At 42.2% G+C, this 211,779-nt stretch overlaps 10 protein-coding genes and 5 long non-coding RNA genes across 22 annotated transcripts; 8 read left to right on the forward strand and 7 right to left on the reverse strand.

The window, feature by feature from the left end:
* Positions 1-5,173: 5,173 nt before the first annotated feature.
* Positions 5,174-8,457, reverse strand: LOC112542576 (uncharacterized). Its single transcript, XR_003086281.2, has 3 exons — positions 6,557-8,457; positions 6,266-6,317; positions 5,174-5,721 (listed from the first exon to the last, which is right to left on the reverse strand). It is a non-coding gene; the product is annotated as an uncharacterized LOC112542576 (long non-coding RNA).
* A 1,451-nt stretch (positions 8,458-9,908) lies between these two features.
* LOC107326541 (uncharacterized) lies at positions 9,909-14,313 on the forward strand. The gene is made up of 2 exons (XM_015890712.3): positions 9,909-10,409; positions 11,321-14,313. The coding sequence occupies exons 1-2, from the start codon at positions 10,110-10,112 to the stop codon at positions 11,483-11,485; spliced, it is 465 nt and encodes a 154-aa protein (XP_015746198.1). The 5' UTR covers positions 9,909-10,109; the 3' UTR covers positions 11,486-14,313.
* A 1,898-nt stretch (positions 14,314-16,211) lies between these two features.
* Positions 16,212-22,609, forward strand: LOC103067199 (uncharacterized). The gene is made up of 3 exons (XR_015795995.1): positions 16,212-16,792; positions 16,880-17,509; positions 19,141-22,609. It is a non-coding gene; the product is annotated as an uncharacterized LOC103067199 (long non-coding RNA).
* On the reverse strand, positions 21,665-32,739 carry LOC148216121 (uncharacterized). Its single transcript, XR_015795996.1, has 3 exons — positions 32,619-32,739; positions 30,139-30,288; positions 21,665-21,766 (listed from the first exon to the last, which is right to left on the reverse strand). It is a non-coding gene; the product is annotated as an uncharacterized LOC148216121 (long non-coding RNA).
* Positions 31,553-37,455, forward strand: LOC103057481 (proline-rich transmembrane protein 1-like). Its single transcript, XM_007444315.4, has 2 exons — positions 31,553-32,302; positions 35,935-37,455. Exons 1-2 carry the CDS (start codon positions 32,000-32,002, stop codon positions 36,121-36,123), a joined length of 492 nt encoding a protein of 163 aa, XP_007444377.1. The 5' UTR covers positions 31,553-31,999; the 3' UTR covers positions 36,124-37,455.
* Positions 37,456-42,206: 4,751 nt separating this feature from the next.
* LOC103057722 (uncharacterized) lies at positions 42,207-49,154 on the forward strand. The gene is made up of 2 exons (XM_007444316.4): positions 42,207-42,723; positions 47,679-49,154. The coding sequence occupies exons 1-2, from the start codon at positions 42,424-42,426 to the stop codon at positions 47,829-47,831; spliced, it is 453 nt and encodes a 150-aa protein (XP_007444378.1). The 5' UTR covers positions 42,207-42,423; the 3' UTR covers positions 47,832-49,154.
* Positions 49,155-56,514: 7,360 nt separating this feature from the next.
* LOC148216122 (uncharacterized) lies at positions 56,515-61,672 on the reverse strand. Its single transcript, XR_015796000.1, has 3 exons — positions 61,603-61,672; positions 61,082-61,243; positions 56,515-57,570 (listed from the first exon to the last, which is right to left on the reverse strand). It is a non-coding gene; the product is annotated as an uncharacterized LOC148216122 (long non-coding RNA).
* Positions 60,148-64,489, forward strand: LOC103054967 (proline-rich transmembrane protein 1-like). The gene is made up of 2 exons (XM_007429453.4): positions 60,148-60,788; positions 63,300-64,489. Exons 1-2 carry the CDS (start codon positions 60,465-60,467, stop codon positions 63,456-63,458), a joined length of 483 nt encoding a protein of 160 aa, XP_007429515.1. The 5' UTR covers positions 60,148-60,464; the 3' UTR covers positions 63,459-64,489.
* A 32-nt stretch (positions 64,490-64,521) lies between these two features.
* On the reverse strand, positions 64,522-98,918 carry LOC112540789 (uncharacterized). Of its 3 annotated transcripts, none has more exons than XR_015795999.1 (5): positions 98,758-98,918; positions 97,217-97,290; positions 70,497-70,795; positions 67,835-67,939; positions 64,522-66,926 (listed from the first exon to the last, which is right to left on the reverse strand). It is a non-coding gene; the product is annotated as an uncharacterized LOC112540789 (long non-coding RNA). The 3 variants fall into 3 exon arrangements; XR_015795998.1 differs by lacking the exon at positions 98,758-98,918 and adding an exon at positions 98,081-98,746 and having other exon boundaries at positions 67,835-67,936; XR_003084845.2 differs by lacking the exon at positions 98,758-98,918 and adding an exon at positions 98,081-98,746.
* LOC107326157 (uncharacterized) lies at positions 70,083-75,151 on the forward strand. The gene is made up of 2 exons (XM_015888295.3): positions 70,083-70,660; positions 72,749-75,151. Exons 1-2 carry the CDS (start codon positions 70,364-70,366, stop codon positions 72,956-72,958), a joined length of 507 nt encoding a protein of 168 aa, XP_015743781.1. The 5' UTR covers positions 70,083-70,363; the 3' UTR covers positions 72,959-75,151.
* ATP4A (ATPase H+/K+ transporting subunit alpha) lies at positions 91,387-117,169 on the forward strand. Its single transcript, XM_007429452.3, has 23 exons — positions 91,387-91,508; positions 96,660-96,791; positions 98,854-98,913; positions 100,474-100,677; positions 101,663-101,776; positions 102,635-102,769; positions 103,662-103,779; positions 104,218-104,486; positions 104,919-105,117; positions 106,011-106,120; positions 107,432-107,566; positions 107,782-107,974; positions 108,467-108,642; positions 108,872-109,008; positions 109,167-109,317; positions 110,778-110,946; positions 111,095-111,249; positions 111,790-111,913; positions 112,693-112,838; positions 113,634-113,767; positions 114,688-114,789; positions 116,303-116,394; positions 116,631-117,169. The coding sequence occupies exons 1-23, from the start codon at positions 91,497-91,499 to the stop codon at positions 116,657-116,659; spliced, it is 3,096 nt and encodes a 1,031-aa protein (XP_007429514.1). The 5' UTR covers positions 91,387-91,496; the 3' UTR covers positions 116,660-117,169.
* TMEM147 (transmembrane protein 147) lies at positions 116,998-123,618 on the reverse strand. Of its 3 annotated transcripts, none has more exons than XM_088139987.1 (8): positions 123,417-123,618; positions 122,819-122,955; positions 122,138-122,207; positions 121,928-121,993; positions 120,973-121,109; positions 120,706-120,790; positions 119,870-119,991; positions 116,998-119,175 (listed from the first exon to the last, which is right to left on the reverse strand). In XM_088139987.1, the coding sequence occupies exons 2-8, from the start codon at positions 122,893-122,895 to the stop codon at positions 119,055-119,057; spliced, it is 678 nt and encodes a 225-aa protein (XP_087996113.1). In that variant the 5' UTR covers positions 122,896-122,955; positions 123,417-123,618; the 3' UTR covers positions 116,998-119,054. The 3 variants fall into 3 exon arrangements, with proteins under 3 accessions (XP_087996113.1, XP_087996111.1, XP_087996112.1); XM_088139985.1 differs by having other exon boundaries at positions 123,404-123,618; XM_088139986.1 differs by lacking the exon at positions 123,417-123,618 and adding an exon at positions 123,130-123,395.
* Positions 123,619-126,247: 2,629 nt separating this feature from the next.
* On the reverse strand, positions 126,248-144,868 carry GAPDHS (glyceraldehyde-3-phosphate dehydrogenase, spermatogenic). 2 transcript variants are annotated; one of them, XM_007429450.3, is made up of 11 exons: positions 144,641-144,868; positions 138,138-138,320; positions 136,661-136,757; positions 136,039-136,145; positions 134,810-134,900; positions 134,433-134,551; positions 132,777-132,858; positions 131,630-131,781; positions 130,876-131,038; positions 128,525-128,622; positions 126,248-126,657 (listed from the first exon to the last, which is right to left on the reverse strand). In XM_007429450.3, exons 2-11 carry the CDS (start codon positions 138,164-138,166, stop codon positions 126,582-126,584), a joined length of 1,014 nt encoding a protein of 337 aa, XP_007429512.1. In that variant the 5' UTR covers positions 138,167-138,320; positions 144,641-144,868; the 3' UTR covers positions 126,248-126,581. The 2 variants fall into 2 exon arrangements, with proteins under 2 accessions (XP_007429512.1, XP_025023220.1); XM_025167452.2 differs by lacking the exon at positions 144,641-144,868 and adding an exon at positions 140,095-140,317.
* Positions 144,869-147,622: 2,754 nt separating this feature from the next.
* On the reverse strand, positions 147,623-178,368 carry LSR (lipolysis stimulated lipoprotein receptor). Of its 3 annotated transcripts, XM_007429446.4 has the most exons (10): positions 177,858-178,365; positions 172,949-173,290; positions 165,115-165,234; positions 161,131-161,187; positions 159,645-159,791; positions 158,522-158,692; positions 157,950-158,009; positions 156,801-156,932; positions 156,052-156,674; positions 147,624-155,181 (listed from the first exon to the last, which is right to left on the reverse strand). In XM_007429446.4, exons 1-10 carry the CDS (start codon positions 177,928-177,930, stop codon positions 155,146-155,148), a joined length of 1,761 nt encoding a protein of 586 aa, XP_007429508.1. In that variant the 5' UTR covers positions 177,931-178,365; the 3' UTR covers positions 147,624-155,145. The 3 variants fall into 3 exon arrangements, with proteins under 3 accessions (XP_007429510.1, XP_007429508.1, XP_007429509.1); XM_007429448.4 differs by lacking the exon at positions 156,801-156,932 and having other exon boundaries at positions 147,623-155,181; positions 177,858-178,368; XM_007429447.4 differs by lacking the exon at positions 161,131-161,187 and having other exon boundaries at positions 147,625-155,181; positions 177,858-178,360.
* Positions 178,369-179,958: 1,590 nt separating this feature from the next.
* On the forward strand, positions 179,959-186,446 carry FAM187B (family with sequence similarity 187 member B). The gene is made up of 2 exons (XM_025167448.1): positions 179,959-180,797; positions 186,107-186,446. The coding sequence occupies exons 1-2, from the start codon at positions 179,959-179,961 to the stop codon at positions 186,444-186,446; spliced, it is 1,179 nt and encodes a 392-aa protein (XP_025023216.1).
* The last annotated feature ends 25,333 nt before the right edge of the window (positions 186,447-211,779 follow it).

Below are 211,779 nucleotides of genomic sequence, written 5' to 3' on the forward strand. Positions count from 1 at the left end.
GTGTCTTTACTCCCGGCTCAGAAACGGACTTGGTAAGATGACTTTTTCTTCCAACAAAGGGGTTCAAATCCAAACAAAAATTTCGTAAGCCAGCTTCTTCTTCAGTTTATACACAGGAGACAAGCAGTTGAAGGCTGCAGTGTAGAAAAGATCATAGTCTTGACGAAGAACTTCTGATGTCTTTTCCATAAATTAAATAGAAACTTTTTTTTTTTAAGTTGATGGCCATTATAATCTTGTGTGTGGGCGATTGCTTAGTTCACACATGTGCAAAGACAAGTCCTGAATTCTAATACTTTATACTCTCAGACTTCTTCACAGCATTTACCATCCCCCAAATTCCAGTTTCTCCTGCCTTATTTGCCAGTACTTTCTTTTTTTTAAAAAAAAATCCATTTCATTCCAGAAGGAGAGAAACGGATTCTGTTGACTCACAAGAGCATTTGTGAGGCCAAAACAATTTGACACATCACTATCAGTAATGGATGCAGATCTATTTCTAATGCAGCAACAACAAAAATCATGTTATCTGCATCACTAAGCAGACAGACCTATTTTATTTATTTATTTATTTATTTACTCAATTTATATAGCCGCCCATCTCAGACCAGGGATTCTGGGTGGCTAACAATAATAAAAACAGCCAACATTTAAAACAGTACAAAAAATTAAATATAAATATAAATATAAATGCAGCCAAGAGATCGTAAAAAACCGTCAGTATCAGCACAACCATGAAACAGGGCCCTGAGCGTGCGAAGGCCTGGGCGTAAAGCCAGGTCTTCAAGGCCTTCCGAAAAGCCAAAAGGGTCGAGGCCATCCTCATCTCAGGAGGGAGGATGCTCCAGAGGGCAGGCACCACAGCAGAAAAGGCATGTCTCCTGGTCCGTGCCAGCTGACATTCCTTGGCTGACGGGACCCAGAGCATGCCCAGCCTGCCGGACCGGATTGGACGTGTAGAAACAACTGGGAAAAGATGGTCCCTTAGGTAATCCTAACAGACCTAAATCACACTTTCAGAATTAATAAGCAAATCAGAAGGCAAACGTCTTTCACATTGCACACTTGGGAAGCTGTGCTCTCAAAATATGTATAGAGGGAGGGGAGGTATGTATCAAAATGCCTGATAGATTTAGTTGCCTTGAGAAACAAAGTTTTGTGCATTTTTGTTTATACTGTAGATGGTTGTAGAAACAGGATAAAAATGACATACCTAACTGAGGAGATCACTCAAATTCTCTTTGGCTGCCAACTATATGCTTCAGCCAGAGCACAGCATTTGAAGTCACAGAACAACCCATTGGGACCCCACTGATGGGCTATCTTACCTTCTTCAAGATAGACATACATGAGCCATCAGAAAGGCTGCCAAGTTTATAGCTAAAGCCATTTAATTGAGAGCTTCCTCCTAGAAGAGAATGGAGTCAACCACCAAGGGGATGATCTTATCTAATTATTTTATTGAACATTTTAATATATTCCAATATGCTGTACTAATTTTAACCTATTTTACTGTCCTGAGGACATGTTATGATTTGAGATGGTCATCTGACTAATTAATAAACAATAAACTAAACTAAACTAAACTAAACTAAGGCCTTCTGCAAACCAAGTATGTGTTTCATTTTGATGATGATGATGATGATTTTCTGGTATATCAACTTTACTGAAATTCTACACATTGTTTCATCAGCGAAGGTATTGTCACGTTTTCCGAAGGGCAAGACCCTAGACAAAGTCTACAGAGGAAGATTGCTGTTCATAATCATTCTTTCAAGCAACATTAGCCATTTGGGGCATCCAAGATGGGAAAACAGTTTCTCCATGCATAACATTAATTCCATAAATATAATTCTCTCTCACTAACTTTTCCATTTTTTTCTGGATGGCATTAACAGCACTCACCCTAAACAGTGTCATTTATAAGGCAGTGTCTAAAGTCTCATTCTACCATTCCATCCAGTAGCTCAACAGCTAAAAATAATACTTCTAGAAATCTGCCCATTTCCTGCTCAGATGCATGCCCTCTCCAGCTACCACAAAGCGTCCATGAATGACAGAGTCTCTAGGAGTGGGTGAGGTCTGGGAAAGAGAAAACAAAGTCAACATGATGTAAATTATTTAACTTTCATATCCTCCTTGGAAGGAAACAAGGTGTCACCATCTGTGGAGAGGGAACGTCACAATATGCAAAGAGCAGCTAGATAAAATTGAGGCCAGATCTTTGGGACTGGAAGAAAGAGTTATGTCTGGTAGTTAGAACAGGCAATCTCTGAGTCAGGAACAGAGCTTTTATTTCTGACTTTGGCGCCACAGAGGAGCATGGCACATGTTTACCCGCATTTAACTAAGGCAGATTTATTCCATCCTTGGCTTAGAGCCAGCTCTCCATTGTGCAACTTCCTAGCTTCCAAGAATCAGCTGCTACTGCTTTGCTCAAGAGTTCCATCAATGCTGGTGTTTCCTCAAACAGTACCGCTACCCTCTGTCAGTGATGCTGTAGTGCTCCATTTGGGATTTAGTGGATTAAAAAAAGGAGAGGAAGACATCTTGCAGAGAAGCTGGTTCACCCAACATGCTTATTCAGGTTAAAGCTACCAGATCTGCAAAACTCCAGATGACCGCTAGAATTCAGGTTGACTATATCTCTTTCCTGACAGATTGTTCTATACCATATCTGGTAGGCTTACTATTACTGTAGCTGTAACAGTGGGATGATGGATCCATGTAGAGAGTAAGGAAGACGACCTTGACAAAGATACGCAAGCGCCATTGCCAAGGCGACAAGGGGTAAAACATTGTCCAAGTTGAGAACATCCAGATAACATTCACAAGTGACTCAAACGGATACCTCCCTAATTCAATTAACTATAAGGAGGAGGAGGAAACACAATACAATCAGACTTGCAAGATTCTGTAATGGGCTGTAAGAGTAATCTTGAAAAACAGGGGGAAGTGCCACAACCAAGACAACATCAGAAGAAATTTGGGCCCAGGAGGAAATGTAATTTGAGAAAGCATCTCAGACTTGACCCTCCTACTTCTCATGAACAGGGTTCCTCAACCTCAGCAACTTTAAGATGGGTGGACTTCAACTCCCAGAATTCCCCAGGCAGCATGGCTGGCTGGGGAATTCTGGGAGTTGAAGTCCACCCATCTTAAAGGTGCCAAAGTTGAGGAACCCTGCTCTTGAAGATAAAGGGAGGGGGGAAGTGCATTCAGACTTGCAAGATTTTGTTAGTGCAGCCTTATAATAAATGTTAGCACTCATAACTTTGGTTTCCTGGTCTGGTCTTCCTTGAAGGGCTGACAGATTCTATCATTATAGCCAGAAAAGTAGTTTCACCTTCTGTAAAACTGGGTAGACCAGATCAAGAAATCAATGCCATAGGATTGTTTTTCCTGATATCAGTAAAAAAAATAACCACAGCGTGACATCAGACTTGGATAGAGAAGCTGTGGTTGAAATTCTTTCTAAGATAGTTTACTTTGCGATCAGCCCTTCTGTGATTCAAGCTCGCTTGTAAAGGGAAAAAAACAAAACAAAAAGTGAGCTGGGGTGGGGGAAAAACAGGCCGCTAAATCATTGCCATTTCCAGATCCTTCTCTTTTGCTCTTTGTTTGGACCAGGGACAGAATGGTTAATCAGAGTCCTTGGCAATGACCCCCCCCCCACCCAAAGTCTCTACAGATTGCCTTTGTTTAGGTTTTGCAATGCAACTCAGTTTACATTAACACATTTCCAACATGCGGAGGAGGAATAAAGCTGCATTCTTGAAGATGAACTTTCCATAAGGGAGTCAATTATTTTTCCATGTACTGTAGCATTTATGAAGGCCAATGATCAGGGTCCCCAAATCACCCTCCTACCCACTCATTCCTGAGTGATGGAAGAGGCTGTTCCTATGATTTTAATAGCCTGGCACACAGAAATTGAGCAGATGAAAGTGACTCATGAGGTGACCCAGTTCAAATCCCCACTCCTATCATCTCAGTACATGACAGCTTGCACCAGTCACTGGCTTTTAGGGCTACCATATCTGGCCTGCAAAAGTCCAGATGACTACTAAGTGGCAGCTGACAGATAGAAGAAACTCAAGTTTGTTGCTATCACCTATCATTCAGCTGGATTTATGCAGGCCAGATATAGTTACCCTACTTGGAGATATAAAGACAGAGAACTTTTGGCAACGAACAAACACCTCCTTGGCTATTAAGCTGGTAGAGGAAATCATCTGAAATGAGTGGCACACCTTTTTCACAGTCAAGGTTCTGGACAGCCCAAAGTTCCTTTCCTGTGTCCTCAAAACTCAAGATGAAACCAAATGAAATGATTTCATCACACTAACGAAGAGTTGAAAGTTTCAGCTGTCTTTAGAAAAAACAAATACAATGAAAGTTTATATTTGTGTCTATCCTCCTCTAGGTGGCTTTCTGAAAAATTATTGTCTCCTTCCAGAAGACAACTGCAGCTACTTCTTTGATGATCAAGCCCCCTCAGCATGAGTCATAAACACACAGCCTGAAAAATTCCTCAACACAGAAGCTGGGAAAACTCAGAAGCCCCCTTGAATTGCCAAAGCCCTCCTTATATTTTGTTTTCCCTCCCCTCTTAGCTATTATTTCCCCCAAAGGAAAACTATGGATTTTGTTAAGGGGCCACTTTGGTTTTTTTTCTCCCTTCCCTGCTTTGAAATTGGAATATAGCCTTGAATCAGCGAGTTGGAAGGGACAACACAAGAGTTAACCCATGCAGTTTTTAAGAAAGGCTGGAATGATGATCATTTGGAACATACCAAAATGAAATAAGTTGGCCAGAATAGGCTTGATTAATAATTAACAGAACATAAAGGACACTGAGTGAGCACACACATATATCATTTACAGAAGGAGATTTATAAATCTGCTCTGACGTCAATGGAGAGGAACTGTTTCTAACATACAGCACACATTTGTGCCCTATAAATGATAATAAAACAGTCCTCCTCCATTCCATGTCACACAATCTTTGGCAAACAGAGATACCCTCTCCCCATATTGTTTCAGATAGCTGAATAAAAGCCATCTCTTGAACAGTGCCTTGTTCTCTATTTTAGGTCATTGTGACAGTTGCTTTCCAGCTCTAAACCTTCCTGTAGAGAGGAGCCATGGATTAATTTTATTGTGCCCTTCCAGCAGCCATAGACTCAGAAACAAAGCATTGTTTCACCAGAACATCAACTGCTCCCACATTTCTTCCAAGGAGACCTTTATAAACAAGCCATGGGGCCCAAACTTTGAGTAACATACTGTCCCTAGAGTTTCTCATCGGTACTTTCCTGAAAATGAGATGACTCATAGGAACTCCACTTCTCTAGGGAATTAGATTAATTCTATCTAATGAAGCAATGAGCATGAAACTGAGCAAACTCAGGGAGGCGATGAAGGACAGGAAGACCTGGCGCAATATGGTTCATGACCATACTTAACGACTGAACAACAAAGGAAGACACAACTTAACGACTGAACAACAAATCTAATGTCTACTCATTTTTCCTTTGCTCCCAAGGAATTAAGAAATACTTTCTACCGTGTGTACTTTCTTTTACATGTTCTTTTTTGCATATGAATTTTGAAAGGAGTATTGAGTTTGTACCTGGGTAATTTTGTAGAAATTCCAATGACTGCCTTTCTCCTAGCCAATTGCCCATCATTTAGAATAGAGAGGTAGTGATTCATAATCTGGAAATAAAAATTGGATCTTCTTGAGTAGAAGGTGATCATTGGGTGGAGGAGAGAGGAGAACAGAGAATTTGAAGCATATTCTCCTGCTGCAGGACTGATTTATTTAGAGCAGTGTTTCTCAACCTTGGCAGTTTGAAAATGTATGCTGGCTGGGAAATTCTAGGAGTTGAAGTCCATACATTTTCAAACTGCCAAGGTTGAGAAACACTGATTTAGAGGCATCACCGGCTAATCTGCAATCAACTTTTCCTTTAAGCACAGTTCATTGCTGGCAGGCTAAGATATGGGGAGAAAGCAATGAAAGGACAAGTTTCTCACTCTTATATTGAGGTAGCATTTGGCCAACAATTTCCATTCTTAGGCAGATCACTATTTAGTAATGTCCCACATTGTTTGTTTTGTGTTTCCTCAAAGAAGAGCTAATAAAAGAGCCAGAAAAATACTTAATCAAACCAATGGCATAAACATAGGTTTATTTGAATGAAGGGATGTGTTTTGGCAATCCATGAGAACTTGGGGAGAGTCGGATGAAATTACTCACAGAATCATTTGGAGGATCAGCTTGGATTCCTTACAGGTAAGCACACATCAGTCTAAAAGGACAAACAGAGTGTGGAAGTCATTAGTGATCAAGCTGATGGTAACTGGTTTCCTGAAAGCAGAGCACAGAAAATAGAAGATGATCCTAAAGTATCTCATGTGAATTGACTCAGTTAATATGGATCTGGCTCACCAAAACTGCTGCCAGATTTTCAATCTGTCCTCTTGGAGACAACCATGTGCTTCTGAGGAATTGTTACTGAATTTTGTAAATCTAAGGAGAGTCTCTTACCAGCTGGAGCGCCCAGTAGAAGCAAGGCCAGCAACTAACAGTAGGATATGCTTCTGGTATCCTTACAGGGATACCTCTGCTTGAGCCTGGATTTCAGAGCTGGATTTAAAGATAGGCTGCATGCCAGAGTCAATTAGTTGCTTTCTATGGTTTATCCATTTCCAAAGAGCTATGGCAGAGTTGACTTTGCCCATTGCTCTTTGCCTGGTCGGTTGAGACACTTGCTGAATCTATTAAAGAGCATGATAAAAGGTAAATCAATCTGTTAATGATGTTGTATTGTACATTCACAGGTCAGTCATCGCCTCTATCAATTTTGCAGACGGTTCACATCTCACACCAAGCCATAAAATGGTCTGATAAGCCACAGTTAAAGAGCTCGGGCAATATGGGTTTGTATCTGAACTGAACTGAACAACAAATTATATGACATCAGAGATTATGCCAATTAATATTTTACTGGGAGTTAAGAAGCTATTAACTTTAACTGGGGCCACCCCAGAACAAAAAGAAAAGGACACCCCAACTTTATTAACACTCAAAATCTATAGTAAAACGTCAGCCCTGTAGGAAGCCACCTTCTATCTTCTTCCATTCCTGTTTAATTATTGTACAGATGGCCTATTTCTGCTCCTACCACCCATGATTTCAGTACCTCTTGAAACATTATCCTTTTGCTGTGAAAGCTTCAGGGTAGTTGCCTCCCTGCAACTCTAGATAGGTCCCACACCTCTGAGTAGCAAGTCTGTCAAATTACTTTTTACCCAATCATTGCTTTCAGGAGCTTACTGCTGACTTGCCACTGAGCACTCATCATGCTAGGCCATTGTTTCTTTTAACCATGGTTTGTTGAAGAAGCCATTATGGGATAGCATCACCTGTCTGATATTGTGTAAGTTTATATAGTTTGCTAAGCCCAAGCCAATCACATTAGGGCCTATATGTTGGGTGAGCCAATTCTGTTACCATCATCTGGAGTATTGGTTACTATAATTTAAGACTGCAGACAACCTGGAAAACATTTAGGAGAGGGCAATAGAGATGATGGAGAGGCAGCCTGGTGTAATGGTTAAGGCACCAGGCTAGAAACCAGGAGACCGTGAGTTCTAGTCCTGCCTTAGGCATGAAACCAGCTGGGTGACCTTGGGCCAGTCATTTTCTCTCAGCCCCAGGAAGAAGGCAATGGCAAACCACTTCCGAAAAACCTTGCCAGGAAAATTGCAGGGACTAGTCCAGGCAGTCACCAGGAGTCAACACTGACTTGAAGGCATTCCCCACCCCTGAAAAATAGAGAAGATCAGTATATGGCAAAATCAAGTCCAAAGAGGAAACATTAGAAGAAAAAGATAAGCTATACAGTGGTACCTCAGGTTACGAACGCCTCTGTTAATGAACTTTTCAGGTTACGACCAGCTCCGGCCGCAAAAATTTACCTCGGTTTGTGAACTCCGCCTCAGGGTACGAACAGGATACGTGGCCATTTTCCCTCCCGTGACACGGTCCGCGGCCATTTTCCGGCCCTGACACGTGGTCGTAGGGAGGGGGACTCTCCCTCCAAGCAATAGCCGCCTCCCTGTCCTCCACGCCAGAATGGATTAACGGTAATTACATTGAATCTTGTGGGGAAATTCCTTCAGGTTGTGACCAATTCAGGGTGCGACCAGAGTCACGGAACGAATTAAGTTCGTAAACCGAGGTTCCACTGTACCTGGAAAAGAAGAAAGAGAAGAACAGTCTTCAGAAACCTGAAGTTCTGCCACACGAGGAAGGACATTTCACTGGACGTAAGGAGAAACCTTTGGGAGGCAACAGTAATTTAGCAATGGATCCAAATTCCTGCAAGGATCTGGCAGCTTCAGCACCCAGCTCCTCTCTGAACAATTCCACATTTCTTATATATTGTGTCTCTACTGTGCATGCGTACAAAGGCACACCCATAAATGTTAAAACATCTTAGGGTATCACAGTTTGCCATGCCATATTGTGAAACTCCTGTAGATCGATTGATTTTTATTATTCCAATTCATATGGTCGCCCATCTCAAGTTCATGACTAGGCGGTCAACCATGTTAAAAAATATAAAAGCATAAAAAACAGAAAGGGCAAAACAACACACACAAAGCAACAGCTGGGGTAAAAAGCAACCCAACAGTCACAATTAACATAGCCAATTTGTGAGCTCAGCCCCACCTCCTGACCCCCAGGCCCAGTGACAGAACCATGTCTTTAAGGCCTTATGAAAGGCCAACAAGATCAGGGCCAATTGAACCACCAGGGGAATGATATTCCAAAGAGGGGTGCCATGACAGAATAAGTTCTCTTCCTGGGCCCCATGAGATGGCACTCCGTAATAGACAGGACCTGAAGCATGCCTCTTGTGATGGATCTGATGGGATAGGTAGACACAACTCGGGAGAAGCAGCCCCTCAAATAATAATTTTGCACCCATTATATCACTGAATAATCTTATAGTGAGTGTGTCTCCTTACAATCAAAAGAATCACTAGTATTTTTCTTCTTGAGTGGAGAAGGGGACCATGACATATAGCATGGAGGCCCTTTGACAATATTTAAGAATGGAGAGCCGCAACTTGTAAAACCATCATATACTGTATGTACCAAAATATGCATTTTCTTCTCACATTTCATATTCAGTCTGATGAAAGAGAATTTGCTTTCAGTGTTCTTCCATGGGATTTTGTATTTATCAGATTGGGCTGAGAATGACTGGTCCAAAGTCACCCAGGGAGCTTCTATAGCTGAGGGAAGACTACAGCCTGGGTTTCCCCAGTCCTAGTTCAGCACCTCAACCACCATTCCACACCAGGACTCATTTTGTGTTCTTGCATGCCAATAGTATGAATGTCCTAAATTTCATCCTATAATTTTTCTCTGGTGTTCTACATGGGTTCCTGTCTTCCATGGATTCCCTAAAACCCCAAGAAAAGACCTCATAATTCCTCCCTGCAGGCTTTTATAGCAAGGGTGCTGCTGTTACTACTCAGGCCTTTGAAAACTTATTGGAGAATTTCTCCCATTCCTCATAATAATTGGAAAAATCATTCACACACTTTCTCTCCTAATTTTGATGAGACATTTTGAAAGGCCATTTGTGCCCAGCAGACTGCCAGACAGCTACTTATCCATATTGTGAGCTGTGTGAAAGGATGAATGCTATGGTGAGAAATGACTTAGACGTGATGGCAAGAGGATCCCTGAAAAAAAGTGAGTATATGTTCCTATATCACACAGAAAAAATGAGATTACAGTTGTTAAGCAAGGCCATCCCCCTTTCTTAGTTGCCACACCTAGTATTACTCTGTCTACCTGGGTTATTCATTGCCTAATTCCTCATTTTATTCACTTACCACCTAAGACTGGAAACCACTCAGAAATAATTCTGTTTAAGAACCAGAGAAAATTCTCATTGTTCCATAAGAAAAGTTTGACGGTGGAAGAAAAAGGACCATGAAAGTCATCCAATAGCAACTGGGGTGGTGGAGCGTGGAGAAGTAAGGAAGAAGGAGAAGCAGGAAACACAAAGGCCGGTGCTATGAATCCACCACCATACTCAGAAAAGGAGCCCCCTTCCACTCCCGTTCTGAACCATCCTGCCGGACCTCCATACCCTATGGATAATACAGCACCTTCTGCCATGCCACCCCCGTACCAACTTTTTTGTAACTCCCCTGGTGTAGGACCAAGCCAAGACCTGTTTGTTCAGCCTCAGCAAGCCATAATCATCACCCCAGTCCAGCCAACTAATGAACCTGATTTCTTGGCCTACTCCATCTTCACCATGCTTTGCTGCTTTCTACCCCTGGGTATCGCTGCCTTGGTTTTCTCAATACAGGTGAGCATCAATGTTTGTGCTCTGTGTGTGTGTGTGTGAATGAGAGAGAGAGAGAGACAAGAACACAATGCTATTTGCAACGGGGAACACTGGTGTCTAAGATCCAAGATAAAAAGTTAAGCTAAGAGGCAATTTAAAACTTGAAGGAAGGGAGGATTGGCTACCATACATTGTCTTTTCTGACTGAAATTAGAGCCCAGTAAGGGTAAGAGAGAGAGATAATACTTAGGAGTGGGATCCTGGGGAAAATGTTCTGCAGAGACGTTTAGTGTTTGTAGATCTCCTTCAGCAAGGAAATCTCAGAGGGTGCCATAAACCCAGCCAAAAATCCAGCTTAAAGCTCATTTTGGAAGGGTGATACAAATTTACATGTAGTCTTATGCTGATGAGAACTATTATGGGAAAAACAACAGTGCAACAAACAGTGGGGCTTTAGTTGGCATTCATGTTAAGTGCAATGGCTTTAAGAGTAGTTAATACTTCAGACTTTAGAGCAGTTTGGAAGTCTCAACAGCCTTCCCTGATCTCTAGAGCAGTGTTTCTCAACCTCAGCCATTTTAAGATGGGTGAACTTCAGTTCCCAGAATGAATGTTTTAAAAATTAGAGCAACCATTTATAGAAATGTATGCTTAGGTATGCGTTCAGTCAGATTCTGTTGACTCTTAAATTATCATTTGACCAGAAACGTTTCATATCGGCTATTTGTCTATCAAAGCAAGCTTTAAAAAGATGGGAACTGGGGGCTTCTGCTTTGCCAAGCCCTCCTGATAAGAATCTCTCCACCCATGACAACAGAATTTTTCACTGGCCCACAGTACAGTAGCTTCTTTGGGCATACTCAGTATTACACTTCCTGCATGTGGAATATTATTTGGCATGAATCCATCATTATTTTCTTTTTTTCCTGCAGACTCGGCAAGCTAACAAAATTGGGGACAGAACAGCTGCTCGGCGACACTCCATGTTGGCACGCTCCTTCGCCCATATAGCTCTGGGGGTTGGGATCCTATTAACATTTGTGTACATCACCGTGCTTGCAGTCCTTTTAAGCAGAGTAGACAGTTACTATCCTTAAGCCGCTAAAGAAACTGCATGAGACTCAACTCACCTGAAAGAATTCCCTGCTGAGAGCTTCTGGTGTTATGCTATTTAAAAATTAAAGTTAATGAACTCTGGGCTGACTCACTCATGCCCGTACATCTCATGATTTCCATATTCTTGGTTCTGTCACCATCAAAGAGATGTTTGAGCTACATAGCATTGTATTTGAGGGGACATCTATGGGCTGGAAAGATCAATCTACTGAAAGATTTGCAATGACCCATTCATGTCATATGTTCAAGATAGGCTCTGTGATCCGACATGGAAATAATTAGCACTGTGCAAGATGGTTTATTCCACTTTAAATCTGCCCCTTTCATGAAGAGGCAGACAGATTTGAAACCAAGCAAACAGAAAGAAAGGGGTGTGTACATTCCTATTAGAATGTGGGAAGTAAGAGAGTCACCCTACTTTGGTGGCAGATAGGTCTGTTTTCTTCTCCCCTTTGAAAATGCTTCCATGAAACTCTCAACAGGACAAGGTCTCTTGTCCTCTAGCTTCCTCTTTGTTGAAATGAGTCAAGTGGAGACCCAAGGGGAAGCTGCACCATTGTCTGGTCAGGTGATATTTTTAACAAGAGAAAAGAAGAAAGATTAGGACACGTGAGGAAGTCTTTCAGGAAGGAAGGAAGGCAGGCAGGCACTTTCTGGAAATCTTTTTCTCCCTATCAAAGAGATGGGGGGGGGGGGAGAAAATGTCTCTTATTTTCACAGTGAATAAAACTTCTGCAAACATCAGCGGGCACACACACCCCAATTTAGTTCAGCATTTACAAATAATTAACACCAGATAAGATCAAATGATTGCTAGCAAGGATAAAAAAAGACTTGTTTGTAGGTAGGCATGTGGAAACCAAAGTCCTTCCAACTTCCTTCACCACTGGTGCTTGATTTCAGGAACATCTGGAAGGCTTCAGGTTCTGCATTCCTGGCCCATTGGCTAGATAGTCAGTTCCTGTATTGATTCCTCTGATTTGCCTGCAATAAGATATCCTAGGAAGAATTGATGCCTTTGAACTGTGGTACTGGAGAAGACTCTTAAGAGTCCCTTGGACTGCTAGGAGGTCAAACCAGTCAATCTTAAAGGAAATCAACCCTGACTGCTCATTGGAAGGATTGATAATGAAGCTCAAGCTCAGATACTTCAGTCACCTAATGCAAAGAGAGGACTCTTTGGAAAAGACCCTGATGCTGAGAAAGATGGAAGGCCAAAGGAGAAGGGGACGGCAGAGGATGAGATGGTTAGATAGCATCACTGAAGCAATGAGCATGAAACTGAGCCAACTCAGAGAGGCAGTGAAGGACAGGAAGGCCTGGCGCAATATGGTTCATGGGGTCATGAAGAGTCAGACACGACTTAACGACTAAACAACATGATATCCTAGACCCTTAAAATCATAAGATAGGTCTAGAATGGATGGTGCAATTTTCATTCTTTTCTCTTACCTAGATGGTTTCCCTATTCTGCACCCCTTTTCCTCATCCTGTGGGTGATTTTCTTTTCCGACCCTCCTGGCTCTCTGACTTCCTTTCGTCATCTGCTTGTATGGTAAATCACCTCTGAAAATTAAACTCTCCCTCAAATAAAATTCAACTCCTCATGACCACATAGACCCATTCGGGTAGATTTCTTGACAATAACACAAAAGGAGTTTGCCATTACATTTTTCTGGGATATTTTCTAACATTCCAGGTTAGCCTACAGCCATGGGATTTCTGGGTGTCTCCCATTCAGATAGATTCTGCTCTGGTTAGGCTCTGATTAGTCTTTTTTAGAGCAACCCATGTTTGTTAGGTGGTACTTCCTGAGCAGAATGCACATCCCTACCATGCTGATTTATTATATGATTTATGTTTATTATTATAATCGTGGAGATTCTTTTGTCATTATTACTGTGAATACCCAGGTACTGATTATGCATAGTACAATTTGTAAAATGTACCATAAGCATTTTAGAGTATAAATGGAGCATGAATGAGAAATGATAGAACTACAAGCAGGAGTAGGAGGCAAACAAGTTGCACAGAAAGGAATTGGATCAGCTGGAAAAAAAGGAACAGAAACATTGAGATCTCTAGAAGAAAGACTTTCAACTTTCAACTTTTCAACTTTATTGATTAGTCTTACAACCATATCAAGGATAAGAAACATCAGCAAAGGTGAAACAAATAACTAATACACAAAATCCATGATACAATAAAATATTAGAATGGGATAGTACAAAGTATAATACTACTATAAAATAATAATGTAACGCTAATATCATAATCCGGATTCATATAAGACCGTCACCCCTACATGATACTCCAATCTGCTCTATATATCGGGCTCTCAAGTGAGCTGCCTTATCCACAAACTTGGCAGTCCTACTCACAATAAAGATATTTGTGCCCAAAAGAAAATAGGATAATCTGTGGAGCCCCAATGGACTGTTCTTTCCAACAGAGGGGACAAATAATTAAGACTTTCTGCTTGTAAGCTAAAAAGTGTGATGAAAATTGTCCAGGATTTACAATATAAGCAACAGCTGGATGACTCTCAAAGAGATCTAAACTAACCACCATCAAGAAAGGCTTTGAAGCCAAAGATACATAGTCACAACTTAAACCTCTAAGAAATCCCTGTTAAGGCTCTTGGAAAGCCTCCTTTGATGACTGAATGATCATGTAAGATAATCAATACAAAACAATTTTTTTTAAAATAAAATTGGATTGAACTTAATGTTGAATTAGTCTCAGTAGTCTGCTGATCTTGCCAAGAAAACTGCAGGGACTTGTCCAGGTAGTCACCAGGAGCCAAGACTGATTCAAAGGCACCAAAAAAAAAAAAAAATCTGCTTAAGCAGTCTGGAAAGATGGGGGAGAGGGATGCAAATGACAAAATGAATGTCATGCCATAGCGATTATCAAGATCCAACCCTTTTGTGTATACAACATGTCACACAACCATATATACATAAGAGCAAAGTTTGCATTACAACACCATTCCAATGAAATCATGTGATTCTGTGGATATCTCTAGGGTTAATCACAGTGCCCTGTATAAAGAAACCATGTCAATTAAATCTTTGGGCATAAGAATGTACTCCATAACATGTATAATCCTGAATATTGGCGCTGAAATGTCCCACGGCTAAACATTTCAGCTGAATTTGGGCATTTCTCTAACAACTAATTTTCAAACCATTGATTGCTTCCTGAGCCTTGCCCTTCCCACCACTACACATTATTCAAGTAACCAGAACCCTCCACAGTGGGCTTTAGTGCCACTTTCAGATCAGTGCCATGCCCCAGTGTTTCCATGACCTTGTCCATCTTGTGCCACTCTAAGGGCTGCCACTGGTGAGGCAGAAATGAGGCCATTCAGAACAGTTGGGCAGATGCTAGTGGAGGAAAACAAAAAGTGGACTTGACTGAACTCATGTTCAAGCCTACACCGTGGTAATCAGTCCTTCTCCATCCTTACTGCACTGGCAGATGGTCATCTGGTAGCACTGTTCAGAATAGCCCATTCCTTTTTGGGGAAGGTTGGGCAGGAAGACCTTCCTCGAAGCTGCTGCAAGCATTTTGCCAATAAAGTTGCTCACATTTGCCAAAGTTGACTGTTCATGAGCAGTTCTGGAGTGATGACTGAGGCAGCTTGCATGGGACCTCTTTCAGCCTATGCAGTGTGATGAACTGAATAGGATACTCTCTAGCATGAGCTCTGCCACCTGTGGTGTGGATCCAGGCCCTTCCTGGCTCCTTCAGGCAACTGAGGGTTTGTGGTTGGCTGCATCCAGGAAGTCATCATGCCTCTTTAGGGGAGGGGGTGTAACCAGCTATCTCCCTGTCTCCAAATCACCTTTCTGGAGAAGATTGTTAAGAAACAAAATGCATAGAGAAAACAGATTACATGAACCCCTTTCAGTCAATATTCAGGCCTGTGCATGGGATGGAAACAGTGTTGGTCACTGTGATGTGTGACCTTCTTTGGAACATGGATGGGAGAAATGCACTCCTCTTGGTACAAATAGACCTCTTGGAAACATTTAACACCATTGGCCATGCTGTTCTTCTGGCCCTGTGTGAACGTTGGGAGTCAGGGGAACTGTTCTGCAATAGTTCCACTTCTTCTTGAGTGAGTGCTTCCATTTAGGGGAGAGGAGGAGAAATTCTAGCTCCATTCATTCATCACAGAGAACTTCAGTAAACTCAATACCAGATTAGACTGAGAGGTTAGGGGATGCTTCAGGAGATATTCAGGCACTATTTGGACATCTAACTTCCTTTCCTAGCCCTCTTTCCTTGATGTGATTATATTTTGTAAGCTTCTTGAGGAGGAAGAAATAAATAAATTGAACATGCCAGAATACAACTCTGGGTCAAATGTGATTCACCAGAATTCTTTCTGTGTCTCCCTACAGCCCTTTTTTTTTGTGAGTTCAGCCATTAAAGGGAATATATACCCCTTAAGCCCTTGACTCCTAAAAACCTCTATTCTAATAGACCTAGCTTGATATATTATTGTGGAGTGGGTGTGACCCTCAAGCCAACTGAAGTTCCACACCCCTGAAATAAATATTAACTAACCAAGATCACATCTCAGTGAGCTTTCTATAGATTGCTTTGGGTTTCCACATTCAAGAGGAAAATGCAGTTAAAGATTTTTAGAACTGAAATTTAAACAGCCATCCAAGAAAAATTAAGGTTCCACTACCTTAGAGACTTGTGGCTCTGTATTCTGAGATTGTGTAGATCCCTGAATTGGAGTCTCATTTCACATTGTTTAATCTCACTTTCTCATATCTAGTTTTATTAATGCACACTATGTCCATTAATGCACACTATGTCATTAAAAAAAATGTCCAAATTCAATTTTTATTTGAGTGAACCTAAACTCAGGCAGCACGCTTTTAATTCATTCAGGTTGGGGTTTCAAGGAATAGAGCATTGTTTATTTTTCCCCCTCCAAAGCTGCACACAAAGCTTTAAGATCAGATACATTTTGGGGAGATCACTGCCTATTTGCCCAGCAGCTTCATGAATGATTGCTTTTTAAATCTGGGAAATTCCAAACTTCCAAAACTCAGAGTAGAGATGCCAGGAATGGAACAATGAACAGGACGGGAAGCTCAACTGAAAAACCAGTCAGAGCCTTACGGTAATTCCAGGCTTTGCCTCAAATGCAAATTATGCTGTTTTCAATAGCAACATTCTTTAGCCAGAAGCAGGAGCATGGGGAAAATTATCTTCTTTCAGGCATTTTGTAATCTTTCCATGCTAGTGCACAGAGATTCTTGGTGAGGTTCTCAGCACCGTTTCTGTGATTTACAGGGTATGTTGCTTTTCTTACTAACCCCTGCCTGACCAATTATCTATTCCTACAGCCAAAGCTTGAACCTACGTCATAGCCCTCGACAGAGAAGCAAAGCAGCAACGCCTGCTTCTTCTGTTCCAGTGAAGGAAAAAAAAAAACGAATCAGCTCACAGGAGAAGTCAGGATCGAAACAGAAAGACAGCTACTAGGAAAAAGCACAAGAGAAATAGACAGAAATCCGGAACAAGATTTTTTGTGACTACTCAGCTCGCCAAAAAACAGGAGCAGAAAGAATTGAGAAAGGAGACCAAGGGAACCTGCAGAACAGCAGTGAGATTTTAAAAAACAGCTACCCAGAACCATGAGCTACCCAAAATACCAGAGGATGCAAGACGAATTGCCCATCCCCCAAAGTCCACCCCCTTACCTGGAAAATCAGTCCAATCTCCCAAAAATTTCTACAGAATCAACCCATTGTATGGAACATGAGAAATTTCCTGTTGTGCCACCTCAGGACCTACCTATTTATGGCCCAGATGAAACAGCATCTAAACACATTCCAATCCTTCAGCAACCACGGAGTGTCATTATTGTGCCTGTCCAACCTACTGAAGAACCCGATTATATGGCCTACTCTATCTTTAGTATCCTGTGCTGTTTCTTGCCGCTCGGTGTAGCTGCCTTTGTCTTCTCTAAACTGGTAAGCCTATGAATGTATGTCTCTGTGTTTGTACTTGTGTAGTCCGCTATTGCAAAAATGTAACAGGCTCCATGCCACCATATTTCTATTTCCTTGGTGATCAATCTGCATCACCACTGACGATTTGTAATCCAATACTTCATTCAGAGGTTCCTCTTTTGTCAGGATGTTCATGCTTTTACACTGTTTTATCAAAAACTGAAGATAGGGGTAACCTAGTTACCATTTATGAGAGAGTAATTCCTCGTTATTACTATGGTAACTACCATGGGCAAGATCTTCATCTGGAAAGACATGTGATGCAATAAGCTGAATTGTACCACTTCCTTGCCTCTTTGGAAGATGAGGTACTTCTCATTTTAATATCATCTTTTGTGTGAACCATGAGATCTATCTCATGGAGACCTCACTTGCCATATTTCAAAGAGCTTTATATCTCTGGATAGAGAAACAATTTTGAATACAGCTGCATGAACTGGCATCAGTAACCCAATTTGAGTTCATGAGCCTTAGACTATACTTGCATAACTCCTATTCAAAGATCCCAGCTCTCTAAAGATGCTGGAAATATAGAGACTAGAGATGTATGAACCACCCCAAATCTTCTCCATGTCAGTATGGGATGCACAGAACTATGTCCTGCCCATCAAATATTCTGAGAACTTAAAAAAAAATCAAGTCATCTACAATTACTGGAGATTAGCCATTTTTACAGACACACTCACTGTTGTGGCAAGACAAATTCTCAGTTGAAGATTAGAAGGTTCTGTGAATTGCAGATCTAACCTAGCTCTGGCAGATTCCACCATGGTGATTCATGATCCTTCACTTGAAAAGCAATCCTCAGTGGTTGTCTTTTACATTTCTACTGGGGATGTAACCTAAGTGCACCAGATGAGTATACAAGGTAGACATACCCTGATCTCCGCTGTTTAATTGGCCAGGTCATGGAAATATTGCCATCCCGTTTAGCCTCCAAAGCACCAAAATAGTTGATATGTCTGACAGGAGAGTGGACAAACGTGGGGGAAGCCAAGATGTCATACATGTGGACTGCATTCCCCAGCTTAAGCAGAACAATACTGCTAGGTGTCACCTTTCTCACAAACACTCAACCACGGAGTCTGACTCTTTATTTACTTTCTCTTTTCTCGCTTTTGTATGGACCTCCACTTTGTTCTGTGGGCCTTATTGTTCTCATCTCTTTCCTCTGGAACCAATGTAAATGATACGTAGGATAAGCTAAGATAGGAAGTCACAACCCCCCCCCGCTTTTTTTTTTCAAAATGTGGACGATTCTGTAGATGGCGCCCAGTTTGTATGTCTCGAGTGAACCAGAGGTTAATATACAGATTGATAATTAGGAGATCTCATCAGTAGTCAAATCTGTATCTGCAGGGGGGGAAATGTGGGCAAGCATCAGAATTGGTGGTTTGGCCCCAGCCACAGTAGAAAGCCGCCTACTATTATTATTATTATTATTATTATTATTATTATTATTATTCCATTTATATCGTGCCCTTCTGCCTATAGGCACATATAATGTCTAAGGCCCCAAGTCATGCTAAACTAACATCCTAGCCAGGTTCTTCAGTTGCTTTTTTAAAGCATTTCTCTCATTTTCTTTCCAGACCCAAAAAGCCAACCGTGAGGGGAATATGGCAGCTGCTCGGAGACATTCAAAGACGGCTGTCATCCTGGCTCACACATCACTTGGAATTGGCGTTCCGCTCATCATTCTTTATTTAATTTTTATCATGAAATGAAAGGACAGGAAGGCCTGGCGCGATATGGTTCATGGGGTCACGAAGAGTTGGACACAACTTAACGACTAAACAACAACCACAACATGAAATGAACTCAAATTAGACCAAGTCATTATGCAATGTTCATATCTATACATGATGATGCTGAAGTCAGAGGAAGCCTGATTCAACATCTTGCTCTTTGATCCATTGTATAAAGAGAACATGACGGTCATGCATATTATTCAATTTCTATATACCTGGGCTTCATCGGAAATAACAATAAGTTGGCAAGGATAGCATTTTAGGCAAATAAGGTGATCTGAAAGTTCTGTCTAGTGATAAATATGCAATGGCCCATCAAGATCCAATTTAAAAAAAAATGTGATGCAGCTCTGAAATACAACAACCAGAATCTACATAACAGAATTACAACAGAGTACCAACAGGTGGATGGTTGAATAGGACCTATAAATTTTAGTTTATTTTTTTAATAGTAATTTTATTAAAAATTACAATCACAAATATAAAAACTAATATAAACTTTAAAAAAGAAAAATAGAAAGAAAAAAAGGAAAGAAGAATATAGTAAAGAAAAAGAAAATAAATATATAAAGAAATAACTTCCTCTTCATCACAAGTATAAACAATTTTAGTAACTTATCACTTTCTCTTAAAATACAACAAATGATCTCTTCTTCCCATATCTTGTCTCTTATCTATAAACAAATCTTTAAAAGCTTGTTGTTTCAATCCTGATTAGCAAAAGCCCATTAAGGGTTACCAGAGATAACAACATGCCTATTTTAATCTTGATCAAGTAAACCAACTTCATATTCCTTCCTTTTACTTTTAACAATTTTGATCCTTCAAATAATGTTCTAGAACTTGATTTCTTTTCATTTTTTTCTTTGTCTCTTCTCACAAAATTCTTCAAAACTTTAACAAGCCTCTTTTGTAAATCCAATATAGGAAAATTATCCAAGTCATTCTCTTGCTGTGTTATCTGTATATCCCTTTTAATTATTAAGTCATCAGCCACTTTTTTTTTTTTTTGGTATGTCCATATCATTCTTGTAGCCTCTCATTTTTAAATCCACTGTCAGATCAGTCTCAATCTTGTCAGGAAAAACTTGTTCCTCTTCCATAACATCTTTTAAATACACTCTATCTATAGAGGCAGACACTCTTAAAATTAACTTCTGGATCCATTGTTCAAAAATATCCTTCAATATCTCCGTTAAAATATTTTACCTTATTTTCTATTAGTAAGCCAAATTTAAGGCTTCTTCCCCTTTAACTGTAATATTTAGTTCCTTCTGGTTCCCTCTAATGTCCAACCTTCAAAATCCCATCCTATCTTTTTTTTTTTTTAAGAATTCAAAACAACAGCATTTTCCCACTGGAAGGATTCTTATATTAATTTCAAAATCCTATTTCAAATCCATCTGGACCCTTAATCCATTTGTAACTTTCCAAAATCAACACCCTAATCACCCTTTTGCTATTCCAAAAAAAGAACTTTTTTAAAGTCCTTAAACTTGTATTTAAAACTTCTTTCACTAAGGATTGAAGGAAACTCACCCAGTGTTTTCCGACTTGTCAATCCAAAAGTTCCGAATAGCTGAAAAGCAGTTAACAAGCAATTTCTGAAAGTGATTAGAAAAGGAAGTATGTGAACTCAGTGTCCTTAAAGCTGGTGACTGTGGTTTGAGCGAGATGGCTATTCTTTCATCTCCCAGAGCTCTAAACCTGGCGGAGACTGCATTTCAGTCCGCCACAGTCGTCAGCTCCACTTTTAGCGGAGTCATCTTCAGTTTGCCATTTCTTCCCCAGAAGTCCAGAAGTTCCAGGTAGTTTAAAAAGAAAAAAAAATCTTAGCAATATATTAAAACCCAGAGAGAGACTATAAAGTCTATAATGCTGTGAAATATCATGAAATGCTAGAAAGCAGATGCTTAAGTCACATGTATTTTTAATGCTAGACACCAGCACTTTGGGCTGCACTATAAAGTGACCAAAAGCCACTGAAATTATGATGCTCTTTAGAAAGGCATGTTGCCAAGGGAATGTCTCTTTGCACGTAGCGCCTACTTCCATTCTTGCATTTAATAATACCTAGACCTTCTTATTTGCTGTTCTTCTGCAACATTAAGCCAGCTTAACCGTACCTGTGGAAAGGCATGCAACGGTTAGAAAGTGAGAGTGAAGTAAGAGACATCCTTAGAAAGTGAAGATGGAAATAAGGACAGACGATTCTGAACCATCTGCTTATACACACTCAGCTTTGTACAAAGGAATGCCCTGTTGGTGTCCCTTCCACACAGCATGGCAAACAGAAGCTTTCCAGAGTGTCATCGGTCGCTGGGGCCATAGGTTGTGTGCTGATGCTCTCAAAAAGCCACATCCCTCAATTAGATATGTGTGGAGGGACTTGCTTGTTTATTCATTGGTCCCATTTTCTTAGTTTTTCCTGCACTCGGGAGATTCATTGTAGAAAAATCCATGACTCCTGTAAAAACCGACATCAGCATAAGATTTTTTTTTTTTTGGAAAAAAGCAACCCCATGTTCTAATGTAGTTGCATACTGATTAAAAAAAAAAAAAAGCTAGTAGCCATTATATAAGCAATATCCAGGGGTAGGCTGGCTGGCATTCTCAGAAGATACAAGCTCTCTACCCACCCACCCTCAGCTTTCACCAAAACTACAGGAGAAAGCAAACCAGATGTGAATAGCTTTGAATTGCCTATATACGGTGTTTACGTTTGAAAGCTAAATTACTTGTTAGTTATTAGTTAGTTATTAGTTAGTTGTTGTTCTGTTGCCTTGATCTTTTTTTTCTTAATAATAAACTGAGCTCAAAAAAGAGACTTGTGGCCTGGTTGACTGTTTTCTGTCCTGATTGTGGACAGGAAACATAGAGGCTGAATTCCCCACAAACCATGAGGACTGTAGACATCGATATGGTGGGCTGGGGGGGTGGGGGGATGTGTGGCTTCACAGAGTTAAAAGTGCATAAAGCCTCTGATCTGATGCCACGCTAGCAAAAAAACCTGTACAATATTCAGCACCAGAAGCACATTAGAGCAATGCCAGGTGGATGCAGTCGAGTGGTCAGTCTAGACCCGGTAACGTAATGTCTTGCTTTTAGAACTGAATCTGAAGAAAAACATAAATTTTATTACAGCTGTAATCAAGTTAGGGATCCTTACTTTATTACAGTGGGCTGTTCATTCCAGAATTTTCTGAGTAAAAGTAACCAATGAAAGTCCTCCAGGAACTCCACCGAGAGGGCATGACAACCCCTTTCTTCGTTACGTTATCCCCACATTTCTGAGCTATACCGCCTTGGAACATGGAGAAGCCACTTAGCAATTGCAGCAAATTGTTTTAATAGATCTCTGCCCTCTGTTAATCTCAAAGACCGACAACAACAATCTCAGAGACCATCACAAATGAAAAAAGGGCTCTTTTTCTTTAGGCACACAAAGATCTGGAAGACCACAAGGGAATTTATCTTCCTCAGTTGGGTGGCCTATTTTTAATTTTAAATTAGGGTTGCCATGTCTGAGCTGCAGAACTCCAAACCACCACTAGATGTCAACCAAGAGTAACAGGCAGCTCTCTCTCTCTTTTTCTTTGGCTGCCATCTAGTGACAATTTGGAGTTCGGCAGGCCAGATATGCTGGTCCCAGTTTGTAAACCTGCCAGCACTTTTTCCTAATACAGGAGAGTCTCGCTTATCTGACATAAAGATAAGGCAGAACGTCGGATAAGTGAAAATGTCGGATAACACACAGTAACGATTGAGTGCAGTAAAAAAAAAAAAACCGATCTGCTGTGCCGGTTGCAATCAATTTTTGCGTTGCGGTGCTGCACCCTTAGAGCAACAAGAAAGAGTACACTCATGCTCACAAACAAGCGGTACACTTTTCTCGTCGTCAATTTATGCGTGTTGTGTTTTTTTTAGGGGCGTCGGATAAGACGGAATGTCGGATAAGCGAAGGTCGGCTAAACGAGACTCTACTGTAGATTCAAATTAGGCTTGACAGTTTCATTAACAGCTTGACCAATTTAGCAAAAGCCAGTGCGGCAGTACAGTTCAGTATCTGATTTCAAACCAAATTACATAAAATCAGATCACGCCAATTAGTCTTGCATCCAAGTTGCAGAAGCTAAATTAAATCTAAAGATCAATATAAATGGGATTTATTGTAGAAGCATGCCCCTCTATCAAGCTGCCAAATGTTATACATGGGTTCATCCAGATGCACAGAAAAGACTGGGATAGTAGCTTTTCACATGCAACATTCCGATTAATGCACTCGTTGCCCAGTTCCAGATTTCACCCAAATGCATTATTTCAAGCTGTATGTCATGCAGTGAAACTCAGTCCAGCCCCTAAGAAGAATCTTGTAAGCTGTGTTCATATTTTTATCCTTACGAAGGTCAGGGAAAGGTGCTTCTGGAGACTGCATCCAGCTTCTGTCTCCAGAATGAATACATCCATTACCTGATTCCGCATTTCATTGGAGTCCTCATTCTGAGCTGAGAACCATGTAGGAACCAATCCAATACTCAGCGGTATATAGAAGATGATTTGAGCAGGAGAGCATGGGGGATGCAGTCAAGCTGCCTGTGTTATAAAACAGTCTTCTGGGCAAAGAAAACACTGCATTTACGAGAGAGAGAAAAGTTTGATGGTGCAGACAAGGAGAGACCAAAGAACATGAGACTGCTCATAAGAGGTCTGCTGAAGAAAAGAAGAACATGGAACATTAAGAAAGTTGGAGGAATGGTGTCTGCCAATTGAAGAAAAAGTAGAAGGTAGAGACCCACAGCTGGGTGGCTGCTACCTCGATCCCATCCCTCTTTGAAAAACAGTCCTATGGAGAGCTCCATTCAATCCATCTACTGGACCACCACTCAAGGTAGGATATGAGACACTTCCATTCATGCCACCCCAATACCATCTTCATTATGGTTCACCTGGTACAGGGTACAACCAAGAGCCAGCCCTTTACTGTAGTCTGTGCAGACCTTTGGTGGGCTGGGCAGCTGACAATCAGCTTGATGACCTGACCTACTCCATCTTCCCCATGGTTTGTTCTTTCTTACAATTGGGTGCTTCTGCCTTCATCTTCTCCTTAAAGGTAAGTTGGGGGAGGGTGAAGAAACGAAGCAATAAGAGATGCAGTATTAAAAGAAAAGAATGCAAGGAACACAGGAAAAGGATTCTGTTGCATTCTTTAAATTTAAATTTGATTTTTTTAATTTTTTGAGATAGCCCCTTTGCAAGCGCTTTGCGAAGGCTATGGGGTGAGCAATTATTTGATTAAAATGTTGGCAGTAGGGTTTTCTGGATTTCGGCAAGGGTTCCCTACTTCATAATTCAAGCACTGATATGTATGGCTGATAAGGAGGAGGTGCCTATGAGAAAGAAAAAGAAAGCATAACATGGATAGCATTTTCAGAGAAGTTGGATATGTAGCTCAGTAAGGCTGATGTTTACTCTTTGGGAATGATTGCTGGAAAGATTGCCCAACTAATGTATTCAAGGGCAAGTTAGAGTTTTGTGGCATTTAAAGTCTATCTTGCCAATTCTCTGATCCTGGCCATGGGGATCAATTTTCCTAGGAAGTAATTTCTTGGGGATGGTGTGCGCCACTGCATGATATGAAGTTACCAGGAACTGAACTGAACTCCAAGGAGTCTAAGGAAGCAGGAAGATGGAGAGGACAGAAAAAGAAGGTTGAGATGATAGAGTTTATTTATTTAGCGTATTTATATAGCCACAAAAAACGTGACTCTGGGTGGCATACGAACATAGCAACAGTTAAAACTACATAACAAGCTAAAAATAGTCAAGCATAAAAAAACATAAAACCCAAGATTCTAGCTGGACACACAGCTAGATTTTATCCATATCCCTTTTTATGCTTTACTCTGGCTCTCCCCTCCTAGCTTTCCCCTTCTCTTTCTCTGATGAGTAAGGATGGGAATTATATCAAAAAGTGATTTGACTTGGCAACATTATAAAACAGACTTTATTTTGCATGTGGGCAGTACATGAAAGCATGTATTCTGATTGCTCAGAGGTAAGTCCTCACAAGTATCAGGCATGTATATACACAGAACGCCCACACTTAGAATCTCAGGCTACTGCAAGTCCTAAATCTTGCTGTGTCCTTTTAGGGCTTAATCTTAAGTACATGCTAATTGCCAGGAAACTTGCAATAAGAGGATTCTTTCCTGCCAGTTGAAAGGCCCTAATAGATTCTATAAAGGCTTTTTTTCTTTTTTAACTAATGGATCACTTCTCTCTTCCACTCCAGACTCAGAAAACCAGCAGTGCTGGAAATGCACAGCTGCTTAGCAGCTCTGCAAGCCTACTGTTGTCTTACATGGCATCTGGAGCAGGATTATAGCTCTTGATTCTAATTTTCACCTGGAGATGGACACTTCAAATGAAAACTTTTCTTAGCCATCAAACAAGGCTAACAGGAAGAGTGTGAAATCCTGGCTATGCCAGATGGCCTGGGGGCCTGATGGGGGCTCGCACCATTGGAATTGGCTGTTGGGATAATTTATTCTACCCCCCGCCCCCCCGAACATTCAACATCTTGAAAGTTTTTAGTCTTTTTATGTACAGTATATGGTCTTTTTTACATAGTTTGACTTTTTAACTAAATTAATGTGCTGTTTATATTTTTTAACTGTTTTTGAGGTTTTATTTTAATTGCGAGGCGCCCAGAGTCACCCTCTGAGGGAGATGGGCAGCGTATAAATTTAATAAATAAATAAACATAAACAAGCCAATGACTGAAACCAACATTCCTACAAGACGACCTCTGAGCTGATTAGTACTCAGAGAACTTACGATTGGACAGCTTGCTGTTGAAATCATTCCCTTCTGCAGGGACAAGACACATCTTAAGCCCAACCACTGCCTCTATGGCCTCTTGTCTAGCTGTTTCTAATAACCAGACAAAGTAGCTATCAAGCAGGGTTTCTCAACCTTGGTGACTTGAAGATGGACTTCAACTCCCAGAATTCCCCAGCCTTTTATCATAACCATTCCACCTTTATCTTTTATCATGAGTTGAAGTCCACACATCTTCAAGTCACCAAGGTTGAGAAACCCTGCTATAGAAAGTAAGGAAGATGACCATGACGGTCTTGTGCAGGAACAGTCTGCTAGATAAAAGGGGCTGAAATGTGTTTTTTTTTTAAGTCCAGAAAGAGATAGCATTCAGAAGTGGCTCAGACAGACAACTCCCTAATTCACTGAACTATAAGAAGGAGGTGGAGGTACAGCACAATGAGATTTGCAAGATTGATATCAGCTTCACGAGGTAGGCCAGACCAGGAAATCAACTGCACAGGAAGGCTAAAACAACTTTTACTGAAATTGGACTTAATAACAGACGCCTGCATAATATTCCTGAATATAATTAGACTGGGAATCTAATTATTTGGAAGCCTCTTGGAGCCATAAGGGTGAAATGTAATTGTCCCCGAACAAATATTATGTAATGGTGATGTTTTTTGATGGATGTTTTCTGCATAGTTTATCTCAACTGCTTTAGCTTTTCCATACAGAAAAGGGCAACTGAATTAAATGTTTCTAAAATGATAAATAGGGGCACTAAGCCCTGCCTATTGCTGTGATGATATTTAAGGGTCAGCTACTTCAAATTCTGGATCCGATCGATGATTTATTTTGTTTTATTTTTATTTCATGTTGACCCTCGCGCTTTCATAACAACATAGGGCTTCCCAAATGTCAACCGCCACTTCACCCCCCTACTCCCATCCCAGACTCATAACCCATGTGGGCATATTTCACAGAGGAGAACATCCCCCTCTGAGTTCACCTAGATCTTAGATATACATCACAACTTGGCTGCTTCATCACCAATCAAATAATGGATGAGGGCAGCGTTATTATTCACCAACCTGGCATTTGGTAGCAATAGCCAAAAAGCAGTGAGTGGTATCAGGGAAAATACTGGGGGCTGGAAGGTGGGATTGGTCTCAAGCACCACCACCACCTTCCCCATGACTAGCTTGTTCTCAGATGGGGAATAACGGCAATTAGAAAGGAAGACTACACTAATTAAATCCATGCCTTAAAAAAACACTTACTTATATGTTTACATTCTCAGTTTCTGCAACTAATCCCAAATAAATGCCGAAACATTTCCTCTCTTTTTCTAATTAAAAAGACTAAAGCAAAAAAAAAAAAAGCTTATTTAAAATAATGCAGACCTATTACTTGTGTCACGGATGAAAATATATGGATTAAAAATCCCCAGCCAGCTTACTTAGAGAAGGAACAGCTGTTTAACAACTATCGTCATTTTTTTATGTATAAAAATGTTCTATTCTTAAAGAAGAAACAAACTAGATTTATTTGGATGAACCTAAGGCTGAGCTAGGGGAAAAAAACTATTTTCTTATGGTGAATTCTGTGAAAATGAAGAGGGGAGAAGGAAGGGAAGGAAAAACTGTGAACTCCAAGAATCAAAATCAAGATACTGAACGTCCTCATTTAGTCCTTGAGGAATTCAACTGTTTAATGACAAGGTCCATTTTATTTCTTTTCTTTAAAAAAAAAATCAATATTGTTTTTACTTTGTTTTATATATCCCCAAAATGAAGCTCAGAAATCTAATGTCTTTTTTGCATAAAATATGATCTAAAGGGCAAAATATTTAGTTAAATTTTTCCTTACTTAACTCATCATGTTCAACCAGATATATCAAGTTTGTTTCCCTTTAAGAGTAGAATACTGTTTTTCAAAGATGGGGAAAAAATCATTAACATTGGCAGTTAACCAGCTGTTTTTTCACAAACCTGAAAAAGGAGTGGGTTGTGCTAAGAACAATTTGGATGGACAATGGTTGGACATTTTGTGATACTCATGGAGAGACATTCAACATCCTATATCTTGAGTCTTTTATCACAACTATTCCACCGTTATCTTTTTTCATGATTGCAAATAAAAGCGTCAGGTTGTGGTCATCTGGTGATGATCCTGGATATATATCCCTTCAATGCATTTGAAAAAACATGTTTTGTAATAGTTACAATAACAGGAAACTGTTATCTGGGGAAACAGCCTCATGTGGCTGGGAGAAAAAAAATGAACTTCAGGTACCTGGAGAACATTAAAATCACAAATTATTGAATTCTGCCAAATCTCTAGGTATGAAAGATTTAAAAAATGAGTATTCAAATTTTGTGTGTGTGTGCACGCGCGCGTGTGTGTGTGTGTGTTTAGTCTCCTGACACAGTGAAAAGGAAGTTGTCATGGGTGTTTCCAGAAAGTCAAAAGACTGAGAATAAAAGAAATAGAAATCCAGAAATAGAATTGTACAGATAAAGGGGAAAATTGAAGAGGGATCTCTCTCCTCCAACCCCTCCACCCAATTGCAGAAATTGTATTACATCAGGGCAGTTTGGGGTAGTGGTCAAGATATCAGGCTAGAAACCGGGAGACTGTGAGTTCTAGTCCCTCCTGAGGCACAAAGCCAGCTGGGTGACCTTGGGCCAGTCCCTCTCTCTCAGCCCCAGGAAGGAGGCAATGGCAAACCACTTCTGAAACCTTGCCAAGAAAACTGCAGGGACTACTTCATGTAGTCATCAGGACTCAACACTGACTCAAAGGGAAAAAAAATTGCTGCCAACGCTATGTATAAGTAGAATGGTCAACCTTTCCAGGAGCTCCTGTAGCAATATCTTAGACTCAAGCTTGACATGGGGCACTGAAGAAAAGATAATGGATTTATCTCTCTGCCAGGGTTGCACCCATAGAAAAAAGCACAGTAATAAAGTCGACAGCTTTGTATAGAGCCTGCAGATATATTTTAGAGAGAATATAATTAAAACTGAAAAACTTTATTGCAGTCATTAACCAGCAGAAGGGTTATGGATATGCAAATATCCAAAGCTGAATTGACAATATCACAATAGTTAGGGAAATACATGCAAAGAATTTTGACTAAAACAATATTAAAAACAGAATACAACCAAGTGATCATTGGAAAAAGTAAAAGATCATCACTTACCACTAAAAAGTTCCAAAGGTAGAATAAGGTAAAAGAAATAAAAATAGACACAAATCTCCTTTTCAGTTGACGGCAGTTATGTCCTAGATTCTGACAATTCCTATGGAACAGGTTCAGTCTAAATGCTGTGGTCCTTCTCCAGAGTAAGGTATTCTTCTTTATTTGGGTCCTATCTTAGCCTTTGCAGGAAAGAATTCCTTCTTCAAATGCCATCATTCCATACATCTATGTATTTTATTCTTCTATTCCCATATTTTCTTGTTCTCATGCATATTTTATCATTATATTTGTATATAGCTTTTTGTGTCTGTATTTCATTGTGTCTATGGGTATCTTTTGAATTATGGAAATGCATTGTAAAACAAACATGATATGTTTTGTAAACACAGATAAATACAGCTGGCTTGTTAATGGATGTATTAATTCATCAATGACTAGTGATGATGATCACTATGATCATCTACACTACAATGATAGTTAATGGACTATTAATTCATCACAATTCAGTCTTCGTCCCCTTCAGCTAAATGTTTAGCTTCTGAACCAGTGGTAGAATACATTTCATCTCTAGTTTGTATACAGCTCAGTGGCCACACTAAAGAGTCACAAAAAAGGGCATCTTATCACATGGCACCCTGTTTTTTCCACAGCTGAAATTGGGGAACAATGTTGGATTTCTCCACATCTGTCCTTCAAGCAAGGTCACCTCTACCATTAGGCAGCATGAGCCCAGACATCTGCAGTATCTGATCTGGGGTGCCCTAAAAGTAAAGGTTTTTATTTATTTATTTATTTATTTATTTACTCACGTGTCATTATTCCAGGGATGACAAGAGACACTCATAGATTTCTTTGTTTTTTCTTTGCCTATAACATGATTGGCCTTGGGTATTATGACAGTTGGCCTGTGCAAGGAAGAGGATGTCATTTCCTGCCTGGCCCTCTTGACATTTCTCAACCTGTGAAGGACAAGGAGCTTATGCAATCCACATAGAAATCATATTTCAGTTCTATTTTATTATGGTGTGACTTTATCTTTTTTTTGTTTTATATCCCCTCTTTCTTATAGGAGCTCAAAACACATGCAGTGTTCCATTGTCCCATTTTTCTCCACGATAGTGCTTGGAGGTAGGTTAGGTTGAGAGAGAACAACTGGTGCATGTCACCCAGGGAACTTCTGTGGCTGTTGGTGGACCTGAATCTAGGTCGCCCAGATCCTGGTCTACCTAGCCCACTACATCACATCAGCTCTCCAGTGTTCCAAATCACATTTGCAGGCACTATTTGAGAAGTAGAATTATAGAATCATAGAGTTGGAAGGGACCCTGGAGGTCTTCTAGTCCAACCCCGTGCCCAAGGCAGGAGTCCTCATACCATCTCAGACAAATGGTTGTCCAAACTTTTCCTGAAAACCTCCAGAGATGGAGCACTCATAACTCTGGGAGGCAAGCTGTTCCACTGCTTAATAGTTCTCACTGTCAGGAAATTCCTCCTTATTTCCAGGTTGCATCTCCTTCTGACGAGCTTCCACCTATTTCTTCTTGTCCTATCCTCAGGTGCTATGGAGAATAAATTGATGCCCTCTTCCCTGTGGCAGACCTTTAAATATTGGAAGATGGCTATCATGTCTCTCCCCTCAGTCTTCTCTTCATTAAGCTAAACATGCCTAGTTCCTTTAGCCATTCTTCATAGGATTTAGCCTCCAGATCCCTTGTATGGAGAAAGTAGAGAGTACAGAGAAAGTACAGAGAAAGCCTTCACCCATTCTCACTATCTATATTTCAGACTCCATATAACTGAATTGCTCTTCTTTCTGCCCAGGAACAGGGCTGCTAATAGGTTATTTTTATTTATTTATTCAATATCTTTCATTTTATCCCTACAGCAGTAACCTTGTGAGGTAGATTGGGCTGAGAGAGAAGGACTGGCCCAAAATCACCCAGCAGGCTTCCATGGCTGAGAGGGGACTTGAACATGGGTCTCTGAGGTCCTAGTCCAACACTTTCGTCACTATAGCACATTGACTGTTTGCAAAAACACTCTGGGGAGTACATGGTTTTATAAAAATAGGAAATTTGTGCCTTCCATTCTTTGATTCCCAGAGATAGCCTAAACAAGTTCCTGCAGGTTTTTTGGCAACATATTCGGAAGGGGCTTGCTACTTCCTTCTTCCTAGGGCTGAGACAGAGTGACTGGCCCAAAGTAATCTAGCTGGCTTTGCGCCTAGGGTGTGATTAGTAGAAGCCTGTTCTTATTTTTCAGGTTTTGTCTGGGTGTTACAAATAGTTAAGTGAAATCTTAGCTGCATTTTCCCACCAGCAGAAGTCTTACTCCTGTGGTTATTCATTGACTAACTTCTCATTCAGCCCACTTCTTTTCTAGTCTGCTGGACCTGTCAAACTGTACTGAGTCAGAAAAGTAGTCCCTGAGAGCTCTTGAAGCAAAAACAGAGAACAGCCTGCTCAAAGGAACAGAGAAGCAAATTAGCTGGGCTGCACATGACTGGAGGAGGAGAACAAACAATTGGGTAGGCTTGAAAGTGCAACCAAGGGGAGACATCCAGTGAGTCTGACAGCTAACCAAAACTATTCAAAAGGACTGTGAACAAACATAGAAATAAGACCGTGTTGTGCTTGAAGAAGGGCAGTAAAAGGAGAGCAGGTGGACAAGATGAGCAAACCACAATACAAGAAGTTGGAAGAAAATGTACCTGAAGCCCAGGATCCACCCCCCTATATGGAAAATCAACCAGCATCTTCTGGTAGTGATTCCCTGGTGCCCCCCAAGTATCAACCTCCTCATGATCCAGCTCCTGGAAGATACAACCAAGGTCTGGTCATTCAGTCAACCCAGGCCATGAACTTCATACGTGTCCAGCCCACCAAGGAGCCTGATTACATGGCCTACTCTATCTTCACCATGCTTTGCTGTTGCCTACCTCTGGGAATTGCTGCCCTGATTTACTCCGCACAGGTAAGCCTGTGAGCATGAACAAGAGAATTGTATATGAGGGAGGGAAGACAGTGATTCAGTATTACAACGAGAGAGAGGCTTAGGTTCACTACTCTGACAGAGGTAGGACTACTTTATTTCCTTGTTTAATAAAATGTTTTCATCATGTGTCAGTGTCCCCATAAAGAGAACCAGAGGAATTACAAATTGCAAATGTACTAATATGGGAGGCATCCCAATTGATACTCCAAATGAAGCTATATGTTCAACTCTTAAAAATCTGGGTACTGAATAAGTTTGTGATTATGAATTAAGATCACCATTGTTTCTCACTTACATGCTCCTCTTCTTTAACAGCTTTTTGGCTAGCCCGCTGCTAAATGTTTATCCATGCACTACTCCAAAACGTTTGGAACAGTATCTGTTTTGTCTTTTTCTTTTTTCTCCTTTTTCAGGCTAATGGAAAACAGAACAATTTTGATTGGACTATGCAATGCAAACATTAGTTTGATAAACTGGTCTATGACTGAAATAAATTCACTTACTTCATGTTTATAATATTGTTTTGAGGAACCAAAGAGACAATTAACATCAACTGCAGTTTCAGTATATTGTAGGCACACATAATTAGCAGTCTATGGGCCATGTTCAGCTTCTAAAGACTTTTTTGACTCTATCAGAGCCCTATAGATATTTAAATATCCATCAGAATGATTGGTGTGATCATCTGACCAACAGAAAATATACAGTAATTGCATTTCTGCCATTAGTATTTCTGAATGAATGAATTAGCATTTGTCCTGTTATGAAAACAGCTGCTCTTAACAAAATATATTAACCAAGGAGCATGGTACAAGTCTTCTCAAATACCCCTACAGCTGGGCAGGTATTTAAGCACCTGATACGCTCAGAGCCTGCAGTCAATCTTCTCACAGAAGTTTCATATGACCATGATATGGCCTAGTGCCATGCTAAAAATGTCTTCTGTACTTATTTCAATTATCCTCATTCCATCTGATGAAGAGAATTGGGTTTTCATTTCTTTTTTTTAAAGAGAAGTGGCTTTCTGTGAAATTGCCCATGGCTGAAATATATGGCACTCTTATCAACAGTGAAATGACTACAGGTTGTATGTAAATATCCTGTATTTCAATGTTCATTCATGGTCGGTATCTGCCTTGGGCATCTACTGTATGTTTCCATTAAATCTCAGGAGAAGACATCAAATCCTTCCAACCTCTTTCAGATCTAAATATTTAGGCAGCCAGGAAGGGTCCAAAGCAGTGGAGGTGGGAAACAGAAATCAACCAACAGCTCTTTTATATGTGAAGAAAAAAATCTGAGGAACTCTAAGGCAGATTTCAGAACACCATTAGATGGACTTAGGGAGTTAGTCTGAGGATGAAGTAAGTTGTGATTAAATAATTGTCCTTCAATATTTGGATTGTTCAGAATTTTGCACTGGGGGAGATCCACAGGAACAGACTTCCATATTTTGGGGGGGATTTTTTTTAAAAGAACTAGACAACTGATGCAAAAGCAGCATGAAATTAAAGTAGGAAATGAGAAGACTAGAACATGGAAATTCCCAATGATGGAATGGTGGAAATAAAACATCTGGATTTAATTAAGGACTTCCCCTCCCTCCAGGCAAAAAAATCAAGAATTCATGTGACATGGTAATGGTCAGGGAAGGGAACTGCAAAGATCCAGAGAAGGCCATCAAGAAATAATACTACTCTACAGAGTGGGTGATCATAAAGCAAAGCTACATGGTTAACTACAAGTTCTTATTGCTGAGTTTAATTGCTTTCCACCCATCCTTCAGTCAGCAGAAAACTATATCAGCATAAAGCTGGCTACCCTCACTGCCAATTCTGATCTTGGATGGTGTTGGAATAAGGGGGAAAGCACTGTTTTAACACAGGCATGAGAATGACTTAAACCTGTCTCAATCATGGGTTGGGGAATGAGTTAAAGGTAAATGGCATGGGGACATGACAGAGAAGGGGTGTTGCTGGGGTATGTTTGTATTATGAGAAGATGCAGGTGAAGAAAGACAGTATGCCAGTAACTAATTTTTATGCAGTTTCTGTGGAAAAAATTAATCTATTGCTAATCTATTACAGCAAAAATAAAACAATTGTATTATGTATTTTAGCCTCTATGTTCACAGAGTAGAGTGTTCTATTTTAGTGAGGACATGCTACCATTGAACTTTGGAACTATTTTGTCTGAATTTGGCTGCTATCACACCATTTACTGGAATTGGGAGGGCAAATGACTCAAACAGTAATTTGCATTTGTGGGAAATCAAATATGTTGCACAATTTTCGTGCATCCTGCCAAGAGGAAAGAACTTTGCATGCTTTGTTTTCATTTTGGGCTTAAGGAATGTTTGCTCATCTAGCATGCTCGGTTATACAGGCAGTGATAAGTGACTACTTCATACACGGAAGTATATATTCAACTTAAATCAAGCTAAGTCATGGGAGAGGATAGATTAGATTAGATTAGAAATATTTGTCCTTCACCCCTGTAAATATGAGGATTTATTTCCACCCTCATTATCACCATATATCCCTATGTTGCTATAACATTTCAGTTCAGCCTACTTGGGCAAAATCCACTGAGTGTTGGCAAACATTGGGTGATCCTTTCTTCTGGTCTAAAAATCAACTGCAGACTACACACCTATACCCTTTCTACATGCAAGGTCTAGCTCAAACATTCTAGCTGTCATGGTCTCTCCCTTTAATCCATCAGCAGTTGAGCCCTGTCTGCTAGACCTGGACCATGCAAGAGTGCTTACATCCACACCACATTATTACTTATTGAATTAAGCTATTTTCTGGTTCACACCACACATTGAGACATAAATTAACCAAGGAAAGTGGGTTCAGAGAACCTTCCTAAAATTAAGCCAATCCTAACCAAGATTAAGAGTAATCTGGCATAGCCTGCTGGGTCACCTCATGAACTGTGCTGGGTAGACCTGGGTAATCCACCTTGGCTAGTCCTCAGGCTCAGAATTTGCCTCCCCACAATGTAATCCTTAGTACTGCCCATATTACTGAAGCCAGCAGCTGCAGAAAGGTCAGTAGCTCTTTGAAAAGATTGGTCAAAAGCTCTCTACGTGTTGCCAAGATAATTCTCCTGAATTTATCAGTTTTGGAAGCAACCATTACACAATCACTTGGTGATGTCTTAAGTGTAACATACTCCATGAACAGTCCTCACTCTCTATGACTGGGATGGACATGAAAACTATTATCAAATTACTAAGGCAGTGTTGTCCAAACTTGGCCACTTTAAGATGAGTGGACTTCAACTCCCAGAATTCCCCAGCCAGCATGGCTGGCTGGGGAATTCTGGAAGTTGAAGTCCACTCATCTTAAAGTGGCCAAGTTTGGACAACACTGTACTAAGGGGAAGATTTCATCACTGATCATATATAACTGCAAAAATCCAAATTGTCAGCTTGAGTCTCATTCAATCTATGTTCTGCTGGTTCCCACCTCAGACAGACTGAGACAAAAAGACTACCTACCTATGTGTGCAGTGACCATTCATACCTACAGACTGGAGATGTTCTTTCCTGCTCTCTGGTGTATTTCTTCACTAATATATCCCTCATCTTTCTTTATTCTCAGACCCAAGAAGCCAACCGCACTGGAAATGCAATATCTGCTCGACGAAATTCCAAGCTGGCACGCAATTTGGCCCATGCAGCACTTGGAGTGGGGCTCGGGGCCATCAGTCTATACATCATCTTTCTTGTGTTCATATATAATCGAAATGTCACTGAGCTGATACACAATCCCTATACTGTATCACCATAACTATAAGGGTAAAATACTGGAATATAGGAGAAGTTCTAAGAACTAACAACTAACAAAACTGCTTAATCATTACATGAATCCAATCCTATGTTGCTGAATGGTAAGCTGCTGAGCTACTAAAACACTGGTTTAATGCTAAATACTAAAATGTCAAAATAGTTTAGAAATAACTATAGATAGGTATAATAAAGTGGGAGGTGACGTATTAAAGTGGTTAAGATTCTGCCTTCTCAAATATGGGAAGCTGTGCTATAAGGTGATTACACAATCCTTGCACAAACTGCAGTTGTAATTACACAAAGTGTTGGACATTCCTAGAATATGTTGTTAACAACTAAAAGGCAGATATCAAGGTTGCTGCCGTCTAGGTTTCCAAGATAAATTGTGAAGAATGAGGAGGTTAAGTCTTTGTGCCATAGAGAACAAAAAGGGGAGGTAAAAGAGTATGATTGAACTGACTTCCCTCAATGAGCAGGGGCAAAAACATTCTTGCAGAGGAATGCCGTTGAATCATCCTTCTAAAGTGAAGATGAAAACGCTCAGATATGGTTGCCCTTTCAATGCTACGTTCCTTCCTCCAACCAACTCCTTTTTTTCTAAACTGTTTCCATTATCCAAACTCCTGCCTAAGTCCTACTTTCCATGACCAAGGGTTCCAACTGAGTCTCACTGCAACACGCTAAATGATTGGGTGAAACCCTAAATGCTCATGTGTGTGTGTATAGACAAGATGCTTTAAAGGAAAGACACTTGTTCAGAGATTTCATCCCTAGAACTGAAGAATGATAGTGCCAGCAAATCAAAATTTTGAGAAGACATTTCATATAATCACTTTCTCCAACCTTCTGCCCTCCAGATACATTGGACAACAAATTCCATAATTTACGTGGAGTGGGAGTTATAGGAGATGAAGCCAAACACATCTAGATGATATTAGATGCTCTGTAAACCAAAATAAGAGCACTGTTTGAACTAGTACCAGAATGAAGTGATTGTCAACAAGGAGCTTTGGAGAATAACTCCTTGATCTTCTGCCTTCTCCTCTGTATGGCCTCTCCACATGTCCTCCCATGTGGGATCAGAGCAACTCAGCTAAAATCCTCTTTCTTCAACAAACCAGCTCAACAAATCATTATTGCAATTAAATCTCTGCCACAGAATTCTAGAAGTTTGGTTTTGACTAATTGCTTTTTAGAGACAAAGAATACAGTACTAATCCTGAATCTGCATACCTGCTCAATGACCTCCGTTGATCATGCTACAGGCCAAAGCATCAATGTATTAGGCAATTACTCTCTGCAAATATGTAATGAAATGAATGTTTCAGTATTATTTGCTTGCTTGAGTTGTGTTATTTGCTTGTTTGTGACCATTAGTTCCTACGGGGCCTATGTGGGGTGCACGGGTATTTTTTATAAGGCCTATGTTTGAGGTTGGCTGCTGAAGCATCCAGAACATTTGCATGTGAACTTCTGATTTAATTTTGATTTTAAAAGGAATCTAGAAAAAAAAGGCAAGTGAAATAGGGAGCCTAATTGGTACCAGGGTGGCATCTACAGCATGGGTAGCCCACTGATGAATCAGGCAGCATATAGATTCTTTTAATAAATACACATTATCTACCAGTATCCTAGTCATCCAGAAGAGACAGTGATTAAAAGATAGCTGCTAAGCATAAACGTAAAGAGAAACTATCTGGCTACCCTGCCTAGAGGTCTCTTAAAGCAATCTCTAGCAATTCTCAGGGATCCATTAACCTCCTCCTGTTCAGCCTTCTAAAAATATGAAAAAGAGTGGCAGGTATGCTCAACACTGCTGTCCAACAGCAAGAATGGAGAATGTGGTAGTAGCGTTTCCTGCCCCTGCCCCCCCCTCCCCAGCATTATCAGACTTTTGTCAAGTGTTGTTGATTGCCCACTTCCCTACTCATCTTTCTCTGTCATGACACATGGTGGCTTTGTCCAAAAGCCAGAGAAATACTTAGGAGTCCTTTAAACAGAGAGACAGCACAGAATGTCTTGTTAGTGAGTCCTGTATCCAAGAAGAAAAGAAGAATCAAGAAGAAAAGAAGAATCAGTACCATAGTCGGAACCAGACGAAGCCTTGGGGGAAAGGATCAGAGATACAACATAGGAGAAGGAGACCCTACAGCTAATTGGGGGATTTAAAAGCAGGAACGTGGAGGACACAGGTTCTGTTAACCATGATTTAGTTGATTATGGGAAGCCAGCTAGAGTATTTAGACAGTCATATCTATGAATTGGAGAAAATGCAATTGGAATAGACCACTGAAGGCTGAATTCTATACCTCTGCGTCAGTATCAATGCAATGGTTAGCCAATTAGTACCTCCCAGCACAATGCTTTACAATGGTCTGTCAGAGCTTTGTGAATCTGAACACTCCTTGAAAGGAGACCAAGGTAAAAGAATGCTTCCATGTAATTTCCAAACCCTGAATGAAATGTAGCCCCCAATTTCTGCTTCATGAAGCTTTAAAGCTGGATTAAATTGCCCCTCTCTTTGCTGCTACCATTTCAACGTAACCGCAGAGCCCCAAGGCATTGTCTTTCTAAACAAATATTGCAGTATTAAAACGGTTTATACTATTCTATGATGGATCTTTGAGCAAAACATTGTTCTACCATTTTCCAAAAAACATCATTTTCATTTTAACATGTTGTTATTGAGCCACATGTGTGTTTGTATAAGTGTGCGTAGTACTGGCTAACGTTAGATTGCATTCTTTTTACACCAAACGTTGACAAAGGGTCATCTTACCTGTAATAGTAGATTCAAATGGAAGGAGGCCCCAAAAAAGGAGAGGAAGACATTCTACTGAACACACGCAAGGCATATCTGGTGGGAGCATTAACTCTGACCTTCTAGATGTGTGGCCTTCAATTCCCAGAGTTTCCCAATCACTATTGCTATTGCTGAGAATCCTAAATTGATCCTTGCTCATCTGGAAGTTAACAAAGTTGAGAAATACCAGCCAGTGAACATATGTACTTAGAGCAGAGATAGTCATGTACCGCTCTAGGAAATCTCCCTTAACATCCTGGTTCTTGCCTCACCAGCCTTCTCCCATCAGCTGTTTAAGTTAATAAACTCTTTTTCCAAACTAAGTTGGGTAGCACAAGGAATCTGGGTGACACCAAGAATCCAAGAGTATCTATTTGCTTGTTTCTGATACAGATCCCACATAGATGTTATTATAATTACCCTGAATGACCCTGAGAAGAAGAGAAATTCAGCCAGGCACATTTGGCTGAACATAACAGGCTGAACATAACCGTCCTGTTTCCTAATCCTCTCAAGGATGACATTCGTTTTACTGTTTCCTGAACGCCTGAACTCTTGTGCAAGATTCAAGCTGGACTTCTAGTACATACCCGGACAGAGCAACAGAGCTTCCTTGACAAGAGTAACAATGTGCTTTGCATTACCTTCTTCCAGAATGTGTTTAAACCTCTCAGTCTACATTAGTGGTTTCTCATCCGATAGTAGCCAATTCTGCCCCGCTTAGCTTTTTCATATACATATAAGTTATAACAGCAATAAGAACTAATATAAACGAAAATAGAACAAAGAAAACAAAAAAGAAAGAGAGAAATAACAGAAAAAGCTAAAAGTGCAATAAGAAAAAAAGTAGTAGAGAAAAAAAAAAGATATAAAGATATAAAGGTATAAAGAAGTAGCTTCCAATCTTCTTCACAGCAGTTATAGGTACAATTATATTTAACCTCTCTCTCTAAAGTTACATCTTAACTCTCTTCTTTCTATAATCGAACCTGTCTAATCATCAAAACCATAAATCACAAGTTCATTTTTTTTCATTTTTATGCAAAAATTCCATGAGGGGCTTCCAGTCACCAGTAAATGTGGATATTCTCCTTTCTCTAATTAAAGAAGTCAACTTAGCTTTTTCAAGATCAACCAAGATTGCTAGATGCTGCCTCCTATTGTAGAAAAACCCCAGTTAACCATAGACTAGACTAGTGTTTCTCAACTCAGCAAGTTTAAGATGTGTGGCCTCAAAAATATAACCCAGGTTTATGGACTTATGAAAAACAAAGCACACTCATCCTTCCCACTTAAAAATATGGTTTTATATTTGATTATTTTATTACTTCCAATGAAAAGGTTTAATCATTTACATTTACAAGGGCTATCATATACTTTTATTCTTGGAATGGTCCACCATATTCCTTTATCATTTTAAGGGGTTGGAGGACCACAGAGCTTGAGAACCTTTGCTCTAGTACAAGTGTAGGTAATTTTTTACTTTCCAGACATTTTCTCCCAGCCTTCTTCCCTATTGGCTGAGCTTCTTAAAGTTGCCAGGAATTCAGCAATATCTCCAGCCTCTGTGACTTGCCCAAAATCTTTCTGGAATTTGCAAAGATAGGAAAGAGAATTATTATATCACCCCCTATCATGAGTCCAGAATCAAATACAGGAGATTTTTGCAAATCTACAACTAAAATCTGGATCTGAACAAAGCAAAAAACCCTTCTCCTTCTTCTTCTCCTTCTCCTTCTTCTTCTCCTTCTTCTTCTCCTTCTCCTTCTCCTTCTCCTTCTCCTTCTGAGAAACAACCCTCAAGTTTCAAAGAATTGAGACAAAGATCCAATGAAGCAGCAAGGCATTTATTTACGCATTTGCAAAGGCAGGTGTCCACCAAGTAGGCACACCCTGTAATAAGATACGTGCACCTTTTATTCCCTCTGCCCGAGCAAAAAGACCCTCCTCCATTTCCCCATTGGTTAGGTACTCAGGAGTTTACAACCTATCCGATACGTCTAATACAACTCCCGGAAGTCCCGCCTTAGTTTACATCTCCCATTACCCTTATTTTAGAAGCCCCTTGCCCATATTTATTTATTTCCTTTTATGGCAGCTTTTGGCATTAGCAGTGAGTGTATTCAGTGATGCGGTTTCAGATCTAGTTCAACTATTACCACAAAACCAACTCAGCTCAGTTCATTAGCTCAGAGACTTCTATCACCTGCACTGGCTTCCTGTTACATAGCTACATCCTCTGCATCTTAGCTCTGTTACTTATTCTAAGCAAGCCAGCACTACTTTATGCTAAGAACTGCTTAAGCAATTGAGGACTAGTAACTTGATTTTATCACAACATATGTTCTGCTTAGAAAAGCAGGGGTCGGGAAGATCCCCTTTCACTACTAGTTGCTCATTATGGTTTATTTACTGTCAAATTAGTCTACCTGCAAAAACAACACTTTTATCATTTCTCACATCCTTCTCCTTCTCCTCCAAGATGCTCAAGATAACAAACGTGTTAACACACCACACCATTTTCTCCTCACAACAACAATTCTGCGGGGTAAAATGGGTTTCCTGAACGCCTGAACTCTGAACACCACCCCAAAGCCACCCAATAAGCGTTGTGGCAGATTAGATATTTTGAACCTGGCTCCTAAACTCAAAAATGTACAATATACAGGTAACATGCAAACCTCAGAGCTCCTTCTCAAATTGTCAGAAAACTGTAGTGTTTAATGCTATAGAAGGGGAGGGAATAAGTAAATCCACGGGAATAATGCTTTTAACTGCAATGACGTAACATAATGCCACTGCAATTACATTTCAATGAAATCAAGTGTAATTTTGCCAACTTTCATGAACGCAACCCCTAGCCCAAAATCTAAAGATTAGCTATGATTCTCAGCCCAGAAAAAGTTGTGTACCCATGCCCTAACCACTACACTACACTGCTTCCAACCCAGGCTGGCACAGCTTCCCATTAGTACACTTTGGAAGGGCTGGAATATTATTTTGAGTCCTGACTGTAAATGGACACTGAAGAGTTTTCCATGGCATGGCATTCAGAGGTAGTAAACTTTGAAAAGAAATCCTCTGGGAACTGTCTCCTTCTTTGCAGCTTGAAAGTAGGGAATAGATTTGCTGAGCGTGTTCCTACATGTGACAAGAGGAACAAAAGGTTAACTTGGAACTCTCTGCCGCCAAGACGTCTTCTGTCTTCCAAAGGCTTGCCACACCCTGGACAAATGCCTGTTATTCAGTGCTTGGCTTCATATTTCCCCCGCTTACTTCAGGGACTCTAGGACCCAGTCAAACCACAAGTCAGAGCAATAGATGAATTATTAAGCAAAGAGGTGGAACAGAGCAGCTAGAACTGCCAAGCACTTAGCCCCGGTTGGAAGAGCTGGAGAGCGACTGCTGTGGGAAAGAAAGGGCCGATTCTGGAGAACTAAGGAGCACAAACAGCCTTTGCAGAACCACCACGGGAGAAGAGAAAGACCTCCTCGCGCAATGAGTAACGCAGGTTATGAAAAGGTCACAGGCGGCGTACCTAACCCCCAGGATCTACCACCCCCTTACTCTGATCCAGTGCAGCCACCTCTTCATCCAACAGCCCCTGGGGCTTATGAAGCTCATCCTCCTATGCCAAACCAGCTTTATTATGGCATGGCTGTCCAAGACCCCAAGGAAGAGCCAGTTCGTCAACCCGTCGAACTCACCAATGAGCCTGACCACCTGGCCTACGCCATTTTCACTATGCTTTGCTGTTGTCTACCCCTGGGTGTCGCTGCCTTAGTTTACTCTATACTGGTAAGCTGAGTAAGGGTGGGGTGCAGGGGATAGTCGGGTGGGGAGAGGATGTGCTCGGATAACATCAAAGCAAAAGGATTCTTATTTGCTTTCCTCGTGAAGACCTTTCCTGATTCTTTTTTGGCCAATCTGGATCGCATGATCCGAGCTTTGCATTTTGCAAGAATTCAGGCATGAATGCGGAGGGCTGGCTGCAGGGGAGGCGAAATTTGAAGTTGCAGGGAAAGAGACCAGTGAAGGGGGAAGCATAGTGCAGATAATGTCTGTGAAGGAGAGGGGATCTGAATGTTGCTCAACAGCTCCTGACTTTTCTGCAGCCATCTCTCTCCAGATAGGGGAGGGGGAAGAAGAGAATCTGGTGGAAATCTTGAAGCAAACCAGTTCATCACTTTCACAAGCCCCTCTGTGTCTCCCCCACCCCCACCCCCCGCAAGATCAGGATTTTTATGGGCTTTGATTTCAGAGGTTTTACCCATCCACCCTCTTCCCAGGCCTTTGAATGTCTTATAGCATTATGGTATCTCATCCAAGTTTTATATGAACAGTTCAGTCCTGTCAATGCTTTTACAGAAGCTGCATTGGCTTTTGAGTCCTTCTGAATGTTTTTACCTTAGATCCTGATGAGACTGGCTGGGAAAAGGGATTTACTCCTGGGTCAGTTTGGATTTGGATTTCAGCATGGGATTTTTGATGGCATATTATGGTTTTCTGAAGTTATTGCCCAAACTGCTGTGACTGAGAAATACAATCAGTTTAAAACTTCATTAAAACTTCAGAGTGTAAGAAAGTTCTTTGGTGAGGATACTTTTCAAATTTCATGCGGTAACTGAGCCCATGATTGTCTGGTCAGAAAAATTAAAATGCATTCCTTTCCTTGTTCCACCCTACCTTCTTAGGATTGAGACAGAGTTTTCTATTTGCCACAATGTGTCAGGAATCTGACCAAGATCCTAATTTGGAAAGGGTAGCTCAGATTGTGGGCTCCTCTCTGGGCAGGAGCCAATAGCTAAAGTTGAGTTCACAACTTTGTTCACAATGGAATATACACATGTATTGTGAGAGAATTCCCGTAATGCATTTTCTCACCAAAATCAGCTAATGATTTTGGTTGTATCATTTAGGATTAAAAATTCACCTACAAGTCAACCTAAATCTGAGAGGGCGAAATAGCAGCTTTGAGGTTGATAGGAAGCAAACTATTTCTGTACATACAGTGCATGGCCTTCATAGAATCTGCATGTGTTAGAAGGGGTCCTTATGTCTCAGAAATAGTGACTGGAAGTAAGAAACATGGTCTGGGATCATGTACACATTGTATGATTAGCCTATACAATCCTACTTCGAAGTATGGGACGTGGGAGTCACCCAAGGGCTCTGTATGCACTCCCATCACAAGGTAATGTGGATCTTCCCTTGCAGATTGATGAGTAAAAATAACACCCAATAAAACTGTTTCTTTTCCTCTGATTTAACAGGGATTGTGATCTTGGAATCTCTTGAACTGCTGGGGGGGGGGGGGGGAGACAAGGATGTGGGGTCATCTTCTTGAGTAGCACAAAGCATTCTAATTTGTCATCTGTTAAGCAGGTAACAGGGAGAGTGACACCTTTCACCTATTGAATACTATGTGTCTAGAAGGTTTCCTTTCCCTAGCATTAACTAGAACTATGCCTTCCCATTGACTCCTTCTTTAAACCATCTTAACTATAGTAAATGCCAGAGAGCACTCAGCAAGGCTAGATGAAAGTCCTTCTTTACATATGCTGAAGGCAGATCTGAGAAGATTCCTACTATACGAATACTTTAAACTTGCAATAGCAAAAAGTAGAGGCAGACGAGAACAGGGACCCATTAGGATTTAATTTGGCCTATCAACTAATTTTGACTATGTCAGGGTGTTTATACTGCCGGATAGAAATTATAAGGTGATCCTTGCAACAGCTCTCAGTTCTTGGCATTGGCTATCAAAGTAATGACAAATGTAGACAATTAAAGAGGAAGGTTGAGTTATTTTGCCAGTTCATTGGCTAGTTGATGATTGATGAATATTTTATGGTTTATATGCTTTTCCACTTCTACTGTAACACAGCATGCTTTGCTTATATTTTGTATTGTTGTATTCTGGGTCTTTGATCCTAATAAATCTAATAAAACTATTCATTTGAACCCTGGAACCCATGAGTTGTAGTCCTGCCTTAGGCACAAAGCCAATGGGTGATTTAGGGCCAGTCACTCCCTCTCATTCCTAGGAAGAAGGCAGTGGCAAACCACTTCTGTGGATGTTGCCGAGAGAACTACAGGAACTTGTCCATATCGTTGCCAGGAGTCAAGACTGACTTGAAGGCAGAACTTTATTTTTTCTTTCTAAGTTTACAACTAAAGCCTGGCATGCTTGCAAGTGTGGCCACTAGTTTGTAACTGACCTGGGGAAGTGTGTATAGCTGGGGACAGGGGTTTTGCTAGTGATTTTGAATGTGTGATCTACTCTATGAGTATAGGTACATTCAAGGGCAAATGACAAAACGTAATCATGACCTCAGGATCCAAGTATAAAAGGGCAGGATTAGTGACATCACAATGCATTTAACCATGAAGTCCTTGTGGTTCTCTGAGCTTGGTTCTTTTCTTGCAAATGTTTCATTACCCGGCAAGGTAACATCTTCAGTGCTAAAATGGGATGAGGAGTTGCTCTCTATTTATCTGCTGTGGCCTGCCTTGCCAGTGCTGGTGGGGGTGGGGGTTTTGTTTTGCTCTTCTGGTAGTTCTTTGATTGGCATATGTTTGCTGCTTGATCGTGTGCCTGATGGTAACCTTTGCTTATCTGGGTGATTGATTGCTGGTGATTGATTGCTGGTGAGGCGATCTTCTGGTCTTTTGTCTCTTTTGAATAGTATGTAGATGCTGTTTATGTGTCTGTTGATTGCTGCCTCTTCTGAATACCAGGCTTCCAAGAATTCTCTTTCATGTTTGGATTTGACTTGGTCTAAAATGCTGACAGTTTCCCAGTTAAAACTGTGGTTGAGTCTGTCCATGTGTTGTGCAATTAAGGAATTTTCATCATGTCTTCTGACTGCTGGTTGGTGCTCGTGGATGCGCTCTGCTAGTCTTCTGCCTGTTTGTCCTACGTAGTGTTTGTTACAGTCCTTACACTGTATGACTCCTGTTTTTTCTTCTTGGGCCACTGGGTCTTTTGGTTTACTTAGGATATTTTGGAGTGATTTTGTTGGTTTGTGTGCTACAGAGATGCCATATGGTTGTAATAATCTGTTGGTGGTTTCTGAGACATTTCTGATGTATGGCAGTGTGATCCTTTTCATGGCTCGTGTGGGTTGTGTTGTAGTAGATTGAGTGGTCAGGCACTTTTTGATAAAATTACGTGGGTATCCATTTTGTTGGAAGATGTTGTATAGGTGGTCTTTTTCCTTTTTCTGCTGTTCTGGGTTGCTGCAATGTGTTTGTGCTCGCTTGAGTTCACCAGAGAAGAAGAAAACAACAACAACACACTACCCTTCCTGGATATCCTCCTCTACAGAGAAAACAACGGGAAATTAGAAACCCAAGTTTATCGGAAGACAACCCACATCAATCAAGTACTCCACTACCAAAACAACAACCCAACCTCCCACAAGAGGAGCTGTGTAAGAACATTATTCAAGCAAGCACAAACACAAAAGACCACCTATACAACATCTTCCAACAAAATGGATACCCACGTAATTTTATCAAAAAGTGCCTGACCACTCAATCTACTACAACACAACCCACACAAGCCATGAAAAGAATCACACTGCCATACATCAGAAACGTCTCAGAAACCACCAACAGATTATTACAACCATATGGCATCTCTGTAGCACACAAACCAACAAAATCACTCCAAAATATCCTAAGTAAACCAAAAGACCCAGTGGCCCAAGAAGAAAAAACAGGAGTCATCTACAACATACAGTGTAAGGACTGTAACAACCACTACGTAGGACAAACAGGCAGAAGACTAGCAGAGCGCATCCACGAGCACCAACCAGCAGTCAGAAGACATGATGAAAATTCCTTAATTGCACAACACATGGACAGATTCAACCACAGTTTTAACTGGGAAACTGTCAGCATTTTAGACCAAGCCAAATCCAAACATGCAAGAGAATTCTTGGAAGCCTGGTATTCAGACAAGGCAGCAATTAACAGACACATAGAGATAAACAGCATCTACATACTATTCAAAAGAGACAAAAGACCAGAAGATCGCCTCACCAGCATTCAATCACCAGCAATCATCTCCAGCAATCATCACCCAGATAAGCAAAGGTCACCACTAGGTACACAATCAAGCAGTCAACATACGCTAATCAATGAGCTATCAGAGGAGCAAAACAGAACCCCCACCCCCACCAGCACTGGCAAGGCAGGCCACAGCAGATAAATAGAGAGCAAATCCTCATCCCATTTTAGCACTGAAGATGTTACCTAGCCGGGTAATGAAACATTTGCAAGAAAAGAACCAAGCTCAGAGAACCCCAAGGACTCCACAGTTCAACCCTGAGCTACACATATTCGCCTCCGTTGCATTTAACCATTTCTTTGTCACTGCAGGGAATAACAAACACCTATTTATCTGTGAGCGTACTCTATTCCACATCCATGGATTACAGAACCTAAACACTGCTAATGAGATCTCCTGAGCTGCTAGATCTCTGTCCATAGGAACCCCAGAGATGGTCCACACAGATAGCTTGGAGCTTTAGCCAGGATTTGAGATTCGTTATACTCCTCTAAATTCCTGTTCCAAATTATGTGGTTACTGCAACCAAAAGCCACAGATGGGGGGACTCCACCAGCACACAGTATATGCAGCAAGTTTACATTGATGTAGAACCACCTACTCCTTCATGTCTTGCACATTCTCCAGAATGTTGTTTTTACATGCATTGCAACTCTCGCATTTTCTCCCTCTTCAGACCCGAGAGGCCAACCGTGAAGGGAACAGCACCGCTGCACAACGCAACTCCAGGCTGGCACGGATTTTGGCCCATTCAGCGCTCGGGGTGGGGATCGGCGTCCTCATCATATATATCATCTTCATTGTACTTATGCGAGTTGCATTGAAATGAACATCTCTCAGTCCCTATATAACTCCTAGGAGCACATGATACAGCCTAAAACAGTGACACTGCCCCACCCATAGACAAGTGATGAATCAAAAACTATGGAACGTACACCTCTATGAGAAAAAATGAAGAAATGGAATGTTTCTGGATCCATTTCTGTTTGTTCAATTTACCTTTCTATATAAAATTACCTAGTTGTACTCCCCCAGAAAGAGCTGACTCACAATTGGGGGGGGGGTCCTCCTGGACTCGCGGCTCCTGCTGAAAGAGCAGGTGGCCGCAGTGGCACAAGTTTGCCTTGTGCACCCACTGGGCCCATGTCTGGATCGAGAGGCTGTTCTCACGATAACGCATGCTTTAGTCATCTCCCAGCTGGATTACTCTAATTTCTGGCACATGGGGCTGCCCTTAAAGAACATTCGAAAGCTGCAACTCATCCAAAATGCAGCCACGCAGGCAATTTGGGGCATTTCACAATATCCTCATGTAAAGCCTCTGTTCTGAGTGCACTGGCTTCCAGGAGGCTTCTGGATGCAATCTAAGATGCTGGTTATCACCTATAAAGCCCTACATTGGTTGCACAGGGCTGGGTTATCTGCAGGGCCACCTGTCCCTGATTGTTTCTGCTCACCCTACCAGAACCAGCAGGTTGGCATGCTCCAAGTCCCTTCTATTAGGCAGTGTCACCTTTGGAATCCAGGAGTCACACCTTCTCAATTGCAGCACCTGCTGTATGGAACAGCATCCCCACAGACACACGGCTTGCCCCCCACCCTGTTGGCCTTTCATAAGGCATTAAAGACCAGGCTATTCCGTAGACTTTTGGGCTCATTTAACCTTGTTGGCAGATTTGCTTAATTCTGGTCTTTGGATTAGAAGTTTATGATTTTCAGACCTTACATATATGTTCTATTACTTAGTTTTGGATGATTATATATATATTTGCTGGTTTTGGCTTTAACCCTGTGTTCACTGCCTAGAGTCACTGCTGGGAGATGGGTGCTATGTAGATAGCTTAAATAAATAGAATTATTGTGTTTTCTGGTCTTCCTCTCCTGTGGTGTCATTGGGCTGTTTGTTGGACTTAGGTCTCTCCTAAGTTCAGTGTAGGCCTCATATATTTTACATATTTTATATATTCGTAATAAATACATGTTGCATATTTTATATATACTCATAACTTGTATGGTTCACCAACCTCCATGTCCCACCCCTTTAATAAAGACCATTCAGTTGTATTGGCTAAATTTCTTCCATGGCTGTCCAGCATGTTTTGATTTATTCAGCTAAATAAATCAATAAATGATACCTCTCATGATTTTGAAACCATGTTTCTTCCATTATTTTTTTAACTTCCCATACTAGCCTACCACCCTGCCACAATGTCATCAGAATAATGTGTTCATTATTGATGTGGTTGCACCAAGGACACCAATCTTATTTGCACAATGACATAACATACACAAGATCTCTTGTTCACCTAGCTCCATGTTTGTGGGTTCTGCTTGTTTTGATTTCAATCAAAATCTCATATTTTAAGAAACAAAACTCAGTGCAAAATAATGGCTGAAGCGAATCTGAGAATAACGGAGCAACGGTGCCTCTGAGCACATTTTCAGCCTAGGAATTTAGGAGTAAGTACCAGAATTAAGCTTAGAGTCTATGCATTCAAAAATCTACTCTGGTTTCCTACCAGAACTTCTTTTTCAGTGAAATAGCTTTCCTATGCAAAGTTACCTTGGAATAGGTTTCATGGAATATGTTGGAGCTTTCTTCTTAATACATATACATTTTCAAGGGGGAAGGGTTTGCCTTTTAGTTGATACTATTTTTTCTATGAAAGCAAAGAGTCAAGTTCAAAACAGCCTGTTCTTCCAATAGATCTTGATTATCATCTTCCATAGCCCTACTGTCACTGAACAGAACGTTCTAATTCCATTGCTAGAATGAACTGAATGTTTGACTGCCCCCTCCCACAGTGATCCTGAAGGGCATTGTTTGGATACACAATTTTACTCTCTCTCATAATGTGTGGGCATGCATGTGATAGTGCACTCTATCTTATTTACAAAGGATTAACTTGCTTTGTAAAGAGCACAGCGTTTCTTTCCCCCACCTTATCTCTTTGTTGAAGGCCTGATTGCCTTCTAAGAGAGCACAGCAGTCCCCCACCCCATTTCCTTAGAAGCAATTAGCCATATGCCTGAAGCCATAAATTAGATCGGTACCAGGCAAAGAAGTTGCAATGAGAGAGGCCCTAAATTCCAAAGAAGTTAGGTATTTAAACTTAGATTCACCTCTTTAGGCCCACCTTTACTTTTCCCTGGGTCATCCCAAAATTCCCTTGTATGGATATGAGGGGATGTACTATCTGAAATATCTGAATATGCCTATAAAATCTTTGTTGCTTGCTTTGCAAGGTGTGGTTCTGGGCAACACTCCTTGAGCCATCCAGGTGGTTTCATTGGCCAATAAAACCTCTGTTAAAAGCTTCATCTCAAGTCTTCTTATTTGGCTTTACTGAAACTTGGGAAATAAAAGGTGTCATACATTTTTGGCGAGCCAGCCAGGAGTCCCGAAGGCAGAGATTCCTTCGGGAGGCTGCTTTTAGCCCCTCTCTAAATTGCCTTCACTACAGCGGATGGAGGAAATCTACGGGGACCTTTAACAACGTCAAGCGCGCGCCTGGAAAGTTTTCCAGTGACCTTGTGCTGGGCACCGTCGACAGACTCCGCTCCAGCTGAACCTGAACGCTCAAAATTGAGGCTTTTTCTTTTATATTTGTTGTATAAAGTGGATTTGGGGAAACTGGAAAAGGGTATGTTTTTATTAGGTGGGGAGAGCTGCCTTGAGAGTGCGTGAGTGAGACGTGGGAAATTCCACTAGGGGCTTGCCTATGAAGTGAGTGCAGTATGTGTGCTTGTTGGAATATATTGTCCTAGAGGAGGATTCTAGGTTAGGAGGACTCACCGTTACATGGAGAAGGATTTCACATTAGGGAGGGTACACTGGCCAGACCCCGAGCTGATGAAAGGAAAAATCGGCCCGAGAAATCCCTAGAAATTCCGAGCTGAACCCCTGCGTCGAGGGAAAGACGAACAGGGAGGGAACATAAAGAGCCCAAGAAATTCTCCAGGTGCAGTTCACAGAGATCCTGAGTTGAAGGAAAAACCCGAGAAATCCTCTAGTTAACAGAAAAGAAAAAGACCAAAAAAAAAAAAACCAGCCATCTGAGTGAAACAGCAACGAAGGAATCCATAGCAAAAAGAAGTTTTACCCCATTGCAATGCGTTATCAGGCACTGGGAAATTTTAAAACCCAGAGTAGCAATGGAGATGAATTTTAAAAAGAATAAACTAAAAACTCTCTGTGAATTCGTTTGGCCACATTATCATATTGGTCCAAATGTAGGATCTTGGCCACCAGAGGGTACTGTTGATGGAGAGTTTATAAATATCTTTGCCAGTTTTTTGGCTTCAAGCGGTAGGCTTGAGGAAGAGGTTTATGCCAAATTTTTCTTTAACCTCTATTTTGCCCAGACATTCAAGATCTATGTGGGCTAAAAACCAATCCTGCAAAACTTTTTTCCCTGCGGCCAAGAGCTGAGCAGGACACAGAAACAAAGCTTAAGCACAAAACAGAAGAGGAGGAGGAATCCCCCCCCCTTATTGTACTCTAAGGGCTCCTCCTCCGCCCCCTGCATCAGCTCCTCAGGCAACTCCATCACTAGCCCACACGGGCTCTGCTGTTGCAGCAACCCCCGCAGCTGGGACTGCCCCCCCACTGCCTTTAACCTCTGCAGCTGCTTTTCAGCCAGCTTCTCAAGAATCTTTAGTGGCAGCTTCACAATTGCCAGCGGCTGTGAGTAGCCCTTCACATACCAGGACAGGACTTGTTACAACACTGACTGTCCTGATATTTTTGTTGCTTCACTACGGGGGCAGGACCCTAATCTCCTTGCCCCTCTTAGACAAGTACCAATGGGCAACCAACTGGCTTTTATTCACACCCCTTTCACCACTAGTGATTTATTTAACTGGAGAGAAGGACTGCTTCCTTATCGTGAGTCTCCCCAGCAATATGTGGATCTTGTTCAACGCATTATTTTTACTCACAAGCCTACTATCCCAGATCTTTTTACTTTGATGTCAGCCTTTTTATCGCCAGAAGAAAAATGCCAAGTGCTTAAAGCAGCTACTGAAGCATACACAGCTGCAAGAAACTTGGATGCACAGGCTGGCCACCCACTGGGTGCCTGACTAGCCTCCCAGTTATGAGGCTAACCCCAACACCCCAGATAGAGCACTAGTTTTGGAAAGGGTTAGAACTGCTTTCCTTCAGGGACTGCGATTGGGTGTGCTAAAGACAGTGAATTTTCATTGTGTCCATCAAATTGTTCAGGAATCTAAAGAATCCCCTATGGAATTCCTGACACGCCTTAAAGATGGCCACCGCCGCTTCACTGATCTTGACCCAGAAGCCCCTGCCAATGAAGTTATGATCAAAGCTGCTTTTGTTGGCCAAAGTGCTCCAGATATTAGGAAAAAGCTCCAGAAGTTACCTGCCCCATCCACCCAAAATTTTGAAACTCCTATCTAGATGGCTTTCACTGTTTATTCTCAGAGAGAGCTCGAAGAAAAAGAAAAAAGATGAAAAGAAAGAAGATAAGAGAATGCATAAACAAGCATCTCTTCTTGCACTGGCCATTTGCCCACAAAGCAAAGGGAGGCAGGAATCCTCTCCCTCAGAGACTCATATAGAAGGATCAATGTGCAAAACGTGAGCAAATTGGCCACTGGAGAAATAAATGTTTGTGGAATGCCAAGCCTGATGCCCGACCTTCAAGGGCCAACAGAGGCTGAAAAAGACCAACACTGCAAGACCAAAAACCACAGAGAGGCAGACCTCAAAACTCCCAGCAGAGGTCTGGACTCCTTTTTCTTTTTTAAGTGCTCAAGCCTCTGAATTTTACTCTGAGAACAGTTCATATTGAAGGGACTCCAGAGGACTTTTGTTTTCCCCCGATCCTCTGGCTGAGTTAAATGCCAACCCTATCATTTTCTCATTGATACGGGTGCAACTTATAGTGTTTTAAATGACAAAAATATTCCTAGCCTGACCATTTCCTCTGCTCCTGTAATTGGTGCAACAGGAGTTATGGAAATGGCACCAATCAACTAACTTTTTTCAGTTGTTGCTCCTAGGGACCTCAACTGGATCATTCTTTTTTGTTTATGCCACATTGTCCCATCAATCTTCTTGGTTGGGACCTTTTAGGAAAATTAAGAGCTACCATTTAATTCAATGATCAAGGCTTGAGTCTTCACATTCCCCCAGAACAGGCTTATCTTTGTTTTTATTCAAGCCAACTGAAGCCAGCCCACTTGATAACACCCAGATTGACCCATGGGTGTGGTATCAAGGGAAACCAGGGTTTGCTCAATTTGTCAAGCCCCACATGGCTCAGTTGTTCCCTGAGGCACAACCCATTTCAATCAAGCAATGTCTTATCAGATGGGAAGCATGCCTGGGAATTAAAATATTAATTGACCACTTTGTCTAGTGACTAAGTATGGTATACAGTTATTGAAAAACAAGGATGCATATTAGGAGTCCTTACCCAGAAATTAAGACCTGAAAAGGATTCCTATTGCTTATCTATCCAAAAGTCATGGATGCTGTGATAAAAGGCTGCCTTCGTTCAATTGCAGCTACACCGCTTTTAATTTAAGAGATAGAAAAGATGTCTGCACCCCCCCCCCCACTCTGTTCAAACATTGCTGGAACAAAAACTTCCTGCATGGGCTACTTCAGCCCGATTGACTAAATATGCCAGCTTAATTTTGGAAAATGATTCAGTTAAACTGTTTCACTGTGAACAGCTCAACCCAGCCACCCTCCTGCTTCAACCATCAGAGGAAGCTAGCTCATCAGAAGGCCCCCATGACTGCCATCAGGTTTTAGAGACTATTGTTGGAATTCACCCTGACCTCCAAGTTGAACCTTTTAACTTGGCAGAATGTCAGTTTTGGACTGATGGTCCTTCTTTTGTTGAAAATGGGGGCCGGCAGACAGGTTTGGCTGTGGTCACCACTGATGGACCTATTTTACTACGTAACCTGCCCTCTCACTGGTCAGCCCAAGCAGCTGGACTATTAGCCCTCATAGAAGCTTGTTATCTTGCCAACATTTTTACTGACAGCCGCTCACACACGTGCTGCTTTTTGGAAGGCCCAAGGATATGTGGAATGGAACAGCCCTGAAAATGAAATCTCTTTTTGATCTACCCAATTAGCAATAGTTTATTGCAGAGGCCACCAGACTGATCAAGGCGAAATTGTTAACAATCGTGTTCAACTACCTCTTCAAATCCTGTGAAAGTGGCTTTCTCAAAGATACAGCAACAAGAAGCTGAGGCACCTTTGCCAATCAGCTGTAGCTCAATGTGCTATCTGCCACAGAAATAATCCAAAGAGTGATAAACTTACCCTTCCAGGCCACCTCCGTACTGCTCAATACCCTGGAGAAGCCTGGCAAGTGGACTTTACTGAACTTCCCAAAAAGGGACCCAAAAATCATCTTTTAATCTTTGTGGATTTGTTCTCTGGATGTTCTGAAGCCTTCCCTGCTTCATTTCAGCTTGCAGGGAAAAATGGTTAGGGCCTAGTGGAGCACATCGTCCCAAGATTTTCGGTCCCTAAAAGGTTAAATCAGATAACAGCTGGCACTTCACCTTTGAAGTCATTCAGCAAGTCAGTAAATTCCTGGACATTCCTTGGTATTCACATTCTAATTACAAGCCTCAGGTTTCAGCCAGGGCTGAAGACATGAAAGAGGGCTGAAGATCGTACTTTAAAAGCTCAGCTTGCAAAGCGACTCAGTTGCCGTGGCCCAAAAAATACTGCCCCTTGCTTTAACATATATCAGGGCAATGCCCAGAGGGCCACTATTGCTGTCCCCCTTTGAAATGCTTTATGGGAGACCGTTTGTATCTCATGAAGTGCAAACTGTATGGACAGGGGAAGTTGGCGCACGTTCCATATTTCCCTGCAGGTCCGAGATGCCTTGCCAGTCGCTCCTGACGTACCACCCATCGCCCAGCCAGGCTAGTTGGTCAGAGTGAAGGAGCTGTTCCCATCCTGCACTGATCTGAAGTGGTCCGAGCTGAAGCAAGTCCTACTGAGCATGCCAACTGCTGTAAAAATCGAGGGCATCAAAGCTTGGGTGCACGGATCCAGGATCGAGCAGGTGAAGGAACCCCCAGACATTTGGCAAGTTTCCTCGGTCAATAGACTCAAATTAAAATTGCAGCGCTCTCTAGCTTCTCCAACAGATCTTTTCAAAGACTGATTAGGTCCACCGATAGTGACCTAATTCAAGAACAACCAGAAGATTTGGCATCATAGATTCTACCAGCCACACGACCCCTAGACGTGCTGGCTTTGTCACAAACTAAGTTGTGAAACTGATATTGTTTTTATTGTGTGAATTGTTTGTTCTGAAATACTTTTCCTTTGTTGTTGGTTTCCCCATGTTTTGGGGAAGAGAATTACTATTTACTGGAGGGAAGATGTCTTAATGCCCTGGATGCCCACCCAGGGACAGATCAAAGAGTGTTTGTTTGAAAAATTTGATCATAAGCCTATTGATAATTGAAGTGTTCTTTTTGGTTGACAATACTGATGCTTATATCCAAAGGTATGGAGTTTGGAAATCACCCCGCCTGCACTGACTTATAAGGTAATACGTAGAAAAGATAAAGAGGAGTTTGTGTCCCGTTTATGGCTTAATAAGACATATAATGCATACTGTGATTTTGTCCCAAACTCTGCTGCAGGAATGCAACCCCAAAATAGTAAAGGATTGTTGGGTATGTTTACCTATAGCCCCAGGGGTTCACTAAGCCCTTCCTGTCCCAGCAGAATGACGGTACAAAATCAGGACTAAGTTGGTTTTCACTGGGAAAAGACCCCAGAGTGGAATTGCTCAAGCTTATTTTGATACACTTAAGAGGATGATATTGGGAATGGGACTGAAACAGGGGCCCCCCATAGATGGGCCTGTTGTTATTGGAAATGTTGGATAAAACCACCAATATGTGTTCAGCAACATGATCCTCATGAACTTAAGAAAGGAGTAGAAGTGGGAAGAATTGATGTGAATGCTTGTTCTATGGTGATTTCAATGGTTTGTAATCGTACCCTCACGATGATGAAAGCTATGTAGGCACCTACAAAACAGATCAAAAATGTGTATTTAACCAAAGGATCCAGAATAACTATTCTGCAAGGAAAAGTGAGAGAGAACTGGTGCCTGGATAAACCTCCCTGTGCCCAGTTCGATCTCCCCCCTTGGCTCTTAAAGAGCAAGAAGGGACAAAATTGTTTTCCCTATTCCCCAAAGGTCCCAAGAGGGACAATGGGAAGACTCCTCATATTTTGTGGACCCTTCCCTGCCAGGGGTGGTAGTAAACAAATCAATGGAAGCCCCTGTAAAACCAGAAGAAGGGGTGCAACCATTGGTTGGAATTTATGTGACTGAGACTTTCACTGTGAGGCTCGGTGACAGTTCACAGGAAAAAGATTTTGAATCCACTTTGAGACCATGCCAGGAAAGGAAAGGAAAGGAAAGGAAAGGAAAGGAAAGGAAAGGAAAGGAAAGGAAAGGAAAGGAAAGGAAAGGAAAGGAAAGGAAAGGAAAGGAAAGGAAAGGAAAGGAAAGGAAAGGAAAGGAAAGGAAATGTTGTTGTTGTTTCCACAACTGATGGTTTAACTGTAATTACAGCCCCCAGAAATCAAGCCCAAACATTTGCCAAACTTATGATCCTTCGCTTTCTTCCGAAAACGTATAAGTGGAATCACATACATACGAAGCATCTTATGTTCAAAAGCAAAGGGAGGAAATGAAGGGCATTGTTTGGATACACAATTTTACTCTCTCTCATAATGTGTGGGCATGCATGTGATAGTGCACTCTATCTTATTTACAAAGGATTAATTTGCTTTGTAAAGAGCACAGCGTTTCTTTCCCCCACCTTATCTCTTTGTTGAAGGCCTGATTGCCTTCTAAGAGAGCACAGCAGTCCCCCACCCCATTTCCTTAGAAGCAATTAGCCATATGCCTGAAGCCATAAATTAGATCGGTACCAGGCAAAGAAGTTGCAATGAGAGAGGCCCTAAATTCCAAAGAAGTTAGGTATTTAAACTTAGATTCACCTCTTTAGGCCCACCTTTACTTTTCCCTGGGTCATCCCAAAATTCCCTTGTATGGATATGAGGGGATGTACTATCTGAAATATCTGAATATGCCTATAAAATCTTTGTTGCTTGCTTTGCAAGGTGTGGTTCTGGGCAACACTCCTTGAGCCATCCAGGTGGTTTCCTTGGCCAATAAAACCTGTTAAAAGCCTCATCTCAAGTCTTCTTATTTGGCTTTACTGAAACTTGGGAAATAAAAGGTGCCATACAATCCCATTTAGCTTCATTGCTCACAAACAGCATTAATTGTAAAACAAGGGAAGAATAATTATATTTGGGCTGGGTCCCAGCAGTCAACAGGGCGGAGGTTATAGTTATATAATTGACAATGTCAAAAGCACAGGCTAATAAGATCATGACTCAACAGCTATATGTTATGCACATTTAACAGGACATCTGGAATGAAGATATTCCTCTAGAAGCCGCACATCTCATTAAAGCTGGCTGTAATGTTCAAAATGCTGCTCCTTCAGCTAGCAAAAGGCCTGTAAGACATGGGGAGGGAAATGGGGAGAGATAGACTGGAAAGTAAATGAATGTGCAGATAGACAAATGGCTCCCATCCTAGTTGGCTCAGTGTTAGCTTGGCTGTAGTCCTAACTTTAGGGATGAGTATTGTAGCTGAGAACACTCTTCACTTCTTCACCTACATATAAACCATGTTATTGGTGTACAACCTGAGAGCTGGAACACCAGGAAAGACAACACAACGTAGGAGGAGGAACTTGCTGGAGTAAAAGGACCTTCGAAGCACATCCTGAAATCACAAAATGCTTTGATCCATTTCAGGATATTTCAAAGGTAGCTTTTCACATTTGTGTGTCCTATTCTTCCTGACTACCAGCGTGGAGCAATTTGTCTCCATCGCAGGCTGAAACAAGTTGAAATACTTAGTCCTGTTCTCTTTTCTAAGAGGTCTATGGTGGGCTTAGCTGCTTCATAGGAGATGACATAAGGGTGACACCACCAAAGACACCAGAGAATACCAGGTCAATAAACTGTTCGTGTGACTACCTGGTGCCATTTGGACGTCATAGCAATCCTTGAATGGGATTGCTTTGCAAGAAACTTTTGTAATCCTCTTCAAAGACTTTTCAGATGGATGACCATTATACACTATTGTACGATATGATTACTGTACAGCATATCATAGTCATTTACAATATCTGTTGTACATGTGGAGTTTTTTTAATGAACCTCTGCGGGTCCAATTTTAGGAAGAGGAAAACAGGATGCACACTTTAAATATATATAAAAAAGAAATGAATATAGTTTGCTCCATTCATTGCTCTGATAAATAACTAAGAATCCTCTTTCAAATCCACTTTACTGTCTGCATTAATACAATGCTGTTCTGAACCTCAAGTTTTTGTCTCTTTATATATTTAAAGGCTGCAGAGGTGGAACCTGCATCCATTTTTATCCCTTTAATATACAGAGTCTTTGTACCCAACTACAATATAAAGCTATAAATCCTCTAACAAGCCATTGTTAAAAGTACATTTCCCTGACATTCTTTTTTTTTAAATGTCATTTGAATTTCTAAAAGTTACCTAGTGCTGGTACATTTAACAATGTAATTAAACATTAATCATGTTTAATGCAAACAGTTTCCAGGATGTTAATCTAAATACCACTAAAACTCTTGTGTCTGTTTGCTACTTTCAGCTGGGCGAAACAATGTGTCATAGGCCAACCATTTTTGAAGCAAGTGACCTCAAATGGGCTAATTTACAGAATGCCAGGACTTGTTACTTCCGTGGGAATGAAATTTGGGGAAGTTGTGGCCGCCTCAGCGCCACCAGGCTGCTGCTGCTGCTGCACCACCAGCGCACAGCCACGGTCACATGATCCTCACGTCCAGTGCTTCCTGACAGCTTCCCACAAGCCAGTGGGGAAGCCAGCAGTGAAGGTTGCACGTCCTTCCCAGGCCTCCCTACACTCACACACACACACACAAGCACTCTGCACCCTCCTTCCTGGCCCTCCCTGTGCTCACAAGCATGCACACTCCTACCAGCACCATGCTTTCTGGGCCTCTCTGTGCTCACACGCACCCTGTGCCCTCTTTCCCCGGTGTCCTTGCACTCACACACGCACACACACCCCACTCTCCTTGCCCGCACCCTCCTTGCACACATGCACACACCGACCAGCACTCTCCTTGCCAGCCTTCCTGTGCTTGCATACACCCCATAGCCTCTTTCCCTGCATGTACCGCAGCCCCCTCCTCCGCCAACCCACACGTGACCTTCAGCCGAACAGTTCCTATGTCAGCAGAAGCTTGAGGTACAGAAGCAAAATAGGCAGTGAGTCTAACCATTCCTTACAAAGACATTTGAACTTTTGGGCATGCTGAACTTTTATCTGTTTGTATCACTAAAGCAGTGTTTTTCAAATTTGGCAACTTTAAGATGTGTGGACTTCAACTCCCAGAATTCCCTAGCCAGCATTCTGAGAGCCAAAGTCCACACATCTTAAAACAGCCAAGTTTGAAAAACACTGCACTAAAGGATCCCTTTAGCCCCTCTTATAGTATTTTCTGGCTGAATTCAATAGCCCAATGATCTAATCTAATCAACTTTTATTTACAGCCTCAGACCAAAACAAAGTATAAAATAGTACACTTTTAAAAATGAAGCAAATTATAGTGTTGCAGCAGTAAAACACAGCTACCCTAAGTAGAGTACAATGTAACTAATTGCTTGCATGTTTTGCACACTCATAATGCAAATTTAGCCACCATGCATATTATTGAAAGATCCTTGAACTTAAAATGCATCAGTATGCCCAAGGAATATCTTAACTAATGGATATGGTTAGGATATGGAGGGAGGGAGGAAGTATGTGCGTGCATGTTTATTCCCTGGGGAAAAGACTGGCTTAAATATTTAAATATCATCTTGGAAAGCTGTCATGACAATGAAACATAGATAGGCGGAAGGGCGTTCAGGCACACAAAGAGACTCTAAAACGCTGTAACACCAAGAAAAATAAAACTCTTCTGGACTTTCCCCTTTTAGTATATTTAGTATATTAGCTGGCATAGTTTAGTTACTTATTGTCTAGTCATCCGTTGAGCTTGGAGAGTGAGAAGTTGTGCTGCTCAACACCATACCAGAGAAGCAGAAAGTTGGCAGAGAAGCAGAAAGCTTGTTGACGCCAGAATTGAGATAAATAGTAATATAATCCACCAGAAGAGGAGACGAGCGGAAGAAGGAGGCAAAGAAGGGTGGAGAAAGTCTGAGTGGAGAGAGGGGGAGAGGGAGGGTAGGACTCTGCCTGCAGCTTATTAGAACAGCCATAAAGAAGAAACTAGAACTGAAAAAAGCAAAGTGATTTCTTCTGGAGCCTGCAGAACAACTGAAGAGCAAGCAACATGAGTAACACAAACTACCAAACCTTCAACAGCGATCAACCGAACTCTCCGAATCCACCCACCTACTCAGAAAAAGATCCCTACAAAGAGTCTGGCCCTGCTGGATCAGCCCTTCCCACGGGCCAAGGGGCCACTGCCCCTATGCCTCCTTACTATGGCTCACCTGGCTCGGCCTACCCACCACAGATGAGTCAGCCTCAGCAGACGGTCATCATCACCCCGGTCTACCCCTCCAGTGCACCGGATTACCTGGCCTACTCCATCTTCACCATGCTTTGCTGCTGCTTACCTCTGGGAATTGCTGCCTTGGTTTTCTCGATACAGGTAAGGATTTGAGAGGATGGGGTGAGTGTGATGCAGTAGTAGATTGGACTGGGGGTGGGGGAAGACCTGGCCCTTTGATTCCCCCCCTCCCCCCAGGCTACTTTGCAGCTTTTTCTTCTTTCTCTTCTTCTTCTTCCAAGACTTCAGGCAGTTAACTCAGGTCCGTGTAGTTTTCTTGGCAAGTTTTTTCCAGAAGTGGTTTGCCTCTGCCTTCTTCTTCCTAGGGCTGAGAGGGAGGGACTGGCCCACAATCGCCCAGCTGACTTTGTGCCTAAGACAGGACTAGAACTCACCGTCTCCTGGTTTCTAGCTCAGCACCTTCCACCACTATCCCAAACTGACTCCAGTCAGGAGGACTCAAAGCATTAAAATTTCAACAAAGGGCTTTCTCCAACTCAGCCTTTATACTTCAGGTCCACGTTCAAGGGGGAAGAAGCACAACAGTGACACAGAGCCTAGTGCAAGGAAAAACAGAGAGAATTCATACAGGCGATGGTTGCAGAGAGAGCAAGATACAAAAGTGGATTTTCCTTTTATGCTGCATGAGCAGCAAAACCTGTGGCTGTGAAAAAAACAGTTACACAACTCTTTGGCAGCCTACATCTTTATATCTATTTCCAAGACTTGTACTTCCTACAACCTTGGGGTGGGGGGGGGGGCAGGCAAGGGATAACTCAAGACATACGCCAGCTCTGTCCCTTTTGTATGTGCCTCGTGATGTCACAGGCATGTGTGTAAGGGGGGGGGAGCTTGTACCATGATGTCACAACCCTCATTTTATCAGCCTTTCATACAGGAGCCCAAGAGAGCTTACATATGGAGTCCTTGGGGCTGTCTGAGCTTGGTTCTTTTCTTGCAAATGTTTCGTTACCTGGCTAGGTAACATCTTCAGTACTAGAATGGAGTGTGGTTTGCTCTCTGTTTATATACAGTGGCATGCCCTGCCAGTGTTGGCGTGTGTGCTGCTTTTTCTCTGGTAGTTCCTTGATTAGGGTATTGTTCACTGCTTGATTGTGTGCCTGGTGGTAATCTCTGCTTATCTGGGTGATGATTGCTGGTGAGGAGATGTTCTGGTCTTTTGTTTTCTTTTCTATTGTCTCTTTTGAATAGTGTGTAGATGTTGTTTATCTCTGTGTGTCTATTGATGGCTGATGTGTCGAGTGCCAAACTTCCAGGAATTCCCTAGGATTTTTGGATTTGGTTTGGTCTAGGATGCTCAGTTTCCCAGTTGAAACTATGGTTGAGTCTGTCCACATGTTGTGAGATTAAGGAGTTTTCATCGTGTCTTCTGACTGATAGTTGGTATTCATGGATGTGCTCTGCTAGTCTTCTGCCTGCCTGTCCTACATAGTGGCCATTACAATCCTTACACTGTATCTTGTAGATGACTCCTGTTTTTTCTTTTTGGGCTACTGGGTCTTTCGGTTAGCTTAAGATGTCTTGGAGGGCTTTAGTTGGTTTCTGTGCTATGGAGATGCCATGTGGTTGTACATGGTTGTACATGTAGTGAGCTAACATGTCACTAATCCTCTTCCTCCTTTTTCTCTCTCTGTCCTTTCAGATAGGTTGGACTGTGAGAGAGTGACTGGCCCCAAAACTCAGTGGTCTTCCATAGCTGACAGAGAACTCCAACCTGGGTTTTTTTTAAATTTCATAAATATCTTATTTAGGTTACCCTCACTTTCTGAATATAATTTATTTTTCTCTTGCTGGCTTTCTGTCTCATACAGAAACTCTTTCCTTCTTTCTTCTTTCTTTCACCTTTTTGGTTAACATTTTCCTTGGTATTTTAATACTCAATATTTGGGTTATACTATTCTCATCATCCAGGATTTGGATCATGCATTAAAACACTTAAAAATTAAAGAGTGGTCAACAGTGAAATGGATTGTTGAGATTTTAATATGTAAGGGGTAGGTTTAGAATGGTAGCTGTATGGAAATCATTAAGCAGCTTAACCTCACTCTAGGTGTAACAAGGACTAAAGAAAACAGTAGCATCCATATTTGCTATCCCACTTCTTTTGGCCAGTCATATAGATTGGGTCTAGGGAAAGAACAAGAGAAAGCAGCAGAAGGAGATGGCCAAAATCAGCAGCAAAGATCAGTGAAAGGGTGGTGATTTTCCTATCCATTCCCATGCTGAAATAAACATCTGAAGCTGACACTTCAGTGTCTGGAATGAGCAGGGAACTAAAATGCTAATAGTCAATAGTGAATGTCAATGAACCTGTGTCTGCTGACAAATACAGTAAGCATGAATTGTCAGAAATGCTGTTCTGAGCCTTGGCCAGAACATTTGGCGAAGGGTTAAGTCTTGCCAATCACATCCTACATGGTTGGCTTGCTGATAAATACTTGTTGATTGAGATAAAGGAGTTCTTAACCATCCATTGCAAGGACAACTGTTGTGAAACCACTCAGAACTACATATTCTTATAAATAGAAGATAATCTCCAGCTAGATAGGGCTTTTTTTCACTAATCTATTGCATCATTCTCATTCTCCCTAGACCCGAGATGCCAACCATTCTGGAAACAGCATGGCTGCGCAGCGAAATTCCAAGATGGCACGCAACTTCGCCCATGCAGCACTTGGTGTTGGCATTTTCCTCATTATTGTATATATCGTCTTAATGGTGATCCTGCTTAATCAAAATAACAGATCCTGAAAGATTATGTCTTCTCTTTCCTGATATACAAAACAGAGGTCAAAGGCTTGGGATCATCTGCACTGAGTCATTCCATCAAAAGATACAGCAGCTTGTTTACACGTGCATGGAAAACACAGGATTTCCTTGTTCTTCATTCCCATCACCAGCTATAGAATGAGGTTTTGAGGTTCCACCAGCTAGATTTGTACATGGATTTGTGATGAGTTTTTGATGTCCACCAATTAACATCGAATATGCTCCATCTCTGCAATGCACCTACTGAAGCAACGGAAAGGGGGTGTCGGGTGGCAAGGATCAAATGGGATACAACATGTCTATAAATTGCCCTGGTGTCATCAGGGTTGAACTATCAATCTTCCTGAAATCAGACAATGGGTTTAGATCACCTCCTTTCAATGGTTCCTCTTCCCATCAGCCACCATCCTTCACATTTCCTTTTCCTCTAGGCTAGTTAGTACAATTCAGTAATGAAGGCCACAGGTTATTTAGTTGTAGTTGTTCAGTCATTCAGTTGCTTCTGAAACTTCATAACCTCAATGGACATTCTTTTGCCAGAGTTGTCTGCAAGGAACCATCTTTCTGAGCCCTTGTAAGCACCTGCTCATGTCATCAGAGGTGGTATCTACCTACCTTAGATACAATGTTTTCCATTACCCTGTTTTGTTTTGTTTTTTATAGCCTTTGATTTTTCCAAGTACCAGGGCCTTCCCCAGTGATTCTTGCCTTTGCATTGTATGTCCAAATTATCTAAGCTTTAACTTCGGGGTCATGCTTCCCAAAACCCACCATTTTGTTTTGGTTTTTTTCCTTCCTCTACTGTGGGTCACTGAGAGCACCCCAATTCTGATGCCACAAATTGCTGATCAAGCCCCATCCCACACAGTTATATAGTACACAGCTGCTTTGCTCTGCTCACTGACTCTGTGAAAACCCCCTCCTGTCTGTTTTCAAAATCCAGAAAGTATTTGAATCTCCCCTTTCAGAGTCCTGTATGCAACAGAAATAAATCTGACAGTGGTAATTGTCAAGTATGTTTTGTGTTTTCTTGAAACAGTCTTTGCTTTTCTCTTTGGAACACAACCGTGGGATTAACATCTGATGGCTGAAATAAATATTGCATGATGAAAATAAAGAAATGGCTCACCTAAGCCTTCCCTCCCTTTTTTATTTTTATTATTTCAGAAGAAATTAAAGGATAACGCTGTCCAACAATTTAGATGGAGATTGACTGAAGAAGGCTATTCCATACTGCTTAATTTACAATTCTTTCCTACTACCTGTTTTGATTGTACAGCCATTAATTCCACCACCACCCAACCTGGCCATACATCAGCAGGAATTTGTTCTGGCTAGCAACCATCCATCTGGGGGTCTGCTGGAGGGGAAATACCCATCTTTGCTCCAGCCAAGATTCTCAATGGAATTAATGTTAATCTCAACACCTTAATCGGTGTGTATATTCTGTTAGCTCTTGCTATTCCTGTGGAAAGGACTGTGGGTCCTCCCTCCACTACTCTCAGTGGGGGATGTGGGAATAACTTTGCAATTTGCAGTTTGCTTTGGGAGAGATCCTTTGGTATGGTGTTTTTCAAACTTGGCTATTTTAAGGTGTGTGGACTTCAACTCCCAGAATTCCCCAGCCAGCATGCCCCTCCTATGGTATTTTCTGGCTGAATTCAATGATCTAATCTAATCAACTTTTATTTACAGCCTCAGACCAAAAAAAACTCTAAAATAATACACTATTTAAAAATGAAGCAAATTATAGCATTGCAGCAGTAAAACATAGCTGCCCTAAGTAGAATGCAACTTAACTAATTGCTTGCACGTTTTGCACACTCATAATGCAAATTTAGCCACCTTACATATTATTGAAGGGTCCTTGAACTTAAAATTCATCAGTATGCCCAAGGAACATCTTAACTAATGTAACAGAATTGTCCTAGAACAGTAAAGCAAATATTACATAGCGCTGGCCATCATTTCATGGAGAATTTTATTATGGCAATTCCCCTGCCCTGCCCTGCCCTGCCCTGCCCTGCTGCTGCTTATAAAACAGCGAGAAACTGCATTATTAAAGAAGAAGGGTTTCACTCACTTCTAAACTTCTTCATGACATGCTGATGACCTGGCTTAGCATTTTAATGTTCTCCTGCATGGCTCAGATCTCAAATATGAGCTGGGTGAAAAGGAAAGCACCATTTCAAAAAAGTTGCGTCACTGTTGATTGCCTTCTTCCAGACACACTCCAGTCCATCAATGTCCTCCCAAAAATACGGAGCCCAGAATTGGATGCAGTATTCTGATCTGACCAGTCCAAAATAGAGAGGAACAATCACTTGTCTCAAGCGGTTTCACTTAAACTAGCCTAGGATTGCATTTGCTCTTTTTGCAGCTGAATCACACTGTTGGCTCATGTTCAGTTGGTGAACTTGGGCCAGTTTTCATTAGATTAAATAAGATAACCACCTAGCTGAGTTCTCACGACAAGCTTAACTGGGTCAGTTGCAGACCCTAAGAGCTGTATTCACGCAAGATATCAAGTTTGATTCACTATAACCTTAGTCAATGTGTGTGTGTACCTTAGTGAATGGCAAGCCCAGGACATATGATTTGGTTTATTGTGCAAATACAAATGGCTAATTTTGTCCATGCCCACATGACTCTCTTATCTTCTATTATCATGGCATCTTTTCAGTTTGAGCTAATCATTGAAAACTATAAGGAAACATAAATGCTTTTTCATATCGGAAGGGCAACACTCAGCACACCTGGGCTGCTTTGGTAGATGCTCAAAAGCAGGAGTCAGCAATTTAGCAACCCCACCAAGACTCCCTGGCTTCTTCATCAAAGGACTAAAGCCAGTCCCTATGTTTAGACTTCCCAGAATATGTTTTTATAGCTTCCTAGATCATGCTACTTATTCTCACGAAGGAGGAGAAAAGAGGAGAAACACAAACTCAAGCAACGCTGGAATGTAGGCTGGTAGTTCAAACAATCCCAGAGTAATAAAATCATAAAGTTGCAAGTGATCCCCAGAGGTCACCTAGTCCCACCCCATGCTCCATGCAGGATTCACTATAGCATTTTTGACAGGTGATCATCCAGCTTCTGTTGGGAAATCCCTAGCAAAGGAGAATTTATGACATCACGTAGGCAGCTAGTTCCACTGACTCACAGTACATACAGTTCTCTTTTCCTTCTTTCTTTTTCTTGACTTTATATTAGTTTTTGTCAGTTTGTATCTTCTTTTAAAAACTTTTAATACATTTTATTTTTTAAAAAACCTTTTCCTTTCTTCTTTTTCTTGACTTTATATTCGCTTTTGCTAGTTTTTATCTTCTTTTTAAAACTTTTAATAAAATTTACTTTAAAAAAAAGTTCATAGAGTTCAGAAGTTCCTCCGGATGACTCATCTGAACTTCCTTCCTTGTACTTTTAGCTCACTGGTTCTGGTGCTGTCCCCTGAGGTAATAAAGAAGAAAGTCACTTCCTTTTCTGTGACAGCTTTGCAAATATTGGAAAACTCTTCCCATATCTCCCCGTATCCTTTCCCGCACCTGCTGAGCACCAGGACCTGAGTAGCTGCTAATGCACCGCATATAGGCATCTAAAGTCCAAAGAGCTGTGGGTTCAATTCCTGATAGAAGGTTTGAGCCCATAGAATAACATATGCCAACCCATGCCTGATGAGTCATGGTGATGAGGATGAAAGTGGCAACACTGTGCTCCCTGATTGTCACAATAACTGAAAATTACCACACTGTTTTGAACCATGATGCCCAGGACTGGGCACAGAACACCCAAGGAGATCTGACCAGGGAAGACTATATTCCCATGATCTGGGCTCTATCTTCCTTTTAATGTACTCCAAGATAGCATCACACTGATGGCTCATATTTAACTTGGGTTATCAAGAACAGTCAGATCCCTTTCACATGTTCTCCTGCCAAACCATGTCTCCTCTATACTATGCTTGTCCCTTACATTTTTCCTACCCAGATTCAGAACTTGATATTCTCCCTATTAAGTGCCATCCTATTCTTTTTGGTCCACTGCTCAAGCCTGTCTAGATCTTTTTGAATCTTCTCCGTTTCATCTAAAGTAGTAGGCATGCCTCCCAGCTTTGTGTCACCTGGAGACTTGATAAATGTCCCCTCAATTCCTTTCATCCAAGGATAAAAATGGCAAACTACGTGGGGCCCTGGACATTGGTGTATGTTCCTCCACTCAATCTTTCCCTCCAAGCTGAAGTGACGCCATTAATGACCACTCTTAGGGTGCCATCATTCAGCTAACTCTGAGTCCATCCAACAGTAGTACCATCTAACTCCTCTTTTTACCATTTTATGAAGGAAAACATCACAACATACTTTGCCAAAGGTTTTGCTGCTTCCCGGGTAAAATATCCCCAAGTATTCTCCTTCTTCAGGATCCAGGGAGATGAGTGCAGCAATTAAGGTAGGAAGAACCTTCTGCTAGAGTGGGGTGAGAACAAGGCATGTATTTACTTACTTATTTAGTTATTTATCAGATTTGTCACTGCCCATCTTGTGAACGACTGTTGTCTATTTAAATAAATATTTAAATATACAATAACACATTTAAATATTTAAATATGTTCTTGTATGTTTAAATATTTATTTTTAAAAGATGCTTCTTTTTCATTGACATGCAAATTATAGTATAATTAAGTCAATGCTGTTAATATAAACCATCCTCATGTATTTAGTCATTTTTCCCTCTTCTGTCATGTTAAAGCTGACTCAGTTTATTTGTTCATTCATTTATCTGTTAAATTTCTAGACTGCCCAACTTCAAAATGGCTCGGGGGGCTTCACAAATTAAAGAACAATATATTGGGGGGGGAAACAGCCAACATGTGAGAGACAACATAATCCAAGCCACATCACATCATCCAAGGAGGCCCTCCCAATATACAAACCCAAGGTCTGGGGGAAAAACAGGTTTTTGAAGATTGCTTATAGGTGGGCAATTGGGGACCATCCAAATCAGGAGAGGGGGGAGATACTCCAAAGGGCAGATGCTAAACCTTCAATTTGCTAAACATGGATTAACAAAAGGCTGTTGCTGTGTTCACATAACATGCTGTGTCCGAACAAATAAAATATATTGTGAATTAATGTGAAGTCCTGGCAGTGACATCAGATCCTGAATCCAGAATTACAAAACACAGTTTCTGAATTCACAGGGCCCTAACAAAGTATATTATGGTTTAATGTGATGCTCGGCTTCACCTAACACGCTGATGCAATGTGGGGGAACGCAGAAGACCACTGTATTTCGAGGAGTGAGGTGACCTATTTTTTTTTCATTTCTCCTTCCTATTAAGAAGAGTACAGAAGTTTTAGAGTTCACTTTGAGTCATAATAATGTTTAGCTGACTTGTTTTTCACTCTGGCCTGCGAGGCGTGGGAGGGAGGAATCTTCACACAGTTGTAGAGGAGGACTTTGAGACTCCTTATGTTAACACTGGCTTATCTACAGGTCCCAGGCTCTGGGTTCACGTGATGAGCAGATACACTATCTAGCCAAGGTCAGGCTCTGCAGTCTTGGTACCATGGAAATAAAGTCATGAGGTTTTAAGGCCAGACCTTGATAAAAACATTCAGGTTGCCCCGGAGCTTGGAGCGTGGACACGAGCTGGCACCAGGAGCTGTGTGATTTGGGCCGTTTTGGGCTGTCTCCGCTGTTATGAAACTGGGGCTCCCAGCAGCCAGGGAGATTTTGTATGCTATGTTTTTATATGTTATATGCTTTTACGTTGGTGTTTCTGTTTAAATCGGTCTGCTCGAGTTAACCCTAAAGCTTAAAATCTCCCTACCTACTGGCGTGCGTTGTCTCTGGCTCTGAAAGAACCAACTTCAAGGCATCTGATCACCACCTTGATAACTGACAAAATAGGGATAGTTGGCTTTCCCACAACTCTCTGAACTGCAAACTAGCAAGCCCCCTTTTTGCATAATCTAGGGTGTGGTGCAAAGCTAGAGTTAACATGTATGGGCTGCAATACTCCACATGACACTAGATGGCAGCAAAGAGCTTGTCTTTCTGCTGTGCTCCCCTTGCTGTCCTGATGCTTGCAGCTGAGACCTGGTTGCCCTAACAAACTGACTTTAGAACTGCAGTTCACAGGCAACTTTTGAGCTGCTGGGACTGCACTCAAGACTTTCATGGCTACATCAGCCCTGCATTGTACATCTCTATTTATTGCCTGGCCTACCTTGTAGGACAATTGCAGGAGACACATGTCCATGGCCTAGAGGGAATTTTGTTCAATGACATCCTTATAGGTTTGGTGACAGTTTTGTTTTTTGTTTTTTTCCCAGTTAGTGGGAGGCAAGGATAACTGTAAATCAATAAATCCAGCCAGTGCGAACAACTTCAACAATAAGTGAAAATAAGGATGGTGGAGGGAAACACTGAGCCCAGAAATAAATGTATGGGGTGTTCAGAACCTGTCCCTATTTTCAGTTGTGGAGTAGTAGGGATGCTTGGTAGGAGGGGCTTCTGTTATCACAAAAAATAAAAAATAAAAACTGAGAAACTGAAATTACATTATCTGCTGTTAGGACAAAGTGCTTCCCTTACCAGTGTTGCCCCACCCAGTAGAGAACCATCCCTCAGACATATTTATTGCCACATTTCCCCACACCACACACATCATATTCTAAGAGGGGAACAGAGTAACCATCTGTTGGAACCAAACCTCCAGACAACGAAGTTTCAGTCCATAGCAAAGCAGTGGAGTCTGGATTGAAAGTGCAACCTAGGAAAGAGGAAGATCAGCAGGACTTTGGGAGAATCTGAAAAGAGGAACCTGCAAGGCAGGTATTTATAGAACTACAAAGAAGGGAAGGAGAGGAGACCAGATCTGCAATATGAGCAACCCAGAGAATGAGAAGACAGCTCATTTGAATCAAGCCCCTTACCCTGGTCCGATGAACTCATCTGCTAGTCCACAACCTCCAATGGGCTACGGGGCACCTCCCTCTATGCCAAACCAATACCAACCTTACGCCGGACCTCCCGGAGTCATACCAGTCCAGCCTCAACAGACCATCATCATCTCAAATGTCCAGCCCGCCAATGTACCAGATTATCTGGGCTACTCCATCTTCACCCTCCTTTGCTGCTGCCTCCCCTTGGGCATCGCTGCCTTGATTTTCTCCATAAAGGTGAGCTTCAGTGAGAGAGAAGTAACCATTGGTAACTTTGTTGAGATGATGATGAATGTAGTCAATGCCGGATTAGTCTTGGTCAGAGGTAAAGTAGCCAGCACATGTTGCATTGAAGTGTGAAGCAGGGCAGCACTGTACAAGGAGAGGGAGTAAAGGGGAAGAGAGCAAGAAAAAGAGAAAGGGAATAAATTGTACAAAGTTTGTTAACACAAGTCCTTACTCATATGGTAGATCAAATACAGTCAAAAGAAGGAAAACTAACATTGCAGAGATAAGAGCTTCTTTCAGTGCACAATCAGATCTACTGATTGCCTTAACTGAACTCCCTGATTATTTGATGTTATTGTTCACTATAGCATTATTTATTACAACCAGAAGCATGAATGGATTTGATGAAGTGTAATAGAATATGATCCTTTCTAGCAAACATGTTGTTGTTATGGGCCACATCATTTTTTTTTAAGTGTTTCTCTTTCAGATACCAAACCATTGTGATTTTTTTTTTTTAAGGGTAGGGTATACATCAGAGAGGTGCATTAAACCTGCATTATTTTTCTCTTGTGATCTTATAAACCACCCTAACAGGGTGGTATATGACAAAGGAAAGAAAGAAATGAACAGACAAGTAAAAGGTAATAATTAGGTTATTGGAGAAGCACCATGAAAGCCCAGGTTGAGTCCATAATCAGCCATGGAAACTCACCAGGTGATTTAGTGGCTGCCTGTATATCTCTGCTGGAAGAATAGAAAATACTACAGTTGGGTCTCTTGGAGGTACCCTTTGACATCTCTTTATTATGATGCTATTATGAGAAAAACATATTTTTAGGGTTTTTTCCCTTGAGTTGCAACAATATAGGATGGGCATCGGATCAATGAGAAAACTCTCCTCATAGGCAGAAAATCACAGAGATGACCTCGGAGAAACTATGCAGCAACAGTTACAAAAACATGTTTTAACCCAGGAAACAAGGAAAGCGTGAGAAAGAAACTCAAAATACCCTAACTCCCTGAGATATAAGAGGGAGGGAAGAGAAACACCCAGACTTTCAATAATCTGGTAGTGTAGCCTATATCAATCAAGCAGAGTTCCAGGCAAACTTGTGGAATCTGTTTCCTGAACTGGACTGCTTCAAAGGGCTCACATCTTTTTGCCCTGTCTGATAGAAGACCTGAGCGGGAGAGATATTCTGAAAAGTTGCAAGATGGTGTGAATATCTGTAACAGGAGCAAGGAGGTTTAGCAGGAATGTTGATGCCATGATTAGTAAGGGTGTGCAATTAACCCATGAGTCCTGCTTCCTTAAAGATCAAAGTAAAGATCTTGATACCAGATCAGTCTGTTACCAGAACAAGAGACAGCTGGAAACTACCCTTTGTGGCTCACAGAGATTGGCAGTGGTTTCTAGCCTCCGACAGATGGGAGAAAGACATGCGAGGGTTTGAACATGATTTCACCATAAATAGGTTCTGCATTTAATACCCAGCGGTCACTGGACTCCTTTTCTAATAGAGTCTTTTTCTGCACTAAATCTACTTATCAGTAGTTGCTGTTTATCTGTTTCCAGTTCAACTTGCCTGGAAAAGCCTCACATCACCCTGAGTCCCATGGGAACCCTCTATTCAATCTGATGAGCTAAATCGATCGGTGTAATTATCAAAGAATTTGATTTGAAAAAAAGGGCGCGTGCACAACTGCACCAAACAGATAAACCAGCTTGAAGGCACCCAATTCAGTTTAATGCAGCACATTCGTTTAGTGAAGGAGGGATTCAGCTGAATTATTTTGAGACCCAAGCTTATCTTGTCCTTCCGCAACACGATCAGTGTTTGCATGCACACATATATAATAAACACTATGTTTCACTCTGTGTGTAGTTCATTTCTGTTTTTTCCTCCCTTTGCTCCTTCCTTATATATTTTCTTTTCTTGCTCTTTTTTCCTCTCTCCTTTTCCCTTCACTTTTGCTATCTTTATAATAAATTATGCACGTTTTGTCATTTGTCTCCTCCTTGCTCCCCCACATGCCCATGGCCACCCAACTGTATAGGTTTCAATAATCTTTTCCTGACCTCTTTCCCCCCAGACTCAAAATGACAATCAGCGGGGAGACTTCATATCTGCTCGGAAAAATTCCAGGCTGGCACTCATTTTGGATCACACGGCGCTCGGGGTGGGACTTTCAACCATCATTCTGGTTATTATTTTGGCTATTGTTTTATCCACTGCAGCTGCTGCTGCTGCTGTCTCAACATCAACGACTAATCAGTTCGGCTCTGTACAATTCAAACCCTAGAAGACACCGTAATATCCTAAACAACTTCCCTTCTCGGTACACAGAAGAGAAGTCAGAAATCAACGCTATCCAAACTGCAGTCATATTTTTTGAATTAAGATCAATCTTGTAAATCTCGTGGTACAGAATCCAACCATAGGCGTGTCCTTCAGACCTCCCATGTTGTAAACTAGTTCACACATGCTTGGTGGACCAGCAACAGGAGCTACCCCATATTCCATTGGAGACAACATTGGGCGGTCTGAAAATTCTACTTAATGGTAGCTCAAATGACGAATGCCATAGGTGATCCCGAATTCTGATCCATATCAACCCCAGGCTGAAAAAAGAGCTTGGGGAAAGTTAAATTGATCAGTTTCAAGGTCACATGTGAAGCATTGGCCCATTTGATGGTGAACACTGCTTATATTAAAATATATGTAATCAGTTCTAAATCTCATTAATATTAAATGGACACAATGTACCAGATATGAGGGCTGAAGTCTCAAAGCATGATTTGTTGGAAACCTACAATAGGGATATTCCTCATATTTTCATGGAGCAATCTTCCATAAGACATTATCATTAGATATAAGACCTAATGTCGTAAATCAGAAGCGAACAACCTGGTACCTCAAGGCTTCACGTTGCCTTCCAAACCCTGACAAATTTGACCTCAAATTGTAAAATTCAATGTGATCATAGGAATACCCCTATCTCACCTATCTTGATTTCATTGTCACATTGCTCTTACGTTTAGAAATTATGTATTCTTCAACCAGAATCTGCATTCCTGTGACTTAACAGCATTAGTCTATGTATTGCATTGATTCAATAAAAAATAGGACTTTATTCAATGTATGAAGTGTAATCCTATGAATATTTTTTGTTTAATATTATGTAAGTTTAATCAAATATACAGGTAGTCCCCAGTTTAAGAACGAGTTCCATTCCCAAGATCTGTCCTTAAGTCAAATTTGTATGTAAGCCGGAACAGTATTACTGTATAAGTAGTACTGTGTAATCAACTAGAACCATTGTGTATTTAGCTCGAATCATTATGTATTTAACTCAAATTTGCTACAATTGGCTCCATTCTTAACTGTGGGTTGTCTGTAACCGAGGTGTTTTTAACCGAAGGACTACCTGTAAATGAAAGTAATGTAATTTGTGTTCTGGCTTTTATTTTTCTGAAGTATGGCTCCATGGGGGTGTCAAAAAAAGTCAATATGGTGGCCAGGCTTGCAGGATTGAAGCCCCATCAGTTTTGCTGTGTGTCACATGAGCAACATATGTTAAAAAGGAGCAGTTTCAATTATATGGGCATGGTTGCCATCTTGACTTTCTTATCCCCCAATGCAGATGTCCCTGTTCTCAGCACACTACTAAAAGTCCACCACGTGTAGCTCTTGACCCCCCCAAAATTATGTATCCTTGGCATAAGTGAACAGAGTGTTTTCACTTAATCATTTAGTTCTCTGTGGCTGTTGACCACTCAGATCAAATCTTAAACCAACAATATGTCTACCACTGCCTAAAAGGAGGTATCTTTCCACATTGGAGATATCTGGGCAGGAGGGGAGGCAGGGCCTACACAGCATGTCTCCATGGCCACAGGTGTATTTTGCTGTGCCCACTATATTAGGTTCCTCTTATTTTTCGTTATCAGTTCAATGGCTTCACCAAGACCCATGGGTTTAACTGGAACCTTGGAAGATATATATGCTCTTTCTCAGGCCCTACCTTCTCATTTAGGCTGCCCTGTTTGCTCTGCCTTTTCACAACAACGCAGCCAGAGGGCTGGTCCATCATTCCATGACCAATGGGGCTTAGAGATATCCACAAGATGTGGTCAAAAATATCAAGATGGTGCATCACACAATAGTTTTTTATGATGCACATAAAAAACAGGCAGAGCTTTAATCCCACCATCGTGGTCACTATCATTACTTTTCTTTTTTTTAACTACACTTTGCAGACACCACTGATGGAGCTACTAAGCTAGTTATGGCCAGCATGCCCATCATCTAACCTTTCAAGATTTATGGGATTTTTATTTTTATTTTTTTGTGATGGGACCAGTTCAGATAGGGTCGATGAATTGTATAAATGAGTATGTTCGTCTGAATGTGGTTTCTGAGATTGTATATCACTTGTAACTGTTTTTAAAAAAGCAAGCAACAATAAAAAGTCAGTTCTGACTCAGTACTGAGATGAAACAATATTTCTTCATTGCATGAGGGGTCTGGTTTATCCTCTTTAAAGTTCAGAGGTAGCCAAGAATATTCCTTTTAAATATATAGATATTCAGGACATTCCAAGAAGTGCAGTCAAGGGAAAGCTGCAGAAAGAAATATGCACTTCAGAGAGCAATGTGAGTTTATAAATGTTTTTCAAAGAAAGGGGGAAATACTGTAGACAATTGTCTATCTTAATTACAACACCCAGAATTCCCAGCCAGCAAGGCCAGTTTTAGAAAATACCAGTTAGGGATGTGTGGGCTTAGGGGTAACACTAAATTGAGAAAGTGGCCTTGAGTCTTCTCTAGTGCAATGTTTCTCAAAACTGGCAACTTTATGATATGTGGACTTCAACTCCCAAAATTCCCCAGCCAGCCATGGAAATAAATGGAAATCAGAAATGTCAATATGAAAGATGGCACAGAACAATGTATTTGTTATAGTGAGCTAAAACAGGAACATATAATGGACAAGCATGGGCAGAACGAGAGATTACTTTAACTGCATGGCTCATGTCTGATTTGCTTAATTTGTTTATGGATGGCTCATATTTCTTTGTTTGTCTGATACCAGTTCAATTTTCATTGGGCCATGCACTACTGGTGTCACTCTTCCTTCACCAGTTCAAAATATCTAGATGTGTCCACACGCACACACATACATACCCTGCAGAAAATGTTGGAGCATTAAAACAATTACAAACCATGGCAACATTTTCTTGATGGGAAGTAGTATAAAAATGTTCTAAAATCAATATCTTGCCAATAGGAGCTATTTTTCCCTGGGATAGTCAAGCAGATGCCCTCTACACGGAGTTATGCTTCCCGTGGCCAGGAAATTCCTTGACCAGGCTGCCTGAGGCTTATGGGAGTTAGGATCCAAACAGTCTAGGGAACCATCCCTACTCCTGCTTGTTCTGATATTAACTGCAGTGGAGGACGAATGATTTTCATAGGAAATAGCTGGGGAGGGAAGAGTTAAAGCACTCCTCACCGAACACCACAATCCTTAATTGAAATGGTGACTCGGTATTTAAGAAAAAAATAAAATAAAAACTGACATGGCTCGCAACCCCCTAATTATTGTAATGCCTACTTTGGCTTGAAGTACACATTTTGTGATGTGCAAAGCATTTTGACTCCTTTCAACACATCTTTTTTTTCTTTTCTTTTCTTTTTTTTTCTTTTTGGTGCTGGCTGGCCTGAATTTCTATCTGAAGGGAAGAATTGCACGATGGGAGCAGGTCTGCCTTTGAAGGCAAATCTAGAGGACATGAGTTTCCAAGGAGATATTGATCTATAAGGCAGCAGAGGCCTCACAGAGCAAACAAAGGGTGGAGAATTTTTGTACTGCTCCATAAGGGTGGAAAATCTGCGCAGACAAGTACTCCGCCTTTACTGAAATGCTGTTGCTCCATCGTTTTCATTGAACGGAAGCCTCTGAGAACTTTCTGTTCAGGAAAGTTCCTCTGCAAATATTACCAACCGTTTCAGCCTCATTTTCTTTTCCTTTGCTCCTCCCTTAAGCGTTGACGTCTTAAGTGACCCAGGAAGCGTGCCTTTTCTTTGGCAGCCCCTGCTCTATGGAGCCCCCATTACCCTGAAGTTCAGCAGGCCCCCACCCTCATAACCTTCTGAAAAGCCCCCAAGACCTGGCTTGTCCCCCAAGCGCTGGGATAGGGTGCGATTGGTGAGATGAACTTGTTGTGAGCTGCGTGGGAAAGTTTAGTTATGGTGCCAGATCTTTTGGTTTTAATATTTTAGGTTTTAATATTTTTGTTCTAAATAGATGTTGTTTTATTGTTTGGTTGTGAGCCACTCAGCATTTGGTACAAGAGGGGAGGCTATATAAATGTTTTAAATAAACAAACAAATAAATAAATAATAAAGATCACACCACTGAAATCTGACAGCAAAATAGCAAATTTCAGCAGTGTGATTTTCTTTCCCTTCCCCCCCCCCCCCCCAAAATTAAGATAGGAACAAGAATGGAAGGCCTTCTGCCAATTCTGTCCCTCACCCATTCTTCCCAAACATCCCCCCAATGGCCTCCAGAACTGTGGCTTTGAACCAGTTTGGGGAACTTTAAGGGTTGGTATATGTAATGATAGGTGGGAATGACCTTGGGAGACAGGAGAAAGAGTCACAGACTAGGCAATAGTCAGATAAGAGGCAGATGAACCTGCAGAAGGAATGGGAGAGTGGCAAATGTCTCAGAAGGGACCTTCCAAAGTTTCTTGGACTGTAAATGTGAGGAGGGAGAGATGTTCTCTGCTCTCCTCCCATTCTCACTCTTAAAACCTTGGAGAAACTAAGGGGGGAAAAGTGTGCCACACAAGTTGAGCCCTGCCTCTTCAGATGTTGACAAGTCAACAGATGCTTCCATGACCATCTGGAAGTGCTCCATTTCTGCAAAAAATAAATATATAAATAGTAGTAAACATTGCTTCAAAGAGCAACATCAGGAAAGGTTCAGAACATAGGTAAGTTTTTTTACTCTCAGGCTGTATTAAATGCCAGATTCAGGGGGTTTAGAGATTCCATATCTGCACAATACTCTTTTCGTCACACAGAATTGCTCAAATATACTTTGCTTGTATGGACCTCATCCCTTCCTTTTCTTTCTCCATTCAGCAGTCAACCATTATCTGGGCTTGCTCCATACCATAGATCAGTGTTTCTCAACCTTGGGAACTTTAAGATGTGTGGACTTCAACTCCCAGAATTCTCCAGCCAGCTATGGTGCAATGTAATTACTGATAGTGGTAATAGTGTAAAAGTGTGCCACACAAGTGAGCCCTGCCTTTTCAGATGTTGACAAGTCAACAGCTATGCTGGCTGGGGAATTCTGGGAGTTGAAGTTCACACGTCTTAAAGTTCCCAAGGTTGAGAAACACTGCCATAGATAGTTGGAATGGTAAGGATATAATTTGCAGTTACATTTATGTCTTTGACAAATACCCCAATAATATTTGGGTAGACAATTGATTAAATGCAGGCTACAGAATAACACAGATGGGCTCACATCTGGTTAGAATACTGTACCACAAAAATGCTTGTCAGTGGCTTCTCATTAAAGTAGCTTAGAGTGCAGTGCCTTATCAAGAAGAAGGAATGGAAGAAATCAGACCTGTAAATGACAAAAGGTAAGGACAGAGTTACCCTGGAAAGTTTATATTCTTTCTAAACTTTATAAAGTTTATATTCTTTCTAAACTTTGTAAACTTTCCAGGGTAACTATTCTTTATTATATATGCTCAAGAGAACAGAAAACGGGGCAGAAGCAGAAAATTCACTGGCACAATATTCCAGTCAAAGCATAATTCAAGTGAGTTGACTAAGTCAGCAGTGTGAGGCTACTTCAAAACCAAATGGTGCAAAGTAATTACTGATAGTGGTAATAGAAACAGAATCTCCAAGTCACAAAAAGAAATATTTCTCCTTTATACAGTACTCATCAGATCTCTTCTGCCCCTCTCAAAGAATGTTATAGGCAAAATGAATGAATCTATTGGAAGACCACAAAGATGATTAAGAACATAGAAAATGGAGCTGTTGGTTACTGGATTCTGTCACTTGGGAGGTAGAAAAAACTGATCATCTTCTCCCCCAGACAGGAGTGTAAGATCTAATGGGAATGTATTCCCAGATTGTAGATTTTCTGTAGATTATAGTCTACAGTAGAGCTACCCAGAGTTGCTTAGATGAGATGGACAATACAAGTCAGATAGATGATGATGATGATGATGATGATGATGATGATGATGATGATGATGATGATGTTTGCAGATTTCAACTGATTCTTGAATATGAAAACAATTTAGCAGGAGAACTACCTTGAGGGGTGAAGAGTCTTTCTCTTGATGGAGATTTCAAGGAGAGATTGATTGTTCATCTGCTGAGCAGATGGGTCCCCAAAACATCTCCAGAACTGTTATTCTTCAGTTATGAAGTGGTGCAGGACACAATGTCTTTGCATTTCTGTGTGCATGTCTGAAAGTCTGTCCACCTATAACAGGGCCTCAAAAACAGTGGCCAGGGGCCATATGTGGCCTACCAACATCCGTTCTATAGCCCTCAGAGCAAAAACGTTGGCTCTTTCTTTTTTGCATTTTTGGGAATTCTGGATAGGAGGGTAAAATGCAATATTATTCCTTAAAGCCCCTGAACCCAGACTTCCTCCACCAGCCCCTGCCACCTATTGGTCTGCTCAGCTGAAGCATGGCCCTCTTCTGTAAGCTGCCTCCCTCCCCTTCCAGCATCCCCCCACCCAAAAGTGGCCCCACCAATTTTGTAGTGCAATTCCGAACATGCCCAAATAAACCTGGTGGCAGCCTTTGGCCTAACAGAAGTTCTGTACTCCAGCGTGGCACTCCTTTTCATAGGACTCATGTCCAGTACCCATCAGTCTGTTTGTCCTGGCTGTTCAGTGCCTAATTTGTTATTCCACCCACTCTTTCTCCTGATCTGCAAGACGCAGTGAAGTCATCCTGTCAGAGAGCCAGAGCAATCCATAGCAGTCTCTTAATAAGATAAACAGAGAAGTATTATATGGCACACATCAAGCCCAAGAGAAATTTAGAGAGGCTTGCCGGGTATAAGAGGAGAACAGAAGCAAGAGTTGGAAAACAGACTTTAGGTACCACCCAGGAGAAGACCTAAGCAACCAGCAACTCACCAGGGCAATTGAAGAGGAAGAAAATCAGAAGCCAAGACAGAAGTCCACTGGCAGAGACACAAGAAAAGAGAGAGCAGTTCTGCATGATGAGCAACCCAAGTTATGAGACCAATGTGTCTGCCCCCCCCAATCCATCTCCTTATCCTGAACAAAAACCTCATGAAGAGTCTGATCCACTGACAATGCCTGTTGGGCCGGCACCCTGTCTGGGCTATGGGGCAGCTCCTGCTATGCCACCACAATATCAGTTGTATCAGGGTCCACCTTCTCAACAGTCTCATCAAGATATATTTGTGGAGTCTCAGCAGGATGTCTTTATTTCACCTGTCCAGGCCACCAGTGAGCCTGACTACCTGCGCTACTCCATCTTCACTATGTTCTGCTGTTTCCTACCCTTTGGAATTGTGGCCGTGATTTATTCCATAAAGGTGAGCTTCTCTGGAAATGGGTGCTGCAGGTGGCAGGGGGTTTAGTCTTATTTTTTCCAATGTCTCCCTTAGCTGTATTTGGAAAAGTGCAGGGAACAGAATCATATGATTAAAAGCAGGTAGGCTCCAGCTTCTAGAGCTCATCAAGGGCCCCTTTCATAGTTCCAGGACTGTGGGATGTTCCACAGGGGCTGCACTGCTACAGGGAAGGAGACTAGTAAAGGGGACAAATAAGAGAATATAAAGTAGATGGCATTTGTAGAGGAACAGAATATGTGGTATCATGACATCTCCACTTAGTACTAGTTGCCTGCTTTTCCTTCTTATGGTATTTGTATTATTACTGTATCTCTTCATTCTTTCATTCATTCATTCCATTTGTAGTCTGCCAAATCTTGTGACTTATTTGTATACTGCTTTTCCTGTAGGAGCTCAAAGTGGTCGGCCTGGGTAGAGTCCCCATCTTTCATCCACACCACACACACCTTTTGAAGTACCTTGAGTTGAAAGAATAACTGGCACAAATTTATCCAATGAACTCTTAGTCAAGGGGGGGATTTGAACCTCAGTCCTTAATCACTATCTTACAGTGATTTATCTTTCAATCAGATTTGGTTTGGGCAGCCCTTCAAAAGGAGACTTTCCATTCACAATGGGCAGCCCTTTGACAGCTTTCCAAATAGACCACTATGTTTAGAAACATTTGTGAGGATCTTATGTAAGCAAGTTGAGTTTGCTGGTAAATAGGAGAAGCACCTGACTGCTCAACTGATGTTGCAGAACTAGATCAAGAGGTTTCTGAAATGCAAGTTGTATGTCTTCATGTGGAACTGGAAAGGCAGCCTTGGTAGGTCAAAATCAGTTTGGAAGATGTTCAGAAGAGGTAGTTTTCTCCAAAAACAGTAGAAGTTGCAGCTGCAGCCATTTTGAAAAGAGCAAATCCACCCTTTATGTCTTGTAAACATACAGAAAAAGCAGATCAATCGTTTCAAAAATAGTCTGTAGTAAAGTAGCCTACCTTTTTCAGATGGAATACATATTCCTGCTCATAAGAGTTTGGATGCTGGTTAGAGAAATAATGCATAATTTCACTGTGGTGCATTGAATGTAGATGATTTAAAAAGTATTTAATATTTTAAAATATTCCAAAGGGCAGGGGCAACAGCAGAGAAGGCTCTCCTCCTGGGCCCCGCCAGCTGAAATTCTCTCGCTGATGTGGTCTGCAACATGCCTTTTCTGCCTGACCAGGTGGGACGGATTGATGAGATAGATAGATAGATAGATAGATAGATAGATAGATAGATAGATAGATAGATAGATAGATAGATGAGAGAGAGAGAGATTATAGGGACATAGGTTAGCTAATTATATTCTTCGATCACATAATTTATCGTAATATTCTTATTAACATTGTAAAGAGAGTATATAGTACAAGTTGATCAATGTTACCTTGATCTAGTAGTAAATAATAAGTCCTTTAAAAGGCTGAAAAAGCTTTTGGGAGGCTATTTGGGCCTCAGATAATATGCTGTATATTCTATAAAAATTTCACCAAAGTATATTTTTCTAGAAAAGCACTGTACCGTCTCTAGATATTAATCAGAAGATACTGCTTGGCACAATTAGCATACACTGTTCTGAAGATAGCTTTAAAAAATACAAGTTACATGCATCTAGATACTACTTAACCTATAGTTTCTGTCATCCTGAAGAAAGAAATTAATAAACTGTTTGCATTATGCCTCCAGACAATTCATCACTGGCAATAATGTCACCCAATTGTTTTTCCTATTTCATCCTACAATGGATAGGGTTTCCCAATGTTTCTTGTACAATGTTATATCAGCTGATGTTTTATCAGATCATCTGCCTCCTTTAGGTTACATCATGTTTACAAATCAGAAGTGATCCAATATTCCTAACCTGGAGCTATTTAAAAAACCCACGGTCCATATTCTCCTGTTTCCTTCTCAACTAAAAGAGCGTGTGAGTTTGGCCCTGGTGATAGTCATAAATTTCTAAGTCTACCTATGCTCAACTCAGTTCTTTAATTCTAAGATATGTTAACCTGATCAGATTTTGATACCTGGTTTCAGTCAGGGGATCTCAGGATTCTAGTTCAGGGCAAAAATTAAATCGCATTAAGCTTAAAAGTTCTCCCAGCCCAAGCATGAAATCTAAGTGAGTTTCATGATATTCTGCAAGGTTTCTGCCAATCTGTCACATAACAGTCAGGTGACAATACCTGACAAACAAGACACGATGGGTTGACTTCCCAAGTCAGCTGTTCATTCCCTAACTACAGCAGGCCACCTTATTTCTCTAGATGTTTCTCAGTTTCAGCTACTCACCAATCGGTCACTTATCTCTCTGTCTCCTCAGACTCAAGAATCCAACCGAAGAGGAAACTACACAGCTGCTCGAAAGCACTCCAGGCTGGCACGCACCTTTGGCTATGCTGCAGTTGGCGCTGGGCTCATTTTGTGGACTCTGTACATCATCTTAACTATAATCCGCTTCAGGAATATCAGTGATTAGACATCAAAGTGAAGTCCATCAAAACAACAGGCATTATATGATGTCCTTACAGTCCAGCTTTACCCAAAAGCCCTAGCTGGAAGTAATTTTGTTTGCATCATTTCATTCATATGCACATGAACTGACTTGATGACCGGCAGTTGAGTATGTGAACTTCCAAGCCCTGCACCTGAGCCAACCATTACCATTCTGAAAGTTCTCCCTACCAGTAGCCCATCTGCATCAAGTGATAAGTCTCATGTGTAATGCAACTCTATGATATCAAAAGGTCCAGGATGGCCACTTAAGATCACAGGAGGTCCATTGAATGCCTGGACAATATCCATCTCATTAGCCAGGGTTATTTGTTTGTTTCTGTTGCATGTATAATTTACTTTTTTTTTTTTTCTGGGAGTTCAAGATTTAAACTATGCATTCTTCTCTCCCTTCTTTTTATCATCAAAACAACAATGCTGTGAGATAGTGCAAAATCACCCAAGAGCTCCATAGCCAAATGGGAAACTGAACTTGGGTCTTCCCCATCCAAGTCCAACATCTTAACTACTACACCAAACTGGGTCTTTGGTTCAATGAACTGATCAAATCACTTTCATATTGTCAATGAAAAAAATGGCATGATACATTGTCTTAATGTGAGTTTCAGCCAATAATGGAATACTTTTTCATTCACATGTCTATTTTTTTCATTTTATTCTAGAATGGGCCTTTAAATGGTGGGCTTCAAAATTACATTTAAATTAACTGAAATGTATATTTAATTACAATTAGATTAATTAAATATCTCCTATATATTTGAGCACTTTCCCTCTGGTCCCATAACATTTCAGCACTAAGTTTCCCAGACATTTTCAGAGCTATCTTCAAGGATTCAGTTAGGTTTCTTGCAGATGTTTGGGACCACAACTTGCACAAACCTTAGCCATCCAAATATCTGGAGAGCTCCAGGTTCCCTATCTGCTCTCTAGTGCACCAGTCTAGCCTTCCCAGCTTCGCTTATTCAACTGCCCATTCTCTCCAATATTTCATAGATGAAAACAGGGGTTGGCCTGAACTACTGTTATCTCTTACCCTGACCTCTACATGGCTTGGCTGCTTAACATTTATGCAAACGAGTAAGATCCGAACCTGCACTTGAATCTGATGATTCTGCAAGAGGCCTTCACAACCACTTTGAGTACTTCTTGGCGCTAAATAAATCAATGCTGTAAAATTGTGGTGATTTTTAATGTATGGTACATTTTCAATGAATTGCTTGGATTCTCATATTACAAAAAAAAAAAAAGTAGGATGATTTTGTTTATATGTAATAGAAAGGAAAGAAGAAAGGAAAGTCACAATCTTTTTTATTGCAACAAAGAGCAAAGATTCAAATGCCTTAAATGTTCTGCACAGTGGTACTCAAAATCTGTCAGATGATGGCCTGTGCCATAAACTAGACTTAATGAGCATCTACAGTGGGGCAAAAAAGTATTTAGTCAGCCACCAATTGTGCAAGTTCTCCCCCTTAAAAAGATGAGAGAGGCCTGTAATTTCCATCATAGGTATACCTCAACTATGAGAGACAAAATGGGGGGGGGGGGTCCAGAAAATCACATTGTCTGATTTTTAAAGAATTTATTTGCAAATCATGGTGGAAAATAAGTATTTGGTCACCTACAAACAAGCAAGATGTCTGGCTCTCACAGACCTGTAACCACTTCAAGAGGCTCCTCTGTCCTCCACTTGTTACCTGTAGTAATGGCACCTGTTTGACCTTGTCAGTATAAAAGACACCTGTCCACAACCTCAAACAGTCACACTCCAAACTCCACTATGGCCAAGACCAAAGAGCTGTTGAAGGACACCAGAAACAAAATTGTAGACCTGCACCAGGCTGGGAAGACTGAATCTGCAATAGGCAAGCAGCTTGGTGTGAAGAAATCAACTGTGGGAGCAAGAATTAGAAAATGGAAGACATACAAGACCACTGATAATCTCCCTTGATCTGGGGCTCCACGCAAGATCTCACCCCGTGGGGTCAAAATGATCACAAGAACGGTGAGCAAAAATCCCAGAACCACATGGGGGGACCTAGTGAATGACCTGCAGAGAGCTGGGACCAAAGTAACAAAGGCTACCATCAGTAACACACTACGCCGCCAGGGACTCAAATCCTGCAGTGCCAGATGTGTTCCCCTGCTTAAGCCAGTACATGTCCGAGCCCGTGTGAAGTTTGCTAGAGAGCATTTGGATGATCCTGAAGAGGATTGGGAGAAAGTCATATGGCCAGATGAAACCAAAGTAGAATGTTTTGGTCTAAACTCAACTTGCGTGTTTGGAAGAGAGAGAATGCTGAGTTGCATCCAAAGAACACCATACCTACTGTGAAGCATGGGGGTGGAAACATCATGCTTTGGGGCTGTTTTTCTGCAAAGGGACCAGGACGACTGATCCGTGTAAAGGAAAGAATGAATGGGGCCATGTATCATGAGATTTTGAGTGAACACCTCCTTCCATCAGCAAGGGCATTGAAGATGAAATGTGGCTGGGTCTTTCAGCACGACAATGATCCCAAACACACTGCCCGGGCAACGAAGGAGTGGCTTCGTAAGAAGCATTTCAAGGTCCTGGAGTGGCCTAGCCAGTCTCCAGATCTCAACCCCATGGAAAACCTTTGGAGGGAGTTGAAAGTCCGTGTTGCCCAGCGACAGCCCCAAAACATCACTGCTCTAGAGGAGATCTGCATGGAGGGATGGGCCAAAATACCAGCAACAGTGTGTGAAAACCTTGTGAAGACTTACAGAAAACGTTTGACCTCTGTCATTGCCAACAAAGGATATATAACAAAGTATTGAGATGAACTTTTGATATTGACCAAATACTTATTTTCCACCATGATTTGCAAATAAATTCTTTAAAAATCAGATAATGTGATTTTCTGGATTTTTTTCCCCATTTTGTCTCTCATAGTTGAGGTATACCTATGATGAAAATTACAGGCCTCTCTCATCTTTTTAAGTGGGAGAACTTGCACAATTGGTGGCTGACTAAATACTTTTTTGCCCCACTGTAGTTCACCATATTAGAGTGCTCTGTAATTTGATAGATATAGTCTTCCACATACTAACCTTTTACGCTTCTATCTAATGTTCCTACCCCTCCTTTTAGATTCTTTTCAACTCTTGTTTTTTATATATACTTTCTGCTTTAAGACATATCTCTTTTATATCTTTGAGCTGTTCATCTTTTTTTTTTTAGATTATGATGTATCTTCTTTGCTTTTTAATTGACTGTACCCCACCCTCCTTATGCTGGGCTATGACCGTAATAAAGATTTGATTTGAATGCCTCAAAGCAGCTGCGTTTTTTTCCAGATTCCTCAGCAGCTTCTCCGTAGGTCATCTGGGAAAAGACGCATCTGCTTCCAGGTGTTATATTTGCATTCCCACACCCAACTCAGGGTGTGAAAGGAAATCACAATTGTTCCTATACAGCTTTGCAAACAGGGAGTCTTACTCAGGGATTTCCCCACAAATCAGCTTTCATAAATTAAACTGTTGACATTTCCTGGTTCTCTTGTGGCCAAGGACAGCATTTAAAAATTTGACCACGCTTCCTTCTTGGCACACCTACTCTCCAAAAGGGGAACTGTGTCCATTACTTTCCCTCAGCTTCAGTCTTCCATCTGGAATATGGAGAGATTAATCCCAATTAACCTCATTTTCCTGAAAAAAAGACAAGTCCCCCCCATTACCTTTTGGGGTTTTTTGGTCCCTTCAAGTTAGTTTTGACTCCTGGACAAGTCCCTGCAGTTTTCTTGGCAAGATTTTGGACACGGTTTGCCATTGCCTCCTTCCTAGGGCTGAGAGAGAGGGACTGGCCCAAGGTCACCCTGCTGGCTTTGTGTCTAAGGCAGGACTAGAACTCACAGCCTCCTGGTTTCTAGCCAGATGCCTTAAACTCAATAAGAATATTTTAAGGGAAGCAAATGAGGGGGTTTTTTTCTGTCAAATCTTCCTGTGGGTGTCAGGGGCATCTTCCTATAGGGCCAGGGTCCGAAAACTTTTCAGTTCATCAACCCCTTCATGAAGCTTCAGATTGTTCAGCGACCCCCAAACGTTTATTAAATGTAAATAGTTTAAATAAATACTACAGGTAGCCCTCAGGCTATGACCATTCATCCAGCGACCGTTTAGTGCCGTTATGACAGCACTGAATGAGGGGAACTTATGACGGCTCCTCAGAGTTCTGGCCCTCACAGCGTCCCCATGATCACGTCACTGCGATTTCTGACATTCCCTGCTGGCTTTCAAGAAGCAAAGTAATGGGGAAGCCAGCAGGAAGTCAGAAGTTGCTCCCACTCCCACCACTTTTTTGCCCACCCATGCTCCAGAGCACCTGCCCGTGGCACCCCTTGTCCCCCACAGCACCTGCACACCTGCCGGCCTGCTTGCCTGAGACTTCCACCTCTTCCCACTTAACGACCCAGGTGGTCTCTGGGTTACGATGGCAACCGGACTGCTGGGATTGCCATTGCTAAGCAATGCGGTCACGTGACATCATGCCTTACAATCATGTCACTTAGCGACCTAAATTCCCGCCCCAATTGCTGTCACAACCTGAGGACTACCTTGTAATAATAATAACAGCAGCAACTCCTTGGTTACTCCCATTAGCCCTCAATATTGACCACTTTGGAGAACCTTGTTTTAGAGTAAATACCGTATTTGCACAAATAAGGGAAAACTCAGAAAGCAACTGAAAACAAATCAGGGGTGATGGGGCTTCAGAAGAAAGAGCACAATTCTCTCTGGGCTGGGTGCTAACCAGAGATATACACCTATTTTTTAGGCAAAAGGCTGCACTAGTTCTTTTGAAGGGAGCGCTGCCCCAAAAAGCAGGGGAGGAGGGTGGATCCAGGGCCAAAATGTAAATTGATTTTACTGCACATCGATAGAAACGTTAGTCAAACTCAGTTCAAAAAATGAAATGCAGCGAATGGGATTTCTCCTGGTGTATTTATTTTTACCCCTTCTTTCCCCTTAAAAATTACCCTTCAGTGGCAATTTTTGAATAGGTTCTGGGAAACCCAACTGAGCTTTTGTGAGAGTAAATATCTGATACTATCATATCCTCTCCTGCTGGAGCTGTTCTTCCGGATCTTTGCATAGAGGTTGACAATTTTGACATCCGGCACCATTCCTTCCATTTTTATTGCTTCTGTTCCTTTTGCACATACTGTTTTTTTTTTTCCCTCATGCATTTCCATCACGAGAATCATCCCACCAGTTTTTAATTTTATGGTATCATATTTCCTTCCTGCAATAAGAGTTCAGTCTTATCTTGTTTATGAATTAAATAGAGAATGAAACAGGCATTGTGGAATGGCTGGGCTGCATTTAAACAATGTGCTTGGCTCTAAATCCAGACCTAGGAGGGAGGCGATGGGAAACCACTTCTGAAAAACCTTGCCAAGAAAACCTCAGGGACCTCTCCAGGCAGTTGCCAGGAGTCAAAAATTGACTTGAAAGCAGGAAAAAAAAAAAAGTGACTTTTGGAGGAGGGGAAACAAAGCTAGGGGAAATCTACCAATTACTTTCCTTAATATGTCCCGCATTAAAACCTTCAGGACAGCATCACCTGCCAGTCACAATTCTAAATCAGAAAGGGCTCGGCAGTTAGGGCAAGAAATATTATTCCAGTATGCTTTTTTTGCTGGCTTAAGGATTAGTAAATTGACTGAAACATAGTTTAAAACCAGTTAGGGTTAATCCAAATACAAATCAGATCCTCCTGGCTCCAACAAACCATGTGCTTTGGTGCTCCTTTCAATTCCTCCCTACATATTTGACTTGTTTACCCATTTCTGTAACCTGTTAGAGTTCACTAGTCATTTCAGAACTGCATCTCATGGCACAGCGGCCTTCCCTGAGCTGCATGTTTCTTCTGTTCCATGACTTCAGGTCACACATATTTTAAGGTTAGCCATTTGATGTCAGCTTGATAGGCTTGAGAACTTCCCCACCAAAGAAACAAGAAGTGGAGTCCAAGTGGAGTTTCTTATCCAAGTCTCTCCCTGCACATGTAATGTCACAGATGTGCTTAAAGAAGAGTCATTGCTATGATTGCAAAATACAAGTAGATGGTCTTCTCTGCAAGGTTACAGGCAGCTTCCCGGCCTTCAGCATATGACTCTGGTACAGTTCAAACTGTACATGTTGCGCTGCAGTCCAAAAAACAAGCTGGCACATGTGTCTGTGTTCCTGTGCATACTAATCCTGGCCCTTCCTTATCTCTCCTTCCTTTTTTGTAAGGTCACCAGCTGATAAGTAGAGAGGCAGGCAGCATTTACCAAAGAATCTTGGCTCTGATATGTGGAGATCTGCAGAATGCAGGAGCTCCCAGGGAGTTTTAGTGCAAGGTCCTGTCAAGGTCCTCCAGAGAAGCGTGGTTGAGATGAAAAGGTCCATGGGGAGCCCATGGAGAATCACTAAAGGGGGGAAAAATGAAGATTCAAAGTCTTTCTCTTCAAATATTGGAAGCTTGCCCTGCAGCATGTATACCTCTAAGCCATGTTTTCACCCAACAACCTGCAACTAAAACCTGAATTAGAGAGACATAGTCTGTGCAAAGTTTCAAAGAGATCTCTTTGCTTCAACAAAGCTTCATGAAAAGCATTTGAAACAGTGCAGACCTCTCCTGTCATGAAACAAATCACCAACATTGCTTTGCTTCAGGTTGCTCCAAGGCTCTCATCCAGCAATGTGGTCATCAGAGTAGGTTCTATACATGCAGAGAACATGACAGAGCTCAAAAGGGGGGCCTTCCCAGGTGCCCTCCACCCACTGAGTCAACAGAAAACTGTACCATCATGATACTGGCTGTCCCCATCACAGTTCCCTATTGTGCGTCTATTGCTTCTGTTCCATCACTGCAGCCATCTGGCTTCGTCCAAAGGAAATGGATGACAAGACAGATTTTACATACTTTGAGGTTGCCATGGGATGAAATAAGAGGAGAATACTGCTTGAACACCACTACTGTTAAAGACAACTGAAGCCTCTCCCACTCATGATCTGGATGAGATGAAGACAATGTCTTGAGGACCAGGGGGGAAAAAACATGGCATGTTTATAATGTGCCTGAGTCTCTGCAATAGACTCAGAAATAGAAACAAAAATCTGCAATATGGCAGGCATGGCATTGTGATCCAAGCTGTACCCCTTTTGTACAGGGTCACTGCACCTACAAAATGGGCAGGGCTTCTATCACAACCCGCCTTCTTGCAGATTTCGACATGGGCACACTCCACGGACACCACAGACGCTGTGGTCCTATAAAATTAGGGAGCAGCCGAATGGCCTCCCTGCATGGTACAAACACTTAATCAAAAAGATGCAAAACCATCTTGCCAAGGTCTAAAATTCATTCTACTAAATGGGAAGTGAAGACAGAGCCCAGTTGCACATGGCTCTTGCAACAGGTTTTAGAGCATGTGCTATGATTTGACTTTACGGCATCCACTGATCAGCTTTGTTTCTGCTTGTGGTTTGGGCTATTGCAGTGGTTGTGCAAGGCCTTTTCCGGAAAACTCTTGTGTCAGAGTGTGCAAAAGCTCCATTATATTGTCATTGGGAAGATATTATTGGTTTTCTAAAGGGCCTTCCACCCTAGATGTTTTCTTTGGGATGGCCAAGTTCTGTTGCCCATTATATGTATGGGACATCCAAATGACATCCTGATCACATTATGTGAAAGGAGTTTTTCAAAATGGATTTTTTAAAAATACAGCATGTGAGCTCGTAGTTTTCCAAACCACCATCTCATTTATAAAGTAATTATTTTAGTGAGAGCTATTGCCTTCAAGGTCTATTTTTAGGCTGCCAGCTGAGACCTTATTGGCCAGGATAGAAGGGGTAGACAAATACACTAATATCAAATTCTCTCTTTTTTTTTTTAATGTCTCACTTTATAAATCTTCCACTTTGGGTACCTACTTCCCCAGACTGCATTTGGACAACCATTTTGCCTAACGTATACTGTATTTCCAAACAATGTCCCTTTAATAAAATGCATTAATACATAGTTTTCATGCCTAGAGGCAGTTTGGTACAGAATTTTCTATAATATTCTTTGGGGGGGTGGGGCAGGGGGAAGAGTTTCCCTGCACTATTTGGAAAAGCATGAATGTTAGGTGACGGCTAAGTTGTAGTTTGGGTATTGGTTTGAAAATGTAAAATTTGATATGTCTTATTTATTTAGTTGATTTATCTACTGGCTTTCTGTTAAAAGAAGGACAAGGTGTTCTTTCACATCTCCTCACCTTCAAGCTCGTAGATGCCTACATGTGTTGGGTACAGAAGGAGATATTGCAGAAGGGGCATTCCAAGGTGGTTTTCAGCTGGGTGCTTGTGTGCGTATTTTTGTGTATGCGTATGTGTTTTCTTTTCTCTCTTGCAGGGCTGTCTCCTCTTGGTGTGTGACTTCAAAAACACGCAAGAGAGACCTGGCTGTATGGGACTTGGAACCACCCTCGGGGCAGGTCGGCAGCCACAAGAATTTATAAAAGGAGTTGCTTTAGAGGGGTCATCCGTTTACTCGCCTGCAGGGTCTGGCATTTCCTGCAGCCTTCAATACCAAGGGCCACTTAAGCCCGTCTTGTTGACCTCAAGCGGGACCAGACTCAAAGGATTCACAATGGGGAAGGCGGTAAGGAGCTTCTCTTTTCATTTAGCCACTGAGTTCCAACCTCACCTAAGATCTCCCCTTTAACCAACAGATGGATCTGCATCATTTAGCAGTAGAATATGTTTCACTCCAATGATAAAAACCAGGACTGATTTTTGTAGCTCTAATTTCTATTAAAGGCATGGAAGATCACTAGCTCTGGGGATTTTTTATTTTTTTTTCCCATGGCCAGGCAGTAACTCTAGAGAGACAAGTGGTTTTAAAAAAGATTTTTTTCTGCTTGACACGCCAGTAAGCTGCTCACTCCGCCTTTTATGGGGTAAACCATAAAAGACATCTGGAATGAATCTTCTAACCAAGCTAGATTCTGTGGAGTTGATACCTGCCTGGTGTAAGGGTTTAAACAATTATGACAGCGCTCTTACAGAAAGGCAAAGAAGGTTTGGGAAATTTGGGGGCTTCTCCTGATCTATTTCTGGGACTGTATTATCAATGCTATTAAACAGAGAGGAACAGCTCTTTCCAACAAACATTTTGGTCAAGTAAGATTTAGACTAGCATTACAAATCTGGAGAAAGCAATATATTTCAGTGCCCTGTTTAAACACTTCCTAACAGGTTTCTCTGCATGTGGATGCAGGATATGAAACGTTGGAGTCAGAGTTGATGTATTCTAGGTGATGTAAACTTTATAGCTGAATTTAAAACATGGGTCCCATCGTCAATTCTTGCAAACCTCCAAAGATTAATTAGTTAATGAATTACCTGTTAATTAGATTTATATGAATTCTTTGGTTACTCATTTTGCTTCTTAAATGCTTCTTCAAGCCAAGCTAAACACCCAAATAATACCTTACTTTTTTCTCCAAATCCTGTTCAGCTCTTTACATAGTTGAAAAGATTGCTCAGTTACAGCATAGTTCACGCAAAAATGTAAGGGCAGATTGTTTTTATTGCTGTTTATAACTATTCCCTTGATGATTGTCAACTGGATGTACGAACAGACTCTACAGGAAGCCATTTCACTTGAAGTGATGAGAGGAATAATAGCGATGTTGTTGATGGGACGCTATATCACAATCTATATGTGCAAAGTCAGGGCCGGCCCTGCCCCTGGGCAAAATGAAGTCACTTCTTTGAGCGGCTGACCAGGATACAAACCATCATCTGTTGGCTGGAGCAGCTGCTTCACTATATGATTCTCTGGAGTGGCTTGTCAACTCAATTATTTACTCTGAAAGCTTCCCTCCACAATCATGCTTTATTTCTCTCCAAGATCGTGCTCAAGGTCATTTATAAGGGGTCTGGCTGGGTGTATGGCCAGCCAGGATGTGGAAGGTTGCACTTCTATTGCTGGGGAAGAGAAGTATAGGAAGAAGTCTGCAGGGAGGAAATAGCAAATCAGCTGCCCCGCTCAAGTGACAGGTGTCACCAGATACCTTCAGCTGCGTGCTGAGATGATCAAGAGATGACTGTCTAAATTTAAATCAGTACGTGTGTGTGTGCGTGCATGCATAGAGGAGAGAAGAGCAGAGGAAAAGAAAAAAAAGGAAAACAACATAGAAGATGTATATAAAACTGACATTCTAGTTTTACTCTGTTGATTTCATTTTATTTGTCTTTGGTGTGCTACCCAAATTCCATTAGGGTTGGGTTGGGTTATAAATTTTGTTAAATAAATCAGTCTGCAGAAGGAGCAGCCAGATTGTCCTTCCCCCATCTCTTCCAGAAGGCACATTCTGCACTGATTCCAAGACTGCTGGACTAAAATACACACACACACACATTGGCCTGGCTCCAGCCCTACCATTACGTATAGCAAGATGGGTGACTTACAGATCTTGGGAGAACAGAAAATGGTTTCGTATTTACTTTAGTATTACCCCATCATTATGGATGAGGAAGAGAAAAATGTTTTAGTGATACTTCTACTCCAAAGTCCTGGAGTATTGTATACCTTGGAGAGGTGAATAAAAAATTTCCATTTGTTGACCATGTCAGGAGACAACAAAAGGCTTTATGCCAAGCTAATAACCATCTTAGGGAGTAAAGGTAAAGAAATATGCATAGAGGGTAGAGTCCATGCTTGTCCAGTAGTTACTTAGTGAGAGGTGTTTGATCTTTCATTTTTATATATATATAATTTTATTAAAGATTTTTTAAAAAGAAGATTGAAAACGAATATAAAATGAGAAAAATAAAAGAAGAAGAAAGAAATTTTAAAAAAGCTAAAAGTGCAAGAAAGGAAAAAAAGTAAGAAAAAAATAGAAAAGAAAGAAAAAGATACAAAGAAGTAGCTTCCAATCTTTTTTACAGCAGTTATAAGTACAATTATACAGGTAGTCCTTGCTTAACGACTATTCATTTAATGATGGTTCAGCGTTATGATAGCCTCAGAAAAAGTGCTTTATGGCCTGTACTTGAACTTACAACCATGGCAAACTGTCGCACCACCCCCCTGTAGTCACACGATCACGATTTGTGACCTTTTTTATGACAATCATTAAGTGAATCATGTGGCCATTAAGCAAATTCTGGTAAAAAAGTCCATGGGGAAGCTAGATTCGCTTAACAACCGTGTGATTCACTTAATGATGTGTTTTGCTTAACAACCACAGTGATTTGTTTAATGACCATCATAAAAATGATCATAAAATTGGGTCTGGTCACATGGTGACTCACTTAATGAGTGCCCCACTTAATGACCAATGTTCTGGTCCCTATTGTGGTAGTTAAGCATGGACTACCTGTAAATTTACCTTGTACTCTATGGTTACAACATAACTCTCTTCTTTCTATAATCTATTCTATCTAATCATCAAAACCATAAATCATACATTCATTTTTCTGAAACAGAAAAAAAAATAAACTTATGAACTTTTCCACAGTCATCTCCAATCTATTTGGCAGTGGGAGTGATAAGGGCAATCCCAGAAGATCAGGGCAGGGGAATCGTCATGGTCTCCAGAAACTAGCTGGGTATCAACTTTGTAATATAAGAAATGTTTATGGTTACAGTATTGTCAGTCATGGCTATTGTCAAGTTTCAGGCTATCACAAAGGAAATTCAAGGCTGTTATGAGGTTTTTTTTTAATCAGCTTTGTGTGAATAGGTTTTCTATGATGGGAGTTGCCCTGGGCAAAGATTTGAATCATTTTGTTAGGGAGATTAAGATTCAGTATAAGGAAACTGCTTTTAGAAAAAAGTAGACGTATTTCCTCCCCACTACCTTCTCTGGCACTGGCAGAATTACAGAGTTGCATTTGAGATTTGTATCAGCATTTCCCAGTGTTGGGTTTTCTCCCGCAAGGTCTCATGTGGGAGCAATTCATCCTGAAACATCTGCTGGCCAAGTGACGGATTGGCCCAGCCAAATGCTGGGACAGTTCAACTGGTAGAAAGAGCCGATATCACACACAAGTCGGAAAATTCCAACCTGTTTGTTCTGTACAGCGGTAGAGAGGCACTCTCAGGACCCAAGTCACAAATCGAGAGTCCCAATACACAAATTAGCATGTTTTTTATACATTTGTGAAAACAAAAGCATGTGATCATTAGCAAGCAATAGGCAATAAACAGTAAATTATTCACACCACTGGTTGGGCAGAACCTTGTCAGTGGCGGGCTTCTTGCTAAGACGTTACAGCCCCTTCTCTTTTGTCCTTGGTTGATAAGGTGGACTCGAGAATGCAAAACTCAACTTATCTTATGACAGAAGAGGGGAGTTGGCCTCAAGTCTAAGACTGTTCTGGGTCAGGATGGTACAGGTTTCTTGATAACGGCAACCACATGACCATTCCAGGAGTTTTTGCAATGTAGGGTAAAGGGGCCCGAAGGGGAGCAGTCAAGGGCAAAAGATGGACAGAATGGAGTTTCTCTGGCTCAAGCTAGCTGTACCAGTCCATCACATCTAAGGGGACGCAGTGGGGTAAATGCAAAGAGGCTTTGCTTATGCTTACAGTAAGCGTATGTTATCAAATTGCAAAGTATTGTTTTAATTAACATGAATAATTTTAAACAGTGCACTAGTGGAACAGAAAAGGTCTACTAGGACAGAAATATAAATCACTTCAAAACAGAAATAACACTTCCATATGGAACTGGCTCGACTCCCTCATCAGAACTGTGTTGATATCAGTCATGTGATCATCTTGATACCAGAAAGCCTCAAAATTCAGGGAACCTGCTTAATCATCCTTAGCCAACTGCCTCCACCTTCCATCTGACCAACAGGAAAACACCAAAAATTTCATGCTGTTCAGTTTCACTTCTGCTGAAAAAATGTGGAACAAGAAAAATAGTAAACCTATTCTCCACTGTGGTGGATGACCTGTGGGGCCCTCAAGTTTGGATCTGCTACTAGTGAAATGAAACTGCAGGGTGAAGGAACCCTTTGTAAAATTCCTCTTTAATTATTAGTCTTATTCTAGAGCACCACTGTGCACAGTTACTGAGCAAGTGTACTTTAATGTAATCAACTCAGATTTCTTGGTAGAGGTGACAGCCTCAACTTTCAATTAATTACGTTCCTTTTATGCTCAAAGGTAGATCAAGTGAACATCTGAGTAGACATCAGATTGTTGATTATCTTTGATTAAGAGAATTTTGTTTAAGCAAACTTGCCAAAAACCTGGGTTCTAAGGCAGTCCCCAGACCTGTGAGGGGGTCAAAATAGTTAAGATGGCAGTTGCAACCAACAATTGAGGCTGCTAACTTGACTTTTTTGACACCCCCCCCAACTGTGGACACCACTCTCCTTCAGCCACCTCCAAAGGAAAAATAAACCAGTAGGAATCTTAACTTTCCACTAAGGAAAATAGCCTTTGAAACAATCCATTTGCAATGCCATTGCTAACAGCTTGGTTTAATTTTACTCCCAGCACCTAAAATCTGTTCTGCTTGCCAAAGATGGGCCTTGAAACCCTCAAAAGAATATAGTAGTGCTTTAATTAATAATAATTAATGAACTTGTAATGTATGTATGTAATTTGTAATGTATTTGTAATATTTGTAATAATGTAATTATTAATAATTATTAATAATTAATAATTTTATTAATAATTAATCATGATTGATACTTGTTATTAATAGTTAATTGATAATTAATGAATAATTAATGATGCTATTTGAGCTTAAAAACATCTTTCTGGCTTTTGCTTTTTGCCCTGCCAGGAGAAGTACGAGATGTATTCAGTGGAGATGGAGAAACACTCTGGTGGGGAAATGGATGTGAAGATCAAGAAGAAAAACAAAGCGATGAAGAAAAAAGAGAAGCTGGAGAATATGAAGAAAGAGATGGATGTGGTGAGCCGCAGGACAGGATCGGAAAAAGAGATTTCTCCACTGATTTAGACATTGTCATTTCCGCAGTTGAGCTATGCAGCTTGCCCATGATTAATTTAACAGTGGATTGTTCAGTTAACCCATTGTTAACCCAGTTTGCCTATCAAACTGAAACATAACACTAGCCCCATAGGCTGGCCTCTCCCATCAGACCAGGCTAAAGTTAATTCTTTTTGCTGAAAGTTGATGCTTGTTGATACTCAACAAGACAGCCATTTATGGCCACAATGCACCCTGGCTTTATCGATTTAAAAGCTACAGCTATGAACATGAGTATTCGTCTGAAGAGAAATAAGTTCTTAATCAATAAAACGTATTCCTAATCTGTGAACCCAAGTTCGGCATTATGGTATTATCCTTCCTCTTCTATGGCCAATAAGACTCACCGGGCTGTAACTGATCGAACCAGGGGCACCTTATCTACGCAACCCTTCATAAACGCTTTCCGAAAAAGTGGAATCTGAAAGTACACATAAAAACAAAAATAATAATCAATAACCAAGGAGACATTTAGGGAAATGTGCATTCAGAGCTCTATTCAGGAGAGCTGTGTACAGAATTAGGCACACAAGATTAAGGAAAATCACAAATAAGAACAATTGCAACACTCTTTTGTTTCTTAGTTTGCAAACCCTTTGAAACTACAGGGTACATTTCATGAAATTGCATTGGTTTCAAGGGAAGAAACTCTTCTCCAAAGCAAAATGTAACTTTCTCCCTGAACCTCCAGAAAGGAATGTTGTTTTTTTCTCACTAACTTGTTGGAGACAACTGCATTCTCTAAAAGCACATTTCTCCAGCAAATTTCAGCAAATGATCATTAATAGTTTCACAGTCTGGTTTACATGAACAAAAGCAATGTTAATTCCATCAGATATCAGTGATTTGGCCTAATCCATTTCATAATTTATAGCTGAACCTCTCCTCAAACCCCTTTTGGATTGAAGGGCAGAGATTGCCTCATTTCAGGGGCATTTGAAGTAAATTATTTTGTTTCCTAAACATTTTGGTATGCAAACATTTGTGCGGCAAATTCTATTTGATACTGTACGTCCTGGATTTTCTGAGACATTGTAATAAATTAAATTCTATTACTGTTTAATATTGGCTGCGCAGGACTACGTATACAAACAGAATTGTTGCTATTTTTTCCAGCTGCAATATATTCTTTGTTTCTCTCTGCCTTCATTCCTGTTACATTCTATGTCTGGAATGTAATCTCTTGGCATCCAGAATCAATTCCCACTTACCTGGAATCTTTAGATCATTCTCTGCTTTATTTTGTGAGTTCATCTCATTTATCTGAAGAAACATTTGTTGACTATTTTCTTGGGGGGTGGGGGGAATCCTGGTTGATATTTCAAAAACAACAGATCCAAAGAACGTGGTGTCCCTTCCTCATGATATAAATGCTGGCCAATCTGTACTGTGCCACACCAACCACGAGCAGCACAATTTTTTTTCTTTGAACACAGTCCAGCAGAGAAGACATGCATTCCTGAGTAATTCCAAGCAATTCTATCAAACCACTCTATTAGGCATGTCTGTAGTACCCAGTGGTTGCACGCAGACAACACACTGTAACCTAGTCACCTAATTGACCTCTTTCTCAGGTTTGCACAGTACTGAATGAACCAACTGGGATAAGTTTACATAACATGCTAAGCCACAAAGAAAAAGCCAAACAACCTTAACCCTAGCCAAGGTTAACATTCAGCAAGATCAGCAAGTTGTGGTGAATGCATCTGTTAAGTCTTTATTGACCTGGTTAACCTATGTTTGTTTCCTTGGCTTACGCAAAACAACAGAACAAAAAATTGCACAATGAGGAGCCATACTCCAAAGCAGTGTTTCTCAACGCTGGCAACTTTAAGATGAGTGGACTTCAACTCCCAAAATTCCCCAGCCAGCATTGAAGTCCACTCACCTTAAAGCTGCTAAGGTTGAGAAACACTGCTCGAAAGAGAACAGCCCTCCGTCCACTGAAATCATTGTCTCATCTTGGGTCTCTCCTCCCTTTTAGGATGATCACCAGCTGTCCATAGAAGAGTTGGAGATGAAATATCGGACCAACATCACCAAGGTAGCCGTTTGACCAAAAAAAATGTTATCTGACGAGAGAAACACATATTTTCAGAGTTTATCATAACCCCTTCTGCAACCTTGAAAACACGGTCGCCATCTAGCGTAGAAAGGAAATGGTGCACAAGGAATAAAGCTGGTCTAAATTGATAGCCACTCTCACTGCGCCAGTGGTAGGCAAATCTGTAGGAGTCAGAGGCATTACTATTTACAGAGATTTACATGTATGGAACCCTCTCTTTTCTCCTATTTTCCTCACGACAACCCTGTGAGGGAGTTGGGCTGAAAGAGAGGCAAAGTCACCCCAGGAGCTTCCATGGCTAAGGGGTGACTAGAATCCAGGTCTCCCTGCTCAAGGCAGTGTAGAAAAGCTTCCAGGGGTGAGGAAGGATTTGAACCTGGGTCTTCCTGCTCCTAGTCCAACACCTTAACCACAACACCATCCTGGATCTCTAGATTATTTCTTGAAGTGGCTGAATGGTACACTAGGCAAGGCATGACATCATACCAGCAACAGGAGCTTGGATTTCTGGTGGAGTGGAGTATATTTAGTGGGGGTAGTAAGATCACATTGGGGAGGTTAAGTGTGTTAGGCTTTCCAGCGGCTGACATGTTGATCTGAATGTGTTTGTAGCGTCCATGGGGTTTTCTGAGCTAGCACTGAAAATGTTACCTAGTTGAGTAACGAAACGTCTGCCAGCAACCCAACCAAGTTCAGAGAACAGTTCAACCTGAGCTACAGAGATTCTCTTCTATTTGAATGTGTTTTTCAACAGGAAATCATGCCTTTCTATTTCAGCAGCCTGCCACTGACCTTTGGCCAGTGGGCCCTGGAGGATCCAAAAATGGAGTTCAGAGGCTGCCTGTGACCGGAAAGTTATGGGCTTCCTGATATGCATTGCAAAAAAAGCCAGCTAGGCTAACAGTCATTGTTTGCTTCTATCTACACTTGTGATTAGACAGATTCTTCTATCACGCTTCAGGTCATTACATCTGCTTGTCCAGCCACACCGCCTCAGCACCTCCTAGTATCTGCTGCCTGAGGCTTTTGCTCTGCCAAACGGTTGGGTCGGCCCTGCCGGAAAAGGGCTTGGTGCTTTTTTCCTTTTCTTTCTTCCTTTATATTTATTGAAAATTTTACATACAGTCAAATCTAAAGAAAAAATAGCAAAGAAAAGAAGAAGGGGCAAAAAAAAGAAAGAAAAGAAACTAAAGCTATGAAATATGACTTCTGATCTTCTCTTCAACAGATAATTACATTCTTAAAATCCTCCCCCACTCTTCGACATTATACAAATCCCTACAACCCCTCACTTAATCCACGTCTTTTTCATTCCTCAGACCCATAAATCATCATATCACTTCTTTTCTTCTCTCAGCAAAAAGTCCATATAAGGTTTCTAGTCTTTCAGAAAAGTGTTCATTGTTTTTCCTCTGACCGAACAGGTCAGCTTTGGCCTCCTGGCGAGTTCTAGTATTTGCACAATCCATTCCTGCGCTCTGAGAACGTGAGGTGATTTTTCCCCCTCACCTCTCGGCCTACTCGTCTATCTCCTTCCAGGGCCTGACCAGCACGGTGGCCGGAGAGATCCTCCTTCGTGATGGCCCCAATGAGTTGAAGCCCCCCAAAGGCACTCCGGAGTACGTGAAGTTTGCACGTCAGCTGGCCGGGGGGCTGCAGTGCCTCATGTGGGTGGCAGCTGCCATCTGCCTCATCGCCTTTGGCATCCAGTGCGGCCAGGGGGACCTTACGAGTGCAGACGACGTAAGTGCCCACAGCAGAAGCAGACGAGCATTGGGTGGTCACGGGGAGGAGAACCGCAATGGGAGATGGAATGATGATGCCAGGTGGGGGGAGCTAAACCTCAGGGGGGCAGGGCCAGAATTTTCTGTTTCTACCCTAGGTTTGGGGGCAGGGAGTTTTTTTTTTTTTTTTTAATGATTTAATTATGTACCTTGAAGGATGCTGGATCACTAGCAACAGATAAACTTAGCAGGGGAAGGTAGGGTTACTGAATGGCTACCAGATCTGGGCTGGAAAAATTCAGATGATGCTTAGGTGGTTCCAAAGATCTGTTTGCTGCCATCTTATGGCTATCTAAATTTTGCAGCCTAAACCTTATAGACTTAGGGCTATTTTCTAGTATACCCTTTCCTCGTTTAGTGACTGCAATCTGTTCCAGCTACTACTTGGCCGTTAAGCGAAATGTTGCCAAGTGAACATGTGACTGAGAGAGAGAGAGAGAGAGATTGAGACTCTGCAGAGATTGCTGGTTGCTGCCATCTCATTCAGATAAAGTTCTCCTGTACAGTGTTCTATGCCTGGCCCATTTTTTCCTTTTTTTTTTTTTTTTTTTTGCCCCCTCCTAGGGCGAAGAGATGGTTTAAACAAGCCATTTCTTCCTGAACTGCTTTTCTGGGGAGCACAGGGCTTCTCTAAAAAGTACTAACTGTAAGTTAACAAGCTCAGCTCTGTGACCTGAATTAGTTGATAAGAACCCTCTCCCCTGCTCACAGCTGCTGCCCGAACCTGACCAGACTTTAATCAGTTTCACACTGAGGGCTTTTGTTGTCAGGCCAAGAAATGTTGTAAATACCCACTGCGGTTGGAAATGAATATTACCATTGTATTTGCAAATGGTTGTTAAACGAGGAGTGGCTGTGCAATAAATGTGATGTTTGCCAAGATTTATTGAAGTAGTGCAGCTGCAACAACACGGAAATATCAGCTTTTTTCCCCTTCTTTTTAGCTGTACTTGGCCATTGCTCTTATTGCTGTAGTGGTTGTGACTGGCTGCTTCGGCTACTATCAGGAATTTAAAAGCACAAACATTATTGCAAGTTTCAAGAATCTCGTGCCCCAGGTAAGAAATTACTTCTAGTATCCCCATGCATCTGAAGATAGCATTCTTAGACTGCCTGTTTTTTTTGGTTTTTTTTTTTAAAAAAGCCTGTTGGGCCCAATTTTTAACACTAAGCACAAACGGATCCTCCCCACCTTGTGAATATAAAAGCCTGAGAAGGTCCACTTAACCCTTTCCATATTGACTGCTTTTCTGCTCAAACATCCTCAACTCATCTGAGCATACAAGTATCTTGACTTCCCCCAAACAATTTAAAAAAAAAAGCCATCTATACTGTAAGGAAATAAACTGGGGAAGGAATAATAGCAAATTGGGGTGCGGAAATGACTGGCAAGGTAAGAATTAAAATCCCTCTTTTCCCCATTGTTTCTGCCCCAATCTGCCATTCGCCTGGTCGAACATGCAGCTTCATGAGAAAGTTACCCATGTTTGCAGCTAAACATTTTGTGTTTGACCCAATAAGCAAGGATGAACAAAATGTGCTCTTCCAGCACCAAAATTCCACTTCAGCACCCACCTTCCTTCACCATTGGCCATGCTAGGAGGTGTTCATGGGCTTTGGAGTTTAGCAACATCTGAAGGTCTAAAACAGTGTTTCTCAACCATGGCGACTCTAAGATTCTAGGAGCTGAAGTCTACATATCTTAATATTGCCAAGGTTGAGAAACACTGGTCTAAAACATAGATCATAGTGCGCATTCCACAACATCCTTTACCTGTGAGCTTTTCTCTAAAATTGTCTTCTTCTTAAAAAGGATTTCTAAAGCAATTTCCCTTCCCCTCAAACTGATAACAGGAAGAAAAAGAATGTTGGAAGTCTAAATCCAAGTTTGTTTCCTCTCTTCTTCCTAACCACAGCAAGCCACAGTGATTCGAGATGGCGACAAGTTCCAAATCAATGCTAATCAGCTGGTAGTGGGTGACTTGGTGGAGATCAAAGGGGGAGACCGAGTCCCAGCAGACATCAGGATCATCACTGGGCAAGGATGCAAGGTACCTAAAAAAGAAAAGAAAGAAGGATGTTCCAAATAAATGTGACATCACCTTCTCTCCACTCCAGAAAGTGTGCTTTTCTCACCCTCTGCTGGAGAAAGATTATAAAGTTTGGTCCATTTGTTTCATTGGAAGAGAGATAGGGCACTAGTCTGTTACTTGCACATTCTCTGTGTTACAATCTCTGTCACAGCATTACTGTTTCAACAGTATTGTTGCAGTCCGAAAGCAGAAGTGGAGGAACAATTAGCCCCTCTCCTACGTCTCAAGTAGAGGGAGGAAGTGCTTCATCCTGACTCTAAGTGACTGTGTAACATGTAGCTTTGGCCTATGTAACCTACTGGCTACAGCATTACCTTAAGACTGGGTAGATCCATGTTCAGGTCACCACTCTATATGAAACATACCAACTAGCATCATGCTAATCATTCTGTTCTGCAATATGCAGCAGTTCTAAAACATACTACTTTCTAGGTAAATACTTAATTCAGTGTTTCCCAACCTTGGAGATTTCCAGGTGTGTGGACTTTAAATCCCAGAATCCCACAGCCAGCATGGCCATGGATGAGAATTCTGGGAGTTGAAGTCTACATACTTGGAAGTCATCAAGGTTGGGAAATGCTGGCTTAATTATTCAAGTCTATCCAAAACTCAGAAATGATTCCAATCTGGAAAACTCTCTATGGGGAGAAAAGCATGTTCCCATCTCCCACACATACACACCTGTTAATAATATAAGAAAGAAAATGCAAAGTGCAAATTTCAAAGCTGAAAATTGCCAGCTGTGAGCAGCAGCTCCATACAAGGAGTTATGCCTATAGAGTTCCATGGAATTATAGCACAGTGCACATGGGAAACCTCCTTTCTTTCTTCCCTCCTTTCTTTATTCTAGGTGGATAATTCCTCTTTGACAGGGGAATCAGAACCTCAAACACGTGCCCCAGAATGCACCCATGAAAGCCCCCTAGAAACAAGGAACATTGCCTTCTTCTCAACCATGTGCTTAGAAGGTAGGAAAGACTGATCTTTGGAAGGGAAACATTGACTGTCCTTGGCAGCATCTAGAAGTGTTGGGACCACAACTTCCAGAATTCCTAAAGGCCATGGTGGGAAGGGATTGTGGAGAGCATAAATACTGCAAGTTTGGGGTGAATCAATGCTGAGGAGCAAGCTCAAATAGTGGAATATCATCAGGTGCTTTAAAATGGTATTATCAGCCAAAATATATTGTGCAGCTATTCTGTCTTTCCTTTTTTGTTGCCTTTCCTTTTGGGGAAAAAATGAAAAACAAAAAACAGAAGCAGTGGGTACATTTCAATAGTTCCAAATAGGAGGAATTATCTGGACCATTGCAAATGTCCATGAAAGAGGCAGAGCGAGTGCATCACAAAAGCTTCACCTGGAAATACATCCATATGAGCTCCAGCTCTCCCGTTCTTCCTTATCAGGAACTGCCACTGGTATTATCATTAACACCGGGGACCGCACCATCATTGGGCGCATCGCCACCCTGGCTTCAGGAGTGGAGAATGAGAAGACCCCCATTGCTATTGAGATTGAGCATTTTGTTGACATCATAGCCGGCCTGGCCATTTTCTTTGGTGCCACCTTCTTCGTTGTTGCAATGGTGATTGGCTATCCCTTCCTCAGGGCCATGGTCTTTTTCATGGCAATTGTGGTGGCTTACGTCCCTGAGGGTCTTCTAGCAACTGTCACTGTAAGTACCACACACCAGCAGTTTGTTCTCTTTCTGAAAATGAGTAGTTTCCCCTATCCTTTCCATAACATCCTCACATGTGAAGGAAGTACAGTGATCAGTCCCTGGTATGTTTGAGATGTTTCCACTAGGAAGCATCTCAAGTAACAAAATTTCTTCCACAGGTCAAAGAGTTAACACCCATTAGAATAGACGACAGTGAACTAAATTATCCTTCCCCAACATGGTATCCTTCAGATACATTACATTTCCCATATCTTCCAGCCAACCAGAGGGCCTGAGATTTGGGGGGAGGCGGTCAGTCTTAGTGAACAAATGGCCCAGTGCACTCAACCTAAGTTGACTATAGTTATCCCAAGTCCAAATATTGGGTCTTGCTCATTTCCTATCTCCCTCTCCCCACCGCACCCCCGTCTCATTTTTCTTGGATAGGTCTGTCTTTCTCTCACGGCCAAGCGACTGGCCAGGAAGAACTGTGTGGTCAAGAATCTGGAGGCTGTTGAGACGCTGGGCTCTACCTCTGTCATCTGCTCTGATAAAACTGGGACACTCACCCAGAATCGAATGACGGTCTCCCATCTTTGGTTTGACAACCAAATTCATACAGCTGACACTACAGAAGATCAGTCAGGTATTTGCACTTAGCAGCAGCCTGGTAACAAGCAGAGAGACAGACAAAGCTGTTCTTAGGATCTAGAGGATCAGTGTAAACAAGATGTTCCTGTGACTTGCAAACCAGAGATATGCAAAATTTTTCAGGACTGACAGTCCAGCTCCTGGGCTGATCTTGGAAACAGCTGTTTCGAGGCCAGAACTTCCCCTCACCGGAATTATCTCAACATCAAAGCAAACTATTTTCACCTTACCACAAGCCTTCTGACCTTGAAACAGGCTCTTCCAATCCTTGTTCACCATAAGAATGGCTCAGTTCTCACCAAACGATTGCCATGAACAGAAAGCAAACTGATGAAGTTTCTCTTCACCACTGCCCTTCTAGACCAACAGGATGCTTCTGCCTAGGCAAATATTTTTTTTTCTCTGTGTTTGGGCATATAGGCCAATACTTTTCAAACAAATACTGGGTACCAGTCATCTGCCATTTTAATTTTCTAGGAATGCTCATGCAGCATTCTTGACCCAGAGGCACTTTTGGAACAAAAAATAATGCTAAAAGAAAGCTCTTTGTTTTGCAACAAGCCTGCTCCACTCCCCCTGCTCCCCTCCCCCACAAAATACAAAGCACTGTAGTTTAAAATATTAAGACAAGTGGGTTAGCACAGGGTTCCTCAACCTTGGCAACTTTAAGACGGGTGGACTTCAACTCCCAGAATTCCCCTGGCTGGTCCACCCATCTTAAAGTTGCCAAGGTTGAGGAACCCTGGGTTAGCGAGCCTGCAGACCCACTGGTGCCAATGGGCCCTTTACTGGCACATTAGTAAAGATGGGCACCATGTTGCCCATCCTAAGCTACAATGTGGAAAACCTGTCACTTTGCTGCACAAACATTCTTGTTCTGCTTTACAGGGCAAAGTTTTGATCAGTCCTCGGAGACCTGGAGAGCTCTGTGTAAAGTGGTGAGCCTCTGCAACCGTGCTTTTTTCAAGTCAGGCCAGGATAATGTACCTGTGCCACGGGTAAGAAAAATTCATACGAATGATCAGGTGTTATTATCATTGTTAAAAGCATGGTTTGGAAAGCACAACAGATAGGGCTTTTGCTGATGTGAAGCACATTGCCCAGGTCAGTTCTCGGATGTGAGACTGGCATCTGCAATGCACGGACCACCTTGAATTTCATAAGCTTGCTAACATTTTAAGAATCTTTACAACGGATATAACAAAATCTTGCAAACCATGTTAGCAAGCTTATGCTAACTGGGGAATTCTGGGAAATGAAGTCCACATGTCTTAAAGTTGCCAAGTTTGAGAAACACTGCCCAGTATAGCATAATGGCTAGAGAAATTTTCCCGTTTTTGGCCACAATAGGCATTCAGTTGCAACTCCTAGCATCCTCAGCTAAACCAGCTAAGGAAGATGGGGTTTATCATGAAACACATCTAAACAGCAGCAGGTTGGGTAAAGGTGAAACTCAGACCCAAATGAATGGCAGTCAAATCCTTGAAAACACACTGATTTTGGGGCGTTCACCACTTCCTGGTCAGGGTTGTTATGGGCCAAAGTGGAGGAGAACATGAAGGGTACTGTCTTAGATTCAATGCCAGGAATGTGTCTTTGGGAGGAACTAGAGCAGAATTCCCAAAATTTCTCACTTCACGGTGCCCTTAGTGTCTCAGTAATTTTTTCACAGCACCCCTAGGCCCAAACTGTGAACTACCTCAAGCTAGTAGTTTGCACAGGGTCCGTATCTCGTGGCGCCCCTATGACTTCGCTCCAGCAGCCCAAGGCACTGCAACACAGTTTGAGAACCACAGTGTTAGCCTGTTTTCTAAAGAAAACTTACAGCAATGCACATTTTATTTATTTGGAGTTGCTGTGTCAAAAATAAAGGATACGAATGTAATAGTTTGCCCACCAGTCTCAGCTGTATGGGAATTTACACAACAGGAGAGAAATTCATGCTTCTTTTGTTCAGAGACTTGACAGTCCCTTTCTTGGAGATGGGGTCTGCCCTTCAGCCACAACAGACCCATGTCTTGTCCCTCAATAGAGTTGCAATTCAGAAGCAGGATCCTATAACAGATTTAACCCCAAACCGGATTAACCAAATACCTCTGCTGGGTTCACATAACAAGTTATGGTCAAAGAAATAAACTACCTTATGGCTTAATGCGATAGCCTGGTTCATACAACATGCTCCAATTTCCCAAAACATGCTTCCCCACAAATTACCCAATCTCATTTTAACTATCTAGTATAAATGCAAATCCAGCCAGCAGTTCAGCAATGCTAATCCTGTTTCTGTTTCTCTCCATTTTCAATCTCAGCGGATTGTGATTGGAGATGCCTCAGAGACAGCCTTACTGAAATTCTCTGAAATCACCCTCGGCAACGTCATGGAGTACCGGGAGCGCTACAAAAAAGTCTGTGAGATTCCCTTCAACTCCACCAACAAATTCCAGGTTGGCAGCTGACTTTCTGTCCCTTGGTTCCAAGAAGTTCAGCAAGGGCCACCAGAAAGAACCTCTGGTTCAGATAGTTCTGAATTAATCTGCTGGCATTTAAACCTGGACTCAGTTCCATTCTGCTAAGTTCATTGCCAAAAGCAAGGAAGCTAGACAGTTGCACATTAGGTATGAACAAATCTCATGAATTCTATGGTCTCCCCTGCTTTCAGCTGTCTATCCATGAGCTTGAAGATCCCCGAGACCAGCGCCATCTGCTAGTGATGAAAGGTGCTCCTGAGAGAATCCTGGAACGGTGCTCTACCATCATGATTAAGGGACAGGAGTTGCCCCTTGACGAGCAATGGAAGGAAGCTTTCCAAACAGCTTATATGGACCTTGGTGGGCTGGGCGAGCGTGTGCTGGGTAAGAAAGAATGGTATCAGTGACTGAAGTTTTCACTAAATAAATTTTTTAAAATCTCTGCAACTCGCTACTGGTAGGCCCAGCTCTAACTCTGAGAAGAACCTCAACAAAATGCCCTTTCTGGATCTTCTCCTTCGCTGACCTATTGAGTCCTTCCAGATAGCAATAATGCTCTCATGAGCACTACTGAACTTTCCTACAATGTCTCAGAGCTATATTACATCAGGAGCATAGAGGAAATTTAAGTAATATCTCCAAGCTGTTTGATCTTCCTCCTGTGTATGCCAGCTACCAAAATATCAACCATCATCCTCAAAAGTGTCAAATACTAAGATGGCATTGGATTGAGAGAAACCTGAAATATCAAGTGAAGCATGGAAGCCCAGTTTGAGCTTCGTGGACTGAGTGAACATGGAACTGTGGTGAATTTGAACAGTAGCTTGATTTATGGGCTAAGGTGTAAACTTCACAATGCTTCTCTCTTGTCCACAGGTTTCTGCCACCTCTACCTTCCCCAGAATGAGTTCCCCCATGGCTACCACTTTGACAGCGATGAAACAAACTTCCCCACCAGTGGGCTATGCTTTGCAGGCCTTATCTCTATGATTGATCCACCCAGAGCCACTGTGCCTGATGCTGTCATGAAATGCCGCACTGCAGGTATCCGGGTAGGTTCATCAGATGTTACGGTGATTTCAGAGGTTGGATAAGAATTCACAATAATGCCATAAAAGCAAGACATGGACACGTTCAAACCTTACAAGATCCTAGGATGCTTCTTTCCTAATCTGAGGCTTCTAGGTGTGTTGCACTTCAACTCCCATGATCCTTGGGTAGTATGACAAATAGGTTTAGAAACAACTGCTGCAATCCCTTCTCTCTCACATTTTTTCCCAGGTGATTATGGTAACAGGAGACCATCCAATCACTGCCAAAGCCATTGCTGCCAGTGTTGGCATCATCTCAGAGGGCAGTGAAACTGTTGAAGATATCGCCACCCGCCTCCGTATCCCTGTGGAGCAGGTCAACAAGCGGTGAGCATCTTAACACCCAGACATGTTAAAGAGCTACTTCGAGTGACACTGTCACTAGAGAAGAAACATATTCTGTACAAGGGAAGGAATCATGTGGCATTGCTAGAATGCTATTGGGAGGGTTCCTGATCATGAAGAGTTTTCTCTCTTATTTCTAGAGATGCCCGGGCATGTGTGGTCAATGGAGGTCAGTTGAAAGATATGGAGAGTGACGAGTTGGTTGAGATCCTCAAGATGCATCCAGAGATGGTCTTTGCTCGCACCTCTCCACAACAGAAGCTCATCATTGTAGAAAGCTGTCAGAAACTGGTAAGAACCGCAAGTTCTTAAGAAAAGCTGCAGAAGTGGATATATTCAATTGCCCATCTTTTACTGGGCTTAACCAGACCATTTACAAACCTAGTGACAGCATTGACACACAACATCAAGCTTGGGTAATTCTCCCCTTAGTTAGATTTTTCTTATGGTTTGAATGTGTAAACCCAGATCATATGGTTGATTTATGATTTAATGAATTGCTCAGACAAGCTTTGATTAATTCAATACACAAGTTAAGCATGTTATGTGAATGCAGCCCATAATTAAGTGATTGTCTGCATCCTTCCCTTCCTCCAAAGATAATACAATGCAGGGTTGCCATTTTTTATCCTCAGAATAGCTTTGTGAGATAAATTAGGCTGAACAGACAACCATTCTTAATTTTATTACTCTGGGATATATAGAAATGCCTGAAGCACCCAATCCCTCTGCTCCTTCTGGGGGAAGCAATTCTGATATTAGGAAGCTTCTGATTAACTATACCTTCCCATTTAATCCAGACCTTGAAACTATGGATATTGACTTAGAAACAGCTCAGTATGAAATCCCAAATAATTTCATACTTAGGAGAATCCTGGGAATTGCACAATGATCAGTCTTTTTTTTTTTTATTGCACCTCCTTTTTCTTTAATACAACTCACATTTGTGGTTCAGATCCAAAATGGAATTATTTGCAAACATCTTCTATGTTAATAACCAATTCTCTAAGCCCTAGTTTTTATATCACCAAAGACACGCTATCAACCCAAGAGGAGATTAATTGCTTTGGGTCATTTCAAGATTTACAGCATTACAAAAAGAAATTTTCTTTGGGGGCAGGGGGAGGAGAGAGAGAATGAGAGAGAGAGAGGGAGGGAGAATTGAAACTGCTCTGTGAGGACAAAAAAGTAGTGCTTAGTTGACACAGAAACCGATTTTTAGGAAATGAAGACCAAGAAGAAAGACTTGGAGTGATAGTACAGGTAGTCCTTGCTTAACAACTGCTCATTTAACAATGGTTCAAAGTTATGATGGCTTTGGAAAATATGCTTTATGACCTGTACTTGCAATTACAACTGTCACAAACCATCACACCACCTTCCTGCAATCACATGATCATGATTTGCAACCTTTTTTACAATGGTTGTTAAGTGAATCACTGTGGTTGTTAAGCTAATTCCAGCAAAAACATCCATTGGGGAAGCTGGATTTGCTTAATGACATGATTCGCTTAATAACCATTGTAAAAATTATCATAAAATCGGGTCCAGTCACATGGTGATTCACTTAATGACCACACTGCTTAATGGCCAATTTTCCAGTCTCTATGGTGGTCATTAAGCGAGGACTACCTGTAAAGGGCAAACTGTCTGAGCAGATGGAATGCCAAAGAGAAGTGTTGCCCGTTACAAATCTTTGTTCTAAGTCCCATTCATAGAACCCAACGCTCACGCCTCACTCTTGTCCACAGGGTGCAATTGTAGCTGTTACAGGAGATGGGGTGAATGACTCCCCAGCACTGAAGAAAGCCGATATCGGGGTTGCGATGGGCATTGCTGGATCCGACGCAGCCAAGAATGCTGCTGATATGATCTTGCTGGATGACAATTTTGCCTCCATCGTCACTGGTGTTGAGCAAGGTCTGTTCCTGAAAGAATCCTTTGCTTGGGAGGATTTGAGATTGGCTGTCCTTGCACACTGAGGGGACAACAAATAGAAGGAAACTATGGGACAGAATGAGGAATTTATTTATTTATTAAACTCCTGCTTTGTGTTTTTTTTTCCTAGGGCGCCTGATCTTTGACAATCTGAAGAAATCCATTGCTTATACCTTGACCAAGAACATCCCAGAGTTGACCCCCTACCTGATCTACATCACCGTCAGTGTCCCTCTTCCTCTGGGCTGCATCACCATTCTCTTTATTGAGCTGTGCACAGACATTGTGAGTCCCAAAGGACTGAACTAAAATTTGCAGGAAGTAGAATAAGAGACCCACCTCTAAAACATCCCTAATTTTGTGTGTCCCATTTTGTGGATGTATAAACAACTTCTTTTGAAACAAACCTCATCCTGGCTTAGCCTGAAGTGTTAGCCCAGCCTCTCTAAGGCAATAACATTGTTGCATTCACACAACACACTAAGCCTACTAAGCCAGTGGCTACATTCATGCATTATAAAGTGGGTTATTTTTTTAACAGTTTAATTTTGAGGTGGCTTACCAGGTTATGCAAATCTAGCCTGACTGGTTAGGTCAAGGTGCAACAGGTTAGCAACCCTGTGATATGAACAAATTCAATCATCAGGTTAAGTGTGTTGTATGAATACAACCTGCAGGTCCAAAGCCCACACGTGCTCCGAAAGATTTCCATCCACCGCACCTAGTTCCAAAAATGTCAAGGACCATCATAGCAAGTCTGGGGTGAAATTAGAGCTCTTCTTGCACACCAAATGCTTATTTTAGATATTCTGTCCTCTCCCATAGTTCCCCTCAGTGTCGCTGGCCTATGAAAAGGCCGAGAGTGATATCATGCATCTGAAACCCCGAAACCCTCGACGGGACCGCCTGGTCAATGAAGCGCTAGCTGTCTACTCCTATTTCCAGATTGGTTCGTATACATACAAGGTGGTGAAGTCTAGTGGTTAGAGATAGTGGAAGAAAGAGAATGCATTTGCTAGAACTTTTCCTCATCAGGAGAGGACCCCGTTGGGTAAAAGGCTGATCCAAGTCAATTAAGTTTCAGTTTTTTTCTAGACAACTCACTAGAATTGACTTGGATCAGGCTTTTACCCAACGGGGTCCTCTCCAGATGTATCGGGGGGACTGCGTCTCCTATACCAGTAGGGAATTCTAGGAATTGGAGTCCCAAAATTGCTGGAGAATGCTGGGTTGGGAAAGGCTGGCCTGGCCATGTATGGCATCAGGGCTGGGCTTAGGTCTAGAATTCCCAATATGGTAACTGTGGGGAGCACCAAGTTTCTGCCCTGACTTTTTAAAAAGAGTATTTTTAAATGCTGCAAAGTGCCTTTTGTAGGATCACTTCAATGGACATCATAAGTCCCCCAGGTAATGTTACAAAATAAAAATTGATGGAGGACAAGCCAGGGGATTGTTTATCAATATGCCTTCCTGCCTAGAAGCCAGGATGGTAGTAAGGACCATCCTTGTGAGTGGGAAGAGATGGTACGGAGCGACCTCCTTACTTTACCTATTGATGAAAAGATGTCTTGGGTCAGGCCATCTACCTCACTTTGTGAAAGTGCCTGCAATATACAGTCAAAATGTGCCCACCGGTCCCCAGACCCTGAAATCCCCCGGCTTAAAGTCTGATGTCAAGGCTCAGATGGACCAGAGAGCCATCTCAACCTGTGCTGTTTTGCCCTGCAGGAGCCATTCAGTCATTTGCAGGCTTCACCGACTACTTCACCGCCATGGCACAAGAGGGCTGGTTCCCACTGAAGTGTGTAGGGCTTCGGGCTGACTGGGAGAATGACCATCTTCAGGACCTCCAGGACAGCTATGGCCAAGAGTGGGTGAGTAAAGAAAAGAGAGACCAATCTGACTCCCAGCCTGATTTTCCAACTGTTGCAACTCAGATTCTTAGTCACAGGCCATGTTTACCCAACCTCGTTAACCTTGCTATTGAGTTAATCCATTGTCTGGGTTTGTATGAGATGCTGAACCAGAAACTAACCAAAATAAGCTGGGTTCATACAGTACACTAAGCCCCAAAGAAACTAACCACAATTAAAACTAGCTAGGCTTTGCATGTTATGCAAATGCAACATAAACAATGGAGTCTCTGATTCCATCCATCATTTATTTTTTCAAGAGACTTTTTCTTCTTAAGAGACTGATGAGGGTGAGATGGCCATTTAAATTCTTTCCTTGCTGAATATTTCTCCCCATCAAGCCACTTTTAGCCCAGAAGCAGGTAAGAATTGCAGGCAGTACCTGCCCTTTCCATATCCACAATGAGGATGAAAAAAATACAGGTGATTTTTGAAATAGATATCATGGAAGAAAAGCTCAAGTTGTCACCATATATGGGCAAAACATGGTCCATTCCATTCTGTCCTCTTGACACAAACACTCAGCAAAAGGGGGAAGGGGTTGTTGTGGGTTTTGTTTTGGGTTTTTTGTTGTTGTTGTTTTTGGTACTCCTACACACTAAGGTGAACGGTAGGCCATCGAAATGAGCAAAAAGTAAATACTCTGCATTGTCTTAGAACCTCCAAACTATTTAAGCAGTTCTCAGGGTCATCTGGCGACTGGTGATCACCTACTGAATTTGCCTTCATACCACCACCTTTTCTTTCTACTTCCAGACGTTTGGACAGCGTCTTTATCAACAGTACACCTGCTATACTGTCTTCTTCATCAGCATTGAGATGTGCCAGATTGCAGATGTGCTTATCCGCAAGACACGACGACTCTCTGTCTTCCAGCAAGGGTTCTTCAGGTAGATAGCACCCCAGCAGCTCCATCTGAGACATCTTCCTTGTCCGGTGCAACTAGGAACATGGTTTTTCAAATCCATGTTGTTTATATGGTTATAGTATAAAATGAAACAAAGGGGTAATAGCCAATTATTGCTTTCTTTGAGATGTTGACAGCAGTATGATCATTGAGAACAAAATATTTATAGGAAGGGACCTTCAGGATTGAACAACAGTTCAGTGGTAACTTCCAGCTACCACAGAAAAGTTGAATTAGGCTGTAGCCTCGAACCCACTTGGCTCACTGAGCAACTGGAACTTGCTTTGGAGCGATCATATTACAAAGGTGCTGTTTACAGCATAATAGACAGGATTTCAAGTATCCTCTCTGAACAGGATCTTACCAGAAATAAGATTTTCAATGGGCAAATGGCAGGAAATTGAACTTTGCTGATAGGTTCCACAGCTGGAATCTTTCTCAGCAACTCTTCCAACCCAACAAATTCAACCTGTTCTTCGACCTCCTGTTCTCATTCTTAGTCTTTGAAGACTGACTGAGAACAGGAGGTCAACTAACAGGTTGAAGGGAAGGGAGCGTGTGTGTCTTCCCCTGCCCAAATGATGCTGAACAGGCTAATGACAGGCAAATTTGAATCAAGCATGAATTCAGGAAATCAAGCTCCTTTTCCAGAAAAGTGGGCAAAGCATCTGTAGCTTTCCCCAGCCCAAGTTCAAATTTGAGTCCCCACTGCACTTGATGATTTTGAGAGTTCAACAGAGGAGGATATTTGCCTTCCTAGCCTGGAACTAGCTTCTTTTTTCACTGAACGACCTGATGCTGGCAATAATCAATTGACCATCACCCAGTTCTGCTCCATTCAAAACAGAAATCAAGAACAGCTGACCACCATTCCATCCAACCCTACTCATCTTTCTCTTTCAGAAATAAGATCTTGGTGATAGCTATTGTGTTCCAGGTCTGCCTGGGCTGCTTCCTCTGCTATTGTCCTGGGATGCCCAATATCTTCAATTTTATGCCCATACGGTAAGAACTTGTACACACTGGTGTTCCAATGAGAGAAAACCACTTCTCAAAGGTTCTAATGAAGAACATGCTGCAGAACAGAGCAAGGCTAGTTAGAAAAGCCCACAGCCACCTCTGTATTTGTCTCCCCAAAACCTGAAACACATGATTATGTGTAGTTTGTTTTGTGTTGCATTGTGGTTTGCACAGTATGGTTTTTGACACCGTGCAGTATGGGGATCCAAGCAACTCTGGCTTCAACAAAACATGATTAAACAAACCAGTGTTCTCTTTCTGCATTCTTGCTTCTTAACTTTCCATTGCAGTACACCACTCCATCACACTTAGCATAGCTATAAATCTCAGCTCTCCAGACACTTTACCCTTTACCTGGGAACTGGTTAATTCAGCAGAAGGCTCCCAGACACAACTCAGCTAGTCTCTACTAAACACACAAAAGACAAAAAATGAAGCAAAGAGACAGAGATTTGTCCACTGCAGTGCATAGACATCAATGACCATACTTTTATATTTGATTTATAGCCTACCCTTTATAACAGGAGTTCAAAGGAGCCTACATAGGCTACTTCCTCCTATTCTTTTCCCCAAACAATAACCCTGAGGTAGGTATTGTTGAGAGAGGAACTGGCTCAGAATCATCCAGGGAGCTTTCATAGCTGAACGTAGACTAGAACTTGGATCTCTCCACTCATAATCCAACACCTTCACCAACTGTACCACACTGGTTCTCTATCGCTCTATATTCTTTATAATTCAGGATTTAAATCCTAGGGTTATTTTCCTCCTTCCTTCACAAATCTCTTGCTTCTTTAGGTAACTCCACCTCAGGTCTTGGAAATTCCTGCTCACCTTGCTATAACTGACCATAAGTACATCCATATATTTTAAAAATGCTTATTTTCCTCTAGCTGCACTTCCATTGCCTATCATTTCTCCTATCCCATGCCATCAATTTTTTAGATTTTATATTCAGCAAAGCAGGAGTGGCCTCTTTACACTTTGCATGTCACCTTATAACAACAGTAAGTACACACACATGCAAAGACGAGGAACCAAAGAGTTATAAGGCTACAGCTTAGAGAATTAGACCTCCTGATCTAATTCTCCCCTCTGGCTGAAAGGGGGAAAACAAATCCTCTCCCAAGAGCAGACTTCCTTGAAACATCTGCAAGAATACAACCAAGCTCAGAGAATCCCAGGGACTCCACAGTTCAACCCTGAGTACATATATTCTCTTCTATTGAGACTTCCTTCAGCTCTGCTCAGCACCAAGGACAGCAGCCATTAGAGTCCTAGTTACAGCTGCCCCTTTTTCCAGTTACCTAGCCAGAAAAACACAGATCAAAGACTAAAAAAGCGAAGCTTTGGGGCCCTATTTGTTTTGCAGAACAATGCTCAATTCCTGTCTGTCTCAAGCCACTCTACTCAAAGACAATTCAGCTCATCAGAATGACTTTAGCAAAGTTATGTCAAGCTTAACTTTGTCCATTCCCTTGTTCCCTTTCCCTTCTAGATTCCAGTGGTGGTTAGTGCCTCTACCATTTGGCATGCTCATCTTTGTGTATGATGAAATCCGAAAATTGGGAGTCCGGAGACACCCTGGAAGTAAGTTACAAGAATGGGTAAGGAGAGGAAGGAGGCAAGTTGATGTAAGGTTCGTGGAAGGGTTGATTCAGACATCTTCTACTGTGTTTCCCAATCTTGGATCACTCAGATGGTATTGTACTACTAGCAAGAGTCAAGGCTACCCAGTCTGCCTTTCCATCATCTGACAAATTGTTATAGGTCTCAATGATAATCATCATCCTTAACCTGATCCCAATGTTGTTTCTTTCCTCCAGGTTGGTGGGACAAAGAACTTTACTACTAAAGATGGAACTCTGGGGATGGTACGTCCCCACTGGCACTGTTTGTGCTGCCTGGGCTGCTCCCTGTGGGTGCAAAATACTACCAAGAATTTGTGTTCTTCATTAACTCTATGTTCAACAAAGCTTGCTGCATTTTTTACCCTTCCTATGACGACGTCCCATATCCCATACATCCTGCTCCAACTACTCCAGGACAAGAATCTACTCATCATCAAGAAAATATTTGGGAATGCTGATATGCTAGGGGAGATGGGGCTGTGCCTGAGATGGCAGCCAAGTATAGAAATTAGTACTAGTGTAAAGCTCTACATTCTATGAACTGCACAATGTTTTTTTTAAAAAAAAAAAAAGCATAGCAAGTTTCAACCCCCCATGATAAATCTCAAAGAGTGTGTAAACAAGGCAGTATAATCTCAAGGAAGAAACAAGGACAGGTTGAGTAAGAGGTTTGCTTAGGTCTTCCCTCTACATATGAAAAGCAGAATTTAAATAAACTTATATAAAATACACAATGGCACGCTGGTATCACTTTCGACTTCTGCATGATTTGGACTTTCAGTCTGCTTGGATGAGTAGTTCCTGAAGCACAAAGATTACCCAGCAGGAGAAATTTCACACAGTACATTAAAGGAAAACAGAGGAACACATACACCGGCAAGCAGCCTCAGTTCAGGATAACCAGACAATGAAGCTATCAAAACATAGTTTCTGTTCTCCAAGTTCCAATTATCCTACAGTGCAATGGACTGCAATGAGGAAAAAGATTAAGAGGATACACGCATCATATGTACCAAGCAAACAGCATGACTTACATACTTGTACCATTCTTTATGATGCAAGTCAATAACTGTGTTGTTTGCATAATGATGTTATTCTGTCGTCATTGTAACGGATGCGAGTTATCAAATGGACACATCATACCACCACCACCAAACCACTTCCTTTACTTGTGAGACACTTCCCTTCCTCCATGGCTACCACACCGTGAATAAAGAGAATGATCCCTTCCTCTTTCTCCAGTCCATTCACTCACCTATATGGAGTTTTCAGTCACCAGCCACTAACTCTTAAGACTGAATTAAAGGAAAGAGTCATTGTGCCCACAAGGTCTCTTTTAATAGCTTTTAAGAACCCAGTCCCTGCAGAACAATTTGAACACACCCCAAGAGTCACACTTACCCACTTTGGGCTAGCATACTTCATATAACTGTACATGTTTGTCAATCATTACTATCAAAAGAGCTAAATATAGGAATTGTATATGCCTTGGGACAAAAATGCATCTTTCAGCTTCTGTCACTTTATAAGTAGGAAGGACAAATGGATATATATGCACATGGATTTGAAAAACATTCTAGAGGTTTTCAAACAGTGTCACCCTAATGCTCCTTAAATCAAGCCAGTAACTGTTCATATTCCCTGAACAACACACAAATGGTTTGCAGAGTGGGGAGAACTCTCTTGCTGCCAAGAGTCACGCAGACGAGAGGGCACTCTCAGAAGATGGTGACTGTCCATGTAACCTTGTGTTTCCCATCACTATTGGGATCTACATCACAACATCCTCCATCATGATAGCCCCTAGCAAAAGTAGCATCCATTCACTGTTGCCACATGCAAAGAGAAAAATCAAGACCCTTTTTATTATCCCCATAACAAGCCAAACCAAAAAACCTAGTTTTAATTTTGCCATTTTACCCCCAGCTACATATGGCTTTAACCACAAACCTTTCATGTTGACCAAACCCTAAATAACCTGAGTTTTGGATGTAATTCAAATGTTATCATTAAAATTCATTGTGGCGTTACTGTCCAGTTTCTCCAAACCTCAAACTGCAACCAGTTTTAGGTTAGATAATATGGCAACAGTATCTACAAGGGAAGAATAATGACAGGTACATCGCAATGCAACGATAGAACTGCAATACAACTCACATACTTGCATCCAATGTCATAACGCAAGTAATATGTGGCACCTTTTGTATGATGGCCTTATGATGTGCTGTCATTTTGACATCATCGTGGCTGGTTACGGATGCCAACGCAACACGACAACTCTAAGACCGAACAGGCTAAGGATATGAAATGGTCGTGTGTACTTGCTGGTTTAGTGGTATGTGTCAGCCAGTCTTGCTGGCTTAGCAGATTGTATAAACACCATCATAGTGTAGGAAGCATGTTTAGACAACAGCCAAGGGATTCAAACCGGGCAAAATGTAAATAATACTTTTTAAATTAGTATCATGTATCGGAATGTCACAGAGACCATGACTGGAACCGATCTCACAGCAGGAAGGATCAAGTCACGCACAGCCTTGCAAACGGAATCCGTAGCGGAACGATCTTAGGATGCACAAACGAGAGGTCTCCCAAGTTGGAGTAACAATCATTGGAACCTCAGTTACTGTGCACCAGGGTGACAAAGAGAGTCAAGGAGCTGAAGGAAAGGAGGCCAGTGATCGCTGCTTTGACCAAAAGTGCGGTCCAGCTACCCAGGAGAAAGACGTGCACAAACGATCTAGAAAAGCAGAGAGAAGTAGGTGAGGCCTGAGATTGGAAGACTGGCAAAGAAACCACTGCTGCTTCAATATCCAAAGCTTGATTTGCACATCACGGTGAATCACGGTACAGTGAATCAGCATTTGAGAATTAACTGCTTTTAGCTGAACTCACACACGTGGTCAGCAACCAACTCTCCTTTACAAAACACGATTGTTGAGTTTGTAACACAAAAACAAGACCCAACGAGCCACGTGATGACTTACTGTGTTGGATGAATACAACCAAAGGCAACCACAGAGCGGGGCATCCACTGGGGGAGGATCAAAAAAGTCAAGATGGTGGTTCTGATCACTCCCCCCATCTTTACTTTTTTGACCCACCACAAACATTGAGAAGGGAAAGTTCTCCAAGCATTTCAGCAAAGAAGAGTCTTGTTTCTGGTTCCACCATACAAGAGGAATTTTAAAAGAAAGGGGCCATGGTGAGGATGTGGGAAGCACAGCTTCAATTCCTCACTCTCGCATAAAGGTCACTTAATGACTTAAGCTGCTGGAAGAAATTATTTTTATACGGAGAAAAAAATGAAAGGGGATGCAAGGATTTGAACATAGGGTCTGCAAGTTCCCAATGTTTTCCCCTCCTCAATGAGCTCCAAATGATGTCCCCCCGCCAGCTCCCTCTGCCACATTAATTCCACCATGAGCACTCACTCCATAAAGAAGGCTTTGTAGACACTGACACCCAGGAGGAAAGTAAGGGGCAGTCGGTAATGTTTGGGTAAATCATAGCGGGTGAACATCCACACCAGGGCAGCGGTGGCGATATAATGAACCTGAAGGGACACAAAAGAAGGGAGAAGGAAAGATTCCCAAATGCTTTCTGAAACAGAACTATCAAGCAGGTGCAACTCAACTGGGACTTATAAAACACTGCAGCATAAAATGCCAATATGTTTCTTCCAATGCTATCTGGCCAGCCAGCTCTGCCCTTGTCCAATATCCTCCCTTTCATTGCCCTCTATGCTCAGGCTCCCCCGTGTGCTTTCCTGGCCCCTGAGCTTGCTCAGCGTCCATTTTGGCTCTTGGGGAAAGCACTATTCCTTAGACTTTTCTTCTACCCAAAAACAGTTTGGGAAAGTATTTGTTGGAGTCATGTTTGGAAAGCTCCACATTCACAGAATGATCTCGCTTACTTCCCAGCTACCTACATTAAAAAAAAAAAACTGTATTAATGAAATAGTGTTTTAAAATTAAATCTAGTAAATGCATGAAAGCATATGACCATCCTATCTGGGAAATACTATTTTACTCTTTCACGTGCAAAGTTCAACAGTTCTAATCAAAGTTCAACAGATCTAATCAACTGATTGATTCCAATCTTTTAACTAGATAGCCAATCCAAATGTATACAGTGGGGAGGCGGGCCTCATACATTACCAAGACCCCCAAACACATCATAAGTTCCTAGTCCTCAGTAATTAAATCCTGTCGTATGAGGTATTATTTTAGAGAAGCTCAACCAAAACAGGGAGAAAAGTAGCACTTACCAGGCTAATGTTGGAATCAATACTCATCTGAATGTATTTCCAATCAAACTCAATGCCACGAGCTCCCACCCACAGTGGGATGCATCTGTGGGAGCACAGAGGCAGTTAGGATGGGACACACCATAGAGAGAGGAATACATAACTTTGCACAGCAGCTTCACAGGCTGCATCCTTGAGCAGGCATAAAAAAGCGGGCAAGCAAAGGCCAATCTAGCTTCTCCCACCCCTCTTCTGAGCTCCACCCCCATTTCTATAAACCCAACTCACCGAGACATAATGAGCTCCGCCGTGGCCCAGCCCAGGGCAGCTACCATGATCTTGTATTCCCCCTTCCCCGCATTCCGGGACATCACCAGGTGCAAACCCACCAAGTCAGCCAAGTCTACGGTGGCTTTCATGAATTCCTGAAGCACAAGAAAAAGCTCAGAAGCAGACAAGCCAACTCGGCAGGCTGTTTCAACCCCCAAGGTTCCCCTCCTGCAAAACCTCTAACCCAACAGCACTGCTGTGGAGTGCTTCCAAAGAGCATTCAGCAAGGTCCCCTGAACATGAACTACAGGCAGCAGCCAGTATTCAGAGTTATGCTCCAACAACTTACACGATTATTATTTGCTAATGGAAGCTAGGTTACTGCAGATTCACAAAATGTACTCACCCGCCACCGTAACGTGCTCAAACCCCAAAGTACTCTGCACTCAAAAGGTATCATTCTCAGCCAGATGGTCTTACTTAGGGAGGTAGATGGCTGTTTAACAAAACTTTCTGCCGCCTTGAGCATTTTACATAGCGAAGAAGAGGATGCTAACCTTTTCAGGAATAGGTCCCCAAAGGCGAACATGAAATTTCAGTTTCAAAAATGGCTGCAATCCCCACAGGATCACCAAATCTCGAAAGATTTTGGTGATCGTACTCTCAAGATCTCACAGAAGAATGCCCTCAGCACCTGAAATGGTCATAAGATCTCAGCAGCAGCAAGAAAATCTCGCAGGATTCGGTAACCTCTGAGGTTTTACCCAGTGTTTTAAACAAAATTATTTAATTGGGAGATTCCACTGAAGCAATGTGGGCACATATTGTCAATCCCTGATGGAAATGCACAGAAAAATCCACCGGGAAAAAGATCGCTGTCCTTTGGATCTTTGTTTTGCAAACACACCAGCCTCTTGAGCACCTGGCAGTGCACAAAATGCCAGCTTCCTTCCTTGCCAACAGCCAAACTTACTCCAACAAAATCATAAGCTCCTGCACCACCCTCCCAAGTTGGAAAGAACGTAGCTAAAAACAGCATCTGTAAAAGAGGGAAAGAGAATGAAAAGAGAAAAAGAGAATAATCTACCACAACAGCTTTTTGCTATTATAGGCCTCATATTTTTGGACCCAGGTTCACATTCAACCCTTCATCCCTCCTTCAGCAAGGCATGTTAGCCCATACCTTGCACAGCTGGACAAAGAGGTAGGTGGCTCCTGCTTGCACACATCGCCAGAAGGCATTATATTCTGACCTATGTGAGAGAGACAGCACAACCAAGCCTTGGATAAAATCTCTATTTTTGCACACCAGGCTGGCAATTACACCATTAACAATGAACCAAAAGGTTGCTGCACCATCTTGCAAAACATGCTGGGGCTTTCAGGGGTTACACGCCAGTGCAAACTCCCAGGCTCTCAAAGCACCATTTAGAACAGTGTTTCTGAAACTTGGCAACTTTTAAAATTTATGGATTTCAACTCCCAGAATTCCCTAGCCAGCCATGAGCCAGTAAATAAAAGCTGATTAGTTTAGACCACTGGGCAGTTGAACTCAGCCAGAAAATACCATAAAAGGGGCTAAAGAGATCTTTTAGTTCAGTGTTTTTCAAACTTAGCCATTTTAAGCTGTGTGGACTTCAACTTCCAGAATTCCCCAGTCAACATGCTGGCTGGGGAATTCTGGAAGTTGAAGTCCACACAGCTTAAAGTTTTCAAGTTTGAGAAACACTGGTTTAGATAGTGTCTCTGAAATGTGGTGTAGACCCAGATATTGTAAGCAGCCACAAATTCTCCCTCGCAGTCACTACCAGCCCATAATGCACATGCACACACACACCCTCTTCCAAGTAAGAAAGATACTCACAGGCCGCTGCACTTATACGTGATAAAATAGGGGAAATAGGCCAGGGCAAAACAATTCCCGAAGTGGAAAAGAGTCATCTTGGCAAGCAGGTGGGCCAGGCCGGGTGGCTTTTGCCACTTAGCACCGCAGGGATGGTCCTTTAGAGAAAAAACAACAATTAAGTATCCAGAGCCTTCGCGCACACGTGCACAGACGCGTCCTTTCTTTCTTCCTCACGTCCCACTCTGCCCTTCCCCGACGACCCCCTTCCAGACTACGACCCCCATCAGCCACAGCCAGCGTGGCCAGGCAGGGAGAGGGATTGAAGAGACCTCTTGCAAGCCTTGGAAGGCGGGAGCTCTCCCCCGGCTGGGCCTGCAGCACTCCCACGCGCGCGGGCCGCTGGGCTGCTCTTGCTCCCTACTGGAAGCGCCTCGGGGCAGGGCCCCGCTCCTTCGCTTGTAACAGCGCCCGAGCACCGCGCCCGCCGCTCGAGAAGCGCTCCCAGGAAAGCATCCCGCGTCCCTCTACGCATCTCCCCGCTGAGGGAATCCTCCTGCCCGCCCGCGCGCCCCTCAAGCCCTTTTCCCCCGTTCCTTCCCGTACTCGCTCAACATACACGTCCTTCTCCTCCTCAACGGCATCTGCGCGTGCGCCCACGGCACCGCCCTCCTCCGCCGGCCCTCGTTTGATGGCGGGTGTTGTAGTTCTTTCCCTGGGCTGCCCGCTTCTTTTTCCATAGGACCCGGAGGACGGGGTGCAATACAACCCCCATAATGCCTAGCGAGCTAGGGGCCGATGCATGGCGGGAGTCGTAGTCCTTCATTTAAATCACGTTGGCCTTAGCACGAAGAGCGCCATGGAAGGCTACTCGAGCGAAGGGGAGGGAAAGAGGCGGTGCGCCTGCGAGAGCGGTGCACTCTGGGAATAGCTGAGGCGAGAAGCCGCAGGCTCCCCGCGTTGATGGGAGTTGTAGTTCTCGAATCTAGTCTGGAGTACAGAACTTAAAAGAAGGTGTAGAGAATGCTTTTCGCCCGTTCGTCTTGCAGGTGGTTCTTCTGGAGCCTGGGCATTTTGCAGAAATACTCCAGAAATCTCACGCGTTGCGTTTCTTCCACGAAAAGGCATATCGCAAGGCAGCTGCAATCCTTGATCCGTTTACTTTGGGCTCCGTCTTCAGTTCTCGCTCAGCAGCGGCGTAAAGGCGCGCGAGGACTTCGGTTGTTCTTTCGGTGCCTTCCCCCCTCCCTTCTCTGCGGACTTGCGAAGGTGGGGCCGAGTCCTCAATGTACTTCAAAACAGCGGACTCCAGCCCCCTGCCTTATTTGGGGACCTGCTGTTGAGCAAACCCAGCCCGGACAAACCCACTGAAGTCAAAACCAGCCAGACTAGTAATGTTAAAGCAAGTCCCACTCCTTTAACATCACTGTAGTGCAGTGTTTCTCAACCTTGGCGGCTTGAAGGCGTGTGGACTTCAACTCCCAGAATTCCCCAGCCAGCCTAGCTGGCTGGGGAATTCTGGGAGTTGAAGTCCACACGCCTTCAAGCCGCCAAGGTTGAGAAACACTGCCCTAAGTGCTTCAGCAATAGTCATTGCCCATCTGATGAACGAAAGAGAAAGATGCTCGTTCTATCTGTCCTAGGACCCGGCAAATCGGCTTCTGCTCTCCCTCTCTTCTCCCTTCCTTCCTCTTGTCCCCCCAACCCCCTTTCTGGAATCCGCAAGGAGTCGGCGAGCCCATACTATTAGCTACAAAGGAAGCAGCGTTGTTCCTTTCCACTCGGACAAGCCTTTCCGAAGCTCAAGGCACCAAATGTTCGCTGAAGCCACTGGGAGCTCTACGGGGTATTAGCTTTTCCTTAGGTGTAATCCTGCTGCAGAGAGATTCTCTCTGACCCTTCAATGAAGGAGACCTTGCAGGACCAGAGGCCTCGGGTTAGGATTGTTGCTGTTCTTGACTGCAATTTTAGTCATGCTGTCATTTTTAGAAGGGTTTACTTGTATTCTTGGTTTTGTTTCGTTAACCTAAGCCGGTGGGAATAGCAATATTTGGTGGTCTGGAAATGAAATAAATCAATACTTCTCCCTGGAGCCTTTTTGAAACAAATCAAGCTGCACTTTGGAGCCTCCTCACTCACATCTGACGTTGAAAAATTGCTTGTAAGTAATGTGTGTGGGTGACCCCAGCCCATTACTTTATGGCTCAATCTCTTATGTAAAACCAGAAAAAGCCTTACTTCAGTAACAAGATTAAGTATGTCATGCAAACACTGCCAATATTTTGGAAGGCAGCTTCCAAAATTCTAGTTCAGTTCTTTGCGCCAAGGAAGACCATTTATTATTCTTTCCAACATCCAAAAAGTGTTTTTGATTTCTATTGCTTCTTGTTTTTCTCTCTCACCATTTCAAGGAAAATTTTTTAAAAAGTATAGAGAATGTTGTGATTGATGAAAACTCAGAGACCAGATTTCTCCAACTGGAATGCTTGCTGGCTGTGGGTAATGAGAAGTGTTTTCCAGAGATTCAGGGATGCATTTATTCCAGAAAGGCATTTTGGACTGGTAAATGGCTTAAACGCATAAATACATTGAGTATTTCCAATCTCCTGCTCCTTAACAATAGTTAAGGCAACACCCTTCTCTTCCTATAATAGACCAAAGTTGTGTGTGTGGTAGAATTAGCCCACGGTCCAGGAAGCCAGTACACCACAGATAAGATCAACAAAACCTGAAAACATATTACCGTTAGCAATAAGGCAAATCTAGAAGCCAAGTTCCCATTCTCTTAAGTAAAATAGCTTGGCATTCTTACAGTATTAAGCAAGTTTTGAAGAAGCTTGGAGTTTAGAAGTCTCCTCTCAAGTGTCTTGCAGAACTTGATGGCGTGAAAACAATGCTGGGAGCTACATCTCAGTAACATCTGGACTAAATTATCTCTAGGGTCCCTTTTGATTCCTACTGTAAAGACATACTGATTGGAAGAGACTTTCTCCATCAGACACTTGCCATTATACTTTGAGTATATAAAGTATACATTATGCTTTGAGTAAACAGTGTTTTTCTTTAAAAAAATTTGAATGATCACTGCTGTACCTCCAAACAGTTCTTTCTTCTGCATGCACTGAATGATTCCATTCAGAAAAATGACCTATTACGGTCGGGAGAAATCCATTCCACACCACCAAAAAGAATGACTAAGAAGGAGGCATTTGCTTAGCCTTTCTAACCCATTTGGACCTCCAATAAGTTCAAAATATCAATTACTATAGTCACTGTGTGTTTGCATAACGCACGTGAATTTTTCTTACAAGAAAAATCATCCACGAATATAAATCAAAGAACAACAAAAGTTCCCAGAGAAGTGGCATTTTTCAATGCTCAAACACACAAAGCACAATCATCTGGCACGATCGAGAGCAAGAATTCCAAATCCCTGAGATATTAGGATCACGTGGATACAATCAAGGTCACGTTAACTCCAGTGGTTTTTATTTCAACACTTGCAAGATCTTGAAGACGCTACAGCCACACAAACCAATGCATAACCCCGGAGGCTAGACTCCTTCTCCAGGGAGGAATTTGGTGCAATTTGTCTTCACTATATAAGCTGCTGTGGAAAGCAGGATTCACGCTCATGGATACACACACACACGTACACACAAAGCTTTACAGTAAGACACAAAGTGCAGTGTTCGGGATTCTGTGGTTGAAGCAAAGAACCTATTGAGTAAAAGTGGTTGAGGCCCTCTATTGAATAGCCTGGAATGCAATGTGGTTTCGGGGTTCACATCTCCTCCTTGCTGTACATGTGCTTCAGGAGATCTGCTACACGGCAGCTGTACCCATATTCATTATCATACCTGCCAAAACAAAGAACCAAAAAAAACCCATAAGCAAATATTTATATCCAAGGATGACAATGTACACAAGTCAAAAGGTTGGAGCAGCTTCAACATACATGTTCTTCTGAAGTTATTCCATACTTTGGTTTTCCAACTCCTCTAAATCCAGACTCTGGAACAATGTTTGATTAAGGAAAAATACATTAACTCTAATCAATAGTTGTAATTTGTTGTGGGTCAACTTTAGCCATGCCTTGTTTAGCAACTACCTCATTTAAGCGACCATTCGTAAATACGATGGTAATCTTAACAAAATCAATTGTTGACCAATGTGCACATTTAAGATCAAATTTCAGGCACCTGACAACAAAAACCTTCATTGTGAAAAGAATTAAGGTCTGGTCAGATTCAGGCAGCAGCTGTGAGAAGGGGAGAGGGTTCTAATCAACTAATTAAGGTCACAGAGCTGAGCTTGTTAACTTGTGGTGCTGCTGCATAGAAAAGCACCTCAGGAAGAGATACCTTGTTTAAGCAATCTCTCTGCCCTGTGAGGGGGTAAAAAAAAGGGAAAAAAACAGATCAGGCACAAGACACTGTACAGAAAACTATCTGAATGCGACAGCAGCAACCAGTGATCTTTGCAGCATCTCTCAGTCATGTGTTCGCTTAGCAACCATTTTGCTTCCAGTTTAAGGAATGGACTGCTGTTGCTAAACGAGGAGAGGGTGTAGTCTGGCATGGTGTCAAAACCAAGACTATTGGCTAACTTAGAAGCAAGCAGACATTAGCTCTCTTATGAAACAAACTTAGATGCAGTATCAGCCACGAAGATGAACTGCTCCTGCAGCACCATGCACTCTCTTTGTCATTTGCATGGTAGAAAGGAACTTTGTTTTGAAAAGAGAAGGGCTGGGAAAGGATTCTCCCACCACAATCCACACAGAGTGGATCCAGTCTGGATTGGCCTCTCACGGATTTTCTTGTGTTTTTTACAGTAGTCAGTGATGGGCTTGGGGTTTTTTTGGCTTGCTTGCAAATAATAGTAATAAAACATATACCAATAACAATGTGCCAAGCAGCAATGTCCTAGGCAAAACATGCAGGGATCTCTGGCTTTGGCCAAGGTGAATGGGATGTGGGATGATCAGCAGGTTAGTCTCTAAGCTCTGGTTAATGCTAAGCGGAGCTTAATGTACTTTGTGGATTGGGAAAACATCCCAGTTTTAAATGAGGAAAAATGCCCAGGTGTTATCTTCCATATTGCAGTTTAATATATCTCCAGTATTGGAACAGTGGCATTAGCTGATAACATTATTCTGCAAGTGATGGTCTGGTGTTTTGACAGTCTCAAGGCATCTAACTATATCCTTCTTGGTCAGAAATTTTCCATGTGGGATCAGCTTTCAAGGAAAGCAACACAGATGGGCAATTCTCCTTGTGGAAAAGGATCATGAGATAATGCGGTGAGATAATGAGGTGCGGTGTGCCCCCTCCCTCATGGCCTTCAGGAAAGAGATCAAATCCTGGCTCTGCCCGAAGGCCTGGGGGCCAGAGGGGGGCCTGCACCTGTGGAGATGGCTGGTGGGGTGAGGGGTTGTCCCCCCCCCCAGCATCTTACAGGTTTTTTAGGGCCAAATTATAGGAGGTTTTTTTATATATGGTTTTTTAACTATTTATAGATTATGTCCATGTCTGGAGAGTCCTGTGTTTTTTCTTTTTTTTTATTATTGTGAGCCGCCCAGAGTCACCCATTGGGGGAGATGGGTGGCATACAAATTTGAAAATAAATTTTAAAAAAAATAAAAAATGCCCTGGCCGTATTTCCTCTGTGAAAGCTGTAATCTTGGAAGCTTGATTAGGAAGCGAAACCGAGGGTTCAACTTACCAGGAGATGAGCTTCACAAAGTTATCATTGAGGGAGATTCCTGCTCCAGCATCAAAAATAGAGGAACGACTGTCGCCAATGAAATCAGTAGAAACAACCTGCAAACCAACAAGGGTAAGTTACGGTATACGAAGATGATGGAAGGAGATTCTGCAACAGACAGCAAACCAGCATCCTGGGCTGAAGCTGGAGAATTTTGAGTCTCAAACACTTGCAAAGGGATCAAAACAGCTTCATAATCTGTTGGTGACTGGGAGCCTCTTACGGGCTTTTTGTCCAAGAATGAAAAAGATGAATTTGTGACTTGTGGTTTTGATGATTAGACAGGCTAGATGACAGAAAGAAGAGTAATATGATGTAACTTTAGAGACAGAGGTTAAAATACCTTTGTACTGATAAGTGCTGTGAAGAATATCGGAAGCCACTTTATATCTTTCTTTTTTAACTTTTTTTCTTTCCTTACACTTTTTGCTTTTTCTTTGATTTCTTTCTTTTTTCTTCTTCGTTCTTACTTTATATTAGTTTGTGTTAGTTTTTGTCTTGTTTAACAGCTTTAATAAAATTATATATAATTTATATATTATATAATTATATTAAAAAAAGAAACAGCTGTACACTTGAAAGGAAGTGCTTTGTAACCATAGAGTAAGAGGTTAATTTACATTTATACTTATAACTGCTGTAAAAAAAAATCAGAAGTTACTTCTTTATATTTTCTTTTTCTTTTTTTCTGCACTTTTGTCTTTGTCTTTTCTTTTTCTTTCTTAATATTAGCTTGTTAGTTTTTATTTTTCTTGTTTAAAATCCTAATAAAGTTATTTCAAAATGGAGTGTTTCAAATTCAAACCATTTTGCATACCTCTATAAATACCAAGGGATTAAGCTGTCTGGCCAAGGGGTTCACCATTTTGTACAGGCACATCAGAAAACAGAACATGTCCTTTATCGAAAACCCTGTCTGGCTAACATTGCACTTTAATTGTTAAAAACTGCAGTTGGCCCATAGGTTTTATTTATTTATTTAGCAGACTTGTCCCCGCCCATCTCCCCCCAATGGGGACTCTGGGCAGTTTACAACAATTAAAACAAATACATAATTAATCAATGTGTGGTTCCTCCACACATCCTCCTGTGCCTGAAAGACATCTCATTAACCATTCTTTAAGGACGTGTCCTCATGACATAACTTCGTCTCATCCCCAGCCCATAGCTGAGGCTGCCTAACCATATTTATCTGATCCAAGGTTAAAACAGTGTTTTCCAACTTCTCCCCACACAGCTTTGCTATATTCACAATCTGTGACACTTCAGCAGCGTGCAGTCCTTGGTGCTCTCTGAGCTCGGCTGTTGGCTTGCAGACATTTCATTACCCAACTAGGTAACATCATCAGTGAGAGGGAGTGTGGGGTTTCCTGTCTGTTTATATACAGGAGCTTGCCCTGCCAGTTTTGGTGGGGGTGTGGTGTCCTCCTTGAGCTACAGATGTTGTCCTCTATTGGGACTATGGTGGTGACACAGAAGGGGCCCGGATCTGCCCAGCTCTTACTGGTTTTTTCAGCAGCAGCAGACACAGCCCCTCTCCTTTGAACACTGGGCAAGGCCGTTAAGGCTTGAGCAGCAGGGGAGACAAGGCACAGGGCATCTGACGTGAGCTCCTTGTCTATATGGGTAGATAAATGCCCTGACAGACAGCAGAACAGCACAGGCTGAAGCAGGAAAATCCATCCACTAGCATCTGTCAGCAGGAAACACACACATACAACCCCTCTTTAGAGACAGTACAAGAGAAACAGCAAGCAAGAGAGCAAGATAGAGTGGCAGGGAGGAAAATGAGTGACCAGAACAAAAGTACATCAGGTGACAGAGCAAGAAAGATCCAGTAAGATGAGAGAGAGGATAACCCATGGATAGTCTGCTGGATGGGCAAGGGCCGGAGTGCCTGAACCACTGGGTGAACAGCGACTTCCTGGTAGAGCAAGAAAGGCAGAAACCTCCACCCACTCCACAGATCAACTTCTGACACATGACTAAACCCCCTTGCTCATCTGTCAAAACTTACCTTCCTTCCTTGGCCCCAGCCCACATCAGCAACTGGTGGATATTTCTTCCCAACAGCAAGAAATCCACCCGTCACTTTCCCAAGTATGTCCCCTATTACAGCTGTCAGGCCTCTACTCGCCAACACCGTGACAAAGGCAGGCAACGATCAACTGCTGCACAGAGCACGCTACGCCAGCATACTCTGACATAGCCTTGGATCACACCTGCTGACTGTATCCTTAAGCTAGCTCACCTTAAAATATCCCTCCATTTCCACAGCGTGCCAATGGAAACGTAAATGGCATGCTCACCTCATCTTCTGTATATCCCAGGATCCCTTGCATGGGTCCTTTGGCTGCCTTCTTCATGGCTTCTTTGATCTGAGCATAGGTGGCTGGCCTAGACAGGCGGCAAGTCAGGTCAACAACAGACACATCACACACTGGCACACGAAATGCCATGCCAGTCAGCTTCCTGTCGGAGGGAGAGTTGGTCATTAAGAGGAGAAAGAAACAGTCCCCATGGCAGTCTAGATTTGAAATGTCTTCTTGCCCTCCCCCAACACAAAGAGTAAGGGTAAGAACTGACCATTTGGCATCTAAAACTAAGATCCCAGCTAACTATTCCCAACTGTAATAAGTACAGTGTGGCAGAATCTGCGCTGTTTTGTTTTCTCTGCTTTTTAAATGGTTTTATTGACATTTCCTTAATGACATCATCATCACTGCCATGATCCACACTGGGGTAGATCAATCAACCTCAACAGCAATATATATAGCAAAGTGAATATATAGCAAGTACATGTTTTACGCTAGCTCTCATTCTTCAAAGCAAGCATGGCTCATGATCAAGGATTATGGGATAAGTCATTTCAAACATCTGGTTGCCTGAGAAGCAATTGTTCTCCGAATGAAATCCTGGGCAGTTCTATGGTTTCCACTCTACCTCATGATCACAAATCAGTAATTAGAAATAGATCCTTGTTTGTCAGATGATCAAATCTTTGGATTGGCCCAAACGCACAGGCGAAGCCCCCCTTTCGAAAGAGAAAATTGTTCTCCATACCCATTCAGTTCGGGAATGACCTTGCCCACGGCTTTGGCAGCCCCGGTAGAAGCTGGAATGATGTTCTGGTGAGCACCCCTCCCATCACGCCATGCCTTGGCAGAAGGTCCATCCACTGTTTTCTGAGTGGCAGTGTAAGCATGAACAGTGGTCTGCAGACCAGAAATGTCAGTTGGTATAAGAACAGACGTACAAGGCATTTTAAACAGCAGATTTGATCTAACAAGCCACTTAGGTTTCCTAAAAGGATTACTTCTGTATGAAAAATGGAACTGATACATAATATTTTATGGCGCATTGGCAATCATTCGGAAATACGATTTTATCTTAACTGGCGTACAAATGCTGAAGACAGAGCTGCGTGCAAAACCTAGTGGAGGGGGGTTAATCTCTCCTAGCAAATCCAAAAAAATCAATTAAAGCTAGCAGAAGTGATCTACAAATGACATTGCTATAAGCAAATAAAGTAAAAGTTGGCTGTTAGCCAACCGTAGCCAGAATTTTACTCCCCAATAACTTGATTAGGAAGCCTGGTATTTAAGGACTGAAGGACAGCTATAACTATATAACTTGGAAAATTAGAAATGCTGCAATTTATTGTTATTTGTGGGACTAATTAAAACACACACACCCATCTCCTGAGGAGCTCCATTATTCCCAGGCCTTCATATCTATAGGAGACACAGGAATGGGAGTATCTTGATTTTATCAGGAGAAAACATGTTCTTTAAGGAATGAAGAAAGTCATTTTTTTGATCCTGGATTTTTCTTTTTTGGGGCCAAATTGCTTTTACAGCTCTGTAGACTGCATATATCCTTAACTGCAGGGAGTCCATATGACTTTTTGGGGGTGGGGGGGGAATGCCTTTAAATCTGTATTGACTCCTGGCAATTGCTTGGACAAGTCCCTGCAGTTTTCTTAGCAAGATTTTGGAAGTGGTTTGCCCTTGCCTCCTTCCTAGGAATGGAAGAGAGTGACTGGCCCAAGATCACCCAGCTGGCTTTGTGCCTAAGGCCACATAGTCTCCCAGTTTCTAGCCTGGTGCTTTAACCACTACACCAAAGCGGCTCTCCCATGTGGATCTGGCAATATAAAAATTTCATAAATCAATAAATGAATAAGGAAGGAATTTGACATAGCTCTCACCATCAGGCCCTCCACAATGCCAAAGTTGTCATGGATGACCTTGGCCAAAGGTGCCAGACAGTTAGTGGTGCAGGAAGCATTGCTGGAAAGCAAGAGTTACACATGACCCTGATTTTTTTTGTTTGTTTGTTCAGCACCCAACCAACCTGCACATTAAATTACATCTCAGTACAAATCTATATTCTTAGGCTCTCCTAAGTTTTTAGCTCCACCTCCAAATATAGGAAAGATGAACCCAAGACTACCGTCTTTCTAATGACTCATGCCAAGACAGCATTGCTTATAGGACTTTGGGGAAAGGTCGAAAAGGTGCCACAAGCTTTGATTATTAGGTGATAAAGCAGACCCAATCTTTCCTAGCAGTTGGGGTTTGCCCAGTAGGTTGGGCCATAAACTAACCCAACAGAATGAAATTGCGAAGAAATCTTAATCAACTAAGCTTCTTAAATAGTGTGAATAAAGCCACTAAGACTTGCCTTCTCTGTCATAGTGCCTGCCCTATGGAACAGCCTCCCCCCTAAGATTCAGATGGCCCCAATCTTTTTGGCCTTCCAGAAGATGGTTAAAACCTGGCTTTTTCCCCAGGCTTCAGGGCCAGGATATTAGGGGAGCCCAAAATGCACAAATCTGTTTTTGTGAAATTGCTATGTAGTACCTTGGTTTTCTTTTTTGTACTGGATTATTATCATTGCTTAGAGGGAAGAAGGGGTTGCACTGTTTTTGCATAGACTGTTCACTGCCCACTGGGCAGCTGTAGAGATTTTCTAAATGAATAAATAAGACCCGGCTGGTCTTCCATAAGACCTGGCTCTTTTTCCAGGCATGCAGTCAGGAAGTAGTTGAGCTTGGGAGATGCATGAATTTGTTGTGGATAGAAAAGCAAAGAATGCCAACTGAGGGTAGATCTATGTTTACGTGTTTTCATTGTTTCTTGCTATTTGTTAATTATGTTAATGTCTTCATTGTGTTAGCTGCCCAGAGTTGCTTTGCAAAATGGGTAGATAAATTTAATGGAGGAGGAGGAGGAGGAGTTGAAGTTTTTGTTTGTAACTGGCCTGGTTAAATGTATGAAAACAGTCAGTATGTGTCAGCCTTACCACATAGACCAGACAGGAAATACAACCAGATGAGCTAATTCTACTTTACTGTAAACTACATTTACAGAATCTTGCAAGTCTGAAAGTACATCTCTCTCCCCCTCTCCCATCTCTTTTACAGCCCAAAAAACTAGGGAAGATCCCTTCTGAGCTTCTTGCCCTGCCCACTAATCCCACTACAGGCTACGCTGCCTCTTATCTGACTGTTCCCTAGGCAGCATCTCTTCGTCCTGTCTCTCAAGACTTTTCTCACATACCGTTACATCATGCCACATACTGCTGAAGAAAAGTCCTGGATGGATTCCAGCTTAGCTCTGATGTCCTGAGCAATTTAACCATTTAGGAATACGTTTTGAATCTATTGTATTTCCATCACCAGCACTTTGTCCTCCCATTATATCCTATCAGATATTAGCTCCTCTGCCTCCAGGCACATGTGCTTAACTTCCCTTCAACTGAAAAGTCTGCAGAAGTGGACCTTTGAAAGAGCATCACAGCCCAGTGCTTCTCTACCTGTCAGCCCAAAAACCTTTCTCCACTTGGCCAAGATCAGTCTTACCTCACAATGTTCATGCTAGATGGATCATACTTCTCATGATTGACTCCCATAACAAACATGGGTGCATCAGGCGATGGGGCAGTCACCACCACTCGCTTGGCTCCTCCATGGAGATGAGACTGTGAAAAGTGACAGATTTCAGGCCATCAGTTATGAAGCATCAGATTCTGCCTGCCCACAGGCAATAGGACAAACAGCCTGCACCAGGGAGTAACTAGAAGATTGCATGCTCTGTTCCAGTACAGCAGAAATCTGTGCTGGCCTGTTATAAAAACCAAGCATCTAAGTGAAATCTCCCCAAATCCAGCAAAATATCATGAAAGGGAATGATGCTGGTTCTCATATCTCAGAGAAGGGACCTACCTCAAGATACTTACCGTAGCTTTGTCAACACTGAGGAAGACTCCGGTGGATTCTACTACGTACAAGGCACCTGCATCCCCCCAAGGAATCTCATTTGGTTTCATACTGTGAAATATAAGAGGGCAAACCTTTTATTCCCCACCTGGACTTCTGCTCAAGCAGGAACTACTTCAAGGGGCTCTAGGGTTGAGCAAGGTAGTTGGATGAATGTGTCATGTAGCCCATTCTCCTCTCGGGCCTTTAGAACACATAACATCCCTGATATTCACATGCACTTTCTTGCTTAACATGTGAAACTCCCACCAAATGTTTACCCTTCTGCAGTAGCTCCCGAACCAGATTCACATATTGTGAGAAGCAACTGCTTGTTTAATAAATGATAACTGGCTAAGTTCACCCATGCTGAATCCAGACAAGCAAACCAGCTTCATTATAGCTCATAATCTATATTAAGATAGTAAGGAGATTGTATAAATGGAAGAGAATTGATAACATAGGACTTCCCTTCCCCAAAGAGCAAAAAACAGTGGTTTTACTCTAATGTCACTAGTAATCCTGTTTGCGTCCACACTTATCAGCCCCCAGAAAGACATCAGAAAACCAAGAACATTGCAGTAACTCCATCTCCAGAGTCACATTCGAGAGAGGGGTGGCTATATAAATTTAATAAATAAATGGTTTTTCATTTTATTTTTCTTACATACACATATACCCCCAGAGGCCACACTAGTGCGAACGCTATCAAACAAGTCTCATACACACTTCTGGTCAGGTGAGTATTTACACAGCCCCAATGAAAAATCTCAATTTCTTTAAATAGACACCTCGTAAGGGTAGATAAGAGAGCCAGTTTAGTGCAGCGGTTAAGGCATCAGTCTAGAAACGAGACAGTGAGTTCTAGTCCCACCTTAGGCATGAAAACCAGCTGGGTGACCTTAAGCCAGTCACTCTTTCTCAGCCCTAGGAAGCAGGCAATGGCAAACTACTTCTGAAAAACTTTGCCAAGAAAACTGTGGGGGCTAGTCCAGGCAGTTGCCAGGAGTCAACAATGATTTGAAGGCACCCACACACACACACACAAAAAAGATAGGTTTATTATCATAATTTTCTTTCTAAACTGCCCAACTACCAAAGTTCTCTGGGCAGACTACACTACTGAGAACATTAAAATGCTAAAACATTGTAAATCAGTAAAACAATGAAATGGAATGAATGCATTGTGCTGCCTCTTATCCCCACTTACCATTGGAATACTGAGATTTTTGAACCATTCACTACCAGCTTGCCACCATCCGCCATGACCTCTCCCTTGAAGCGCCCATGAGTAGAGTCATATTTGAACATGTAGACCTGAGGAGGAAGGAAGCTAAAGCCGTATCAGGCCAGGAGAACTGGAATTGTGTCACCTGCCTAGCTTGACAGATGTCTATAAAGAGACAGCACAGCGATGGTGCCAATTCCCATTCCTCTATGCATCTGATAGCTGTGCAGTGACGCTGTGTTTTCAAAGGGTTAGGCAATTACCCAATCCATATAAGCAAAGATCAGCGCATTCCTGTTTCCTACAAATAACTAAGCATCAGATTAATTTTTGTGTTGGAAGAGTCCTGATCTCTGCTTACTTGTTGGAGTCCCAGCTCTCTCCCATTCCACCATATTTCACAGAACAAGATGCAGTTTCTGTTTGCAAACAAATTGGAAAATCGAGCAACTGTAGCAGCTGGGCTACATGTAGAAAGCACCTTCTTACCAGAGTTTCAATGAACTCTGACACTTCCCATATCAGCCCTTCCTTTTCTGCCCCATAAGGGAAGTGAACTAATTTCTACCAGAAGTGTGGTGTAGTCACATAAGAAAACCATTACCATGTAGTTCAGATCAATGTAAGGGTCATTGACAGCCACAACCTTGATCCCCTTCTCCACGCAGGCCCGAAGGACCAAGCGCCCAATCCGTCCAAATCTGCAGGAGCAAAGAAGCCCATTCATTAGAGCCCATCCCCTCAACCCCTTTGGTACAATTAATGTGAGCAGAAGGGATTACTCAAAGAGACTTCCTCTAGCGGCTTTGACATCTCCTTTGCTTTTCCCACCAAGATTCACAGCTACTGCCAGAACATGGAGCACTGACAACTAAGGTCAAAAGTGAGCTGAAAGCCCACAGGTAGTAACCTCTCAAGAACTCTGAAACAATCAACTCTGAATTCAGAGGCAAAGTGTCCCAGTTCACTCCTCCTACACCTCCACCCATCTCACACTAATAACCTCATTCCTTCAATCTAAACTAGAATTAAGTTACACTATGTGTAACATCACAAGAGTCCTCAATCCACAGTTTTAATAGTTCCAATCAGAGATCTTCAAACGGCATTCCAGCCAGCGCTAGGATACCTTGGAAACTTCTCAAAGCATCCCTCCATGAGGAAAACCAATAACCATCAACACAAACATATTCCCCTTGGCATAGGGGAATACAGGAACTACTGTGGAATGTATTTTCACCTTACAGAGAATGACCTGGGCCCAGAATGCACAGACCAGGAGCAAGTAGAAGATTCATTCTCATAATCCACTATCAGTTCTAAAGGATCATCAAGAGTTTAGGATTGTAAGCTGATTAGCAGCAGTAATTGAAAACCATCCTCCCTCGCACGAATCAGAATCCTTATTTGTATAGAATAGTCATTCCAAAGACTGCTTAAGTAATACAGTGGGAAACTAGCTGTGTCTCCAAAGCAGTTATGCTTGGTGGACTTCATCTCTCACTTTTAAAAAAAGTAAAGTTGGGTCCCACGGACATGACCTCTGTCCATCTCTATTTTCAAACTGGCTTCAGGTAGACAAGACAGCAAGAAGATTCTCAGATACTGGAAGGTTTGGAAATCAGGGGCTTGCTTCTCTGTTCCATGTTGTACTTCCACCTAAGTTCAGTGCAAGTTTCTACCTTAACATAAACAATCACACAGTGCAACCTGCAAGTGCTGGTTGCAGAATCACTTTGGAATTAAACCAGCATGTTTCAGTCAACCACAAAGGCTTTGTTGGTTCGTTTTAAAGCCTTTCTCCCCATGAACATTTATGTTGCAAAAGGCCAGGAAAAAAAAATAGCCATTTTATTTTCTATCATTAGGAGGACATTTTCAATAAGAAACTAGAGCACCGTTTCCCAACCACGGCAACTTTAAGATGTGTGAACTTCAACTCCCAGAATCCCCCAGCAACATCTTAAAGTTGCCGTGGTTGGGAAACACTGAACTAGGAGTTCCTTTGAAGATGCTTCCTTATATATTTCGCCGCCTTGCAAATACATAAACCTCAGCTCGGCACTGAAGAAAATGCTTACCCATTGATTCCGACAGCAAACTCAGCCATACGTTTTTTAGGTGGCGGAGGCGGTGGAGGGGGTGGAGGTGGAGCTTCTGGTTCTGGCTCTGGGGTGGGTGGCTGGGGCTCTGGCTCTGGCTCTGGCTCAGGTTGCACTGGCTCAGGAGAGATCTTTGGTGGAGACCCTTCACTGATCTCAAGCCTGAAGGAACATGAAAGCAATAAGTGCGCTAACATGGGCAAACATCATTAAAAGAGCAAATGTAGTCCACAGATTTAAATTGGTTGACATTTGTGGAGTTCTTCAGGTATAGCCTTGAAGAGTCTCTCTATCTACACACACACACACACACACTAGAAAAGTTCCAAGATGACAATCTGGAGAAAGAGTCTGGAGTATGACACCAACAATGTGTAGCACATCCAAAAAGTATTTAAAAGTCAGGACTTGATGGAGTAGCTCTGAAATAAAGAAGGAAGGGCTTCAAGGTGCTAGATAACTAGAACAAGACTGATTTTCAGGACTTTGAGATGTACTCCATTTTGTTTCTGGGTAGCTGAATCTCAATTATTAGAAAGCTAGTACATTTGCATGTGTAGTTTTCCTAACTCAGTAATTTAAGTCCCCATTAACTTCACTGGAAGGTCCTCCCAGTATATATCATTAAGACACCTGCACTGGAGCAAGATCTTAGATATATTTTTCTCAAAGACTTCCCTGAGCAAAGCACATACTTTTAGCTGTGTCATCCTTCTGAACACTATGTAGTGGGCACTAGAACTATCAGATGCATTCAATTTACATCTCCATCTTGAGAATGAATTTTAACTACAAACTCAAAGCTGAAATATCTAGCTTAATTCCCTTCCTTCTTCGCTACTGCTCTTTTTTCCTAATTTTCTTGCTTGATAAGAGTTCTGAGAACTCAAAAGTTAGCACGCTTACCTTTACTGGGATCAATCAAAATGATTCAACTGTGGATTTGAAATTATTTTTCTCTTGAACCAGTGTGGTTATGGCTAATTCAGATGTTGAAACTGGTTTCTCACATCACTCGAAGCCATCCTTGCATTTGTTTGCATTTGGCTTAATGTGATATATAAACCCAGCCATTAAGGCTTGTAAGCCGTGGTTTCCGATCTACTGTAATGGGTACATTTTACCTACTATCTGCTTCATACTAGAAACTATTACAGATCTTCAAGGATTTGGAGGACTACAATTTGATGAAGGTGTTACTTTAGACTCCAAGAGAGAAGGAATCACAAATCTTATGTCTACTCCATTATACAATCACCACAAGATCCTCAATTGTTTCTATAAATTATTTCAAGGCTAATGAATGTGAGATTTGGTAAGTTGAAACAAACAAGCAAAAATGAATGCCCAGACATTCCTCCTTTATGTAAAGAATATTCAAGATAATCACTTGGGAGGAATAACCACAAGGTTATCGGATGCCTCTGAACAGGAAAAATATCCTCCATATATAGTTGAAACGTGCTAATTTAGTTTCAGCAAGAGCTCACTTTATACAACAGGAAGCCTCTAAATAATTTAGATCAGGCTGGGCAGCCTTCTAAAAGGACATTCTGGAAATGCTCTATCATTTCTGCTCCAAGGCCTACCCTTCACCAATCTTAGTTTGTGAATATACATAGAAGTGATTTCTTTCTGAGTATGTTATTCTACATTGGCAGGCATACTATTAACCTTTAATGAAGTGTTGGATAACATGTGGCTCCCCCAACCCTGCTGGGCTACAATTCCCACCTTCCTCACCACTTGCCAGGTCAGCTGAAGCTGCTAAGATATGTAATTCAGCAACATTTGGAGGGTCACAAGTTCCCCATCCCTGTTTCAGGGCATAAATCAAAAGATCTTACTATTGGTTATATTGACTCCATAACCTTCATGGAGAAGGCAGCAGTTACCTCCAAAGTTCCAACAAAAGTCCTTCAAGAGATTTTCTTACCTGAAAACTTTGACACTAACTGATGTGCTACCTTGCTCCATTTTCGGTGAACTATTGCGTTGATTTCAGATACTGGCTGAACCTATCTACTGCTTCTCTACCTAGAAATACTGAAACAGGATTTCAAGAAAGTTAATTTTCTCAGCTGAACATGCTTTAGCCATTATCAGAAAACACTTTACTCTGTTTCACCATTCACAAATCCTTTCCAAAAGTATTTCCTTCTTTTGCTTGTTATGCTTTGGTTCACAGATTGACAAAAGTAATGTCTTTACACAGCCCCACAGATAGGGTGGAATACTTAGTTCCATCTAACTATCCTAAAATGTGTATCTTCAAAGACTTTCTGTATCTTGCTGAGCTGGAAGTATGAGATAAGGGTCAGCCTCAAGGCAAACTAGTTCCATTGACACCAGTAAACACCCTGGATCAGAATGAAATTACATATTTCAGAATCATCTTCAACTGGATAATAATCCAAGTCTACCCTAAGCAAATACAGAATGTTTTCTACAGCATCTCTGCATAAATTAAAAATACCAGCTAAATAATGCCTTGCAGTGACTCAAAAATATTTAGGATCTACAGACTTTAGAATGGCCATGCAATCTATTTAAATGTTAATATTGCTGCATATTCAGTGCAGAGGCTCTTATAGCAATTAATCTTTTTTTTTTTAATCTACTCTGTGCTGCAGGAGCATATATATAACCCACATGCCTTAAGCTGTTAGAACTTTGGGCCCTGGAGGACATGGTAGAGTACTAGATATAAATAAGTAAGGATCTCAATTCAAGTAATTCTGCAAAAAAAAATATAAACTAAATCCAATCAAAATGTACTGTGTCACTCCTAGCAAGGATCTATTATATCAGGGTTCCCCAACATGGTCAATATCAATCCACAAGGGTCAGTGGGACTATCCAAGGGGTCAATAAACACCTGGGAGTCAAAAGGGGGTCAGTAAATGTCTGGGAGTCAGTAGGAACAGACTGAACCTGGAAGAATGTGGTAACTTACAACTAAAACTCACCAATCTCCAACCAAATATCATTTTTTGACACTCATCAGATTCATCCTTCCCCTTAATGATATCAACCATTTCAGTAAGAAAGGTATGTTAAACCTTCTATTTTAAATATTATCTATTTCTATGAAGTCATTATCTATTATTACTCATAGTATTATTAAAGTAGTATTTATTATTTTCATATAATAAATGTTTGGGGGTCAGTGAACAATCTGAAAGTTCCTGAAGGGATTGATGAGCTGAAGGGTTTGGGTACCCCTGTATTAAATCAAACTAAGTCAGGTAATCAGATTAGAGACACATTTTATCCCAACGAAGACATTCCCTTGAACTTTGTCAAGTGTTTATTTGAAAACACTAATTTTCTTATAGCACATCATACAGAACTTCTTGGCAGCCACAAGAGGAAACAGAAGCCATTTTAATTTCATCCCTGTCAGTTCAATTCCGCAGTACCCCCAAAGACACATTTAAGCCGCTTTACTAAAACACTTCTTTACAGATTCATGGCAGAATCTTTTTGTTTAGAAATCATTTGTGGATTTATAAACCTTTCTGCATAACATTGTACTGTCAAAAAGGAAACTCTGGAATATGCACCTTACATGCAAAGCAAAAAAAAAAAGAAATCTTTCTCCTGAAATACAGCAACAGCTCACAGTTCAGCTGGGAAAACTGTTGCTATAGGAATCAAAAATCAGAGAATATGAGTTTGCAGTTCCAGGATCTTCTTGTATATTTATTTTATTTAACAAACGTATATAAGCTGGTATATTTAGCATCTATCATTATAAACATATTTGGCAATAGCTTGGGATTTTGTGACAGCCACAGAAGATCACCCCAGGCAATATTTATTCCATCATGGACTTAAAATTGACTATATTGTTTCTTCCAATGCTCCAAACCTTCATACATACAATGGAAACATTCCCTTATCATAAAAAATAATGCATTCTCATCTTATTGCAGGCTTTCAGTTGCTGCAGTGCTACTCTGTGGCCAGGAACAGAGCACCAAGCCTACCCAAAAAATCTGTTCAGGAGATATCAGCCCAGTGCAGCCTCTGTACATACAAGCAGTCTGAATGCTTTTTAACTCTCACATCTTGGTTGCAGCAGCAATGACCTTGACAGAGTCACAGAATGACATCAGGTTTCCCTGAATCCCACTCGTATACGATTTGGGCTAAGGCCATTGCTTTCAGTGGTCAGACACACAACTCTAGCTGTAGAGATTCACGTGGCAATTTCTTAATATCTAGATATTGATCCTGCTGACAGCAGCAACCAGAATGTAAATTTTCAATTAGAAAATGGGCTCTCCTGTCTCCTTCTTGCATCCGCCTCCAGCCCTCCGTTTTTGGCTTCTGGTTTCCAGTAAGCACAGACAGGGAGCCCAGCTTACATGCTTCCCTCTGGGGGTCTAGACAAGATAATCCATTCACAGCAGCAATAAGACTTCTATCTCCCTTTCAGAGAAAGGTCAGGCATTTCATCCAGGGATCATCTCTCCCATAAATCCACCTGCTGCAGTCTCCAATGCAGACGAGCCAGCCGGACACCAGCTGCATTTTCCTGTAACACCAAGCTTAATGCAGTTCATTCAGGGCTTAAACCACCCATCGTGGCTTAGCACTGTGTACAAATGAGGCCACTCTGGCTTAATTAAATAGTTACAATTATGATGAAAAAACAATTTTAGCACAATGTTCTGTATGCCTAGATTTAGAACCATCACTCCAGGATTTAAGGGCTTTTTAAAAACTACAGGCAAAATATTTGAGCACAAAGCTGTACAACATAGGAAAGAACAAATTTGTTTTGTGCAAAGTCTCCTTTCCAATGGAGGTGGTAGTTTTATTTGCACTATAACACCATGCAGGAATCTTATTCTTACAATAAACATACAGTAATGCTGCCTAGGATCCTGCCGGCAAATGGAGACAGATTATCCTAAATCTGATTCTTAATGTCACTGAGAAAAGTCACATGAACAGGGCAGACCTGTGCAATCTCAGCTGAATCTGCAAGCAAACAGCATCTTTTTTACTTCTTCCACCACAACAAGATCTGCAGGTGTTAAATGAACCAGCCAAAGTTTATGTACATATAAAGTCACCCAGCACCTTTTCTCACCTATGTGTGGATACATGAGGGTACCTTTACAGCTGAATTTTTATATGTATGGTTTATTTGGAGGAGGGGGCTGAACCAATGTAGCATTCTTCAGCAACTCTTCTCTCTCAAACAGGAGCAGGGAGTGGGGTGAGGGAGCCTGGCAGCTAGGCTTAAATGGGCTAGGGAAAAAAAACCATACACAGGCATCTATTTTGCATTAGATTTCTGCAACCAACAGAAAAAGAAACATTCCCCTCCCCAAGTGAAGGCCAAAGGCTGAAGCTTCCCATCTAACAGCCTTCTAAATCAGGATTATCGATTCTCCTGGCGTTTCTGACGCAGTTGCATTTTTAGAGAGCCACCGCACAGACCCAGAGCGGATGACTCTGCACTCCCATCTTCCCATTCTCGAGCTCTCCTCTAGCAATGTGAGATGCAGCTAATCCTTCCTGCTGCATCTCACAAAGATTGAAAGCTTTGCCAGCTGCTCATAATCCTCAAGCCTATTGCAGGCAGCCTCTCTCTCAAGGACAAGGGCCTCCCTTTTCCTGTCTGCTTCCCAAGCAGCTGCCGTTTTTGCAGCAACCAGCCCCGGGGTCCTCCCAAGCCTCCCACGGTGGTCAGGAATCCCATCCAAGATACTCTCCCATGCCAAACCTAGAAAGCCCCTCCAGACATTGCCAAGAGGCCATCAAAACACCCAAAAGCCTGCACCCCAACCCTCATTTTCCCTGAAGACACTGCAGGAGGAAGACTGCATGCCAAGGAGTTACATCACTCCTCTAATCCCTCAAAATGCTCCACCTTGGGATGCAAACCCATCGCCTTTTCTCACCTGGTAAGTCCACCTCCGCCCCATCCGGCAGTCACCTTCCTCCAACCCACAAACTCTACTCTGCCCTTCCAGATAACCTTTTATGCCTTTCCAAAGTTAACGGGCTTCTTAAGGGACCCTCCTCCATCTCCTACAAACGAGCATACTGGTTGTTGTTGTTCAGTCGTTAAGTCGTGTCCGACTCTTTGTGACTCCATGAACCATATTGCACCAGGCATACTTTCAATTTACTGCCACCCCCCTTTTAGGGCCCATTCCCAGCCTTTGCATTTCCCTTCTTTCCTCTAGCATCTCTGTTCAAGTCACCCCAACCCCCTCTTCGTCTGCACAATCCAGGCTGATTTATATACAGCCCCCAATCCTGCTTGGGGGCCCTCCAATTACTCAACGGCCGCTCCCATCATCCCCCACCAGCTTGAGCCATAACCCCTATGCTCAGGATGGTAGGAGGTGTCCCCCCACACACACTCGTAGAGCAGCAGGGGCATGGAGGGGGAGCTGCTTAGGAGCCCCCTACCTCCCCACAGCCGCCAGCCCCTCGCCTCTTTCCCTCCCGCTCACCTGTCCGCCTCCCCAACCAAGACGAGAGCCTCGATGGCGTCGAACACGGAGAGCAACGGCCGAGAGGCGGCTTATATAGCTACCGCGCCGCTGCTAGGCAACGTCTAAGCCCCCTCCCTCTCCCAGCAGCTGATGCCCGTCTCCCTCAGAGGACACGCCCCCGCTGCCTCCAAGCGCGCTCCTGCGGGGCCCTCAAGGAGCCGCAATGCGCGTGCGCGGAAGGACCACTGGCGCTCGGCCTGTCTCTTGGCGCGTGGCCGCCAGGCGGTGGTACCTAGAGCATCCACAACGGCCGCTTTGGCCGCCCCGGTGCGCGTGCGCAGTGCTCGGATGCGGCTGTAGGCACCTGCCGCGGCTCAAGGCTGCGCAAAGGATGCTGGGCCTTGTGGTTTTTTATTTTTATTTTTTGTGCCCTTTTGCCATTATGCATTGTTAGAACTTTTTCGCTTATGATGAGGCGCCTGCTAAAGGTGGGGGACTACAGTTCCCATCGTCACCTGCCCAACTGTGTTGGCTGGGGTGATCAGAATCGAGAAAGGCTGGAGAAAATCAGGTGTTTTGTATTACCACCCATCTGTGTGGGAATCTGCTTAGTTGAGCAGAAGAAAGCAAAGAGAGAGAGAGAGAGAGAGATCCAGGCACAGGTTGAAATCTGATGAGACTGGATTGAGGAGGGGTGGGGGTGCAAGGAACTAAGTTTTGGGTGCTTAATTTGGAGGCTAGATTTGTAGTTCTGATTTCCCCAATGCCAGGTCAACAACAGTTTGAAAGACAACAGCAATTTTTAAATAAGCACCAAAATAACTCACTCTAAATGTGTATTCTATTAGCTTGTTTTCTCCATCCAGTTTGCCCTTTTCTCTTCCTTTCTTTCTTTCCTTTCCTTTCCTTTCCATATTATGATTTTCTTGGATTACAGGCTTTGGTTTCATTTTTCAGCAGTTCCTAGAAATTTTCAAGTGCTTATAAATAACATACAGAAACAACAGTCTAGTGCACTGCTTGTGTGCAAATAATGATCAGATATTGATTCTCAACTCAACTCTTTTCTAAAAGAAAAAGAAAAAAATCCAGATTACTATTAGGGTGCAAGTTTTCATGTTCTCAGAAATTCTGCATCAAATGAAGGGTTAAACAGTGTGAACAGAGCAGGAGGGAATGGCTGATGTTCAAGTCAAACCTTGTGAGAAAGAATTCTTGAGAACCTGAAAGCTTGCACATTGTGTCCTTGTATTAGCCTATTAAAAATCATTCAACTGATATGGACTTAGGGTCATTACTTATTAGACACCGTCAACTGCATTACCAATGCCTCAATTTTTCCCTTTTTATTTATTTATTTTAATTTAATTATTCAATTTATATAGCCACCCATCTCAGACCAGTGACTCTGGGCGGCTAGCAACAATAAAAACAGTCAACATTAAAAACAGTACAAAAAAATTAAATATAATATAAATGCAGCCAAGAGATCTTAAAAAACCATCGGTATCAACACAGCCATGAAACAGGACCCTTCACACACTCGGGGCCCCAGGCCTGGGCATAAAGCCAGGTCTTCAAGGCCTTCCAAAAAGCCAGAAGGGTCCTCTCAGTATTGCAGTAACATGAACTAGGGTTTGTCCTTACTTATGATGTCTTTGAACTTTAATTTTACAGCTTTTTTTTTTCATACAGTGTATCAGTTGTATGCTGAGAAGCCAGCTATATAAATCAACACATTCAATTTGCATTTTGGTGGTGCCTTTGTGTATCTAAATAGTTTCAGCTACGGAATGAATTGATGGTTAATAACAACCTGATAATAAACAGGAAAAGCAGAAATGAGGGATAAATACCCCCTAACCAAAAAAAAGGGGGGGGGGAGATCCACAGATTACACATTTATTATAGATAGTAAGTTTCATTTAGAACAGAGACAGGAAAAAAAGCTGGAAGGAAAAAAACAGATTCAGAGTGGTGAGAGAATAAATGTTGCAGCAGGTGAGTACAGCAACAACTCTTCCAGACTGGTTTTGCCCCCTGATTTAATTTGCTTTTCTGCATCCCAGCCCCACCACCTGGTGCGGGGGCCCTACAAGTGCAAGCAGCTTCTGTGCTGACGTTAAGATGAGCCAGCACAATTGAGCCATTAATCATTTAAGAATTGGGAGCAACAAAGGAAGGAGGATGCTGATGAAACAGCTGCTCTCCTCTATGTCCTTGAAAAGACACTGTTTCCAGAGTGCGCCTCTCCAACCTGGAAGATCTATGCCAGGGTTCCTCAAAGTGGTCGATGGGACTATCCAAGGGGTTGATAAATGGCTGGGGATCAATAGGTGGTCAATAAATGATGGAAGGTTGATTGGGGTCAATTAATCTTCTGCGGTCTCTGTAGAGCTCCACACTAGTCCTGAAGGTGAGGTGGCTAGTACTAGATATAAATAAGTAAGGATCTTATGTTACCCCAGGGTTAGATGATCAGCCACCAGTGAGTGCAGCCTTGAGTTGTCTCTGTTATTAATTAAAGTAGTATTTACTAATTGTTTTCATATAATAAATGTTTGGGGGTCAATGAACAATCTGAAACTTCATGAAGGGGTCAATGAGCTGAAAAGTTGGGGGACCACTGATCTATGCCAAGCTTCCTCACAGGGTACATACACTTCTTCATGCATTCTTGTTAACAGCTCAGAGGAGTTTCTGTTTATGTGTACTGAAAATTACAGAAATAACACCAAAGGGGATGTCAACATAGCTATGTGATAGATGTCAACAAATAAATCCATGCCAATTTGGATGTTCCATGATGTAGCAAAGCTTACCAATGCTTAACCTCAGGATTTACATTTGCCAGGAGTTTACTCAGTACACTAAGCCAAAACAAAATGAAACCACATCGTGGATTGACAGGTTTGTAAATCAAGGTTCATGGTTTAATATGTTGTGGAAACCTAGGCAGTCTTCAATAAATCATAGGTCAGGTGTAGTTTATTATCCTGTGTAAATCAAGCCTTTCTGTTTTATAAGTGTGTTGTTGTGTTTTTATTTTTGTATTGGGTTTGTTTCGTGTTGTATTTTTTCTACGTGAACAGCCAAGAGTCATTTATAATTGCAGCAATATACAAATGTTTGATAAATGTGAGAAATCCATAATTGGTAGTCAGAATTAAGCACCTTTACCTCTTCCCTCCTCAAAAAAATAATAATAATAAATAAAAATAAAAATCTACCTTCCTGACAGTACTGTTATATTTTCAGGCAACACCAAAAATACAAATACATGGAATACAATACAGAAACTGAATTTTGCTGTGCATCACTGGAACCTGTATGGAACTTATTTTCCCCAACTTAGATGCTGCTAATGATGACAAGGAACCTTAGCAACCTCTGAGCACTTTACAAATGAAAGTGACTTTAATCTGGAAACTAGGAAAAGCACAGAGTGAAGGTTTTTAGGTGCTTTGAAGAGGCCTTTTGTTATTAAGAGAAGAAGCCAGTTCCGACCAAAGAATTCCCAGTTTGTTAATTTCTGCTAAATAAACAGTCTTGAACTGTGGAATATCAGGAAGAACTGAGGAGACTTTCTGAATCAAGTTAGACAATTGGCCTGTTATACTTGGGAATGAATTTGTGCATCCCACTAAATAATGCTTTATTTTAACCATGGCTCCTTGAAAAAGCAGAAATTCTTGTATTCATGCATGCTGAACGAGTTTCTTTCATCTCACTCTATTAAACAACCATTGTCTGTTTTACATGCCAAACCAGAGTTTACAAACCCCACTAGCTGGGTTCAGAAACATTCAGCCGCAAAGAAGAAACCCACATTTTGGCTTGTGTTGTGTGAACCAAGCCAAGGGCAAAATTTCCACACTTATATTTGGGTAACCTCTTCCTTAACTAAGCCCATCCTATCTCACGTTCCATCACTAGGAGAAAAGCAAAAGGTGTTCAGGCTAGATCATTCATGTCATCAGCTCCTGAAAAGAGGACCAAAATATCTTAAGAGAATGGCTGAGTTCATACATTATGCAAAGCCATTAGTTCTTTGTATGAATAAATTCAAACTACCTAGGTTCACAAAGTCCTCAATGTAATTGATGAACCACAACAGCTGGGATTTATATTGTGCTAAGCCAGAAACATGCAAACCATATCCTAGCTGCGCACAGTGTGTGAACTCAATGCTGTTTTATTTTTTAATATAATTTTTATTAAAACTTTTAAAAGGGAAGATAAAAACTAATACAAACTAATATAAAGTAAGGAAGAAAAAAGAAAAAGAAGAAGTCAAGGAGAAAGCTAAAAGTGCAAGAACATTTCATTGTTTATGCTGCCCAGAGTCACTTGTGGGAGATGGACGGCTATATAAATATGATAATAAGATAAATAAAAAGAAAAAAGTAAAGAAAAATAGAAAGAAAAAAAGATACAAAGTAGCTTCTGATATTCTTCACAGCAGTTATAAATACAATTATATTTTAACCCCTCTAGCTACATCATGATTCTCTTCTTTCTATAATCTATCCTGTCTAATCATCAAAGCCATAAATCACAAGTTCATTTTTTTCATTTTGATGCAAACAGTCCGTAAGAGGTTTCCAGTCACCAATCAATGCAGATATTGTCCTTTCTCTAATCAGAGAAGTTAGTTTGTTCACCTTAGCAAGGTCTGTCAATTCAACCAAGCATTCCTCCATAGAGAGTAGTGTAGAATCTTTCCATCTGTGTATCCATTAATCCTAAAAGGAAAAGTTCTGGCTTCAACTGAATATTAATCTTTAAAATCCTCTGTATCAATATCTGTATTTGAATCCAAATTTTTTTAGCTTTTTTACATGTCCACCTAGCATGATAAAATGTGCCTTTGTGTTGTTCACATTTCCAACATACATTTGAAGTGCCTTTATACATTCTAGATACTTTCTCTAGCATCATGTACCAATGATATGTTATTTTATAAAAATTCTCTTTAAGGTCATAATATAATGTAAATTTCAACCCTTTTAACCACACATTTTCCCATTGATCCATCTATCCTTAGCCCACTTTATCATATATTCTTTAACCTGTTCTTCCTGTTTCAGATTTCAACAAAATGTAATTTTAGCAATTACATGTTCATCATCAGTGCACAATTGTACTTCAAATTCTGTCTTACTTTGCTCCTTACCATAAGTCTTTTTGGCCATTTTGAATCTTTCTGATCACTGTAAATGGGAAAACCATTGACATTTATATCCTCCTGCTATTAATTGCTCTCTTGATTTAATTTTAATCCCCCTTGATGGTTTTCCAATAATTCCTGATATGTCAATTATTTGTCTTTGCCTGCTTTTTCTCTTCTATGATACACTTCCTGAGCTGAGATCCACAAAGGTGCTTCTGGACACAACCTGGGTTTATATTTATTCCCTATTCTAATATGGCACATCTAATAAAATGATTTTTGAAATCCACACTAATTTTAATTTTATTGTACCGTAAATATCCATGCCATCCAAACCTCAGGTCATGATCTTCTAATTCTGAAAGTCTCTTGTTTCTCAGCAACACCCACTCTTTCATCCAGACCAAGCAAACTGTAAAATAATTTCAAATCTAGTAAACCCAGTCCTCCTCTTTCCTTTGCATCTTGTAGCACTTTATATTTAACTCGTGGTTTTTTCCCTTGCTATATAAATTTAGATATATCTTTATCCCATTGTTTAAACGGTATATCAGTTGTCAAAACAGGTATTGTCTGAAACAAAAACATCACTCTTGGCAAAACATTATCACAGAGATTCTCCCCAACAATGACAAGGACGTTTGCAGCTGATTTGGTGTTAGTTTTGAAAGCTCCATTAGAGGGAATATAAATATTAATGGGAATTAAAGGACTTTGGTATGTTAGTAGGCTTTCAGATTAATAATTGCTGGTGAGATGGGCGGCTATATAAATTGTATAAATAAAATCAAAAGACAAGTATGTTAACAAAAAATATGAAATTAGAAGATGAAATACAGTAGAACTGATGGAGAAAACTGGTTTTGAGAAAAAAGTAAAATACTTGGATATTACTATGACAAATATGAATGGTATGTTATTTCAAAATAATTATGTTAAAACATGGAATAAAACTAAAAAGGACGTGTTAAGCTGGGAGAAATTACAATTGTCAGACTTTTGTTTGAGTTGCTTTGTTGTTGGATTTATTTAAAAACATTAATTTGAAATTGGAAGGCCTGATTTTGTGGGGAGAACAGCGATGAGCAGCTTAAAAAGCAAATCCTTCACACTTCACAGCTGAACTGAGATTTTCCACTTCAGTCTCCACCCTGGAATGTGCTTGTCTTAAAGCCACACTACTTCCCTCACTCAATGGATGAAGAAGATGGCAGTAACATCAGTAGAAGCGCCCTTGCAGTATTCTCTGAGGTCACTATCTCAAGAAAATGTTCTATCCTAACTTGCTATAATCTCCTTTCCTGAGGTCCATCTTTGGAAACGTCACGCATTGCCTTTCTGCTTCTCATCGCAAGCGAACTAGTGAAGCTGGGAAAAGGATCAGTTGGACTGGAGTCTGAAGATGGGTTTTGACTCTGCAGAATTGTACTACAGACCGGTCTGGAGGCCCAGGGCAGTGGTGAAGCGCAGCTAAAAATAATCAGGCTCTCCAGTGAACCATGCAAGAGGAACAGCAGCAACAGAGAAAGAAGGAATTGCAAGAGCAAGGACACAGAGCAATCAGGTGGTGGGGATTCAAATGAGGTTATCTGGGCCATTAGGAATTGAAGAATGAAAGCAGTAATTCAAACAGGGCTGGTGGTCATATTTATAATTAGCCCTAGCCATTTGACACCAGAAATAGGCGAATGTGTCCCATATATCTCTCCCAAAGCCCTTATTTTGTGAGCTGACATCTAGTTTGGTGATTGAAAATCCCATTTTTGCAAGTCACTAAAAAAGAAAAAGCAAGACTATTTCTATTTATTTATGCATTCAGCTCAGAGATTTCATTCTGCAAACTGCCATTTTAAACCTTGGCAAAGAGCAGCTTTTGCAAACTCATTTGATTTAGTATAGCAGGCCTTTGTAAAATTTGTTTTATGCCCAATAAAATGATTTGAGTATTGCGAAGTGCTAAAGGACGTCTTGAGCAGAGCAGCGAGGATGAAGCCTTCGGCAACTGTCAGCATCCTGTATTTCTTGGGAGGGCAAACAGATGTTATTTCCCCTGCTGTTGGCTGCACTGGAGAAGGTTGGATAGATCTTATAGGGGAAAAGGTGCTTCAGGCCAGGGAAATTAAAGAGGACAGAATGGCAGCGCATAAATTGGAGCAAAGAAGAAATAAATACAAGGCTCAGGAGTCTGGGATGAAAGTAGGTCAAGAACTAGGGAAGAAAAATCCAATGGAAGGTTCAGGTCTAAAGGAGTGATTCAGAGGAATTATCTACAGACAAAAGGTGAATATTTAGAGCCAGTAAACAGCAGAACGGATAAAGAAGTGAAGTTTACATCATGATCTAATGACACAGGTTTCTGTCTGTTTAGAGAGCTCAAAAAACTGAAATTTATTGATCTATTTATTTAAATTTATTGGCCACCCAACTCAGTGGACTAATTGTAAGTACAATGAATGAATCAATGAATGAATGAATGAATGAATGAATGAATGAATGAATGAAACTATGTTGTTACTATTATTAGATTTATATCCTGTCTTTATTTTTGTACAATTCAAGGCAGCGTAGATAACGGTCCCGCCTCTGATTTTCCCCACAACCACCACCCTGTGTGGTGGGTTGGGCTGAGGGAGAAGGACTGGCCCAAAGACACCCGGCCAGTTTCTATGCCTAAAGGAGGACTAGAACTCACAGGCTCCCCATTTCTAATCCGGTTCCTTCATCACTACACTATCCATGGGTTCCATCCCCAAAGAAATAAAGAAATAAATAAAAAATAAAACAGAACAAGAGGCTATATGCAGACCTCCTTATTGGAATGCATCTTGTTCTTGCTGTTCACTAGGTCGCTTCATTAAAACTTAAACTTTCAAGCTTTAGCATGATGGTTCTGAAAACCTTATGTTTTGAAGAAAAGAAAAAAAAGGCCTGCTATTTACCCAGCCTTCCAAACACAACAGCGTAAGCCTTTAACATCCAGTCCAAATGTGACACAGCCCGAACATCATCCTCCTCCCCAAAATGATCAAGTGGTCAGAGAGTATCTGGCAGCCTTTAAGGATGGGTTGGATTGCAATTCCCATCGTCCCAATCCAGATGGCCCATATTGTCTAGGAAGGACCGAAGCTATAATCCCCCAAATCTGAAAAGCACTAGGTTGCAGAAGACCGCCGTGGTAAGACGATTACTTTAAAACTAGTTAGCATCTTTCAAGCGATGCAGGCCTGACATTATTTGCACAGCATGGATCCAGTATTGATTCCTGTTGATACTGTCTGATACCTGAAAATCAATCTCAGTTGCAAAGAGTGTTTGCAGACATACATGAATACACATACCTGAGAATTTCTCTGTTTATGCTATGAATAATACCCCAGGCACCACTGAAGAGTGTCTCGGCTTTTTATTCACAAAACATATCCCTACATTGTGAAAACATCGATGAGTGAGGATAGCCTTTCTTGTTTTATGGCCATTCAACAAGATATGTAAACGTAGTTGATCCAACCTGCCTCTCCCTTGTGACTGGCTGGTAAACAGCCGGCATTTTGTGTTAACAACTCAGGAAACATCCCATTGTGCTATATTTGCTTCTACACAAGAACAGCTGTTCATCTGCCTCCTGGTGGACAGTTTGAAAGTATCACCCATCTATTTATTTTCCTCTCTGTAAAACTGGAACGAGGGACCTAACTACAAGTTCCAGGACAGATGAATGTAAGTCATCCAGTCATGCAATACGTGAGCATTTTCAAAATGAACAGCAATTGTAGGAATCTAAAACCATGAGTGAAAAAGGAGGGAAGAAAAGGAAGAGATTTTTTTTTTCCCTGAAGTTGCCCACTCAAAATTTGTCTCCCAGAGCACACATAAGCAACCTTTTATTCTCATAAGAAAAAAGCAGCTAAGAGGAATGAAAGGATTGGCACACTTTCTGCAAAGGAAGAACCGTGTCACTGTTCCCTGCTCACGTTTTTCTGCGTTCACTTTTCACACTCATCCCATTACATTACATCTAATGTAAACCCCCCAAAGTAAATCTGATCAAGTTTAATTAAACTTACTTCTGTGTAAGAAGACTACAATTCAAATATCCTTTTGGCAGAGCAAAAGTGTCTCTATTATAGAGATTTCCCCAGTGATAAATCAGCTTCAATATTACAGGTACCAGTTGAGAAACCAGGTCTATGAACTCTCCAATAAAAATCTTCAGCCATTAAGAACATGCCAATTAGGTTAACTTAAAATAAATTTACACCTTTCATATGTCCTCAAGCAGGAAGTCAGAGAATTGATATTGCTTCATCACATTTCAGGACAACGTTTGAACATAGTCTAATAAAGAAGTCCAAATAAAACTTACATAATGTAATTCTACATCATTTTTAAGTGTCTCTAGGAAATATCTCTCCTGAATTAAAATACAGGGCTTTTCTGGAGAAATAAGAAAACTATGCTTTGTTGTGCCCTGTATTTATTAAAGGGAAAAGAGCAGAATGAGTCATCCACATTTTCTCCAACTTCATCTTCTCCAATATGGTGGATAACTTTCAGAACGTACACTTAGATGTCCAAGATGTGGTCTAACACATCTGGAGGACATGAGGGATGGGAAGACTGAAGTAAAACTGTTCCACTCTGTGAAAATGTTGCAATCTAGACGATATATTTGAGCCACTCATTTCTATTTTCATTCCTATAAAACGGTAATCTCATTTTTAAAAAAAACACAGTCATGAAAAAAAAACATGGCTGCTTATCACTTAAATATTTACAGCATCAGTAGTTTTATACTCTGGTTCTAAAAAGCCCTAAAATTATACCTACACAAAGCCACACCACTTAAGTATCAAATGTGTTTAAAGAACTCATTTAAAATCAGAATTAAAAAGGTAACACAAATAAATGTGTCTTCTTTGGAATTATCTTCAAAAGTATGGGGGGAAAAAAATAAAAGGCCAGTAGACGCCCATGTGGTGTTCAATGAAGTAAGCAATTTCTTTCTCTGTGCAGTATCAAGGGATCACATTTGAAGTGACCCTCTTTCCAAAATAGTACAGAAATATATAGCTCTGAAATTTAAAAGGAGTACCAAAAATGTATTTAAAAATGTCTGTAATACTAAGAATCTGAAGAATCTTAGCCTGTATGTGATGAAAATGAGCTAAGACACAGAGAGGTGACCTGGTGCGGTCAACTTGTTCTTCTGACAGCTGCATAGATCCAGCACAAATGCTGCACCATTTCATCTCTGGGTCCTCCTGAATAAAACTGATGCTGACACATGAAGTGTGTTCCTGAAGCCATTCAAGACACAGAGTCTCTCATATTCCAAAACAAGTGGAAAGAATTAAACCACCAAGCTTTCTCTGCTGACAGCATGATTCTGTAGAGGAAAGAGAAAAATCCAGGTTAATCATATCATAAAGATGATCTCCTCCAGTACCTTAAGAACCATTTAAGATTAACAACACAAGATTTTTTTTTAAAAAAATAACACACTGGCTATACACACACACACACATTTTGCAGACTCACTCCAAGAAGCAAAAATTGGCATCTTGAACCAGGACCTCATGGAGATATAAATACAGATACATCCCCATATGGGGGGGAAAAACCCTTTGTTGCAGCAGAGATAGCTATACAATTTAATTTGATCTTAAGGGTTGGGGCTGAATCCTAGGAAATCTGCTCTATTTATATTTTTTTATTATAAAAAAAATACCTTCACTGAATTAAGCTGTGGTTTGTCTGGTCCTGACGTATTCAACAAGGCACAACTGGGTGGGTTTACATTGCATTAAGTAAAAACCAAATGAATACATGACGACTAAGGATGATGCGCAAACCCATTCATACACACTTAACAATGATGTGAATTTGTTAAGCGAGTCACACAGTTGTTAAGTGAATCACGCAGTTCCCCACTGATTTTGCTTGCCGGAAGCCGGCTGGGAAGGTCACAAATGACAATCACGTGACCCCAGGACACTGCAACCATCATAAGTGCAAGCTGGTTGCCAAGCACCCGGATTGAGATCACGTGACCGTGGGGGTGCTGCGATGTCGTAAGTGCAAGGACTGGCCATAAGTTATTTTTCAGCATCATCATAACTCCGAATAGTCGCTAAACAAATGGTTGTTAAGTGAGGACTACCTGTACTTTGCTCAAATGGGCAATTGCCTTAAACGCGGCTTCCCCATTTATAAGGCACTACAATCATGCATTCTCCTCCCCATTTTTTGATCTCACCCTTCGCAGCTTGCGGTCATCCTTGCTACGGGAAGACACAGATTCAGTCTCTGTGTACGGAGGTGGTGGTGGTGGAGGAAAGCCCTCGCTATCATCATCCCGGTTTTTCCTGTTGCCAGATCTCCCGCTTGAGGCACTTCCATGATCCAGGTCTTCACGGCTACCTGCCCGCTGCTTCTTCCGCAGTGCTTCCTCCAGGAGTCGGTTATCATAATAGGTTCGCTCCACGTCCCGCAGGTCATCCCTACTTCGACTCCGGCGTCTATTGTAGCGCTCAGAGTCATTGCGGGAGTCAGGGGAATAATCCCGGCGATGCCATTCATTATCTGAGCCGTGTTGATCCCGACTTCTGGGCCGGGAAGGGTAGGGGTCCCGTTCAAAGTCATCTAGAGCATCCACCGAGCGGGAACGTGGGCGTCGAGCATAGCTCTGCAGTGGGGAATCCTCATAACGGTCGCGCCAGGTGTTGGGCAGCAAGCGCCGGTTCTCACTGCTCCGTACACTTTCCTCCTCCAGGTCACTGATGGGAGACATGGCCTGGCCACGCAGCCGCCCCAACCCCTGCCGCAGCTCGTAACGCCGATCGTCTTCATGAAGAGAGCTTAGTTCACTCATCACAGAGGCTGGAAAACAAAACAGAATTATCCATTCCCATCCCAACGCTGAAGGGCACTCTGCTGGGACAATTGAGTGGAGGATCAACTGGGTACACTCTTGTTCCTACACACAGAAGAACCCCACCAAAGTACCTTTCTCAAGCCTCCCATTGGGCTGCCCTGGGCGGGTGGGGTCAAAGTTGGCCAGCTCCTTCTCCATGTAGTAGAGCACCCGCATGGAGTCATCCTGCTGGTTGGCTTGGATGCGATAGCCACTGCGTACAGCTGGGGAAGAGAGATCAGGAGCAGGCTTTAGGACACAGGGCTGGTATTTTTTATTGTTAAGGAGCCATAAGCCTTTGGAGGATCGCCAAACAGGTTGGCAACCATGTGACTCACCCACCACTTTCCAACTGCCATTGAAATTGAAAGAGGAGGCAGGACCTTCTCTGTCTATTGTAATTCCCCTTCTGCTATGCACCAGGTTCTGCTGGTTGCAGCAGATACAGCTGGTGGCATGAAGCACACGGAGGGGGGCGGGGGGAATTAGTTATCTCTTGCTTCAATGACAGATTTAGAGTTAGAGGGGAAAGCTCAAGGTTGTAACACTACAGATGAAGAGTGTGTGCATGTCTCCTTGCATGCTAAGGGAAAAGATCTTCCTGCTGGACTGAAAATTTATCTCAGAGACCCAGCTTCTGGCCTCTGACTCTCTCGACTACTTTAGGAAGTTCAGACAGTTCGTCTCTTCAGCACAAGGACTCCAGCCGGCTGATGTCTAGCAAAAGCTTGCATGAACCTCTCTGTCTCAAGAAATGTCTCAGGTGCAGTTCTTCAAAAGGCAGCTATTTTTACAAGTGTTTGGATTTTTTTTTAAATCGGTTTGGCTTAATTTTATAAAGCACAGATGTACTGGACTTCTACCTTGGCCATACTGGCTGGAAATTCTGCAAGCAGAAAGCCCAACATATCTGTATGGCACCAACTGGAGCAAAGCCTTTTGTCTGCGCCTATGTAGGAAAGACATCTGGAACTTCAGGTGCAAAGCTAGTGCCACTCCATGAGCCAAGCACTACAAGAATGTTTCCTATTCCATGTAGCAGGAAGAAGAATTAGCATCACCCTCAGCTGCCAACAGCTGGATCAGCCAAGATGAACGTGACCAGTTATTATAATTCCTCTAGTGAACAAAATGTTGAATCATCAGTGTAAGCAGTTTCCCACAACCAAGCATGCCTGATCAAACAGAAGCACAATATCTAAGCAAACTTCTAACTCGATATTCCGTTCCGTGTTTCTTACCAGCATTTGCAACACTATCAGTATCCCTCAGGAGGGGCACCTGGGAGCTGTTTCCACCAACTGCAATGCAATCAAAAGAGAGCAGAAAGTTTCCATAAAAGGGCTGTGACATGCAACCAGTAGTAGGCAGGACAAACTGCCCATGGCTGTATCCTGAATCTGTTCACTAGCAGTGGCCTGCAATACAACACTGTAGGCTATGCTTTCACTAAGCACATTGCAAGCCCTGACAAGTCATAAAATTAGAGGCTATTAGGTCTAACTTTCTGCTTAATGCAGGAGATCCAGGGGTAGAACACAACAAAAATCTGCCGCTTGAAGATGTCCAAGGTGAGACAGTTCTTCTCTTCCCCCAATGCTAATTACCAGCTGATTCCAATTGTCGAAACAGATCTAGCATTAAGGAGACCCAGAAGAAGCATCCAATTATATTGAGGACAATCCAAAATGTAACCCAGGAGACAGCTCAAAAGGATTAGCATAGAGCTAGCACAAGATCTTTTAGACTGTTAATTCCACTAGCTGGGAACTAGTTGAGGGGAACATAAATTCAGTTGAGAGAAGCCACTTACCTGAGCTGGCCCGATCATAATCCACTCCATAACCATTGTACATTGGAGACATTGGGCCCATAGGGATCATGGTGGCTGGGGGAGCTGGCTTCAACGGATTGCTGGAGGCATAAATACTGGGCGCGTAAACGCTGGGGACTCCAGATGTTGCAGCTTTCCCTGCTAGGTAGACTGGAAAGACAAGATTTCCAGATAAAGGTCTGGTGTTTGTTGTTTTAAGAAACATTGTATGTGGCAAGATGGTATGGGCCTGCAGGAACTTGGCTGGGATTACAACCCACCGTTACAGCCATTAACCTTGATCAGAGAATCCTGTACACAATTCAAGTTCTTTACAGTCTTCTAGGATGAATAATAGTGCTTCTTTTTCAATTTAATGACCCTGGGTTGGGGGTGGGTGGGGGATATACTGATAAGGGATGCAAGTGAAGATCACAGAGAATTGATCATCTGTACTTAAATGTTCTTGGGAATCTCTCTAAGTCTGATTGTAAATTAAAGCATCAGGAACAAAATAGCATAACTTTGAACACACCCTGAATACACCCCGTTTAGGAATCCAGATAGCCCATCTCAATTCTGTCTATCGCTCTAGTTCAGCGCAGGATGGCATCAGCATGCCACCTCTCTCCAGCCATGCCCTACTAAGCATTCATCCCCCACCCGATGCCCTCTAAATATGCTGGACCAACTTCCAAATGTCCAGTAGCTAGGCTGGCAGGGGATTACAGCACTCACAACCCAACACAGCTGGAAGCCTCCAGACTGTGGAAAACGGTGAGTATTTTGCCTGAACAAATACGAATAACTTGCAGGCCAGCTTACAAGTAGAAGTACCTCTTGTATTGTCGAAGGCTTTCATGGCCGGAATACGATGGCTGGTGTGGGTCTTCTGGGCTGTGTGGCCATGTTCTGGAAGTTTTGTTTCCTAACGTTTCACCAGCATCTGTGACCGGCATCTTCAGAGAGCAGGAGCACAGACAGGAGAGCCCGGAAGACCCACACCAGCCATCAGAAGTACCTCTTCCTTGAGACAAACACAAGAACTGCAGCAGTTTTGAGAAGGAGATCTGTTTAACCACTTCCAGGGAAAGGTGAAACAGGGTCAGTAAGTGAAACTTACGTGCTTCGGGGCAGCAGCACTTCTCCGGGCAACAAGGACATCGGACATAACAGCAGCAGGTATGGGGGCAGCATTGGCACCAACAGATTCCAAGGAGCAGGAAGACCAGAAAGAAGGCCAGCACAACCAAGACCACAAAGACCCAATCTAGGAAGAAACCATGGGAAGTAGCCCTTAGAGACACAACCAATGAACCCCATTGTATCAAGAGCTACTATGCTTTGTTAACTTCTACCAGGAGCCTAAAAAGATGGGCAAAACAATCCCAGCACCTCACTAACACAGCACTCCGTTAGGCCTTCAGCACAAGTGTTTTTGCTCATAAGTATTGCAATGAGAGAATAACAATCGTCATGGAATTGGTATGACTGCGCTCTCTTAAACTGCAAACTTTACAGCGTACAGCAACCTTCTCCAACCTGGCTTGGCATTATCCTGCAGCCAGGATGATAGCTTAATAGTCTGCTAGCTGGTATCAAAAGGAGTTTTAGTTTTAACTATATGCATTGTGTGCCCTGTTCTGGAAGGCTGCAGAAACACAGATAAGGCTTCAGAGATTCCCCCACTTGAGTCTGCCCAGTGAAGCAAAACCCAAAATAAGGGAGTCCCCATAGGCTTTTAGATAACAGTCCCTATTTATCAAAGGATAGGCAGACTTCTGGAATACTGATCTGTTCAGTTGGCCACGCCATTTCAGGTATAGTTTCTGCATTCCTCTTAATATGCTGATTTTGTTTCACTTGGACTTATCCCCTATGATAGATAACACTGACTCTGAACATTTTCCCCTTCCCCCTCACTATTTGTAGAGTATTGGTGTCAATATGGACCTTACCCTAGTGACAATCCATACTGCATGACAATGTGGAAAATTTCTACCTCTGGGGGATCTGAAAGAGCATTTCCTAACCAGGACCTATCAACCCCAACCTGGGAGACTCTTGACCTCAACTTACACTAAGCAGAAAGGTATTTCAGATGGGTGTAATCCAGTGGGGCCCGAGAACAAGGGCACAGGACTGATGACTATTCCAGGACTCAGAAGTGGCCTTTCCAAATGAGGTGCCCTAGCATACCCCAGCGTGTCATGAACAGTCAGTGCAGGAAGGGGACCAGCACATCCTCACTTGCATGCCCAACATCACAGAAAGACTATGGCTTGCATTTGTAACTCAGCCGAAAACTTCCCAATACAATATCCCTGTGCTAAAGCCCACATTTCTGCAAGAGGGCCAAGGGGCACCTTCTTACAACGCACAGGGAGAACAGAAAAGTCTATGTATTGTAACAGGAGCAAGGTCACAGTAGAAGAGAAAGGCAGGCAGGCAGGCAGGCAGACAGGCAGGCGTTTCAGAATCCTTTGCATTCCAAGCACTTCTACTTCTAACTTTGATAAATTCAAGGACAGGAAAAATTAAAATAATAGGAGCGAGGTCAACCCTTTCCCAACCATTTAGAAAGAGAGCATGGAAGAAAAAGGCAGTACCTTCCATATGCCCTATCTGAAAGCCTGGCAAAAGCTCTGAGACACCGGAGGACTTGCCTACAGAACAAAACAAAAAACAGGAAAAAGTTACGAAGGTATCTGGCTGACCCAGAGATAGGCCTTTCTGGGCCAGAGGTATACTGGAGGGGGTCTTCATGGAAGGCATCAACTAAATTGTATCCCAGTACAGTAAAAGCAGCCAGGAGCATTTATAAAGAGTTGGACTGGACACTACAACAAGTTACCAAGGCATTTACAGTAGAGCAATCAGCAAGGACGCTTGACACATTCTGTTTCTCTCTTTTTTGAGCAATACTATACCCATCTTGGCTCCTTCATTTCCTACCTTTGTAATTCCCCAGCCTCCCTTATCATACCCTCTAGATTATTTTTCACTCTATTCCTTATTCCTTGCTCTTTTTCTTTGATGCATTCTTCCTCTTCGTTTGAAGGTTGGGATTACTTTGCCAGCTTTCTGCTATCTGTAAACTTTTTTTAAGGCGCTTTAGAGGGATCATTACAAGCAACAAACCAAAGTGCCTGTGGGCAGATGGACCCACCAGGAGCTTTTAAACACTTTTGCAACTGGCTCCTGCCTGCTTCTTCACAAGCTTTCTCCTTTGCAACTCTTTCATTAGGAAGAAGCCAAAGTTTAAAAGTACAACTGAGCAACAGAGGGATGGACGGACAGGATCCTGCTCAGATAACTGGACACGACTTTACCCTTTCCACCCCAAACACACTTAAACACACCCTGATCTTTAGAGATAGATACCGAAACAAGCACATTAGAATTTCAGCCCAGACTCCAAAAGTCTCCAACTCAACACCTGAATTACTTCCCAAATACTGAAGGTTTGGGAGTGGAGTTCACTTTTTGCAATCAAAAGATTCAACATCCACCCAAACTTTTAAGGTCAGACAGTTGTCTGGCCTGCCACTACTCCAGTACAGGTAGTCCTCATTCAGCAACCACTCATTCAATGACCATTCAAAGTTATGACAGACAATCATGTGATCGCCATTTGTGATCTTCACTGCTGGCTTCCAACAAGCAAAGTCAATGGGGAAGTTGACAGGAAGTCTCAAAGGGCGATCACTTGACCAGGGGATGCTGCAACCTTGCAGGATTCACCAAATGGTGCCAACTGGAACTGCCATCATAAGTTGGTGCAGTCACGTAACATCATTCTTTATGACTGCATCACTTAGTGACAGAGTTCCCAGTCCCAACTACCATTGTTAACCAAGGACCACCTGTATCTTTCTTTACAAGCAACTGCTCTCATACACCATGGATATCGTAACATTGGGCTTAGTAGATCTACTTGTCATCTACATGTTTCACTGGAACCTTGCATGAAGACCAGTTGTAAAAGAGGCTGAAAAAGCAAACGTCAAAGTGCGGAACCTACACCACTGACGCATGGACAGTTCAGGAATTAGTGGTAGCAGATCCACAATCTGCATATACATCCTTTCATGCATTCACCTCTCTCTCCACAAGTTTCCTTGAGTTCAACAGATGATGAACTTAGATGATAAGAAAAACCGTGTCACTGCTGTTCCACACCAAGAGTTAGAAGCTCTTCCCAAGCTAGTACAAATCATTTGGAGAATTCTCAGTAATCCTACCAACCTTCTGACCATCTCTGATGCACAATACAGTCCTCTCAATTATTCAGCTAGTCAATTTGGCTGGCCCATAATGATTATACCCAAGACCGTTTTCTGTTCTTTTCAATACCAGTTTCAAACCTGTATATATAAATGAACTGGCCCCAGGGAAAGCACACAGAAGAATGCACACTTCCTGCAGGAATGGTTTATCCACATAAGCAAGCCATAATTCTTTCAGCCGAGAAGTGATGAGCATTTATATATCCGTTTATCCTTAGCTAAGCTTACAGCTTTCATCTTCCAGATGTGAGGAAGGCTTAAAGGTGACAAGCCGGGTGCTTAAGTAGAGCATTGCTGAGTGCTTCTAAGCCAGGAAAAGCAACGTGCACACACAGACACATACACACCCTTACAGAGCAGAATGTTTGAAAGAAGATTTCCCTTCCTAGATACCAGCGTACATTTTTTTGGAACAATTCATCCTGGCGCAACCAGATACACCATCCGTTGCAGCTCTCAGCAGGGTGTCTGACCAAAAGACAACAGGAAATGACATTCAGTCTACAGAGACTCTACTATCTGAAGGGAAACAGGTCCCCTCACTGCCATTAACATGAAGCCCAACCTCAAGACAACAATGCTGCACTGAGCTGTGCATCAAGGCTGCCCCAAGGCACCCAAGCCTCTGCTTGCTCCATTCCCTCTAGTGGGAAGAACTCACAGAATGCTCCAGGGAGTATGTTGATGTCAACATTACAAATGTGTGGGAAGAAAATCAGGTCAAAAGCCTGAAAACAAGTGGCTTGAAAACGAGGTTTCACCAGCCAGGACTTTAGAAGCTACATAGGGTCATACCAACAGTCCATCAAGCCCAGCATCTGACTTCCCATAGTAGCCAGCTTCAGAGAAGCTTACCAGCAAGGCCTGAAAGCCAATAGCTCTCCCTTTATATCTTCAATACACAGATATACAGCCTTTAAGCACAGAGGTTTCATACAGCTAACATGGTGAGAAGCTATAAATAGCATTTCCACTGATTTTCTGTTTTCTGGATAGATAACAAGCAATCTTCTAGAGAGTGTTTCTCAACCTTGGCAGCTTTCAGAGGTGTGGACTTCAACTCCCAGAATTCCCCAGCCAGCATGGCTGGCTGCGGAATTCTGGGAGTTGAAGTCCACCCTTCTTAAAGTTGCCAAGGTTGAGAAACACTGCTCTACTGCAGCAAGGTTATTGTTTCATGGACAGAGTCTGTAAAGAAAGAGTCTGTGCGAAAATAAAAGAAAGCTGAACCTGCTTCAGAAAATCCAGCTTTGCCTCGCATGCTGGCAATTGTTTTAATGTCTACAATAGAATACAGAAATATCCCTGGAAAGGGTAATTTGGCCCTACCTAGTGGTGAGTGTGCTCAGACATACCCAGGGTGTGAAAAGGATGGCAACAGAGAGAAAAGTAGCCGCCTATGCTATTGCAACAAGGCATTGGGACCAATGTAGCTGGAAATTAAGCAGACAGTGAAAGGCCAGGACGTAATAAGGGAGAGAGAACAGTGCTGAAGTCCACCAGTGAAACACATTCACCCTGACTCTCAGGCTAGCCCAGTGTTTCTCAACCTTAGCAACTTTAAAATGTGCGGACTTCAACTCCCAGAATTCCCTAGCCAGTCATGCTGGCTGGGGAATTCTGGGAGTTGAAGTCCCCACATCTTAAAGTTGCCAAGGTTAGAAACACTGGTCTAGACTTATACAGGAAACAAAAAAAAAAAGGAAGCAGAGTAGATTGGAGCGCCTCAGTTTAGAACACAAATGATTCGGAGTGGGAAGACGGTAATTCTGAAATTTCCCTTGTATTTAAAAAGCAAAGAAAAGCCCAAATCTGTAAACAAAAAACGGGTCAGGTGAGAGAAAAAATGCAGCTAGTTTTCTCCTTGAGGTGCTTATGTATGTGTTTCACACTACTATGGCCATGCTTTGCTTAGCCACATATTGGTTCGTACAACATGCAGACTTAAACCATGATTTACAAACTACAGTGGCTGGGTTTGCCCAATATGCTATGCCAAACCAAACAAACCGCACTATGCTTTGGTGCATGTGTGAACCCAGGCTGTGTGCATTTGTGCAGGAGCAATAAAGACACTTTTCTTCCTCAACAATAAGTACTGCATGCTATGAACTCATTCCTTCTGTGGGCAAACCAAAACCAAATTTTACCCTGTTAATGGGTGGGAAGTGATGTTGCCAGTTTTGCTGAGCGAGATCATGTTTGCCACCCAACGTGGCTTCCTACCTTTTGGGGGACTAATGAAATTAAGATGTCCTGCTCTCCTTCCTGTTATTGGCATGCAATAAGAGCATTCTCACTTACCCAATACAATGAGTTCAGCGTAGTCTTCATTGTTGCCTTGCAAGTCTTGTGAAGATGTCACGGTGCAATAGTAAACACCGCTATCCCCCCAAGCAGTCTGCTCTATGCTGAGGTCAGCATCTGCAGGAAGAATGAGCAGAAGGGAAAAGGAATTGTCAAAATGGATGTCAAAATCAGTTCCTCAAATAGACGCATGTTCCTCATTCTTCAAACTGACTGCCTACATCAGTGTTTCTCAACCTTGGCCACTTGAAGATGTGTGGACTCCAACTCCCAGAATTCCCCAGGCAGCCATGCTGGGACTTCAAATCCACACATCTTCAAGTGGCCATGGATGAGAAACACTGCTCTAAATATTTGTTCAAGGTTGCACCATTGCAATATAGAAACATTAGGACGGTATGAAAAAAGAAATTATTTATGAACATCACAATAATCTGCTGAAATGCGCCCATGATAGAAAGAGTAGAGAAACAATAAGGAATGCCAAACAGTTATTATTTACCTACTTTCAAAAAATATTTCAAAATCCATTTCTCATTTCAATAAAGGAATGAATGTAGCTAGCCTGTTGAAATGTTTATTTATTGGTTAGGGTTATATCCTACCTTTCCTTCAGAAGCTCAAGGTAACAAACACAGTCCCATTTTTGCCCACAACAACCACTATGTGAAGTAGGCTGGGCTGTGAGAGAGTGACTAGCCCAAAGTCACCCAGTGTACTTCAGAAGGGGAACAGAACCTGAGTCTCTCACTCCAATTCAACACCTGAATCACTGCATCATGCTGGTTCTATTCCCAGCATAGCATAAGAACAGATTTAGATGTGAAACCTGGTTACTAATTCTTCAGTAGCACCATAACCAGCAGCTAAAATGTGCTATGGGGAATGCGGGGGCGCAGTAGCTTAATGACGCTGAAAGTTGCCGGCCAGAAATGGTCAACACTTCAGCGGTTCGAGTCCAGCCTTCGCGTTAACAGGGTGAGCTCCTGTTTCCTCCCCAGTTCCTGTCAACCCAACAGTTCGAAAACTCACATGAGTAGATAAATGGGTACTCTCACTCCAGTAGGAGGAAAAATGCTGGCAGCGCCTTGCAAAAGGAGTCGGTAGCAGTTGCCGGTAGCATGGAAGCCGCGCTCGCCCGAAAAAGGCGCAAAGCAACGGAAACCCCGCCTCCTGCGCTCGCCAGCTGGGCTCTGCTCTAGGAAGGAGGCTCTGGCAAGCCACTTCTGAAACAATTGCCTTGAAAACTGCAAGGACTCGTCCAAGCAGTCACTGCAGAGTTGGTAACGACTGAGCGCAGATTAAAAAAAAAAAAAGTGCTATAACTTAATGATATCCTTGCTGTTGCAAGACACAGAAGTAGGGAGGAAAAGAAAAAAAAAATCAGCCAAATTTCATCAATTTGGAATTTTTCCAGCCATTAGTTCATTCCATCCCATTTCCACATCACTGTATCTGTGTATAACCACGCTGTGGCTCATGAGTCAGTTCAAAAAATGAAAACTTACTGCATAAGTATGAGTACTGTGCTATTTCACAAAAAGCGATTCCTCTCTATTACACAGAAAAGTCATTCTCTGTATATCTTTTCTCTTTCTGTAATACAGTCGTTCAGTGAGATGGGCGGTGACAAATTTGATAGATAGGCAGGCAGGCAGGCAGGCAGGCAGGCAGGCAGACAGACATACAGCCCCCCTCCCAAGCCTTATAGAACTGAGATCTGCAGTGTGCTAAAACAATACTATGAACAATTCATGGGAAGAAATCCCATTGAAATAAATACACAGTACAACCGGTGTATTTTCTGTAGGCAAAGATGTTTTGCCTTAAAACCTTGAGTAAGCCATTTTCTACTCCCACCTCACCATATATGGTCCTTTCTATGAGTGACCCATCCCATCTAATTCCTCTGCTTGCTAATATCAAATGAAGAGCAGCTTGATCTATGAGATTCCTATATTGCTCAAATCTGTGTCCACAGCCAACTGCAACTGGCTACAAGGCAGAAAAACACTTTGCACTTTGTTGCTGAACATAACATCCAACTAGAAAGAGGTGTGCTTTACTGACTGGAGGACAAAATACTGGAAACATTGGACAGATTTCTTACACTGCACAAGACGTAGGGAGAAAAGCCGTACTGGTTTCATTTCTCTTTGATTTCAGCCCAATGAAAGTGGTTTCTCCCTTTATTCAGGGTCTCTAGGAAAAACTACAGTACAGCTAAAATTTTCAGAAACCATGAACTTTGTCTTCTCCTGTGCGGGAACAAGCCAGTTTACGCAAAGAAAAGGGGAGAACTTTCCACTTTCCTGACTGCACTTTGAACTTAGAGATGATGCCAAAAAGTCACGGTCAACCCTTAGCAACCACATAGATAGATTTAACTTATAGATCAGTGTCCTTTTTTAACTTGGGTATTAGAGCAAAAAGACTGTGTTCTGCATTCTGGAAGAATTTAAGAACTGCAGCCAAGAGGATTAAAACTAAGACGCATATAATACCATACTGCAACACAAAAATCAGAATGTGTCCCTCAAATCAGATTACCAATTTAATGCAGCCTCCACAATCCGTTTTCATTTCTCCTAACGTTTCAAGCCCATATGAATATAAACACCACTTTAAAAATGTATAAATAATTTTGCTTCAAGATGTAACCACCCAGAGGCGATCTAGATGCTACAATCGTAATTCTTCTCCCGTTACGGTTTCCAGCTCAATTCCCCTAATACCTCCTATATCTCTCACAATGCAGCATCTCATAAAGTCCATCTTTTTAGCACCATTATGCCTATCTCAGAAGGTGACAGTGGCAAAAACACTTCTCTATTGTTCCCAAGAAAACAACATGGACATATTTGTAAAGTCACAAGGAGCTGAGATTTCCGTTAATGCTAATCATATTAATGCCATTTTTTAAAAGAATGGATCTTACCAATTTGGTAATAGAGCAAAACTCAAAATATATATCAGATTATAATACGAAAAAATGTAATCCAAACAAGCAAATTATTGTCATGGTGTTTTGGATTTTATAATGCTGGTTTTAGAAGCCCTGGCTATGGGCAGAAGAGAGTTAAAATAATACCGAAGAGCTGGACTGTCTATCTGACTAGCAGCGAAAACTCAAAGGATAGAGCTGCATTCTTACTTCCACCCAAATTCTTGTTCAAAATTTACTGTAGATTTTAGCTGCAAGGGGAACTTAAATGGATAGCAGTTCTGGGAGGCCCTCAACTGGCAGAAGAATCATTGTTTGAGAGGAACAGAAAAACTCAAATTCCAACCAAGGCAACCTTCAACCAGGGGTTAAAGCATGGAACTGACCAAAAGATTTCTCCGGGCTCCAAACTCTATGTTCTCCACTGGTGTGGTACTACTAACTTCTTAAAAAGGTATCACTTTGGAGCTGCTAGTTCTTTCTTCATGAGGCTATGTGAAGGTAAGGTAAATTGTCCTTCAAGTGAATCTCATTTCCTAGTGAATTCCTGAACACATTTATGCCACCCAGGGTCACACTGTTTGAGTTGGGTGGCCGTTTAAATCTAGTTAATAAATAAATAAATATTTAATCTCCTTGGCCACAGAACAGAACAATTTGCCTTCTTCCAGAAAGTTTTTCACCTTCCTAGTCTACCTACACTTTGCAAGTTCCTGGCCAACATACTAATCAGGTCTAACCATGCTCAGCTTCTCACCCCAAACAAGATATTTAAATTCTCAGTGACACCAAGGGAAGTGAAAGTACTTAAAGGCACCCATGGGAGTGGGTATATGTGAGAAAGAAGTATGAAGTGACAGAGTTGTGATTTGTACACTGTGAAGCCAGATATACAGGAAGAGGATGACAATGTTATACTTGCCCAAGTCAGTGGCTCTCCAGAAAGCAGATCTCTTTAGACTTAGAAAAGTCACTAATGACTCAAGGGGGCAGGGGGCAGGGGGAGAGGAGTGTAATCAGCGCAACACACTAGAGATGCAGCAGTGACCAGCACTGCTTATTAGGTAGCTGTTCGTATGAAATATGATTCTCTTCTCTCGCAGGAGTCAAAAATAAGAGTTTGTCTGAACAAGGGAACTATCCTTGCTTACAAGGTGCTCAGCTGAGCTGACTTAACCTTATTTTATGCAAACATTTCAAGAGAGCGGCCCCAAGTAAATCTATGTGTGTGGGTGTAAACACAGGCAACATGGCAGGGGTTGTTCAGAATTGCAATCAAATGCATCAGGAAGGCTGATGCAGAGTGAGGAGAATTTGCAACTGTAGTGAATTTATGGAACTCCTTGTGAAATGTTTTGGCAAAGAGACTGAGGAATGTGGTGCACAAAACATGTCAGAGTGCCACAGTCTCAGAAACAGACACAAAAATCTCAACAGCAAAGCTGCTAGAAGGATCATATGTGAACCTGTAATTGAGCGACTGGAACCATCCAATTCATGATCTTTCAAGTTTCACATCTGCAGGGCTGCTTGCTTATACCCGCAAATTTTGTTAGCAACAGGGCAATAAGGCCTGCAAATTAGGTTCAGCCTTCCAGCTTAAATTATATGTCTGAAAGGAGCCTTTATATGATTAAATCAGAATCATCATTTATTCCTTTCAATCTACTGGTTTTGCTGCAGTTTTCCAAATGCCACTTTATTTTCTCTAGGCAGCAGTTTTGGCTCAGGACAGTACCCTGCTATATAATTAAACTCTCTCATGGGGTGATAGTCTAATTATAAATAAATAAATAAATAAACCCAGCAACACTGACAGTAAGGTTGAGTCAACAGGTTATAACACTTCAGATGAGGAAATATTGCTTTAATAAGTCATCATGGAAGAATAAACCTAGCCCATGTTGTTCTTACTATTATTATTATCAGCTTGAATCAATCTATTGAAGGATAAAGGCCTCTTCACTTAAGATTATGGACCATGATCTATCACCCTGGTCCAATGCAGGTTCATAGGGAGATGTTTTTCGACCTCCCAGTTGGGTCTGGGAGAGAGTGACCAGCTCAAAGTCATCCAGCTGGCTTCCATGCTTAGGAGAGAACTAAAATCTGGGTCTCCCCATTCCTAGCACAGCATCATGTTGGCAGAAGGAGGAAGAGGAGAAGCCACCACCTAGCATCAAGCAGAAAAGATGCATGCTATTTTTCTAGTAATGTAATGCAATACCCTACATTCAAAACATTATTCCCACCACTCCAGCCTAAAAGTTACAGTCAATTTCACTCCATCTAATTCTACCATCTCTACCTGCTCCTCATACAATTATGGAGGATGTGTAGAAACGTAGGTCATTATTTTAACAACCTAGGAAAATGTTCACCGTGTATTCTTGCTCTACTACGTTTGCCATGTTTAAACCTTAGTCCCCTTTTTCTTATGAAGAATAAACTCTGAGCACGACCTTAATCTCACTAACAATTAAAATTCGGTAGCAAAGCCAAAAACCAGATTAATGCTGGGTGAATGACTTCTAATGAGAAAACCTTGGGTTCACCATGCCTGCTTGATAGCATCTAGGTCAGCAGCAAAGAAGCACATACTCCATAAGATAGTTGCTTTCACAACATGAATATCACATGCCCTAGACTTTAACCTGATTTTCTATGTTTCCTGTTGGAAGTGAACCATGTTAAAAAATCTGTGAGGATGAAAGAAAGCTACACTGCAAGGATGATATTAAGTTATAATAGATATGGCACTTTAGCTGCTCACCATGTTTTGCACACCTGAATCTGTTCTTACAATGGTGGATAAAGAATATAAATAGAGAGAATAAAAAACAAAACAAATATACAACAAAAATAGAAAATATCCAAATGGAACAGTCATAGCACGAGTCAAGCGTTGCTAAGTCTTGAAAGAAAAGCCCCTTTTTAATCACACTATGATTTTGGGGACGGGGTTGTGCAGTAAGGGAGAGAAAAACATGTAGCACTTCTAAATCTGACCATTAGTGCTTGTTTAGAACATGTTATCACAGGCTGTGGGGTTTTGCCATGGACTTTCGACCTACTAAATTTGTCAGTGTTGTTCATTCTTGTTTTGAACTTCCCTTCAAGTTCTTACTATGGTTATGAAAAACAACACCCAAATTAAAAATGAAGTAATATTCATAAAGTCAGGCAGTGGTTTTCTGACACACAACACATGGGACAAAATTGCAAAAAGATAATGATGAAGTGGCTAAGTTTAGTTCCAACTGCAGGAAACTAAGAGTGAAATATTTATAGCACAATCCCACATATGTTAATCACCATATATTTGGAACTGCAAGATTTTAAGACTACAGATTAACTGATTGAAAAACAAGAAAAACAATCTCTGTTTATTGCTCACACTAAGGCTGACCAGAGATCAGGCACAAAACATCTAGAGGTTATGAAATTATTTTCTCATGGAATACAAGGTATTGCTCAGCTAAACTCATTAGAAAGAGATTGTGTAGCTTGAGGCTGAGTAGATTTAAAGCAAAATACTTCTCTCCACTATTTAGAAATATGTTTTCTGAAAAAGTTCATAATGGTTGCGCTTTAGAGTTAGGGCAAGAATGTTCTGTTGGAAAGTCAAACTAATATTGTTCATTGCATTCCAATACATGTAAATTTATTCTTCTCCAAAGGAAACTAGGGCATGGGGAAGTGGTGGAATTCGGCCACACCTATCTGTTCTTTGCTCTTTAAAGAGGAACCAAAGAATAATTCTGGAATTTTGCCAGCTTTCTATTCTGTGACGAAGGGATGTATTGTATTTTATTTTTTAAAGGCTCCTTCATGGAGACGTTCATGTAATTTTCTGGCTGCAATATGGAAGAGGGTTCATGATTGCCTTCTTCTAGAAATCAGGCCGTAGGCTTCACTTCCCACTCTAGCCTACAACCCTGGGAGTCTCTTCTGGTCTACCACCCAAATACTAACCAGGTTCAAATCTGCTTAGTTTCCCAAGTTCAGATGGATGCTTTAATCTACCTTGGACATTTTTTAAAAAAGCTGAAAAGCCCCAAAACTGATAAAATAGCAAAGGTTTATATCCCCAACAGAAAGGAAAACTGGACCAATCAGCTGAACATCTAACCTACAAAGTGAGTTCTACCTGATTTTTTTTTAGCACAGCAGTAGTTATTTCAATTTAGATTTTTAAATACTTTTACACTCCATCCCAATTTAGTCACAGTTTCATTTTGAAAAGCCTCTGAATTCAAAGGAATCTCAAAGCTCAAACTCTCAGGAGTACATGTATGTCTTTTTTCAGCAAAATCCTATAGTTATTCCTGCAACATTTCACAGCAATGCTTAAAATATGATATGAAGCAAATACCTTCATCATATCCACATGGCAATTTTAGGAAGGGACACCAAGATTAGGAAAACAGACCCAATCATAGCTAACCATCAGAGTACAAAAACAAGGACCACAACATACCTCAGCCAACAACACTGACCTGGTTTACACATCACAATAAGCCAGAATTCTGGGTTCATGGTATAAAAAACAAGCCCTGTGGTTGCAAAGCTTTAACATCTCAAAAGATGTTTGGGGATTTGTAACTTAAGGCAAATTACAGCATCAAGTTCCCAATGCGTTTTTTTCTTCACACCCTTCTGGAGGCCAAAACAACTTTCATTTCGGCTGGGATTGGTAAACACAGACAGCTGCACAGCTCACAAAAATGCTCACTCATCTACCTGCACCTGTATTAGTAATGGCACATTTAAAAAAACAACTTTCGTAAATCTGCCACCTGGAATTCTTGTTTATTCTGTCTCACCAACACCAACAATTACTATTTTTATAGACTGTGAGCCAGTATTTTGGTATCCTGTACATACCATTAGTGATAGTGATGCGCCGGCCCTGGTAGAATTCCCCCAGGGTTACCGTGTTGCCTTGCTTGGTGGCCACAACTCGCACTGTCCTGGAGTTGTCTTGACATTCCACGTAAGGGTTGTATCCAGGATTGTTTGCTTGTAGCTGGTTGTTGAGCTGGCTCTCCTGGCTGCTGGGGTTAAAAGCATCAGCCAGGCGGCTCCGACAGTAGGATTTGTATTTCCACAAGACGATAGGTGGCTGGGTTGCTGTGGTCTGATAGTTGCACTGAAGAGTCACAGGTTGAAAGAGGATGACTACGTTGAAGCGATTCAGCACAGTGACCTGCATCGCAGCGGCAGAATCTGTAGATTGGAGGAGACAGAAGCAAGGGAATGATGAACAGAAACATTGTGCCTAAATACCACATACTTCCCTTCTACAGCATTCCTTCCTGCCATTTATTAGATGTCGAGGCAGCCAGATCTGGCTTATCTTCTCAGCAAACTCTCCTCGTGCCTGTTGAGAGCACTGCTTCAGGAACATACAAAGTTCCAGCCATTGAGTTAAAGCCACTTGGGCTTCTCGATTTCCTTTCAGAAGAGAAACCATTCAGCAATTGAACCTCAAACAGCCCAGTGGACAACCAGAGTTTCTGCACGTTCAGAAAATATACACTGGTGATTTGATCTGCTAACAGAATGCAATGGAGATGGGCAAGTCAGGAAATATTAAAAGTCCCTGGCTTTCTATGAATCCAAAGCACCTTTGTAGTCTTAAGGAGAACTGGAAAGCTTTTGGTATCACAAATGCCACTGTGTACTTAATCAAGCAAAGAGTTTCTCTTTTTCAACTGATAATGGGGAATTGCCCTAAAAAGAGTCTACCAAAAAGAAGGAAACTTAGATGTTCCTCCACAGGCAAAATAATTATTTTGCACTGAATTTTATACATAACCCATGCCTGGCTAATGAAGAGATGAAGATTTATGATCCATACAAACCATTAGAAACAGCATCATCCACAGCTCATGTGGCCTACAGCCATGAGGATTGTGGAAGGCATCACTTAACACACGTAGAACATATTTTGAAGAAGCTACTCCAAATGGAGATGCAGAATTTGGAATGAAAGGATGGGATTCTTTCACCATTTCCATAAGCCTTGGGAGGACCTTATTCCAAAACTAAGTATTTTCTTTTCCTCTAATCAACTCCCAAGCTCTTAGGAGCAGCAGTAGCTTCTCCAGCCTGGTAGGTTAAATATTGTCACGTCTAAACACAAGGCTGGAACTATGTATGGCCCCCCAAAACTGGAGAAAAGCTGAAAAGTAAGGAGAACAAAGAGGAAAGGAAGAGGATTGCCTTGCTTTTTATAACAGCTTCAAGGTTCAGAAGCAAGTTGTGTCTACCATCCTCCCCAGCAGTTTCAGGTCCAATTCATTACAAGTCCTGAAAATAATTCTCAAAAGATCTAGACCACAAAGATGCATCTATTACACAGTATCAAAAATCTGCTTTTCCAGATGCCTATCTGGTTGATTCCTAGAAATTCTTTGTCATAAAAGGCAAACGGGTGAACAGGAGTTTACCAGCCTGCCAAGATCTTTATTTCTTCCATTCAAATCAGTCAGGACCCTAGTATTCAATGAAATGGCAGGCCAGTCGCTTTTTAGCCCAGTTTTACAAAAAAGGCAACAAAAAATTCTAGCTTAATAAAAAAAAATTGTCAGTCCTGTATTAAACTGTGTGTAAGCCTGGTTCTCTAACACAGGATGTAAAAAGTGCAGGAGGCTAACATCTCTTTTGTGCCTTCCAGAGCCCTACCAAGAGCAGACAGGATCAAGACTTTGGGTCCTTTACAGGTAGTCCTTGCTTAACAACTGTTCATTTAGCAACTGTTCAAAATTACAATGGTGCTAAAAAAAGTGACTTATGACCAGTGCCCGAAGATATGACCATTGCAGTGCTCCCACAGTCACGTGATCACAATCTGGGCACCTGGCAACCAGCTCACACTTACAATGGTTGCAATGTCCAGGGGTCATGTGATTGCCATTTGCAACCTTCCCAGCAGGCTTCTGGCAAGCGAAATCAATGAGGAACCATGTGATTTGTTTAACAACTGCATGATTTGCTTAACAACTGCAGTGATTCACTTAATGACCACTGCAAAAAAGGTCGTAAAATCAGGTGCAGTCATGTGATATTCACTTAATGACCACATCGCTTAGCAACCTAAATTCCAGTCCCAATTGTGGTCGTTAAGCGAGGACTACCTGTATTTCATTTTTCAGTTTGGAGTTTTTAAACAGGGAAATAAACAGTGTTTTTGAAGGCACATATCTCATTGCTTAAAACTCCTGAAACTTCCTCCCTCACCCACACAGAGCCCACTTCAATCCTTAAGCTGAAGATGGTGTACCCACTGTGTGAATACTCAGACTTGTCGTGCAAAATTCAGGGTTTTCAATAAAACATATACAAACACAGAGACATGAACTATAACTAACCAATCACAAAGTTCACATAACATTCTACTTCAAACTCAAACAAACTCTATTATGGCTGAATAGCTAAACGATAAGGTAGTTTGCCTAGATTTGGTTTAGTACGTTGTGTGATCCCAACCAAAATCAAAACAATATCACAAAAGACCAGCTGCAATAAACTCTCCAAATCCATTAATATTCACTGAAAACACTTGGAAGAGTAAATCAGTTTTTATTTGATGCCTAAAAAGATAGGCAATCATGCTCTGAATTACACTTTGGGGAACAGTGTTCCAAAGAACAAATGCCCCCCCCCCAAGAGTCCTGTTTCTATTTACCAGCTACCCACAAGCATTTTCCACCTTGGCAAAATAATGGCAAGTTTTACTCTGACGTTGACTTTTTTTAATTGTCCAAAAAGAAAACCCTTTTCACTTTTCTACTTTCTAAGTTTCGTTCTGATACAAAGCAAGTCTTTATGCATATCTCATGCTCATATTCTTTCCCACTCATTTTATTTGTTTTTGTGGTTTCATTCCAGACTGAAAAGGGGTTGGTACTAGGATCAGTTTCCTCCCACAAAGGACCTGCAGTTTCGGCATGTGTGAGTGTGTGTCACAACCACCGCTCCAGTCTGGATCAGTCATCAGCCTTCCGGGAAAAAAGGTCTAGTAGGGGTTACCTACAGGTTTCAAACAAACACACAAGAGATCTTGCCACAGAAACCAATAGTTCCACAATTCCTCCAGAAATACTCCCCCTTTTTCAGATTACACGAAACCAGAACAGGAGAAAAAGGGCTTGGAGCTGACTAACTACAATAATCAAACCCTTCCCTTCCATGGGCTGTATGTTTACCCTGGAGGAAAGTAATGATATGCAAAACACCACACACCCTGCCATGTGTTGGTCAAGAGGCAACCTGTCTGATACTGGGATATGAAAAACGACCTAAATAAAGTGCACTAAAGGAATTATTTTGGCTTCAAGACTTGCATTTCAAATGCTTTTAAGGCCCTTACTGTATAGCTACTACAGCAAACTCTTATGGTAGCCTCAGACTTATGTGAATTCCCAAAATCCGGGATGTTGCGGAGAAGCTGTATCTTGGCTCTAGCTGGAGAACTTCACCGCCATACTTTCTGTCCTTAGCTGAGTTGGATAACGTTTCATTTTCCATCATTGGTACAAACACAAGCAAGGAGAAAGCCATTGTTTCTTCCAACCATCCCATTTCCTTCCCCCGGGGAGCCTACTGTTTATTCCTTCCAACAAGCAAAAGACAAAGGCAGATGATGAACAGGAAAAGTGGGGGGCAGCGGGAGGCAGGGGAAAAAAAGGCTTTTCCCTCCTTTTTGGGGCTACGAGCCAGGCCACAGTATATGCAAAGAGACCTTGAGCTGAGAAGAGCCAAGGACATTCTCCCCGTGAAGAGGAAGCCAACTAGCTAGTGTCAGGCTGAAAAGATGGGCTCAGGAAGGGATGGGAAGAAAACATTTTATAACCAATAACAGACAGTATGGTTGATGATAGTGATTAAGGGGCTGAGGAGACCCAGACTGAACTCCACTCTCAACCACCAAAACTCACTGAGTGACTTTGGGCTGGTCACTGTCCCTCTGCCCAGCCTACTTTGCAGGATTGTTGTTGGGGGGGAACTGGAGGGAGCGCTATGTATGCTTCTGGTGGAAAGGTGGGATATAAATCTAACAAATAAACACAGGGAGGGTGTGAATGTGGAAACAGCAAATGCTCTTTCACACAAAGCACCAGTTACAGACTTGGGTCGCCACCCCAGGCGCATTGCCCCATTTGTGTGACGGCACCGTCGCACACATTAGACACACATGAGAACAAGTCACCACATCCTAGGTTCACCCAACCCACTTAGCCAAGTCCGTTAACAATCCCAAAAGTTGCGTTCCCACAACGTGCCATCCTTTTAACCGGGTTCATTCCAAGTCGTTTCGCGCACGGCGTGAAAAACGGCCCCTTTCCGTGTACAACCCAACGGAACGTTTAGTCTCAGAAAGTGGGTTCATTCAGGAACCCAGTTCAGCGGGCGGCCTGCGGGCGGCCAACAGGTGCGGATCTGCTTTGTCCAGAAACGCGCTCTTTCCTCCGCGCCTGCAGGAAGGCGCACCGGGGACCGGAGAGAGACCCCGCTGCGCCAGGACCGGGGGCGGGGGGCTGGGGGTAGAAAGGAAGCAAGACCCTTTCGGATTCCCCCGCGGCGGAGTCCACGCGGGAGCAGCAGTGGGGAAGGCGATTGGCGGAGGGCACTTGGCGATCGCCCAATCAGCTCTCGAGCTTCCTCTCCCCTGCGCCCGAAAGAGGGGGTCCCCGCACAGGAGTCTCCCCTCACAGGGGGGCGAAAGGGCAGGAGGGTCTCGTCGTTGGGGGCGGGGTGGGGGGAACCCACACTTCTCTCCCTCGCTTACCTAAAATCCAGGCAGCGCCCAAGAACCACAGCAGGGGCAGCGCGGCCGGCCGACGCGTCCTCTGGGTCTCCATTTCCCAACCTTTGTACGGACTCTGAGTCGGTCCGCTCCGCGGGGGAAGGTGGCGGGATAAGCGCTCCCGGACTCGTTCGTTTCCAAGCCCACCTCGCTCCCTGGGCTCTTCGGCGGGGCTCCGCAGCCCGCCCCGCTCTGCCTCCGACGCTCCCGAGCGCCGCGTCCCAGTCCGTGCGCGCCTCAGGTGCTGCCCTGGCGAGAGGGAGCCTCGCCCAAGGAACGGAAACTACCAACTCCTTCAGGGAAGCGGGGAGCCGCAGCCCAGGCTTACTCACGGGGAAGCTGTTTTGCGGCAACCGACTCCCTCATGAACTCGGGTTCACTTTCAGGGCGAGCTGAATCATTCAAAAGAAAATGTGAGGAGCGTGAAGCTCCGCTTTGGGTCTTCCCCCTCTCGGGACGATGGTTAAGCCTCAAGGCGTTCTTGAATGGGTTGAGAAGGAACCAAACTATTTGGGGAAAGGGGGGGAGAGGGTGAGGAGAAACTTTGCGAAGTCCCTCTCTCCTCCCCTTCTCAAGGAAAGTGAACTCGCCCAGGTACTGCCTGGGAGGTTAAAAACACAACGTTCAAATACTGTAGCAGGAAAGGCGAAAGTTTCCGAGTTTTGATTTTTTTTTTTATTAAAAGGGACGGTTGGTCCAAGAGGCTAGCTATGCTGCTGATAACTTTTAACAGAGGCTGTAATTTGAACTGGGGAAAGGCTGAAGGGTTAAAGCATTTGTGCTTGCTCTCTATCCATTCTGATTACTGCACTTTTATGTTTGCTATTATCTGTGGGTTGGGGGTTTTTTATAAAAAAAAAAAAAGACCGTTTTCTACGTGTGGAGATTCTTTAAATAAATTTTATTAATTTTTTTAAAGAAAAGATAAAAACTAATAAAGAATAAAGAAAGCAAGGAAAAAGACAAAGGTGCAGGAAGAAAAGATAGAAAGACATAGAAAAAAGGAGCTTCCGATTTTCTTTGTAGCAAATACAAATATGATTAGAAAATTATCTCCTACTCTGGTTACAAGAAGAAAAGCTCACTTTTTTCTATTATCTTTTTTTTTTCTAATCATCAAAACCACAAGTGCATTTTTTTCTTTTTCATGCAAAAAGTCTATAAGGGATTTCCAGTCAGCCATAAATATAGATATTATCTTTTCTCTAATCAAGGAAGTCAATTTAGCCATCTCTACAAGTTCCATCATCTTCACCAACCATTCCTCCAACAGGCTGAGATTTTTTAAAGTGATTTTTAAACATTCCTTTGATGCACAATCTGGCTTTGAACAGAAGCCATACAAAATATTAATAATATAAAGTGATCTTGTTATCCTGCCTTTCAGGATATACATTTTATATAGCAAAATATTTAAAAGGGAATAAAATCGCAGATAGATTTTATTTCATTTTGTTGTTGTTGTTTAGTCGTTAAGTCGTGTCCGACTCTTCGTGACCCCATGAACCATATTGCGCCAGGCCTTCCTGTCCTTCACTGCCTCCCTGAGTTTGCTCAGTTTCATGCTCATTGCTTCAGTGATGCTATCTAACCATCTCATCCTCTGCCGTCCTCTTCTCCTTTTGCCTTCAATCTTTCCCAGCATCAGGGTCTTCTCCAAAGAGATCTCTCTTCGCATTAGGTGACCAAAATATCTGAGCTTGAGCTTCATTATCGATCCTTCCAATGAGCAATCAGGGTTGATTTCCTTTAAGATTGACTGGTTTGACCTCCTAGCAGTCCAGGGGACTCTCAAGAGTCTTCTCCAGCACCACAGTTCAAAGGCATCAATTCTTCGGCGCTCGGCCTTTTTTATGGTCCAGCTCTCACAGCCATACATTACTACTGGAAAAACCATAGCTTTGACTATGCGGATCTTTTATTTCATATGGGATGCTAAGTCAATACTGTATCTAGGTGGGACCCAGTCTTCCAGAACAAGGTCCGTGTTAACAGTAGCATTCTTCTATTATGACATCAGCAATGATGTCACAGCTGGATTTTTCCTTCCTGGTTTTCTTAATAGATCAGTACCCAGCTTGCCATGTCCTGTTGGGCACCCTTGAGAGCTTTGTTCCTGGGTTTGTTCTTAACCATCACTGAAGGTAGCCATTATGAAGGTTACTCACTGGGCCAACCATGTTTCCCTGGCCATCCTTGCGCGTTAGCATTTATCTCCGACAATCCTGTGATCTTACGTTGTCCACACTCTTCCTACAGAGGGTACATCACTTGGCAATACCTTGACCCGTCTTGGACTAATGAGCAACCACTCACCTTCCTATACTCAGGAGGAACTTCTTGGCCCTTGCTCAGCCATGCCAAGTTGCGGAGACTGCGTTTCAAATCCCGACTGATCGCCAGCAACCTGTATATTCCAAGTCCCAGTGCAGAAGATTCTGGGTTGTACACCTGCCGTGCAGGAGATGCCACCATTGGCTATTATGATGTTGATTTTCAAGACGCTGGGCACCTCCATGTCTCCCATGCGGGCCTGGGGGAGACCACCTTGAGCAATGCTACAGTGGAGCTAGAAAATGGAGCACAGGCCACCCTGTTCACCTCCTGGAGTCCTTGGCAGTCTTGTGATCGCTGTGGCCATTCTGGGGAACGGAAGCAAGTGGGGTTTTGTTATGCCCAGCTGGCTATGATGGACCACGAGGAGGATATGCCATTGCCTTGTGGGATGATTAGGCGGAAGAACTTGATGTTGCCACAACGGGCACCAGAGCTGAGAATAGAAACCTGTCAAGTGCCCTGTAACGCACCATACTTGCTTGGCCAAGAGAAACCCCACTGGGTACCATTCCTGGTCTTTACCACCTACCATCCCCAACAAAAAGCCATTGCTCGCCTTCGCTGCCCGACGTCTTCCATCTACAGGTACCAATGTCAGACAAGACTTTCCTGCCTCCATCAGGCAGACCTCTGATTCTCTTTAGCATTCACACTAAATCTAGTAGATCTTCTTTGGTTTGGGCTTAGTGTATTGTGAATGTAGTCGCTGTGGTTTGCTTATGATGTGGTAAGTCTACCAATTGTTAATTCAATACAACATGGTCCCAGAGCACGTCCAGCATCCTGCTAAGCAATAATGTGGTATGTGGTTGAGCTTAGTGTACTGTATGAATGCAGTCTTTGAAGTCTGCAAACGGTTGTTGATGGCTTATTGGTAGGAAGACAGGCACCTAGCCATGGTTAAAGCAAATCATGACTTAAATATGATGTGTAATATCTCTCTCTGGTTCCCAGATTTAAAACTGCTGGGCCTGTTGCTTCTTTTCTGAAGATCATACCCTACATGATCTGTAGCTGAAAGGGGAAAGTTTCAAAAATTGTATGGTATTTGTAAGCCATTCACAAGGCTGCCTCCCCCAAATCCCTCTTACATTGTTTCTACTATTAATCCCAGGGAGTCCAAACTCCTGCCACCCTTTTGCAAGCACCTAGAGCAATGTTTCTCAACCATAGCAACTTTAAGATAGGCGGACTTCAACTCCCAGAATTCCCCAGCCAGCCATGGCTGGCTTGGGAATTCTGGGAGTTGAAATCCGCCTATCTTAAAGTTGCTAAGGTTGAGAAACACTAACCTAGAGATATATTGATACAGCTATTATTTTTGCCACACTTAATTATGTAGGGTTTTTTTCAGAAGCAAACTTATTGTCAAAGTGGTGCACTTAGGAAAGCAGCTGTCAGTATCCAAACTTAATTGGTTCCACTTAGTCTGTCACCACCAGCCCTAACACCACGAGGAGGAGATCCTTCAGGAAATATTCATGTAGTTCTCTTGGTTTTGCTTTCATCTGTATGTTGTAAAAAAAGCAAGTTAATCATTGACGAGTTACGTGAACCTTTCACCTTTGGATACCAGGCGGAGATCCAGTTCTGCTACTTGCAGCAAGATTCATTTAAAAAAGAAAAAATGAAACAGGAGCAACTGAATGAAACACTCAGAGTGCACCCAGTTGCAGGAGCTCAAGGACTGAGCTAAACCAATACTGATGTTTTCAGAGCAGTAATACTTCTGCTAGCAGGATAAGCAATTCAATTGCTGGTGGATCTGACCTATCATTATTCTCCTCTGACCATCCTTGTCTGGGCTCAATAGATAAGCAGGGTTGGGCCTGGTTAGTCCTTGGATGTGACCTCTAGGGAATTCCAAGGTTGAAGGTCAGGAATTAAAACCGGGAAATCAAAAAACACACCCCGGAAGAAGGCAATAGGAAACCATTTCTGTCTTGTTGCCAAACAGCCACATAGATTTGCCTGGGAGGTCCTGAGCTCCATTGGAGGGAGTCATTTCCCTTTGCCTTTATTTTACTTTTTTAATCTTTACTTTGAGTTAGGCACCCTGTTAAATATTTGTAAGCAGTCCTTCAAGCCTGGAACCACCTTCGGTCACTCTCCTTTTCCCCAGGATCCAACTAATTTATTTATCTAATAGATTTATATGGCCGCCCATCTCATATACATGACTCCGGGCGGCTCACAATTAAAAATATAATGAAAAAGAATCAAGTTTAAAACAACAGAGATAACATAAAATAACCGCGCAGCCGAGAACACTCAGTTAACACAACTAAGACCAAGAAACAGGCTCACCCATACTATTGTTTCGCCACAAAATGGGCCTGAGCTTGGTGCCGAAGCCAAAAGACATCCAAACACGAGGTGCAGAATAAAGGGTTGCTTTTATTAAGGTACCAGAACAAAAGGACTCCAGCCTGTAAGGCGGCCCGAGCCCCAAACATAATTTGGTCACAATCTTTATACTTCCCAAATTCCCTCCCTAGCTCTTCATTGGTCAGGTACTATGGGGTTCACAACCTATCAGGTACGCCAAATACAACTTCCGTTTGTCCCGCCTTAGTTTACATCTCCCACTACTCTCCTCTAAAAACCCTTGCCCTTGTTGTTGTTCAGTCGTTAAGTCGTGTCCGACTCTTCGTGACCCCATGAACCATATTGCGCCAGGCCTTCCTGTCCTTCACTGCCTCCCTGAGTTTGCTCAGTTTCATGCTCATTGCTTCAGTGATGCTATCTAACCATCTCATCCTCTGCCGTCCTCTTCTCCTTTTGCCTTCAATCTTTCCCAGCATCAGGGTCTTCTCCAAAGAGATCTCTCTTTGCATTAGGTGACCAAAGTATCTGAGCTTGAGCTTCATTATCAGTCCTTCCAATGAGCAATCAGGGTTGATTTCCTTTAAGATGGACTGGTTTGACCTCCTAGCAGTCCAGGGGACTCTCAAGAGTCTTCTCCAGCACCACAGTTCAAAGGCATCAATTCTTCGGCGCTCAGCCTTCTTTATGGTCCAGCTCTCACAGCCATACATTACTACTGGAAAAACCATAGCTTTGACTATGCGGATCTTTGTCGGCAAGGTGACGTCTCTGCTTTTTAATATGCTATCTAGGCTTGCCATAGCTTTCCTCCCAAGGAGCAAGCGTCTTTTAATTTCATGGCTGCAGTCTCCGTCTGCGGTGATCTTGGAGCCCAAATAAATGAAGTCTGTTACTGCTTCCATTTCTACCCCTTCTATTTGCCAGGAATTGATGGGTCCAGATGCCATGATCTTAGTTTTTTTAATGTTGAGTTTCAAGCCAGCTTTCGCACTCTCCTCCTTCACCCTCATCAAGAGGCCCTTTAGTTCTTCTTCACTTTCTGCCATTAGGGTGGTATCATCTGCATATCTGAGGTTGTTGATGTTTCTCCCTGCAGTCTTAATTCCGGCTTGTGATTCTTCCAACCTGGCATTTCTCATGATGTACTCTGCATATAGGTTAAATAAGCAGGGTGACAGTATACAGCCTTGTCGTACTCCTTTCCCTATTTTGAACCAATTGGTTGTTCCGTGACTGGTTCTAACTGTTGCTTCTTGGCCCGCATACAGATTTCTCAGGAGACAGGTAAGATGGTCTGGTACCCCCATCTCTTTAAGAATTTGCCAGAGTTTGTTGTGATCCACACAATCAAAGGCTTTTGCATAGTCAATGAAGCAGAAGTAGATGTTTTTCTGGAACTCTTATTGCCCTTATTTACAGTTATCCATATTTGGGGCTTCTGTCTATGTGTCACTTTAAAGGCGATCATGTCCCTGCAGGCTGCGGTTAAACGGCTAAATGGACATCACCCTGTCATAACTATCTACATTCTTCTCCTTTCCCTATGGCGCAAGCTGCTTTAAGCCTATATCTAAATTTCATACATCCTGTTTTCCAGGTCGTGGGCCCTCTTGCAAGCGTTCCAGCATGTTATCTCCCCCTCCCCCATCAGCTGCCCCAACAGTGGATTGTCAGGCTCATTCCTCTTCAAACTGGTGTTGGTATGGCCTTAGTTCCACATAGGAACTGGGGGGAGGGAGATTAATCCCCTTCTTCTGACCCTTCACTATCAGGGCCCCAGATTTGAATGCAAAGCCAGGTTTTCAGTGCCTTTCAAAGAAGGATCAGGGCAAGTTGATCTCTGGGGAAAGGATGTTCCAGAGGGTGGGTGCCATGGCAGAAAAGGCTCTCTTTCTGGCTCCTCCAGATGGCACTCTCTTGTGGACAGTACCTGGAACATGCCTCTTGTGCCAGATCTCACAGGATAGGTAGACGCCACTGGGGAGAGACAGTCCTGTAGGCAACCCGGCCCCAAACCATATAGGGCTTTAAAGATAACCACCAGCACCTTGAATTGCTGTTAGAAGCATACTGGTAGTCAATGCAGCTCACGGACCAGAGGTGTCATATGTGCTGAGCAACCGGCACCCATACCTGCCTGCGCCACCGCATTTTGCACCAGCTGAAGCTTCCAAATAGTCTTCAAGGGCAGCCCCATGTACAGTGCATTGCAGTAATCCACACAAGAGGTGATTAAGGCATGAGTGACCATGAGCAGGGCCTTCCAGTCCAGGGACATATACAACTGGTGCACAATGCAAAGTGGTGCAAAGACCCTCCTGGTCACGGCTGTCACCTGCTCTTCGAGCAAGAGCTGCAAGTCCAGAATGACCCCCAAATAGTTGCAGCTATTCTAGGATGGATGGATGGATCTATGAATGAATAGATAGACAAGTGGATGGGCAATTAAGCATTATTTGAAAAGAAAAAGAAAAGGTCCATGCATTGTTCTAAGCCAGAATGAGCAACCTGTAAATTGTGGGCCCCAGCACAATTTTTCCAGCCCCTGAAGCACATTGCCAATATTTTTAGTGACGTGCTTTTGCTCCTCTTTGTGAGAAAATCAGTGTGCTAAGCATCTGCTAAAATACCTATTTTACATTGAACACCCTCCTAGGACACCTGCAAAATAAAAATATCAGTCCCTTTCACCGCAGCTGCGTAGTTCTTAAAGGGCTTAGCAAGAAAAAGTGAAGACCTCATTTGCATTAAAAAGATTGTTTGCCTCCTGTAAACCTTTTTAGAGTTTGTTGAATGAAGAACAAACAAGAGCTATATCAAACTAATCTGTAAACCACTGTTTGCAAATCACATTGGCTGGGTTTACACAACACACTGAGCCAATACCACAGAAATCCCATTATGACTTGGCATATTGTGCAAATCTCACTGAATAGGCAAAATCGGTCTTTCAAGGATATGAAATACAGGGGGGCAGTGGCCCAGGCAGTGATCTTTAATATAAAATCAAAGTGGTATAAATGTATAAGACCTCTTGTCTCATTAAAATTGCAACCTTCAATTGGTGCAGTAGTTGCTGTAATCTAAATATTCTGATTTGCTGAAAAGATGTCTAGACTGGCTGTGCAGAATCTTTCATTTTTTAGAATATTTTTTTTAAAAACTCTTCAAAAATTGCAGACAGCAGTGCCATCTTTGAGGAGGCATTCCCTCTTTTCTCACACATTGTACAAAATGCTTCTTCTGAGATGAAGCTGAGTTCACACATGGCATTCAACCACAGGGTGGTGGTTGGTAGTTAAGAGTGCTATGTGAACCAAAATATCATGGCTTGGAAACGATTGGTTTTGCACGCCGTTTGAACCCAGTCAGTTGCAGTTTGATTAACAAACTGTGGCTTAGCCTGATAGATGAACCCAGGCTATTTCTGTAGCAATCTGGGCTCATTTGCCCACTAAAATACAGCATGCCTTGGCTTCCAATCCCTTGCTTTTATTCATACACCTTTGGGATTGATGTCTGATTTGTCATCTTGTTTGAATGACCTTGCTTCTTGCCTTCTTCAGCCCTGTTTACTGGCAGGTAGGTCTCACAACGCTGACACGTCTTCAACTTCTCCAGAAGAACAGTTCCCAGAGCCTGGACAAAGCCACCGGTGGTGGGATCCTACGCCTCTCCTTCCAGAATGACTCACACAGCACTTTTTACCAGTGTTTCGTGAATGGCCACTTAGTGGGCAAGTTTTTGGTTGCCTCTCCTGGTGCGATGAGCCCACCAAGAGAGCTGGCTCACACTTACTCCATCATTGAGGCATTGGTGGTGGGCCTCTCCATATTCCTTGTGTTCCTGATGTTTCTCAGCATAATCCAGTCCTGCAGGAGGAAACCAGGAACTACCATGGTCTAGAAGATGGTGTGTGAACTTTGGTGCACAGCCTAGGAAAGGAGGCGTGAACTGCTGATTAATAAAGATATTAACTGACGATGGTATACATTCAGCCTGGGCCTTGCATAAAAGGAAGGGTTAAGGTCCGTGGTGTTGGATACAGTGCTTCTGTATGCAGGATCACACAGAGAAGGCAATGCACAATTTCCATCACTCTGAGGGCCACAGCACACTTGCTGTCCCACATCAAGTGTGTGAGCATGTGTGTCAGTGTTGACTCCTACCCAACTGACTGGACAAGTCCCTGCAGTTTTCTTGACAAGATTTTGGAAGACCTACACTCTGAAAAGGAATGGGCCATGGCCCACTTTGGGAAAGTTTGAAGTTTTACGGGATGAAATGGCTTACATGACATTTTGTTCCTTGAAACGCCAAGAAAGGCAAAAAATGGGGGTTGCGTTTGGGCCCCCACTCCCAGGTGGGCACAAAATGAATGTTGCTTGCTTTCCTAGGACACAATGAGAGGCAGGCTATACATCATCCCCCTTCATCCTTCATCTCCTTTTTAAAGAACATTACTTCTTGCTGCCAACTTTTATAGAAAACTCCAAATCCATAACCACATTTCTAGTCCAGACTAAACACGCAACAGTTCTCTGCAGAAATTCTCCCTCTGCTGTTGCCGCTGCTGAAACGAATTATTTTCTGGCCGTTTCCCACTAGATCCAATGAGGTGGGCACGCTCTGTGTCCAATCTATTAAACAGTGTCATTTGGCAAGACCCAAGAAGCATGTTTTCTCTGTCTCAGCACCTGCCCCCAGAACAACATCCCCTCTGACATTTGTGGGCTCCTTGGGGTTCTCTGAGCTTGGTTCTTTTCTTGCAAACGTTTCATTGCCCAGCTAGGTAACATCTTCAGCACTGAAGATGTTACCTTGCCAGGTAATGAAACATTTGCAAGAAAAGAACCAAGCTCAGAGAACCCCAAGGACACCACAGTTCAACCCTGAGCTACACATGTTCACCTCTATTGGTACCTCTGACATTTGTAGGACCCCAGCTGTGCTAGCATTTTGTATATCCCTGGAGATCTCCATGTTCCTTCAGGCACGGAATTTGGAGGTTGGGTGAGCCCATCAACGTGATCCTGCATCTTATGGTTTGAGCTCGATTTGTGCCCAGGCACCATTATTGTATTAATTGTTGTTTTCATTGCTTTTCGCTTGAGCTTTTAATCCTCCATGCTAGCCGCATAGTCTGAAATGGGTGGAATGAATGAATGAATGAATGAATGAATGAATGAATGAATGAATGAATGCCATCTGCTTTTCCTAAGGTGATGTTTACGGTGAACAGGAGCTGCTAGGGCAACGAGCTGCAAAGTCACCTCCAGTATAGCAGACCAGGATTGCTGGGCAGGATTGGACCTGCTCTCTCTCTTCCAGAAAATGGGTCAGGGTTCCTTAAAACGTGCAGTTCAAAACACCTGGCTCAATATGAAAGTTGTTGGGCAATGGGTGCTGGCTACACTGCGCCACTGTAACACTAGAGGTCACTGTGGCATCAGATGCGCAGCAGCATTTGGTGTGTGGCACAAAAAGATTCTGAATATAAGAACTGTCTGTATCAGTGTTTCTCAGCCTTGGGAACTTTAAGATGGGTGGACTTCGACTCCCAGAATTCCCCAGCCAGCCATGCTGGCTGAGGGAATTCTGGGAGTTGAAGTCCACCCATCTTAAAGTTCCCAAGGCTGAGAAACACTGCTCTAGATACAGATGTCTCCTTACCGGTGGCTGTTACATCTTCAGATGATCCTGAAAACTTGCTTCCACCTGAGCAACTCTGACTGGTTTATCCTATTTGGAAAAATAATCCAATCTTGCTTTGTTTAGATGCTGTTATCTGCACTGGTTTTATGTGTGTTAAGACGATGGGCTAGGTAAATCAGGCGAAGCTGGCAAATCGTTTGCTTGGTTTAGCTTAGTGTACTGCGTAAACCCATTAGGGTTTCATTCAGCTACTTTGAGTGCTTTTAAGGTCAAAAACCAGGATACAAATATTTTAAATAATATGCTCCTGCTTTTTTTCCCTACAATTGCCCCCTTTCCAATAGCATCCTTACATTTGATATAATTCAGAGAAGTTGCTAGAGGTGTTAGCTGTCCATCCAAAGGCACCAGATAAGCCAACATTTCAGCTCAGTCCAGTTTATGCCCCCAATGAGACCCATGTTTATCCAATGAAATACTGGCTGTCTTCATCCTAGGCTTTCAATGAGTTCACACATTGGATGAAAATGTAATGCAAATTGCTTGGTCTTATTTAGAGTACTGTATGAATCCAACCAGCATGGTTTGCAAATCATGGTTTATGACATAAAGCATTGCACAGATGCAGACAATTGCATTTCATTCTGCTAATCATGGTTAAGAACCCTAGACTTAGGGCAATGCACCCCCGTTCCTATGGTTACTCCATGTTTACAAATAAGGGTTAGGAGTAAAGGTTTGGGCAGCTGGAGGATGTGATAATTCACAATAAAATGCCCAAGGCCCAATGAAATATTAAATGCCACCCTCCCAATATACAGAAACATTTATACTCCTATGGGGACAATAAACTCATTCTCTGAAGTGTAAGGCCTTAGCAGCCAGGGTGAACTTTCTCTGCAGCCTTTGTCTTTACAATGAATCACTGAATCACCCACCCGTTGCACACGGTTGTCGTCAATTGACTCATACCAAATCACAACTGCCTCCTTTGTCTCTGACTCCCAGGACGACACAGTGGGTGACAGACACAGCTCTCTCTCTCCGTGCCAGGAACGGTCAGGGGTACAAGGACACTTCATCTTCTCACCGAGGAAACAATTCCCTTGCCCATCTTTCCAGGGAGAAACCAGGCCATTGGACCTGCCAAAATTTTATTTTAATGTCCCTAATTGAAAATTGGCAAGGCTGAGTGAAGAGACACAGCTTTGCTCCAGGCCTTCTCAGCTTCACTCCCACAATAGCATCAGACTCTTCATATGGCTGAATTAAACCAACTCAAGATTTATCCAAAAACGTAGCCAGTCTGCTCAATAGGACTCATAGATCATGCTTAGTGAACTCAGTTTGGGGACACAAATGACGAACCAGTCAACATGGGCTTGGCGTGTGCTACAAGGCCTTGTTGGGTGGTTGCCACCGTGCAACTAAGCCACATCTGCAGACTAGCTTTGCTTGTGAGTCATAGCACCTCTTCACCAGCAACCTTCTCCACCTGGGGCCTTCCAGATGTGTCAGATTACAACTCCCATCATCTTTACCTCATAAACCACCATCTGTTGGAGAAGGCTACTCAATAACATGGACATGAGACCTGTTGAAACCACAGATTTATTCCTAAAAAAAATGACATCTATTGTTTTCAGAGCTTGGGGGAAGGAGGCAGAGGCAGGGTAGAGGGGATAAACATTTTTTTGTCCCTGAATGCTACCTGCATTTGATACCAACATTTTCTAGTAACCACTATGTTCTAGCCACACAATCTCCATTTTGAGACTGACTTTGATCTGCAGACCTCAAGGTTGAAACATCTGACCGAGCTGTTGGATTTTTTTTTTCTTCATTCCCATCTCCTGCTTTTTTGGAACATTCCTGCCCAGTGAAGAGTTCTGGGGAATTTGAAAGCTTGCCTATTGAAGGTATTATCCACAATTTGTAAATATGCAAGCACAACCCTACTTTCGCAAACAGAGAGATGCGTCTTGAGCCCCATTTGTTGCTGGGGAGACAACCTTGGGGAAGGAATCCAGAAGCCATTAGGACAACAAGAGGTCCATAAGAAGCATGTGTTAAGCCCAGGGAGGTGGGAAAGTATTAGAAAAAGACTCAGATTGGCTCCCCACTGATTCCCTAAGGTATAAGAGGGAGAGAAAGGAAAACAGACAGACTTGCAAGATTCTGTTACTATAATCTATGTCAATAAAGTATAGTTCTAGTTTTCCTTTGGATCAGTTTCCTGATTTGGTCTACCTTGTAGGGCTGACAATGCTCCAAAAGACTGCATTGCTGGCATGGAGGTAGCTATTTTATGATGTATTGGCCATGTGTGTATTAGCTGTGAAATTGCTAGGCTGGGTGTGTTTCTCTGCTCATGTTATTAGCACATTTATTAGCTGATTTCAAAATTTTCTCAGATGAAGACAAAAGTGCCTCCTTGTATCACCTCTGTTCTCAGTTTAGGATATGCTCTCACCTCCAGATTTGCTGAATGCCTGAATGATTGTGAGAGTGAACCAAGCATTTTTTTAAAATTTCTATTTTTCCTTTTCATTAACCCAAGTAGACTTAATTGAGCTGAGTTGCTTGTAGTAGCACTGCTGACAAAAGATTCTTGCAGGAACAAATCAGTTAAACTTACTGTCCTTTGAAAACATTCTCACATACCTTTATTTCTGCTTTCCACCAGCCGAGAATCATTTATGATTATCTAAAGATGCAGATGAGTTCAGGGAACCACTGAGTTGTCTACTTCTAAAAATGGGAAGGATTGGCTATCATCATCTTTCTTCCAGGAGTCATAATAGGGCTGGCAGAGTCTCTGAAATGGCCTGGAACTGGATCTTGGTATGTGTTCCCCATTCAAAATGGTGCCAGGGCATTACTTCATGTTGATAATGTCTTCCTAAATTCCTTCCATCTTCCTGTATTAAAACTCATCAAACTTCTATCTCTAGCACCCCATTCTTAAATCCCTGGTTGCTTCCTTTGTCTTTTTTTTTCCTCCCCTCATTCTTTATCACTCCCCTCCTGCCATCCATACGTAAGCTCAGTCACGACATCTTCCACATCTGCACATCACTTCATCCTGACATCTTGCTACTGCTGTTCAGTATGACAAAGTATACATAGGAGCCCATTGTTTGATGAGGCTGTTTCTCCCTGTGAGCAGATCTGCCTTGGCGTTGGAGCTGACATATCCTGGTACACTTAGCTGGGTCTGAGGAATCATCTCGTTTTCCAGGACGTAACTTCTTAGAGAAGAAGCAAGGATTCCAGAAGCACACAAGAAGCTTTCCCTGGGATTCTGGGTGAGTATTTATTTATTCATTCAATACTGCTGTAACTAGATTACATTAGATTCCAGATGTACTGGCTTTATGGGGGAGGTCACCTTCTCATTAGATGATTAATTTGCTTCAAACAGGGTAAGATGATTCTATTAATGGATGCCCGGGATTTTTCCCTGAGTCTTATCTTGATAGTACCAGTATTTGATTAGTGTTTGGGGGGGGGGAAATCCATAAATACAAGTGAGGGATTTGACATGGTCCATAAATCAGCAGATGGTGTACTGTGCCCAACCAGAGTCAAGAAAGAATATGGAATTCATCCTGAGAAGCAGACAGAGAACTTCATCTTCTACAAGATTTTTCTGTTTTAGGGTAAAAGGTAATGAGTTAGGTCATGATCCACATTGGGCCACACAACCCCCAAATGACTTTTTCTTTCCTTTTTTTCTTTTGCCTTCCAATTACTCCCAGTGACTACATGGCCAAGTCCATGCAATTATCTCTGCAGCATTTTCAGAAGTGATTTGCCGGTGCCTGCTTCCTAGGGCTGAGAGAGGAGGACTGGCCCAAAGTCACCCAGCTGGCTTTTATGCCTAAGGCAGAACTTGATTTCCCCATTCCTAATCCATCAACTTCACTGATAGACCAAACTGGCTCTTGAGTGGCCCTACTATATTTAAATCAAGATATGGATTGGGAGGAAGACTTGCTTACTTACTAAAAGGAAATAAATCCAAAGTGTATTTCAGTTGTGCAAGTGTGTATATGTGTGAGAGACATGGTTTACACCATACATCAGAACAAAGTTAGATGTAGAGTCCTGAATTAAGGACGACATCACTTCACTCAGCAGGGAGAATTTCACTTTCAAATGTACTATTGTGAAATAAACTATAGTCGTAAACAGAAAACTCATACGGTAGATGGGGAAATGCTGGAATAGCACCTTTCATTGATGTCTTGTGGTTTTTCATGAATAATTTGAAGAAAATATTTACATGAAAGAATCTTGTTAAATTGTAGGCTTTACCTGCTGCTAGTGATAAATTCTTTTCTATCACACTGAGAAACTACCCCAACGTTTTGCTGCATATTCAGATGGAGAAGGAATCTATAATTTAATTGTAAACTTTGGAGGCGGTATATCATTTCCTCCCCCATTCTAAAACTTAGAACAGAAGACCAATAGCTATGCAATTAAAAGGTCCTCTAACACTCAGGAAAGAATAACCGGAGAACTGAGAAGGAATTCTTTCAGCAATCTAAAATAATGACATTTGGAGATGACTTAAAATCTGATGTTGCTAGAGCGATGGATGCTTTTGAACTCTTGCTGTTTCAAATTTTCTCCCAAAATTTAAAGCAATAACTGAAAAGGTGGGGAGGTTCAGTAGTTATTCAGCTTATGTTCCTAAAATCTCTAAATTTATTAGTATCCATGAAGAGGAATGTAGCAGGAATGTGCGTATCGGTGTGTGTGTGTTACTTTGCAATGTATGTGTGCACAGGTATAATTTGAGTTACTATAATTTTCTTTGGGAATGTTTCCACTTTCCTTGCCCACCCACTCTCACCTACTCATCCCTGAATTGTGCATATTGCAAATCAGACTGAATTTTTTTTTAACATTTTCTGCTGTGTGTCATGAACTAAAACCTGCATAAAACCTGTTCAGACCTGAAGAATAGAATTCGCTAATAGGAGAGGGGGACCGTGAGAATTGTGGCATTCATTTTCTTATTTTAATACACTATGCACTGGATATGGCAGAGATCTTGGCTTGGTGAGTTATTGCATTAACCAAGAGCTCTGCCATACCCAGTGCATAGTGTATGAATGAACTGAAAGCATTCTCCTGAACCGTATGTTAAAACATCTTATAGACCAAGGCAGTGAAGGGAGAGAAGAAACTGGTTAAAATCTACTCAGGTAAATTTTAAATACTTTGTGGTGGAGCTACGTGAATATGGGTTTCTAACTTCCACCTGTTTCACAATAGTAAGACAAAAAGTCTGTCTTTTCCTTTTTCAGTCATGCAGCTGAAATGAAGGCAGCTTGAAACATAGACCAAGACTGCGGTTTAGCGTGAACATGTAGCACGCTCTCCATCCAGTATCAGGTTAGAGAGACTGGAGTTCACAGTAACTGTGTGGGTTCACATATTGTGCTAAAGTGTGATCTGTTTAATTTAAAAAGAGAGCCAGATTGGTCTAGTGGTGAAGGCACCAGGCTAGAAAGCAGGAGACTGTGAGTTCTAGTCCTGGCTTAAGCATGAAAGTCGGCTTGGTGACTTTGGGCCAGTCCCTCTCTCTCAGCCCAACTTACCTCACAAGGTGGTTGTCTGTGGGGAAAATAGGAGGAGGAAAGAGTATTAGGTGTATTCACCACCTTGAGTTATTTATAAAAATAATAAAGGCAGGATAAAAAAATCTAAAAAAAAAAAAGCAGGTTCAAAATCTAACAACAACATCTGGTCACAGTTGGATCAGTTATAAGATGCCCATTTCTTACGTTCCATGTTTTTAAAAAAGCCATAGGTTCAGTCCCCGTTCATTGCAACTCAAACATAGGATCATAATGTCTCCTACTTGACCAGTATATGGCTGTGTATATTTTTATACTGGTTAAAGTTAATGTTCTGCCCTGTAGGCCCGGGACTCCTAATTCTTGTGGACAGTTTTAAATTAACTTGGAGAAGATCAGTTCACCAAAAATTACAGAGTTATGGCATCTCACAGGATGTATTACAGATAATGGGTTACAAAAAGATGGTGGATAATTTAAAACAATGTCTGTTGGATGTAGTAAGAATTTGTTGGCTCTTTCAGGAGATGTGTTTTTTGAGTAGCCAATCTCCTTATTTTAGACCAGCAAGTTATCTAAATTAGATAACTATTTCTAAATTCAGGAGGGTATTAACTTAGCTTGTTTTAATGTACCTCCAACAGCTGTACTTGATGGAAAAATTGGGAAAATCCCTTCTTGTTCCAGACATTTGTCCTTGTGGTGAAGGGTTGGTGGAAGTTACAACATACTACTTTACTATATTGTTCATTCTATAAAGATGCACAGTTACGTTTTACAGTATCACCCTTTCATTAACTAAATTTCCAGGTCATAGACATTTATCTAATGTGCAATTGATATTAGCTGACCAGTATGATTCAGTTTCTTTAATTACGGCCAAATTTTGTTTTATTGACTTTAAAATTCATCACCGTCAATTACATTGATCGTTTACACATGGCTGTTTACTTTATGATCCTGCTTTTGCCCAGTTTTATTTCATAACCTTTTTGAATTTTGTTTTTAATCTGGTATGTTTCCACCTTCACGCTTTCTGCTTTTCTAAATGGAATACCGGTCATTCACTGTCCGAAAGGACTGGCCGTCTCCTACTTTACAGAGGACAATCTTTTATTGAAAATAGCACCTCGAGGAAGCCTTGGCTAAAAGGAAATCTTGTTTGAAGTGGATGCAGGTTTGATTTTAACCAGGAGGAGGCAGCAGGGGGGTAGGTAAGACGTGTGCCTTTGCCAAAAGCAGCTTTGATCAAGGAGCAGCTTCATCTTGGAATTGCCACGTAGATGAAACAGTTTGGCAGCCTTGCTGTTCCCCTGTTATTGCAGTTCAGCCACAGCCAGCCTCCTGGAAGAAGTACTTCTCTTCTGCTCTGTGGTGGCATTCATGGATCATCCTAAATCAGGGTTTGTTGAACCAGAGTTTGCTGAACAAGGTGCTGGGTTCAGGAAACAGGCTATGCCTAAACCAGTGCTTCTCAACCTCAGCAACTTTAAGACATGTGGACTTCAACTCCCAGAATTCCCTTTGGCCTAAGCCAAAGAAGCCATATTACGGTTTAGCATGATTAAGGAACCCAGCCAAGGGGCGTCTTGCTAATTTGGCCCTAATTAGTCTTCCTAAGGATTGAATATGAGCTTGGCATTTTGTTTTTAATCCCTTAAAACAGGGATGGCAGTTCCATGGCCCCAGGCTACGCTCCAGTCCCCTATGGCAGCCCCAGGAACCACGGTGGCTGTGATTGGTGAGAATGGGCAACAAGCTTTCCTGCTATTTTGAGGGGCAGAACAGATGGAATTTACAGCACAAAACCTAAAATAAGCACATCGCAATTTTAAAAATGAATGTTTACTGTGAAGAAGTTTGTTCTTACGTTTAGCCAAGATCTAGAGCAGTGTTTCTCAACCTTGGCTACTTTAAGATGCTTGGACTTCAACTCCCAGAATTCCCCAGCCAGCCATGCTGGCTGGGGAATTCTGGGAGTTGAAGTTCACACATCTTAAAGTGGCTATGGTTGAGAAACACTGATCAAGTTTGTTGCCATTGCTAACTGTCCTTTGCCCTGCTCCAATTTTTACACAGTGTTTGCCCTTTGGATGCATGAAGACAGCTTTTATATTTCCTCTACTGTTCCTTTGGGGACTTGATTACGAGGCCCTCCAATGATCATCTCTTAGCGCTGACTTGTTGAAAATATACACTTTGTGCTATCTCCATCTATAGATTGGTTTCATAATCACTGCAGTTGTTGAGCCAAAAAGAACTAGATTGAGACATAGCGCTAAACCATGCAACATAGTTGGCTCACCATGGGTGGGCTTGGTTTGAGGAGTGAGTCACCAACCACATTAAGGCTTAGCATATCCCATGATTCTTATCATGGGCATCTACAGAGGGGGACAAAGGGGACAAGTGATGCCCTGTGCATTATGACATCATAGTGTAAATGACACAAATGATGCAATTCACATGTTGTCATGCCACGTGTGATATCATTGTGGCTTTTTATGGACACCCATGACTCCAACTGCAGACAATTTGCAAATGTATGGGCATTCAGAGTGCTCACCAGTTTTGGTGTTCGTCCCACTCATTTCCCTGAAGCTTATTTCAAAACAAGCAGGTTGATTGACTTAACCTACTGAATATCATTTGCAGTCATCCTGATTCAATTTCTGCATAATTTCCCCAACTGTCATTCCTGCAGTTAATGCTTCATGGTTTGTGACACTTGGTAACATAATGGTAAATGGATCATTTAAAGACGTTCAGAGTAATTTAAGAGCTTCAAATTGTTCTTCAAACTTCCCTGCTGAGAAATACTGTGATATCACAATGTGGAAACATGACAAATCTTCTCCCCATATGTCGAGTTCTCAAGAATTAACAAGCTGAGAGTCATTTAGGTACAATCATATCAGCCTTCTGTTTACTTCCATGTATTTGTTCAGTGCACCAATGTTCTTAACAGGTACAGCTGTTTTCCAGTCCTTTGTAGTCACACAGAGAGATCTTTCTTTGCAAAAAACTGTACTGTGATTATGTTTGCTCCAGTCAAGGGAAAAGAATGATGATCTACGTTCCCTTTAAGAGCTTTTCAGAAAAAAATTTAAAAAATGAGAATGGGATCAGCAACTGAATTTATTAAAAAGACAGAAGAAATATCTGCTTTAGGGAGCTTTTTAAATGTTTACAATTCTAATGTAAGTAAACACAGCAGACGGCAAGCCCCATTCTTAGGAGCATTCTCTCTTTGTTCTCCCATAAAAGATTCCTCTCCCAAGATGGCATCTGTTGCAACAACTGAAAAAAGATCAACTGATTTGGCAAATGCAGGACATTCAGAGCACTTCCTTCTCTAGGGGTGAAAACCACTGGTTTCAGTAAGATTTATTTCCAATAAGCAGGTTAATGTATTTAACGGATTTTTCTTAATAGGGTGAGGGCCTGGCAGTGAAATTGTGAAACTGGAGAGCTGACACTGAAATGTAGAAGGCTTACTCTGCGTGTCCTTGTTTGAGCTCTAAAATGAAACCAGCTTGGAGCTCGCTCAGGATCGGTTTAAAGACAGGAGCCACATATGGAACCCCATTCAAGATGTATTTGATAATTTTCAACTAAAATAAAAAAATACCCAGTTAAAATTCCAAGTTCTCACTCGAGGCACAAATAACCAGGCTCAAATTGTCCTACTTTGGATGCATTAGGAGAAGACCCAACTCTCTGGAGGAGGCTCTGATGCTGGGAAAGGTGGAAGGAAAGAGAAGAAGAGGATGACCATCAGCAAGGTAGAGGGACTCAGTTATAGTGGCGATAGATACACTGTTGGAAGACCTGAAGGACCATGTTAGGGACAGATTGTCATGGAGAAAATCTATTTATGTGGTCGCTAGGCATCGAAAACAATTTGATGGCACATAATCAATCAAAATCCCAAGTATAGTTTCATTATTTGGAGCCTTCTTCCTCCCTTTAATTGAAACTTTGCCTTCAGTGGACAAAAACAAAAAAAAATGAGAAAAAAATTATGTTGATTGCAAGAAGAAAACAGGGAGGGCAGGGATCAAATGAACATTTTCTTCCCCGACTTCTTGGAGCCCTTACAAGTCCTTGCAGGCACCTCCAGCTTCTTTCTAACCTGCAACACTTTTGCTGCTGGGTTATGTAAATAAGCTGCCTCAAAGAACAGCCTGAGCCATGCTAGGACAATGTTCTTCTCTCACCTTTGCCTGAGGAGCACTGTCAGACCCCAGAGCTGCCATTTCAATGCAGCATGGAACACCATTTGCTTTGAAACATGCATGTCCTTGTGGAGCAGGGAGGAAGGCAGGAGGTCCTCCTTTTGGAGCCAAAGAGACATCCAGCAAACAAACAGGCCAGAGGAAAAGGAATATTCTTGATGCATAAAGAGTGGGATGCATGAACAAGAAAGGATTTAGCCTAGTGTGAGTCTGCTGTTCAGACACATTATGCAAAGACCTAGCACTCTGGAGAAAGCTGTAATTCTGGGAAAGGTGGAAGGAAAGAGGAGAAGAAGAAGACGACCAGCCAGGTGGAGGGACTCAGTTACAGCGGCAATGAATGCCCCATTGGAAGATCTGAAGGATCAGGTTGGGGACAGATTATCATAGAGAAAATCTATCTATGTGGTTGCTAAGAGTCGACAATGATCTGATGGCACATAATTCATGAAATTGAGTCTGCTGGATTTTTATTTGTAATCAGATGGAGAATATAAAATTGAGGATGCGGTAGCTGTGATAAGACAGGGATGCATGTTCTGGCTTCTGCAGCAGCTGCTAGTGAGAAGAAAACAAGAGAGTCAGAAGGAAAGTAGATGAGAAAAGAATGTGACAAGAATACAAGAAAGTGGTCTGGTTCATGCCTTGAATGAAGGGATTATGCATTCACTGTTGAAGTTCACCAAAATAAGAGGGCCACAGGTTGCAAGGGGGTCAACATTTGAAGGTATGGGGCTGCAACTCAGCCTGTTGGAGCTCCAGAGATGTGGGAAGGTGAACATCACCAGAGGGGCTATGGTTGATTCTTTCCAGTAGATCTTTTGGCCTTTTTGGAAGCGGATTAAAGGTAGGGACAGATGCAGGGATCCATGAGTCAAACCACTCCCATGTCCATTCTTAACTATCACTACCCAAAATAACAGGCTGAAATTCTGCAGCCCAAGTTCAGTCATTTTGCTGGGAAATTTAATGAGGACAGTCACAGAGTGCTAGAAATCATAGGCTGGGTGTTGGGGCTGCATTACACCCTAGTTCCCCACCCCAGTTTAATATCTTATGATTCACTGGACTTTTTCAGCATACTATGGTTAAAACAAATTATAGCTTCACACAGTGTTTCTCAACTTTGACAACTTTAAGATATGTGGACTTCAACTCCCAGAATGCTGGCTGGGGAATTCTGGGAGTTGACGTCCACGCATCTTAAAGTTGCCAAGGTTGAGAAACACTGGCTTAGTGCAATGTGCGAAGCCAGCCATAATGGTTGGTAAACCATAGTTTTTGGCACAGCCCAGCAGGTGATTTGAACCCAGCCAACTGTACTGTAGTTTGAATAAGTAAATGAGGTAACGCCAACCATGTTTCAACACAAGGGATGAACTCTGCCTAGAGAAGGATTTAATTTCACTTCACTGACAAATGAAAGTCTGCCCTGTGACCATTTGCAATGCTACTTTTGCATGCCTCCTGCAAACAGCTCCATCTTTTCCTCTGGAGGAGATGGGCTGGGCTAGCCCTGGGCTCCCTGCCACGGGTAGGCGAGCACAGCTGCTGCCCATAGGAGAGAGGGTAACACCAACAATACAAAGAAGGAAGAGGAGTAGCTGCCAGAACTAATGGCTACATGTGAGCGTGTTCTTGCACCCACAGACCCAGGCTTAATGCATCCTCGCAAACACAGAAGCAGCATCTTTTGTGTTCTGACAAAAACATTCTGTGTTGTTCAACTGGAGCAGCTAACCTCCCTCTACTACAGTACTGAGGATTGATCAACTTCTTCATCAATATACTTATTAAATAAGGGCTGGATAGGATCCAAGATGGAGACCCAGTTTGGTGCAGTGGTTAAGGCACCAGGCTAGAAACCAGGAGACGGTGAGTTCTAGCCCCACCTTAGACACAAAGCCAGCTGGATGACCTTAAACCAGTCCCTCTTTTTCAGCCCTAGGAAGGAGGCAAGGGCAAACCACTTCCAAAATCTTGCCAAGAAAATTGCAGGGACTTGTCCAGGCAGTTGCCAGGAGTCAACAATGCCTCAAAGGGATCCCAAAAAAAAGGATCCAAGATACATTTACAACTGAAGGATGCTTCTCTCCATCTTAAGCTTCTGTTCTGTTTCATCTTGCTTCCATCAGGGTGGCTGAGAAGAAAGCAAAATGGAAAGAAAAACAGAGTTCCTGCCTTTGAATAGTTATTGTAAAAGGAGAACCGTGTTACGCTATGGTAGCAAAAGATCAGGAATCAGGTAGTGCCTCTTCTGATTAACACATTTTATTGCAAGGCAGAAGCTGAAGTGAATTTGTTTATATTCTCCCCATATCCCCCAAGCCAAAAACCCTCCTCTCTTTTCCCAGCATACAAACTATCATCTATATCAGGGTTTCTCAACCTTGGGAACTTTAAGATGTGTGGACTTCAACACCCAGAATTCCCCAGCCAGCATAGCTGTTGACTTGTCAACATCTGAAGAGGCAGGGCTCAACTTGTGTGGCACACTTTTACACTATTACCACTATCAGTAATTACAGTACATTGCACCATAGCTGGCTGGGGAAGTCTGGGAGTTGAAGTCCACACATCTTAAAGTTCCCAAGGTTGAGAAACACTGATCTATACAGTACTAAAACCCAAACAGAAATGACAAGCATTAATAATCCAGGAAGATCTTCTAAAATAACTTTTAGTGGTGTTTTTAAGCCTACTTTAAGATTGTGAGACGGCCAAGGATGTTGGTGTTTTCTCATTTTGTTTTCTGTTTGGCCCATGTCTCTCCATTTCAGGGTTCCTCAACCTCAGCAACGTTAAGATGTGTGGACTTCAACTCCCACCCATCTTAACATTGCTGAGGTTGAGAAACACTGCTCCATTTTAATGGAACCTCCTTAATTACCTGGTTCCTGATCTGAAAATGTCCCACTGGATAATTATCCTTATAGTGTCTTCCCTTGCAAATTACTGCAAACGTCAGAAACCAGGGACATTGCAAGCTGGGTGAAATGATGGTTGTAAAATAAAAGACACACAGCATCATACAGATCTCCTTGGCTTGCACTTTGGCTATGAGAATGTCCTTATTTCTTTCTCTTACAGTTGAAAGCAATTTCCCCCACCAAACAGAATGAAGATGCTTGTGAGAAAAAAGTAGGAAAAAAGCAGGGATACCAAAATGGCATAACTAGTATTCTCACAAGCCCCCAAATTTATTTTCAGTCCCAGAACTAGAACATGCATACAGATTTTCACTCAGACATTTAGTCCTCACTCCCCCTCCCTCAATGTTTGTTATTTCACTTAATTTAGGAAAGAACGAACAGCATCTTACTCTACAGACTTTGAAATGCTGCCTTCTTCAAAGAAAGGGGATTAAAGCTGCAGACCATTTCAGGATAAATACTCCAATATTTGATGTACACTTTTTCCATGTAAGAGTGAGATGTTAATTAGGGTAATTCTGTTCCTACCAGAAGTTGTAATGCAATTTCATGTTTGTTCATAGCCTGCCATGCCCTGAGAGTTTATTATGAATCATAGCAATGACATAAATCATAAATAGACAAAAAGGCTTCTTACTAAATGGACTATCATAATAAGATTCTAGCCAGAACATCATGGGACATGACATCCTGCTCAAATAATGGGGAAAGTGGAAAAGAAGCCTTTAATGAAGTCCATAATCTACTAAGTGTTGGCTTTAAAAATCAAGACCTCTTTGAAATGTTGGCCAGGTTCACACATAATATCTATACACCTAAAGCTAGGCTATGTTAAGTCCAAGCAAACTACATCTATAAACTAGTTTGCTTGGACTTAGCACAGCCTAGTTTTACACAACTTACAGTCCTCTCACCAAGCCCTAGTGATTTGTTTCTATCTCTGCAAATCTTTCTCTTCCATACAGGTAATGCTGCTTTGACTATGTAACAGCCACCAGTTGGAGAATTCAGACTGCTATTATATAGGTTTAGGGCTAATTATAGGATCTGGGGTACTAATAGTATTTGCTTTATTTGTTGTATGCCTCTAACTGAGCACAGTACTAAATAATAAACTACATCAAGGAACCAATTACAAGAACACACTGTAATCCAGTTTAAGACTACAACTAAAGTATGGATTCTTAGGAAGCTGAATGGCCCATAGCATTTAAAACACTTGTTAGAAGCTGAATCTAAGTAATGGTAAATTTCTGCATGAAGAACTGATACTTAAACCAGCTTCACAAAGGACCACAGAAGAAAATTGTTTTTTGATTGATTGATTGATTGATTGATTGATTGATTATGTGCCATCAAGTCTTTGTCAACTCCTAGCAAGATAAATAAATTTTCTCCAGGAGGATCTGTTCCCAGCCTGGTCCTTCAGGCCTTCCAGTGGTGCCCCATTGCCACTGTAACGGGGTCCATCCACCTATCTGATGGTTGCCTTCGTCTTCTCTTTGGGAGATGGGGGGGAGAGATACTGGCTAGGGAACAATCAGATAAGGGGGGGGGGAGCCAGCAGCTGCATAATGGGCAGAGAAAGAAACTCAGAAAGGAATCTCCTTAAATTAATAGGCGGTAAAAGAGATGGCGGGAGATCTGTACTTTCAGACTTGCAAGATTTTGTTAATGTAGCCGTACAATAAAGTAGAATTAGCTCATCTGGTCGTGTTTCCTGTCTGGTCTATCTGGGAAGGCTGACCCTTTCCTTCCACCTTTTCCAGCATTAGAGCCTTCTCAGAGAGCTAGGTCTTTGCATAATGTGTTTGAAGCAGGATAATTTGATTAGTCCCTTTTTAAATGTACTTTCCAAACTGAACTTATCTGAGATGAACTCCTTCATGATGACTCCGCTTAAGGCTGAATGGTAGCATCAGAAGCTCTCCCTCTTTGTTAGGAAGTGTAAAGCAAATCCTCTTTCATCAAATTGTGTGAAAACTGGTACAAAAAAAAAATTGGGCACTTTTCAGCATGTAGACCGGGTCCCACTGTTTGATGCTCTGTTTTAGCAAACTCGTCCTCCTGAACCTACCGTATCTTTTCTTACACCTGTATAGAACCATGTTGATTTTTTCCTCATTCTCCTGATTTCTCCCCACACCCTTGCAAACTTCAGTGAGCATTGCAGAAAATTAGACCTGAGTGTGTGGTGGTTTACTCAGCTGTGAAATCGACAAAGGGAGGCTCGCCATGGCAATGTGCACGGCGCATGGGTCCAGCCATAAGGAAATTACTGCTCAGAGGAAGTCAAAGCAAACTCCCCATATGCTGGGCAGATTCATGTAAATTCACAGTAATAATTAGGAACAGTTCCTGACTTCCTCGTGCCAGAGTAGCTGTAGAAACTGCAGGCAGCAGGGGGTTGAAATGAAAGTCAGGATTCATGCCAGTGACTCAGAGTTCAGTACAAAAGCCTTTGGAATGAAAACACACCCATTCTCCTAACATAGCTATCTAGGAAGGATCAAAGAGGTTTGGCACAGTTGGGGGATCTCTAAGGATGCTCTGACTTAACACTGCAGCTCTCTCAGAGGGAGTCAAAAGCAGAACCCTTCTGCTCAGAGGCTATATGCAAGATTTAGAATATTCTTTTGGAAAAATCAGCCCAGATGTCACAGGGATAGACACTTTGGATGCAGATCTCAGGGTTCTAACTTGGTGGGCAACCTGGGGACAATGCGAAGCTATCGTTTTAATCTCTGTTGCCCAGTCTGTAGAACACCATCGCAATAACGGGGCTCCATTGATGAAACGTGATCAAATGTGTAGAGGTGTCATCTCTATGGGAAGCAATTCCTCATAACCTCTGAGAAATAGCCATGGTAATAGGGATATTATCTGGAAGGCCACGAATTCCCCATTCTTGGATAATTGTAGCAGTTCTCTTTTCTAGTCAACCCAGCTGGTTGACTATCAACAACACCAGGGAGAAAGTGGGGATATCAGCATGCTTGGTGAACCCTGAATCAAACAGACAAACAAGGCATGGAAGTTGTAATGTAACAACTTCTTAAGGACCAGTCTTGTCTTTCCCAACCAGGTGCTCTCTAGATCCGTTGAATTCTGGCTTTCAAATTTCCCAGCCAACTTGACCAAAGGAAATCTGGAAGCTGAGGTCCAATCTATCTAGAATCTAGAATTCTACTACGTGGTAGAAGGATATGGAGTTGGACCTATAAATTCAAATAAATAATAAATAAAATAATAATAAATTCAAATAAATAATAAATAAAATAATAATAAATAATAATAATCCCCAAGGACCTGGTGGGTTGCTAGAGCCTGTGGAGTGAGGACACCAAGATTTTCATGCTGTAAAAAGGAACTGCATTGTGGTGGTGTGATAGTGTCTTCATTTAACATAGCACAGTCTTCTTGCATCTAGAGTTTCTACTGGGAGGAATTCCTAACATACCCAAAGCACATTCTTCACACATTCTCCCTCTTCCCACTATAGTGGGCAGGCAATCGCACGCACACACACAGCCTGTAAAAAACATAGTTTCAAAAGCATCATCTCTACAGTATGTTCCACATGACAAACAGTATTATCCCTGCATTATGCAAGTAACCAGGACTTGAACAGGAACACTCACCCGATTAGCCAGGCATATACATCAGGGCTGCACTGCAACAGTTTCGTGCAGTGCCTTCTTTATTCCCCCCCTCTGGGCCTGAATGCTGTTGCTTATGAAGTCCAATCTGTTCCTTCTATGCACAGAATCCAAGGTTATAGAAGTATTCAGAAATATTCAAGGGGAGGGGGGATAAACTCTATAAAGGGGGATCCTAGTGAGACCTGAAGATTTGGTTTCTGTACTACACATGGAGGAATAGTGCGCTCTGTCTCTCCTCTGCCAGCCCACTCCCTTGTTTGCATGACATTCCTTCCAATCACCTGGATGCAATTTCTCGTCGCCTATGGCGACTAGGCAAATCGAATGGAGTAATTTTACTCTTAAATACACACTTGCATTTTAAATGGTCCTCACCACAAAACAAACACAACATTATTGACCAGCAGGAGTCCTACAGGATTCGGTGGTACGTACAAGTTGAATGAATGAATGAATGAATGAATGAATAAAGGTGGTATCGATGCTAAGACTGTCCCGTATCTTTCCTTTGGGGCACAACAGAGCGACTGGATTGCATGCCTGGTACGCCAAGGACAGTCAGGTACTAGCCAGGTGATGGGAAGGTCCAAGGCTTCTGGAGGTAGTGCTGGGCTTGATCGACAAAGAGCTGATGTTCCTTCCACTGTCCCTCTCTCCCAGAACTGAGATTGGAAATTAGGCTTGCATGCTAATGGTGTCATGCAAGCCGTCTGCTCAAGCTAACCATTATTTAACTGATTGCTGGGTAATTTACAGTACAAGAGAGCTGGTGGGGCTGAAAAAAAAAATAATCTGCTCCTTTTTGGGAGCACCAGGGCCAGCTCCAAATGTAACCACCCACAAGAGCGAGATGTGCTGCGAGAAGGCAACCAATGTACTAAGCCAAACATTCCCCCACTCCTGCAGCAGTCTGTCTTCACTCCCCCCCCCCCCCCAGCACACACAGCCAGTGGAATTTGTGTGTGGGCTCTGCTTGCAGAAATGCAGAGCTAACATAGTTGGGCACCCACCAACACTCGTGTTCCTGGGAAGCTGCCGGCTTTGCCCAGATTCTAAGTGTGGATGCTGTCTTGCTTACCCAGTCTTGGGAAACCAGCATTTAATCCCAGGAGGACAGACGACAAAGGACGGCAGTCTAAGGTCGCTGGCTAGACTTGAACGTCGGTCAATGCTGCCTCTCTCAAGGCCGAGTCTCCGGTCTCCCTAAGAAGCCCGCTGCAGCTTGGTTTTGTTTCCAGTTGCTGCCCTGAAGGTGGACATTTTGCTCTCCTACCTTAAAGGCATTCAGACGTTGCTCTTTCCATTCCAGATCCCCCCAACCAGCCTGGGAAACTCAGGGTTGAAGGCATGAATGGGCAAGGACACCCGTAGAAGAAGGTTGAAAGGTAAGGTTGGTCAAAAGTGGTATGGATGTATCCTGAGGCTCCTCTTGTGCTTCCCGAGCAAGAGTTTGTCCATAGCTTCATCCCAGCCTGTTTGTCAATGCCAGAAAGACTGCATGATTTCTTGTAACTGCTCTAGCTCTGGCAGTTTTCTCCCTTCCAGCTCAAAGCTCTCTCCAGCTTTCGCAGTTTTCTCCTCTCCCAACTAAAGCATCTAATTCTGCAAGCAGCCCGCCAGGTCCTGGAGGAATCTTATCCTTTATTAAGCCACATCAGCTTCCACAGGACATGACTGCTGATCCCTCGAGTCAGCCTTACCTAATGGGCACTGGAGACCATCACTTAGGGATGGAAGGTCCCGGGGGGTCCTGAAGCAACTGGGAATTTCCAGGGTGGGTGGGACATGCCTTGCCTTGCCTTTGAGACATAGGATCAGCACCTCCACTGCCTTTGAGACAGTAGGATCTGAGCTCTGAAGAACTGCCTGCCCTCAAGGACAGTTCCTGATGGCATCTCCCCTTGCTTCAGGCCAGTTGATGGAACAGGCAAAATGCCCATTCATTTGGATGGATCAGGGAGAAGAGGATATAACTGGAAAAGGTCCTCAGGGGAAGTGAGAAGAGCAAGGGACCACATTCACCTTCATTTGAGACAGCAACATTGCTTGAGCTGGACCTGACTGGACCTTCTCTCTCCATTTTCTGTACTGTGAGGGATGGACTTGGGCTCTATAGCAGCTTATTTACTTTGCCTACAAAAAGTCCAGGTCCAATCTCTAGTGAAAAAGACCAGGTAAACAGGTGCTGAGAAACACCTTTACTCAAGGCTTCAAAAGGCATACCGAATTAAATAATGGCCCAAATCATCTGAACTGCTTTAAGTCTGTTTCCTTATGTCCTGGGAACAAAGGTTAAGGCAGCCTTCCCCACATTAGTGTTGTCCAGGCATGTTGGGCTGGAAAAAGGCATTATCCACAGCTACTGGGAGGAACGATGGGCACCGTAGTCCAACCTGTCTGATGAGCAGCAGATTGAAAAAGACTAGGTTACCGTAAGAGCCGGGCCCTCAAAGACTTTGCTCTCAATGTTTTCAGTGAGCCTTTCTTTCTGGAATCACCCAGATCTCTGTATTTGCATTCCCTGAGACTAGCAACTTGTTTGGTTGTGTGCATCCCACCTTAAAGCTATAACCCAGCTTTTCATGACCTTTATTTTGATGGTGGGACAAGAGCTGATGGACAGGTGGAAAACAAGGTGGAGACACCTACAAGCCCTTGATAAAAGTGTAGAGGTAGGACAAGATTTCTAGCAAGATGTAAAGGCCTGTTCTTGAAAATAAATGCCAGATCATAGTACGAGCCAATCTGCATTTACTCAGAAGTAATCCCCATTTTGTTCAAGAGGACATGCCCTAATGAATAAACTCAGCAGTTCAATGATGGTTAAAGAGTAGGCTATTTCTGAAGTGTTTGCTGTATGGCTGTTTTAAAATCTGACAATGATTATTTCAACCCTGGACAAATGACTGTCTTAAAATGGAAATCTAGAAATAAAACTAGCTGAAATATTCCAGCTGGGTGATGTGGAAACTGGGGACCAGGGTTTCCTGGATTGTTTATCGCCATTGTCATTAATCATGTAATCCTGTGCTGGTCTACTCAGAAGATTGTCTATTGAGTTCACAAGGGCTTGGATAAATGCGTATCGGGTGGTAGGTTCAAGATGCTGAATGGAGGACCCGCTAAGAGAATAATTCTATGTGAGATTGAAAAGCAAGAGATCTGGGCCAGCTCTATAATTAAGTGAAATGAGACAGCTGTCTCGGCAGCAGATGGAGAGGAACACAGAACAGTGTTGGGAGGACAGAATTATGCGAGCCATATATAGAATTGCCATATGTGGGCGACCAGTAGATGGCGGCAAACAGACACAGAAATCCTTAACTCTTTGCTGCCCCCTCCTGTTCCCCCATTCCAACTACGGTGACTCTAGTCCTATCGGTTCCTTTAAAATCTGACAATGATTATTTCAACTCTGGACAAACTTACTTTAAGCTAAAGGGCCCTGCCCTGTTACTCATGTGGAAGTCAGATGGGGGGACTCAGTTCACCCAACCAATGATCTTTTTTTTTTCTTCTTCTTCAGGCATTGCGCTCTTTATACTTTTGGGTGAGACACGGGGACTGGGTTTGTACGTTGTGCTAAGTCGGAAGATGTTTGTTTAGTTTGAGCTTAGCACGTGGTCAGACCTAGCTGTCGTAGTTTATCAATCTCATCTTATGGCTTCATGGGTTGTGTGAATTCTGCCAATCATCCTTTTGTTAACAAGCCATAGCTAAAAAGCAAACGGATTCAGCACAGTAAGGCAGAAAACAATTGTATTTATTTCCTTGCACCCATATCCTGCCTTTTCCCTTAGAAGCCCAAGGGGGCACCGCTAGACGTGTCACTTCATCTTATCCATACCACAACAACCCAGTGAGGATGGGCTGAGTTTGATGGCCCAAACTCACTCAGGGGCAGCAGCTTCTCCTAAAGAAGTGTTTCTCAAAGTTGGCAACTTTAAGATGTGTGGACTTCAACTCCCAGAATTCCCCAGCCAGCCGTGCTGGCTGGGGATTTCTGGGAGTTGAAGTCCACACATCTTAATGTTGCCAAGTTTGAGAAACACTGTCCTAAAGCAACCCAAAGGGATAGGAGCAATAGAAGCAGATTGAGGAAAATCTGCAGGGTCAAGGTTTTAGGTGAGAATGGCAAACAGCAAGAGAAAAGGCAGAACGCAGCTCTCCAGGCTGTGACGTGTCTTCAGTGAAAAAGCAGACGCAGACCCAGTTGTGGAAACCATTTCTGCAACAAATTATTTTCTTGCCTGCTTTTCAGCCAGTAAGACCCTCTTTACCTGAGAGTGGCTTAGAAGTTGCATTTTCTTGTCATTACCATCTATCAAGTCAACCCTGATTCCTGGTGACTCCCTGCAGCTTCCCTGCAATGTTTTTAGAAGTGACTTGCCTGGGACTTCACTGCTAGGGCTGTGATTGGTCCAGAATCACCCAATCAGCTTCCATGCCTAAGGCGGAATTAGAACTCAAGACGTCCCCGCTTCTAATCCAGCATCTTAATCACCGGACAAAATGGGATGTTTTTACATGCCTTTCTGACTCATCCTTTCTTCCCAGTCCCTTTTCCTTTCCTTTCCTTTCCTTTCCTTTCCTTTCCTTTCCTTTCCTTTCCTTTCCTTTCCTTTCCTTTCCTTTCCTTTCCTTTCCTTTCCTTTCCTTTCCTTTCCTTTCCTTTTTTATTTATTTAAATGTATTAGCTGCCCAACTCCAATGGACTCTGGGCAGCGTACAAGACTAGAAAAAAACATAAAAATAGCTAAAACATTAAAGCAGATGGCCCAGACTATTAGATCATTTTAGTCTGGGCTGTCTATCTGATTTAATATTTTTAGCATTAAATCCAAAAAAATCCAAAATCCAAAAAAAAGAGAGCCAGTTTGGTGTAGGGGTTAAAGCATCAGGCTAGAAACTGCAGACTGTGAGTTCTAGTCCTGCCTTGGACCTGAAGCCAGCTGGGTGACCTGAGGCCAGTCATACTCATTCAGCCCTAGGAAGGAGGCAGTGGCAAACCACTTCTGAAGATCTTGCCAAGAAAACTGCAGGGAGTACTTCATGTAGTCACCAGGACTCAACACTGACTCGAAGGTGCACACACACACACACACACAAAATAGGAGCCTTAGACAAATAGTAAACATCTTCCAATAGAAGAGAATATATGTAGCTCAGGGTTGAACTATGGAGCCCTATACTGTGCAGAGATAAACCACATTTACCCACCATTCAAAAGAGTCAATAAAAAGCTAAGAAGGATACAAAAAGACCAGAACACATCTTCTCCATCAGTGAACAACCAGATAAGCAGGGATTAACACCAGACAAATAATTAGGCAGAAAGCAATACCCTAATCAAGGAATCACCAAGGAGGAAACCACACCCCCACCAACGCTGGCAGAGCAAGCTACTGTATATAAACAGGGAGCAAGCCCCACACTCACTCGCACTGATGATGTTACCTAGCTGGGTAATGAAATGTCTGCAAGCAAAGAACCAAGCTTGGAGAGCACCAAGGACTCCACAATAAACATCTTATTCTTCATTTGATACCCTTTTCTGAATCTGTTGCTGCCAGATACGCAGCCAGTCTCCTCATCCTCCACCCTGACTGGTCCTCTGCTCCATGCCAATCCTGTCGACACCTTTGTGATACAGATCTCCCCGTGTAGGTAACCTGAGCAAAACCTGCAGAGCTTTGAAAGGGCAGGAGTTAAAAGAACTGACTCCCACAGTCCAGTCTCCTTGCCGAGCGAGCTTCAGCCTCCTGGCATATGCACAGTGCCAGGAAATGGATGGCGCTGAGCTAAGGAAAACTGGCAGGCCTGGTAGGCTTAGGGAAGTGGGCACAGCAGGGCAGAAACTGCCTATAGGTTCAAGCCAAGCTGATGAGAAAACATATATATTGCATCCGGTATGATAGAAATGTTGGATTATATGATCCCATACATGCACCCTCAGAAGTAGGTGCTCTGTTCATGGAGTTTTGGCTTTCTGGTCAACAACATGCAGTAAACAAGCTTAGATTTAATGCTGGGTGGGTAGCAATTGCACACAAACCACACACACACACACACACACACACACAGAGTTGATTCCCTGTATGAGGGAAACAGCCAAAACCATTTCCTATTTCTGTAGAGTTTCAGATGTTTACCTGGGGGGGGGACGGGAAGCAAGCTGTTCTCTCCAGCTGTGCCCCCGCAACATATTTACCCACAGTTGATGCAATTTAACCATGGTTTATGGCATTCGTCCCATTTTCTGGCTGTGTGTGAACCTAGAACCGTAAACAAACCACAGGGATGAGACTTGCATACCATGGCGAAGGCTGAAGGATGGTGGGCTGCTGTGGGACTCCTTGTTGAAGGTGAACGAAATCTCTCATTCCTGGAATGGCCTGGATGGACACCATTGTCAGAAATTAGAATGGCAACTCCCAGCTCCAGGACCCTTCCAAGGGGACCCAGTGGTGAGAAGGCAGCATTCCAGAGGGAGAGGGGTCGAAAAAGTCAAGATGGCAGCCTCAGTGATGTGCCCAAAGCCCCACCCCTTTTTAACGCATGCCACAATGCGCGTAAAAAAGGACCGTGACTTCCTTTGCATCATGCGCCTGCCATCTTGACCTTTTTGACCCAGATGGATGCTCCAACCTTCAGAGGTGCCTGCTTTTGCCTTATTAGATCCCCAGTGGGAAGAGCCAGTTCTTTAATGATCGTTAGCCCTCCGCTTCCCCGGATTATGTGTTGCAGCAGTCTCAGTGTCTCTTATTAAGTATCACAGCATTGGAGCTGCTAGGGCAGAGGAGGGAGGCAGAGCGAAAGGTAAGCCACCAAGCAGTCTGTCTTCAAAGGAGGAGATTGGTCGGGAAGTCTTCTGAAACTGCGGGCTTCTGCCCCAGGCCATGCATCCTCAGAAAGCCATGGCACCTTGAGCTGAAGCCTGGTGGAGGTGAGCTCCAGCGGATTTTGCAGAGAGATGGAGGAGCTGACAGGGAGGAGTGGAAGAGGCCCAGGACAAGAGGGGCATTGAGACTGGCACAGGTTGCCTTTTGTTAAGGGCCCCACCCGGCCAGGATCAAAGCAGCCCTTGTGCCTGAGGCTGTGACAGAGGCAGGCAAGTGGGTGTCGCTGGCAGGCGAACAACAATAAGTCCCTGTCTT

The sequence above is a fragment of the Python bivittatus genome, unplaced genomic scaffold, assembly GCF_059951505.1.
Source record: "Python bivittatus isolate LINGU-HERP-01145 unplaced genomic scaffold, Pbiv_v1 ctg000310_np1212, whole genome shotgun sequence".
Taxonomy (NCBI): domain Eukaryota; kingdom Metazoa; phylum Chordata; class Lepidosauria; order Squamata; family Pythonidae; genus Python; species Python bivittatus.

What these genes read in the sequence shown, in the direction of transcription:
- LOC107326541 (XM_015890712.3), top strand. Translation starts at nt 10,110, where the DNA reads ATGAATCCACCACCATACTCAGAAAAGGAGCCCCCTTCCACTCCCGTT. An exon ending in CCTTGGTTTTCTCAATACAG is followed by an intron (nt 10,410 to 11,320) that starts GTGAGCATCAAT and finishes TTTTTCCTGCAG; the next exon opens with ACTCGGCAAGCTAACAAAAT.
- LOC103057481 (XM_007444315.4), top strand. Translation starts at nt 32,000, where the DNA reads ATGAGCAAACCACAATACAAGAAGTTGGAAGAAAATGTACCTGAAGCC. An exon ending in CCCTGATTTACTCCGCACAG is followed by an intron (nt 32,303 to 35,934) that starts GTAAGCCTGTGA and finishes CTTTATTCTCAG; the next exon opens with ACCCAAGAAGCCAACCGCAC.
- LOC103057722 (XM_007444316.4), top strand. Translation starts at nt 42,424, where the DNA reads ATGAGTAACGCAGGTTATGAAAAGGTCACAGGCGGCGTACCTAACCCC. An exon ending in CCTTAGTTTACTCTATACTG is followed by an intron (nt 42,724 to 47,678) that starts GTAAGCTGAGTA and finishes CTCCCTCTTCAG; the next exon opens with ACCCGAGAGGCCAACCGTGA.
- LOC103054967 (XM_007429453.4), top strand. Translation starts at nt 60,465, where the DNA reads ATGAGTAACACAAACTACCAAACCTTCAACAGCGATCAACCGAACTCT. An exon ending in CCTTGGTTTTCTCGATACAG is followed by an intron (nt 60,789 to 63,299) that starts GTAAGGATTTGA and finishes CATTCTCCCTAG; the next exon opens with ACCCGAGATGCCAACCATTC.
- LOC107326157 (XM_015888295.3), top strand. Translation starts at nt 70,364, where the DNA reads ATGAGCAACCCAGAGAATGAGAAGACAGCTCATTTGAATCAAGCCCCT. An exon ending in CCTTGATTTTCTCCATAAAG is followed by an intron (nt 70,661 to 72,748) that starts GTGAGCTTCAGT and finishes CTTTCCCCCCAG; the next exon opens with ACTCAAAATGACAATCAGCG.
- ATP4A (XM_007429452.3), top strand. An exon ending in TCACTGGGCAAGGATGCAAG is followed by an intron (nt 102,770 to 103,661) that starts GTACCTAAAAAA and finishes TCTTTATTCTAG; the next exon opens with GTGGATAATTCCTCTTTGAC. An exon ending in CGTCACTGGTGTTGAGCAAG is followed by an intron (nt 110,947 to 111,094) that starts GTCTGTTCCTGA and finishes TTTTTTTCCTAG; the next exon opens with GGCGCCTGATCTTTGACAAT.
- TMEM147 (XM_088139987.1), bottom strand. Translation starts at nt 122,895, where the DNA reads ATGACTCTTTTCCACTTCGGGAATTGTTTTGCCCTGGCCTATTTCCCC. An exon ending in TCTTTGTCCAGCTGTGCAAG is followed by an intron (nt 121,994 to 122,137) that starts GTATGGGCTAAC and finishes CCTCTTTTACAG; the next exon opens with ATGCTGTTTTTAGCTACGTT. An exon ending in TTGATTCCAACATTAGCCTG is followed by an intron (nt 119,992 to 120,705) that starts GTAAGTGCTACT and finishes GTGTCCCTTCAG; the next exon opens with GTTCATTATATCGCCACCGC.
- GAPDHS (XM_025167452.2), bottom strand. Translation starts at nt 140,135, where the DNA reads ATGGAGCAAGGTAGCACATCAGTTAGTGTCAAAGTTTTCAG. An exon ending in ACATTGATCTGAACTACATG is followed by an intron (nt 136,146 to 136,660) that starts GTAATGGTTTTC and finishes CTTCCTCCTCAG; the next exon opens with GTCTACATGTTCAAATATGA. An exon ending in TCAGTGTTGACAAAGCTACG is followed by an intron (nt 134,552 to 134,809) that starts GTAAGTATCTTG and finishes CACTTTTCACAG; the next exon opens with TCTCATCTCCATGGAGGAGC.
- LSR (XM_007429446.4), bottom strand. Translation starts at nt 177,930, where the DNA reads ATGGAGACCCAGAGGACGCGTCGGCCGGCCGCGCTGCCCCTGCTGTGG. An exon ending in GTGCTGCTGCCCCGAAGCAC is followed by an intron (nt 158,693 to 159,644) that starts GTAAGTTTCACT and finishes TTGTCTTTCCAG; the next exon opens with TCTACCTAGCAGGGAAAGCT. An exon ending in TGATAGTGTTGCAAATGCTG is followed by an intron (nt 156,933 to 157,949) that starts GTAAGAAACACG and finishes TCTCTTCCCCAG; the next exon opens with CTGTACGCAGTGGCTATCGC.
- FAM187B (XM_025167448.1), top strand. Translation starts at nt 179,959, where the DNA reads ATGTCCTGTTGGGCACCCTTGAGAGCTTTGTTCCTGGGTTTGTTCTTA. An exon ending in CCGACGTCTTCCATCTACAG is followed by an intron (nt 180,798 to 186,106) that starts GTACCAATGTCA and finishes TGCCTTCTTCAG; the next exon opens with CCCTGTTTACTGGCAGGTAG.